The 262,166-nt window shown below is 41.6% G+C and overlaps 9 protein-coding genes across 11 annotated transcripts; 2 read left to right on the forward strand and 7 right to left on the reverse strand.

The window, feature by feature from the left end:
• Window positions 1–1,163: 1,163 nt before the first annotated feature.
• gad2 (glutamate decarboxylase 2) lies at window positions 1,164–21,753 on the reverse strand. Its single transcript, XM_069667009.1, has 16 exons — window positions 21,051–21,753; window positions 20,786–20,848; window positions 20,500–20,646; window positions 19,584–19,817; window positions 18,101–18,191; window positions 17,169–17,281; window positions 16,562–16,677; window positions 16,018–16,097; window positions 14,870–14,924; window positions 14,590–14,706; window positions 12,657–12,721; window positions 12,482–12,560; window positions 12,241–12,390; window positions 10,775–10,882; window positions 8,199–8,288; window positions 1,164–5,504 (listed from the first exon to the last, which is right to left on the reverse strand). The coding sequence occupies exons 1-16, from the start codon at window positions 21,124–21,126 to the stop codon at window positions 5,331–5,333; spliced, it is 1,758 nt and encodes a 585-aa protein (XP_069523110.1). The 5' UTR covers window positions 21,127–21,753; the 3' UTR covers window positions 1,164–5,330.
• Window positions 21,754–23,048: 1,295 nt separating this feature from the next.
• Window positions 23,049–90,595, reverse strand: myo3a (myosin IIIA). Of its 3 annotated transcripts, XM_069667251.1 has the most exons (37): window positions 90,419–90,595; window positions 85,787–85,921; window positions 74,342–74,446; window positions 74,087–74,186; window positions 67,268–67,344; window positions 64,049–64,194; window positions 59,227–59,292; window positions 58,936–59,091; window positions 56,760–56,856; window positions 55,266–55,382; window positions 54,806–54,910; window positions 54,629–54,712; window positions 53,137–53,339; window positions 52,339–52,437; window positions 52,107–52,221; window positions 50,171–50,297; window positions 49,662–49,872; window positions 48,356–48,503; window positions 45,779–45,932; window positions 44,397–44,485; window positions 44,161–44,290; window positions 43,517–43,590; window positions 43,233–43,274; window positions 40,935–41,015; window positions 40,614–40,819; window positions 40,403–40,514; window positions 39,429–39,591; window positions 39,263–39,349; window positions 39,046–39,169; window positions 38,925–38,955; window positions 37,800–38,834; window positions 37,568–37,712; window positions 32,602–32,693; window positions 31,029–31,069; window positions 25,900–25,986; window positions 25,732–25,815; window positions 23,049–23,420 (listed from the first exon to the last, which is right to left on the reverse strand). In XM_069667251.1, the coding sequence occupies exons 1-37, from the start codon at window positions 90,584–90,586 to the stop codon at window positions 23,306–23,308; spliced, it is 5,151 nt and encodes a 1,716-aa protein (XP_069523352.1). In that variant the 5' UTR covers window positions 90,587–90,595; the 3' UTR covers window positions 23,049–23,305. The 3 variants fall into 3 exon arrangements, with proteins under 3 accessions (XP_069523352.1, XP_069523351.1, XP_069523350.1); XM_069667250.1 differs by adding an exon at window positions 58,544–58,585 and having other exon boundaries at window positions 25,732–25,986; window positions 37,800–38,955; XM_069667249.1 differs by adding an exon at window positions 58,544–58,585 and having other exon boundaries at window positions 25,732–25,986; window positions 37,800–38,955; window positions 56,760–56,862.
• A 17,373-nt stretch (window positions 90,596–107,968) lies between these two features.
• On the reverse strand, window positions 107,969–113,265 carry LOC138596109 (coiled-coil domain-containing protein 106-like). The gene is made up of 5 exons (XM_069667711.1): window positions 113,179–113,265; window positions 110,395–110,609; window positions 109,776–109,988; window positions 109,474–109,680; window positions 107,969–109,322 (listed from the first exon to the last, which is right to left on the reverse strand). The coding sequence occupies exons 2-5, from the start codon at window positions 110,597–110,599 to the stop codon at window positions 108,943–108,945; spliced, it is 1,005 nt and encodes a 334-aa protein (XP_069523812.1). The 5' UTR covers window positions 110,600–110,609; window positions 113,179–113,265; the 3' UTR covers window positions 107,969–108,942.
• A 1,668-nt stretch (window positions 113,266–114,933) lies between these two features.
• On the reverse strand, window positions 114,934–122,874 carry anxa13 (annexin A13). The gene is made up of 11 exons (XM_069667205.1): window positions 122,759–122,874; window positions 121,553–121,628; window positions 121,339–121,433; window positions 121,049–121,219; window positions 120,874–120,907; window positions 118,862–118,941; window positions 118,596–118,664; window positions 118,408–118,509; window positions 118,059–118,134; window positions 117,667–117,779; window positions 114,934–116,204 (listed from the first exon to the last, which is right to left on the reverse strand). Exons 1-11 carry the CDS (start codon window positions 122,771–122,773, stop codon window positions 116,085–116,087), a joined length of 951 nt encoding a protein of 316 aa, XP_069523306.1. The 5' UTR covers window positions 122,774–122,874; the 3' UTR covers window positions 114,934–116,084.
• A 19,549-nt stretch (window positions 122,875–142,423) lies between these two features.
• On the reverse strand, window positions 142,424–224,420 carry gpr158a (G protein-coupled receptor 158a). The gene is made up of 12 exons (XM_069667625.1): window positions 223,173–224,420; window positions 210,723–210,828; window positions 184,152–184,254; window positions 176,988–177,214; window positions 173,063–173,131; window positions 153,970–154,079; window positions 151,236–151,474; window positions 148,816–148,954; window positions 145,566–145,671; window positions 144,954–145,100; window positions 144,765–144,848; window positions 142,424–144,307 (listed from the first exon to the last, which is right to left on the reverse strand). Exons 1-12 carry the CDS (start codon window positions 224,048–224,050, stop codon window positions 142,424–142,426), a joined length of 4,092 nt encoding a protein of 1,363 aa, XP_069523726.1. The 5' UTR covers window positions 224,051–224,420.
• A 3,725-nt stretch (window positions 224,421–228,145) lies between these two features.
• On the reverse strand, window positions 228,146–235,374 carry LOC138596180 (patched domain-containing protein 3-like). Its single transcript, XM_069667797.1, has 4 exons — window positions 234,661–235,374; window positions 232,210–232,331; window positions 229,917–230,062; window positions 228,146–229,716 (listed from the first exon to the last, which is right to left on the reverse strand). The coding sequence occupies exons 1-4, from the start codon at window positions 235,372–235,374 to the stop codon at window positions 228,146–228,148; spliced, it is 2,553 nt and encodes an 850-aa protein (XP_069523898.1).
• A 9,800-nt stretch (window positions 235,375–245,174) lies between these two features.
• Window positions 245,175–247,620, reverse strand: LOC138595562 (threonine synthase-like 1). Its single transcript, XM_069666854.1, has 2 exons — window positions 246,247–247,620; window positions 245,175–245,978 (listed from the first exon to the last, which is right to left on the reverse strand). Exons 1-2 carry the CDS (start codon window positions 247,618–247,620, stop codon window positions 245,175–245,177), a joined length of 2,178 nt encoding a protein of 725 aa, XP_069522955.1.
• A 1,109-nt stretch (window positions 247,621–248,729) lies between these two features.
• Window positions 248,730–250,381, forward strand: enkur (enkurin, TRPC channel interacting protein). The gene is made up of 5 exons (XM_069667760.1): window positions 248,730–248,809; window positions 249,165–249,338; window positions 249,444–249,624; window positions 249,775–249,921; window positions 250,208–250,381. Exons 1-5 carry the CDS (start codon window positions 248,730–248,732, stop codon window positions 250,379–250,381), a joined length of 756 nt encoding a protein of 251 aa, XP_069523861.1.
• A 692-nt stretch (window positions 250,382–251,073) lies between these two features.
• Window positions 251,074–261,914, forward strand: prtfdc1a (phosphoribosyl transferase domain containing 1a). Its single transcript, XM_069667421.1, has 9 exons — window positions 251,074–251,106; window positions 251,721–251,827; window positions 251,894–252,077; window positions 254,639–254,704; window positions 257,546–257,563; window positions 257,894–257,976; window positions 258,323–258,369; window positions 259,806–259,882; window positions 261,867–261,914. Exons 1-9 carry the CDS (start codon window positions 251,074–251,076, stop codon window positions 261,912–261,914), a joined length of 663 nt encoding a protein of 220 aa, XP_069523522.1.
• The last annotated feature ends 252 nt before the right edge of the window (window positions 261,915–262,166 follow it).

A 262,166-nucleotide genomic window follows, 5' to 3' on the forward strand; every position in this document is an offset into this window, starting at 1 on the left:
CTGGGAACTCCCTGCGCTTTTTGTTTGTTTGTGTAATAAACATATGCTTAAAGGCATTTAAACAAAGTTAAGTGTTGGAGTTTGTATTATTCAAAATTACTACAAATGAATATCGGCTCCACATATCGGTTATCGGCCTCCTTGACTACTAATAATCGGTATCAGCCCTAAAAAACCCATATCGGTCTATCTCTAATACATATGTAATTATTTTTATCATTATTATTTGATTATTTCAGAGTCTTACTTGTTTTATGTTGTTGTATTGGCATGTTTAAGATCTCCCTTTTGTCACATCTTTGATAAATATTGTTTACTTTAGTTTTTATGTAAGTTCTCATGCGTGTGTTTTACTGAATATCTGATGCTGTTTACTCTCTGCAGTGCTCATTATATCCTTTAAAATTAAATGTGCAATATAAATCAAATATAGCTTAATAAGATATGTTTAATATTTTTCATAATTAGTCTTTTTGTTTGTTTTATTTTCATAGTTTAATACTTTAAACTTCCTATTCAAACCTCGGTTTGGACAAAGTGTTCCTTTCTGTGTCCCGGTACTCCAGCTTCCACAGTCCAAAGACATGCTCGCTAATTGGTGACTCTAAATTGCCTGTAGGTGTATGAGTGGCCATCACAGGTTGTCTGTCTATGTGTGTCAGCCCTGTGATTGACTGGCGATCAGTCCAGGCTGTACCCCGCCTCTCGTCCAATGACAGCTGCCATAGGCTCCAGCCTCCCCGCCACCCTGAACAGGATAAGCGGTATAGATATGCATGGATGGAAGATTTTAATCTTCATAAATATACCATTTAAGTACCACTTTTTACAGCTTAATGTGCTGCAGTTGCATACAATTAAACATGACCTTGCTGACGGCTGTGATTATAATCCCTCTCTCGCTCTCTGTGCTGCTTTGTCACATCAGTTTATAATGTGAGCGGTGCCGGAACAGAAGATTGCATAAACAAGAGCAACACTGTACTGACGCTGCTGATGCATCCTCACCTTGTAGTGCCACTTTTCATGTCCCACTTTGCTGTTGGAGGATGTTCTCACCTGTTTATGTAACTGTTAAAACTCCTGTTCATGTAACACTGTGATTGTTGGCCTGGAAAACAAGACAAAGAAGCAGCGAAAGAAGGAAGAGGAAGAGGATAATGTTTGTTTTGACAATATTTATTTCTATTTCCCAACAGTAACAGATAGTTCAGGACAAATGAATGTTTGAGAGAAGCTAGCACAGCAGTTTGCAGAATATATGATTCAGAATCGCACCATATTCAGTGAAAATAACTGCACTCGGAGTACAATGGGGTTTATTCTTCTCATAAACAATATTTCCTGTAAGCTAGAAACCAGGGCATATATATTTCATCTATATATTTCATCGTGTTAAAGGCTAACAACACTTGCATTGAACAAGTTTTTGGACAATCAAATCTAAGTCCTGGTCGTTCTGTTCCTCCCATAAAGTCAAGGGCCTTCAGACAAAAAACAAGCGACGCTATCGCAACCGTGACACGACAACACGCCGTCTCAGACACGCAAAACGGAACGACAGCGGGGTAAGCCCAGGAAGAGGAAAGCGCTGCAAGGATGCGTCGTCGCTGCTACCAGAGGGCGAGAAGCGGAAGAGAAAGAGAGAAGAAGGTCGTACAGGTGCAGAGCAGAGAAAAGCTTTCATAGAGACATGCTGAGGGACTACACATAGATAGAGATAATATACGCTACGTTCGGAGCTGCGACAGTCTTCAAGCAGAAGAGAAAGACGGAGGATAGAGATAGTCAGATCAAGCGCGGTAGAGGATTACAATGCTAGGCGAGGTTAGCATGCTGGCGGCACGGAGAAACTTTACAGGAAGCCCAAGACACAGAGATCACATGTAAAGGCTAGAGCGACAGTGCACTAATCTACAGGCTATAAGCTATACATCGGACAAGCTAATTACAGAGCTACACGTACTGTATATATGTATATATATATTTATAGATAGATAGAAATAGGTATATAGGAGACAGTATATCACACAAGCTGGATAGGCAAGGCATCGCATGCACGTGCAAAGGAAGCAAGTCTAGCAGCAGCAGCAGCAGCAAGAGGAACAAAGTGTCGGCTCTCCGAGAGTACCGCAGTGAGATTCGTTTGTCGCCGTTATAAACGGGATGTTGTCTGTGTCACAGTGCGTACGCCATATTTAAATCTATAAGTGGTTTTAAATCTAGGGTATTTACTCTCTGTTGGGATGCTAAATAAGAAGTTAAATAAAATGCTTTCATTTCAAACCGACCCTTGATTCATGACACATTCAGACCAACGAGCTTAAGTTACATTTTGAGTATTTTTTCTTAACATCAACTTATGAACAACCATTGGACATTGCACGTTATTAGGTCAACTCTAAAGTGCACGACCTCCCCTTTTTTTTGGAGGAAAACTAGACAATACTGGCAAATGTATACTAAGGCAACACAGTTACAAACACACTAAGGTACACGTTGGCACATACCGTCAAGTATCACTTGTGCACGAAAAACACAGTGCTTCAGAGTCGAAGGTGGCTTTGCATATTATGTTTTTAAAACCCGCGAGAGCTCGCACGCGCTTCAAGGTGAAATCAGTCCGTTTCTTTAAAGCCGCTCCCTGAAACACGTTTTCTTTGAAATAGCTAGAAGAGTCACAAACCAGGTCAAGTGTCTGACACACGTACGCACACACAGGAGAAAAAGCCTTCTGGACAAACAGGATGAAAATACAGGTCATCTATATCAGAGATAGAGAAAATATGAATACCTTTACCTCACAAATAGTCTCTGGTTATACGTCTTATATACACTTATGTATACACAAAGATATGTACTTAGGACATCTTGAAATACTATTTACAGTCTATGATCAAAAGTGATTGTACACTGAGCGACCATGTTGGAGCAAGTTGTGCTTTTCTAACGTGTTCTAATGAAAATGCTACAGAACCGCTGCGTGTTGCGTCAGGGTTCACATCCCGACGACTAACCGGCCTACAGGAGCATCTTTTTAGGTATTCGCTAACTACCGTGCGCAGTAGGAAACGTGATTATCGTTTAACTATTGTACACTTGAATTCATTGTTCTTTTGATGTTTTGCAGGGTTAAGAGGTTGGACCCATTCCGGAGTATTGCTTGTGAATGAATAAAGACGAAATCTCAGTCGCAATGCTAAAGGGGGCGCTCTTCCTGCTCCCCCCTGATGATTTAGTGCAAGTGATGTCAGGTTTACATTAGCTGCAAATATGCTCCATAGTCAGACAGAACAGTTTTGCCACAGACTGTATAAAAGAAGTGGATGTCGCCTCAGGCCAGCAGGGGGCGACACCACTGGTCTATGAGAAAATGAGCCGACGTCTCACTTGGTTTATGACCTCTGTTAACATTTTCCAAACAACTTTATGGCCTCAACTGATCAATTAAAGTCTTCTTCAGTGCAACATGGTGTTCATTTTGGAAGTTATTATCCAATTAAGAGTAAAATACACGATAAAGAAGGGTCATTTGAGCTCGAAAAAACCAAGATGGCGACGCCTACAGAGGCTTCAAAACGGTAAGCCACAAACCAGTGGGTGACATCATGTTGAAAAAGTCCACTTCTTTTATACAGCCTATGATTATTGCCCCTCCCCTTTTTTCTTTAGATTCTCAATCTGTTTAATAAGCGCTCAAGCAATAACACCGCTGACACACAGCCTCGTTGTGGTTCTGTAGGCGGGAGGTCTTACATCTTTAAAGTTAGAATCCTTAAGATTTTGGTTCTGGTTGATTTGGAGACTAGTGCATTTACTGGTGAGCGTAATATTTCAACAATGCTAGGCTGTGAGCAGCTTTTGGAGAACATCTTTCCATCAGTCCTACTTTACCCCAAACCAGGCGCCTCTGGGATGACGACTTCTTCTGTCCGATAGAAATGTACCCTGTCGCCTACAAGTTTGTATTTAGTCCAATGCAACTAGAGCGATGCTGGAATTTTGTAGCACTCTCATAAAACAGAGCTAATATTACTAACACTTTTCATAATGGATTTAGGCTCCCGTAAGAATACATGATCTCAACATTAGCTAACAAACGTGAGCTTTGGATTCGTTGTTTGGATTCATCAAATGACCAAAAGCTGTTTTACATGCGGTGAACTTTGGTGACCCCTCAAGGCCAGTCGGCAGTGGCAGTTGCCCACTTTGCCCAGTCGGTAACTAAGCTTGGCTTCAATATACAATCATTACCAAACAAAACAGACCCAAAACAAGACATTTTTTGAGTGCCATAAACAACCCAAGCTGATACTTTGTGTTATGTTTAAAACACTTGTATGCACTGTTTTTCCTCGTGGCGTTTGAAGCTAACACAAGAAGACGAAACTCCAAATACTAAAGCGTGATTCTAAAGAATATAGCAAAAACAATAAAGCAAATCGTAAGGATTTTAACTTTACTCTGAATGTGTTCATATACTCATGTTATATCTTTATCAATGCACGCAGAGCTAAATATACAGCCTGGTTGGACACAGTGTGCATGTAGCTGGCGACATCAAACAAAATGGGTTCGACGAGCTTTAACCACTTTAAATACACCATAAAGAAGTGCGTGTAAAAAGAGTAGAAAGTGTTCATAAGCAACATGTTAAATAAGCATCGTAAGCTGCAGAACAAACCGCCAAAGGCCGAAGTGATGCGTGATTCATGCGTTCATAAATGCTTTGAATTGACTTATCTGTTGTTACGAGTTTTCTTGCTGTTTTTTTTGTACATTTTACGACCTCTTCTTGGAAACGGGATCGTTATTATCCAGGGAGTAATGTCTGAAATCACTGCTCGGAGGACTGTGTGCAGATGTAAAGGCAGTTGATTAAGCTGAGGTAAGGTGAAGTGCTTTTTTCTCTGTTTTAAACCAGAAGTTTCAAATGTAAAGTCACAATAGAACACAACCACGTTTGGCACTTAACAACAAACTCGGCAAATGAGAAATGATTGGAAAATAAACTCCTCCTCATCGACCTATTGCACAAGCGTTTCATATCACAAAAAGTACATATATAAAGTTACAGCACTTACACTACTCTCGGATATACTACACTATAGGAAAGGCAGACAGAAGCACTTTTACATAGCTTTGGACCGAGTCAGCCCACAGCAAAGCTACAATACAGAATATATGGATATATCTTTTTTTCTCAAATATACTCTTAAATATGAGACTTTGGAGGAAAGAGAGAGAAAAGAAAAAGTTTACCAGTACATTCACGACAAACAATTCATCCGTCAAGGGGAAAAGTACGGGAGGATTTGGCGAGATGAGTCTTATAGATCCTGGCCGAGCCGTTCAATCTCCTCAATAAGAAAATCGATGTCCTCGAAGGTAGCGGCCGGGTTTGAGATCACCATGCGGAAAAAGTTGACCTTGTCCCCTTGTGGCTGGTAGCCGACCATGGTCGTCCCGTACTCCATCATCCTGGCCTTTATCACTGGAGCCACCTGAAAGAGCCGGTCAATACAGCTGGAGTTAATTCTGCCTCGCAGGAATCCAAAGGAGGATAAATCATGACAATTTCTATCGTAGCCATTCAGGCGATTACTAACTTCTTTGTAAGCACAAAACAAGTTAGTTATTTATTAAAAGAGGCAAGTTTTAGTAAGAATTGTGAGTATAATACACCAGCTAATAGCTGCTGTCTCCTGATTGATTGCTATAGTCTGATGACGCCTCTGGGAGCAACGGTGAACATGTCGGGCATTCCAGTAGCAAGGTGTTAGCGATAAGGACTTCCAGCCAAGACTTGCTTTTCCGTGCGCTGCATTGTTTACAGTCCAGTTAGCGACTTGCGAAGCGACCGTGTGTTCAGATCAACAGTGAAGCAAATTTCGCCCCTCTAGATACCGTATGTCTGCACAATATACAGAGTCATTTCATGGTTCATGGATCATTAAATCCCCCGGAGGAGCGCCCGTCCATCTGTTTCTGGTAGGTCTCAGTTTCACTGTAAATAGTAAGTTACACAGAGGCCGCACTCTGGCTTACTTCAGCCGTATGAACCCGAAAAAGCAACAGATTTTCTTGTGATTTTCTGTAAAGGCTTAATATGCGACCTTTATCTCCAGAAGATGTCACACTTGAGCACCAGCCACTGTTTTGCCACACCTCCGCCCTACAGCAGCCACCTCCACCAACCTACAACCTGCTACTTTCTCCACCCGGCCTATTCTGCTGTACCGTTTGGGAGACTTAAGTGTTAAGTTCCACTATGTAGCAGCAATTGAATGTAATTATAACAGAGCAGGTTGGTAGGCCTGTACAGACTCATCTAGGCAGAATGCATGTTATAGCTCGAGCTGCAGTAGACCCCAGCCAGCATTGTACTGCTGCGGGCTAACGTTAGCACTCTTTAGTTTGCTATGCATGTTGCTACAGCCCCCCGTTAGCATGGTTAATTACACAGAATGACCGTGATATGATAACGCTACAGAACACTAAACAAGCACAACATGTATAACAGTGCGGTTAGCTATCGTCCCTCATGTTACTCTAGTACGCGTACATGAACTCGCATGAGGGAGTTTGATTTCTCTTTCGGAGGATACATTTACATAGGACATACTTGATTTTGGATATATTAATGTGTAAAATGTCACAAATTAAGCCTCTAATTATCGGGTCTTAAGTTTGCAGAACTTTCAACACTATGATGCAGCTAAGTAAAAAGCAAAATTGAAGCTTTGTCAGGTCCGTCCTCAACAGGAAAACTACTTTTAAAATGCTCGTTTGTTGAACGGAGGTCGGAGCATTCATTTCTGATGCATTCGTGGCAGTCGGGAAATATAAACGCTGAGCGGCTTTCTTTGAATTTTTGATGACCAGAACACTTCCTGTACTAAAATCCGGTAGCGTGCCTACTGCTACTACTACTTCTACATTTTTATGTAGAATCTGTAGATTAGAGCTGTATCAACTCTCAGACGAACACGACAATGAACACCCCTCTTACAAGGGTACATCTTGAATAGACAACCCTTATTTTAACGGACTATTCAAATATTTTGGTATTGTTAGTCGGGTACAACATCTAAGTACTTCTTCCACCACAGCTGACATTTGTTCATTCAGACAGAGCCTGTTAGCCTTTTCCCCCTTTCAACATGCATGCTAAACTAAGCTAACCAGCTGTTGACCCTAGCTTAATATTTCACTGACAGATATGAGAGTGGGTTGATCTTCTTCTTTATACTGTACTAGTACCAGCATTTATCTTTCCAGGGCAGCAGTGAGGATGTGCACACGAGATTCATAACTTGAGGCGACAGTTTGTCGCAGCTTAAGGGCTTAAATTATCAGTGACTCATATATAGCACCCTCCAGTTCCAGCATAATCCAGCATGAATTTTAATAAATCTTGGGGGTATTAGAATGAAAAATTAAGATGGACTGTTAAAACTCCTCAAGTAGCAGCGGTTGGTTTCAATGTAAGCTGTATTATTTCAGTCTGCTTGAGTTGGTAGTTGCAGTTTAGTGGCGCGTACTGCTCTCATTCCTGCTAAATCTCTTGCAGGTGTCCTGTTGTAGTTGGCAGTGAAATAATCAACTTCAAATCAGTTCTATTTTCCAGCTATCCTCGTCCTTAAGAAGCAATTACTGAGGAAATTAGACGTTAAGGAGGAGGACGTTTTTCTCTACATTACGACATTACATCACCCCTCGATCTTAGTGTTACTGTGTGCGGAGAGAGCGATCAGTTTAAATGAGGCGTAACCTCCGTGCTTTTCAATCAAACGTACAAAAACAAAGGGAAACCGCTCCGTTTGATTTGCAAACATGGCAGCGATATATGCTGCACGGTTTTCCAGGGAACGAGAGAGGAGAGAGGTCTCTGTATGGCCGGCACGTTCACCATCTGTTTGTCCTAATTGTCAATTATTAGGCCCCTGCTGCTGTGGGAGCCTCTGAATGGCGGCCACTTTAGCCTTACACATTTGTGACAGGGTCTCCTTTTTTAGGAGTCACAGTTTACAGAGTATTTCTCGTACATTACGTTTAACTCTGAGTTGTCCCTAATGAGGAGGATGTGTGATGGTCAGGCTGGATAGGACTGGCAGGCTTGCAGGGCGAATGAAAGGTGCATTATAAGCTGTTTTTAGTAGATACAACAGTCAGGCCTCTTATCTCGGCTCACCCACCTTGTGCAAGTGTTTCTTCCTCTCCTCTTTGTCCTCCATGTAGCGGATCCCAGGAGGGAGGTACCAGAAGCAGACGTTGGTGTGCTGAGGCTGCGGGAGCAAAAAGAGTTGACGGGATGTGAGAGGAACAAACTGCCACAGCCGTCAGAGAGCAAAACATACACACATACTGCAGGTCCCGGAAATTATCAGATATTTTTAACTATTAAAGGACAAGTTTTGTGTGGAAATGATTGTGTAATTGTTTTTAAAGTCGAGCTGGAAAGAAAAATGCCCTTTGCACCCTTTTAGATCACACCCCCATCAGACTGTGCCCCTGCGTAAACTAATGCCAAAGAAAATTACAAAAAAAAACAATTTATTTTTATTCTTATATCAATTCAAACCATGACTTCAACCCTTTATTCAGTCTCTAACTTAAAGCGACACAGGGGTGAGATTTATTTGTTTGCTAGCCAGCAACAGCATGGTTTTGTAGTTGTCTCTTCTGGTGTTTAGCCCGTGTTTTAAGTTCAAATCAAATTCCTTCCAACAGTTTATCCTGTTAGCTTGGAAATTCTTCACAATATTAAAGCTAAATCCTCTCAAAATGCTGTTTCAGGTCGACTTTAAAACCTCTGGTGATAAAAATTAAAGCCACAAAGAGTAGAAGTTGAACATTTTGGGTGCCGGTTTAGCTCAGCAGTTAAATCAGTGACCCGTGTACAGAGGCCACAACCCCCGATGCGGCGGCCCAGGGTTCGACTCCCACCCTCGGCCCTTTGCAGCATGTCATCACTCATTCTCTCTTCCCGTTTCCAACACTATCCACGGTCTTCTCTATCAATACATTTCTTGTCATTGGCGCCACCCAGTGGTAACATTTTTATTCAATGTCCTATAAATTAGAACTTGAGCTATTAGAATAATTTGAGAGCTGCTATAAACACTTAAAAAGGTTTTATTAACAATGAATCAGATGACTTTGCATAATATGAAAGGAGTGCTCATCGTATTGAGCCCACAGAGAACGTTTACCCAACTCTGCAGCTCAGATTTAGGAGCGTTTTAGCATCTTTCAGCTCATTGTTTCGGTCCTAACATCCACAACTTTACTGCTCTGATTCAGTCTCACATCTCTTATTGTGATCCGTTTTGCACGGAGCTGCCTTCTGCAAAAAAAGCTTTGATGAACACACCTGCCTTGTAGGTAGCATACAGCTGCTGGAGACGGACAGGCAGACAAGGTAAGCAACTAGCGGCTAACCCCGTGGGAGCTTTTAGCAGCTTAGGGGCCGGAGGGCGAGTTAGTAAACACCAAAACAGAGCTAAAGAGAGCGGTTACTGAGCTGATGTTTGTCAGGTAGATAGAAACATTAATGTTACTCCATGTCATCTGGATTAGCCACATTACCCTTAAAAGGTGGTAATGTTACCTATTAATGTTGTGTCAGCCTGTGCAGCACTGCCTGTTTTACCACTGTCAGGAGTTGCTACAATCGCAGGAAGTTTCCACACATCACACAGTGGCTTTCACATTGTAATTAGTATACTAACAGTGCTAGTGCTATAAGCTGTAAATTAGTGTTATTATTTTATTTGATATAATTAGCGTACCTTTGATAAATTGTAATCTAGAGCAATGGTTGAAAAACATCATTATAAGTATGATATTCATGCCACCAAGTCCTATGCACAAGTAGACATCACATACACCGATACACACTGCAGCAGGACACATATTTACCATCCATCGTGGCCTGAAATCTTACACATACGTCAAAATACAAAGTGCTGAAAGTAACCGTAGTCCATCTAGTTCATGAAGCCAGAGCAGATCCTTTGAGCCCGAACAGTAAATCCATTAGTTGTTCCCAACACCCGACAGGTATCCTGCCTCCTCCTCAGACACACTAACCGTCTAAAAGCCCCTCACTGCTCTGTTTTTTGGCATGTGAAGCCCCGCCGGAGCCGCATGACCGCCTGCGAGTGGAAACGCATTCATTACCGACAGCTGACTGGCCATGCACACCAGCCTCATTTATACAGCCGGGCTGGTCCGCCGCTCGTGTATTCAGCATCAGATTGATGTAATGGCTCAATGGGAGGCACAGACAAGTGAACACCTGGGCCATCACCCTCTGGGTTATGATGCTCTTAGCCTCAGCGGGGAAACAATAAGTGTTGAAACATTAAAGAGCTTTCACTATAAATGACTCTGGGTGTCCAAGCACTCCTTTCAGAGGAGACTTTTTAGCTTAATAACCCCGTCGCACGCCAATATGTTTGTGTTGCTGTAGCTTTGCCTGGTCGAGGATATTTCAGACACCAGGCTATTCATATGCATATGAGCAATTACAGGCCGTTATGCTATTCATTAAACATAATAGCAGCACATTACACTGGCAGCAAGAGGTAAAAATGGCATTCATGCAACACAAAGCAAGAGCACACTGCGTGCCAATCAAGTCACCCATAATGACCCTGAACACACCGAGGTAAAAGAAGCAACGCTGGCTAATGTGGCTACTTTTCTCTGATTATGTGGCTGCAGATGAATTATCTTTCTGTAGAGCAAAAGATAAAGGTGGACGTACCTTTCCATCGAAGACCATCTCGTATCCTTCTCTGTCTTTGATCTTGTTGTAGAGGTACTCTGACAGCTCCAAGCACTTGTCAATCTGAGCCTCAAAGCCAATAGTGCCCTGTGAAAGACGAAGATTTAAATCTGTTTAGCCTGTTAGATTTGAAAGATCCATTCAGAGGAATTAATATCATGTGATTGTTGTGAAATAGGAGGTATGACGGACATCTTTTTTATCAGAAAAATGAGATAAAAGTAACAAGAAAGGACACAAAAGTGCCAAAACCAAATCAAAGGATGTATAAGAACATTGATTTTAATATCCAACACATGAGCAGAGGACTAAATACAGATTTTGGGTGCCGTATCAGCTCAGCGGTTAAATCAGCGGCCCACAGAGGCTGTAGTAATCAATATGGCGGCCCAGGGCTCAACTCCCATCCTCAGCCCTTTGCAGAGTGTCTTCCCCACTCTCTCTTCACCTGTGTCAGACACTGTCCACCGTCCTCTCCCTCAACAAAGGCATAAAAGGCCCCAAAATACAGGTTTTGTTAAGGGGAGTTTGAATGCAATAGATTTAGGTAAATCCTGTTTGTAACATTATCTGTTAAAATCAACAAAATATTGTTTCTGTCACTTTAAAGAGGCGGTATTATGCTGTTTCACATTTTAAGACATATATATATTGTTACAATGTTGGATGTTCAGATTAAACGTGGGTGAAGTTTCACATCTGTAGGTAAAAGTATGTCGGAGTAATCCCCTGTTAAAAAAGTCTCAGTCTGCAGGCTGCTGTGAACGCTTGCTTTCAGACGCTTCACTTTGTGATGTAACAAAGTGGAGGAACTCTATATTTGGGCATCTGCCTGAGACACAGCAGAACTTCCTGCCCCTAGTTCAAGGACACGCTCAACCAACAGGTCAGTCTGCCTTGGAAATATTTTTTCACTCCATCACTCTGCTCGACCGCTCGGCTCGTCAAGCTGGCCAATCAGAAGAAAGTGGGCTTGTAGGGGCGGGGTTTCTTAAAGAGACAGAGCTGACTGAGTCGTTTCAGGCTGTATGAGGGCCTGCACCGAGCACCAGTGTGACAAAAATTATGAGTTTTTTTAACTGTAAACTATGCTAAGCTACTCCACAGGTATCACAGAGTGAAATATGAAGCTAAAAATTACCATAAACCCCCCCCCACCCTTTAAGTTTTCCATGTGCTCTTGTTTCCTGAACACATCCCTCTCCTAACTCTTAAAACACAGCAGCTTGATCTGTGGCCCAACGCTTAAACATTGAGATGTTGTTAACCTAACCCACACGCGCAACAAAACCAGAATTTCCTGTATTAGAATCTAAAGGTGGACATCACACACCGACTGAGGCCTAAGTTCACCTGTCCAGGATATTAAGCACTTCAATATCAGTCCATATTTTTTAAAAATGCCTGAAAATTTTGATCAAAATATAAAATATCTCTCTCGTTACCTTTGCTCTCCACATGAGCCACAGCTTGAAGATGTCCACGTGGCGACCACACTGCAGCGCCTTGTCTCCGGTGTCGTAGGACAGGTCGTAGTGTTTGTCCTGCTGGAACAGGTAGCAGGCGTGCATCTGGTTGCAGTTCTGCATCAGACCCTGAGAAACCACATCCACAATGTTAATAATCACCAGAAAACACAAAAATACACATTCACACTGAGATCAAGTTTAAAGGGAAGATGCGTACCTCCTCTCTGACCAGCAGGGCTGAACACTGCAGAGGGACGGACATCATCTTGTGTGGGTTCCATGTAACCGAGTTGGCCCTGCAGTGCACAAAAATAACCACAATGCAACATTATTCAAGCGCTCTTTAGGTTCTTAAGCTGTGCAGTCTGTGCTTACAGTCCTCCTTCACTTGCCTCTCAACTCCGTCCAGCTTCCACCTGTGTCTCCTGGACATGAGCAGACTTCCTCCCCACGCACCCTGACAGGACACACAGACGACACACACACATGTGACACTTGGTTTTGGGTCATTTATCGCAGTCAGCAAAGGATGAACCGATGAGCTGTCCTTTATGTTATTTCAAGCTTTTATCGAAGTCTTTAAGGGACAAAGCAATGGTGAACTTGTTTCAAAACAACCTTAAAAACTGAGCTAGCTGTCGTGTTGGTCTGACTGGTAGCTAAACGGACGGAGGAAGAACAAGGTGATGTGCGTTGCTAGCTCAACAGAGCCTGAGGTTGAGGTGTCCCAGGAAAACAACAAACAGGTGGCTAGCTGCTTTTCTTGCTTTGCTCTCGCTCGCTCAACATGCGTCTTCTTCTTCCCAGAACACCAAACTCCCGCTTAAAAGTAGCTTTAGAACAATAACTCCCTCTTCCCTCCCCTGGCACTACTTCTCAGCCAGTTACGCACTACTGTGGACACCTCCCTCGATAAACAACTGCAAAACAACAGTAAACATGAATAGGAACTTAAAGCCAGCGTTACACTATCTTAGTATCTAATGTTATTAGTCAGGCAGTGTCGTCCAACTTAAATTGGATAAAAATTTTCTCCCTTGCAGACTTCATTTTTATTAATTTGAATATTTCAGAGGTTCCTCCATTAAGCTTATAGTACGTCACCTTTCTAACAGAGTCGGAAATTCATATTTTTCTTGTTTTTTTGAAGACTAAAGCTGAAAAAAGGTAAAAAAGCAATTGAAGAACTGGATACTAATTTGATAATTAAGTAATTCAAAGTTAAATTTAAAGCAAACATACGAAAAAGAGAGTTTTAGCTTCTAAATTGTGCAGATTTGAATCTTCTTTTTCAGAGGAAAGTAGAGGTGTTTAGGTTTTTGCAGGAAAATTTGAAAAGACTTTTCAAGAGAGAGAAAAAGAGAGAAACTTTGCACATCCCTTTCGTAGGACAGGTGTGTAAGAACTGCGAGCAAACTCCTGCACATTTTTGCCTGATGAAGGTCGAGCACTGAAACGTTGCAAGCAAATATATGTACAAGTTGGACAGTGTGTGGGAGGTTACGTGCAAGAGTGAACCAATAATCAAATAATAAAAGATAGATAAAGCAGATAAATCAATAAATGAAATGTATTGTTGGTTGCTGCACTAAAGTTTTAGTTGATGGTCTTTTGCCTTCATTTAGCAGAACCTTTTCACTGCTGGAGGAATACACTGTGAGGAGAAATGCTTCATCCTTTCTCATACAGATTTAAATATTGATGATTGAGTATCAGCATCATCACTCCAAAAATCAGCCCCACTGTCAGCTGTTAAAAAAGGTCATGTATAATGTCTCAAATGTTTCCTATAGCGAGTTAAGCAGGTCGACGTCCAGTCTTGGAGCCGAGTCCACAAAAGCACGCCTTCCGACAAAAACACCAACAAAGCCGGATGTTTTTCCTCCAATCTCCGCCAGTTGAGGGATGATAGATAAGGCCATTTATGTCTCTTAATAGAGGTGTCCCCCTGTCAGGACTAAATCACCTTCATTAATAGATAGAGTTCCTTCAGTGAGCGGGCCCGTGATGGCAAAGTCAGGGACAGAGATGATTTACGGCCTCTGTTCCACTTTTTCTAATCCCCAGTGTTAGATAGGAAATGGCTTGGCTCCTATCTGGGTCAACCGCAAGCAGTTAGAGGCGAGACAGACATAATAGATTTGTCAAACTCACCGGTGAGTTCTGTATTTCTATGCATTCCCGCACTAAAGTCCCTGCTGTGGATGGATATCTTGCACCGCAGACGTTTTAGATCATAAAAGCGGTTTAAATGAGGCAACAGGAGGCGCTGATGCAGATTTGTGTCCCTCACATTCCTACAAAAGGTCACTTTGTTTCACTCACATCCACGTGCATCCAGATGTTGTACTTTTTGCAGATGTCAGAGATGGCGATGAGAGGGTCAAAGGCTCCGTACACGGTTGTTCCAGCGGTGGCACTCACAAAGAAAGGGACAAAACCCTGCAAAGCCACAAACACGTAATAATTACACATAAAGCAGCTTCAACAAAGCCATTTTATTGAAGATTCCCTCCATCATCTACGCAGTTCAAGTCGACCCGATGCCATAAAATCAATCAATCTTCAGTTTTTATAGCGGTGTTATAAACGTGCGACATGTTACCTTCTGTTTGGCCTCCAGTATTCTCCTCTCAAGGTCAGCGGGGATCATTTTACCGCTGCAGAGGAGAAAAGCTTCAGTTTATTTCAGGGTCGTTATAGCGTATTTAAAAGTACCAATATAACAATGTAAAAAATCTCTAGAATAAGTAAAAGTCCTGCTTTTGAAATAAATTAAAAGTACAGAAGTGTTTTCATTAAAGGATCAGTCAAAGCTGGTGTTCTCTGTAATCGATAGAAGCAATAATATTTGAAATTGGTGCCATAGCTGTGGAGAAAGTTGCCCATTCTATATTCCTACAACACCCAGCGTGCATTGCGCCCCTCCCTCTGAAAGGAACGGCCGCGTGAGAGACGCTGGAGTGAAATACTACCATTTTCGCTGCAGGTAACGAGTCAGAGCGGTACAGACTCTGAAATCGGCGAGAATATACCGGAGGATCGTCTAAAACATCTTCAGTCTGCAGTCTGGATTTCAAACCTGACGATTTTGAACGAGACATGACATCGGAGGCGGGCGTCCAAGATTGAGGAAGAGTAGTTTAGCAAGCTCCCTGGCCTCCGCCAGATGACGCGTTTTACGTAGGCGGAAGTCCTCAGGGGCCCATTGGAGAAGCAGATAGCGTCCTCCAAAGGCACAGACTGAAATCGCTTCTTTTTTTACGACCAAAATGGCATTAGCTCCTCATAACAGCATGATAGGACTGAGGATTCTGTACCGCTCTGAGCCATTGACTGTAGCGAAAACAGTAGCATTTCACTCCAGCGTCTCTCGCTGGGCCGTTCCTTTCAGAGGGAGGGGCGCAATGCACGCTGGGTGTTGTATGAATGTAGAATGGGCGAAATCATGAGCTGTTTGTACGTCTTTCTCCACAGCTCCATCGATTACAGAGAACACCATCTTTGACTGTCAGTGGCTTTTTCCAGGGACGAATTGCTTCTTAAAAAGTAAGTTACATGAGACCATCTGTGAAGTACAGTGGGGAAGTCAACTAAGGGCCCCAATTAGCCAAAAAGGTTGGAAATAACAGGGTTGATGCTAAGTAACCAGTAGCTTTCATATAAATGAAGGGGAGGGAAACGTTCAGTATCTCCCTCTGAACTTCTCTTTCACATTTCAGTTGTGCTGCTGAATTAAAAGTCTGACTTTACCTTTCATCTGCTTTGATGCAGATCACGCTCTCCGTCCCGATGCCGAGAGCTGCTGCTCCCTTCTTGATTGAAAAATGGCTCTGAAAGATCACAGAGACAGATTTTGTGTTTAACTATCTGCAGACAAGTTTACAGAAGACATCTGAAAATATATATATATTTATATCAGAAGATTTGTACAACAGCTACAGAGCTTAAAGGTTTGTGTGTTGTTTATGGTGTTATTCTCGCAGCTTCCTTCACATCCTTTAAAGATGAAGGAGGTGACATATAATGTGGCAGACACAGCCGTCACATCGTGTCCTTCTGCGCCTGACACACATAAAGTCAGCTTTATCTCAGCGCTGGTGGCGTGAAAGTGACACAGAGTCGCTGTGAAAACACACATCAAACACAGCTGCAGCTAATGTGCAAAGATATCTGGAGCTTCTCCTGCGTTGGAGGGGAGGCTCTTTGACATTTGAGTCATGAAAACTGTGATAAATTCACATTATTTGATCCATTAAAAAACATATTGTGGAACAAGTGTAATAAAGATGCGTACATGTTCGGATGTGAAGGCCACCAGTCTGGGAACAGATGACATTCCTTTCTCCTTCACTTCAGGGAACATCTTGAAGCGAGCCAGCAGCATGGCGTACATGTTGGAAATAGCACCACCTAGAGGACGGACAGGGCTCAATGATTTACAGTGTCCGTCCACACATCACGGCCTCGACCAGCGAGTCTCATGGGAACCAGGCAGAGGCACAAACAGCTTAAAGATGTCCGTCCATGTTTGAAATAATCAAACAAACAACAACAACAAAGATCTTTCTGTTTACAGCGTTTTGAGAGATGACACAGCAGCAGGAATGCAGAGCTCGCCGTCCACAGTGTCACAGCCAATCACAGTCTTTGTCACTAAATTCTCCAGTGATTGCTCCTCGTCATGTGTCAAACAGAAGTGCATGGGAAAAATTAAAGAGCGAGGGGAGGCGGGGTGGGGGATTTAGCCGGAAAAAAAGAAAATGATTTTATGCTAATTGGCTTTGAGTTCCATTTATATCATCAAAATGCAAATTGACACATTACAAAACACACAGGCAGTTCCATTCGCACAGAAACAGAGGGGTGCTGGGGTCGGCGTCGCCCTCACATAATGTACATACCAGGAGAGAAAATGCCGTCTCCTCGCCCGTCTGACCAGCCAATGATCTCCCTCATCTTCTTCAGAGTGACGTATTCCAGCAGCACAAAGACGGGAGCCACCTCATAGGTGAACCTGCGTTACACAAGGGGGCCGGTTACACAAAATGTGCCGTGACTCATCAACGGAAAACAGACTGAACATTTGTGGCTGTTTTAAGATGTAAGTTGGAATTGACAGCTCTTGGAAAGGTGGATAAAACAGAATTAATTTCTAATTATATGTGTATTAAGATGTGGAAATATTGTTGATTTACAGGCTGCACAAGTGAGTTGATGCTTTGGAACATCATGTTCCAGCCTCCATTTAAAAATTAACCAATTTATGAAGATTTCAAATTATTTCTCCTCATCGTTTGCCTCATTTTGTCGTTCTAAATGTGCATGAAGAAGACGTATTTTCATACATTTCTGCTGCATTAAAAAGTAAATGTCCAGCCCGTGCATCTTTTTATATGTATTTATAAAAACCTGGTTTATTAGCTGCAGCCATTTTTAAAAACCCACTGAACAGTAGGTGTACTTTGCAGCGTCTCACACTTGCCAGAGCAGACTGACGCAGTGTTTATCACCCCAAACACACACACACCAAAAATTAGCTTGAGATTAGTCTGAATTTAATTTCAGAGCTAATTTTCTCCCCTTGAAGCCCCGTGGGGATGGGAGGTGAGGGGGGAGGGATAAAAGGCAGAGAGGTGGGAGGGGTGCAGAGAGGCAGGGGGGGCTGCCTTTCATTTCACCCTTTTCATTTGGCGTGATTGAATGAAAAAAAAAGCCGCTATCAGCCGGTGCAGACGCCGAGCAGAGAGCACGCGGAAGGCCCGGAAATGGAATTCATTGTTATATTCATTATCACCATTTAACATCATGATGAAGCACCGGGCCACATACTTACATGTTGGTGTTGGCGGTGGATGTTAGCCAATCGGCGGCCAGTCCGACCATGTCTAATCCTGTGGAGAGCTGATTGAAGTACCTGGGGTGGGCTGATGAAAAGGAGCAGAGGGAAGCGGTGTGAGATGGATGCAGTTTGAACATTTTTTATCTGCTGGCGTCAGGCAGGAAAATTGAAATAGGCTTCTTTTTTTCCCCCAAAGTGTTTATGCTGAGTTTGTGCAAAAGGCTCAGAAGCTGTCATCTGCTAAACGCGTTAATTGCAGGTTTGAAAAGAAGACGCAGTGACGTTTTAAATCATCTTGAGGAATATTGAAAGCATTTGGTGCTGCTGGGGTAAAACAGGAGTAAAGTGGAGGGTATAAACACACTGAATTATGTTTGTTTTAAAAATACTGACAACATGAGAGAAAGAGGAGCTTTAAAAACAGGTAAAACAAACAAAAAAAAGGTGTTTCAATTTCAATTTTCTTTATGTTATATTATTAGAATGTATGTATTACTGTAATTTAACCACCCAATTTTGCTTACATAAGCTTGATATTAACATATACAGTAACAAATGGCTTATAACACACTATCATGTTAGGAAATTAATGCATAATAACTCCTCCTCCTGTGGACCGACACCAATAAGTAGACGGTGTATCATGACTAATAATACAGTTAAATTATATTAAATATAAATGCGGCCAAACCTTTTATAAACACTTTAAACATCCTCACATTTGCTTACAGCTTATATACATTTATTACATGTTTATTAACTGTTTATAAACGTTAATTAAGGTTAAAGTAGATTGTTACTAACAGATCTGTAAATACATACGTGTTTTCAGAGGGGGGTAGTGATATCTGTCCTGTGCTGTGCTGTGAGTCAGTTGAGAATAATGGACTTGGCCTATGAAGCCTTCTGGTTATTAGCCTATTATCTGCTACTTGGTGAAGCAGATTTACTGCGTCACTGCGTTTATCGGTCTGCTGGCCACGAGGAGGGAAAGGAGGACAACCTACAGCATGATTCTTATTATAGACATCGTCTATTTACTCATTTATTTTAAACAAATATTGTTTTCTGTTTATCCCATTTGTATTTTCCTCACTATGCATATTTTTGGGAGAGTCTCTTAACGAAAATATGACGATATTCACCAGGAATTCTGTTGTAGCTGCCAAGTTTTTAGAGATTTGTTAAGTGTTTTAGTTTTTCGGCGTCAAAATGTATTAGAATTGCTGTGTGCTTTTTATAGTTTTTTCTTTTTCTAATATTTCTGTTCATTTCAACAAGATAATAAACATATATTGTGATTTTCTCGTATTAAAGGCGAAGAAAAGCGGCAGGCCATAATTAAGGCCTCACACGTGCATCTAGCTAGTAACATCTACTTACGTGCTGAAGCAAAAATTTTAATCCTACTACACAAAATAAAAATAAACAGGCTGTTTATCAGTTATTATCGTCCAACATATAAACTCAGGCCGACCTGTTTTGATGGCGTACTTCAGCGTCGCGCGACAGCTGATCAAGATATCATCCAGGGTGGCGGGCTCGTGCTGCAGCTCCCAGTTGTTCTTCTGGAGCAGCTCGTTCGGATAATGAAAATCAATAACTTTCGTTTCCCGGTCGAAAGACTCCACGATGTACGCGAGTAAAATATCCACAACTTCCTGCAGGAAGGTCATTGTCTTCGTGTCGCCGTCCATGGCGGGTAACAGGTCTGAAACAATAATAATAAAACAAAGGTGAAGAAGGCGTTTGGTGATTTATATTTATGGCTGTTTAAAGGGGAACCTGTGGAGGGGAAAAAGCTGTTTCATGCAACATTAAGATGCAAATGTGTATCCCTTTAAAATTAAAGGAGGTGAAATTTCAGGCCTAAAAACGTTCAAAAAACACATTTAGTTTTATTTTTAGAGGTCGAGAAACTAAAGGATGTATTTTTTAATTCTGCGTCGTTCAACACCTCAACACGTGAGATTGTTCTGAAGGTGACCTCTCCAGAAATAGTCCTCCACTGCAGAAAATAGTCACCATAACTCACTAAATATTCTGAATAATAATAAAGATGGAGGTTGATTTATTTAGTCCCAAAAAGAACACATGTTCTGTCGTTGGTTTCCATTTTATTTTCATGTGTGCTGCGTAATTTTTAAAGGTGAGAACAAAGAAAAAAGGGAGCCACGTTTTAAGATCAGTAAAAAATACATTTAAAAAGTCGATTTTCAAAACGCCAGATGTAATTGATTTATATATTAGAAGTTTTCTTATTTGTTTAAAAAGATTAAAGGGATACAAAAATGCTCGTTGTGGCATTTGTACGATGATTAAACCGATAAAATCAAAGACAAGGCCAGCATCTTAGTGTTAAAAGAGCCATGTTTTTCATCGTGCGTTTGTACCTGTTGAATAGAGGTCGGAGAAGACCACAGCAGCTTTGGTGCAGTTGCAGGATTTGTTGCAGCCGCAGGTTCCTCCTGCTTCTGTCTGAGGCGGCTGCTTGACGGTCGGCTCGGCGGGTTTCTCCCCCTCGCCGACATTTAACAGCGCTTTGGACACCACAAAACATCAATGACACATTTGTATTACTCTGTCGACAAGGCCGTGGATATTATATTGTAAATAACGATGGCAAATAGCGTCCCCACCTCCCCACATCCTCCCACTTTCTCCCTGAACCAAACATACCACATAATTTCGATCCAAGTCCTCCGGGAAATTTCTGGGCCGCCGCCTGGCACCAAGCCCTGGCTGCAAGAGAGAGAGAGGAGATAAATCAAGGTTCAAGGTTCAGGTGTCCAACTTCAAGATAGCAGCCATGCAAGTTGAAGCAAAACAACCGATTCTTGCATCCAAAAGCAGATGTGTCGAGGCCTGTTCGCAGCGCACTGGTTGGAGACAATGCACTGGGATTAATGGTGTCCATCATTGGAACAGGGAAAAAGCCACTCACGCGTACTGGGGCTCTGATTGCCGGTGTTGGCCCCCGCATTATCTCCGCCAAGAGACCAGAAACCTTGAGATGCCATCGTTGCCGGTAGTTAGGAGCTGCACGAGACGACAGAGCCCATCCAGCGCACGCGACGACCCGGAGCTGTTCAAAGCTGATGTGGTGCTGAAGCTGAGCAGACCTCTGCGACTGCTGGGAACGCAGCCGCGCATCCGACACACGCTTTATGCAGCAGCGAAGCCTCAAAAAATTAAATGCATGTGTGGGGGAAAAAGCAGAAAATGTGTCCAAGGTGCTCTGTCTGCAGACGTCCACAGGTGCACGAGGCGTCTTCCAAGAAAAAATCCGCAAATACTTGACTTCACAAGCGCACTCACGCACACGCAAAGCCACTCACTCCATAGGGAAATATAGCGCAAGTTCAAGCGCAAAAATAGCGAAATTTCCAAATAATACTTTAAGGAAAAGCAAAAATAAGAAGCAGCTTAAAGAAAAAGTGCTTTCAGAGAGCAGCTTTATGCTGCAGCATGCGGGTAAATATGCAGCACGCGAGCCATGCCTAATTGCATCTAACCTAAATTTCACGTCACCACAGAAATCCCATCGTGATTCACTTCAAGTCATGACGAACAGCGCTGCGTCGTACGTCGTGACTCCGCCATACATCTCCAACATTTCTGTGCCCCCCGCGTGCTCGACTTGCCCTCCATGCAGACACTGAATGCCAACTAATTCGTCTGCCCGGCGATCGCAGATCTATTTCTTGGGAGACCGGAGGCGGCGGAGGCTCTAATTGCGCGCCTCCGGTGGAGGAGAGCAGCGGGGCGGCGAGGAGGCAGAGTGCGCATGGGTCCCTCCTCTCTGTACTCCTAAAGTATCCATTACTCGTTACTTGTTTTCCTACTGGAGAATTACTCACATACATCTTTATTTATATTTAATATTTGGTTATGTTATAGTATGTTATTATTTGGGTATTTTTTGAACATAAATATAGATATGCAGGATCCTTTCAGCATCCCAATATATCCAAAGATAAGTCCCCTAAATAAAACAAAGTACTAGATAAAATTAATGATATTTTATAGACTAGCAATGAAAATATTACTGAAATAACAATAAAAAAATCCATGTTTTCTTATCGTTTATCAGTGAATGAGAGCAAAAGGACCCTGAAGGCATCAGCTTGAGCTACATCTGTTATGATTGATGAAAGCAATCACCAGCAACCGTTAAATGCCAAAAAACAGACTGATTGAAATAAACTGAAGCCTTTGGCTAAAACACAATAGTACTGTAATATTTGTGTGTGGAGTTACAGAAAATCTGTGGCTCTGCTTGGTGAGTTTTTTGGATTAAGATTGTGTCTATATTCATTTTTTTTAAAAGGCTTTAAACATCATTTTACTAATATTCCTTACAGTAGAAAGAAGCAATAAAACACTACCTGCTCATCCTGCGCAGGGATGTTGGGAGCTGGAGTTTTTCTCCCAGTAGCCCCTTCCTTTTTGTCTGTGCGTAGTTTTCAGTGCCAGTGTGTGCAGTCAGCATGCCACTGGGGATTCACTAACACTCCCCGTGGGGCTTTTCTCCTTCAAAATGTCACATAAAGGTCGAGAGGTTGAATCTCAAAGAAGCCACTGAGGAAAAGACACGAAGGGGAATTTAAACCGGCTGGTTTGATATCAACATCACACAGCTGCTGCTGATAACCTACAGACCCACAGGAGTTACATGTTCATGCTTAGAAAGGAGTTAAATTCAGCATATTATCTCTTCTTAAATAACTCATGTTGCCCGGGGGCAGCTGTCTAAGACAAATTTAACATCATATTTGGTGTTAGAATGAACAAAACGGAGATCAGAGCAGAGAGAAAAAGAACAGACGTGCAAAGTAATGACGTGTAAGAGTATGGCATTTTATTTACATGATCTATAGATATTTTATACAATTCTATTAGATGTTTAAATGCATATGAACAACCTCAAACGTAACCCGGATATGACGCATCAAAACGAGCAACGTCTACTTTACAACTAATATAACAAAACCTTTCATATTTCATATTTACATTTACCTTCATCCTTTTTACGCTGCATGTACATTCATCAGACTGGTGGTGACTTACAATCAATGCCGTGTGCACTTTAATTCATTAGCTAAACAGTTCCAAAGGTTTTGAGAAAGCCGGGATGAAACAAAGAGTCATAAATATACAGGTTGCGTGCCACAAGGCTGGAAAAGTTCAGTCGTGTGTTCAGAAGTGTTTGATGAGCCTCCGTCTCTGGGAGGTCTTCCTCAGTAGGTGTCTGAAGTCGTACGGATTCTCCTCCGCCTGACTCTCGGTGGAGGGCATTCTGGGAACAGAGCGCCTGTCAACACATCAGAGAACAAGAACGAGTTTAACACAAAGAAGAAAAACGGAGCGAGAGAAAGAAGATGAATAGATTTCATATTGTTTATCTTCTTCAGAAATCATTTTTCATGTGCGAGGGCTGTCGGAGGCAGCGGCCTGGCAGGACTGTAAAACAGATGAGAGCTGTGGGTGGATTCGTCACCATCTGTCCTTTGACCAACCTGAAGTAGCTGGAGCCGAGTGCACCAGCTGGGCGTACGCCTGGGTGTAAGGTTACTTCCGACTTTAAATTACGCTCTGTACACCAGTTAGACTTGAGCCCTGTTTGTGTTGCACCTGGGTATATCTTTTACGCCTAAGGATGGAGCTGGCGAAGGTTAGAAATTAAATCCTTGGTAAAAGTAACAGTCATAAAACTTCAAAGAAAAACACAGTGGCAGCGCGTCTTGTTTACAGGGCGATTAATGACGGCAATAAAACGAGAGAGGCATCTGTGATCGACAGTGAGCTGATCGAAAGGTTTCGTTTTGACAGACAAGTCCCGTTTGAATTATCTAAAGAGCTCGCCACTCAGCTACGCCATGTGGCGGACAGAAACACGGCGCTGTCCGCGCCCTTTAGGTGCTGATCGCGCTCCGATTTTATGCCAGTAGGGCCTTTCAAAACACAGAGGGAGACATGATGAATGTTCATCGGACAATGGCATGCTTGATTATTTATTTATTGCAGCGGTGATCAATTTTCTTGTTGATATCTTTAGTTTTGTGTGTGTGTGTTCAGTTTTGCTGTGAAAACATGTTTATGTTCTTCATACAACTCCGAGTTTCCTTACTTCACTATCCGTAAAATGTATTTTTCTTTTCTTTAGTTTTGTTATTCATATCTTTTGTCGATAATTTGATGGGAGACATTAGAGAGTGGAGACGTGTGTTGCTTGGCAACATTCACTGGTTTTCGAGTGTTTACGTGGATGCGTATCATAAGACCGGGCGCAGCGACGACCGGTGTCACTTAGGCTTGGTGCACTTGGTGTCGATTTGAACCAAGCAGTCGGCCGTAAGTCAGATGTAGGAGAAGATCTGAGATCACCTTTCTCTTCTTAACTTTTAGAGGAAAATTCAAGCACTTTCAAGGTACAAAAAATCTAAATATAACTATTAATGCAAGAGCAAAAATAAAAGATTACAGAATTCATACAAACCAATCAATATATATCATCGCTTTCTTTATTTGACAAGCTGTACACCTCCCTTTCTTCTGCTCCTCTCAGAAGCCATTCCTAATATTTTTCATTATCCGCCAGCGGTTATTAAAACGACAGCCTGGCATGTTGCTGAAACGCTAAAACCCACCTGTTCTTTAGGAGCAGATTAGCAGCACAGCGGTTTGCCAGCTACTTTCACGCCCTCATGAAACTGTGAAGCAGAGCCGAGCTTTGTTCGAGACTCCAGGAGACAAACAAATATGATGATTGTAAAGATGATTAGCTCGTGCTTAAAATGAAGCTTATTACAACCTTTGAAAACATAATGGTCGCATTTTCCAACTTTTCAATCCTTTGCTAACCAGCTGAAGTTCTTAACTTCACCCACAGCGGTTTGCAGGATGTACGAGGTCCTTCCCTCTCAGTCGAAGCAGCAGGGGTGTTTAATCCATCTGCTGTCTTTTATTTACAGCATCCTTTAAAATGTTATATTAATATTCTAAAATTAAAACACATTTTTCTCTTGAAGGGCAAACGTTTCCCTGTAATCTTCTGTAATGTTAACTGGATTATTATGGGGATTAATCCCAGTTTATGCTGTCATCTAAACACATTCAATACTTGTTTTTAACACAGTGTTTGCATCAGTGGCATTACTGTGTGTGCACGTGTGACTGGATCTAAACTACAGCTGTGTATTCCCGTCTTTCTGAATGAGCCGGGCTATGTCCTGACAGATAAACTAAAGTATCAGATAATTAGTGCACGCAGACATTAAAAGGACAGCTGGAGAAAAAGAAGGCCATTATTAAGCATTGATATGATTCCTGTGGTCACACCTGAGCAGTCGCTGATTAAATTCATGAGGTGTGGGTCGAAAAGAACGTCTCAAAGAGCAAGTAAGAGGAGCTTTGAGTCGAGATTATTTAGTGTTTTTGCAGAAAAAGCAAAATTAAACACTGAAACTGTGATCGTGGGAATTTCAGTGTCCTGTCCTTCTACTTTATGAGGAAGCCATTACAGATTATACTTTGTATTCTGGACATTCTGTAAGTGTTCTCTGTATCTTTAACAGAAATCAGTACTTTTAATATAATAGGGACACACAGGAAGGGGGACACACCTGTTGTCACTGGCAGGTTTGGGAGGCCCTGGTTCAGTGACGGCCCTCTCTCTGGTCTGTCTGCTGTTCGCAGCCGAAGACGTCCTCCTCTCCGTAGACCTCCTCCGGGCCATGGACCTCCTCCTCTCTCCGGCCGTCCTCGTGGCCTCGGGCGTGCTGCTGGGTGACGCGTCCTCTGTGGAGAGCGAGGGTTCGGACCTGCTGGTGGACAGTTCTTGGTAGTACTGGTCGTCTACATCCAGCAGCTTTCCTGGACTGGAGCACAGACAGAAGAGATGGATGGATGTTAGGAGGATAGAGTCTGAACTGACAGTGCTCATAATATAAAATAATACATGTGCTCCCATGTTCCCTTTAAGATGTTGAACAAGTGAGGTATCCCCTTTGTTTGTGTTGTTGTTCATTACATTTGGTTCAACACTAAGATTCCAGATAAGCAATTAAACACAAGCTGCATAACAAAGGAAGCGTAACGACTGGGTTCAATATTTACAACTCTGGTTCACAACACTCCCACAGAAAAGACTTCATTAAAAAAGATGCCCTGACCAGCACAACAGAAGAATATAATTGGACTTTTGCAGATAAAGGAGAACATACACTGATGCATTCAGCCTTTGTTTACAGAGCAGGAAACAAAGGGGCTTTATATAGACTCCTCCTACAGACGTGTACAGGCACATGAATGCGGCGAGTGCTTGATAGATCACAGGGGTGTCCTCTTGCTGATAATTAAACTGGACATAAAATATGGCAATATATCTATAGAAAAAATGATGAATGAAAATTATGACGATAAATGTTCGTCAATGACCTTCTTTCCATGATGAAGGTGAGAAACCGGACTAACTAATGTTAAAATCCATGATATTTCCCCCCTGAGCGTCTAATCTGTCAAAACACAGGCAATGCATTCCTGAAACTGGTGTGTGCAGATCCCCCTGAATCCGACCCAGCCGTACAGGTGATGATGTCCCACAGCCGCAGCTTGACCACAACATTACGGCATCCGTGAAAAACAGATGGAAAAACTTTAACGCAATGCACTGTAGTAACAGGAGACGGAGAGATGCCCTGTGGCTACAAATTAGGTGGGAAGAATCAGTGGGACAGTTCAGGCTAGATTATCCAAGGTGAGGAATCCAGATATCACACGAGTAAAAGTGTAAAGAGAGAGAAATGGTGCTTTACAGATTCAAACACCAATTTAATGATACCTATATTAGGCTAATTGAATTAGTTTAGAAATAAAAACATATTGACTAAAAGTAATGACTAAAATGTTATGACTTTTTATTGACTAAAACTAAAATGTTTTGAGTTGTCCTGGATTAAAAATATTCAGGGTAAAAATGATTCAATGTGACTAAAACTAATATGCGCATACGTCTGAAGACCAAGACTAAATCTCAAATAGCAGCCAAAATCTATACTGATGCAAAGCTCTTGTATTAAAAGTAACATTGGTTATTGATAAAACATCTGAACTGTGATACCTAAATATAGATGAACTGGATCAATACTCTCAGAACCTCAAAGTGACATTTATAAAATGCTCATGTATTTTGTAATATTTCCTGTAGGAGCCGTTTTAGATCCCGATGCTGTCTTTCTCTTTCTGCTGATCGATCCCTGCAGATTGATGTCAAGGTGAGATTTTTTACACAGATGCTGCTATATGTATACTATGGAAACAGATGTATACAGCTAAATATACATATACAACAAATAGAGCTGTTTTCGTGCCACCATAATACACGTATAACCAAAAAGGGAATTTTCAAACAAAACAATTAACTAAACCTAAACTAAACTAAACAAGTTATGTCGACATAAAAGAAACAAAACATAACGTGCACACACTTATGCCACGCACGGCTCAACAGCACTGCTTATACTGACCCTCTAATCAGCCCAAAATAGCTGCAGATGGTATGGTCGGGGAAAGTAACTCCTCTCCTAATGACAGGTAAATTATACAGTTACCCATTTTTAAACCTCTATCTTGGACACACATTTATCTATGCCCCTGAACCACACTGACCCTGAACAAAACCTACCAAAACAGATAACAACACATAAACAATTTAAGATACATATATAGAACACCCTGTTTGCAGCTCTGTGACGATGAGTTATCCAGCAGATACAAGTTGGATATAAAAAGTCTACCAAGTCTGATCAGTACGAGAGTTATCGCAACCCATAATGCAATATCTATTCCTTCAGATTATCAGTTTTTGCAGATGCATGGTTTTCACTTGAGAGGAGGGTTTGAAAATTGTAGTTGGGGAAGTAACTTAAGTGGAAGGTACAAGTATCTCCAATCTGCACTTGAATACTTAGAGCCATTCAACCTCTGTATAGAGGAATGGTGCAAAAAACAGGATCATTATTCAGCCGACATTCTGCAACCATCTGCCCGCCAGACTGAGCAAACTGAACCCTCTCTGACCTCCATGAAAACAGAAGAGAGACAAACAGAATTTCCACATGTAGATCAATAAGTTTCACACATTATTAACATACAGTGCAGACCACTATTGGAAATCAGTGTCTTCATGTCTACGGTGCTGCAACACCAGGAGAGTCAGCACCGTCCTGTGAACTGTGACGATCTAACACGGTGATGGAGTTTGAGGCCTGACCCGACCTCATAACCGCAGACACACAATCATCCAGCTGATGAGTCCTGATGAATGTGTTGTTCTCAGGCTGAAGTGAGGATTTACCCTTGATTGTAATTATCTCGCTGTTCTCTGGGACACCGGCTGAATTATGTGATACACAGCAGTGAGGGAGGAAGGCCTCGGTGACATTGAGCTTTTTACACACAGATCTGGATCAATACTGAAAACAAGTAAAATAGGAGTTAGATAAAACGTGAAGGATAAAATTGGTTGTTATTAAAGAGGAGGTGTTATGCTGTGTCACATTTTAAGACATATATGTTACAATGTTGGATGTGCAGAGGAAATGTGGGTGAAGTTTCAAATATGTAGGTAAAAGTATGTTGGAGTAATCCCCAGGCTTCTCAGCTCAGTCTGCAGGCTGCTGTGAACGCCAGGTTTCACACAGTTCTTTCTACACGCTGCACTTTGTGACGTCACAAAGTGCAACCTCAGCAGGCTTCAGAGAGCTGGCCAATCAGAAGAAAGCTGGCTTGTAGGGGCGGGGTTTCTTAAAGGGACAGGGAGTCGTTTTCAGGCAGAGGCTGTATGAGGGCCTGCACAGAGCAGAGTTTTTTTTACCTGTAAATTATGCTAAGCTACTCCACAGGTATCACAGAGTGAAATATGAAGCTTGAAATGAGCAGAATAAGTTACATTAAAAGGTTCTGACAATAACAAGCTATTTTAATTATATCATTTATACAGAGAAATATCTTAAGTGGCTCTTAGATAAATCATCCTTATGACTTCAGTGCCCCCCTGCCTTTTCCTCCAGTGCCCAATTTGAACTTTTGTCGTTTTGAGTGAAATGTCTCAACAACTAGAGGGTGGATTGCCATGCAATATGGTTTTTGCACTCTCTAGTTACAGAGTGCTTCAGGTTTAAGGATTTTTTTCTAGGCCAAACTAGATGTTAGCATGATTTAACCACTGGATTACTGCAAAAAATATCCTCTGTGCCAAACAAACCCTGTCATACTTGCACATAACAGTGGGCACATTTTATTCAGCAAGAAAATCTTTACAAATGAACAACAGAAGTAAATAGCTTACATGAGGCTATAAGGGAACTGTGCTATATTTAGATTTAATGCCACCACCTTTAAGCCTTGTACGTATTCAGCATGATGACAGGAAATGACCCAGGCAACCTCTGTTGTCCCATTTAGCCACTTAGCAACCACCCTTTAAAAGAAACTTAAAAGCATCTTAAGTAAATAGTGGTGTATTCTATGTCCTAGAAATTAACATGAAAATCACCTAAGCTTGTGGTAACTACAGATCTTATATCTGGCTTAGCTGAAAACACATTCTGACCTGATCTGTACTTGTGCTTTAAAGCTAATGATAGCATGCGAACTCCAAACGTATATCTAAACCTACCTGCTAAATACCGACTGAATATCTGAATGTTAGCACTGCCATTGTGAGCCTGTTAGCATACTGCCCTTAGCATTAGCTCAAAGCACAGCTGTGCGTGACGAGCCGCTGTATGGCTGAAAGAATATGAGCTTTCATAGTTTTGTAATCTTCAGTTGCTCTTTAGTTTCCTCTCAGGCTTTTGTTTGGCCCCTGATTGCTGAACCAGGTTCAGTTTGGGGCTGGCTCATGTCTGGTTCACTGCTCATCTGAACTGGCTTGTTTCTCCCTCTGTGTTTATTTTCAGCAAACTGCTGTTGCTGCTACTGAAAAGATAAGACATCACTCTCCCTGGTAGAGAGGAAAGAAATGTCCACACAAATTCAATCAAGGGTTGGAGATGGCGACATGAAGGATCTTATGAGAGTTTTAATCACCGTTACGTCTCATAGGTCATTGCATTAATTACATCAATAAAATAAAGATATTTGTGGTTCTCTGTCACTGTTTCTGTTTGATTCTTCCTCCCAATTCTTACCTTTTATGTTTTTTTTCTCCCATTTCCTGACATCACCTTTGTCTCCTCTTCAGTTTTACCACCCACACGCTCTCATCTCCCATCCTCCTCGGCTGTCAGCTTCAGCCAGAGATGCCATCTCTCCCGCTGACCTTCTCATCCTTAATGATGCATGTAAACTGCTCCTGTCCATCGCTGGCTTTATTTATCTGCTAACAAATTATTACCCTTGATGTTTAGCGCTGTGTTGCACAGTGCGAGTGTGTGTGTGTCATCAGACTGCTGTGATAAAGTACCATGGCCCCTTCTTGTTCAGCCAGGGCCTATCAGACGATCTTCACCCCCTCACTCTGGGCGGTACGCTCACCTTGTGACCTGCACTATACATACATATGCATGACTGTACACATCCGCACACACTTTTCTAGTAGCTTATTTTAGAAAGATCTAACCTGCAGGTAGATTCAGATTTGTACCTTACTTAAACCAAACATTTCTGATGCCGAACATTAAACTTCACTGAGTGCATTTAGCGAACATAACCACTGTGAAAGATGAGGCTAATTAATTTCACTGAGGATGTGTGTAATCCTGCAGATCATTAAGTTTGCACCCAGACACTGTCCTTATGTCGGCGCTGGGCTACAGTCATTGCTCCGGAGCACCAAGCCAGCAGGCAGCAGGCCAACCTCTTAAAACAGCAGTGATAGGTTGTTAAAGTTAGCTTGAAATAAGAAACGGCCACTTACTCCTCTTTCCTGGGCTTTCGTTTATCGTCCTGGACAGACCTCTGCGTGGAGAGAGACAGAGAACAGATTATTACATGTCAATCAAACTCTCCTAATCTCTGTGTTCAGGTGAAGTAAAAGAAAGTGGTTTTAAAGCAGTGGTTCCCAACTCTGTAGTTGGCTGTAACCTTTGACCCCTTAACAATCAGATACATCAGTACTTCGGTTTATGACCAAATACCTGCACATCATTTGATCACAGCTGTACTTTTTTAATCATGCTAACATGAGAAAGTACAGTGGTAAACTTGTTCCACCAGCATATTAATATCATCACTGTGAGCATGTTAGCATGCTAGTTAGACTAGCGCAAAGCACTGCTGTGCAGAAGTAAAGCTGAAGATGTTGCTGTAGGGACTTGGCTTGGGAACCGGAGGGTGGCCGGTTCAAGTCCCAGCACAGACCAAGCGTGGAATTGGGGCTGGTCACTGGAGGCTCCTTTCTTGGGCACCGTCGAGGTGTCACTGAATCCCCCAACTGCTCAGGGCGCTTGTTCATGTGCAGCCACTCACTCTGACATCTCCTCATTAATGCATGTCCATAGGGTCCTGTTTATTTCAGGCCTTTGTGTGTGCGTGCCGCATGTTTGTAAACACAGAGTGAAAAAAAATTAATTTCCCATCAGGGATTAATAAAGTATGTCTTGCAACTTCTTGTTGCTGAAATTCAATTCATGAAATAAGAGCTTTTGGAAAACAGACAAAGGAAGTTAAATTAATATAATAGTGTAGAAAAAGACACGATTTTGATTTTGTGTTGCAGTTAAAGCTCCTGTGAGGAACTTTCAGTTTGTGTCGATTGTGGCGCCCCCTGTGGACAAAGCCGTACCTCTTATCTCTTTGGTGGTTTTCCCCTGTGCGTGTCTAAGTGGTGGTTTTTAACAAAAGATCTCACCCTGCTTTCTTTAACAGTCACATGTATCACTCACTCTAAATTTTTGCTCTGGAAAATGTAAACAAAGGCAGCGTGCAGTTAATCGCTTCGTCTGACACCTACCCCCCACCAGCAGTTTCAGGAATTATAAATAACTATAGAGACTGAACATAACTATATTCTGCTGTTGCATGTCTGGCCTTATTTATTGGTTTATTTATCATTGGTTTGATACATTACACTGCATCGACAGCTGACAGGATTGAAAACAAAGCCTGTGTCAAAAAGAGTTACTTTGTGCTGAGCTGTTGTGTGATTAAATTACCAAACATAACAAATAATTACTTTGGAGAAAAACACATTATAAAGAAGAGGCCTGCCTTTAGTACAAAAACCAAACTGCTGAAGAAAATTGTTATTTATCAAATGTACCAAAGAAACTCTGGAACAGGCTTTTCTAGAGAACTTTGTAATGGGTTTATATTTCTTGCCTTTGAAACATTTGTCGTTAAGAGCACAACAGAATGGAAAAATTGCCAATCAATAGTACACAGTGAAAGTCAATATCTGGGGAAGTAGTTACAGCGTCCCGTGGCAGCTGACAGAAAGGCTTTGTTGTAGTAAGTGTCTGAAATCGTTCTCCATCTTTTTCATGACTCACATGGATTAAGTTGTAGTAGGTGGAGTCCTCTGGTGTGTTGAGGGTCTTTGGCTGCTGGGTCCTGCGGGGGGTCCGCGACAGCCGCTTGTCAGCTGAAAAGAAACAAAAACTGTTAAAGCTAGTGTATTTGTTGCACTGAAAGGAAAGTGTAGCGCTAAGTTAGACTTATTTCCATTTTAAGAAAATAGAACAACAAAAGGTGCATATATACCCCTTTCCCCACTTAGTTTTAGCGTGTTGACGCAGGTTTTTTAGACCCTGGAAGACCCACTTATAAATGCCGATTGTCCCTTTTCCCATTGCCAGTGAAGTATACTCCTTTCGGTCTCTTTTCTGCTGCGTCACCGTCTGACGTCACACAAAAGTGGTTAGGTCTTTATTGTATCTATGACTCAGTCTGTTTATCAAACTCGGCAGTGACTAATTTGGAACAATGTTCGTGTGCTGCTTGGACGGAGACGGGCAGAATTTGTAGCTGAGATGAAAGGAGTCGCAGAAGTAACAGATGGAGCATAGCATCGCGCCGGAAAGGGGGCGGAGATTAGCGTGTTGACACGGGTTTTGGGTTCCCATCACAGCCGATCGGAGCAGAGGCGATAATTACCCGGGTCTATTGCCGATTGTAACCGATGGGGGGGTGCTTAACTCAGTGGGTAGAGCAGGCGCCCCATGAACAGAGGCTACCGATGGCAGGCTTGACTCCTGGTCTGTGACCACTTGCTGCATCATCCCCCACTCTCTACTCCTCACATTTCCTGTCTATCTTCAGCTGCCCTGTCTTATAAAGGCCAAAGTCATAACATAATCTTAAAAACAGAAAAGAGGCTTATTTGAGGTTATGTATTAATTTCAATATATTAGTTTTTGGGGTTGTTGTGTGTCTTTTGTTAGACTGAAAACATTGAAAGGAGAGAGATAGGGATTAGCATGCAACAAATGTCCCAGGCTAAACTCCAACTGGGGATGCTGGGATAAATGGAAGTACTTTAAACTCCACCAGTGGACCCCAAGGGCTCTCTCTTCCTCTTAAAGTGGTCTCTCACAGAAAAGCAGCACAGCATCTTTTTGCCTTTCAAGCTTTTAGACAAAAACAGAATCTCTTTCTTGGTTTTCTTGAACTACTCTAAGATAAATTATTCTTAGTGCTTTGTTCTGTCTGTCCTGCTTTACGTTTAAGTGAAACCTTTGACTTAAAAACACGATGAGAGGTTTCTTACTGTTATAGGATTTAGATAGGGCTACGATCTGGTGCAATTAATCCATATGGTTGGTTTGATCACTGGAGAGACTGTCAGTGCGATATGACTCCATGCTGACCTTTGCCTCTGTGTGCTCATTGAACTGCTCTCCATACATGCTGCAGTTTAACCCTAAGGCCTTTAGCCAGTGAGAATTTTCCAGCAGGGATTATGTGAAACAACCTCTGACACACACAAAGTGACCTATAACTTTGTAATGACACATGTTCGATTCCCTGCACTGTATCGAACACAAAGACATCTGTGTGTTTGTGTCCAGCTGGGCCTTCATGCAGAACTTCTTTCATACTGTAGTGCATGTGTTGCAATCTATCATATCTGTCATGCCTGATATCCTGCTACAATGTTCCTCCTTGGCCACATGATATGGCAATTATGAACACATTACAATGACCTTTGCTTGTTGCTCATTATTAATCACTGTTCATGCAAGGGGAAAACACGCAGGAAAAAAAACAATCCATCATATGCAGAAGCTCGCAGGTACAGGAGGTGAAAAGTTTGTAATATTATTGAACAACTTCATCTAAAGGTCATTCTGTATCGCTCAAACAAGTAAAGCCAATTTCACGCAGCCTCTGATTAATTCCTGCCATAATTGTTGGAAACGCTCGCTCACAAAACCAGATTAACATTTGATGACCTTTCCCATGAAGAGCAATGTGACCGGCGTTGCACTGCTTTCATTGTGTGTCACAAACGATTCTGATTATGTCACTGAAATTTACGAGGACAGCTTAGTTCTGTCAGTGGAGAAATGAGCTAGTGGAGCTGAAAAGCAGAGTTTTGCAGGGAGTTGTAGTAGCCGTTGGAAATAACACAGATAATTCATTCTGCTTCACCTCAGGCGACGGGCTGTGCTAAAGAAAAGCTAGTAAAGGTCAAACATGCCACATTAAAGGATCACTGTACTATCTGAAAGCTAAACTCGTGGAGTAATGTGAGTACAAGTTTGGTTAAAATGTCACTTTTAGGTGTCGAGTTGACGTCAAAACTAAATCTGATAGAAGTACACCCAAAGACCGCCATGTAAGACCATTTTACTTAAAGAAACAGTTCCCCTTAAAAAAACTTACTCCAAAATCAAAACCACTCTCATGTTTGTGCAGTAAATATAAAGCTAGAGCCAGCAGCCAGTTAGCTTAGCTTTAAGACTAGAAGAAGTAGAAGTAGAAGAAGTGGAAGTCAAAGAAGAAGTCGAAGTAGTAGAACAAATAGTAGAAGAAGAAGAAGAAGAAGAAGCAGGAGTAGAAGAAGTGGAAGTTGAAGAAGAAGAAGTAGAAGTAGTTATAAAAGTAGAAGATGTAGTAGAAGTAGAAGAAGTTGTAGAACAATTAGAAGAAGAAGTAGAAGTATAAGAAATAGTAATACAAGTAGAAGAAGAAGAAGGAGAACAAGTAATAAAAGTATAAGAAGTAGTAATAAAGAGGAAAATAAGTAGTGATAATAGTAGAAGAAGAAGAAGTAGTAAAATAAGTAGAAGAAGTAGTAATAAAAGTAGAAGAAGAAGAGAAAGAAGAAGAAGAAGTAGTAATAAAAGTAGAAGAAGAAGAAGAAGTAGTAATAAAAGTAGATGAAGAAGAAGAAGAAGTCATAACAAAAGTAGTAGTAATGGAAGGAGAAGAAGAAAAAGAAGTAGTAAAAGAAGTAGAAGAAGAAGTAGTAATAAAAGTAGAAGAAGAAGAGAAAGAAGAAGAACAAGAAGAAGGAGGAGGAGGAGGAGAACACAAACAGGACCCTATGGACATGCATTAATGGAGAGATGTCAGAGTGAGGGGGACATGCACCCCGAGCAGTTGGGGGATTTGGTGCCTGTACTCAAGGACACCTCGACAGCGCCCAGGAGAGGAACTGACCAACCCCATTGAACATTGTATTTTACCCATTATATATATAAGCTGTGGAAAGGTCCAATATAAATGTCGGGGTTAAAGACACTGTTCTTCCAATGTTGAATCCAATGACTAGCAGAATAATCATGACGCCAGCAGAGGAAAGGTAATCATTCTTATTATTACATATTTATTACATTATTTCTGCCCATGACAACTGTGACATTTTAGCTGCCTGCTCGTTTTTCGCAGAGCAGTGAACTTTCAATTTGCTGCCCCCCTCCCCTTTCGCTCCCAACCCTGAAAGCAATTACACCTATCACACGTGGAAATCAAATTTTATTTCTGATGACACATTGGGAAGAGAAGCGCTTCCTGTTTTGGCACTTGACTTTCGCAGGTTTCCTGATCTAATCACGCCCCACGAGAGAGAAAAGAGAGCTGTGTGCGTCGATAACATCGCTGTCTTCTGTGAGACGACGGTAATAAAACCTTTTTTTATATACAGAAAAAAGAACAGCATGGAAATAGCTGACACAAGCCCACACACCTTCATAAAACTGATCAAGAAGTAAATCCTGCACAAAATCCTGGATATTTATAGTTACGGTGTGACTAAATCTTTTTTTAGTGTTGACAGTAGCAGACCTGCCAACCCTAAAACAAAAATGAGTAGTAACCTGTGTGCAGGCTGACATTTTTTAGTTTCTGTTGCAGTAGGGGTGCACGATATTGGAAAAAACATACATTGCGATGTCTTTGTGTTAAAAATACAGGATATTACACCAGATAAATGCAGCGTGTTTTTATGTCCATAAAAACCACACGCCGTGTGTGCTGCAAGCGTAGCCGCTAATAGTAAACACTCCCCGTCACCTCCGCTCTGTGAGCTGTCTGTTTATGTTGCTACAGAGTTAACCAGCACCGGGGACGAGATGCCGCTGTTAACAGTTAACTCTCCCATATAAGCAGTGGTGGACACATTTTCATGACTTGAGTCAAAGTATAGATACTCAAATAATACTCCAATACAAGTGAAAGTTGCTCAGTCAAATTATTACTTGAGTTAAAGTACTGGAGTACTTGCTTTTAAAAATACTAAAGTATTCAAACTACTTTCTCAAAACGTGATCTGAGTGACGTTTTCTGCGTTTGCTCTACGTTCAACCATGGAGACGCGCGAGGTACAGGTACGGCAACACCACTCAGACAAACCACACGCAGAACTACACAAACACAGTTTTCTGGATTTTAGAAAAGAAAAGGAAATTCATCCGCTGACTTCGGAGCAAAAGTAACGACAACATTGATAGACATGTAGTGGAGTCAAATGCTATATTTGTCTTTCAAATGCAGTGGAGTAAAAGTCATAAGTTTCCCCCAAAAATAATACTCGTACATACTAGTACAGAACCTCAAAAAAGGTACTTAAGTACGGTACTCGAGTAGTTTGTATAAGCCTCGGAGCCTCAATCATCCCCTCGACGTTATCTGTGACGGCAGCACCTCCGTTAAGTGAGGTGGCTCGCCATCTGTCGAATGTGACAATCTTTTATATTATTCCACATCAATACATCATAATGTCAGAATGCGTGGTGACTACGCAAAATACATAAAAGGTTGGCAGTAGCACTCAGATATATTTGGCTAAATTTGCCTGAACTTAAATGCAGTGATGGATGGATAGACTTAAAGAAAAGATACATTTTCTCATAAGACAATCAGCCTTTTTTAAAACTATCTGATGGTTCAGAGCTTCAGAAACAGAAGACAAAATGCACAATAACCTCGGGTCAATCCGGGCCAACGTTGTACTTTATATTTACTGCTTTATAATCTGTTTTTCCACAGAGCAAATCTTGATTATTATCTTACTTGATTGGTGATTCTGGGGAGCAAAGCCATTGACTGCTTGTCCTCTCACAAACATGCCGTTGTTGTCTGGGTTTGATTGATGTGCCTCGATGATCTCATTCAACTTCTGCTGCAGGGCTGCAAAGTCCTGAGACGCCTTTGTGATCTGTTGAAGAGATTAGACAAACAGATATATATGAGTGGGGAGAAAGGATGAGTTGTGGATGTGACTGGGTAGAAAATAAAATATTACTTCTTTGGAGAAGCTCTCGAGTTGAGCAGCTTCTTTCTTTGCAGATTGCTGGTTGGCCTTCAGGTTCTTCCTGTCCTTGTACCCTCTGAAGTTACTCTGGATCTTCACCGCGGCCTGCTCTTCCTCTACTCTTTCTCTCTCAGCATCCGTCTCGTCTTTCCGCTCTATCACCACGTCAGAAACATCCAGGACGTCCTCCGTTGCCTCCTCTGCTATGTCATAATCAGCTTCTTCCGTTGCTTTCTTTCTAGCTTCTCGCTCTGCTTTCATCTTTTTCCGCTGTCGGTGGCCTCTGAAGTTACTCTGGAGGACGGTCGCAGCTTTTTCCTCCTCCAGTCCGGATTCTGGCACTGGTTTTTCTGGCTCCTTCTTCCTCTTCTTTGGGATCTTTCCTTCTTCCTCAAGTCGTTTGCGCTCCTTGTGGCCTCTGAAGTTGCTCTGAAGCACCACGGCCGCTTTGGTTTCGTCTTGGTCGTCCGACTTGACATCACTTGGAGGAACAGCTGCTCTTTCAGGACTTTTTGCTTTCTGATTCTTAGCCGGGATCTTGCCCTCTTCCTGCAGCCTCTTCCTCTCTTTGTGCCCTCTGAAGTTACTCTGCAGAACAGTGGCAGCCTTTGTTTCTTCTTCTACGTTGGTCGCCTCTTCTTTCCCGTTCTCCAACCTCTTGTTCTCCTCCTGCTCCTCTTGCCAAACATCTGCTGCCACTGCGTCTTCAATCACTGCATCATCCTCTACTTCAGTGTGTTCATCATCTTCTGGCACTTGTGTGTGATCGCTGTCGAAATCCTCCTCTGCTTCATACGTACTTTCTTCATCCTCGTCGTTCTCCTCTGGTTTATCGGCAGTCTTTTCCTCTTCTTGTTCTTTGCTGGTAGCCTCTTTTGCTTCTTCTTCCTGTTGTTCCACTACTGCACTCTGTTCTAACTCTAACTCAGCCCCAGCTCTTGTCTTATTCCTCTCCTTAAACTTTTTTCTCTCTTTGTAGCCCCTGAAGTTGCTCTGCAGAACCACGGCAGCCTTAGTTTCCTCTTCCTCGTTGTTTACTTCACTGATGGAAGCGGGGGGATTTTCTTGCTCGGGGTTCTCTGGTGCAGAGGTCGCTTCCTCTTTTTCTTTAAGGGCCTTCTCTGCTTGCTCTTTCTCTTTGGCTTCCCTGCAGACAAAATGTGTTCATCTATGTTAGAAAACAACAAACTGTCTTTTTCTTCAGTGTCACATTGCTTAAATTTCCTCTCTTACAAACCGTTTTCCTTTGAAGTTTTTCCGTTCCTTGTGTCCTCTGTAGCGGGCCTGAATCTTGGTTGCAGCTTTGTTCTTCTCATCCACCAACTCCTTGTATTTCTTTTTTGCAAGATAACTCCGGCAAACTGAAGAAGACAACAAGGGAAACATTAATTAATTAAATAAAAACCAAGCTTAGAATATGTTGTATAACTGTAAGCATCTCAGATTGTCTTTACCAGCCTGAAACTGGATGATGAAGGCCTCAAACTTCACTTTGCTTTTGTCGTCAGCCACCCTCTTCCGAGCTTTATGGCCTCTGTAAGCTGCAGGGTGTGAATCAAAAATCAGAAACATTGCTTGATAACTTTTTCTAGCACATAACAGAGCGTGCACTTTACTAACCTGACTGCAGCACCAGAGCACTCTGCTCTCGCTCTTTTAATATCCGCCGGTATCGCTTTGCTCCCAGCCAGCCTCTCACGTACGCCTGCAGCAGGACGATGCGCTGTGTGGCCTGCTGCACCATCAGATTCAGGTGTTCAACGTGGTAGTATTTAAGGAACACCTGAGAGTGGGGACACATGAAACACTTAATTATTACCATGTAAAATTCATATTTTTAATCCCCTCTACAGGATTAACTACAGAGTTAGTGAATTGCTTGCTTCAAGACAGCACTAGAAAAGAGCACAAGCAAGTACTGCAGCCTCCCCTCAGTAAAGGTACACAATCCAGTGTCTCACAGTAATGTCACTACTTCTATCTACTTCATGTTTGCAGATTTGTGGAATCTTAATATGCAAGGCTCATGGCTTTAATGTGGGTAAAATAATCAGACTGTGTAATCAAAACAAAATCATATAGGCTTTATTTTTTGTTTGTGCTATTGGGAGGCTGTTGGTGTAAACGGCAGCTCAGTCTGTGGGGACTTGGCTTGGGAAGTTGTGGCTGGTTCAAGTCCTAGTACAGAGTTAGCATGGAAATAGGGGCTGGTGGCTGGAGAGGTGCCGTGTCATTTCCTGGGCACTGTCGAGGTGCACTTGAGCAAGGCACCAAATCCCTCACTGCTTGGGGCGCATGTCCATGTGCAGCCCCCTCGTGCTGACATCTCTCCATTAATGCATGTCCACAGGGTCCTGTTTGTGCATGTGTGTGTAGCATGTTTCTAATAACAGAGTGAAAACATTGAATTTTTCATTAGGGATTCATAAGGTACGTCTAAGGTACAACCAGAGCCAACCGTGGACGTCACAGATGCAGCACTGTCTGGATATCTGGGAAGTGTGCTCCCGCAATGACTGTTTATCGCCACAGGTGCCGCCAAAGAGAACGAAACTGAGATCTTCGAGATTACCACAAAAGATATCTCTACTAACCTTAGTCTTCCCCATCGCCCAGTTCTCCAGCTTGGCCTTCTCCAGTATTGCAGCACATGTTTCTGGAGTCACAGCCGGCTCCTCGTCAGCGTGGAAAGCCAGGATGTAGTACCTGCAATGGGCAGTTTAGTCAGCCGGACACTAGTTAAAATAAATAGTAAACATTAAGAAGGATCTATATTTCCTGATTCTTTTCTGGTGTAAAGCTGACCTCTTTATGAAGTTAGCAAACAGGATGCGGTGAGAGTAGCCCTGCCGTCTGATCTTGGCCGTCTCCAGGACTCCAGTGAATCGCAGCTGAACCAGGACCTTCTCCCGGTCAAACTTGTTGGCATGGCGGTCGTTGTTTGGTTTGATACAGCGCACGAAGTGAGGCTGCCCGGCCACCATCTTGGACAGCAGGTCCATCAGAGAGTACTAGAAACCCATCAGGCAGGTGATTAATAAAGTTGCTTATGTAACTATACTTTTAATGACTTTTGATGTCAATGTGAGTTAAAAGATCAACAACTAGAAGAGAAAACGATCTTACTCTGAAGTAGGAGGCTACAGTCTGCGTTCTCATGTTGGTGGTTTCTCTGGGGTGGTAGGGCGTGTCTGCAGGATCGCCCGGCTGAACAATGAAACATAAAACGGGTCATAATCACAATAATTCATGGAGTCCTGTATGTATCTTTCACATTTTAGTATAATGCATGTTAGGCAAACTGGTTAGTGAAGCACAGCAGGAAGGACAAATGAAGACACGGACTCAAAGGCGGACTCAGTATGACTGTTTGCATTTGTTCTTTGTCACCAAGAGGCACATGAAGCAAGCAATTTCTCTCAAGAGAGAATTTTAATTCTTAAGAAGGCTGCAAAATATCAAATAAAACTGGATAGTCAAAAATCACAAAGGGCCAAATCAAGAGTGCGGAGTGTACAAATCCAACTTTTCTGAAACTATTACTTTAAGAAAAGTAATACACAATTAAATATCATATAATTAAAATGAAATATATACACTTTATTCTTAAAAAGGGCTGCATCCCGCACATATTTCCCACCATTTAAAGAAGCTCTACATCTCATTCTCAGCACTATTACACCAGGGGGAACCAGATTTTAGTAAACCATCAGCCTATTACTGCTTACAGCATTCTGAAGGCTCATTGTGGCCCTTAAGAGCGGAGCCTTTGATGAGCTTTTTGTCTAACATATGCAGATGAATGGAAATAGATTCAGGAACTCATCAAACAGGCTGCATTTAAATGTTGCTACTGTCAATTGCTTTTAGGGGAGCAAACTGCCTGGAGCTTTCCTTCAGCGGGCACTGCAGTCGTTTACCGACACAATTTAAACAACTTCACTGAAGGAAGTCACGTCGTTTTTTTAAATTAAGTTTTATTTGGCCACTGGCAACTGACTGAGCTGATTATTGGATGCTTTGCATGCAAAATTTAAAGATTTAAATAACTTTTATTTAAGTATGAATCATAGAGCTTTAGACCCAACAGGGTTTTTAAACTGTGTATACAGCTCTGGAAAAAATAAGGGGAGACCACTTCAAATGTTCCTTAAATCAGCTTCTCTCTCTGCACGTCATGGCCGACCCAATCCAGATCTGAACCCCTTTGAAAACCTCCTGAATGTGATCAAGAGGAAGATGGACGGTCACAAGCCATCGGACAAAGACGAGCTGCTCCAAGAGCGGCCTAACGTCACCCAACAGCACTGTGACAGACTGCATGAGAGCATGCCAAGATGCATGAAAGCTGTAATCAAAAACCAGGTAATATAGATGTCTGAACTCTTCCTGAGTTTAACCATTAGTATTCTTTGTTTAAACATGAACACAAACTTGTTTCCTTTGCATTATTCCAAGTCTGAAAAATATATTTTTTGCATCTTGTGGTTATTTAAACCAGTCGTCATTTTCTGCAAATAAAAGATCTAAATTAGAATATTTTGTTTGTAAGTAGTGAGAAGTTCATTTTACTCAAACACAAACCTATAAATAGAAGAACCAGAGAAGAACATATTTTTGCAGTGATCTATTTTTCCGGAGCTGTACAATCAGAGGATTAATGAAGATGGAGGAGTTCCTGCAATTTTTCTATTTAAACATTATTAACATTTGCAGACTTTAAGGTAGATTTTAGAGCATACTTGACTAAATGTGCAAATAGCTAGATGTTGATCATGTAATCAAACTGTTGACATGTGTGGCCTTTTATTTGGTTTTCAAGTCTGCAGAAAACTTGCATTTACCCTTTATGGCCATTCAGTCTCACTTCAAAGAAAGAAAGCTGGATGACGTTCCCCTCTGGTTGTGGTGTGAGCATGTTTACTTTTTGGTTCTAAATGTCATGTTTTCTTCTGGTTATGTTGTACCTCTTTTAGTAAGTAGCCTTTTTTGGGGGTTGTGACACCTGCTCTCTCGAACACAGTGTTGACATTTCGGCTGGGGGAAGCTGCCTGCTGCAAATCCATGAATATCAAGCTGCTGTTATGATCAATTTACTTCAAGAAATTCTGATTTTAATCATTTACAAAACAGAATACTACTCTGGAAAGAAAAATGCAAATTCCTTAAATACAATTGCATACTTTTTACGGCAGCTGAGGTGCTAATTAGCATTCTACAAAGCAAGACCAACGTAAATAGTGATCAAATCCAGCTCTGCAAGATGAGTAGAGAATTATGTTACATCTACTGAGGCTCTAGCTTTTACTCACACTAATAAAAAATGTTGACGTACTTTTTAGGACATCTAGATTGATTAAGGGAGTTTACATAGGTTAAAACAACATCCATTCTAACACTAACTATATGGATTCTGTGTATTACCTCACTGAAAGAAAAAGAACTGTACAAGGTCAGCACTCCCATCTTTCCCGAAAGAAATGCAGAAACAGAGAGAGACAGAGCGTAGAGGGGAAAAGAAGACACAACATTTAACACATACAAAGTTTTAATTGCAGTACAAAAGGATTAGAAATGAAAACACTGAGACACGAGAGGATGAACTGTGACTGGAAAGCAGTTCCTGGCACTGGTAGAGAGAATAACACAGGGGGAAGTTCATGATGTCGGAGATAATACAGTGATAATGCAGACAGCGCTGTAAGTACCTTGGCAAAGTTGATGGTGCGTGACGGGGTCCGCATTGTGTTTACGCCTTTGCCCTTGGTGTGGGCAAGGTTGCCTGTGGAATAAATAAAGGGAGGATGAGAGTCAGTGAGCACCGATTTTCCTTACTGATCAGGGGAGAGTTAGCTTAGCCACACATGGAGGAATCATGCAGAAACAGGGCTGTATGTAACTAATAAAGTAACCCAACTGTCCTGGCTGACCCAGGTATAAACTTCAACAGTTGTAAAAAACGGACTCAGTGGAGCAGGTACCACAGGCGGACAGAGCTGTTCCTTTCCTGTGAGCTACTGTTGATTAAGAATGAAACAGTGACCCTCGATACGGCAGCTTTAAGAGTACTTTGAGAGAGTGATTATGCAATTATTGGATTTGTAATTCGATTTTGACAGAGCTGGCAGCCTGCTCCGCCAACAGAGGATTCTCTCGCTGCCAAGGCAAACCTATTACATCAAAAATCTGGCAAACAACAGAGGAAAGCCTCGCTCAAAAAGGTAACAATGGCCTGTTGTGACTCAAAGTACGTGTTGTGTAATTTGTTAAGAGCAGCGTGTAAATGCTTTTAAATGTTGTAGCAGAAACTTCTTTTTAATTCCTTTATGCATAAAATGGCTTTACAGTGTACCTGTTTTGGTGAGGGGATGGGTGACAAGCTTGCGAGTGAGCTCGTTCTCTGATGACCTCAGCAGCAGGATGATGTCGGCCGGTAGCATGTCCCTGTTCTTGGCCAAGAAGCCTGCAGCGTTGTAGATCACCTTAGAGTCCGACAGAGAGGGACAATACATATGTGAAGGCCAACATGGTTTCAAATAAAACGTTTTTTACGAATTTAAAACATTACTACAATCAAATATAAGTTACCTTTCCTGCGTAGTGGTGGATACCAAAGCCAAGGTCCACCCTCTTTGGTCTCCAGAAGCTTTTGGTCTTGAGGTTATCATCAAATTTATCTAAAATATCAAATAATACATTTGTTAAAGACCCCCCTCCAGTGAAGATCAAGTGTTTAACCTTGTAAACATCTCCATGTGGTGTTCTTCATGTGCTACAAGACATATCAGGGACAACATCAGCAGTCATCTCCATGGCTGGGCCTGTCTGCTTTTGAACTGCAGTGTACCAAGGACAGGCTGAACAACACGTTTTCAGATTGGCAGGTTTGAGACGTCACAAACCTAAGGAGCCAATCCCGTTAACGGACGGGGTGACGCTACGCATATCATTATGTGCAACCAATGGCAACCACTTCAGCGATGCGTGAGCCAGCTGTAACCGTCATCATCATTTTTTTCAAACTCACTACTGACTACTAACGTTAATGTTACTACTACTAATTACTACATTTCAAGCTAGCTAAGTTTCAACAAGTTGCCCTTAAACGATGGCAGAGACGTGTTTTGTTCTCGCAACGGAGGGGGCTGTTGGAAATGTGCATAGTGGGCGGGGCCTATGCAGATTTTATTTTGCAGAAAAAACACATCAGACATAATTTATTATTTCAAGCAGAGCGTTTTAAGTCTTAAAACATGAGTGGAGCTGGTCTTTAACTCGGCCTAACCACACTCAGACGTGTAAGTCCAACTAGATTTGGCAACTCAATACATTGCTTTGACTTTTCATTCCTTTGTTTCAGTTCAGGCCCACACAAACTCGCACATCACCCTACATGAGCCATGTTGTACCTGTAAGATGCATGGTCATCAGAGATTTCCAGAAGAGCCTGCTCTCTGCTAGACATCAAAACATTTCCAGCGGGCTACTTATGAAGTGTTTTAAGTAATGTCACCATCATTTCTGAAGATCATTTAACTGGATTAAGGATCTTAGTCAGCGAGCTAGTGAGCTTAGGTTAGCTCCCTAAGCCGTACAAGCACATGGGACAGGATTTACTCAGTGTTTTACCGCTTTTAATGGCCAGGTTTCGGAGGAAGAGACCTGACACAGCTCAAAAATAGAAGTGTAGATATCAGACTGACTAAAATGCCAGTTGACTCTGGGTCTTCTTGACTGATGATTTAAATGGTTGACTTTTTTTTGCAGCAATACCTGCAGCCACTACTGACATGTTCTGTAGGCTAAATCAACAACTCCTAACTCTGAAGCTCCTAATTATATTACACCTCTCAACTCATCTTAAAGCGATTGTATTTCTCTGAATACTCCGAAAAGAGCATGAATCTGTGTATAGATTTAGTAGCAATCCACCAACAGCTGTCAGGACATGTCATTGAGGAGGGACTGACCTACGAGGGTCTGGTCAGTGGCCTGTGGGAAGCGACTCTCCTCGTCCAGAAGTGAGAGCATCCCCATGGGCTTCTGTAAGAACAGGTCCAGGAGGGGCCGGTTGTCCTCATACTCGATCATCCGAGCCTCCACCTCCTCATTCAGGTACTCATCCTGGACACAAAAGGCAGAGACTGTGAATAGAATCATGGCTTTAGAACATTATTTAATTCCTCGATATAGGTCCAAATTTTCTTTTTTGTTCAGGCATGGTCAGCCCTGTGATTGACTGGCAATCAGTCCAGGCTGTACCCCGCCTCTCACCCAATGGCAGCTGCCTCCAGCCCCACCTCAGCCGTGAACAGGATAGTGGTAGTAATCACTATTAACATTACAGCAGGGGCGTGGATTTTTAGTACAGAAAGAGTCAGTAAGCTGTGGTGTGTTACGGCTGTATGTGCTTCCTCTTCTGTTTGTCCCTTCTCCCCTTCTGTTCTCAACTCTGCAGGTGAACCTTATTGCAAATGAAGTGCACCTGGCCTTGGGTCAGTACCCTATTTAAGACACCAGCACTAACATCAAGAGAGGCTTCTGGAGTGGGGACTGCTGGGGTTCTGCCTCTCAGACTGGGATTTTGTGTTGTTGTGTCCTAGTGGCTTTTGTTAGCCTTCAGTTAATTTGGTTGTTAGTATTGTCTATAATAAATCCCTTGGTTTTGGCATTTTTAAGGTGTTTCCTGTGAGTTTGTTGGGTCAAATGTGGATAGTTGTTAGCCCCATAGGGCCACCTTAGGGTGGGGCATAACAAATGGGGGCTCGTCCGGGATGCAGAAAAAACAGTCTGTGTGAAGAGCAAAAGCAAACGAAACGTAATGCACCTTGATTACATCACTACTCCCATCAGCGGCTATCTGATGATCATTTACCTTCTTATTAATCTCTGTAAACAGACATCTGCATGCTATTAGTTAACAATCCGCTCTAGATCTAAAATTCAACTGGAGTTAAATTATCTTGACACTGTGCCACGAAAGCCGTTCAGCATTCAGATTTCCCGACTTCCTCGAATGCATCAGAAATGATCGATCCGACCTCCGTTCAACAATCGAGCATTTTAAAAGTAGTTTTCTTCTCCTCTTGAGGACAGACCTGACAAAGCCTCATTTTTACTTTTAACTGATCTGCATCATGATGTTGAAATTTCAGCAAAGGTAAGACCCGTTAATTTAAGTAAATCACAAGAAAAACTTTGACTGTAAACAAGCACAGAGAAAAGGAAGTTGTTTATCACTAACCGCCGGCTACATGCCCCGGCATGTTCACAGGTGTCCCCAGAGGTTATATCGTTGTCAGACTATAGCCAGTGGGATCCAAGATTGGTGGTTCCACAAATGCAAGGGTCTTTCTTCTTGAGAAATCGGCTCAGTCAGTATTGTGTTGACTTACTTGAGGTATTTGATGACTTAACACTATTTTAATTCAAATCTGATGTAATATTATAAATGTAATACATTTTTTCTTGCCATTTACTGTTGTCATGGCTTTATGTTTTAATGCCATGCTTTGAATATTCACAGAGGCTAAACTTTACATTTAGAGTAATAAACTTAAAGCATCTGACATCATAATCAGCCAACCAATAACAGGCTGAAATGAATACCAGGATTTGTTTCCCCATGTTATATAACACTTGTTCACACACTGCCCTTTCCCCCTTTGGATTAAAACGGCCCACAGGGCGAAGTGAGCTCCCTCCTCGACTTTGTTCTCTGCTAACCTGATCACATCAGGTTGACTGACTCTCTGAGCTGCAAGTATGACTCAGCAACATTACTGGAGACTTCCATTGTAGGAAGAAAAGAACAAAATGGGAACAAACAACATCAAATCAACGTGCTTATTCTAGCATGAAGTGCACGCTGTGAAGGAAACAAGGCGCATTAAGAAATCTGCAGGGATGCTGACGGATTGGTACAATATGTAACAACATTTGTAAATCCATATGGAAACATGAGCGTGAAGGAGGGATGAATATGAGTCAGTGATACAACTTTTGCACACGTTTATGTTTCTTTAAATCTGCTTTATTTCACTGTAGATGTGACGTTTATAAACCTCAGAGCTCACCACAATTCCCTCATGCTGAGTATATACGGAGGCAGTATAGGACAAATGTATGTCTGGGCCTGGAGCCAACAATACCCAAGAGTGAGATTAAGTCAAACGCAAACTGTCTCCAACTCCTAATTGACCCTCGTTTAGGATGATTTATCGCTCCTCTCCATGGGTGAGACCAAATCATTTAACATTAGCAAACCATTCTCTGCCCCCTCAAGGCGAAACACACCCACGACAGTGCATAAAGGGAGAATCACGGACCTCATTCTCTCGTAAATAAAGACGGCAGCATATTTTACCCTTGCCGTCTCTCTTAAAGCTCGCAGTGACAAATGATGACATGGTATCACCATTTAGATGGAAATGAGGCAGTACCAAGGTGAAGAATGCATATAGACTGCTTTCCAGGAAGCGTTTAAGCACAATTGGAAGTGTTCTTTGATATAAGTCATAGTTTAGGGTGGATGATGAAGACTCTACCTGTTCCCAAGCAAAGATGTGCTGGTTGAAGTAGAACTGGATCTGCTCATTGGCGATGTTGATGCAGAGCTGCTCAAAAGAGTTCTTCTTGAAGTTCTCGAAGCCGAAGATGTCCAGGATGCCGATGTTCAAGCCCTTGTCCTCCTCTCTGAAGAAGAAGAAAAATGCAAATGTCGGTTCACTGAAATACGTTTATGTTTACTTTATTTGTGTCAAATGTCCCCTGTAGTTGAGCCTCTCCAAAGAACACATAAGCAAATATTATCAGTGAAAAAAAGGGCGACGCGGGGCGCTGTTTAGCTCAGTCGGTAGAGCAGGCGCCCCATGTACAGAGGCTACAGTCCTCGTCGCACTGATCGCAGGTTCGACTCCCGGTCTGCCGATCATTTGTGCATGTCATCCCCCACTCTCTACTCCCAACATTTCCTGTCTATCTTCAGCTGTCCTATAAAAAAATAAAGCCAAAAAAGGCCAAAAAAATAATCTTAAAAACAAACAAAAAAAAAAAGGGCGACGCTTGTCAAACCTCTACCTATAAAATCGTGGTTATAAAAATAGTGGTTTCTGCCTTTTCGCCATTCGACCTCTGAAAGTGAAGCATTCTCTGGTTATAGACTCTAGTTACAAGTTGCATATCTGTACGACCAATAAGTCAGCAGGTATTTTTTTCCTTCTAATTTTTTAATTTTTTAATCAAAGTCTAAATAAACATAATTTCCCCTTTTGCTTCCAGGTAAGTAGTTTATCTTGCTTATTGTGCTAAACTAAACTAGCTGGCTGCTGGTGAAAGCTTTAACATAAAAGGTGCAATAGAAGGGCGAGACACCTGTGTGTTAAGATTCTGGAAGCAAATATCGTCCAGTCTAAGTGACCTGCTTGACTCGCCATCTTTACTCCTACCTAATGACTCTTCTTTAGATTTCTATGTGCAGCAGAGGCGCACACTATGGGCTGGTCTCACTGCAGACAAGAAAATGTTGGCCTTGAGATGGCAACCGCCACATGCTGAAATACTTAAGTATAACTTAATGAAGTTAGTTTAATGTTTAATGTACAACATTTCATGCCCACCTAATTGCTGTTCAAATATTTCAGTCTAGAAAAAAGCAGTGGACCGACTGACACTGCCATCCGAAGAGCTGCTAGCAAGAAAAATTTGTTTTCTACACTTTTCTGGATATTTTAGAAAATTCTTCAGCAGAGTTGGCAGCGATCAAACTGTACTGTCATCCATGCACACTTTCTAAGACGACCTCATTCTGCATTCAGGAACACACCACATCCCATTTCCTGCTCCTGCTCTCACCCCAGGTTGCTGTCGGGTCGCAGCAGCGCGTTGATGCGGTTGACGATCCAGCTGAAGAGGCGGCCGTAGAGCGCCTTGGCCATGGCGTCCCTCACCTCCGCCGCCTTCTCCACCGTGTTAGGCCTGACGATCGTCTCTCCCCGGGCGACGACACAGTGGGAAGTCAGGGCTTCCTGGAGCTCGTCTGATCGGATGCACAGCAGTGAAGCCACTGAGGGGACATTAGATAAGGAATGGGATGGTAGAATGAGTGCAAGCAGTGCATGCAGGGAGTGCAAATGTGCAACCTTAACAACACTGTAACTTAAATTTGGAGATTGTAATAGCAGAGGTAAACAATGACTACTGCAGATATATGTTTAATCATCATGTTTCAGTAGAACTGCACTAGTCTTTATTTAATGGAGGGGAGTCTAAGAGGGAGAGTAAGGAATGGGGGTGTTGCACAGGAAATTCAGAGCTGATTTCATATCCTCATACACCACTCCTCTCTCACTCTCTCCTCTCACCGTTCTCCAGGACAGAAATGTTGGAGATGTTGCTCTTGTCTGTTTGATGCTCTGAGGCAACCGGAGAAAACTCGATATCACCAGAGTTGAGGATGGCAGCCAGAGTGCTGTAAACACTGCCCAGCTCCTGCAGAAAAGACAGACAGGTATTTCATTTAGAAAACTCTAGAGGCTGGGACACAGTTTGATATTACATTGATATCAAATACCTTCAGGTACATGTTACAACCTTCTGTACCTAGATGGAAATTTTGAAAAGTTCTGTATTGCTCTTTTTTCTTCTTCACACAATTTTCGAATACCAGAGCAAACAATGAATTCTCAGTTCCACAACTTTAAAATGAACTTAAGCAGTCATTGGGAAATAGGGCTGTCACTTCTCCCCAAAACCAAGTTTGAACAAATTCACTGTGATGGGTACGTAGTGGTACATGCAGCGCTTCTGAGGTGCGTTGGTGTTGAGATAATCGGTTCTGCAGCATGGTCTTATACTAGAAGGGTAGCTCTGTTTTGGGAAGAGCAAAGTGCATGAGAGTGAGAGAGAACGGAAGCGTGTGTGCACGAGTTATGTGAAGCCTACGACTCCTAAAGACTTGCGCTCTCGTGTCTTGCTTGCTGCATGCTGCTTGCGTATTAAAGTGACGGGAGTTAACCCCGAAGCTAGCTACAGCTTCGGCCCTGGAGCAGAACACCAATAAGTCTCCCCTGTGCTTTCTGACTACGGTCGGGACGCTGAAGCAGTAAAGGTTAACAACGACTTGGCTCGTTTGTTTCCTCCATTAGTTTGTAGCAGGCAGAGTATTATCACCATCTGTTGGAACACAAGGCACACTACTTTACAGCGAGAGACGCTGGAGTGAAATACTACCGTTTTCCAGTCAAGGACATTGATCGCTACAGGCAACGGCTCAGAGCGGTATAGAAGCCGAAATACGACGAGAATATACCGGTGGATCGTCTAGTGAGCTCCCTGGCCTCCACCAGATGACGTGTTTTACGTAGTCTGGCAGAGGTTTTCCAGGGCCTCCAATAGCGTCCTCCAAAGGCACAGAGCAAAAATGCATTTTCTTTCCTACCATAATGGCATTAGCTCCCCATAATAGCATGATAGGACTGAGGTTGAAAATTGGCGAACTGGCCCTTTAGGAGCAATTTGGTCCCCCAGTTGTTGCATGTGAGAACTATGAAGGCTAAAGTTTTAGAGGACTTTATGTTTTATTTCCGGTCCTGATGACAATGGTTTGTTTTGAATAAATATACAAGCTTGTTAGCTAGCATGAGCTTAGTTAGAGAACAATTTCATTCAAATCTTATATCTAAATGAGAAACAAATAGGTTTGACATATCATAATGTGATGAGCTGAGCACCAGAAATGTCAACACATGTATGATTTGAAAGTTTACATTAAATTAAAGCCTTTATTCACATTTGGAGGACATTTATATATCTGTCAACTCATGCAAGAATAAGCAGTATCTGTCTGAAAACCACGTTTCAAAAACAGATAAACGTGCCTCAAAGATCCTCTTCATACAACCTTTGATTTCATGCAAGACAAGAAGTAGGTTGTTTCTGCAGCACTGCCAAGTGATTACAGGATAAGTACTATTGACGTGCGGATCCCAGAGGCAATCAGTTCTCTGGGCCTCATTAGCCTTCACAATGCCGACAGCTGACTGTCTACATGTGCCTGCAGCTTCATGCTCATGTGAGCCATGATGAACAACATGTACTAAAGCTTTTCTCGTGTTTTTTGAAAGCCCACTTATAAACATAATTGTTTACATGTTGTCTACACTGATTTTCTTCCTTTCTTGTATAAAAAGGATTGTAAGACAATGTCTGTGTGAATGTTAGGATGAAGGTTATTCTGGTAAACCTTGAGGGAAGGCCGCTTTCAGCTTGGTGCCCAGTAATTAATGCAGCAGTTTGTACCTCCAGGGTGAATCCAATGACTTTGAAACACTGCTCCACTGCATCAAACTGCTCCTTGTAGAAGCTGTTGCTCACGATGTCAGGCCCCAGTTTAATCTGCTCGTTACACAGATACCTGCAGATCACAGAGGAAACAAAAAGATCAGGGCTGCGCTCGCGGAAAGTAGGAGGTCAGCTGTGTGAGGAGACAATAACAATGTACAAGAGTAGGGCTAAGGAACATCAAACCTACTTAGGTGCTTTGCTGTCGGAGAGCTTGTAGTGGGCTAGTTTCTTCCTGTCAGCCAGGCCTGCATAAATGTAATAGAAGATGTGGAAGTTCCTCTCCCCTCTGCGGAAACACACAGATGTAGCTTGGAAAATTCAGGTCTTTAGAGCGTAAGACATGCAAGGATTTCATATAAATCATCTTTTATCATATGAAAGACAATAAAGAAGCAGGAAACGACAGAGGCTAAAAGCTTAATAGGACAACGGCAGGACATAGCTCTCAATAAATCTCAAAAACACAAGTGTACCACAGAGGAAATTAAGTATGATTTTCTCTTTGAAGCATAAAAAAAGTCCCTGTTATTAATCATGTTTGTAATCCCTCCAGAATTAGTATCTTAAAACAGGCTTAAGATGTTTGTAGCTACACACAATGCCTGCAGCCAAATCAAAACCTTCGACCTGTGTGTCTGTTTCTAACACAGTAATTGAGTCTGCCTTTGAAGTTCCACTAAGGATACCTGCAACAGCACAATCTCTGATCAAACAGGAAATAAGCTAGCCCCTCCACTTGACCCCCTCCGTTCCCCAGACACACGATAAGAAGTAAAGATGGATTGACTGGAGTGCAGGTTGGAGGCGAATGCCACCAGTTTCAGATGCAGAAGTGAACGTCAAAGACAGAGTCCATTACACACACTGATCCCTGACCAGCAGGCTGAATAAATAACCTGATGTAATTTAAATATATATGGATGTTTTTGTCAAATGAAGGTCACAACAGTGCCAAGTGTCCTGATGGAACAAGGATGATACGTACACGGCCTGGTGGATGACTCTGGATTTCTCCAGCAGGTACTCGGATATTTGCGCTCCGACCACAGTTCCTCCGCAGGTGAACTTCATCTCCAGGTACTTGCCAAAGCGGCTGGAGTTGTCATTGATGACGGTGCAGGCATTCCCGAAAGCCTCCACCAGGCTGTTGACGAGCAGGATCTTCTCCTGGAGCGTCCGATTATTGGCCTGAATAAAACATTATTCCTGCTTAGTAACTGAGATATCGATATAGTGGAAGCAATCTTTTTTTCAAGAAACTATGCATGCGTTCCCAACATGTGCCTTTTAATTACACCTGTCACATGTGATACTGACATTTCTTATTTCATTCCTGTATTGCTAAAAGTGAATTATAATGGAGCTGTCTTTTCAATCACTTGGCAGATCCAGTCTGGCATCAGCTGGAGCGGCAAACACACTAGTTATCGGACGCTGAAATTGCCTTGACAGAGCATTTTATACAGTATATTGATTTTCTAAATACCCACAGTTGGCTGTAGGTGCACAGGTGGCAAGAGAGGACACACACATAAAACCGGAACACTGTAGTTCTGTCCTGTTATATTTTCTATGCAGACTATATTATTTTCTGATATCCTGTCAGTCTGAGAAATATTCTTGACCTCTTACAGCTGACTGTTAAGTAAGGGATAAAACCCAACCAGGGTCCACTATCAGGAGTTAATGGAAGATGTTGATGCCATTAATTCCCCATAATGGACACCTCATGGGGTATTATCCTGCTTATACCTTGGTCACTCACCTAGGAAAAAACATAAGTTAATGGTCTTAAGGACCGGCTCCAGTCATGTTTTAAATCATATAAAATGCTCTACTTGAAAAAATAAATTGTGTCTGATATGTTTTTTCTGCAAAATACGTTTAATGACCTTAAAAATCCTCCCAAGGCATCTTCTCCATCATCAAAAATTCCCCAATCTGCATAGTCCCCGCCCACTAAGCACATTTCCAACCGCCCCCTCCGTCGTGAAAACAAAACACGTTTCTGCCATCGTTTAGTGGCAACTTGTTGAAACTTAGCGAGCTTTAAATGTAGTAATTAGTAGTAGTAGTTAGTAGTTGAGTGTTACAGCTGGCTTGCGCATCGGCAAAGTGGTTGCCATAGGTTACACATAATGATATGCATAGCGTCACCCCGTCCATTAACAGCTCCTTAGGTTTGTGACGTCTCAAACCTGCCAACGTGTTGGTCACGTGATGTCTTGTAGCACATGAAGAACACCACATGGAGATGTTTACAAGGTTAAACACTTGATCTTCACTGGAGGGGGGCTTTAACTTTTCAACCACCATAACGCCTGTTCACCTGAAGGTTGAACAATGTCATTATTGTTTACCTTTTTGCTTGCAGCATCAGTATACTTACTTCCTCATGTTTATATTTGTTTGATTCTGTGTGGTTTTAAATTGCTTTTTTAATAATATACCTCTGCCACAGACAATTTATGACTCACCTTCCCAAGAACTGTCAGCTGCTGCACTAACAGATGAGCGCTCTCTGTTTTGCCAGCTCCACTTTCCCCACTGATCACAACACACTGCTCACAGAGAGGCACAAAGACGATTGTGAAGCTTATAATAAAAACAAAACACAGTGTAAAGGTCATTTCAGTCCATTAGTTAAGACGGACCTGATCTGCGTTGTATGACACCATGGACTGGTAGGCAACATCTGCCACAGCGAAGATGTGTGGCGGGTTAGCTGTGCGCTTTGCTCCGATGTATATCTTAGTATACTATGAAGAGAAGAATGAGAGGACTTTAAACATGTAAACCATTTCATGAATACAAATGTTTGACAGTATGACCTTACAATACATTATCTTTCTGTTCTGGGAGGAGAGGGAAAACGGCTGCTAACTTGAGGCAAAGAAAACATAATGATTGATTGAAAACAAAGTCAGTGAGGTATGGCAGAGGAAGGGAAACAGGTGCAGTGTTGTGTGTGGAGGTGAGGCTAAATGGGATGCAGCCGAGTGAAGAACTGCAGAGGCACTAATGAGATACGCCGGGCTACATTCAGTGCATTATTGACCACATGTACAAGCACAGGTGCAGAAAAGAAACACAGAAATCTATATGAGCACAGACCTGAGGAGTGTATATCTCCATCTTATGGAAAGGGTTGACTGCGATGAGGATGTCTCCCACATACGTGTAAATCTGATCTCTTCCATAGCGGCCCTGAAGCTGCTCTGTGACTGTGTTCTGAAAAAAGCAACGAGCATGATTCACACAACAGGTACAACAAATTAATACCTAGATCATTGTCAGAAGCGTTTCATGAGAGACAACAAGCGGTACTTTAGCTCGCGTCCTGCCTCAAGTCAAGGCCTGTGACGCCTGTTACGTCAATGTATTATCTTCATGTCATATGGTGATTAATCTGCTGTCTTCTCGCTGCCTGGACAGGTACATCAACAACAGCAGGGGCGGCGCCGCCTCCCTCATACCAACAGAGCTCCTCATCTTGAAAGATGTTGAAAATATCCGCTGGCAACTGAGACTGATTGTATCATTCAATACGTCAATGCAGCGCTCAGATTTGATGAATTGCTCTAAATGTTATTTGTGCAACAGATGCTGCTGTGCATTTCTCACTGTAGTTGTTCTATGGACCAACCTGAGTAATCCAGGAAAATGATGCTGAATGTTCTTGTTTGTATATTTAGCATACCCTGAATGCAACTGACCCTTCGCTAAGCCCCTCCCTTGAACGGCCTCTGTCCAATCCTATGTTAGCAACTGTAACTAGGTGCAGGAGGCCTGTCAAGCTTTCAGAGCAGGGAGAAATTTCGCTTTTCCGAAGCCAAACACTCGAGAGGAGAGATTAAAGAGATTAAAAATTGTGGAAGACAATCAACTGGTCTCTGCTTGCGACCCTGTCTGGTCTTTGCTACCACCACTGATGATATCGTAACAGCCATTACTTTACCACGCCATTGTTGTGGCAAACTTCTGCAGGATTTTGTCGGGCTTTCCCGTTGTGCCTTTAGGAGATCCAGTCTACGGATCAAGCCCACGATATGCGAGCAGTATCCTGACGCGCTTTAAACAAAATGTGGGATAGTTTAGTTTTGCTAGCAACGGGCTAAAACATATTAGATAATGGAAGTTATAGGGGGTCATAACTAAACATTAGCTTAAAATAAAACAATATATTGACTTACCCTGCTGTGCAAGAACATTGCTGTTCCTGTATATGATTGTCCTTAACATGAATTGTCGTGGTCTGTCGACTTCTCTCTGATATTTGGGAACTAAATTTGCTATTATTTCCCTTGGAACATCTCTCACTGTTGTAGCTGAAAATGCCATAATATTTACATGCCGATGCAAAAGCTTGACAGGTGTAGCAACAGTAACTAAGGGGGCGGGACTTAGTGAAGGGTCATTTGATAAGCAAGCAAATTTCCACAACTTCATAACACAAAACATCTTCACGGGGTGTACAAAAAAAGGAAATCCAAAAACTAGTTTTACAGAATACAGAGGATCTTCTGTCGACTGTGAGAGCAGCTCTGCCCTCATGAATAAAAAGAATGGTTTGTTATTGAGACATAAACAGTGCTTTGTTGTTTTTACCTCATCTAGAACTTCTAGAGTGGCGAGGTCCTCCACCTCATCTGGGTCACTCGGCGCCTTCATGTGGCTTCCTCTTTTAGTGTGAATGCGTTCATGCCTACAACTCACAAGAGTCTCAATCAGGTCTCTTGCTGAGCAAAGCAAGCAATGTATATGCTCTACATGACAACGTTGGTAATCTAAATTCAATTCAATATGTGCACATACTGTAGCAGTGCATGGTATTTGCTGAGGCAAAACGGAACATCCCGTCTCTTAATACAAACCCTGACACAATGTAAATTCAATCAGCACTTCAACTAGATAAAGATCTAAATGTAAATATAATGCTGTTATAGCCCTGCTCATTAAATATAGGGTCCACCAATATGCAGTTCCCGTTCTCCTGCAAGACTCCTATGAATAAGCAAACTTAAACCAAGTGCAGAAACCTGACTGAAATACATCACATCTTAATCCATGTTAAATCTGCTTCACTAGCAGATCAGATCATTCAGTACACCAACCGTGTGATGTCTGCTTACTTGTAAAGTGTATCTACTGTGGAAACTGTACACAGAGGCGTCCATGGATGATTACATCTGATTTCCAGCCACATCAGAGAGATGTATTATGATTAGGGATGGGTATCGAGAACCATCATTTTTTGATACCGGTACGTGACTGGTCAGTACTGAAAGTACCGATAAGCTCATGTACAAACGGTGCTCCTAATGGTATTTAAAGTTAACATTCTGTCTTTTCATTCTAACGTAGCTGGCATCCATCACCCCTAGTGATGACGAGTCCAGGTGGGTCCGATGGCAATGCTTCAGATGGGATTATCCAAACTAAAAACGCAGTTAAAACCCAGATTTTTTATAAATAAGCCAGAAGTTATTCTGTCACTGTTGTTAGCTTGCTGCCTCTGCCTCTCCTGTCGCGAGCAGCTTCTCTACACATGCTCGTAAGAGAAACACAGACACAGACGTCTGCGGGTACATCCCTCCTGTAAAAGCATTGATTAAGAAGCGACCTCTCTTGTTAAATATGGACCTTGTTCTGGCGCTGTTTAAGAAGATTCTAAGTGCAAAAATATAGTAAAAGATTTACTTCACTGCGGTGGAGTCCAGTTGGTTTAGGTTCGCTAGTATCTGACAGCTCGTCTAAGTGTGAATTTTGAGTTGCAATGACAGCCAGAAAACTATTTTTGTATCGCTAATGATTGCTACTGTTACTACATTTACTGTTAATGTTAAGTGTTGTTACTGTAGGAAGATGACCACAGCCCTTAACCCCAGTTACAACTCCCCTTCCAGAGGCACATTATCAGACACCCTAATAAAGACTTAATGGAGAGTTGTATCGATAAGCAGTATCGGTATTGATACCGGTATCTATAAAATCCTAACGATACCCATCCCTAAAAATTATGAATTATCAATTAATCTGAAACTCTTTGATGATTTCTGGTCATGTTTCAGCTCATTAACTACTTAAGATAGTCAGCAGCGAAGGTCATAATCCCGGGTACTCTACAGCATCAAATGGTTAATGGACTGCTTTCATATAGTCGAGAGAAAAGGTTAGAAGAACACAAAGGTAAAAGTTACAACAACGTGTTACAAGACAGACAACTATGTTAATGATGGGTGGCAGCATGTTTACAACCTAAAATCAGCCCATGTAGTTGATTCCAAATACATGTTCGATCACAACTACAGCAAGAGCTCTGCGGGCACTAAGAAGAAGCCAATAATCATCTACTCCTACTGTTGCATAAAGGTCACATAGGCATGTTTTACCTGTCATTACTGTCTTTGCGTCTGTCTGTCTTTCCATGATGGCTTAAACGACAGAAATAGGATTAACATTTCATGACCGTTCGGGCAATACACACTTCCTGGGCCAACATTTTGACTCATACTGTGCAGCCGGCGCCCTGAGTGGAGCTGGAGCAGGATTGAGCTGCTGTTTATGTGAGGGGGTGACAGGGCTTGTAAAACATCCAGCAAGGAGGGTAATTTGGATTATACTGACTGCAAAAGTTAAGCTGCAGCCTAGCATATGAAACCCACTGACAGGGAGGAAGTTTTATAACAAAATCTATCACTTTATGGTGTGTGAGTATTCTGCAAGACCAATAGGAGAAGCACGACTTCTTATATGTCAGAAATACATATAGAAAGGACAGTACCTTGTTTTCTCAATGACTCCTATTTGTTGGTTGAGGTCTATGAGTTCAATCAATTGTTTCGCCAGGATTTTCTCTCTGCCAACAATCTGTTTAATGAACACATGCTGGAGGAGGTCTAGCACATTTGGTCTCAGCTCAAAGTCCTTAATCAGACATCTGTAGGGGAGGAAGAAGAAAAGACAGCGGAGGCGGAGTGCAATGAATTTCTTGGATTGATATTCAAAGGGGGCTGGTTGTGTACCATCCTTGTAAATATCTATTATTCACAGAGGCACTAGAAGCCACACTCACTTGCAGATGAAGTCATTAAAGTCGTCTGACCAGAGCTCGGGCTGGTGGAGGGTAGGCGCGGGATTCCTGTTAAAGAAAGGAATGGAAAAAGATAAATGGAAAGATAAGATGAGATGGGATTTACGCAGGCGGGGGCGGAGAACAAAAGGCCGAGGCACGGAGTGGAACGATGGAGTGAAATCTTAACTATTCATCATCGAAGACATCCAGAGGTGTTTCTGCGCTGGCATAAGGCAGTAACAAATGACCCTCCACCTGTGCAGCAGGGTGGTAATGATACAGCGGATTTTACGGCAGAAACGCAACAGTCAGTTATGTTGGATATCAGAAATTAAACTACATCTTAAAGCTTGGTGTGTATCCTGTAAAAAGGCTCAATTAAACAGACAAACTCTGTTAAAGGGTCAAGCAAAACAAGGCCCAACAGACCTCGAACAAATGAGCCAATTTGCTTTAATTCCTTTTGCTTTCATTTAAGACGGTTCCTGGCGAGCGGTGGGAAGTCAATGCTGCCTGCTAATGCACCGGTGCCTTTTTCACTTCGGCTCTGGCAGCAATAAATTGGTCTAATGAGAGGGCATACATCTCCTGTTTATCACGCCACACACCCAATAAAGACAGCAAAGGCATTTATTTGAAGTCTGTTCTGCTAATGATGTGGTTATTAAAGTGTTTTTCTTATCTGGAAGACAAACAGGGTCACATTAGACATTATAAACATAACTAATACAAGTCTTAATTCCCTGAATAGATATGAAAGAATGCATTCTATTTCTATCCTGTTTGAACCCCTCTTATCCAAGTAAACTTTGTTTTTCTATCCACTGTGTTCTGTGGTAATTTGCCTTTGTATAATATGCAGGCTAATCATATCTTCTCTTCAGCACATAATGAAGGATAAAAGCTTAAATCTTAACACTTGGGCATAATTAGGAGAGAACTTTTAATCTTTTACCTGCTTCAGAGCGTGACACTTTGAGCAGGGATTTGACTTATGTGAGTTCACTGTCATCCCAATCCCTCAATGCGTGTCTCCGTTTCTGTCTTAATTTTAATGTGATAATCTCGAAGATCTGTTTTGTTCTCTTTGGCAGCACCTATGGCAATAAACGGTAATCGCAAGAGCACACTTCCCAGATATCCAGACAGTGCTGCATGTGTGACGTCCAAGGTTGGCTCCGGTTGTAACCCTTGATTTTTCCTCGCTTTCCTTTTCAGACTGTTTGCTTCATCTGAGCGTCAAATTTGTTTCTTTTTCTTTTCACTTATTTTTGAAGTTGTATCTGTAGTCATCCATCTTTTCTTTGTTCAGCCATAGTAGATTACTGTTTACTTGCAACACTTGCAGAGAGCGGAAATGCAGCCGCTTAGCTCCGCCTACCCTCTCTGGCAGACCAACCACTGCTGGCTGATGGAAAACGCGTCACTAACTGGGCACCACTTGCGATTTTTTTACGTGAAAGTCGCCACAGACAACCAGTCTGTAATACTGCAAATGCAAAGGCTTTCATCAGCGGGCCATAGGCTCAATCACCATTGTGTTGCCTCATTCTGCGATAGATAGCGACTTAACAGACATTTATTTTAAATGAAAATCTTTACGATTATCACTTTATTACAGAGTTAAAGAGAAAGCCAGACAAAGACAGAGAATTAACTTTCTAACCTCGATTTCCTTCAGACTAAATTCCAAGCAGTAGCTAGCAGGAATTCCCTGTGTGATCTAACCCCAGCCAACTAGTCATATTACTAGTTAACTTACTTGTTAATAACAGCTAGCTTCCAAGCTAGCTTATATTTTATTTAGACTAAATCCAAAGTGCAGCTAGCATCACAGCCATGACTTGACTTTGTGAAAAAATCCAAGCTAACGAGCTAGCAGCAAGCTACTTAACATGGAGCATGAGAAGCCAAACCTGAACATTAAAAAGGTAGTATGTGCTGCAGGAACACTGTAAGGGGTTATATTTGACTGTACTGGTGTATATAATGTGTTGTCTTGTGCAGGGTCTACGTAGTAAATCCTGTAAATAACAGCATTAAGGGACGACAAATGTATTCAGGCATTGTGGGAAACACGTCAAAATAAGTCTTTTTCTTTTTGGTACCATTTAAGCATAATCTAATTAAATAAGACATGATGCCTGTCGGATAAATGCCCTCAGCGTGGCTTTTTCAGAGACAGTGCTTGACGAATGAACCCGGAGCAGAGAGAGGAGGGGAGTAAGGAGTGTGAACAGACAGCCTGAAGCTCTGGCTGCAGCAGTCACATAGATTGTGAGAAAGCTGTGTGACGGCTCCTGGGGAGCGTGACCCCCAGAGCAAACACGCAGGACAGCGGTGACACAGGAGCGGACAGTGTGTGTGTGTGTGTGTGTGTGTGTGTGTGTGTGTGTGTTTGTGTATGTGTGTGTCTTCAGGAGCACACCGTTTCAGAGCAGTGATGGACAAAGTGCTGTGCTGTGGAGCTGACAGTGACAGTAAGTGCTTATGCAGCTCTCGCACTCGAATCAGGAGACGATAAACAATTATTTTCCACCTTCAGCCAACAATACATACAGATGAAAAAAGGCCGGCTGTGCTCTTAGCCCCACACAGCAGGACGAAAGGGATCAGTGCCATGAGAGGAGGGGTTTATGGATAAACCCCTGCGAGCAGGAAAAAGCCATTTGAAATGAAAAGGCTGTACTTTGTCTGCTGACAGCGTGTGTGTGTGTGTATACAGAGAAGAAAATCACTGCGTTGGGATGCAGGAGATGGACGTTCTGGACTGCAGTACAACTACTGTGTATTACTCCTGTCTTTACATCCTGCAAGACCGTGTCGCAGTGAATGGAAAATTGCCTTGTTTTACCTCTACTGTTATATTAAGGTTGTGTAGGTTGCAGTGTAAAATTTTTGCTGCTATTTTAGATTTAGATATTTAGATATAGATATTTTAGCTTATTAGTTTTGGCACATTTTAGTAATTTTTACGCTTTATAGTTTTAGTCTAGTTTTAGTCAATGAAAACTCAGAATATTTAAGTCCAGTTTTAGGCAATAAAAAGTCACATTTTCGCCATTACTTTTAGTCAAAACACTCCTCTTTTTAAACTAATTCAATCAGCGTGATACAGGTTCAATCTGCCGTCCTTACATCAATTGTTTTCTTAAGATGTTCTGCACGGGTAATATAGATCCTCAGCTGAGATTATATGTACATGGAAACTTCTGGAAAGTAACGTTACGCATGTAAAGCCACAGAATCAAGCCGTGCAGTTACAGTAGCTGTGGCTCAGTGGTAGAGTCGGAGGTTCGATCCCCAGCTCCCTCAGGCTACATGTCAAAGTGTCCTCGGGCAAGACACTGAACCCCAAACTGCTCCCGGTGGCACAGTCAACGGGTATGAATGTGATATCTGATTGACAGTTACGTAGCAGCCTCTTCCATCAGTGTGTGAATGGGTGAAGATGATATGTAGTGTAAAAGCAGCTTTGATTGGTCGCAAAGACTAGAAAAGCGCTATGTAAGTACAGTCCATTTACCATTTACCACATACTGCACATTCCTCTCTTGCCTTATTTACAGCAGCAGTGTTGGTATTTACTGTTAAAACTTTTTATATATTCATCATCCCTGCTCATTTAAACAGTCTGACTGAAGCAGACAGCCGGTCATCGCTCCTTTTTGTGCGGAAGAGGCGTCAAATGATGCGCAACACGCTCTTTTTTCTGTGAGCACATTTTAGTCCTGTCTCGTCAGCGAAAACAAAACATACGTGTCATCAGAGTTTTATTATCAACTATCTATTTGTAGCTCGTCAACGTCTCGTCTTCGTCATGGAAAAAAGGTTGTTGACGAACATTTTTCATCCTAATTTTCGTTAATGAAATGAACACTGGTAGGTTGCATCTTTAAAGTGTTGTAGTAACAAAACATTACAAAATTATCAATCAATGAATAAAATTAATCCAACGACAGAAAATGCATAAAAACAATAATAATGTGTTTATATTTTAAGCAAATATCACACTAGTTTCAGCTTTCTAGATGTGAAGAGTATGAAAGCTAAAGAAAGTTCAAATGACCAAAAGTTGTGTGGAAGGTAAAGAAAAATGTTTGAACTTGAAAGTATGTGAAAATTGTGGGTTTAGTAAATAATAACCTGATGCAGTTACAACTTGTCACAAAGCTACAAAATTATCTTCCTAAATGCTGCTCCCTCAACTTTGGAGATGCAGACGAGAAGTGCTCATGCTTGTTGTTCTACTTTGGTAAGTTGTTGCCAGTTTACTACGATACAAAACATGCTTGCTTTCAATTTCTCAGTGGGTGCTGTGATTTTTCAGCCGATAGGTTGTAATTATGAAGTCACCATCTTTAAGTGAAGAGAGAGGAAGAAGTCGAGACGATAAAAACAGCTTTGTTTCTGTATTTTGACATTGGCATTAATCATTTATATCAAATTAAAGGCTACAGAAAAATAATAAGAGAGATGAATATAAAGAGGGCGGTTAATGTATCCAAACATTAAATTATGTGGAGACAAATACATCTTGTTGTGAAAACGTGACCTACAAATAGTAAAACAAGTCCCAACTTATTTCTAAAGTATTCATAATTACAACTTTTAGTTTTAGTTCCTAAGTTTTATGAAAGCAGGACATGAGCATCTAAAGGTTTACAATTTATTAAATGAAACTAGGGCAGGAAAATGGCTAACTTGTTCGCACAAGAGAAAACCTGATGAACACCAGGGTTTAGGGCATCAACCTAAAACATAAGCCTAAACCAAAGCGATAAAGAGGATAGATGGTTGTGTAGGTGCAATGGAGGCTCACCTGGGTATTTTGAAAAGGGCTCTCATAGGGTGGAGGTCAGACAGGGGCGGGTCTCCATCTCCCAGCTCTATGGCGGTGATGCCGAGTGACCAGACATCACATCGAGCATCGTAGGTGGAGTCGAGCTGTTGCTCACAGGCGATTACCTACAGCAGACAGAGGTTGACAAAACTAAATTCAAAGAAGACACCGGAAAGGAATTAAAACAGAGAGAGAATTACAAAATCAGGAACATATAGTAGTCATGTTAAGTAGGTCAATATGTACTGATGCTTGTTTGAGCCGAATCCCTTAATAGGGAGACAATACTCAGGTATTGTGAGTGGATTTGTTTTCTGTCAGTACTTGAAGAAGGGTTGTTATGCACACATCACGTAGGTGCAGGACAATCAAAAAACAGCAGCAGAAAAAAGAAGAGCCCACTTGCTCAACGCCACAAAAAGTTTAATAGGCTTATCAAAACGTTTCGACGCAATTGTCTTCTTCAGGTGATAGTTCTTTAAAAACTGGGAGCCACACCCATAGACTTGCACACATATAGGCTAGGTCAATAGGAAGACTACAGCGTCGAAATGTTGTGATTAGCCTCTTAAACTTTTTGTGGCATTGAGAAAGTGTGCAGGCTATATTTCCTCTTTTCTCACACCACACACAAACATGTAGCAGAGCAAAATGTACATCAAAATATAAAATGATACAACAAAAATTTTTTGAAGCCAAAGCACAGTGTCATCAGCATCTGCTTTGAGTGATATAGTACGCACACACACGCTCGCAAAACACACAACATCATATACGTCCTTAGGGCAACATGGTACCCAATCAACAGAATGAATCATCTCTAAGTGGGCGGCATGTGCACACATAACCTCACAAACATGAACACAAATGTCCATCATTATTGTCAAATGTCCAAAATCAACACAATTTGAATTCCCAACCCTCAATAGGTATGAACTTGTGTACACAGACAAAATCATTACAAGATCGCCAATAAGACATCCTGAAATACAAGTGTAAACACACACACACTCCTCTGTGGATAATAAAGCCCCTCATCATTCTAGCAGACCTCTATATGACAGACATATGCAGCACAACATCAAGTATGTTGAAATCATCAATATGTTTCCCCAAAAAGAGACAACTTTGTAGTCCTAACAGCCAAAATTAAAGATAACTAATCAATAAAAATAACTCGAATGAGAAAGTATAATATCAAAGTAACATTACCGGATGATTACCTGTCTTTAGAAAGTAGGTCGATCTGTGTCAGTATGAATCACTGTATCCAAAATGTCGCCGTTTATGAGCAAACTTCTCTTTTTTTCCTCTAATAATATAAAAATAATACTGTAGATCCTGGTTAACTCACTCCTGGCATCAATATGACTTTCTACTTTCTGCTCCTCAGTCTGAATCGAAGCTGTGCTCTTCCTCAGAACTTTAATTAACATCTTAAACAAATAACATTAAAATCCTTGAGTCCCGGCAGTGCAGGTCACGCAGGTTGTGTGCACTATGTTTACTGCATGCAAACCTCATGTAAAAATGTCCACCTTGATCTGACCTGCAAGGCTCCTTCCCGTGTCAAGGGTAAATCAGGGCACAGCATCCACGCTGGGAGGAAAACCATTTAATCGGTAACGTAGCTTCAGTGGCTACAATGTGCAACTTAATCTAATCTGGATCCGTGTCGAGGTGAAGTGTGGAGAGGGGTGGTTATTATGGGATGCCTCTTTGTGTTTGAGAGTAGTACGTTTAGTTCAATGTAGTTTTAATGAAATGTGGCTCTTTGGTGACCTCAAACATGCTTCTGCTCTCTGACTAACATAGCTCATCTTAGCTCTCAAAATGCCGTTAAGGCTTTAACCAAAGGAGCTGCTGAACCTTCCTCACATTTAACTTAAGTTAAATGTCTTGATGTTGATTTCACTTAACTAATCCTGCAGCATGCGCTGATGCTGCTCCAGTGGTGCAGCGTCACCGCTCTGTGACCCGCAGTGATCACAGACACTGACGCGCTCCAACACAATTAAAAAAAAGAAATGCCAGTGGCGTGGGTGGGTTTGGCTAAGCTCTGCTAGCAGTAACCTTCCTGTTCTCTGTGAGACGTAAAAACTCACAGTGTTCTCCAGGATGCCTTAATTTCAGGTGCCGTATAGCATTTGTTGTATTAAAGCCCTTAGCTTGACTACCTCCGTGTGAGACATCGGCTTCTGAGTCAGATATTTGATAAAAGTGCCAGATAGACAACGTTTAAGAAAAATGTTTACTGGGCGAAAGTGGCTCATAATTGTTACATCAGGGAATCGGCTGGAGTGATCAGCACTTTGAAAGATGATCGGCCGATCACTGAACCCCTAACTAGAGCCTTTATCGGCAGATTTGGATTGGTGTCCGATCGATCGGTGCATCCCTATTTTAAATCCATGACTTTTTAAACATTATTTTACCAACTCTATGGTCAGACAAAATATTTGTTCCAACCTGCATTACGTCCAATTACAATTTTATTTCTTCTTTCTGTTTAACAATGTTTTGCATTGCAACTAAAATACAGCTAAGGTAAGGCAATTGAAACACAGATGAGGTCTGTGTTTAATCCATGTATTCCTCTTTGTTGTCAAACATATGGTGTGTATATTACCCACAATGGTTCAGTTAGTGACTCAGGCGTGGTATGCTAGTAGCAGCTAATGTAGCATAAAATAGCTTTAAAGTCAGTTGATCTCTAAACACTTACTTTCAAAGCTGCTACATAAAGGGCAAACAACTTCCAGCACTCTCTGTGGAACCAAATGTTCTGGTTTGGGATTTCTAGGGACACTAAGCTAATCTAAAGAACATGTTTCTACTTCCCAATGTATGACTGAAGGAGAGAACCAGAAACCATCTTTGAAGAGAAATGCATCCCAAAATAAACTCCAAAGAAAGGTAAGAAAGCAGCTCGCTTTAGATTAGCCCTACTGCACCACAGGGGAAAGTTACTTTAACCATTGAAAGTAAGGATGTGTCTATGTGGTATAATCAGTTTTTTTTTTATGACATTATTGGAACTGCAGCGATGATATGACAGGGAAAATGATGTCCCATGCACATTGTATTTGACAGCGTTATCTCTATGATGATTACTAACTGTGGCCCATTGGGATCTGCTCCAGGCTAATGTAGTGGAAAGAGACGAGGCTGCGGGGGCGTTTATAGGCCGCTTTTTACCTCGGGAGCCATCCAGAAGGGAGTTCCCACAGAGGTGTTCCTCCTCAGGCGGGTATTTGTCAGCTGGGCGGAAACACCTGCAGGGAAGAGAATACACATTTTAGCTTCACATTCAGGACTCAGTGGAGACAACAGACACTCTCTGTAACTTCTTTGACATGTTTTCTTTCTTCTTAAGATCAGACTGGCTGGTAAAAGTGATGATGTGTGAAAAGAAACAGTGAACAACAGGGTGCTGCTCAACTGATATTAGGCTGAATGAATCTCAGAGCTTCCTTGTATCCCACTGATAAAGCTGTGGCTATGGTGACAAGGGGAAAAACAAAAAACATGCACACTGAGCCATCAGGCCGTTTCCTTCAGATGATCGATGGCTTCGAATTACAAATTTGAATGAGACTGCATGCGACTTTGTCGGACATTTCAAGAACAACATTTGAATACAATTCATCTGCAAACTGGCAATGGCAGCTTGAGACATTTTACTGCCTCTCAGAGCAAGATGGTACGCATATTAGCTTCCTGTGTAAAAAAGAGAGGACGTCCTGTTGCAACAATGAAGTCAGAGAGGGTAAATTCAACAAAGGCAGGGCTAAGGGAATGAAAATTAACCATTGATTCTCCTCGCTGACGGTCGCTTTCCTTTTTAGATTGTTTGCCTTCATCTGAGCGTCCAATTTGTTTCTTTTTCTTTGGATTATTTTTGAAGTTATATCTGTAGTCATCGATCTTTTCTTTGTTTGTTCAGCCAAACTAACTTGCAGAGACCGCAAAAGCAGCTGCATAGCTCCGCCTACCCTCTCTGGCAGACCAACCACTGTTGGGTGATGGAAAACGTGTCACTATCTGGGCTTGCAAAAGCTGTCATCAGTGGGCCATAGGCTCAATCACCATTGTGTTACCTCATTCGGCGATAGATAGTTACTTAACAGACAGACAGAAATCTTTATTACTTTTGTTTTTTTGCTGCTTCATTACTGTCGTATCTGAATTTTCACCTCTGCTCTCAAATTGCCGATTCATTCCGCACTTGCTGCCGGATCAATCATTTTAGTAACTTATCATGTCTGTAATAATTGAAAAACCACAACAATTATATTGTACACTATAAAGAGAAGATGTGTGTGTATTTATGTGGGGTAAAAAAGCCCAACGAGGAACATGCTGACCCACAATCGTGCCTTCAGTCCAGTCTAGACAAATCAGTGTTACGCCACATGGTGATGTCTCAGGGCTGGCTCAGCTGAAGCAGCAACCAGGGCGAAAGCAAAGCCTTGAGGCAAACGCAGCTATAAACAAACAAAGGTGATCTGCTGATGCACGACATGCGCTCGCACACCATTGTCTTTGTTTTGCACGACATGTCCTGCATTATTTTATGAGAATCTGAATCACAAAGTCAAATATATATTCGCTGTTTTCTTGCAGAATGTATTGAAGCAGTCAGCGTCAAAGCTTTTTTTGGAACTACATGAAAAAATATCCAGATTTCTGTATGTGTAAAAATCTGCTTTAAAAGCTGACATTGTGCACACAGATTATACAACACAAATGCATCAGCAAGTGTAAAAGCCAATTCTCCGTACAGTACAGTAACAGTACAGATGCTTTGATGGTGCTGGTGGGTTAGAGCCAGGGGTGGAGATGAGCAATGCGGAGGAAAACGGTTCTGTGTCAAACATCAAAAGGGATTAAAATCATGTGCAAGCGGGGAGATATGTGCAAGGCTGACACTCCCATACACACAAACAGGGACAGGCTGTCTCCAAACCACTACGCAGCAACACATCAGACCACATTACTGAGAGCGAACCCACAGTTTTACATAGAAGCAGCAGGCGCACACATAAAGATACATGTAACAGCAAGCCGATGATTAGCTAGACAAACTTATGCTTACACACGTGTGCCCCTCTATACATAACGTGTATCAATGTGTGTGAATACAGAAACATAAAGAGCGTCCTATTAAAGCTCTCACTGCCCGTCTCTTTCCACTACATTAGCCCAGAGTGGAGCCTGGTGGTCCACACTTAATAATCATCACAGAGATAACACTGTCAATTAGAATATTCATGAGAGGCCCATAAACGAACAGCTCCTCTCATTCTTCCCCCTCGCTCTTTTTTGGGTCCATCTCTTTGCTATTTTGTTTCTCTGCTGGTGATGAGTCACTGCGGGGGCTTTATCTCTTCAGCTGCTTAGTGTAGCGTGCACCCCTCCACATGAAAAACCATTAATCCCAGCGTGACGCAGAGCCTGCGTGTACGATCGGCCCCCACGTTTTTTGGTCGTTTTCGTCACTCGGCACGTTTTTATCCACAGCAGGCTTTTTTCTAAACTGCTGCTCCCGTTTTTTTTTTCTCCCCTTCTCTGATGACGCCATAACCGATACCTGATAGAAATTTTAACTGTCAGCACTGTAACAGAAGAAGTCATTTTGTGCCTCCTGTTCTCCTGCTCTGGGCAGGGGCTGGGAGAGATTCCACTGCACACTATAATTTGCTCTTTGAGTACTGCCAAATTCGAAAGTCAGCAAAGACTCAATCGGCAGCTGATAACACAGGGTTCCACATCATATCTGCTCAGTTCACTGCCACCTTTAACTCAGGTGGTTGACACAACAATAACTTTGAGTCATTGAAAGCTGGAAAGCCGAGAAATTCAGATTTTGCTTTTATATGCACATATGTGTTCCTGAAGTCCTGGGGCTGCAGATAAGCTTTGAAGTCAGCATGCTAATATTTGTACATTAAAGAGGGGGTATTATGCTGTTTACATGTTAAGACATATATATAATTTTACAATGTTGGATGTCCAGACTAAATGTGGGTCAAGTTTCAAATCTGTAGGTAAAAATATGTTGGAGTAATCCCCAGGTTTCTCAGCTCAGTCTGCTGGCTGCTGTAAACGCCAGGTTTCACACAGGTTTTTTCTACACACTGCACTTTGTGACATCACAAAGTGCAGCCTCAGCAGGCTTCAGGGAGCTGGCCAATCAAAAGAAAGTGGGCTTGCAGGGGTGGGGTTTCTTAAAGGGACAGAGCTGACCGAGTTGTGTCAGGCAGAGGCTGTATGAGGGCCTGCACAGAGCAGCAGCGTGAGAAAAATTTTTTACTTGTAAATTATGCTAAGCTACTCCACAGGTATCACAGAGGGAAATATGAAGCTTGAAATTAGTATAACCTATCATTTTAAAGATAATTTGTTTCAAGGCCCCTTTCGTTTATATCGCTAGCTATTTGACTGAGTTGAAAGGAAAAACTTTTACATTAATAAGTTAATTCTTCAGCTGCATAAGAGTCCGCCATCTCATTTGAATTAGCGTGCAATGAAATACGTTGGGCTGCAAAGAATGCACCCAATGGATCCTTTGCGGCCGGGGAAAAAGAGGACGCTTTGTCTGCCACATCCGAAGGAGCCTTCAAAATGGGACAGTCTTCGACGGACAGCTGTGACGCAATCAGCCTTCAGTTACGCCCTTTAAAGGATGCAGCCCCTGGTTCGGTACACAGCTATTATGACTCATCCTCTGGGGATCATGAATACACATTTTATCGCAATTGCTCAAATTGTGAAGATATTTTAGTCTGGACCAAAGTGTTTAGGCAAATATATATTTTCAATGTTCTTTTGAATGTGACTTCAGTTCTATGTTTAAGCTGCAGTTTCACAGTGACACAAGGTTCAAACAGTTTCTACTTTTTCTCATCATATTAAAGTCATGATGATGCTAATGCTGCTTTTGGCATCATTTTCTCACCTCCAATTTGTACATCTATTCTTACCTCCCCCTTATCTTAAATGGTGCCGTGTGCACAGTTTGCACTCCTCCTGTCACAACAAGAATGCTTTGTATTTTAGCCCTTATCGCTAAATGCATTAGTTTTGAATATCAAGCTGAAATATGAGAACAGATAGCAGTGACTGTGAATTCTGAAAAGATAACTTGGAGCTTAGTCGTGGTGGATGGTCCAATTACTTTATACCTATTACTCTTAGGTCTCAAAATTAATGCTGTAATGTTTATGAGTTATAAAGCTACGTCTTAAAAACATAATTACTTCCTATCTGGTTTTCAGGAGCCTCTAGCCAAACAACATAGTTAACTTTATGAAAGTTGAAACTGTTTTTATGCAATATATTTGATATCAGGCACAATTCCATAAATAATGTACTCTTCCTATCTCAGAGATTCATTACAAGTTTAAGCACAGGAACACTTGATAAGATGTTCTGTAGTAAATAAAATCTCTACATCTAAATAAAAGTCTGGATGTTGTTTGTGATGCTTCGGTTGTAATCATCCAAATAAAGTCTCATATGTGTAATATCTTCTAGGAGAACTAGCAGCCTTTTATGGTGCACTTGAGACCGAAAAGGTTTATATGAATTCTGCAAAACTACTGATCCCTAACAGGTTTAAGTAACAAAAGTAAGTGCTAGGTAGGTCATAAAGATGTGTAGGTACACACATACATACTCATTAATCTTTGCTGTATACAGTTTAAAGCTCCTGTGAGGAGTTTTTCACTGGTTTCGAAATAGACTGGAATAATTTCTGATCTCTATATAACCAACAAAAGCAAACCAGACTATCAGTGCAACATTGATTATTGCTATATGGTTATTTATAATGCCTAAACTGCTGGCGGGGGGTAGGTGTCGGATGAAGCAATTTACTGCGCACTGCCTTTGTTTACATTTTCCTGGGCAAAAATGTAAAGTGAGTGATACATATGACTGTTAAAGAAAGCACGATGAGATTTTTGGTTAAAAACAACCACATAAGCATGTACAGGACAAAATCAACAAAGAGATAAGAGGTACGGCTTTGTCCACAGGGGGCGCCAAAAGTTCCTCACAGGAGCTTTAAAATGGGAATAAAATAGCAAGCTAACATTTAAGCCCTTTCTCTCTAAATCACCAGCCTGTAAGCTTTCCAGTGGTTCAGTGACCATTAGTTATTTGTATGATGCACATTTATGCTACATGCTATACTATAGTTCAGAATGTTATTATCTAGAGTCTGATTTAACCATATTTCTGTGTACTCTGTGTACTATAAATATAAGAGGTGGATGATGTGAATGCCTTAAACCTGCATTTCTTTGGCCATTAGGAGGCAACTTAAAAAGTTGCAAAAAGAAGTCTGACCCTACTTCTCAATCGTGTTATCATCTAAGTAAACATTTCCTCATACGTTTTAAGTTTAATTCACTAGGTTTTACTCTCTCAATAAAGCATTATGTTCTTTTTGTAAATGATGGTCCCGTTAAAGTTAAAAAAAAAGACGATTAAGCAGGATATGCTTCAGGGTGCGGCTACCCTCTGACAGTCAGGTAGCTACCAAAGCAACCTGACAAATATCTTGTTCAGCATTCGGTTGTACTTAAAGACACTCTGCTCCTTTACAGCTCAAAACCTATGGTCACTTCTGGTTCCAAATAAACAGGATGGCTAAAAGGCCAAACTTGTGGCTTCACAGGCAATGAGTGCGCCATGGTAGCTTATACCGTCTTTGGTCTTGACCTCAGAAAGTTTGACTTGGGAATGTAAGATACCTGAAACTTCAGAGCTAAGTCTCTGAAATTCTTACATTGTCGATGTATGAATACAAACATCCTGATTTTCTGCATTATTTAACCCTCATAAAGACTTTGAATAGACCTGGCTGTTCTGACATTTACCAGCAGAGATATGAGACTGCCACTCACATCAAGAGGGGACTCATAATGCATTACCAGTGAAGTGTCTTTGTCAAGGACACTTCTGACAGCTCAAGTGGCAGGAGATGGACACACTGGGCTGTTGTGCAGATCAATTCTGTGATGTGGCAGATCTCCACAACCAGTAATGCTTCATTAGCAACAACACATGATGCATTCACGTCAGTAAGTCTCCGCTGATGTTGATGGAGCTGCTGTCTCTCGTTCATTTATCTGTGGCATCTTGTAGTTCTCATACAGAAGATTACAAAATGCTGTATGCATCCAATTTAAAATATTTGTATCTTGAAGCCCATACCAACAGATGTAAACATTTCCAATGTCTACATCACAAAAGACCTCCAGGCTTTTTCTTCTTTAAAACTGTGGCAATAAACAGGTGCACAGAATCCCTGACAGGCTTGTGAGGAAGAAGAAGCTGCTCTGAAGACAGCGGATGGCCACGCTCCATATTAGCTACTTCACATTCACATAACAAGTGAATCCATTAATACCCTCCCTTCCTCCTCCTCCTCATGTAAGAGCTGCGCACTTTGTGCTTCATGGTTAGAAAGGGGCTTTTAAGAGAAGCCCACAATTAGCCGACTAAATGCAAACCTACACACACGACGAGTGGGGATTTTATTTGTAATGAAAACAGGCAGCTGGTTTTTCAGGCCCCGAAGAAAAGGGGTGAGTCATCCCCTGGAAATAGTCAGAATCACTTTGCCATTATGAGCCTTCAATCCAAGAACTATGCTTGTGCTGCTCTGGGCGCCTCATTTGGTTAAGAAAACCCGAAAGCAAATCAGTGCAAACACCGGGTGCATAGCAACAATGTCCCCTGCTGTCTGCTGGAGAATGTAAAAGATAGGGTGTAATGGAAAAGTATAATGGTCTGCCACCTTGTCGGGTTGTGTAAACGTCTTCCAACCTCTCAAGGAAACTAATTAGTGTTACAATTTATTTGGCGAGCGGCTGAAGGTAATGGATTTGACCCTCTTCTGTTGAATAGAGGCATAACATGATTTCCGTTGATTACAGGAGGATAGAGCAGAAAAGACACGGTGTTGAAGCTTGTTTTTTGTAAGAAAAGAGACACATTGCGTACCAAAATCCACGAGTTTGACGCCTCCATGCGTCGTCAACAGGATGTTATTGCCTTTGACGTCACGGTGGATGGTCTTGTTGATGTGCAGGTGCTGGAGGCCCTGTGAAAAAAAGAGGTTAAATGCTTTTTCTGACATGCACCTGCCGACAGAATTATCCCATTTTAACTCGTCTCATTCAAGCGATGCATTCAGTGGGAGGTTTTCTATTGAACTCTTCAGCTCAGCATTGTCTCCATTCAAAAGCTTAGACTTACCATGAGGGCCTCATGCAAGATGTAGGCAATAATGGCTTCATCCATCCTGTCTCCTCTCTTCAGCATGCCTTTAGCCAGGTCTGTCACAGAGCCACCGTTGCAGAGCTGCAACAGAAAAGACCCACAAAGAAAACATGAGTCAGCACTTATATCTGAACTTATATGCTGAAATCTCCTGCATCTGAGATATGCTGAATTTCACGCAGAGAAACATCGGAGGATGAAAAGCGTTTTGATCAGAAGATTTCACAGTGAGAACAGAGATGCTGAACGTAATTGTGTCAATCTTCAGCGGCTTATCTCTCTGAGGCAGCTTAGCGAGAGGTGGAAATCGTGCCTGTGGGGAGAATGTACATTTTTGCATGCAGGGTTTAGTCTGTGCTTTGATGACTAAGCAGGGTAAACATTAAACATGCGCAAATCATCTTAACATGAAGTACATCCTCTTATGTTTTTAAACAATGGCAGGGTTTATATGAGGAATAACATGCCGTTTATAGAACCACATTTTATACTGGAAACAGAATGTACCCTCTTTGTTCTCCTCGTCGCAAAAAATGTTTGATTCTCTGTAAATATAAGTGTTTTCTTTTGGTGTACTGCGCATAGATGGACTCCACCGTCAATAGCAATCCCACTTGGAAAATTGCAGAAAATTGCCTGGTAGGTTTCCTTGGCAACAATAATAACCCTTAATTTGGGCCTTTCTTTGGGAGATGCCAGTGGTATATGAAAAATAAAAAGCTTTGAGACGTCGGGCACAGTGCCGGGGACAGAAATTGTAGATCCTGCATATGAACGCTGTTTGTAAACACAGACCTCGTAGCTCAACATGCATTACACACAGAAACGCATTCCCACTTTTTCTATTGTGATCCAATTATTTTGTATTTCAACTCACATCTGTACTCATACAACTATTACCATCATATCTTTTCTGTATTAAACACTTGTTCTTGCATAATTACCCTAATTTCCCGCACTTGTACACTGAAAGATTAATTAGGCAGGAGGCGTGCATTTGCGTGTGGTTATTTAGGATAAGAATCAGTCCCCTGGGGTGATAGCACTAGAGAGACTGTGCAGTACATACCAAAATGAAAGAATACTAATAAATAACTTATAGAAAACAACATTAATAATATGATATTTATTCATTCACATTCGAAATGAGAGGCTAGTGTACACAACACAGCTAGGTGTAGCTGTTTAGGGAGCTGCAGTACAAGTTAGATTCTTAAAAAGCTCCTTATTGGCACTAGAAAATTAATGGTCCCATTTTGTATGAAAGAAAGTGCTGACTGCTACAATAGTAGCATCATTACACATGTATAATATTTGCAGCTTTGTACCCAAGTCTCCAAATAGGAACCCACTTTGTAATCTCATTATAATTCCACCCACAGGGCGTGATTGCCTTTGTACATATTTTGTGTTTCTAATGCTACTTACAGCAGCTAATAGAGCTAACCACAGGAAGCTATAAATTGCTTCAAACACTCACAGCTGCACAATGCTTTAAAAAAAGAATCAAACTTTACATTTATTGTATGTTATAGTTGGGAATATGCAGATTATGATCAGGATAGTGTACAAATTCTTTATCAATTAGGTGATTAAAAGTGAAATCTGATCACAGATTCTCAGAGCCTGAGCAACAGAGGTGAGGACGGCAGGGTAACTCACAATACGATACGATAACATCACGATACAGCTATTCTGTTATAATTGATATGTCGCAAGACAATCATATGATATATCACAGAATCTGATTCACTTCTTCTTCGGCCAATTCATCTCTGTTCACGTTAGCTGCATTCATGTCATACGCACCACCACGAGGAGTCATAAAGTAGTGACGCGGTGAGTCAAAATTGCAGGGAAAACTGTTTAGAGCACCATATATTTGTAAATTAAAATATTGATATTTGGCACCAGCCATGGATAATTGAATTGCATTAGTCATGACGATGATATTTTGCTGTATGGATATTTTTTGTCCCACCCCTACTAAGGAAGTAGTCCAAGACCTCCAAACTTTTAAACCTTATTTGTAGTGATATTTATAGTGATACAAAACTGATACATGCGGAAAATAGTCGCATTTAAGAAGCTGGAATTAGCAAATGTTTCACACTGCTGCTTAAAAAATGAATCAAAAATAAAGGCTCCAAACTGCTTCCTGACTTTGTTGATTGTGTTTGGATGGAATTGTAAAATTCAATGTAAAGAACACTGGATAATACTAAGATAAATGGCACTACATCTTACACAGATTTTGAGATGATACGCACAGGGTACAATATTTTAAAGCAGTGGTTCCCGACCTGCGCTCTGGGCCCACCTTAGGCGAGCGCCAAAGATCACCAGGGGTGCGCGAGGCTTTGTCTGCACTGAGATTGTCAAGATTAGATTTGCACATGTCAAATAAAATCAGTAGCTATATAATATAGTAGCTACTTTGTCGGCCACACCTCTGTGAACTATAAGCTGATTGGTGTTTATTTTTGCCAATAAAGATTTGGAATGAATCACTTTACTGTTTTGGTGTACATGTGCACAGGCTAGGTGGGCTCAGCCTTTCTTAGATACAAGCGGTGGGGCTCCAAGGACAAAAGGTTGGAAACCACTGTGATAAAGGGCCCTCACCACTCGTACCAACACTCTTTTCCTTCCATACAATAGATGCTGAGAGTGAAGCAAGTCTTTGACCTTGACTATACAATGGCAGAAGTTTTCAACGCCTTGTCTCTGTTTTCTATCTGCCTATCCATCTACCTATCTATCAGGAGCCCAGGACGCTATTGCAGGATGGATGGCATGCATCTCAGCTGCCACACGGGGAGCTTAATCACTCCGTCTCTGCGCTCTCAGACGTGCTGACAAACTGCAGTTAAGCAGAGAATACCACCGAGGCTTTCAAAGACGGCACATCGCTCTGACAGAGAGCCGCGCCTGACGTCAGCCCACATCAGTGCTGCCATATCACCTGTCATCATTAAATTACACAGGGCAGACAGAGAAATCCATATTAATGAGAGGTCCTGCGCCCCAGATTTAGTAGAGCTAAATGTTAGCGCTCTCACCTCGGCCACAGCGCCCACTTCCTGAAAGTGATGCTGGACATGAACACCAATTATTTGAGACGTGGTGAAGGCTCAAACCTCTGCAGAGTGGAAACAATATGACACTTCACACCTGGTTTGTTTTAAATCTTGTACACATTAAATCAGACTTTGAAACCAAATTTTTTAACTTTTCTATGAAGATAAAGCTTAGGTAAAGATATTTAAATTACTATAATAAGTAGGGCTGCTTGATTATGGCCAAAATTATCATCACGACTATTTTGACCAATATTGAAATCACGATTAGCCAATTTCTTAATTTTAGATTTACATTTTTTATTGTACTTTCACTTTACGCTTTCAGTTCCATTTTGTGCTACATTCCAGCTTATGTTAAAATGTTGCATCAAACTAAGACATCAAATTTGCACTGGTCATTTCTGTGCGTCTTTGGGAGTTGGGCGGATAGGGTGTTGCACTGTACATTGTCGCTGTTATGGATGTCTTACTTATTTTTCATGTTTAACATCATTTGGCCTAAACCCGAAATACCTCCAAACAACCAATGACGAGCCGTTTCAGGAGACCAGCTCTTCATCTTCTGTCCCAGACATTTGACTTTTGTCTCTATGAGTAACTCTTCCACTCTAATTTGCCGCTGCAAGGTAGTTGCTCTTGACATGACATGCCAGCTCCCCCAAATGGGAAGCAAAAACCCCTGATCACCTCCTGAGGGAATGGCTGTTACTTTAGGGAGCCCTTGATTTGAGTTTTCTTTGGGTGGAGCACGTATTTTAAACTTCAAAATCGCTGTCAATTATGTTTGTTGAATTGTTGGAAGCCAAAATCTTGATCGAGATTAAGATTTGATTAATTGTGCAGCCCTAATAATGAGAGTTTGTTGTCGTTAGACAAAACAATAGACTAATTCCCATTAAACTGCTTCACAATGATAGTGATTGTAAAAGCCAATGGGATATACAAAAGACTGAAGAGATAGTAGTTAAACAAAATATGCCTGGTGAAAATGGTTATGTTTAAAAATATGAAAAAACTATGAATAAAATAATTAATTTAATGTCAGATATGGACCTCACCTCAGTTAGTTAAGATCTATATCTTACATCTTTATCATGAATGTCACGTGAGTGAAACCGGACAATCAATTTTCAAAGAAACATCAGGATACACTGCAAATGAAGCTGGATATTCTCCATTACAAATGAGGTCAGGTGCTTGTTTAGTCATGTAAATCCAAGTATTCGATCAAAGACGTGGAAAAGAAGCGGATGAAACAAATGTAAAGATGAAACAGACCGGGCCGCACGGTGACTCAGTGAGGAGAACCCACAGCGGCCGTTAAAACACACAGGTGCTGACTTTTAAGTCAACTATCTTTGATGTACACTTCCCTGCAAGAACACATACATATTGTGTTTTTTATTTATAGTCAGATAATTGGTCATTTGCCATTGCTTCATGTCGGCAACACTAAACAAGCGCGTGTGTTCCTTTGTGTGCGTGTCTCGCTGGATGGTCTCCAGAGAAAAACACTCCTATTGTTACTGCGGCCTTATCGTTTACACGAGCATAATAGCCGAGGTGTCTCATTTCTGGCACCACTTATTGGAAAGCCCGAACAAGGAATACTATTTTAACCTCATTGTCCACGAGCGACTGTGCAGTTGAGGTTGGGAGACGAGGGCAGAACAACTCAGGACAAAGACTAATGAGAGTGAATGAGGGCTGAGCTGTTTATTTTTTGACTTTCAGATGGTGTCCAATGAAAACGCAGTGAGACAATGAGACGGAGCAAACAAAAGGCTCAGAAACCAGCTGACAGTACCTGCTTTAGATGGGAGCTCTTGCAATATAATAACGCTCCAAAACCATCAAGTATTAAACTAATTTAACTGATTAAATTATTACATGTCCTTGTAAAACTTTGATGACTAACTAACTGGGTTTCTTCCATTACAAGCTCTGTCCGACAGGGAGATCCGGTGGATTCAAGTCCTGGGCCATCGAGGACATTCAGGTCCCTGTCCGGTGTCATCTGAGCTTTGTGCTTTGCTCATTGTCACGCTGAGAGGTAAATCTGTATACAAGCTTACATGTGGCTTGTCCTTTCTTAAGCCGTTTTTATATATGAACTCTTGATGATCCTCGGAAACTCGGGGCCGGTTTACTGTCCGGACGTGCCTTTACACACGTGACACACTGCGGGAGATGCTGGAAATACTTTCTTTGGCTTCAGTACGGGGTGGCGTCTGGGCAGAGTGTGCAAGAGGACTCTTCCGTTATCTTGTTTCGGGCCTTATCTTGTTTCTGGATGTTTTCAGGAGTACATTGCAGTGTGCATGTACATTAACTCAACATCTGTTACTTAATACTTAATCCACTACATTTTAAAGGGACATTTTGTACTTTTTACTTCACCCTAGTTTGGATGCCAGTGGACTAAATTAACATCAGTACCTGTTTATAAAGTACAAATAGCTCCAGTTTTGCCTTATTATTCATTATTATATTATTGTACTTGTTATGTAGTATTTTTGGATAGATTTATAGCTTCTTCCTCTTCCACCACTGCCTTGAAGTTCTTCTTCTTTATATGTCATATGCCTTGTTATTCAGGAGCCTCTGCAGCCTCTCGTCCATAAAGAAATGTTTAATGTAGTGCTACAAAGACAGTTTGACAAGTTCTCTATCTCTGCAGAGAAACTAAAACTCTTCAAAATGCACGTGCACTTTTTGTCCTGGCAAGAGGCCCTTCATGCCCAGTTACTTCTTCCATTTCCTAATGACTGAGCGCATTTATTATTAAATACTTGCTCCATGTTGTCACTATCAAATCTCCACTGCCATTAGAAACACTTTGCAGAAAACACAAAGCGTCTGATGAATCACAGTGCACATTTAGTCTGTGGCTGCACATATAATTGTGCGCTCAGCTCAAAACCCCTTCACACATAAAGACAGTGATTATATCTTTTAAGTGATATTTTCATATATTGGTCAAATGGTGATAATGTATGGTGTAGGGCTGTGCCATATCATATCGTTCAGATTATTCCGGTATCATTTTCTTACGTGATAAGAAAGTGTCACATCACAATATCAAAGATGTGGCGGCGCAATGACGTGTTGGTGTATTTGCATACCCGAGCGCACAGCCTACGGCGTTCGCGAGGATTAAGTACCCAGGAAGGGCAGGAAGGTGGTTTGGCTACAAGCGGTCGGACCTCCAACAAAGCAACATCATTTGCAAAATTTGCAGGAAAATTGTTACGGCTAACAAGTTGCATATTGCTTTTCCTGCACTCGCCTCCACTTCAAACCAATACGAGCATGAGAGATGCCTGTCTGACCGTGTAAACCCCGCCCCTGCGTGCGAAGAGTGTGTGAGCGTGTTGAGGCGGGGATGCTCAGCTGAGAGCAGAGAGCGCATTTGACAGAGAGCAGACTTCAGTGTCTGATAGATATTATCAAAAGAATTGAACACAAGCAGAACAATTGCATTTTACTGCACAGAGAGCGGTCATCGTCATTATGTGCTGCTTCAGAAAACACCGGAGAACACCGGTGGCAGCGACGTGACGCCTGCACAGTAAGCATTAAAAAGTTTACCCAATACGCCACGCCAACATTTATGGTCTTAATGAATTAACAAATCAATGAATTACTTTTAATAAAGCCAACATGTCGCTTTTCCTTCTTTATTTCTCTTGCAGATTGCCATCTCATTGATATTTTTTCAGCCATATCACCAGCCCTAGTAGTTAATATGATAGTTAATATGAAGTTCATTGGAAAAGAAGGGAAATTGTCAAAGCACTTTATTTTGTTTGCGTGAATGAATGCTGCTGCCTGAAATCACATATAAAACATTATTCAGTTTTCTTTTTTCATGCCGTCATGAATATTGTTATTGCAAAATTTTGTGGAATATCATGATATGATTTTATGCCATATCGCTCACCCCTAGTATGGTGTTCTGCAAAGTCGTTAAACTCCTCACAGAAAACATGTTTTACAGCAAGAATTAGGGATAGACCGATTATCGGCCCGATATTCGGCATTTTGACGCATATCGGCATCGGCCTTTTTTCGTTTATTTATATATATTTATTTATTTATTTATTTTATTTTTTTAAAACTGGGTTATTTTGGCTCTGATGCATATGCTTAAATTTGAACAAAGTTAAGTGTTGGAGTTTGTATTATTCAAAATTTTGACACCAATATTTTCACTTTTACTGCAAATGAATATCGGCTTCAAATATCGGCTATCGGCCTCCTTGACTACTAATAATCAGTATCGGTATCGGCCCTGAAAAAACCATATCGGTCTATCTCTAGCAAGAATCACCCTTTTTTCCATCTAATATTTACTGTCTTGTAAGTGCTATGTCTTGCATTATTAGGCCTGTGTATGGCAAGAATCTGGCAATACAATGCATATCACAAAGGGACTGCTTTTGTGTTTGTCAAAGTCCCTTACGTTCCTACATGATAGCATATATGTTAAACAATAATATTCTTTTAATCTTTGCATTTAACTATAAAAAACGACAGTTTTCTTGAGGGTCGATACAGTGTCACAAATCATAATAAATAGATGCTCACGTGTATCGATATTTCTTACACCGCTAATCAATGGTAGTAAAAAAGCAGCAGCGATAGAACCAGAGATTCAATACTGCAACAACTAAAAATGTTTTACAGTCACAAAGAAGAGCCATTTTAATTTAGCACAACACAGTGGCCTTTTATTTTTCCATAATGGAAGATGAGCTCCATCTTTAAGATGTGCTGTTAAAAGGATGGCCTATGATTGGCCTACATTTAACAGGGTCTTTGGATGAAACATGCGGGCTCACAAATGAAATGCACATCCAAATCAAGTTTGTATTTCCAATTAGAGAAAGAAAGTCGCTCCATCATCGCTATCTTTGAAGTATTTTTAAACTCTATGGTAGCCGAAATTAGGCCCGTCGTACATGAAAGCTTGCTCTTCTCTGCCCACATCCGCTATCATAAAGGAGCGCACTACAGAGGCAAAGCCAAACGCAGGCAGACCCCAATGAGGAGCTAACAAAGAAGAGGATGCAATTTGTATGAACTGGGTTCATAATGAGCGGCCCGCTGTCAGCGCGGGGCAGAGAAAGGCTCCTCTCAGCAGAGCTAAAGGATGGAAAATTACAGTTTGGAAAGGAGGGACAGTAACCATGGTGAATGACCACCTCACTGCCTGCTTTCCTGTCTCTTCACTGCCAAAGCCCCTTCAGAGCACACACACAAATGCACACAGCCCCATACAGACACTTGCTAAACTGTCAGGCTGTGATTTCAGCCTCAGGATTAGCCACCACATTTGGACTGCTGGCAGCAGATTTTTGCAAGGGAAATTTTGAAAATGGTGACGCAAACCACAGAGGGAACGTGGAGTAAACAAAGTAGCAAAGCTGAGTGAAGTCTGACTAACAGCAGATTATATTATTACTCAAAAGAGTCCAGATGAATAAAAACTACTACCATTAGAAAAACTAAGAATCAGTACAATACAAAAAAAGAACAATCCTATCAGATAAAGGGTTTATTTGATGCAGTGTGTGGTCTGCTGCTGAGCGTCTTAGATTGTACTTGATATCCGGGAAAAGTAATTGCAGGGTCTTCTTGAAAGGTCAGGAGGAAGCACGTTGATGAAAAGGGAAAGAAACACAAGCTGGAGAGGTGAAAACTATCTACCGGGTTAGCATAACACTGCTGCTGTTGATGCAAAACCCACTGAGCTTGGATTACAGAAATATGGACACTCTGTTCTAGCACTGATAATGGAAAAACAGAAGAGCACAGTGTGGAGCACAAACGAGGATGTGTTTTTCTCATCAAGGTGCAGACAGGGAAATTGTCTTTGTAGAGACCGGAGCAAAGCATGCATGCACAGTCCACCGAAGATCAAAACTGACATCAATTTGAATATCATCTGGAATTGCAATATGCACACAAATTAATCTTTATACTTTTTTAATCATTAATTTCCTTTTTAATTCTCTCCTCCATGTTTGACGTGTATATTTCATGCTTTTGTATTCTGCTTAATTAGTTTTTTACTTTAGGCAAGGGATGGAGTTGTGAAAGGGTTGGGACGTGTATTGTCTGGGGCGTTGGATGTTATTTCTTTTTTGTCTATTATTTGACTTACTTAATAAAATATTAAATGTTTGCAATATCAAGAGAGAAAGTCAAATTTAATACTTAGGCAAAGCAGTTCTTAAAAAGTTGTAATCTCGAAGATCTCAGTTTTGTTCTCTTTGGCGGCACCTATGGTGATAAACGGTAATTGCGGGAGCACACTTCCCAGATATCCAGACAGTGTTGCATGTGTGACGTCGACGGTTGGCTCCGGTTGTAACTCTTGATTCTCCACGCTGACGGTCGCTTTCCTTTTTAGACTGTTTGCTACATCTGAGCGTCAAATTTGTTTCTTTTTCTTTGGATTTCACTCATTTTTGAAGTTGTATCTTTTCTTTGTTTGTTCAGCCATAGTAGATTAGTGTTTACTCGCAACACTTGCAGAGACCGGAAACACAGCCGCTTTACGTTGCGTTAGCTCCGCCTACCCTCTCTGGCAGACCAACCACTGCTTGGTGATGTAAAACACGTCACTAACTGAGCGCCGCTTGTGATTTTTTCCGCAGAAGTCGCCACCCAGTCTGTAATACTGCAAATGCAAAGGCTTTCATCAATGGGCCATAGGCTCAATCAACATCAGCAGTATTACCTCCTTCAGCGATAGATAGTGACTTAACAGACATGTATTTATATGAAAATCACTTTTATCACTTTAATAAAATATTAAATGTTTGCAATACCAAGAGTGAAAATCAAATCTATTAGGCACAGCAGTTCAAGTATGCTCAAAAGCTAACTGGCTAATGTTTAGCAGCTAATGTAACAATGGTTGTTATCTGAGTTACTGTGTTAGCATGCTAGCATTTGGTGAGTAGCACTAAACACTAAGAACAGCTGAGTTTGAATGTATTTTCATTCAATTTATGAGACTATATGGTGATGTATTAAAAACAATTGGACAGGAATTTCTGTAATAGTCAAGACATTTTTCTTTGAGCAAAAAATAACTGGTAGTTATCGAGGAAAAGTTGGGGGATAACCAAAGTTATTAAGATCCATCTGCTAAGGACCACATTTATCTGTAAAAACGTCTAAAGGCAGTCGCAGTTGCACAGTTGGATACCGAGATATTTCAGTCCCATATGATCACAGTAACATCCCTAAGGCGATGACAATAGCGTGACTAAAAATACGATGTTATATTCATGAAAAAAATCTACTTCAGATATTTTTATGATCATAGCTCTAATTCTTTACCAGCATTCCTTCTTATCAACCCTCCTCCAGTCCACTGACACTGTTTACCAGACGTTTTCAAGTTCGTTCTGCTCTGTATCAAAGCAGGAGCACAAATGACATGATCAGAAAGTCAAGAGGCAAAGAAAAGCGACATCCGCCACCGTGTTGGACTCCATAAACACTTTCCCTCTGCTGAGGTTGACCTCCATTACATGTTTGTGTAGAGCTTGACATTTGGAAAAGGCTACAGCAGGCAATGAAATATGAAAGACGCAGAAGTAGTGAACCAGGGAGCTGCAGGCAAGGATTTTCTAGATGCACAGAGAGCAGCTGCAGAGGCAAGGTCCCCTTGAGTGTTAGCATAAAATATCACAAATTCATACCTGCATCTAACATTTCCTGTGTGTCAGCAGGTGCACAGAAGCAGCCTCAAAGTCAAATGCAGACATGTTTTGGTCATAAATTTAGTCAGTAGCTAATTCAGCATCACATACATCTTAAAATCAAAGTGTACCAACAATCTCAAACAGAGGTAAAATATTCAACCTGAAATCCAAACAACAGAAATCAGCTTCAGGACAGATTTAGGCCTGTGTTGCAACCTGCTAGGTCAATGAACTAATACACTGAGACAACCTCTGTAAACAGAAATCCCTGCTCTGCTGCTCTCAGCAGGGCACCCATGACACGCGAGCTAACCGCAGCCCCAACACATCAGTGTTGTTGGCTTTGACCACATCCACCCAGGTGGCCTTTTAGTTAACTCCAAGAAGGCCCGTGGTGGCTTAAAACGTTACATAATCCCATTGCCGGATTTGGTCACCACTTCATATACCTGGCGAGACGTGCTGTGAGAATTGCGATCTGACCTGTAATCTGATCCTCTTTGTCTGCATGGTATAGCCACAGTATACACACGAATGCCACTTAAGGTCTCAGTGAAATATATTTGTGGTTAGTGGCTTTTCCATTCAAATTTAATAATAAATGTTATTCCTACCTCCAGTACGAGCCACAGCTGATCTCCACATTTTATATCCTTCTTGTAGTACATCCCGTAGAATTTGACAACATTGGCGTGGTCAGAGAGTGCCTTGAGGATGTTGTACTCTGCTTCGATCTCCTCGTCGATATCCTGAAAGACAAGGACAGAGTTAAAATGACAAGAAAGACACATTTTATCTCCTACAAAGGTCATCTTTTCCACATATTTATCATCAACTTTAATTCTACGATGCTTTATGTCAGAAGAAAGTTAAAAAACAGACTTGGCCAAAGCAAGACGAGAAAATGGATACTAAACTCATGCCTACTGATATAAAAAACAAAAAGACATGGCATGTTAGCTTAGCATAGCATTAAGAGTGGGTACAGGGGGAGAACTGCTTGTAAGCTAACATGCCATGTCTTTTTGTTTTTTATATCAGTACAAAGATGTTAAAATAGACAAGATATTTCTGTCGTTTGAAGGAGCAAGGTCAGCTGTTTTGCATTAGTCACAGTCTTTATGCTACGCTAAGCTAGCTCCTGGATCCAGCTTCATATTTAACAGTTATAACAGAGATATCGATCTTGTGGGCTAACTTGATTCTGCTCTTCAGGACAGTTTATAAAGTCTTAATTGCCAGGCCTGGAATCCGCTGTGGGTGAAAGGTTCAGCTCGAGGATTACAGCAATTCTTGGATACTCTCTACCGTGTGTTGCAACCCTGCTGTGTGATTCAGGCTAACAAGCGAGGGGTATTTGACATAGCAATCTTGCTGGTATACATATTTAATCCTATATACAAGCCTATGTTCACCACCTCCACTATTGTCTTGTCAGTCAGCGGCCTCTTTACATGGCTCTGGGTCAACTCTCCTTACTGTTGTCACGCAATAAGTGAAATCTGATCCCTGCTAATCTGTGCTGCTGCTGCACAGAGCAGACACTTTCAGTTTATGTCTGTTGTCTGGCAACGTATTGATAACACGATTAAAAAAAAAAGAATAAACGACAGTGGGGGCGGTGGGTAAGTAACATAATCCATGTGTAAGAGGTGTGTGGACATATACTGGGTAACACTGAATACCATGCAATGAACCATTGCAAACATTACAAGATGTACAAGTAACATGATAAACTGCTTCTTGTGGAGTTTATTTGTCAGCTCAAATAAATATAATGTTACACATTATACTTCTACAGCAGCAGCATGTGTATGCTATACCGCAAAACTAAGCAACGACTCCACACGTCTTAAGCAGTTCAACCAATGTGATTTTCTCTTCTGCAATTGTTTTATTGGAGTAATTTTTTAGACAAAAGAAAGGTTTAAATCTCTAGAGAAATCGTGTGAAACATGTCTAAAATCTAAAGGTCATGTCTTTCATGACCTTTAGATTTATCTTCATTTAAGGTATCTTCATACTATACTATACGTCAAAAATAGCAGTGTCAAAAGAAAACAATCACAGGTATTCTCCTAGAATCCCTCACAAGATCCAACCAGACACCTAGCCTGTTGTAGCATTTGAGAGGACTAGGGATGTGCATTTAGAATTGTTTTTTTTTTTTGCCGGTTAACAGACACTCTTAGCCGTTAATAACTGGTTAACAGAGAAGATTGAAATGAGAACAAAAACAGGAAACATGTTGAATCCTCCACAGCAGCAGAGGGTTTACTCAAGTTTGGCGGCTTGTCTCTCCCACGGTGAAAAAAAAACTACTTGAGAAAGTTGCGCTGGACCCGCGAGACAGGATACTGCACTGCACAATTTACAAGTAACATTGTCGTCGCTGTCTTGAGTGAAATAGTCCCACAAGCTGCCTTTTTTTTTTGCTCGTTTCATTTTGCTCGCCTTTCAGACTTAGCTCAGCTAACCACAACAAAACCTGAGTTTCCCAAACCTATTCATTAAAACAATGTATTTAACAATTTAACTGTAATATTAACCAGTTAAAATTCTCAGTCGTTAACGGTCACCCGTTTAAAAGCACATCCCTAGAGAGGACGTTACAAATGACTGTACTGTATCTTTCTGTAATAGGTCTATGGATGTAAAAAATCTAACTAGTGATTAAAGTGATGTTAATGATGGCCCTCACAGACCAGTGGTTTGCAGATAATCATTTCTCAATAATGAGAAAAAGTATCAAATTCACCTAATGAGACTTACATTTGCATGAAGTCTTGTTTTAATGGATGAAAATTGCTGCTCATTAGAGCTGCTAAATAAGCCATACAGCTCACTATACCTTCAAAAGAGACAACAGTATATAAGTGTTAGCAGGCAACCATCCAACCTAACATGAGATCAATGATAGGTCTTCTTCTACGACAGCCTCCAGTATTGTTTTATCTAAAAATATGGATTTTTGCTCGTGTCATATAAAATTGAAGTTTACGATGGCAACAGTAAATCTGTAACTGCTCATAAATGTTGCACCTCCCACCAAGCAGTGTTCTGTAATTGGTAAATCTTGTCACAGTAGAAAAAAAATCTCCGCTTTATAGGATGGATCAGCCCCTCGCTGCCAGAAGTAACATCGTGCATCTCTGCTCTGTGTCAAAATGTTTTTGCTTCGGGCCAAATTTCCTTCACACACTTCTGCATGGGTGCCAAATGTGTTTTGGCTGAATGCTGAAGCACTGCACAAGCAAAGCAGCAACATTATCAGAGTGCTGCCATGATACTTCCCACTGATGGGGCATCAGTAGCAGTTTGCTGAGGGTTGCAGATGGTGGAAAACTCCTTTTCTGTGTTGATAATAAAGTGGCGCAGCATGGTGTTCATCTTGCCAGCGGCTAAGCTAATCTCTACCAGAGATCTGTTAACATACTTCACTGAACTTTTTAAACCGTTTCCACATATTTAATACCTCAGTGTAAAAGGATAATATCTTTCTGGAGGTTCTTTCTTATGGATGGTCGCAGGAATGTTGGTTGGTGTGAGTGTTTTCAGTGGGCTAAAAGGACTAACAGCATTACAATTCACAATATTTTTACAGTTAACATCAGTTTTGATTAAAAATGACGCATCTTAGAAATTTTACATTATCGGTCAAATTTTACAATAATACAAGTGAGGAAGTTTTTCTACATTATTAAGTTTTAATGAATTCTTCTCAGGTTTTGTGCACATAATTCTGGCATCATTTCATTTTCAATTACCACACGTAGGGCTTTTCTCAAACCGGACCCTCCCCACTCTCACTCTGTCACAGAGTGAACTCCATTTGACGTCACACTCACAGCTGAACGGATCACCCTTCGTTAAGGTCAAGGGATTAAATCCAGAACTCCCCTCACTCCGGCGGAGTCAGGAAATGTGTGTAACCATGGTTTCATGTCACACAAATAACAAAAGCTACGTAAATACCAGTGAGGCAGAGTCATTAAAATCACTCCACATCATGAGGAAAATAAATTTCATCCCGAGCTTCCTTGGTGGCTTTTTTTTATCTGTAAATATAATTTTCAAACTCATGTTAATAACCTGCTGAGTTTTTACAGCCGTCTCTGTTAATAAAAAACACTTTAAACTTTTCACTTGTTTCGTTCTTAGATAAGAAATTTGTCAAGAAAACAAGAAAGACAAGAAAAATATTAGATCCTGAATATAACGTTAATTTTAAGACGCTGACGTCAGTATATTATTTCATGTTTATCTTAATTAAAGCAGTCGTTTTTACGGGTAATAACACTCAATTTTAATTTCCGTCTCTCATCTCATGAACAACATAATACAGTGTTGCACCTGGTCAGAAAGTCAGCATCGGCGCAGACTTGCTGGTGGAGGGTTTTACAACCCACTCCCACTCCACACTCAGAGGTTTTGGACAGCACTCAATGTGGCGGAGTTTCCACGGGAGCGTGCAAATGGAGTGGAAGTGCGTAGGAAGTGGTTTGAGAAAGGCCCATAGAGTGCTATAGGCCTTATAGTTGTAGCTTTTTTATTTTTGTTCATTGTATACTGGGTATGTTTCCCGGGTACATTTTGATTTGAAACAAACAGGAGTAAACAGTGGTGAAGGGCATGCTATAAAAGCCTAAACTGAAATGTAACACTCTCTTGTGATGGGAAAAGACAGTCGGCACATATTATCATCATGTGTTGTTGGGGGGGTTGTTGACTGTAACTGTGACTTGCCAAAGTAATGAAAAATGTACCACTCAAACACACTTCCAGGGGGTGCTGGTTTAGCGCACACGTACAGAGGCTATAGTCCATATATAGGCTATAGGACCATCATTAACATGTTCGACTTCTGGTCTGCTGATCATTTGGTGGATGTCATCCCCCACTCTCTACTCCGCACCTTTCCTGTCACTCTTAAAATAATCTTAAAAAAACAAAAACAACCCTTCCAGATCCACATCATTAAATAAGAGTTTTGTATCACTAATTATTACTGAAGCCTCACTTGGTCGAGATGTAACTTAAAAGACAACTAGAAGCCAGAACGATAAAGCAGCTGCTTAGTACATAGTGATAACTAAGAGCAAGGTGCAAAGAGAAATAACGGTGGCCCGATAAAATCTCGTTGGTAATTGGAAAATCTGGTTAATAATATGACCAGTACGACACCTCCTGCCTCTGTTTCAAGTCTTTTGAATTGAAATAACTTCCAGATAACAAAGTTAACTTACATGAATAGGATCCAGTATCTTTACAGCCGCTTTGCTTCCATCAATTTTGTTGAGCACTTTGTAGACTTTTCCGTAGGTCCCTTTCCCAATGGTCTCGATAATTTCCCAAGTGTCCGTCGGATCCGGAAAGTTGTCAAAGACAATTGATTTCCCTGATTGTGGAAACATGTTTAGGAGAGATCTCCTGTGAAAGAAAAACACATGGGGCACTGTTTGAAATGAAGGCGGTAGCAGCAGTATGGACAGGCTGATGTTCTCACAGATATCCATGTGAGAGCTGAGGAAACATATAGAGCTTAGCATAAGAAGACACAGAAAATGATATTAATGCAGACAAAAATACTGTAACCTATTTTCAAAAGCAATAAAATTACCTTTCTTTTGTTTGTAGATGAAATAATGAATGCATGTCTTGTTAAACTAAGCTAGTGACAGAAGAATAACGTGATCAGTGTCTTGTCTCGTGTTCAAAGCCCTGTCATGGTGGTTTGTTGAGGAATTAAACTGGAAGCACATCAAGTGTTTAACAAGAGGATAATCCATTGAACAGTTAGTGGGTTAACTTTGGTTGTTCGGGGGTTTAACACTGTAGTAACGCTCTTCCATAGTGCTTGATGTTGCTATAGAGATATAAAAATAAACAATAGTTAATAAGTTTGATTCTCAGGCGGCATAAACTCTTACCTCATCCAACATATAAATACAGGCATTTACCATGCATTCACCTCCCCGCTTTATTTCCAGCCTACTAGCTGTTGGATTTACGTTAGTGGAAACATTTTGAAGTAAATTTCTAAGGCTGGTTTAAGCTCACAGTGTGATAAGATCCTGACAGAGAGTGTTATGTTGCACTATATTCCTGCGCAACAAAAAAAATACAACCAACTCTCAGCACTGTCTTTATCTGGAAGCACTCATCCTCAAAAAGACTGGATACGCAGTTATTTCTGGAACTGATGTTACTCCCAGTCATATTGAATTTTACACGCGGGAGCTGGATGCAGATATGATACTGTAGGATTACACTGTTTACACTTACTATTTTTTTGCAGCAAGGCTGACTCATGCTGAAATCATGGAGTTTTATTATTTGGGGATTTACAAGCATAATAACCCTGATGCATATGTATGATGATATTTGTAGTACATTTAGAACCTGTTATAAATAGTCTTAATGATTATAGCAATTCAATAAATTAGCACCTAACTCTATTTCCACAGTAAACAATTTGTCAATTAAACCATTAGAAGTTGTCGTTGCTGCCAACTTTCAGAACTGTGTTGTGAAGACCTCCCATGTTGTTTTTATGTGCATTTGTACAATTGTTCTAACATTTATTACTATGTAAAAAAATCACAAAATGATAAACCCAAGGTTAATACATACAATAAAAGAAGAAAGAGGATCTTGTCTCTGCATGTAATCTACATGCAATGCAATCTAAGTGTCAAATCCTGCACAAACACCTCTTACACATTTCACAACACTTCCTTCGCAGTCACAGTCTTGCATTCAAAACACAATCCACACACACAACTAAAAGCAGAATAAAAGTAAAGAACAAGTTGTAACAAACTTACATTTTCTCTTTATGACACTTGGAACATCTTTGAAAAACAAATTAATCCATTTATGTGCAAAAGGTTAGCTTGGTCGAGGTGGTAGGCCAGCCTGGCCCTGGCTGTAAACCACAGAGGAGGAGCCAGCGTTAGCTAATCTCACCAGCAATTCCTCTGCGCCGGGGCTGCCATTTGAAACCATCGCTAAGTGGTAGGCAAAACGTTGGGATTAGCAGGAATTAGCTGCTGCAGCATGAGCCTTTCCCCTTATAGACGCCCATTCATACACAAAGGAAAGCTGGTTAGCTGCCCTAAGCGCACAGAGCTGCAGAGGGCAGCTCCACTCTTTTTAACCAGTGGTCACTTTTTTGTACTTTTACTCTATATTTATTTAGTATTTGTGGTTGGTTTGAAGGTAGATGGCTTTCAAGGGTGCTATCTACAACTTTTTGTTTTTATCTTAATTTTAATCTAATGATGTCTAATGTGTTTGATTTAGCTGCACATAAATGAATCCAGAGCAAGATAAAATTGGCACACTGGCCTTGTTATGCAGAGACGTTATCAGTCATTGCTTATGCAGAGCAATTAGACTCCCATACATGCATCCACGCGCAGGTAATTGCACTCATGTCAGCCAAATGTACAGTGCACAAGTAACCGACGGGCATCTTCAATAATACATCAGTGCCTCTATATGTGACAACATGCTGTGACACATGAGACAGGAGAGCGAAACCAAAGGACTCACACTGGACACCTCCAACAGGAGCACTGAGTGCAAGGAAGCAACCCCTCAGAGGAGACTGTGTGTGTGTATGTGTCTGTTTGCATGGGGTAATCTAACCTTGTCCACCCTGAAGCACTGGCTAGCTGTCACTTGTCGTTAGATGTTTAGGGACGTGGCATTAACAACAGTCTGTGTACAAGTGCATAACATAATGAAGTGCACATGTGCACCAAAGCATGTATACACTTTATGTAGTTCTCTGATTGAGAATAAAAGGAATGGATTTCTAAATGTAAGCATGTCAAAATCAGACATTTTTAGACATTGTTTACACTGGAAACCAAATATTAAAAGAGTCCTGAAGGTAAATGTACTTTCTAATGTCTCAGAAGAGGTTCAGCTTCTTGGAGCTCTTAGAGGAAACACAAGATCCTTTTGGTAAAAGGCGACACCAACATGGACTAATCTGTGACGCTGATGAGTGGGTTAAAGTTTCAGCTTAACCTTTGCGCAAGACGACTGCTGGTCAACAAGCCACAATAATCAGCCTCGCCGGACACTACAAAGTATAAACAATTCTGCAAATGCACATTAAGGGATGGGTACAGATAAAGATAGTCAAGCTGAAAAATCCCATTTTAAGTGTTCTTGCTATTACCAACATATTAATGCAGCATTTTTGGCTAATATAATAAGAGACAATTTCTTCAGTATGCAGGTCCATGAATGTAGAACTCTGAAATGTTTCTTATAAAATTTTAAGGACTAATTCTGCTCATAAAATTACATAACAATGTCGCACAATGAACATACGCCTTGCCTCATTATAGATTAACACTGTAGTAAAATTAGAGCAACTATTCATAACTATTTCATTATTCATATTTACCGACCTCTGATGGCTGGTGTTGAGCGGAAGAAAGTGAACGTAGACAGTTAAAAGCTAAAGCAAAGATTTGGACACATACACTCATCCATACTCTATGCACAGGTAAACACACAGCCCGAGTGTGCTGAGCCACTCCCAAAGCTTGCAAATAAGAAATCCAAATGAAGCAGCCATGCTAACAATCTCTTTCACTAAATAAGCAAGCTAAAGATGCAAAGCACTTTTTAGCATTAGCAGCATATGTAATGACAAAACAAGCCAAAAGTAATCCATCATACTTACGCTATTTAAAGTGCTTTTACATGCTTGAGTATGCAGTTGTGGTTGATAGCATTAGCAAGCAAGGGAAGGGTGAAGTTCCAGTGTGCCCCAACATCCTCTGCTATACTTTATACATCAAGAATAAGGAACACAATATTGCAGAGCATACCAAAGTTATTAGGCTCAAGTAATTAGTTTAAGTAATTAGTTTTAGCATGAGGGCCTCCAGTAGCCAGCAGCCGATGAGTCTGATAGTGTCATAAATTAGCCTGGAGAAGACAAGCTAACAACAAGCCAGCGCATGGACGGCAGCGAGGAGCGAGTCAGGTGTAACAGGCCGTGACAGCACTGGAGTGCTCTCAGCATCGTTTAGCAGTGTCCCATTACACAGGCTCGGCTGGGGAAAGAGCTGCTGTGGGGCTGAGCCAGAGCTGGGCCGAGAGTTCAGTTCAAAGACGGATGATATTTAATGCTTGGTGAACATACATTCAGGTTGATAGATATAGCATTTTTACTACAATAAATAATATAACATTCTTCTCATTTTTAAGGCAATTGCACAATAACAGCTAACAACCAACTGCCATAAAGTTCAAATTAAAGTTCTTCTCTTGCAAGACCCTTGCTAGCAATTCATGTTTCCCAAAAGATAAAGTTAACAAAAGTGTCACTGGTTTGCCAACTTTCCGCATTTCAGTTAGCTGCAAGCTAACAAATAGCTAGTTATTTACAATCCTGAACAAAAACACAATTTCTGCTCCTGTTTAGCTGCACATACGGTGTTGGCAAGCCAAACACAGACTAAACTAGAGCATTATTTTCACATCTGTTCAGCCTGCTAACACTTGAGCTGTTGGCTTGCTAAACCACTATTTCCACACCACATTAGTTTGCTAACAAATAAGCTGTTAGCACATCTGTTTATCTAAATACTAGGTGAACGCTAGCTAAAACAGCTACACTACCAGTATAATTTCATATCTATTAAGATTGCTAACACATGCGCGGTTAGCATGCTAAAGAACAATTTCCCCATCCATGTAGCCTGCTACCACACTAACTGTTTTAACAAGCTAAACCACCATTTCCACATCTGTTTAGCTACATGTGAGCTGTTAGCTAGGTACCATTTATGTTATTTCCAAACCTCTTAAGCTTGCTGTATGCAAATGTAATTGTAAAGCAGACTTGATGGCTTATAAAAGTAAACTCATAACCAATGAACAAGGTCAACAAAAACAGACATATTTGTCCTCTTAATTGTGGAGTTATGTGTATAAGTATTCATCCTGCAATCATGTTCTTTGTTTACATTAATAGTACCTTAAATTTGACACTAAAACTTTTCCAAATTACCTCCTTTAAAAGTCTGTTCATGTAGTGGAAAAGTGAGATTTCATGCAGCCATGACTTGGCCTACCGTCTGCAAATTATTGATTCTGCTCAAACTGTCAAACTAATTGCACAAGCAGTGAAGCTGTTAATTTATCATACAGACTAACAGATGGCACCGTGATTATTTTCCCCTAAACAGTCAGAGGCGTGTATCCATCACAGAGAGAAGAACAACGCTCTGAACAATCGCTTGTTATTTAACAAAGCGGTAAAGATGCTATTCACCTAATTGTTGTTGCCTCAACTCAATCAACATTTTTCAATTAAACATCGATAGCTTTATAATAAAAACAAAGCTAAACGTACTAGCCGAACTGTCATCCTGTCAGAATAGTGAATTCATTTGGCTGTAATTGACAACAATTCCTTGGGTTTAACATCATGAATTTTAGTAGTAATAGTCAGATATGCTTTGAGTCTCCCATGTTTTTACCTGAATAAGATTTATGCCTCGCTCAAGAAAACAAGATAAAACAGTCCTTTCTGCTGAAAACCAATCCCACAATACAAAGTGAATTAAAGTCCTGTTGTTCAGTCTGCAGAAGTCACTTTCAGGTCCTGTAAAGGTAAAGGCTGGTTCTGTAAAGTGTAGTGGAACAATACTCCAATTTGCGAGAAAGGATGTAATAGTAGTCTGACTGACTGACTTCACAGTTTATTTAGTTTTTACTGCGAAAAAAGAGGAAATAGAGAAGAAAACGACCTCACAAACCCTCTCCAGAAATGGCTGAGGAGAACATGTAATTTTTCATTTTTAAAAGAGGAACTACAAAAGGTCCAGTGCTTTGACCGTGCAATAAAACATCATCAATCAGTTGGCTCTTGGGCCCATTCTTTTTGGCAATAATAAATCTGGGGACCAGTGATGTCTCTGTCCATTACAAACACACTGTAAACCCTAGCCCCGTCTTCACCTCCACCTCCACCTCCAACTGATGACCCCCCGCAGCCCCCGCCCCTCACTCTCCGTCTGGGAGGGACCCTGAATGATCAACGCGCGGACTTAAGTGTGCCTCCCCCAAGCACATCCTCCAGGCGTGGGCAAACCAACCTCATTTCCTGCTCCGCTGCTTTACAAATGGCTCCTGGAAGCTGAACCAAGACTAAGGATGGTGATGCACTGATGGCCGTAATAGCCGTATGATTAGAGTGGGCAAAGGTCCAGCTCAGTGTGCAGGCTAGACGCACTCTCCCTGCCCCCTGCCTCGCTACTAGACCACTCTGAGAACAGAATGGTACAAATGATGGAGTCATAACTTTCCTAAAAATGTCTTTAACCTTTTTTGAAATCTGATTTTGTTTTGCCCATTTCTTCTGTTATTAGTGGCTTTATGGGCAGCAAATTCAGTCTGTTGGATGGTTGGTTGGTCTACCAGTTTATAAAGACTGGATTGTATTGATATTTTATACACACATTCTTGGTTCAGATAGGATTTCAAAACCTTTGGTGATCTCCTGACCTTTCCTCTGGCACCACCATGAGTTATTCTTTAGTTAAATATCTCTACTACAACCATTGAATTTCCATAAAATTAGATGGTGCCTAGAGGAAAAAACCCTACTAACTACGGTGATCCTCTGACATTACATCTAACGCCACCAGCTGGTCCAAATTTGACCTTATCCACTCAAATTGTCATCATCTATATGACGGATTGGCACAAAATTGTATACAGACATTCAGTGTTTCCAAAGATCCATTCTTATGAAAATGGTGATCCACCGATTTAGTGTGCAGAAAGGTGAGTAGTTTTGAGTAATATGCCTCCACAACAATTGGACCAATTATCTCAAAGTTTGGTTCTAAAATCTGTGCCGAATGCTTAGATTTTTAAGCCCCACAAACTCAAAATTCACAGCTCTACATCTGAATGTTTTTGACATTGTAATTAGAGTCGCCAAGTATCAATATTTTAATGTAGAAATATACGATGGTCTAAACAGATTTCCCTGCGATTTTTGACTCACTGCGTCACTACTTCATGAGTCCTCGCGAGGGTGCTTGACATGACATAAATGAGGGTAACATGAACAGTAATGTATTGGCCAAAAAAAAAAAAATGTTTGTTCTTACACCCACTTTGCTTTAAATGTTCTATAGTTCTGTAAATTTAGTTTACAGACTGAATACACGTACATCGTTTCATCTCAGTTTGTGTCAAATTCTGTGAAGCTGACACCAAATTGCAGCAAATAAATACATTAATTTAGGGGCATTTTGTATTCTTCAGTTAATCAGGTATCGTGATGCATCATTATATGATTGTCTTGCAATATGTCAATTATCGCAGAATCGCTGTATCGTGATGTTATCGTAATCATAGGCCGCGTACTGTATCGGGAGCTACTCTGATTCCCGCCCCTATTATGAACATTTCTTGGATAATCATTATACCAAAATGATTAATTTAAACATGAAACAGAACCACTGCTGCAAAACTATGGGTTTAATATAAAGAGGTTTAATATGAAGGTTATGACAGAACTTCCTAATGAGCTCATCATCTTAAAAGAACTCTTCCTCTCTGTGCCTAATGCCAAATACTGTACGAATTATTGGATGAGAAACCATGTGTGACATACAGGCAAATGTGTGACGTGTTGCAGAAGCAGTTAATCAGCTTAATTTTCTGACAGGTAACCTACATGCTGCTCTTCTTCTCCTCACCACCTGATCAGCCGCTAGTCTCAACAGCGTGAAAAATCATCCTCTCTGACAGATGTTGTACCCCTGACATAGCTCATCTTATGAAACACATGACTGCATGATCAAATAATCCCTGTCACATACTGTGCAGAACAGTAAAATGTTATCTTTTAGCATGAATAAAGAAGGGAAAATGATGCACCTAATTTGCAAAAATCTAAAACTAGCAAAACAAAAACACTGTGGTCCCTCAGACACACACTTATGCAATCTGACTAGGAGCACAAAAGTTAATTTCCATTGCTACTGCTCTATTCGAGCTGCTTGCTTTTGTATTCCTTTATGCATTAGCGATTCACAAAAACCCAGTCCATAATTGCTCAGACGCACATCCAAAGCCACGTAAAGACATACAACACAAAACTAAGCCCAATACTTGAATCTAAAATAAGTATTTGAAAGGTTTATCGGAGAAAAAAAGCATCTTACCTGAAATTAAAGAAGCTGTTTTCAGACATGTTTTCAGACCTACACTGCCGACAGATAATTTATGAAATGTGTTAGGACTCAGAACAATGTTAAGGGTTGAGAACAATTATGTTGTTGAAAACTAAGTGGCACTGGAATGACAAGCAAGTCACTCAGCTTCCTAGCCCACTCGTTGAACTATGACTGTACTGCCATTATGACTGTCTCTGCATTGTGTCATAAACTAAGTGCATTTTCTTGGCTTTAGCCTGAAATTATCAGCACTTTGTTGCGGTGTGATGATGTTGTGCTACTTCTGAACAGAGCATTGTACATTTTAACGAGTTATATTTTGAATGTGGGAGGTGAGCATTTCACGTAGACAGCTACTTTTTTTGAATAATTTCTTTGTGCAAAATTTAGGCTACAAACTTTCCGTTGGGGCTTTCTGCGGGATGTTTGGTAAAATGTTATTTTAAGCACTCCAACTGCTGCATTTCTATTAACTTTACTTCCTGTTTGTTGATTTTTCAGATTTCTCGTGATCGGAGAATAAATGGTCTGTATCTTTTACAAAACACAACGCAGAGTCAGACACACTACAAAATCATAGCTAAACCTGCGTTATATAATTCGTGAAATAAAAGTTCATCCTGATTGGATTAACAGGGCAGCACCTCAGGCCAAAACAAATTGCTTCAAAAGGGGGATAAATGTTCGCCCAGCCTCAAAAAGCAGTTTTGCTGCAGTGGTGACACGCTGGTTTGAAGGACAAGCGGCAGTTCATGAAGGTTGATTGATTGATTGATTAACACATTCTCTCCCTCTTTGTGTGTGCACACATGTGGGAATCGATATCAACCTCGTACCGCTTCCTACATCATCAACGCCCCACCGACTGGTCCCTGCTCTGTCCTGCAACGCCATTACAAGGTTAATTCAAGTCTAAAATACTTTACTGCGGTTACACATGAGCTGTGTTTTCCTTGTCACATGCTGGAGTCTTCAATTTCGAGGTCAAAAGGGGAAAACTTACTCGTAAATATTCATGAATTTCTCATGAATTCAGACCACTTTACATGGGCTGAATGTTGTAACTCAAATCTCTTGACTCAAATGTCTTTCCTTGTCCGCCTATTTTGTACACTCCTGCTTAGACGAATTATACAAACAGTTTAACAGTATATCATTGTCCCTTTCTCCCCTGCACTAATCACACGTCACACTTGTAAAAGGGCTGAGTGGAATAATGGCACAGTGTCGGACACAATCAAGAGAAATCAGAGATCACTTCAAGGAGATTTAAGGAGGGACGCTCTGATTGTTGATTCCTCTGTGATGCAGATCAGTGGACGGCTGGCTTGGTCTGCGGCACCCGAGTCGGCTCTGTCTGTGAAGGCTGATTGAATAAGGCTACTGATGAGGCTATTGTGGCCGTAGGTACGTGGTGTGAATGCATGACAGGCCAGCGGCTGCTGACAATGACTGGCTGCCATTGTGGCAAACCAGTAGGCCGTGACTTCCCCAGCTGTGGTATAGAGCATATCATGAGCCACTTAAATGGCTATCGGGATTGTGCAGTTGATAGAAAGATCATTAGGATATCATACACATGCATGTCACTGCATTTTCAACCTCGGCAGCCTTTTTTTTTCAGTTGACCGGGCCAATTTGTGCATTTCAATGTTTATATGAGCAGTTTAGGACACTTTACATTAGGGACTCTTTATCTTTGTTTTGGTGGAAGAGTAAATGAAAGTCTGTCATTTGTATTCTCATACATTTTCCTTTCTCTGTCATTATGCAGAGGATAATGCAGTCCAAAGCATTTCACGTTATATACTGATTATTTAAACTGTGTAAAGGCAGAATTGCCTTGAGGTAAAAAAAAAAATGTTTGCTTTACTAAACACAAGCTTAAAACTGGAGTAAATCTAACTGTATAAAAACAGGCTTGCAAGTGATGTTAATTAATTTGCTGCAGGTTGGGAGATGTAAAGCAGGTGCATGGCAGTATATTTATAGCAGCCTTTGATGTACAAATATTGAATTTTCATTCAGATGTAAATAATTGCAGATCTTAACACAGGGCTTCTTTGAGATGTTTGTTCACAGCCCCCTCTGCAGTGCTGCATATGATAATTTGATCTGTTCTAAGGAAGAGACATTTAAATTATGGTAAACTATTTGCGTTCTGAAAACACAAAATATCATGGAAATCCATTGAATACTTGTTTAGATATTTAAGTCAGGAACAAAATGCTGGAACAACTGACAAACCAACACTGCCATTCATTAACCCATTGCACTATCCTCCTGCACAGATAATTCATTAAGAAACTAAGAAAGTCCATCTAACAAATCGTGAACAAACTGCTTTCTCCCACTCCTTTGCCATCCCACATAAGTACAATCAGAAGAGTTCATGACCTGATGCTGAGTAGTTCCAACAGTGACTCATCACCAAAACAGAGTTTGTCCTCTTCCCCAGTGGAGATGAGTTGTATAACTTGCTGATGCAAATCCCCTCTGCTCCTCATCAGTATTCATTTCATTCCATCAGATTTACAAAGAGTACATATGTCTGTGTGTTTTCATCTTTTCATCCCTGGAAGTCCTAGTAAAAGTTTGCTTGACTTATCAAGGGTGACAGCATCCAAACAAAAGAGAACTTTGTGTTTTCAGTGGTATAAAGAAGGTGGGTTTGCATGACATTAGCTTGAGCAGCTGGATCAACAACACTTTTCAAAAACGTGTAAAGACACAACCACTACAGCTGAAAACAATGCTATTTTTCACCATACATACTGCTTGCACTAGAGCCTGCACAGACATCACTGTCTCACAACACTGTAGCTTCCTGGCTACAGATAAACTTAAAGGGCTAATTAAATAATATGCAACATACCATGTTATGTACTATGTTATGCACATGAATGCAGCCAAGTGATCCTAAATTAAACTTACTAAAGAATCCGATTTTATAACTCACCTTCACTCCTAGGTGTCTGTTTCATCCAGGATGATACATGTCACGGGTCTGAGGAGGGTCTGTGTGGCACCCCATCTCTCCGGTGCTAGCAAGACAATAACAGTAGGCACAATTAGCACCTGACACTTGTAACCTAGCTTTGGTACTTTTTAACAAAAAGGGCATATGCTTTCTGAGGGCTTTAAAAAAGACATTTCTTTTAACAGCATGGACATTTTTAAAGTTGAATATAGCGTCGTATGTTTTGGCTAAGCTTTGCCAGGTAACCATAAAAAGGTAACCAGTAAGATTGTAAAAAAAAATGTAAACACAAGCACTGCCTGCGTTAACCTTAGCTGTGTTACGTTCAGAAATAACTAAAAGAAAGGATAATCTAACAGAAAATCAGCACCACCGGGCTTTTCCGCAATTTGTTGCAAGTGATATTAAATATGGCGTGTAATATGTCAGCTGATCTCGCTAGCTAGCTAAACAGCTAAGCTAGCGAGTCAGCCGTTAATGACGTCAGCTGAGTTTACGTTAGCTGTCTACTCCAGACAGACTAATTTGACCGCAAAAATGTCTTATTTCATTTTTTTTTTACTCGTGAGAGAGTTAGGTCAGGTACCCGGTTGTTACCTGTGTCCGAGTAGTCTACAGCCGTTTGGAAACCCATCTTCACAGGTCTGTTTGGGGATGGCGTTATGCAGACAGTCTCGAGCATTGCATCCAAATACTGAACAGAGCAGTTCCGTGAGCGAGCTAAGCTAATTAACTTGGCCATGGTTAACAAATGCAAGGGCTGCATGAAGAACAATGAGTAACTGACATGGAGACAGCAATTCTGGCACTTTACGCGGGCTCGAGGGTCACCGTTTTTTGCGTAGTGACGTCAGCATCTACAAACGTACTTCATGTGAAAATAAAACATTTTTGAAAGGCTTTTTATTATTATTATTTTTAAGGTTTGGGGGAATGTAATTTGAAGTCTACAAAGTCTATCATCTGAAAAAAAAGATAAAGTTAGCATTTGAATACATTTTAATACACTGAAATTAATTGAACAAACTGACTGAACTGATTTAGCTTCATATGGCTTCATTCATGGTTTTCAATGTTTTGTAGTGTTGCCAATGCAGGCTGAGATTCACAACCACACAAAAACAAATACATCCATCTCATGCTGTCATTTCACATGTGGTCACACCACAAGAGAATCAGCCCAAGTATATTCACATTTATTTTGCTATTAAAAAAAAATCCAGCAGATCGTGAATGCATGTTCTGTGAGACTTTAAAAGGGAAGGGGTGTGCAGGAGGGACCTGCAATGTGTGTAAACAACAGACAGATTCACTGGTAAATCCAGCATTGTGTAATTAACATCTGTTATCATAATAGAGGTCAAAGAGGAGAGAATACATAGAAAAGCCCAGCTTTCCCTAATCTGTCAGAATCCCTCTTTCCCAAAATGGAAAAAAATACAACCAGACGAGACCTGGGCTTTCAGATCATTGTGCCGAGACAGCGTGTGACATGAAATCACCATCATATTCAGAAGCATATATTTTTCGCGGAGCTCTGACTTATCATGGCATGACAGTCAAACATTTCCCCTATAGCCAAACCTCCCATCTATCTGTGTTTCCAGATAATATGACAGCTCTGATTGGCGGTTAATGGCCGGTGTCTTTTTAGTCATTTCACCCACCAATTTATCTTTTTTCTTTACTTTCACATTTTCCTGTCATTAACCCTGCGAGAAAGGACCCACGGAGCTGTGACCGAATCATAGGAGTCTCACAACCCTCTCATGCCGAGACACATCAGGAAATAGACACAACCGCAAAACTGACACGTATACTCATAAGTACTTGGGGGTTTGGCCCAGTTTGAAACATGTCACATCATCCCTGGTTATCTTCCCAGCAAATGTTCTCAAACACATTGTGAGGCTTTTACATCCTGAGTTGTGTGTCTGCCTCCATCCAGTCCCCTTCAAATGTTTTTTTTCCTTTTTTTTGCCAACGATGTCTGGTTCGTCCTGCGTCACTGAACGATAAACCAACAGGATTTGAAGGTGGGGTTGGGGTTCCTTCAAGCTGTCATCTTGCGTATTCTTCTACGTCACATCTCCTCTGTGTCCAAATGATGCATTCGTTGACGTAGCTGTCACATGAGTACCCAGATTGCTGGCTTCAGGGGAGAAAAAAGCCTTATTCACAAATGCAGTATTATGGTTTTTTATATTTAATATATTTGTTTACCTGTTACCGTCTGTTTTGGTAGCTTGTGTCAGGAAATTAATTCATGAAATGACCATGCAGACAATGTACAGTTGGTCAGACATTATAAACAACCTTTTTGAGCCTGCAGCATAAAACCATTTATCACTTTCTGCTCTCTCATCTCCCATGAGGCACTCCTGTCAGTCTGAGGGCACCTGGGGGGTATCAAACTCCCCAAAAAACAGTGTCTCTGACCCTGAAAATAGAGGTCATACCATCTTTACATATTTCCCTCAGCGCAAAGAGACAAAGCAGGTGCAATGCAGAGAAATGGACCAACTTATAGCGTGATTTTTGTACTTTACATGTGCTAATGCTAGCTCCAGGGTGTGCCACATGTGTTGTGCGGCCATCTTGTCTCTCCAGGAATGAAATCACGCTGGAGGCAATCATGACTGTACCAGCATGATGTCCCAACCCACCTCCCACCCCCACGTCTACATCGAAGGGGCTGTCTTCTGCCCAAATGTGCTCAGAGGGGGGAGATGATGGTTTGGTTTATAGGGTCCTGTTTGCAGGAATACATTATGCCCTCCCCCCCCCTCCTCCTCCTCCCCCTCCTCCCTCCCGGCCTCCTGCTTTTAAGCTTGCAAGACTATTATCCTGCAGCCCCCAGTAAGTTCTTATCAGCAGCAGCCAGATGGAGAGCGCGCCAGCAATACCTCAAGACTTGTTGATCGAGCCGCGCTGGCAGAAAGGCTGTCATTGTGGAGAGGATCTGTGGTTTCAGATTAGCATCTTTACTCGTTTTCTCTATGTTATAATTGCCAAAAGAAGTCTCATTAATGACTATTATAGCATTTGTTTTTCAGTGTGGACAGCTTGAAGGGTTTAGAGAAACAGGAGGGGAGAAAAACTCACATGGCAAACGAGGCTTTTTGTCTGGGAAGGTTTGTTTGAGCATGTGTCTTTAGCATTATGTCATGAGCATATACGCTGTGATAAGACTCAACCTACACTGTAGTCAAAGCTTGTTGAATTTAACCCATTAGACTGAATCTTACCAGCTGCAGAAGGGCAAACTGTGCCAGGGGTTTCTGCATGTTGTATTTGGCTACAACACTGTCCTCTAGTGCTTCTCGCAGCTAGCAGCTAGCAGCTAACAGCTAACAGCAGTACATTAGCAATAGGATTAGACACTAGCTTGGAGAACAAAATACATGTCCATCAGCCATCTGCAGGAAAAGTACAAGAATAAGCATCCACCGGCATGCAGACTCCGGCCCCCACCTTTATTCTACCACAGGGGGAAATACCCATAATGCACTACTTGATGCTTTTGTATTGAATTGGCTTCGCATTGGCGCTCTGACCCACTTTCCCAGCAGCGAGCAGGTTATTTTAAGATTTCATTAGTGAGAAGACCAAGGGCAAAGGAAAGGTGAAGAGGCTCAGACACACTATCATCGAAGCGTCCGTTCATTTTTAGAAATTCAAATCTACACAAGCCTGCGTGCCACAAGCATGTTAAAGTGCGTGCTTGCAAATGCAGGGAAAATATGAGTAATCCTGCTGACTACTGGTACATTGCAGAGTCCTTTAGTAATGAAGTCATTTTTGCTAAAGGGAAATGTATCATGGAGTTTAAAGGTTGATACTGCCATCACTGATGTTCAAAAACACCAGATTCACCCTGCAGATATAAAAGGCAGGAGTCACATTCAAGCCAGTGTATTAATTTAGTTCTCAAAACAGGAAAGGTCTATATATGACTACATCAAAAATGGAAGATAAGGCTTTGTCCTAAAAAGACAACTGTTTAAATATGCTGTCTAACAATGTGGGTAATACGCTTATGAACTATTTTGCTAGATGAGTAGAGCGATACCAGTCCCATGTGCGTATAAATATGAGGTGATTTTAACACACACTTTAACACAACGTCCTACATGCAATCACGTAAAATGCACATCCAGGCTAGTGTTTTCCTATAAACAGTCATTATGTTAAGCTAACAGTCCTCTGGCTCCTGCTAGCTTGACACAAAGGCTGTATAACAGGGGGAAACAGCTATCCTTGCTTTGTCTAAATGTAAAAATATATATATATTATGCTCACTGAAACACATCCTATCTTATTTTTTTAAACCCACAAACAAAAGTAAAATTATTGTGTTAGTTTTAGACTGAGAAACTGTTGTTTTTTAACCTAATTCAGTCTTATGCTAAGCCAAGCTAACTGTTTGCTAGCTAAGCTTGACACTCAGGCTGGAAACTGGGGTGAAACAGCTAGCCTAGCTCTCTACCAGTTAGAAAACATACGACTACCAGGCTAATAAGTTAAAACCAAATAGTAAAAAGAGCACATTGTGATTTGATGGAGGGTTGTGTGCAGGACTATTACTTCAATTCTTCTCATAAACTCAACTCTAGGAAGTAACTGCAACCTTTTCTGTTTTCCTTTGTTGCAGTGTTTGTGCTAGCCAAAACTAATCGCAGCTAAGCTAGCTAACGAAGCTATTGTACAAATGTGAAGGTGTTATCAAACTTCTAATTTTTCTGTCAGTGGGACAGCGAATAAACTTTTTTCTTAAACTTTTTCATTAAAACAAGATTGTTCTTCATTTGAAAACAGCAGCAGTTATAAATGGAAAATAGATGCATATTTAATGTGACAGCAGTTTAGCAAGACGGGGGAACAATGCAGGAAACTGCTATTTAAGACTAATAAACATTCTGCCAGTTACAAACAGAACAAGCCCTTTTTTTCATCACTTGTCACTTTGACTAGAAAGTGTAAGAGAGCACAATCAAAAATCTGCTGGAAAAACAAAAGGCCAAACACCGCAGGTTACTCAATATCTTGCAATAATCTCAGGTATTCTGAGAAAGTGAAATATTCACTGGGTGTTTTAGGCAGAGAACTATTTTCTCCAGAGAGTATAAAATCAATTGTTCTAGCGTAAGCTCTTTTGCTCTATTACAAGCCTTGTAATCCTTTATATAATGTGTCTGAGGTACTCATTACGCAGCAGGTCTTGCACACTATGCCAGAGTAACAGCAAAACATAACCCCAGCCCATTCGAGCTCTCCAGTTCAAACACATTTTACTTGCGCCATTAAGAGGGTGATTGGTGGTTATTACATGCTACTCTCGGTGAGAACATCCAGATGCTCTTTCTGTCAAGTTCAGGATCAAAGATGGACAGGGTGGAGGAGAAGGAGAAGGAGGGGGTGATTTCGTAGCCATCAGGCACTTGGAGCCTCCGCAATGACGCGGCACCTGCAACCAGGAAAGACACAAAATGGAGTCCCAGCTGGCCTCACATCAGTGTGAGTCAAAAGGCCGGGGGAGGAGGAGGAGAGCATGCTTCAGGCTCGATTAGGCCTACGTCCTATCTCCATCTCCAGCTCTGAGCACCATCAGCATGAGTCATTAACAGCAAATTCACAGCTGTCACTCTGGAGTATTTGCAGGTGGAGGCTGCATTCTGTTGGCTTTTTAAGAGGCCGACATGTCAGGGTGGTGTGCAAAAAATGAAATCGTAAACAAACCTCGAGAACATCCCGTGCTTTACTCTGTCCTTTCTCATTTTAGGATAAGCAGAAAAAACTGCCTTCACGTCGCGTGCTGGTGACAAGGAGAGCAGAAGTGACATGTGCATGCCTTGGGAGGTGGGAAAAGATGAGAGCTGGCAGAGAGAGACACCCACCCTTTCCCACCTCATGCTGCTGAGCAGACCAGCATGCACCTGTCCCCTCAGGCTGAGAGGAACTGTAGGTCACTCGCTATCGCCTCTTCCGGCCATTAAATGCTCCTACACTATCCAAAACTCCACCAGCTTTTTATTTGTGGTGAAAAGATGCGTCAGAAAGAAACGAAAGGGAGGAGAGGAGATAATGAAAAATGACTGAATGAGTTCATAATAGAAGATGGCGGGGGTTTAGGGGGAGGGGACGGACGGATTGGGACGAGAGAGTGAGAGATAAGCAGATAGTCCGGGTGTGAAAATGGGAGTGACAGTGACGGAGTCCCATGCAAAGATAAACAGCCTGGGTGCAGCCCTTGTAATGGCTTTGAACGAGTCATTTGTCACTCCATGTGAAAAGCAAAAAGCAGGGTGACACTTACCATCGCCCGAGGGTGTCTTACCGAGCTTTTCCTTCTGTTTATACAACTGGTGATGCCCATTCTTCTGGTCAGGAAACAATGTAAATATATACCTGAAAGCAGGACCACATTGAAAACCATGTACAGTTGAGCAGCATTGCATCAAAGGTTATAAAACCTGGGGCTGATGGGATGCTGATTTTCACTTATTTTGAAAACTCATTTACATGTTTTTAAACCTTTCACCTAAAAACATCCCAGCATAAAAAACAAAGGCGACTTACTCGTCATATTTCTGTATGAACAAACTGTGTTTTCATTTTTTGGCAGTTTCAGAAACATGAACACACTTTGCAACAAATGCAATTGTTTGGAATCGCTCAGTTCAATGACAGAAAACCAACAACAGGATGAAGTCAACAAAAATATTTTCACATATTCAATGAACACAAAAGTTCCAGCAGAAACTGTAAGTGGAAATTTACTATCCACCATTTTGGATGAATGACAAGGAATGATTTGTAAAATCCTTCTAATATGTGAGCACTGCCATCTTGTGGTTGGTTCTTAGAACTGCACACATTTAGGTCACAAAGAAAGTGAATCATTTTTATGGTCATCAAGTACAAAATGCACATCCTAAATGTGAACATGTGGATACAGAAAAGCATGAATTGAAAGGCATTAATGTTGATTCCGCTTGTACGGAAGCCCTAAGTGGACATTCAAACATACACTTTAATTTACTCTTTTGTTCCCTGTGATAACGAGTCATTTCTGTTTGTTTTCTCAAGATCTCAACTTTTTTATCTCATTATATCGAGACAACAAAGCTGCATCACTGTACCGTCAGATGATCAAAACTCTCCAGAGTTGCAAAAGCACAAAACAAACCTCATTAGTGTGGGCAATGGCAGCACGGCATGTCCTGGTCTGTAATATCACAGTGACCAGCCTGTTCTTTGTTTTCTAGATCTCTAGATTGTCCCGTTATCACAAGAAAACCAGCTTTGTTATCTTGAAATAACGAAAAAAATAAGTCCAGATCTCGAGAAAACAATCACATTACACGAACAAGCTGAGTAAATAAAATGTATGGATGCATGTCCGCTAAGGGCTTCCGTACCCTTGAGACATAAATCAACTTTAAAAATGCTACATTAAATATTCGAGTCCAGCTGTTCTGATTGGGTTGTAAAAGGAACAAAAGAACACAAGTTTGTGAGTCATTATGTTTCACTCCTTCTCCATGCAGTGAAATAGTCATCAACCTATTAAAATGCTCTCTGCGGCGCCCCCAAGTGGCGCCAGGTGAGAATGCAACACCCTCGGCCTCTTCCCTGAGATTGGCAGGAGTTCTCCGTTCGCTTTCATCTGATCTATTCTCCTCGACAGATCTGCGTCGCTGTCGATGACCAAGGTGCACCTTTGGGCGTAGCTGACCAGAGTCTCTTCTCCTTGGCGAAACATGCCCACCAAAGGGACCATGTCTTTGCCGGCCATGTGGAGCTCGGCGATCGACGCCGTGTTGGCGATGGTGTTCCTGTCGATTCCAAGGTGGCGGAAGGCTTCGCTCATGCTTTTCTTTTTGATGAAGGCTGACAGGACCTGTTTGTAGCGGTGGATGACGTACTGGACTCCTGTGGCTGGTGGAAGCAAGGAGAAGACAGGTGCAATTAAGAAAGTGTTCCGTCTTACCTCAAGACTTCTGTTATAACAAGAATTATACATTTTTACTTCTAATAAAACCGACCAACAAACATGTACTACCTTTATAATACTTAGACATATAATCACCTCTCTTCCGGCTGTAGTCCTTCCCTTTCTTTGACCTCTTCTTGTCTTTGTGGTGTTTCTTCCTCCTGTGTTCACTCGAGGCCGCAGAAACTTCGGACGAGTCTGACGCTTCAGAGCCGCTGTGGCTGCTGCCAGAAGAACTACAGGACACTCGTTCTCTCTTCCGAGATTTGTTTTCCGAGTGCTGCATTTTGCTGTGTTTAGGAGCTGTGTGAAAATGACAAACGACATGAAGTACAGCATCAAATTAGTGTGGAAAAAAATAAGTCAAACGTGGTTTACTGCGTCACGCTGACACCGACCTTCAGTCACTGGACTGGGTGATGCAAACGTTGGCATGGAGCGGTTACTGGTGAGGTTTTCTATCTGGCTCCTCAGGAACTTGCGGTCCTGCATCAGGTCCTCCACCTGCCTCTCCAGGGCAGCGATGCGCTCCTGTTTGCTCTCCAGCATGCACTGCAGCTTGGTGATGGTCAGCAGCACCCTCGGGGGCAGGCTCTCGATATGTGAGCCGGCTAGAAGAGGGCAAGAAAGCCAAGAACAGAGCTTTTAAACACACCATAAAGTTTCATTAGATCAAATCATTTAATGGCATCATTTTTGTCTGTAGAAAAGTAATGATATAGCTTTATGATGTAAACATTTGGACACTTTTCTAACCTTTAAAATAAAGCTGTTTTTTGACGAGTGTTGCGTCAAATGAGAGATCAATAAACAAGAAGAGGCAAGAGGGATTGATCATGATCCAAGCTGCTCGCAAAGTAGCAAAAGTCTTGATTTTACAGAGACCAAATTATCTTTAACAGGGGCTTTAATACTCACCACCCGGCACACTGCCTCTTTTGTTTCACAGCACCAACTAATAAAAATACAGGTAACAACAGCAACAAAGCAGCAGACAGTGTATTAAAGTGCTTGTACCCGACATGGCGCTGCTGGGTGTGTTGTCCTGAACAGCGTCGGTCGACGCTCCTGTTTGGAAATTCTCCCACTTGATGATGCGGAGTTCATCCTGTTCCTGCTTCAGCCAGGCCGGAGAGGTGAGCCGGTCTTTGCACCTCACTGAGCTGGAGTCGATCTCCACGCAGGGGGAATAACCCGACGTCTCCTGCTGCCACACGGACATCTCTGCAAACCTGAGAGAGGAGCAGAGGAGGGTTACAGGGGTCATGAAACATTGTTTACCAGATCTAATGACACAAACAACTTGTTTGTTTTTAAAAGGTAACACAAAGCCAATGTTCTTTTCTTTATCAGCAGCAACGTGGGAGCTGCTAATATCTATTAAAAGACTTATAAGCAGCATGAGTCCATCAGAATTTACAGGAAACATATTATCTGTATAATTATTGCTCATAAAAATAAAAAGCAGCAATGCATTAGATGTTTCGTAGATCAATAAAGGCCCTAATGAAAGCTTTGGTTAGGCTACATTAATTGGCATTTTTCATGCATAAAAAAAGGCATCAATTCATGCATGTGAAGCTTCATGACTTATGACTAATGCTTATGAATTGACAGCAACTAATAAATGCATATTTAGTTCTCACAATACACTAATAAATGCAAGGACGTTAGAATCTCTACTTAGCATTTATGTCCTTCTGCAGTTAAATGAACCAAGTGAATATTTTCATCTAATCATTAACTTTCCATGACATCATCAGCTCTGTGGTCCTTCAGTTATCCTGTAAAACATTTTTATTAATGATTTATATCTGTGTTTTATTGTTACTGCAATGTACCCGCTTACTTTGTACTGAAGGACCTCATAACAGGAAACAACACTAAAAGATACCGGCCTAATCATTAATTGATCTACATGAGTTTATGATACATGAAGCATTAATGCATTCATTAGAACACGATGAATCATGTATAAGTTAAGCATTAATTAACCATGTGCAGGGAAACATGGTCTTTGTTCTTAAGGATGAGGCCTCTGAATGTAATGTTGCTTTATAAATAAAGAAATAGGGATGCGCAATATTGGATTTTTTTGCCGATATCCAATATGCTGATATTTTCCAACCCTTTTTGCCGATACCGATATATCAGGCACATGTTTTTTTCCACCTAATTGCAGAGAACATCAAGTGTCCCCTGTAGTGGAATTGATATCATGCCTACTCTTATTGTGGTGGCCCACTGGCAGATGCAGAAATAACACAATACAGTGCTTTTTAAAATGTGCACAGTCACTGGGCAACACAAGAAAACTACTTCAGTGTACAAAATGCCATATTAATTTGTTTGTAACATTTTCTTTTCTTTTTTTAGAGAATCGTCGTGCATTTAGGCATAATAAAAGCGTTGTTTTATCGGCAGAAAATAACATATCTGACAATGCCGATATGTCATTTTCATGCCATGATCTGCAGATACCGAAAACTTGCCGATAACATCCTGCATCCCTATAAAAAAAGTTTTTTCCTGTGGATTTATATTTCTCAATTTCTTATACATACCTATACACTCTTGTTCTGTGCATGTGAGTCAGATTATGATATTTATGTTGAAGAGAAAGCGTAACTCTCTTTCTAGTATTGTAAGTCAAAATTTAAATCTCTAAATCACTTTAAGGAGGGAAAATGGCAGATGTACTCACCTCCTCTGTGACTACCAAGGGTCTAGACTAGTAGTTGATTTAAGGAAAATTACAAATAAAATGTAATAACAAAGATGCTTTATATTGTTGTTTAAGCCTATTGTCACAGGATGATTGTACTCTACCTTTGGATCTTCAAGCTCAAAGTCATTGGATCCTACATTTCCCATAATGCATCTCAATAGCGCCTCTCACTAACCTTCAGTCTTGCTTACTCCTTTCAAAACTTCGATTAAAAATGTTCAGTCGCAATCCAAAAACAACTGCTGTGACTTCATCAACGTTTCTTTCCTTTAGTGACAGACATACATTTGAAAAATAGGTGGACTGTGCCTTTAATTAATCACATTCTGGCTTCACACTTCCTAATGGTGAGCAACAGGAATTTATGATACATTAATGATGCATTAACGCGTGCATTAAATCATTATGAGACATGCATTAGTAATGAATGACCTCATGTGTTTTGTAGCACAATTATAAAGGTGTTGCCCTTATATGGTTATTGTCTGCAGAGTATATAGGTGGTGCATTCAGGTGCATGAACCCTGAGTGGAATATTTAAATTGGCAAAAAAGATTAAATACAGTAGTTTAGCTCCTTGTTTTGTGGCGGGAAGTGGACTTTATTGTGTGATGATGGACTCTTTCAACATCTGCAAGCTGGAGAAGTAAGAGGTGAGTGCTGCAGTGATTAATCTGAATCCACCACCTGACACAACGTGTTAACATGCGAATTACTCAAACTAATGCAGCATGTGAAGATATCTTACATTTTCAGTGTTAGCACATGGGGAAAAATACTAAAAAAGTGCCATAATGCAACGACAGAGTCGGCAGGCCTATTATCTCTTGTGATTTAATACAAAATTAAAGCATTAAACAGTGTTTCCAAGGAAAGAGGCATATTCAGAATGACAGTCGTTGTAAACCTTACTACACACAAAGACATGGTGTTCAGTTAGCTTAAGGGCCAACCATTTCTCCTTGCAGTGGTTTTAATTAGCTCCTACCAAGATGGATGCTAATGACTGTAATTATCAGCTAAAACAGAAAAAAAGGACCAACAAAAGCAGAGAAACACTCAGGAAAACGTACCGTCAAGAGAGTCCAGTAGATAAAACCGGTGTCAGAGATGTTCCTGTGTTTGTGTTGCTGTACGCCGACACCTCACGTCGTGTAAAGAGCCCCGTTTTTAAAAATATAAACACAGACGAGTGACAAAATGCGAGACTACAACATGCATGTCAGAGAGAGGGGCGGGGCCAGAGGGGACTGACGCTACTCAGACTGCATGCTGCCTTCAGGGGCTCGACGCAAAGTCGTACATCTCATGTCTATATAAATTCTGTTTTACGCTGTACACTGATATCACTATTATTGTTTCTAAAAGGGAAACATTTTCAGAAGATGAGCAGCTTATTATCCCTCAAAAATTTGCCTCAAACCACATAAAGATGCACTAAGTGCAACTGGGATTTATATTTATTTATTATTCGAATTATTAAGTTTTGATTTATTTCTATAAAAATCTATGTGTTTTTATTAAATAAACTCAGATAATTCCCAGCCTTTGTGGGAAAAAAAATAAAACACAACCTTTTGACAAACATGCAGTCATTAAAATCTCATGCCGAGCAGTCAAACGTTGTTAAAACGCACAGTACAGTAGCCTTAACTCTACTGGAGACCAGAGTTTTCAAAGGTACCAAGTGATTCAGGCTGGTTTTAAGGGAAATGTGTAAAAATGACATCTTCCCCAAATAAATATTGCCCTCCTACTTTTTATCAGAACCTGTCGGCTGATATTGTATAATTTCGCCCATTGTTCTCTACGTATTTGCAATTATTTGTGGATTTGCATTAAACTTTAATTAGGATTTTTCATATTTCTGACAGTACTTAAACGCAACAAAGCAGCAATGACAGGTCTAAGGGGGCGTTTTCCTTTCATCGACTGACGAGTTCGAAAGATAACTCCCATTCTCATCCAGTCTTCTGTAATTGTTTGTAAGCGTTGGAATACGCTATACAGCTATTTTAAACATTATAACTGTGCACTTTATGTCCACACTTTAATGTAGGTTAACTGACTACACTCGGTAGTTTTTATTAAGTTTATTAAGTTTTAAGTTTAAATCCACGGCAACAAACAAACGGCAATATCAGCAAAGAACAACGACTGGCATCAACTTAAAGTATGTAAAATTACACATGGCCCATTTTTAAATCATGTATTTTATATTTTTGAGTTTTAATAGTAACATGTTGGTGCTTATCATTAATGTTGCAGCTAGTAAATACAACTGGGAAGCTTAATCTTTAATATTCATATTTTATTTGTTGAAAATATTTCTAAATAATAATAATTTGAATCTCTTAGGAATCTAGAATCTCATTGATCTCTAGTTAAGTATCAGTAGAAAGCAACATAAAATAGAATAACACAAGTAAAAGTAATTCAGAATTGTACCTAACTACACTACAGTACAGAATATGTAATTAGTTGCTTTTCACAACAAATCAAATAGTCATATTTCACGTTGCATATATTATGCAGTTTTGGTATTTTCATGGAGTTCTTCCTGGTGATAAAACACAAAGGAAGCATATAGAAGGTAAATAGAAGTGGTCAAAGTACTGAACCTTGTGGAACTCAGTGACTAACTTTGGAATTCATGACTTACTGTTAACGTGTATAAACTGAAATCGATCTGATTAATAGGATTTAAACCAACTTACTATTTTTCTTTTTTCGTTAATGGCAACTACGTTTTATTGTCTGTAACAGGATGTGACAGCAAATTTTCACCATAGTATCAAAGACGGTCAAAGGTCAAACGAAACCAGACGTGATGATGTTATAGGGAACTTTATTTGCAGGTAAACTACAATTCTTTGGCTATGGAGAGGCAAACACTAATTCACGACCCATCTGATGTCCTGATTTATGTTGTAACTATCACCTGTACTTCAATTCACTATGAGTATCTACTCAGCTTGTCGCAATATGATTACAATAGTGGTAATTTGAACAAATCTCAGCTGCCTTATAGGGACACACATATAGAGACATCAGACTGTCTAGATGTTACATGTTTCCAACAGGTGTCTACACATTTATACTCTCTGGCCTACCTAAAACAGTAAACTAAATAATGTTATATATTAAACTCTCTACTGTGTTAGTAGTAAAAAACAAAAGTATAACAAGGTGAGGTGCATTTGGATTTGTCAAGTTTTTCTAGACGTATTAAATGATAAAAATGCAACATATTGTAAATCAATACATAGTTTCTTTCAATAAGCAACGGATAAAATATATATTCTCTTCTACGTATCCAATCCATTCACATAACATCGCGTATCCTTCATGTTACAAACGTATATTCCTTCATTGCAAACGTTCACATTTGTTCACACTTCAAGCTTCATATGGTGTGATTGCATTAGTAGTAACAGCAGTGAAACAGTCACTGATTTTGGGGCATGGAGGGTGAAAGATAACGGCCCTGGACAAAGAAATCAAACATTAATAGAGAATTATTCAATCTAAAACAGTGTAATACTTCTACATTGGTAATAATGTAACACTTGTAATATTAAGTAAATATTGTTGCTTGTTTACCTTGCCAAAAACTGACTCCACATTGTGCAAATGCTGGTAAGGGTGTTAACAAAAGGAGTTAAAATCTGACTAGCAAATGGGCAGTGTTTATTAGAAATTGTACGTTCAAAGACGGTTTAGTAAATCCAGTTTAATGCCAATTTTGTAATTAATGCCTGTTGGAAAAAGTTTAAAAAGAGAGCCACCTAGATTCACATAACTCAAGAGTTTGGACAAGACACGAGCCACTTCCACCCTCCTGCTCCATGCATAATGTCACATGGAGAGACTGAGTAGTATTAGTTTGTTAGACAGACAACAGCAGCGCCCTCAGAATGAACATACTCTGCCATCTCTGCCTGTCGTCCACGTCCGCCCGGGTCTACTTCTCCGACTCTCAGTGGCAGATGGCCAGGAGGAGACGTTTGTAGTCGCCGCTGCACTCGTCCTTTATGGCGTCCTTCAGAGACACATCGTACTTCTCCAGGTAAAAGTCTTTGATGGTCTCCAGATCAAACTGACAAAAGAAAATGAAAAGAGTTTGATGTAAACACTACAGACCTAATGTGGTACTCAGTGACATGGGGATGACTAGCTGGAAAACCAAACATGGAGAAAAATGCGCGCCAATTCAAACAGGATGATGGACTCTTAAGCAGCCAAGGAATACTCTTTTAAATGTTAAAGTTTCTGGTTTCAACTTAATGTTTCAATGCTAGCAACCTGTTGCTAGGCGACATGAGTGGCGTTTGGTGATTCAGGGGAAAAGGGCGTGCCCAGCTGGTGAGGCACACAGGAAATCCTTCGTAAAGCCAGACCGTCTCATTTCTGTTTGGCTGTAGCGATCTACGCAGGCTATGAATGACTCATCCTTCGCAGACCGCGTCCTTTCAAGGCTGCAGCCCCTGAACTGAGACACAGCTAGTGTGTTTTCATGCACTGACATTACTTAAGTTACAGTCTACATTTGGCAGTAATCAGATTTTTTTTAAAGTAACGAGTCTATGATCCAATCTTTCATATTTCTGTTGTTTATAATTCCATATATTATGATTTAATTTGACTTTTTTGTTTTAATCTCCTCTATCCCCTTTTCACACTAAGTACTAAAACGCTGAAACTTTACATTTTGGTGTTAATTTGTTCCGGAATGGAATAAATAAACATCTTTGTCTGCACAAAAATACCCATGGATTTTGTCATCAAAGAAGGGGGCTTGTTCAACCAAAGATTTCCACTGGAATAAAACAATTTAACTCTGTGAATGTGCAACAAAACCTTCAGACTAAACAGATGCTACTGCGACAATAGTGCATCAGGTTTAAAAGAAAAATTACTACACTATTACATACAGTTATGTATTCTTGTACCCAATAAAATCAATTTTGGCGCCCCCTGTGGACAAAGCTGTACCTCTTATCTCTTTTGCTGATTTTGTCCTGTACATGTTTAAGTGGTGGTCTTTAACAGTCATATCTATCACTATATAAAAACAATCAATCTTGTCGCTGATGGTCTGGTTTGCTTTGTAGGTCATATAGAGTCATCAGAATTAATTCCAGTCTGTTTCACAACCAGCGAAAAACTCCTCACAGGAGCTTTAAAATAGCTTTTACAGGTCTTAATAAGTTTGTTTCCACAGATAAATATTTGACGATACAGGACAATTCTGACACATTAATGCTGTAAAAAACACATTCAGAAAACAAAAACAAAAACCATGAAGCACCAACCTGCTTCAAAGTAAGCATAAAACAGATGTGCTACTTTTTCTCATACAGAGCAGATTTAACAGTAGCCATGTTATAATGGAAGAAAACTATCAATGGATTTCTATAGTCAAGAAATTAAATATTAATAAAATAACTTATGTCTGTAGCATGAAAACAGCCACCTAGGCTAAAATGTGTTGCAGAAATGAAGGGATTCAGGATGCAGATAGTCTTTGGCTCCACCTACTGGTCTTTTAGTGCACTTACCTCAGAGCGAACCACAATGATGCGGATGAGGGTGTCATCGTCAGTGCCCGCTCCTTTCATCGCTTTGTTCAGACGTCTGGCAAAGTAGAGCTGAGGGTTCTTAGCGACTCTCACTGAGGAGGAGAAAAACGGACATTTCATTTAATTCCACTGCAGTTTATCGAACCTTAAATTCAACATAATCGACTCCTCTTCCTCCAAATAAAACTAAAACGCTCTGATAAAAAGTTTTGTGCTATTACTACACATAAACTACATTTTAAATTATGTCTGCTGTTGCCTGTGTGTTTTAAAAGATGTAACCTCAAAGGACGTCCCGGTTAAATAAAGGCTGAAGAAATATAAACAGTGAATCATTTCTACAGAGAAAAGACTTTGTGTTTCATTCTTACCAAGAGCGATGTAGCATTTTTTCAGTGTCCCAGACGTCTCATTCTCTATGGCATCCAGGATTTCAGTTCCAGAGAGCTATGGAGAGAAAATGACCGGTTTAATCAAAGTAAAGCTGCATTTTCAAGGTCTATTTTTTCCTCCGAAGAATTGGATGCTGAGTCTTGTAATTTATGTCTGAAGGAAGTATAATTTTAAACTCCCAGGAAACTGCAATTCTTCTTCTTCTAAAGGGTTATGTAAGATACCAGCCCTGACTAATTCACATGCTAGCTGAAGATGCAATGTCAGATCACATTAACTGATATGCAATATCACTGCAGCTGTGCACAGTGTGACACCAGAACCCACCTGCTCATATATCTTGAATGTGGCCTGGAGCTGCAGGTAGTTTCTGGAGGCCAGGATGAAGCTGAACGTGGACTCATCTGTCCCAAAACAACCCTCACCAGCCTGCAACACATTTTAATGTTGTTCAGGATTAATGAAAGAAGTTTATATAACATTATTGTGAATATGTATTAGCTTTGAAGCAGTACCTCAAACAGGGAGGTAGCATCTTGTTCAGCCAGATCTTCATCCACCTCGTAACTCTCGTCTCTGTTGCCCTGGAAGAAGAAGAAGATTATTCCTACTGTATGTGACTGAAGCAACTGTATCTGGGCTAATGAGAGGCTGTCTGGATTTTGGCCAGTGTGTGTATGTGTGTGTGAGTTATAGTGCATGAGTGGGCACAGGGAGAGTGAGCTCGATTTCAGTGCAGAATTTCGTTACGCGAGAGGAGTAGAAACTCAAGAGCACTAACCTCCATGAGAGCCATGAGCAGGTTTCTAACGTCCCCGCTTGTGTCTCCTTCGATGTCTGCTTCAAGATCACGTTCATGCACTGAAAGAGAGACACAAAAAAGGGTCAAATAATATGTCATACTGCTTTTTTCATGTTTCAGCAGGGGGAGTCCACTCAAAGATACTCTTGAACCAGTAAGTTTGTCGTGTTCAGTGCAGTCTGCTTTTAGTTTAGCACCCACTTTCGCTGAACCAGCGTTTCCATTCCAGTTAATAATTACCCTCAATTTCCTAACTTACACCAAAGTCTGACCTGGTTTTTCAAAAGTAACTTGACTGCAGAGATTTTTAGTTTAATAAGACTATGAGTTGGTATCTAAGCCTCCACCTGCCTGTATGACAAGGATTTGAGTTAAGACAGGATCCTTCACTCTGAAACTAAAACTTAATACTTTCAGATAAATTACAATATTCTGCGAGCTACATCAACTGTTTTTCTGTCCACCTATGCAGGCAGCTAAACACACTTCTAATGAAGCCAAATGCCTGCTAGGTTTTTACAGGCAGTAATAATGAGACTATGATAACAGCTTAGATAGCTATTATCGACAAGAGCTAGCTAAAACAAATGTAGCCTACTGCTAATAAAACATTAAGTGCTCATATGAAGTAGTTTTATGTTTTATTCTAGTAAACATGCACAAGACAAAAATACAAAGTGTAAAATGCTGTACATAGCTGACTGAATGTAGCATTAGCAACACATTAGCTCCAGACAGCTAGCTGCCAGTACAGTGGCTAGCTTGGTTGTCAGTAAGGATTTGGCCTATATCTATGTTCCCTGCCTCAAAATACAATCAATATGATATTAAGAAAAAGGGTTTTAAGGTCCATCCATATATTATCTTTACAGCTTATCCTGTTCAGGGTTGCAGGAGGGCTGGAGCCTATCCCAGCTGTCTTTGGGCGAGAGGCGGGGTTACACCTGGACTGACCAATCAATCACAGGGCTGGCACATAGAGACAGACAACCCTTCACGCTCACATGCACACATAAGGGCAATTTAGAGTCACCAATGAAGCTAACGAGCATGTCTTTGGACTGTGGGACGAAGCCGGAGTACCCGGAGGGAACATGCAAACTCCACACAGAAAGGCCCCCTACGTCTGAACCAGTAACCTTCTAGCTGTGAGGCGACAGCGCTAACCACTGCACCACCGTGCAGCCCAGGTTTTAAGCTATTAACAATAATGTTTCTGTGGGTAATTTGTTGAAATAACACCATATAGCATCATATAGCCTACTGGTGTTATACTCATTTAAACCTCCACCCTCCAATTTGCGATTCAGACAGTTTTATTGACTTTAAACAATTATATTTACACAGTGTCTGAACTTATTTGAACTTTATTTGAACGTCCATCTCCCTTCGTTATTTTGATATTCAAACTGCCAAGATAGCCACTACCAAAGTTTTACACTGTTAATGAACATAACACACTCCTAATCTTTGTACACAGTACCTCATAAGAAAGTTTATAAAGAAGGAGGATGGAAAATAACGTTAAGTGAGACAAAAATTGATAGTAGCTGAGAAATCTTCGAGGAAAGAAATTATGTTAATAACTATGATCCGCTATCAGCACTGGTGTCACAGTGAACAGGAAGTTGCAACAGGATGGGCCTTGACTAAACACAGTGTGACTGTGAATGACTTGGCTAAAGGGACAAGAATAGTACTGTATGTGGTGAACTGCAGGTCAAAATAAGTGACGCTTAGTAATTTCCTCCTGAGTTCAATTCAAGGAAGGGAATTGTGACATTAATGATTAGTGGGTGCAAAGGTTAACAGTCGGATTTTTATGCAGCATAAGATGTCTACAAACTGATAACAGCAATATGAATGTGGTGGAGGGTTAAGCCAAGCACTTATTTGTTACTGAAACTATAAAATGTCCTGTATAAATAAAGTTTTTGAACTATTTTTTAAAAAGTCTGCAGTAAAAAAGGTAATTTTGTTTATTAGCTTACCTTGAAAGTAGCACTCCTTGAACATGGCGATGTCCTGTGGGGAAACATTGAAGTACAATTGATAAAAAGTCAAGTTAATCCTATTATTTTTATGCCTAAAATGAAAGCATTTAACCATAATATTACACAGATATTATCATTCATTTCAATTACAAGCTTTTAATTTGTGACTGACGGCGTTGGTGGCGGTGCAGAGTATCTCCACCAGCACGTCCTCATCGGTTCCCGCTCCCTTCATGGCCTTCCTCAGCTCCTTCACGGCGTAGATGACGGGCAGGTCCAGCATGGCGAGGATGGCGTTCTCAAAGTTCCCTGACAACTCCCTCTTCAACACATCCACCAGCTCCTGTCACAGGAACACAGCAGGAGAGCAAATTTTGTCACATATTTCAAAATGTTTCTTATAGTAAAAACTGTGCAGTAAAGAATGTGCAGATATTATTGTGTGTATTACTTTACACTCACATCATCATACTTGTCAAAATAGGCCTGTTTGATTTCCTGTCGCTGAAATGCACAGCGATTAGCCAGGATGTCGATGATGGCCTGCTCATCCGTTCCTAAAGAGAAGACAACACAATAAAACATATGCTTAAATCTTAAAAAAAACAGTAATCATTTCAAACTTATTTTACTGGACTATAAATACAAACACATTCATTCATTATATCCATCTTACCGAACCCTTTGCAGGCTTTGCGGATGGCCTTGATGTCAGCCATGACATCAAAGTCCTCATAGGGCACGATTGTAGGCTAAGGGAATAAAAGAAGATTGTTATGTCGATGACTTGCAGGCTCAAAACAGCTTCTCATAACACTCTGCCTTAATCAAACTGATCATTGTTTCAGTAAATGAAGTCATGATAGCGATGCAGGAGCAGCTGGCAGATGGGGGAGGGGAGGAATGAGGAATTCAGGGCCAGAAGTCTTTAAACAAACTTGGTGGGGGTTGCATGAATTACTGGCAGCAACCAAATGGCTGTCTGGGGGCCAAAAGGGGTCTCGGGAAGCTCCAGAGGCACTACAATAAACGATCCTATATCGAACCTATATCATACCCAGAAAGAATGAATTAAATGGCACTTTTCTGCCCCATAATAAGAGTAATAATAAGAAGTGTATGCTGTATGTTTGACTTTTATTGTGAAGGTGTAGTTATTTTATTTTATTCATTTATGATACCAGACTTTTACTCTACGTTTCAAATAAAAAAAACAATAAAATCATAGTTGTTGAAAGCCTTTTTTGCCACTTTCAATGTGTTATTTATGTTGACAATAATGGAAAACCAAAAAAATGAACACAAAGGCCCCAAAAAAGACAGAAATCTGACTGAAATGGACACCCTGCCCCCTCTTTGCACCCACTGACTCTTGCCTAACGCACATGCTCACATACAGAGCCTCACTCATTCATCTGTCCACATCTAACGGAGCTGTGATGAATTCCGCAGGGGAGTGGCTCTTTCCTCTGCGTACACCCAGACACGGTTGTCTGTCACACGGTGTCATTTACGACGTTACATCGGCTCCATTTAAAGAAACACCAAACAATATAAATCTTATGCAACAACTCTTAATTTCACGAAAGAGAATTGAGATTTGCCTCGATTTCATGTTGTGCGCAACTCTGACTGCGAATAGTGGCGTAGCAGGGTCGGATCCATCATGCAGAATAAGCAATAATCACAAAAACTGATTCGGAACCAGCCACGGAATCTATCTATAACACGTGATTGACTGGAACAAAATCGTGTTCCCATTAATTAACCCGAAACTCTTTCGCTCTCACTCCGAGCCAAACCCAATCTGCTGATTGTAAGATTTTCTTTTTCCACAGGCAGCGCGTTTTAAACACAGTCTATTTAACACAAAGGTACCTACTTGACAGTTGCCCATTTTTAAGGGTTTTATCCGGCTGTAGTCGGTGGTCTGTTGGGAGAAGTCGTACAGTAGTTTGGGATCTCGAGTCCTCCTGAACAAACTGCGGCCCACAGCAGCAATACGAAGGCAGCGTGTGACGTCACCACGGACCGCTACACCACCGGGTTAACCGTTTACATCCACGATCACTGTGGGACTCCATGGTGCTCCTGTTCACATGGACAAAATCTGTGTACGTAATGTTAACGTTAGCATTAAGTTTACACTTTTTTATCCTGTTTTATGTTATTATATTGTTACTATAATTATCTTGATATATAGGCCACGGTATTGGTTTCATTAGCTGTAGTGGAATTTAAGTAATTTTGATGCGGCCCTAGGACAAAAATATAGATTAAAGGGAGGAGAAAAAAATTTTTTAGAATTTAAAAAAAAAAAAAAAAGCTTAGAAATATTTATAAAAACTGTACAAAAGTGATTTAACTTACAATAACAGGACAAGCACTGGTACAAATAGTACCTATGTTTATTTTCTGACTTTTCCATTGATGTATAATTATTTATACTTCAGTTAAGGGTGTCTACTTATGCCACCAATGTCAATAAGAGTTGACATAGTTTCAAATAATCTTAATGTGACCATTGGGTCTTTGGTTAGGAATACAATAATTCAGTATTCAGCTTTAGGGAGGCTAATATGGAGTATAACAGCCTTGTAACCATGTAAGTGTGAAGACAGCATGGTAACAATAAAGATATAAACTCTAGGCATTCTTTAACCCTACTTTACCTTTTTTGTGTCCTGGAGCAAAACGCTGAATCATATCTTGCAGCAGGGGTGATGTATTACTGCAGGCCATGACCTTTGACCTTCCTGGATGTGGGTTAAATGGTGCTGCTCGATATATTTGTAATTCATTGTGTGTTTATGGCATGCTTCTCTGCCAATGGTTAATTATTAGTCTCCTCTTTAACCACAGATTGGTAAAAGCAGAACCAAAAAATAGGTTTAAGTTCTGACAAAAGTTCTCCTGGTCTTATTTTACAACATTTCCATGAAACAACAACAAACATAAAGGTACATCCTCTGTAGAATTTAATGTTGCGCAGTATAACTATCAAGCTTAGCAGCCTACACTCTAACCATTGCTTTTTCATTGTCCCTTATAATTACTCCCCCACTGTAGAGGAAGGCTGCCGCTGCCCTCCACAAAAAGGCCCTTAGCCTATGAAAACTGAATACATGCACACACAGCGTCGGCATAAACTGTTCCAATTAAGAACTCGCCAGCGTCACGCTAACAAAGCCCTGTAATTAGAGGGGGATGAGTCATCTCCTCTCACTGTATAATTATACTGAAATTACCTGGAAGATCAATCAGGGAGACTTTTTAAGACAAATAAAGCAAAGTATCTCAGTTAATTATTCCAACAATGTAGCTCTTTCTTACGTCCAGCAGCAGGTTAGCTTAGCTTTGGTGGATTCTGTTTATGGACAGAGCCAAGCTAGCTGTTTCAACTTCAAGTCTTTATGCTAAGCTAACTGGCTGCTGCATCGAGTTATATGTTTACTTTACAAACTAATTATTTAAAGCTGAGGCAGGCAACTTACTACCCCTTGATGACTAGTCCACATAGGGAAGAGAAGCTTACTGTATTCAACTCAATTTTGTCCGCCATAGTTATGCGACTAGCTTGCTAGGCTTAGCTATCTCTGCCTAGCCTTGACAGCAGTGTGCTCCAAGGTACACAGGCGGGCAGGTGGGTCATGAAATCATTTAATGCAGGCTGAATTAATTTTTTGAGTGGCTAATAAGAGGAGTGAAAAAAGCCACAAATATAATTATTTTTTCCTCTGAGAATTTGTTGATTTCTGTCATGATTAAGACTTGACTCAAACTTGACTGCAGCACAACTTAACTTTGTAGCAAATATTCTTGCACTTGTAGGCGTTGCATAATCCCACAGCTTGAATCGTGATTAATTAGGCCTCTACACTTCGGAAGTTTCCTATATTCTTCCTATATCCAAAATGTGGAGTTCTCTTCAAAATAATCAGTCATTGGTGACTCATGATGTCATCTTAGTTATCTTGGCTTTGACTTAAAGCTTGAGTGTGTGACTTTTACAAAAAATGAGCCTGTTACAAAAAAAGGTTCACACATTTCCAATTAAGCCATCATCAGGTAAATCCCACTGTACTTGAAGAAAGAGATTGACAATGTGGACAAACACTAATAACCATTGGAGCAGCTTTTCCTTGTTGGAGAGCGATGAAAGGTCAAGCAAAGGACGTCATAAGCACACGTTGATGTTGAGTGTTATTACTCTCGCTGCCAGAAGGGGGAGACAAAAGTTTTTTTAAGGTTAAAGCTTAATCTTCCAGGTTTATGATGTTCACTACTGTATATAATGCGGCCTATTTAGCCCCTCTTGAAGTTCTTAGATGCCTTTTCTAGTATGGGAAAAATCAATGAAGGCTACATGTGTTTTGGTTTGTTAAGTGGAAAATGTTGCAGATACAGGCACCTGTTCATGTAGCAACATCCTCACTTGTTTAGTCCTTTTTTGTTTATTTCCATTCAGTTTTTCTTTGCCACCATCAGAATCTGCTGCTGAGAAGTCAGAATATCTTGATGGCTACAAAAAAAAACCTTACATGACAAAAAGTCAGAGGGTACTGTAAGCCCGTCTGCTCCATAGCTCTCTGTCGTCTCCTTTCAGGGATGTTTTGGTCTTCATTTCACATGCGGTGGAAGGGGGTCCAAATGAAGCCTTTATCACGAATCTGGGAACAAAGACAGCATTCAGGAGCGCCGGCCAAAGAAACAGCCTGTAATGTCATGCTGGCCCAGAACCCAGACTTGTGTTATGACCTCAAACACAACTCGTTTAGAGTCAGACCGGCTCCAACTGTTAATAACCAGACTGACGCTTGAGTTTCAGCTGCTGCAAGAAGAATGCAATGTGTGCAAAGGAGGTCAGAATGGAGTTGTACTTAGAAAAACATGTTGGAAGCAGCAAAGCTCTGCAGGAGGCTCAGTGGGAGGGAAAAGGAAAGAAAGGAGTCTCCTCAAGAGGTTATCTCAAACTTTTACCTCCATTTTTTTGGGGGGGGGGGATTTTGATATACTTACTTTTATCTATCAAACTTTTGTTGCAATACGGTGCTGGGATTTTAAAAGCATGCCAATCTCTTTCCAGTAAAAGCCAGCGTGATCAGAAGACCTCTTGAGTACACTAGGCTTTTGTTGCACTGAACAATGCTAGGCAAATAAACGGTGCATTGTGTACCTGCTCTTGGGGTAAAATCCTGGCGTTGAAAAGCCTCTCGGCCCTTTTCGCTGTGCTCAGGTGGAAGTTTCCAGGCATCCCCCAGATGGTGTGCTGCATGGTCTCATTGTGCGGGAGAATAGTGACGTCATTACTGTATATATTTAAGTAATTACAATAATCGTTCCATGAAAAAACAGAAGCCTAAGTTACACTTTAATTTACATTTGAGTTTTGAAGTCACTGATCTTTTGTTCGGCTGCAGCGTTTCTTCTTCTCTCCTTTTCAATCTGTTGCTTCCTCTCCTCCACCTGCAGGCAAAGCTCTTTGTCATACTGACTTTTTCCCCCCTAAAGAAAACAAACTAAAAAAAAAAAAACTCAGGATCATTGTGACAAAGAATCGAGCAATGTCTGGTCATTTTGTGCAGAGGAGACAGAAGATACTGTATGACCTCTGAGGACTTCCTGTTTCATGGGGCTTCATCCTGTTCAGTCGACACTGAAGCTTTGGCCTAAAAAAAAAAGGATCCTCAACACGACCTGTTTGCTCTGTCTAAGTTACAGTTATAGTGTGTTTTGAACAAGTTTGAAATCTGATAAACATGGAGCAACATCGCCATCTAGTGGAAAGATCGACCAACTTCAAACCCTATGAAAAAGACCAAAAAAACACAGTCCATGTATTCTACTTAGTATTGCCTGTTAATCCAAAGAACAGGAAACAGTTCAATTCAGGAAAAAAAGTTTTGTAATATTAGGGGGGTTATTTAACATTCGGTAGAAGGAATGTTAAAGCCCCCCTCAGTGAAAATCAAGTGTTTAACCTTGTAAACATCTCCATGTGGTGTTCTTCATGTGCTACAAGACATATCAGGGACAACATCAGCAGTCATCTCCATGGCTGGGCCTGTCTGCTTTTAAACTGCAGTGTACCAAGGACAGGCTGAACAACACGTTTTCAGAGAGCAGGGTTTGTGATGTCACAAACCTAAAGAGCCAATCTCGTTAATGGACGGGGCGACGCTATGCATATTTTTATGTGTAACCTATGGCAACCATTTTTGCAAACTCACTACTGACTACTAACGTTAACGTTACTACCACTGATTACTACATTTCAAGCTAGCTAAGTTTCAACAAGTTGCCACTAAACGACGGCAGAGAGAGGGGGCGAATGGAAATTTGTTTAGTGGGCGGGGCCTTGGGAGTATTTTTACAAGGTAATTAAACATATTTTGCAGAAAAAACATATCAGACACAATTTATTATTTCAAGCAGAGCATTTTATATGTTTTAAAACATGACTGGAGCTCGTCTTTAAGTAAAAAGAAAAACTAGTTGCATTGAATTATAATAGTTAGCCAGAGCTAACTGTTGAGCCTCCCCGAGGTGTCGTGGGCCCAACTTGACGACCCTGTTGATGTGCTGCCTCTCGCTGCCCATCTAACTACAAGTTTGAGCTGTGGTGGTCATTAGGAGCAATGTGATGGTGTAGGCCGTATCATCATGGTAAATACCTGGAGCTCGCATGAACTGGGTCAGTTGAAGGTGGCAATGCTGCTCGGTGACCACTAAGGGTCATGTGGTAGGTTCATTATAAGTATTGGGATGAGGGCACAAGTATGTTTAATTCAATATATGAATAAAACTATACATTATATTTACTATAAACTTATATACAGACATATCCAGCATAAATCACAGCATCACATTTGATCCAGGCTTTGCCAATACTACATTTTATGAACATTACATTTTTTTTACATTACATTCTACATTTTTTTTTTATTTTATGATTCTTTCTGGTATAATTTCATGTTGCTAAATTTGAGCCCTTTCTGAACACATAACAGTCTAAAGACATGAATTGAATCTCAGTGTATCTCTAAATTCAAATATAAATTCAAATTCCACACTTTAATAGGGACTAAAGCAGGAACTGAACTAAATCAATAAATGTATTTTTCCGCCCAGACGGTCTCCTCCACTGAGAGAAAAAAAGCTTTTCTATGAGAGGCAGATTCATCCATTTAGCTCCCACTGTAGTGAAGCTCACTCATCATAAGTTGTACTATCAGGCTGACTCACACTCAGGCTTCACATGAGTGGAGGTGTGTGTGTGTGTGGGGTTGTATTGTCATAAAGGTCGTCATTACATCATGAAGGAGTCTCAGGCTGATGATATAACTATTCAATGCTGCTGTAGTGTGGATTTAATTCTCTCTGTGCTGCTCTTCTGCTTTCAGGCTTATTGGTAGAATAAAGTCAATATATCTCTGATTCTACTGCACTGAATTTACAATATTTTTTAAACATTGTTCACTGTGTGTCTCACAGTGTTACAGGAGTGCACAGCTGAATGGGTTTGTAATCTTTTAATGCTGTAAACCAAAAACAAATAGAGACTAAAATGATGGAGTTAAAGATGGAACTCAATATCAGTACAGTACAACATTTCCTGCTTCTATCTCTTGCTGATGGTGACTTCAATTCGGGCACTAAATTATCCCAAACCACCCCTGGTTGAGGGTCAGGGGTCTTATGTCATGTTTAAACAGGATATCACTTTCACTAAACTCTAGGCCTCTTACTTGCAGGAAGTTTCACTCATCTTGTTTGTCTTTATGTTATCTTACCGTGTGATTATTGCACAACATCATGAATACATGATCACAGTATGATTCAGACATTTTCAGCATAAATGCTTGAATGACTAACAGAGTGTGAATGATCTCACATTGGTCCCTCTCCATCAATCAGCTGCCTGCATGCTACCTGGAGGCAGAAGCACAGTTACCTTCTGGAAATTGCTATAATTGAGTGATTAAGACCGATGACGTCAACTGAGAGCCCGTTTTCGACTGAATGAACGTTCACTTAGCCTTCATTCACACATGTCGGTATGACTGTGACTCACCAGCGTCCTGGCCTTGGGCTTTGTGCTCGGCATCTGTGTTTGTGCTGCAGCAGTCCCTGGTGAAAGACAGAGCGAGGATGGTGAGTCAAAAAAAAAGGCTGTTTCTGCAGCAAGTATGAAATCAACACAAATTGGATTATTAGATGAGTGGACCTGCCTTTGTCCTCTCCACGCCGGATGTCCTTTTGTGAGGCCTCCACTTTTGCGTAAACAGTGCCTGGGCTGTAATTATCGTGAGAATCATCATCGCTGTGATAAAGGGGCCTAAAATGATCCGATTCATTTACAGCTGAATTTTAAGAAGATCTACAGCTTTCATTACAGTATTTCACTCACTCGCACAGGTCGGTGGGTCGGTCATTTTCCTTATTAATCTTACATACTTTTAATTTTGATTAAGTTATATTTTCAATTCAAGATTTAGACTTGTAAGTGTGGTTTTACGGCAGAATATTCCGAAAATAAATATTAGCCTGCATTTCAATACAGATGTGTCCAATTAGCTTACAGATTTTGGCGTAATAATCCCAAAAATGCACAACAAACACAGTGAAATGTTGTGTTTAACAGGTGTAACATGTTTACCTGGATGTAAAGGCTCGAGTTGGGGGTAAAAATGCCTCAGGAAGTAAAACGAGGCAGCGAGGGGCAGACGGTGAGCGGTAAGTTTAGTTGGTAAACATTTGAAATTAGCAGAATGGAGCTAATGATGAAATAAACGTCATCATTACCAAACGTCATCACGTAACGTTCTCCTGTCACTAGGGGGCGGTACGCAGCTAACGGTCGCCTCTCCAGTCAGGTAAGTGCTGCCGTTCGTGTAGTATTCTGATCCTGTATTTAACGTACGAACACTGTAGTGGAGAATGGAGTAAAAGTACTCCATTAAAAGAAAGATTTAAGAATTATAGATTGCACTCTAGTAAAAGTATTTAAGTATCTGGAAAATGTAGCAATTAAAACAGTACTGGATGCACCAAAAATACTCCCTGTGACTGTTAAATGTATATACATATATTAATATTGCTTATAAATAATTAAAAAATAATAATTAATCAAAACAATAATAATACAGTAATAAAAAATAGTACATATAAAGATGAAAAATAACAGGCTTATTATATATATGATACACTACTTTAGTGCTGCCACTTGATGAACATTGTATTTAAGTCAGATCTTGAGGTAGGTTAAGTGTTTTTTTAATAATACTTATACCACATATTTTGCAGTATACAGTATATTTTATTTAATGATGCCCCTGTCGGTGATCAGTTTCACTTGGTTCTTTTTCCTCTTTATTTGCAAATTCACCGCTAGAGAGTGTCCACATGTGTGTGGATCATTGGAGGTGTCTTTTTCTTCCAAATAGCAGCGTATTTGTCTGACAGGAGCAAGAACAGGGCTTCCCTAATTGGACAAAGTGTCACCAGACTCGAGCAGTTAATCACAACAATGCGAGGAGAGAATCACCACCAGGGAAGACTCATCATTTGGGGAGTTTGAGCAGGAAATTCACAACCTCCTATAAAAATGCATCGTACAGGCCTGTGCGTCTCTGTTATACTGATATCATTTGATTCAGATAAGCAGGTAAGTTATAATTTGGCTCATAAATATCTAACACAGGCCGGTTGTGGAGGAGGACCTCAGAGATTAATGGCAGCTCAGGTTTCAGTAACGCTAATAGCAACATTGATTGCCAATATTTGTAGAGTTCATCTCCGAAAATGCGGCATATATCAGTCTGGGCCAAAGCTATTACCTAAAGTTAGTCATTCAAAAACACAGAGGAGCCAAAACCGGCCTCCTGCTGTCAGCCAGGGAGATAAATTGCCTATTAGCCCTTTGAGGTTATGATAATTTGGTGCAATCAATCATGTTGTGAGAATAGGTGTCAAATGAGGCTCAGCGTCTTTTAGAATGATAATAAAAGGTTGTTTTCATCAGGGTTTCTTTGTTTGAAATGTTATGAGTTATTATTGTACTATTTTTATTCAGGCTGCATTTGTTTTTGTGCTTTCTCAATACTGTGTCTTTGAGATAAGTCCATTAATCAGTCGTTCGACCGTTAGATATACTCATAATTGATTTGCCAGAATAACCAGGACAGAAAAAATGTTATAAAATACAGTTTATAAGAATTCTAAAGGTCTAAAATATGAGAGCTCATTACAAAATAGTAATGACCATCAAGCGGTGGAGAAATGCACAGACTGCCTCGTAACCAGAACATTAAACATGGGAGAAATAAAACTTTACTCTTTACTTAAAGAAACTTTTACTCTTTTTTTTTTTTCCAATTAAACCACATCTCTGATTTCATAGGGGTCAAAGGTCAACTCCTATTTAATAAGGGAAGTCTTTACAGCCTTCTGAAAAAGTTACTCAATTTGAACAAGCAGGTAAAGTGTTTATACAGACATATATATAAATTATGTGTGTGTGTGTGTGTTTTTATTAGTTTAATTTATTTAGCACCAAAAGCAGACACACTCATTATTGTGCCCCTTTCTTATTGTGTTTGCCGTGCAAGAACTCGGAACGCCTTTCGAGGGACTTTTTAAGCGACTACATCGGAGTGTGTACTCTCCCATTACAAGAGGAACATGAATGACGTTTATTTACCTTAACTGGTCACAGCACCTGCAAACTCCATCTTTAACAACATGTTAGAAAGCCGGTAATGTTAGCCTTAAAACACCGACTAAAACACGGACATATTCACGGAGCAGCTGTAACAATATAATACGTTAGGAAGCTTTTGAATGCTAATGTTAGCTAGCACCTCCGCTAATCCTCAGAGTGTTTTCTCCTCTGACATATTGAGATCCTCCAGCGGTCTGTCACTAATTTCCCCTCGACCAAATTCACATGTTTTAGTAACTTCCTGTTTTTGAGACTTTTTGCCCTAATGGTTTTTAGACTTTTGCTGCCTGCGCGATCCTTTTCCTGTTTCCTGTGTTCGCCTCCTCTGACTGCCTACTTGTTCCCAATTCTGTCCATTGACTAATAAAATCCAGCTTTCCTCCTACTTCTTATCTCTACAGAGTCTACTATTTTTATCAATCCAGAGATGATACACAAGACATCTTCAGATTGCTTTTTTTATTGTATCAGTAACAATCCACAACTAAAAGATATTACATTGAAAAAGGAAAAAGCAGCAAAGCATCACATTTGAGACACTGCGAAAGTACTTTTCAACATACGGATTCATTTATCTCATTATCTCAAGAATCAAGATAACAAAGCTGGTTTTCTCGTGATAACGGGATAATTTTCTGGCGATAGAAAACAAAACAACAGGTTGGTCACCGATATTACAGACCAGGACATGCCATGCTGACATTAGCGACACTAATGAGGTCAGTTACGTTTGTTTCTTTGTTTGTTCTGTGCTTTTGCAGCTCTGGGGATACGAGTCATGATCACCTGGTGGAGCGTTGTTATCTCGACATTACAAGATAAATTGCTTGAGAGCTCAAGAAAACAATTACTCGTTATCACGGGGAAAAAAGTAAATAAAATGTATGGATGCATGTCCGCTTAAGGCTTCCGACCCTATACCTATTTTTAAAGGTGACATATTTTAGCTATACAATCACGTTGGTTAAGTTTGTTTCGTTTTAAAAATTGTGTACATGTTTTAATGTAATTATTTCTCGGAGCCTCTCCTTCCTCCTGAAACAAACAAGCCGTTTTGCTATTCAAAGGTTAGACCTTATCCACGATTGGCTGACAGTATTTGGAGTGACTGAGTAGCCCCTCCCCCATGTGGGATCGCACTGCACAGTCACTCCAAAGTTGTAGAAAACATGGCCGCTCTGGGATCGGTTATTCGGCCTTATATGTACGAGCCAGAATCTCCAGGAGGTATCAGAATGGTAAGTAACGACTTGACTACAAGCTAGTGTGAGAAGGCAGCCTGAGGTGAATGACGGTGAATGATGATTGGTCGATTTCAGCGAAAGCAAGGTTCTACGTAGAAACCTGCATCTCTCCTGAACGGCCCATTTCAGTGGCGACCTTTTTAAAGATGGAATTATGTGTGTTATTGATTTTTCAGTATTAATTAAAAAGTTTAGAAGGTGCGGTCGGTTCAGTTCTGTACTCGTGGATGAGGTCAGTTACACAGGAAGGATTATGAATGTTTCCCTTCAGAAATGCGTCAGCCAGTGATCAAATCTGACCTACCTACATCAAACAGCAGCAGTGACGTGAGTTTAATGAGCCGTGTTCCAGTTGCTCATCTGGATATTTTGACGGCGACAACAAATTACTCACTGTGTGACCTGTTCTTTATACGCACTCATGCCTGCGTAAGTGATTGAGCTGTGAGTGTGAAGCTGCGTGCTGCATTACAGGTATATAAATGTGTTAATGTGTGCGCTGTGAGTTTTCCACCAGCCCCTCCAGTTGTGGAGGTGGTGGCGGAGGAGGAGCGTAACAGGGGCTCTCTCTGAGTCATGGGTGCTCGCATCACCAGGGGGGCTCCTCTAATGATGGAGGGAGGCTGCGTGGGAGTCCAGACCGGAGCGTGGCCTCAGAGGGGGGAGGAACACGACCTGGTGGGCAGCAATCGGCCTTACACCGAGCTCTCCAGCATGTCACACATAGCTAGATGCTGGAATACAACAAGCATGGCAGGAGGGCATGCCTTTTTAACATCTGGAGACAATTTAAAACAGTTCTGTTTGTGCAGAAGGGATTATTTAAAGGGCCAGTCCACCCAGAGTAAAAGAAACAAGCATGTGCAACACAGTCTGTTTGTAAAGCTTTTACAGTCGTTCTCAGCAGATGGTTCAAGTTTTTATCTCATGAAACGGTTCAGTTGTCGACACATGACCACATTAGAACAGGAAAGATGGGCCGAGGTGTCAGATGTATTGTCTGTAAAACTTCAGACCTTCATATGAATGACCTTCCTCTTTATAGTCAATGCTGTCTTAAAAAAAAACCTCAACCTCAAAAATCAACCTGCTCAGGTGTCATCACATGACGACATTATAACAGAAAAGATGCTCCTGCCTTTTAACTCTTTACACAACCATTTGCGTCATTTATTTTTGACACGACCTCTTCCAAGTCAATGCTGTGTAAGGACAAAAAACTAAACTCAAACTAAACATGTAAAACACGGTCGGATTCCAAGCTTTTCAGGTCCTTTACAGTCTTCCTTAGCAACAAGCCACCATCTCCTCCTACATTAAACAAGCGCTGGTGGCTAAACTGTGTATTTACACTAGTACTTAGGTTAAAGCACCAACACTTTCATGGCTTGTGTAAAAAAGTTCAACGTTGGGCCTCTCTTTAAATAACATAACAAAGAGTCGGTCTAGACCTGCTCTTTTGTAAAGTGTCTCGAGATAACTCTGGTTATGATTTGGCGCTATACAAATAAAATTTGATTGATTGATTGATTGAAGTTCCAAAAAACTGTGGCCACAATTTGGCCGCTTATTAAAATGCTTAATAATGATGTTTACAGCCTCACTCCCATGCTAACAAACTAGCCCCCACCGTAGACTCTTTAACTTTGATAACCTGGCGATACCCTCTCGTTCAAATATGTTAACTCGCCGCTATCCAAGATTGTTTTGCGTCTGCGTCCTCGGCTCTTCCCCGGGGTTTTTTGGCTTTTCCCAGCGCCAGCTCTACAGTGCGAGCTTACCTGTTCACTTACCCGTGGGTCCCTGTGGTTCTGAGTCTACTCCGGTGTCGCCACATTTGCTACGAAGTGTATATCCCTTTGTGAATACTTACCTGTGTGTTTCTAAACCTGCCGAATCTCTGAGTAAAAGACATCACAAACAATTCCTGAGTTTACGTGTGCTGCATTACAGCTTCATATAGTCAACAAACCAGTGGGTGTCATCCCGGTGGCTACGTCCATTATTTCTTGGTACTGAACTTCTTGGGACTGTCAGGTGCAACCTAAGTTTTGTAATTATGCTGTACAGCTTGTGTACATCTCTGACTAGGTGCACCCCACACACAAAACCCTCTTTGTGAGTCATGAGTCCACCATGACACACACAATATCCAAACATCCCTCCCCTCCCCCTTCACCACCCCCACTCCCTCCTGATCATCCTGTATGTGAAAGACAGATGAGTCAGCGACAGAGCATGCAGGCTTGTGCCAAGTGATCAGCTTCCTCTCATCTCCTGTCCCTCCTCCCCCTCCTCCTCCTCCTCACCACCGCCGTCCATCTCTACCCACATGGCTCTTCCTTTAAAAGGCCGTGATTCATGCACCCATCGCCGTCTGAAGTTTAAAAATACGTGCCTCCATGCTGCAGGATGGGTCCTGTTGTCCCGCGCGGACAACAGAGAGGCTCACACACGTCCGACAGAGCCTCTCTGTTGCACCGCGGGAGATCCAGACGACTCGGTTTGCAGCAGGTGTTGCGTGTGTCTCCTGCAGCCTCCTCGAGGTTTTAACTGGAACACAGGGATTATTTCTGTCTTTAAAAATGTTCTGTTATTAAATGAAACCTGGTCAGATTTATTTTAGTCACATGCTTTAAATTTTACATACCTACAGTCCATCTGGACGTTGTATTGAAGCAGTAGCAGGAGAAGAGTTGACGGATACGATGACTTGAGTGGTTTGAGTGGAAAAGAAATGATGGGAGTTGAGTTTCCCCAAAGCTAAAGGCTATTTTATTGGTATTGAAGACCTGAATACAAAATAAAAGCTGTTGAAATCAAGAGAAATTTCACAATAAAGGACACAGTTGGCTCAGTGGGCTATATATATCAGCTTTCAGCCAGGCAGCTGTGCGGTTAAAAACCCTGTTAAGAAACAAAAGATGTTACATTTAATAATGTTTCTGTTGCATAAGCTGAAGCTTTTTCTTTTGTTGTTGCAGAAAACGCCTGCTGCTGCCAAAGCGGTACTGTAGCTTTAAGAACAATGAGAGTCACAAGTAGTTGAAACTTGCTCTAAAGGTCTGTAAAGTCGAGGAAAGATTCAGGTGATTATTCTCTGTAGTTTCATACTTTAAGTTACGTCTTTCACATCGTGACGTTGTTGTTAAATACACAGTTTGTCTGGTTGACGCATCTACGTGAGTGTTTTTGTTTATTTTCAGACTTTTAAGTATGAGTGACGAGTCCTTGGTGTGTTTTAAGCCCAGCTCAGATCAATGATTCGCAACGCAACAAAACGTGTTTAGAATGTTGCAGAGAAAGTTGCAGTGGTGTGAACTTGTCCGTTGCGTGGAGTTGCAGAAGATTTGACTTGTCAAATCTCCAAATGCAGTTTTAGAGCTGAATGATGTCGCTCTTTCACTTCAGCCAATCAGGAAACAGCATAAGTTGGTGTAGACACCCTGCCTCTGGCGCTGCACGAGCCAAAGACGGCTCCAGATCCTCTCTTTCCAAACTCTCCATCTTCACCGTTTATTAATCATGTTGCAGCTAACATTGCGAGCATGTCACTGTCACTGTCATCCATTTCTTTTTATAACGATAACCTAGGCCTAGTTATAACGTTATATAGTATTAACTAACCTTATGGTATTATCGCAGAAGTAGTGGGTTATGTCAGTGCGTCGTTGCTATGGAGACGGTCAGCTGCATCTGCGCGCGTTGCTTTGATGTGAACGGCCCAGTTTTAGAATGTTTACGATCAGATGACAGGGGATTCTTTTGGCCGTTGCGTCCAGTCTTGTTGCGAATCATTGCTCTGAACTGGCCATGCACGGTTGTGCCGCAAGTCCAGCTCTACTTTTTTTTATTTTTTTTTTTAAAGATAATAGCTTTTAGATAGGACAACTGAAGATAGACAGGAAATATGGGGAGGAGAGCGACAAGGACTCCTCTGTACGTGGGGCACCTGCTCTACCAGCTGAGTAAAACCAGCGCCCCAGTGAAGCTTTCTCACCTGCCTGTGTAACTGACCTGTTTGTTTGTTTGCCTGCCACCCTGACTTACACCTGTTCTACTAAGCCTGCCTGCCAGCCAACTTCCTCCAGGCTCACTCTCCAACCTGCAGGACCCCCCACCTGCTACCCCTTCCCCATCTCCCTACAGCCTTTCTAACTAAAGCACGTTATTTGATGTATAACCAGTTGTGGTCCGCAGTTAGCTTCAGCCGTCACTCGTTACATTGTTATAATTGAAAAAAACTCCTTACAGCAGCTTTAAATGTTCTCCACACTCTTTCAATTGTACACAAACTGCCATCTCACTGTAGCAAGTGCAGCATCAGTTACTGTATCTCCTGGTCACAGGTTATTTCTCATAGTTAACTGCTTTCTCCTCTGACGTCTCTCTATCGTCGCTCCCTGCAGCAGCCTGTATTGATCTTTTATTTATTAGAAAGGCTCCTAAAGTGCTCCTCTATTCAGGAATCAATGCTAACGTGTTTGCTTTAAACAATGCCCTTTTGCAACGTTATCTTGCTGCATCACTGCCATATTCATACAGACATAAATACTTAATTAGAGCAGATTTATAGGGGTTGAAAAAGTAGTAAAAGGACAAGAACTTCCCCTTTGGCTCAGGGTATAAATAATTTCACCACGGCCAACAATTATTTTGGGATTGGAAAATAACAGCACTCAGTTTTTCTGCAGGGGGTCGGAGTCGGCATTTGATACCATCTCGTATTTCTCGCTTCCGGCGCAGCCTCCATTGATCTCTGTCCTAAAAAAACCCCCCGCACAACAAGCCGTAAAAGCATTTCAGGACAGTCGCCAAGACACGCATATCCTGAAGTGGTTATGATGCACGAAGCTTTTAAAGGCCAGGGTTTCTCCAGCTGCGAGTCTGCACGAGGAAATAACCCCGAACAAACCTGAGACAAGGATGATTACTAAGCACAAATGCATCATGGGAGTGTCTTGTATCAAACTCTCGCAGGGGTATAAACGTAGCACGAACAGGAAAAAGTGATTGATCTTTACTTCAAGGTTCTCAGCAGGACGTTCTGTGTGTGAAGTGCAAATCATCTTTAACTGCAGTGAAACAGAAACACACCGAGCACGCACTTAACTTTCATATAAATATTTATTGCAGAGGAGGTATCTTTTATGTACATGCTATCACAATATAACACAATATAAATCTACCAAATATTCCCATATATTGATGCTATAAGCTTGTCATAGAGCAATAGTTATAACAAGCACATAATACAGTGGGTTAGGGACAGTATCACTCACTATACAACTCGTAACAGTCCATAAAAGATCAACTTTTTTGTCTTTTTTGTTCTATCAAGGGCAGTGAAACATCGGTCCTAGTATTTTTTTTTTTCTTGAATTCATGCAGAAGCCACAAGATTTACAACGTTACAGCATTGAATAGTAGTAGTAGCGATAGTAGTAGTCGTATTTGCCGTTTGGTGACTTGGTTTGGTCACAATATGAGAAGAGGAGTGAGGTTGAATGAAAGCAGCTAGCCGACAGACGGTCTGATTGTTCGACGGGGAGCTACGGGACAGTTTCGTCTACGTCAAGATGGTACAAGGACGATAGTGTCCAACACGAGCTTTCGCTGATTCATCGATGATGCGGCTTAAATACAGTGAGACTCCCCAGAGAAACAGACAGTTAGACACTGCTTATGTTTACACTATTTCATACACAGACCGCTATGGACCGACTGAACTGAGGGATGCTACAGCAAGCGTACGACCTGAACGTGTGCAAATTAAAACAACTGTGCAAATTGACCGAAACTATTATGTGAATTGGCGGGATTTTATTTTTCTCTGCTCTAATATAATATGACCGTAATCGTGTTTTCTTTGTGCTCAGACTGTCTCCGATCTGTAAATCTCTTCGGCGAGGTGAGTAAACGTTTAAAATCAACATAAAAAAATACCCTCCTTGCTTGAGCATGTCATTATATATTGCTTGTTTGGATCTTTTCAAAGGAAATGGATTACATTTTGTCAAAGTAAAAGCTGTTTCAGAGCCTGTAACATAAAGATTTTCAAAATAAAACTCAGGAAACAAGAGCATCTGCTCTTTTAAAATTAAAAAAAGCTTGTTTTATAAATATACAGCTTCTTATTTATCTCCCAGGGCAGTAAAATCCAGGGTGGCAGTGATTCTGAAGACCCAAGTCACTTTAAAATATGAGGGGCTTTTGAAATGTTGTCATACAAGGGGTCCCCTGATATGATCCCGCATGCGCTTCCACAATGCAGATGATGGATGACGCGTAACATCTGGCTCATAAATATCACACAGATCCATCAAAGCATTACGATCAATCCACGCACGCTGACAGTTTCTTCTCACACACCGTTCCTAAAGGAGCTCATAAAGCAGCTCATAAAGCAGAGGTGGTGACAAATCTCACGCTCGGAAGGAAACACGCTCTTATTTTGAAATATTTCAGGGGAGGCGCCCACAGGTCAGCGGCTGGGGGGAGAGAGAGATATAAGGCGGAGCATCTGAATCATGTTTATGGAGCTTAGCTGTAGAGTCGTGTTGGTGCGTTAAACAAAACTATATTTTTATCGCTGGATTATTTAAAATTTAGCTGAAATTTAGTGACTGATTTTCTTTATAAACAGGACTCCAACAGAGCTCGGATATTCAGGAATTTGACAGCAATTATAGATCATTACAATCAGTGACAACATTCAGTGATACCATGTAAATCCCACAAGATACTGTAAGTGACTGTAGATGCTATATTGACACAGAGTTTCCTCACGACTGCGGTTATGTCAGGCGTTCAACAGTTAAATATAAGTTGGATATTTCTTGTAGCTGTAGCTGTAATCCCAGGACGGATAGTGCGTGATGAATGTTTAGACATTTTGATACAAAACACTGAACAAATCAAAAACCTCACAAGGTTTAGTCGGATTATGAATTGACAAACACTTCGCAGAGCCTGATTCTAAAATGAGCTGGGCTTTAGCTTGGAACAACATGCAGTACTAAACTTGTGTACGTCCTTTAAAGACAAAAAAAAAGGCATTAAACCAATTATCCTTCAGTTTATTTTGAAAATATTACTTAATAAAAACTTTATTTTTGCATTTATGACCATTGTTTTCGCTAAGATCTGTAAACAAGGCAACATCATTACAACAACGAAGTGGACGTGGCCTCTTGGTTTTCAAAGTGGTTGGTTTTGGAAGTGCCTCAAAACTGCATTCTTTCCAATGGCCAGCAGGGGCGACTCCACTGGTTGCTAAATATAATGGAATTGTATGAAACCAGGTGAAAAAATGGGGTGACCTCTCTGTTGATTTGTGACCTAAGTAAACATGTTCCTGAAGAGTTGCTAGTTTCAAGTCTTTTTCATTACAGCATGATGGTTATTTTTTAAATTATGTTCCCATTTAAAGTCCCTACCAGAGTAATCTGTCGACCAGTATAGAGGCATATCGATACGTATCGTCCAAATATGGTCACGTCCGGCTCCAAAATACCAAGAAGGCAACGGCCAAGATGCTAAACATTTGGTTTGAAATGGTAGTCCACAAACCTGGAGGTGTAAGTCCTATATACAGTCTATGTATCAGACCAGCTAAAGGTTAGCTAACAGATTAGCCTTTAATAAATTACAGCTAAAGAGAGACAGGAAATATGGGGAGGAGAGAGTGGGGAATGCACCAAGCGATCGGCTGACCGGGAGTCAAACCTTTGATCAGTGCGTCGAGGACCGTAGCCTCTGTACATGGGGCGCCTGCTCTACCGACTTAGCTACACCTGCACCCCAGATTAGCCAAATCTTCTAAATCCATAAAGGAATGTTGACAGAATATGGACCAAACTGTGGGTGAGATCAAGATGGCTGTACAACTATTTTAGTGTATCACCATATTTCTTTGATCATTGCGAAAAGCGTTCGCCCAGCTGTTCCCAACAACAGCTACCACAGGTACATCCCTCACTTCTAAGTAGTCAAGGTAAAACAAAATTGTACTATTTGCCTTCATTTGTAAGAAAGCCCATTTGACTGCTCTTGTTTCTCACCCCATTGGTCTTTGATGTAGTGATGTTGTCTCATTTCTCGGTCTAGGCAAGTACAATGTTGTTGTTGCCAATTGGAACGATGGCCAAAACCAAGAAAATTAATCCAAAGTTGAATGAATATTATCCTTTAAGTAGCAAGTTCTATAAGCTGTTTGGAAATTAAATCGGAATTGTAAGTTTTGGTGTTTAAGACAGAATGCGCTTCCGGGACTTGAGCACGTACGAGACTCCAGAGGACTCTTCAGGTACTGCATTACATTTATACTTAAAATCATCATATCGTGTCCAAAGAACACACGTACACACACATTTGGGTGCAAGTCAACACAAAGACCCATGCTGGATTCATAAAGAAAGCTGGTGCAAATTACTTCCTTACTATCCCTCAATATATTTCAATCCCTACTTTTTTTACAGTGTACATATGAGAAGTTTTGACACACATTCATGTTCACCACCCTGAATGAGCTCGTGGAATTATGAAAGCGGAGGAAAAGGAGTGCCTCTGGTATTAAAAAGGAACTTGAAACAACATATATTATATATTTGTCAACATATTAGCTGCTTTAGTTGACAAACCGGTAGGGTCCAACTACTCTCAATACCTGGCTGTGCATGCTGTTTATATAATTCACCGTCACAAAGTGCTGAAGAGGGAAAGCACTTGCTTCACTTCAGACTGATACAAGACAATGCTAGTAAGTTAGGCACATACAGTACATCTCTGCAGACTTGGAAGCATTTTAATCTGCCGAGAACTACAATTAAATAGATCTAACCAAAACGAAGAACAAATAAAAACATGTCTGAGTTTGGTCGGCGTGTGATATCCGGTGTGATATCATGCTGTGATGTTAAAATTAAGAAGACAAAATGTACAAGAAGAACAGAGTCTGTCCTCTTAATTTATGCAGTTGGTTAAAGTGCAATACACTGATTTCCTCACTGAGTCCTTCCCTCTTTGCCAAGTGTTGGATACAAACCAATAAATGACTGATGCCGCCTTAAAACCAACAAGCGTCTTTGCAATTATTCACTTATTCTTTGGCTTTCACTTTTGCTGTTTTTTGTTTTTTTTACATCAACCTTAATTTCATACTTCTTTTTCTCTATACCTTCTATCGTCATGTCATATACTAATAAGTGATGATAATGCACAAAAAGAACAATGTAGGAATGGAGTACAGAACAAGTTAAATGCAGATTTTCAACATTGCTCATGAAGTGAAAAGGCTGAATCAAAAGTTGCATAATTAGTCTAAGATTTATCTTCAGGATTCTCCTGCAATAATCTGGAATGCTCATCATGACTTTGTTTTGTTTTTTGTACATTTTACTTATTTTCAAAATAGGTAAAACAGGAACAAAATCTCGGAAAGGAAGGCAACTTGTGGAACTTGATCAACTTTTTCTTCCAAGTCACCGCACTAATAGTAAAAGGTAATATTTCACGATTTCAAAGTGAAAAAAATTATACATCAATTACTATATTTTCAGTGGTCCATTAAGGTTGAGTGTCATGCCTTTTTGCTTGATGTGCTTTCCTCAAAGTCCCAGGGACAAACATCTGCCTTTTTAGCAGCACTTACAACCCCACCTTGAGGATTAGGATTGCTCTGTTTCACTACAGAAGCACTTTTGTCTGTACCTTTTTTATCTGAGGTATCCTCAAAATCCCACGGACAGACTTCCGCCGGCTTTGCTTTGGCTGCCCCAACATTAGCGCTTCTCCTTTTTTCTACCACCTGCACCTCCTGTTGACTCTCTACATCCCATGGGCATACCTCCGCCATTTTTTGTTGACTCGCCGGTTTCTCTGAAGATTTACTCTTGTCCTTTGCTTTTGTTCTACTTTTCTCATCATCAGTGTCTTTCGTTTTCTCTGTCTCAACTGTTCTTGTTGGAGTGGTACCCTTCTTTTTCGAAGGGGATTCCTTGGTTTTTGATGCTCGAGAGGGACTAGGTGTCCTCTGTCCCGAATTTGGAGTTTCGGTAGTGCTTTCGTAGTCCCATGGACAAACATCAGCTTTAAAAGTTGGTAGCTGGAGTGAGCCTCCTGTTTTAGATGGATCTGAAAGGGAGCTTTTCCCTTTCCCATCCACAGGAGATGTGCCTTTTCTTTGTTTTGTCAGATCTGGTGAACGAGCTAACTCGGTTGTCTTTTGGGCCTCATCGAAGTCCCACGGACAAACATCTGCCTTGTGTGTTTTGGAGCTCTCTGTAGAAGTATGAGGTGGCTGGGTCTTAGCAAGTTTGCTAGCTTGACTTGTTGCTTGTTGCTTTGAGCCTGCCTCTTGACTGCTTTGACTTTCATTCCCATCTTCCCACGGACATACATCTGCTCGTACTGCTGTTGTCTTCTGACTTTCCTTTGAAGGTCTTCCACTCGTTGGAGACTGATCAGAGGCTTTCTGTTTCTGCTGCTGTGATTTGCCTCCCTTGGTGCTACCTCCGTGAACCGTTGTGGTTTCCTTTGGTGCTATAGAAACATGCTTTTGGACCTTGTTTTCAGACGGAGTCGGGAGATCCTCAACTTCCCAAGGACACACCTCCGAGAGATCATAGAGGTCCTTTCCCTTGTTCGGATCAGAAAAGATTGTAGGCTGGCTTCCACTCACTGGCTGTTTCATTATCCTGCCTTTTGTCGCAGTCTGTTTGTACTCGACAGACTGGCTGATGATCATCTTGGGTTGGCATTCATTCTCTGGCTCGGTATTGACCTTTGTGTCTATGATCTTTGGCTGACTCTTCTTATTGCTGTCCTCCGGGCTCTGGGTCTTTCCTGTCAAGCCCAAAGTCTTCTCTTTGGCGCTGGCAATGACACTGAGAGACTTCTGCAGCATGGAGGCTCTGGAAGGAATTGGTTTCTTGTCTGCAGTGAGGTTATGGGCACTTGCCGACTTGCAGACCAAAGGAACTGATTCCGTAGATTCACTGGGGGCGTTTAGATTCTCACTGGACTTCTTCTTCACCAACTTCTTGCCCATAAGTGTATCCAGGAGGGAGCCTTCAGCTGGGGTCACCTCCATCTTGTCGGTCGCTGAACTGTTGGAGTCTTCACTCTGGTCACGGACGTGGTCGTAGCTGCTATGGGACTTCTTGAGGGAGAACACCTTGTTCTTTAGCGTCTCCTCTTTTGGTGGCTTTCCTGGGTGAGTCGGATCAAAGGGGTTCTTCTTCAACATGCAGATGCTGTTACGGTTACTCCCATGTTCTCCAACCTCCTTGTCTTCCCTGCTGCACTGCCGATGCACTGATTCTGGTATCTCAGTGATGCGCCTCATCAGCGAGCGACCCAACCCTTTCTTGGAGCTCCGCTTCTTCTGCAGATGAGGGTTGTTTGCCAGCATCTTCTTCCTCTTGTAAATCTCCAACTGGGAGTAGAGTTTCTTCAGCTCCTCCTTTACATTCATGAGAGTATCAAGAATAGGAAGGAAGCAAAGTGATCAATTGCATGTTAAGAATAAATTACTGCAGTTTCACAGCTAAAAAAAAGGTAATTCTAATCAAAACACAGTTACAAAAAGCATACATTCTACTGCACAGAGAACATGCAGTACGGTTCATGACACGTGACTACAAACGGTAGTTAAATGATGCACTACGGAGTATCACATGCTTGCCGAAAGAAAGCAAAGACAGGACAGTCTTGGACAGCATCAAATAAGGAAACGGAGTGTGTTTTGATGTTAGGTCTGAAACAGCCTCAAAGCTCAGGTCTTGAATCTATTATATTTCTGTCACTATGCCCAACCGACACAATAAATACGGTGAAGTTGTGGAGTGTACAGGCTTAATCAAATCGTTTGGTAGAGAGACTTCTTCAGCTCTAACAGACAAACAGAAATCTCTGCTCACGTTGGTACGTTTTTCCCAAAGACTGTCGCAAGACCTTACGCCACAGCCATTAATTGAACTGAGATGGCCCATTTCCTCTGGTGTCTGCAATAAAAAACTGCCATGGCTCAGTATTTTTCGAGGAATTCAATTAATTTAACCAGGTTATATACAATGGTAAATAAAGAGGTTAAAGGAGACGCCGCTTACCCGAATGTCCTCTGGATCAAGACTGTGTTCGCTCCACGCCGACGTGATGCTGCTATTGAGATACGACCCGGAGCGACCCATATCCAGCTCGTCCTCATAGGCCTCAGAGGCTATATCATCTCTCATGTGGGTGCCAGCAAACAGGAACTGTGGGAGTGGAAGAGGAAAGAACAAATATTGGTTGTGTCAAATCAAATTTCTGGGTGGTTAAGCCATTGAAATCAAACTGTAAAGAATAGTAGTGCTTTCTACTTCTGTATCTAATGTTGCAAATTAAACATGTTTTTTTTTGTTATTGTCAACAAATGTCTGTGCTCATACCTGAACCCATTGGTCCCTACTGAAGGTGTAAATCTCTTGTAAATCATGTCACAAATGTACATCAAGTTTTTAAGAAATGTACCTAACAAAGTAAATAGTGCATTCTTTTTTCAGCTGCATTTGGTACTGGAACACATGAGTTGTTGATTTTGGTCCAAAATATTACAAAATATAACATTTTTGAAATTGTAGGACTGTACAAAATTTTTGTCCCCTCAAAAAGCAACTTTTTTTTTTCCTTTTCATTAACTTAAAGTAGAACAACAAGCGCAACATGACTCAGATGTTTACCTTTGGGATGAGTAGTAGACCCAATGTTACTGTAACTGTTAAGTGGGTGTGGGTGAAGAACAGAAGTAGCATCCAGTCAGGATGAAGCTCCGGAGCGAGAGTGAACCTATCAGGATGAAAGAGGAAAGACATGAAGTCTGAAACAAGAGCAGGGTTTTAAGATGTTTAGCTTCAAATATTTTACTGACTGTAGATAGCATTAGTATTGGTTTACAAACAGCAACAATTCAGTCATTAATTAGGCTGTTAATCTCACCATGTTCATGATTGTATTTTATAATCTGTGCTCACTTGTTTGCAGTACAAAGTATTTCTTAATAAACGTCCTTTGAATTCCAAATGTACAGTAAATGCAGTGGACCGTGATTAAATTATGCTGCGACACATCCACATCGCTCTGTCTGCAGCGAACCTCTTAGCTGCAGATGGAGCCCGAGAGAGACACAGACCGGCAGACTTAATGTGTTTTCAGCCAAAGTAGATTTATACACTGTCTGTCCAGGCGTCAATTCCACTGCCTCACATTCTGTTCCACTTGGGTGATCCTTTTGCCAGCAGGGACGCAATACTTCCCTCATTCTTTCCATTGGATTCACAATGAAGGGGGAGTGACCTTGATCTCGTCACAATATTCGGCCTATTTATACATCAGACGGTAATAGAGGCGGCTGACTGTGGCGCAGCAGTTGGTGGAAAACGGATAATTACTGGCAGAAACAATAGTAGTGAGGAAGCAGCCTCAGGCTTTTATTCATAAAGAACTAACAGGCTTTGAGTGCAGCGAGACCTCATGCGCACTTAGGATGTGAAGGTATGTCCTGTCAGATGCTAATTCAACCACCAGAGAGCCTCAATCCAAGCAAATGTCATCTAGCGGGCTCATTATGTTGCTGAAGCCGGCAAATGGCTAATTAAACAGTTACTGCGGTAATAGCTTTGAGGCATGAATGAAGGCGGCGGTCCAGCGTATGAAATGTTCCAAAGCTTCCTTCATTCACGTCGTTTTGTGCGCAGATGAGGATTTAATAACCTCGGCATGCTGTCTCCTCTCACTGAAGCGCCCATGCTGTGACCTCCTGCTATTACACTTTTCTCTCAGCTTCCCGTTCACACCTGGACCCGGGCTAAAGCCTGATGACAATCACAGACAAGCCCGAGCTTTAACTGGTCACTGTGGGATCAAACAGAAACTTCCCAGAGTAGCACAAATGGACGCCGGATGCCTCTAACAAGCACCAGTGTACAGTGTTGTCTCTGGTGGCAGCCAGTCAGAATAACTAGCCACAGAAGGCAACTTTCCAATTTATTAGGAGTCTTGTGTTGCTGTTTTCAGCAGAGAAAGGAGAGGCTGGAGAGGCAGATTGAAGGCGAAAGAGCCAGATATTCACTTACAATCAAAACTATTAAACCACTGATTCATTCTCCAAGAAACTATCAGGTTATACGCAGATGATACACAACTATTTGGTAACAGATGCTAATTTATAACTCAGCTATTTATGCTGTCCTGAAAAAAACATAAATCATTTTGACATCCTTCATTATTAAATGATGTGATGGAGCTGAGCTCTCAATTAGGGGGACTCCTGCTAGGACTGGCTGTGGCGGTGTTAGCTGAAAGGTCTCATTTATAAACTGCATGGTGCAGCTATTTGACATGTACACTGGAGGGAGAGGGACGATCTCACTACAATAAAAACAACTCCCAGATGAACGGAGCCTCACTCGTTCGCCTGTATCTGATGGAAATGAGACACTCTACCGGAGGAGTGAGCGTCAGGATGACAGCAGAGATCGAATCAAAGACGTTGATATTAAAGATGGAGTTAGTAAACGTGGAAGACGTTGGGAATGTAAGTGACAGCGTCTGTAATATGAGGATGTAGTATTTATGTTTGTTTTATTCTCATTGGATCCTCACATTAAAAGCACTAGATGGAGGGATGTAGCTGCAGCAGGACTATTAAAATAAGTCAGGAATTTATCACAGATTTTCCTGCGAGTGTCTATGTGTAAAGGGCCAGTTCACCCAAAATACAAAACATCTGTCCATACAACTTTATTTATATACCTTTAAAAACAAGAGTTTACAAAGTACTCAACGAGTAGTCAACGAAGCAAAGCAAAACAGGAAAACAAGGAAATCATAAAACCAGCAGATCACAGAAACAGGGAAAGCACAGAAACCAATGACAGGAGAACCCACACAACATGGCCAGGCACGAGACCGAGGGGACAGAGCAAGAAGAAGTAGAAACAATAAATAGAAATAAAATAGCTAGTCAAGATAAAAGAGAGGAAATTAAGCAAAAAGAGAACTAAAAGCTGTAAAAGCAACACAATAAATAAATACATAGATAAATAAATAAAACCAACAAGGGCTATAAAACAATAAAAGATTTAAAAGCAATAGAAGCAATAAAAAGAAATAAAAGCAATACAAGCAATGTAAGAGAAAGTACTAGTATGGATGACTGTTTTTTGATTTAAAGTGAGGATAACTTATTTCAAAAATAACAAGTCTGCATTCTTCCTCTTCTAAATTAAATGTTTAATTAATAAGCAATAAAACAAAAATCTCTGCAGTCTGATAATTTGCAGCTTGGTCTGGTAGGACCAGTAGCTTCTGATTAGCTAATGTTAGCTAACTCTTTTGTTCTTGTGCTTCAGTTACTCTGCATAAGAATTGATTTAAGAATATGAAGCTCTGGTGTAATGGCTGTCTAATCAGCCGGTCTCATCTATCCGATATCACTGCGTCTCGCCCTCATTGTTGGCCTATCATCTTTCTGTTCTCTTTTTAAATATGATTCTTCTCCCTTTAGGTCCTTCACGCTGACAATACGTGCACCCCTCCACCTCCCCATCGCCGCCCTGTCTCCGCAGAATCATCAGCCATTAATTCATCATCCATCCGGTCTTAACAAAGACATCAGCCACCACCACCGGTGTCTGGACTCCATGGGGAATTCATCCTGCTGCAGGTTAGATCCCTCGATCACAAAGTCTCCTCATAGAGTCAAAGCGGCAAAGACCTTCTGTCAAGTCACAAAACCTTATCTGTAGTAACTTGCATAGCATCTAACACTATCTATCTATCTGTCTATCTATCCATCTATCTATGGATGCTACCAGAAATCTTGGAGACGATATCTCAAAAAGGAAGCACCAAAAAAACTAAAAATATCTGCAGAGTGCTCCACTAAATGTAAAAGAGGACCAAAAGATGACTTAGAGAAGGTGTTGTTACCTGATGACGTAGAATATCGCTGACAGGACTAGCTCGTTGTGAACAGCGATGGCCATGTAGCGCGGCTCGTGGAACGCCGACGGCACCGTCCTCACAGCGTAACACAGGTACACCGCCCACAGCAGGAACAGGAACTCGGCTGTGAAGCAAAAAACGAGACAGAAGTGTTGGGCACAAAGAGGGCAAAGGATAAGAAATCATTTGTATGACTGCGGAGGCCAAAAAAGGGGACGTGCACCCACCGACCAACCGCTTCACAGTTCACTGCTCTCATGCATCAAACTGCTGTGCGATGCAGGTATACAGGAAAATGCCTTGTACAACAGAGGCTATCAGACCCAATTGTAACAGCTGTGGTTGTATTCTCTGGACAATAAATGAATCCCTGTGCACCTCCAATGACAACCCAGTGTAATGTCTCCTAGGTAGCCGACTGCACAGCAATAAACAGGCTGCTTTTTCCAAGAAAACCGCCGTCATTTTTAGACTGTGTTGTCTGCTTCAACGGCTGGTCTGTCTGATTGACCGTGTAATTCTCAGGAAGCACCGTTAGCATTAGGTGCAATTGGACCCTTATAGAAGTGTTATTGTTATGGTTGTATGAGGTCATGTAAAGGTCAGAATATCTAAAATGAATGACAGGAAGTGTTTCCGAAATCAATCAATAATCCAATTTAAATCATCTTGTTGGAAGTATTTTGTTCCCTGCTATCATTACCTGAACCATCAGCTGTCCAGTAAAGGCGTAATCCATATTTAGAAACAAAAAAGGCTCTCATAAATCATTTACTTGAGCCTGATTGATCTGTTTAAAGATATTTATAAGAACAACTTGTGGTTTGCAGGTTTTAAAAAATGTGTTTATTGTATTTATTAGAATGTAAGCTTAAATTTCCAGCCAAAATACCCAAAGCCTTTAATCTCAGCAACTAAAACAAATATTAAAAGGTTCCGTCAGCCCATTTTTATCTGTGTTTCTTCTGCCTTTTTGACTTCCCATCCAAGCAGAAACCTCCTGAGGGATAAAATCATATCCTGAATTTAATGTAGACGCGTTTCCCCGCTGTGGAAACACAAAGGTTCCTCCAAATGTGTCATGAGTCATTCTAGTTTAGTTATGTTTTTGTCTTGTATTTCAGTGTTCAGTTATTATTTCTTGTTTACCTTGTCACTTTGTCTATTGTCATGAGTTCTCATTGTTTAGTTTTGTATTTAGTTTATTCGGTGTTGTCAGTATTTAGTTTTGTTTAGTTAAGTATTTCACTTGTGTCTTTTTGATTAGATCATTTCCTGTCACCGTCTCTCGTGTTGGTCCACTTCCTGCCTTCGTGTTTGCCGCTTGTTTGATTATGTGCCTTGCCCTGATTGTTTTCACCTGCCCCTTGATTGTTTTCACCTGTGTCTGATTAGCCTCACCTCCTAAGTTTATTTAGTCTTCGTGCTCTCCTGTCTCGTTGCCTGTTCATTGTCGTCCAGCGTGTGTGAATCTATGTCCCTGACCTTTTTCTGGATTATCTTCGTGCCTCCCCTGATCCCTCCTCATGTTCCCTTGGATTACCTTTTTCCAGGTTTTGTTTGTAAGTTTTTTGCTCTGTTTTGTCTGCTTCTGGGTCCTCACCTTTTTGTTTAAACCAAAACCCTGGCAAAATGTTCCTCTGGAAAGTTCTTGGAGTGGCTGAAGACACTCGAGGAGGATGACCAGCAGGTAAAGACATTTTTAACAACATGGCAACAAACAAACACTTGTGACTGTGAGCGTGGCAGGTGCAGATTTCTAAATCAGAAAGATTTATTGTCTCTGTGTGTGTGTGTGTGTGTGTGTGTGTGTGTAAACTCTGACCTGTATGTGTGTGCCATCAGGGCTGACTCGCATCCCCTATTACCAGCCTATTTTTACCTCCTAATGAACAGAATGAGAGTGTGCCTTCAGTATACAGTAGCACAGCATGGCGGCTCTGCTGGGGGTCCATCTGTTTTCCCAGAAGTCAAAAAGGACCTCGGTTTCTCTCGCGGAGCCTGAGTCAGCAGACGATAAAAACAGCATGCAGATTTCCTCAACGCGAGATGCTGCTCCCCTTTGAGCGGCTTTGATTCCTCATCTGTTTATATCTGCTGCTGGTTGCCCCCCTCCTCCGTACAAAACGCGGGCAAACATCCAAAAGTGTAGCACCAGAGGAGAGGATTAATGTCTACTTTTGCCAAACGTAGATGGAGGCAAACTGTCGAACTCCTCCTTCACCTCTCCCCCTACCCTCGCTCTCTTTGAGCTCCAACTGCGCCTAACAAATTAGGTCTTGATATAATGCCTTGGAACCTAGAATAACTCTTGTTTCTCACTGTTGTACTCACACACAGAGTTCAGTGTGTATAAATCTATTCACAACACCCTATGGGAGGCACAGGGAAGTAGCAGAGCTTACCGACAGCCATCATGTAGTCCCAGCGATCCAGCAGGCACATGCTGAACTGCAGCCCGTCGGGCGTGTAGCCCACGTCGATGAGAGCCAACTTCCTGTCCGGGTTCTGACAGACGGCAGATGTCCACGCCACCAGGAACCAGCAGACAATGAGCAGGATGATGCCCAGCAGACGCAGCACTCTCCAGCTGGTCATGTAAGGGATCCTCTGGGCCGTACGGGACAGGAACACCTTCAGCACCCTGTAGGGGGAGAGGAGAGCAGCAATTTCACTCTTTCTTCCTCACTACACCTCTTTCCCCAAACCTGCCTGAGGCCTGCTTGTCCTTTTGACACACTACATTTCCCACAATTCACTTCAGCATGTACCTGAACCTACTACTCAATTATATGTCTTCCAGTTCTGATTACAGGACGTTTGGATACATACATTTATTAGGTCGTCTTTGTATTAGAAGTTATTGTTTAAATTGTTTTAAAACTGTGTGGTCTCCCTCTTCATCCAGCTCACTGAGCCCGGGCTGTGAGGTTTACGTAAATACAAACCTGGTTGTATTGTTGTAGTGTTGAGGGTAACATGTTACAAAGAAATCTGTTAGAGTACTTGAATTACGTTTTTGTTGTAACGAGTTTTGTAACGGTTACTTCTGCAATTCAAGTAATCTATTAATTTCCCTTTTCCTTTTGTTGCCACACAAACAGAAAATCCCAAAGCATCTTCACTGTTTCTGTTTCTCTCCTACGTCTTGGCAGGTAGCTGCGCACCAGCGGAAGATAAGTGCGCATGCTTAGCTAGCTAACACAACTAGCGAGATGGCAGAGAGGACAGCATTTACTTTGTGTGAATATTCACATTATTTAGAATGTTTGGGTGAAAGGGACGAGAACAACATGACGGTGAAATGTAAGTCGTGTCTGGAGGATAAGTGCTTGTCGGCTGTGAAGAGCTCCACTTCTGAAGGAGCATCTGCAGCTCCACAACACTGGTGGGACTAAGAGCCTGTGTTGTATTGTTGTCATGGAAGCAGCTGTGCCTAATATGGAATGCCTCTGCCCAGTTCACTGTCAGATTGTTAGCATAATAAAGAACTGTAAAGGTCATACTGCGTCTGTCATTCCTGTTATGAGGCTGCAGAGTTACAGATTATGGACCGTAATTGAGGCTGTGCAACGACGGCAGAGTCAAAACATTCAAAGGTAGATGTACAGTAGGCTACACGCCATCCTGACAATATAACCCACATGTTTAACAAGTTGGAAGGGGAATTTTAATTTTTTGGGAATGCATAAGTAATCTAACATTTTACTTTTCTCAGGAGGTAACGTAACAAGTTACCAAACACTGGCAATGAGTAACTTTGAGTTATTCTGCCTGTTTCAACAAAGCTTAAAGAGGGGGTACTATGCTGTTTCACATTTTAAGACATATATATAATGTTACAATGTTGGATGTCCATACGAAACATGGGTGAAGTTTAAAATTTGTAGGTAAAAGTATGTTGTAATCCCCAGGCTTCTCAGCTCAGTCTGCAGGCTGCTGTGAACGCCAGGTTTCACAGTATTTTTTTTGCACGCTCTGACGTCACAAAGTGCAGCCTCAGCAGGCTTCAGAGAGCTGGCCAATCAGACGAAAGTGGGCTTTTAGGGGTGGGGTTTCTTAAAGCGACAGAGCTGGCCCAGTCAATTAGGCAGAGGCTGTATGAGGGCCTATACAGAGCACCAGTGTGTTCAACTGTATTTTTAATTAAGCTACTCCACAGGTGAAACATGAAGCTTGAAATTAGCATAATACTCTCCCTTTAATGTTGAAATGTCTGAATGGGAAAAGTAAGCCCAGAAGTTCACGATACATGTCATACAGCTGTTTAAGTTGATCTCCTTTCCCCCTCAGGTTTTGTATCATGCAGCGAAGCACAAACGTTTTAAACTCCATCATTACTCAGAGCCGTTATTGTGTCTGTTTCTACGTTTAAAAGCTTTAAATTCAAAATCACAAAGACTGTGAAACACACATTAAACTGTGCTCAAACACATGACCAGCCATCGCTATTCTTAGGCTCTGCCCGTCACACACATTGATGAAGTGTCCACTGTGCTCGCCACTAATGAGCCCCCCATCAAAAATTGATCGGTGCAATATGTTAACGTGCACCTCTAAGGGTTTAACCGGCTCCGGCTCGCATTATCCACATCCTCTTAATCAGCATCTTCATTAGGCCTTTTTGACACATTCACCTGACAAAAAGCCCCACAGATGAACAATTTTAAACTTGTGTCTTTAAATACAGCAAACCCCCCCGTCTCATTACGGGCCTCTCAGAGCTGGATGACCCCCCGTCTGGTGTCTCTCCCTCTGTATCCTCCGGCAGTTCATCCCCTTCCTCTGATCTCACACACATTTGTCTCTCACCAAGCATCATTCAGTCTAGGTTATATACGGAGATCATTTGGGGCCGTGTTTTCTTAATTACTTTTACTATCCATTTCCCTCTTCCACTTAATGAGGCAGTGAATCCACCCTGAAACATGTAGACCAGCGTAGAGTGGTGATGAATTATCCAAGAAACACGCTGCCTCAACACTTCATAAGACTCTTACTCTTACCAGGAATTAAGATGTAAGACACAGTGTAATTGGACTTAAAGAGGTCAGTGTAATCCAATAGGCGTTTACTGGGATGGATAATGATGTCGGGCAAATGGTTTTTGTGTAGATGTGTGTTGCGTTTGTGTGTTACCTGTACAACTTAAGAGTCAGCGTCCCGTAGACGGTGGCGAAACCAAGGAGTCGAACCCATCGCAGCAGGATGCAGCGGAAAACACTCGGCTGGAAATAGAGAATCCCGACCTGCAAGAGGACAGAAGAAGCCTTAAAGAGGAGGTATCATGCTGTTTCACATCTGAAGACATATCATTTTACAATGTTGATGTTCAGACTAAACGTGGGTGAAGTTTAAAATCTGTAGGTAAAAGTATGTTGGAGTAATCCCCAGGCTTCTCAGCTCAGTCTGCAGGCTGCTGTGAACGGCAGGTTTCACACAGTTTTTTCTACACGCTGCACTTTGTGACATCATCAGGCTTCGGAGAGCTGGCCAATCACAAGAAAGTGCGATTGTAGGGGCGGGGTTTCTTAACGGGACAGAGCTGATTGAGTCGTTTCAGGCAGAGAGCACCAGTGTGAGAAAATTGAGCATTTTTTTTTTAACTGTAAATTATGCTAAGCTACTCCACAGGTATCACAGAGTGAAATATGAAGCTTGAAATTAGCATAATACCCCCCCTTTAAAAGCATTATCTGGGTAAAGAAACAAGCAAGTAAGAAATAAGTAAAAAACTGAATGACTAAGAAGAGAAAATATAAAGTCTTGGAAGCTTGTAGTCTGATTGCACTCTCATAAAACGTCTCTCCGAACAGTGGAGTAATCTTATTTTGATGTTAATTTGTTCCAGTTGTCCTCTTTTAGCGACAAGCAGGTCAGGCTTTCTGCAAGTATAATGAAAGCCCGCCAGGTCCTTGTTCCCGTCCTGCTAGGCGGAAGCTCTGGTAGATGTTTTGCAGCGGGCCTGCTCAGTTGTAAACACAGATATGGTGAATGGTTAAACAGGAAAACAGCAAACCTGAAATAAGTGTTCTTTACCTTCCTGGAGAAAAGTGACGATCAACACTTTCATACTTTCTCAAGCTAATGCTAGCAACCTTAGCTAGCAAGTGAGTCACACAGATGAGGTAAAAGCCAACGACACCGAGGGCTGTCACTTAAAGTCAAGTCAAAATCAAGTTCCAACGAATTCAACTTAGTATGGAATTAGAATTAGTGTGTGTGCACGAGTTACGTGAAGTGTGAGTGGAAGAGCAGAGAAAGGAGTGATCGGTAGCTGTGTAAACAACAGAACTAATGTACAGTTCAGGCTGTTTGTGTGGATGATAAAGCCTAAGACTCCTCAAGACTCAAGCCGCGCTCCCGTATATAGCTTGCTGCTTGCGTATTAAAGTGACGGGAGTTATCTCCAAAGCTAGCCACAGCTTCGGCCCTGGAGCAGAACAACAATAAGTCTCGCCTGTGCTTTCTGACTACGGTCGGGACGCTGAAGCAGGAAAGGTTAACAACGGCTTGGCTCGTTAGTATCATGTGGTTTGTAGCAGGCAGCAAGTTATCGCCATCTGTTGGAACACAAGGCACACTACTTTAAACATAAAGCATTCTGGGACTTATTACATCACATCATTACAGTTCGAACTGTTGATATTTCACCAGGTTCTAATGACATATTAAATTTTGTCTGAAAAGCGACAGCCCTAACGACCCCTAGGGAGTTGTTCAGACAGCCTAATACAAGGAATAAAACCGCTAACATTAGTGGCTCCACTGAATTAGCATCTTAAGCCCAAGCTGGAACTGACAAACCGTTGGACATGAAGCGGAGCAACCTGTCTGGATACTTCTGTGAAAACAACAACAGCTAAGTATAGATCATGTAAATGTTACAAATAGTAAGTGAACAATTTCATTGATGTTACAGTAACTTATTTTTATTGCAGAGTAGAGTAGCTCCTATCCGCCCTAAAAAGAAACTTGCAAACGGGCGTAGCAACTTTTCTAGGGGAAACCCTGATAATCTAAAATGTCACGGCGTGTATTTCTTTTTAATACGTCAGTCGTTCCTGCTTTTACTTTTTATGTTCCTCTGGAATAATTCCGCTTTGGCCATAAATGTTTAAAAAGATGGAACAGTGTCATTTTATAACCATCCTTGGCTTTGCTCACAGAACTAATCCAGCCGAGTCTGCTAACATCATGCAAAGCCTGCCCTTGAGACAAGGAGCAGGGCATCCACCCATGTTTGCTACAAAGACCTACAAACACACTGAAACGGTGCCCAAGCAAGCAGCAAAAAAAAAAAAAATGCTGATTGTCTTCCAAAGACAGAAAAAGCGCCAAAACAAACCCACACACAAAAAAGAAGAAACATCTGAGGAAACGTAATTATCTGTCCGCTGCAGATGTGCTGCGATTTCCCCTGTGGGATTGTTAATGTTAATCGGATTAGCCGAGGCATTATTACGTTCCCTCCGGCTGCGGAGAAGACGCAGGCATGTGGATATTTTTGCTCGCTAGGTTTGAGTCAGTCAGGGGACACGGAGGACCCCACGGGAGAGAGGGTGGCCCACATCCTCTGCTCACACAGACGCCGGCTGCAAACACACGGAAACTTCTGACTCGAACAAAAGCTCGCTCCAGTTGACTCAGCTTTGCAAAGAGAATGCGGCACAGAGCAAATAATGAAAACATGAGTTGTTAATCTGAAATGCATACATGGTGATTCATGCTGATTCTACTCCAGGGGGATAAAACAGCTTTGAAACTATATTTCACCGACGCTAATACTGAAAATGAGCGAGGTTAAAGATAATATCTTAATAAGAATGTGTGACTGCTACTTAGTGCATTCTTCTGTTTGTTAAATAGGGAGCAGAGCAGCCGATAAAGAGATATGAGGCCGGCCAGGCGCAGAGCAACTTGCTGACGCACATTTCGGCCCACAGGGAGAGAAGAGGGCGCAGGAAGATGAGTAAAAACACACCAGGGGGACCAACACGGCTCACGACTCCTTTTTGAGATAAACTACAGAAGAGCAGCTGGATCTCCATCACGTGCAGGTTTCAGCAGCGCTGCTCCCTCGAGGGGCCCGACTCCGACTGCTCTGAATGAGTCGTCATAAAAAAGTTTTTAACACGTTTAGCTGTTTGAGCTGCTGTTTTAATGGTGCGATCTCACACGCTGTTCGTTTTCACTGGTCAAAGTCACAATGGGGAAGTTTTAAACAGTATTTCAACAGTTCTTATATCCCGACAATGAACCAGAGAAGTTGGTTATTACACAAAGGCCTGAATACCTCGACTTCAGGCAGCATTGTTTCTTCTTTCTTTCTTCTTTGGAACATTTTCCTGATTCTTGAGCAGGCATTCGATCTCACTTTTATCAACTGTGTCATGCTATTTCAGCAATGACATATGTGTGTTAATACCACAGAAGGTATTCAACACGGGGTCAGCAGAAAAACCGATCTGTTCGGGGCAGATTTCCAAATATACTGAGTAACTGATAGACAGTTGTTTGGTCGCTCAACGAAGTTACACTGAAGATAAATCCATCCATCCATCCATTTTATCCAAAGTCGAATCGCAGTGGCAGCAGGCTAAGCAAGTTAGTCCATATGTCCTTCTCCGTAGCAACATCTTTCAGCTCCTCCTGGGGGATCCCGAGGCGTTCCCAGGCCAGGTGGGATATATAATCCCTCCAGCAAGCTCTGGGTCTGCCCCGGGGTCCCCAGTTGCATGTGCCCTGAAAACCTCCACAGGCAGGCGCCCAGGAGGCATCCTAATCAGATGCCCGGTCTACCTCAACTGGCTCCTTTCAATGCGACGGAGTAGCAGCTCTACTTCGAGCTCCATCGGATATCTGAGCTCCTTAAACTATCTCTACGGCTGAGCCCAGACACCCTGCGGAGGAAACACCTGCATGTTAGCTGTGTCTTTGTGAGCATGCTGACTGAACTGAAATCCAACCTGTAGTTAGAAACAGCCTCACGTAGCTGTAGACTGTTAACCTTGTTCATACTAAGCGTATTGTCTAACTACGAGCTCCCAAAGCACAAGCAATCGGACGTCAATATCTTCCTCTTTTATTTCAAAGAAAATTACATTTCAACCTCAGAATGGGAGCCTACATGGTGAATTTCAAACCTCATTGGAATTCCCATGAATCAGTTTGAGGCATGAAAGAACAATAACATCCAGATTTACAAGACAACCTAACACTTAAGAACTTAGTGAGAGCTTAACATGAGAGCAGAAACACATGCGCACCTATAACAGTGTCACTTTTACTCAACCTTAAAGCAGCTCACTCAGAGAGGAACCTTCTCATGCAGCCTCTATGCTGACATTTGATTGTATCTAGGTTTGGCCTAATTCAAACTCCGGAGTCTTTTTCATTATGGGAAAGGTGACAAAAAAAATGCTTGGTTTCCTGGCAGCTTAAAACGCCCACTTGAGTTTCTGATGAGCTCAGATTTTTGTGCATGAAGATGAAAATATTTCAGAATTTGATGCGGCTCAAAATCTCGTTCCAGTACTCACTGCAACACAAAACCAGCCGTCCGTTCCCCCTGGACTCTCAGCTGTCCTCGGTTCATCTGATACAATAAGGTAAATCCCCATCCTCCACTCTCCAATCAATCAATACTCATATTTTAGGCCAAAACAAGCTCGGTCATTGTCCTCAAGCACTGCCGTGACCCTCTGACCATGCAGTGCGGAGCAGGAATTAATTACGCAAGCATGCGTTTTCCATCGGCGGGGTTTCTGGGAAGTGACCGGCCCTCAACCTCCGACAAGTTTCTCTTAACGCCAGCGTGCATGAAGATCGGATTCTGCATCCCCCACTTTTATTTTGAAACCTTCCATTAATAATCAATGCTAAGTGCTGGGAATCTTAGATTCAGCGCTGTGGGAAAGGAGAGGGATCGGGTGTTGAAGGGATTGAGAGGATCAGGGTGCTGTATACCTATCTAATGGACATCAATATCCAGGAGACGATTATAAACACACTTACTACTCGTCGGCCTGCCTGCTGTCTCAGTTACAGCACGAGTATTGGCTTCTGGAAATGCTGAGTCCCGTTTAAAATTCGAGTTTTTGTAAAGTAGGCAAAGTGTTCGTCTGCACGGCACAGATTTTGTATCTTCAGGTTTTTAGGAAACCGTATCCAGACTTTAACGCTGGTTTCAGGCAGGCAGGTGAAAACGCCCGAGCTGGATGTCTGCCCCGATCATTATGTTCATCTGCTGACCTGGTCTCCAGCCTCCCCAGGCACCTGACTTAACACAACCTGGCTCTGCATCTGCCCTCCAGAACAAAGGCCTATCATGGAAACTAGCAAACAGAACAGAGTGTTCTACAGACGAAGCCCTTAGAGGTCTAACATTTAGCTTCATAGGCAGATAATAGTTTTTTTAAGTTGAGGAAGTGCACAATGGCACATTTTTAGGAGTGCTAACCAGCTGACCGAAGCATTATACTGTGTCTTCAGGTGTTTAATGCAATGAAATTATTAATAACCAACCTTTTCCCCACCAATTCTCCCCCTTACTGTTCATTAAGGAGAGAAAACTTACCTCCCCGAGTGCTAAGCAAGAGTACCAGATTTTTGGAAATAAGGTAGCTTAGCTTAGCATAAAAACACTGGAAAAGGGGGAAAGTAGTTAGCTTGGGTGTGGCTAAGTGTAAGACTTCTAGCAACTCTGAAGCTCACTGATTAACAGTTTATAACTTTGTGTAATCGGTACAAAAACTGCGGTAAAAAAAAGCAACAATTTGACGTTTAATTTGGGTCTATTTCATGACCCACCTCAGTCGCAAGGAAGTAACAAGTCCAGGCCAAAGATAAAAGTTTCAACAAATGAGATATATTATGTAAATCAGTGAGCTTTTGAGGCTCTGCTGGGCAGATTGAGTTACCTTTGGATAGTCTTAATGCTAAGCTAGGCTAATAGACTGCTAGATGTTGCTTATTTGTACCGTCTGCAGCGTAAAAGTTCTGTGTTTAACGCATCCAAGCATCAGAAAACATGATAGAAGAGAGTCCTGAGATGACCGTTAGTGTCATTGTTAGCATTGGGCTACTAACCTAGAGGCTGTATTTGAGGAGTTGGGTGATGTTGTTTCTTAGCTCAAACATCTAAGGGAGCTTTAACAAGCACAGCATTTAGCCCATTTTAATCAAACTCTGGTGCGGTTTGGTCGGGCAGTTGTGAAAGTAACAATCATATTCTGGTGCGGACCAAAACAACCGCACCGTTTCCAAGCAAAACCCTAGTGCGGTTCGATTGCAGTGAGAGCATAAACAGAGTTAAAGTAGGACCTAATATAGGAAGCAAACCAAAACACTGTGCACTGTGGGTTGTAAATGGGTGCTTACAGTGGCAGAGACAGGCAGCAAGATGAGAGGAGACGTGGGGGGAGCGAGGAGGAAATAGAAACACGGGCTGACCAAACAATTTCACAAATGCTGTCGAAACGCACAAGAACACAGAGGCATTCAAAGTGTTCAGGGAGAAGTGGGATTGATCGAGCTGTGGAGCGATGTTGGTTAAAGCAAAATAAAAACTGCTCTCCCTCTTTGTTTACGTGGAAATTCCGACCAACCAGAGAACAGTTTCCCCGCACATCAAAACTTTTGGTCCGCTGGTAAAAGCTGCCGCGTGAGCACAAACCAAACTCGAGGCAAAAGGCAACATTGTAACAATTTGGTCTTTGATGCAGATCAAACTTTTCAGGTGTGAATGCGCCCTAAGACAAATCAAGGCTGTCAGACTGAAACAAATCTTATATAGAGCAGAGACACGTCGTTAATTTCCCTATTTTTACATTGTTATAACACTTGATCTGTCACTGGCTGTGTAAAAGAACAGACAACCATAACAAGAGCAAGATTCACACGCTCACCCACTTACTCATTCAATCAACACTCAGTCATTTAATTTGCAGTTATCTTTCATTCCTAATCATCTCTCATTTCTGCACCCACCAGCTGGCTCCACACACAGAACGAGTGGGCCGGTTACCCGTTAGAGACTGTCCCTGTCGATGCGACGGTGACGCAGGCCGGCCAGCTGTGGTGTGAGCAACGGCCTCACAGGGAGCTGTTGTGATGCGGGCTACCTCTGTGTTCGACTGAGGCTGATTTTAGACTTTTGTTTGGAGTTCATCCGGCCCATTATGAGACGAGTGTCGTTATGTTTTCTCTAGAAATGCTAAGTAGGACGAAGGAGGGCAGCAGGCTGTTGCACCAGCTGAGTTGAAGATTGAGTATCAGCTCTGTTGTTACTACTTCGTTTTAAACGTAACACTTTGTTCTTTTTTACCGATTCTTTTCATCAAGTAACATCTCACAGGGACTAAACAAAAATGAACTCCTATTTGCCTGGGAGTGTATTACCTACGGACCCCATGTGATTTGGAAATTAACCCCCAAACATATGGAGCATGCTTTTTCTCAAATTATCCCCCAGATATGATGTCAAGGCTCGGCATAACATTCACTTTTTAAAGAGGTGGTATAATGCTGTCTCAAATTTTAAGACATATATATCATTTTACAATGTTGGATGTCCAGACTAAACGTCAGTGAAGTTTCAAATCTGTATGTAGAAGTATGTTGGAGTAATCCCCAGGCTTCTCGGCTCAGTCTGCAGGCTGCTGTGAACGGCAGGTTTCACACAGTTTTTTCTACACGCTGCATTTCGTGACGTCATCAGGCTTTGGAGAGCTGGCCAATCAGAAGAAAGTGGGCTTGTAGGGGTGGGGTTTCTTAAAGGGACGGAGCTGATTGGGTTGTTTTTGAGGCAGAGGGTGTATAAGGGCCTGCACAGAGCACCAGTGTGAGGAAAATTAGCAGTTTTTTTAACTGTAAATTATGCTAAGCTACTCCACAGGTATCACAGAGTGAAATATGAAGCTTGAAATTGGCTGGCAGGCTGCTGTGAACGCCAGGTTTCACACAGTTTTTGCGACATGCATCGATCCCACATGATCCGTGTCCGGTCGCGTTTCGCCACAAGATTGCGCGAGAATTGCGAAATCACGCGATAACATCAATGGTAAACAGAGCAACACAAACAACAGTTCAGTTTGCACCTCCGAGGTTGATTATTTGGATATCATTCCATGATTTTTGTGCTTCTACCATGGGTGCATACACGACTTTATTAAAAGGGTTCTTTTTTTTCAAGATTTCAGTGTGTTAATGTTGTGTGTTCAGTTATGAAAATGGAATAAACGTGAGTCTGTACATGGTGTTTCATTTTGAAATGACCGGATGCTGAATGCTGTTTGCGTGTGTGATTTCCTGTTTGGAACGATCTGCTCTGTTCAGCCTGGCCTCCGTCAAAAATAGATCCGGCACATATCTTTAGCGGAGCAGAATGAAGAGATGCTTCTGTGACGCGCCAGAGACGGACGAATGTCGAATTTGAGGGTCATAGAGCTGGCCAATCAAAAGAAAGAGGGCTTGTAGGGTCGGGGTTTCTTAAAGGGACAGAGCTGACTGAGTCGTTTCAGGCAGAGGCTGTATGAGGTTCCACACAGAGCACCAGTGTGAGAAAACTGATGAGTTTTTTTAACTGCAAATTATGCTAAGCTACTCCACAGGTATCACAGAGTGAAATATAAAGCTTGAAATTAGCACAATACCCCCTTTAATGTTATTATCAGTAGACTGCTACAACAAAAAACATCCTTTACTGCTTGAGATTTCAACAGTTTTGCTTTTACACCTGAGTGGACAAGGCGTACAACCTAATTTGTTTGAAGCAAACTGTGACCTTAAATATGACCTTTACTGAAGTACGAATAACAGCAAGGTTTATCTCATTAATATAAAAACAAACACAGCTGGTGTTAGTGCCTAACTTTAAAGTCATTAAAACAAACCCCGGCACTCTGCAGTCCCAAAAGGCTTCATGTGAAAACGGTAACACACCCACAACCAAAATATGACGCTGAACTCGATGCACCGCAGAGCGTACACAAATAATTTTGTGCTAGACCGCTTTGGATAATTAGCTCTCGCTGTAGGGCAAACAGGAGATATTCAACAAATAACACTTTAAAAAAGAAAGTGGGTGTCTTGTTTTTCTGGACTAATGCAGTTGGCAGAAGAGCACCAAAAAGCAGCCGTGTGTTATTAACTTGTAATGTGTAGACAATAAAAATGCAAATGTGTGTGTGCACAGGGGGTCGATGCAGAGGGTGAAAGCTTCAGGGATTGATCCCCTTCCCCGTGAAGGTCAGGGTCCCACAGGGTATCGATCACATAGGGTGTCAGACCTCTCCCTTAGTAGTGTGAAATTAGTTTACAGCTCTCAGCAGAGAGTAAAAATACCAAACCGTGGTCTGTTTCCTGTATACTCAAACTCTCATTGTCTTACTTCACAAACTTATCTGCCCATGGTTTAAAGATTTATTTAAAAATCAGTTTATTAGTCTTTTTTTTTTTTACACAAAAAGAGTTATTTTCTACTCTGTAGACTGGCAGCAATCCAGAAACATCTACAGTCGCTTGTGGAACGTTTCTTAATTCGTAAGGATTTGTAGTGAAGCCAAAAAATTGGTACTTAAGTTGCTTTGTTGGTGTTTACGTGAACCTGCATTCATTGATATTTTTGGCCACTTGGGGGCAGCAAAACCAGCTGATAACATACATGAACATACAACTTACTTATCAAGTAAATCATCCATCCATTACCTATACTGCTTATCCTGTTCAGGGTCACAGGGGGCCTGGAGCCAATCTGTCGTTGGGGCGAGAGGCGGGGTACACCCTGGACTGATCGCCAGTCAATCACAGGGCTGACAGACAACCTTTCATGCGAACACTCACACCAATTTTAGAGTCAGCAATTAAGCTAACGAGCATGTTTTTGGACTGTGGGAGGAAGCCGGAGTACCCAGAGGGAACCAACGCATGCACGGGGAGAACTTGAAAACTCCACACAGAAAGGCCCACTTTGTCTGATTCAACCTAGGAACCTTCTAGGGGGCGGCTGTGGCTCAGTGGTTGAGTCGGTCGTCTTTCAATCGGAAGGTCAGAGGTTCGTTCCCCAGCTCCCTCAGGCTACATGTCGAAGTGTCCTTGGGCAAGACACTGAACCCCAAAATGAATGTGATATCTGATTGACAGTTGGGCACTTTACGTAGCAGCCTCTGCCATCAATGTGTGAATGGGTGAATGTGATATGTAGTGAAAAAGCAGCTTTGAGTGGTTGCAAGGACTAGAAAAGCGCTATATAAGTACAGTCCATTCTAACGGTGAGGCGACAGTAAACCGCTGCACCAACGTGCAGCCCACAAGTAAATCAGACAAAGAGAAACATTCATTTGGAGTTGTGTTTTTGGCTTCTAGTGAGTCTAATATTCCTTCTCCTTTAGGCTCTGTTTTTGGTCTCCACCAACATAAAATGCTCCCATTTGGTCACTTTGTTATGGAGCATTCAGTGGATTTATCATCACCTCTTTTTCTCTCTACCAAAACCACTGACTGTCGGAAATGACGTAAAGACTGAACTAAAAGACTGAAGTTGTTGGCCATCAAACCAAGACAATCTACAGTTCTACAGACCTCAGAGTAACAGTGGAGGTGATTGATAACTCTCTCTATAAGCAACACCTTTCACCACTCATTTACCACTAACAAAAATAAAGTATCAAATTGTACCTGTTGAATTAAGCATGCATTCATCTTGACGATCTTGACTAACACTCTGGTGATTTGCAGCTGCCAGAAACCCAACTTGTTTATATTATTAGTGCAATATCTCAAGATGCATGTGGTCAGAACCTTCTCAAAGTTCAGACGCTGACAGTGTGACCCAAATGGATTTAAAGCCCCCGTACCGTGCTGCTGTTAGACTTACCAGAGGTTTAAAATTATAGCTTGAATGCTGAATTATTATTAGGGTTGGCAGCTATGACGGGGTAGAGGAGCAACCTCGTACTAATGGAGCACTTACTGAAATGAAAATGCCAAAGTTGAATATCATAAATTCATCATCTGTCAATGAAGCGGTATAAACACATCAGATTTTTAGATTCAGAAATGACTGGAGCTAAAAACGTTAGCCGGTTCCAGTCAAGCAGACGGACGGTGCTGAATTTCAGGCTTTTGTTATCACAGTTTCTTTGGAAAGTGCTGCCAGCTAAAAGGGAGAAAAATGACTTTCAGCCATTTAGTGTGTCTGTCTCCATCTGAGTGGAGAATGGGACGGTGCAGCCTCGGGAATCATTCTGTCACAACAAAAGATCTCGCGCTACTTTTAATGTTTTGACATGACAAAGTGAAAGCCATTCGGTCGGCCCGTGCCCGGCTTTTTCAGGTCATCATCTCCGGCTCATTCCCCGTCTCTTGTTCTTCTTTTTCTGTAATCGACAAAACACCTTCAGAATGAGAGAGTGGGAGGATGCACCGGTGGGAGGCTGGAGCAGAGGAGAGGTGCGGTGTTGTAATAGCAATGGATCCATTTTTATATGAAAGCCGACACTCGGTGCCACATGGGATGGGCAGCTTTCTGGAGGGAGGTAATGGTTTCTTCTCCTCCTGCTGCTCCCTGAGGTGGGCCGAGTGTAAATTACATCTAGTTCAGCCTCTGCAAAGCCAAGACTAGAGCTGGCTGGCGCTCGCCTCCCACAATTCCCTACCTTCCTCATCACCAGTGAGATCCTGCGAGATATTCCTGTCTTCTTTGGCACAAAGGGACGTATCAGTGAGGGAATAGCCTGCCTACATGTTGTGATGCTATCTTTCTTTTTGCAATATCTCTGCTTATGTAGACAGAAGGGACACTCCAGCTGCAGCAGAGCATCCTCTTCTTCGACTAAGCGAGCGTATGTTTTAGGGGACTCCGCAGCACTGAAGGGAAGCAGGGTAAGAAGTGAGGGCTGGAAGTACAAACAGCAACCCTCCTGATTCACTTAAGTCAGATTGAAAGTGTCAGAACAGCTTGGGTGGCAGGCAGAGCAGCGCACAGGAGAGGAGTAGCTGGCAGACTGAGTTTCATGGCCTGTCAGGTCAGGATGCATTATCCCCTGGCCATACTGTTTCTCATTAGCCCCCTGATGTGCTGAGAAGCCCTTCCTGCCTGCCATGCACGCAAAAGCCCTGCGTTGGGCTGAGGTGGCACCCCGGCCCAGCTTGGCACCGTGACGATGCTGAAATTGGACAGGTGGAAAGACAAGGAACGAGGGACGGGGGAATTGTACCCAGAGGCCAATGGTTTGAAAGTTTTTCTTGAGTAGGAGATGGAGGACACTCTCTACTCCGTGTCTGATAGAACAGTTAACATTAACTTCGAAAAGTGGAGTAATTCTTGGGCATTTTCATGATTTTTTGGCAGGTCAGTACCATTACTTCAGGACTGTCCTCACGAGAAACATCACAATTGTTGGTCATATATTGAAGGCTTAAAACAGCCTTAGGTCAAAGTTTTGAAGTCCTGCAAAGGATGGTATAGAACCACAAACATAGTGGAAGTCTGGGTGGCTGAATGGACAGTTTGACACTGCGGTTTATACCCTCCTCTTCTATCCTCTGGGCAAATGCTATGTCATGCTCAATAGCCCAAGATGGCATCTGGTAAAACTAGTAACAAGCACTAAATTCCACTAAACAAAGGATTCATTTACATCTTCACGGTGGTGCAGTGGTTAGCGCTGTCGCCTCACAGCTAGAAGGTTCTTGGTTCGAATCGTGGTTGGGACGTAGGGGGCCTTTCTGTCTGGAGTTTGCCCCGTGCATGCGTGGGTTCTCTCTGGTTTCCTCCGACAGTCCAAAGACATGCTCGTTAGGTTCATTGGTGACTCTAAATCGCCCGTAGGTGTAACAGTTCAATGTCTCTGTGTGTCAGCCCTGTGACTGACTGGCGATCTCTCTAGGGTGTAACCCCGCTTGTGGCCCAATGACAGCTCGGATCGGCTCCAAACCCCCACGACCCTGACCTCGATAAGTAACAAGAAGTGTGTGTAATAAGAAGAGCTGTGTAGAGCAGCTGTACAGGCATAAATACAACAACCACAGAAACTCATCAGCTATTCATTTTTATCAAGGTAAATCAAAGTCTAATTAGCATGTAATCTGCGATGCAAGAACACCACAGCAATGAATGTTTAGCACAAAAAGGTGTCAACAATAGTATAAATAGCAACCTGCAGATTATCACTTTTAAATATGAATTTACATATATGAATGCATAAGCAGCAGAGCAGGAGGCGTGACGTGTCTCACAGCGGGGGGAACATGCAGGGCGAGAACTCGAGCCGTCTCTGGGGCAGCCTGCACTGCTGCACACTCAGATGGGGAGGAAGTACAAAGGGAAAGTAAGTCTTATATGTTCTGTTTACATAGTGCTATTGTCAGATTTCTGCAGTAGAAGTAGAGGAACTTTAATCAGGACGAGGAATTGACAGAAACATGCTTTATATAGATTTCTTCTTGAGGAACTTGAGTTCTTGGCGATGTTTGCTCTTTAACAGGTGTTTAAAAGGGTTTTTACATTTTGTTTGGGCATGACAGACTTCCGGCAGATTGTGACAGCAGTACAGGGAGGAAAGGAAGTCTACTAAAGCTGGTAACTCCACAACTGAACAGAAGGCAAATTCCAAACTCCTGTGCACACACAGGAAGAACTGTGCTCTCTCCCACTTCCGAGATCAGCCTCCAAGCTTCAGAGTTTTACAAATTGGCAACAAATTAAAGGAAAAAACAATGTAAGATGTCCTACTAGCCTCCAGAATAGCAACAGCGCATCTTTGCATTGATTCTCCGAGTCTACACTTATTTACACGAGGGATTGACGCCATTTCCGGCGAGCTCTGGGGCTGCAAAATCTCTCAAAGTTGCAGAAGCTTGCAAAAGCCCCTTGTACCCTGAGTGGAATTATTTGCACCCATTTATTTGGGTTCTTTCCTTCAGGTAGCCATCCACCTAGAACGCCTTATAAACACGTAAACCACTCTTCTCGAAACACCACATAATTTGACGATGCCTTGATTGTCAGTCGGATATAAACAGCCTGATGTTTCGCTGACCAATCCTACCATGCTGGCACCCTACATCTCTTGTCTTGATTGTGTTGTAATTACATTGCCTTAATTCCTCCTTTGCTCCCATCATAAGTACCACAGGCGTAAGAGCCACTTGAACTGGGACATCTGCGCAAATGTTCTTCTGTATTTGGAGGACAGTCTTTACAGTAGGTAGAGTTCAAGGTGGGGTAACTGGAGATCGACAGAAGGGTTGGTGCAGCGTCAGCAGTAATGCAGGCATTTTACCAAACGGTTGAATGTGAAGAGGGAGCTGAGCCAAACGGCAAAGCTTTGGATTCACCACTCGATCTGTTCCAACCCTTCATCCATGGTCATGAGCTTTGGGTAGCAGTCGAAAGAATAAGATCCCAGATACAAGTGAGAAAAATACGTTTCCTCAGCCTTAAAGATAGACAAAGGAACTCCGGAGGGAGCTGGAAGTAGAGCCGCTGTCCTCTGCATGGAAAGGATGCAGATGAGTTGGTTTGGGCATATGATCAAGATGCCTCCAGGGCACCTTCCAACTGGTAGGAGGCCCAGTATAGGCCGGGAACACACTGGAGGGATTGCATATCCTGCCTGGGAACGCCTCGGGTTCCCCCCCCAGGAGAAGCTGGAAAAAGATGCTGGAAAGAGGAACATCTGGACGAACCAGCTTAGCTTTTGCCACCGAAACCCGACCCGGGATAAGCAGAAGAAAACGGACGGATGGATGGACGTAGGGATGGATACGCAAACATAAATGAAACCGTTAAAGAAGTTGGGAGAAGCAAGACATCAGGAAATCAAGTGGACTAACTGTAAGGTAAGGCAAATGTGGGAAGGACCATAAACCATAAATTCCATTGTTTCCCAAGAGGTCGTATCCTTTCTGTGAGCTGCTGTGTATCACACAAGCTTCAGTCAGGACAATAAGACTCTAAATATAGAGTAATGTATTGTCTTTTTGCATTTCCCCACTCCTGTAAAGCACCTATCACAGCGTCTGTTGATAAGTTGAGACCAGGTGGCACTACAATGCAACATCTTTGATTCATTCCTCTTGTCTGAATGTATTTCTGGCTCGAATGTTCGAGACGGCGGCATCAAACAAAGTAGCAATTGCAATCCAAACTCGGCTACTTTCCTCCAGTCTAAGCCTCCCCAGCAGCGTCAATAAGAAGCTGCAAAGAGACAAACGCAGGTCTGGAAAGCTAATCCAGGGATCACATTGTGAATCACAAATGCGTGTCCGATCTCCCCCCTCCTCTCATCCCCACAGCCAGACGGAAATAACCGGCTTTGGCGCTGCCATAATTTAGCTTTTCTCGTACAGCGTTCCTCCCCTTTCATTTGAAAGCAGGGGGGCCGAAGTTATTGCAAGTGACACACTCGGGAGAGAAAAGAGGGGGATAAATTGCATCGCTGTACACATCTGAATGCCATGGGAGCAGGACGAGATGTATCTCCTGCTGCTTAATAACAGAGGAATTATTTAAAATAGGAGCAGCAGCGGCGGTGGAATATTTCTGAATCTATATTTAGATTGGGAGCGATGCGTCTCAGCCTCGCAGCCGCGGCTCATGTGGGATTCGCAGGGGGAGACATGGAGATGCATCAGGGTGGAGATCAATCTGGCGTGCTGCACAGAGAGAAGCTGTTTTCACATGATCGGGCTGAGATATTCTATCAAAGTTGTGTTCACAGTGGCCATTACGGCAGAACAGAAACCCGTCTACGTTTAAGCACTGAAACAAGTCAGGTTCCTTTTGTCGAACCTTTTTTACAAGCAATCTATTTTTAGCACTCGAGCCATCAGCACACCATCTGAACACAGGATTATCATCTACATTCATTCACTAACCAATAACCTGACTCCCAGCTCGCTTTCACTCTGCAGGATTCAACCGTTATTACTTTCCAGAACCTTGTCGCAGCAAATTGCATTGATTAGCCAACTCTAAATCAGCTGGCTTTAATTACATTTACCCTGCATTGCTTCGCTAAGCATATAGCTGCACATGATTGCAACTAAATTGCAATTAGCCAATGCCCCGAGCATCCGAGAGGAAGACGTAATGGCGGATTCATGTAAATCGATGGTATATGGGTGTTGGACAGTCTGGTCATTTGCACGAATAATGAGGTGCTGGAGAAGTTGGCAAACACTGTCACTGTTTTTTAATTGATTGAAACTAACATGCATTGATTTTCCCTGATGCAGATTGTACTAATAATGCTTACATATTGTCTCCACATGTTTACGTTTCATAGCTCTGTGTATATATATATATATACAGTGAACAGTGGACATTTTCTAGCAGCACCAAGAGGTCATTCAGGGCCAAAGAAAACGATCAAAAACCAATAATGAAGGTGGAAATCGAAGACTGCAGCTTTCATTGATTGTTTGCACCATGATATCACATGCGCTATAGCTTTGGCCAATACTCGGATGCATCCTTTGCTGACCTTTTGCTGCTTACTGTTCAGCCTGCAGGACACTTGCACTGTGTAAAAAAATTAAAGCCAGTACTTTTTAAGATAATTTTGCCTTTATTGAAAGGACAGCTGAAGAGAGAGAGGAAATATTGGGAGAAGAGAGTGGGGGGATGATGTGCAGCAAAGGGCCGAGGGCGGGAGTCGAGCCTGCAATCGTTGTGTCGAGGACTGTAGCTCAGTGGGTAGAGCAGGTGCTCCTATACACAGAGGCTAAACCACGGCCCACATACACATGTAATATTTGTATTGTGAAATTTGGGTCTTGTCTTTTTTGCTGTCTTTTTTTCTGCCAGCAAGATGGATGGAGGGCGAGATGTTTCCCAGTGGAGGTTGGATGCCGGGGTTTTGCATCCCATTCCCCAGCTTGGGCATCGAGGGAGGAGTACGACCGATGCGGTGGAGAAGGCCTCAAGATGGCTGTGGCTCAGAAGAGGAGAGCCATGGAGTCATTGAAGCAAGCCACCCGGACTAGGGATGGGCGTGTTAAGAAATTCTCTAACTCCACCATCGTTAACGATCAGTTAATTGATTCATTGTTATCTTTTTATATACTTCTATGTGTGCCTGCGTGCATGTGTGTTCTGATCAGGTGTGCGGAGTCGCTGCTCCAGGCATGGGAGAGACAGAACACGAGGGCCGAGTGTCCAGTAAGTAAATCTACTGAGCATGACGATCTGTTTGACAGATCAAAAAAGAAACATGACAGGAAAAGTCGCCAAATAGACTTGCTTGCCCGCCCTCGTCTGACAGTGGGCTGTGAGGGACATGTAAAAGAGAGCAACACTTGAGCTTTTGATCCAAGGTCAAATCGAGTAAACTCTACGTGATCGTGTAAATTATTAATGACCAATAATTGATCATCTATTAACCATTACCCATAATCGGGTCCCAAACTGGGGTCTGATCAGCTCCGGCTGGGTCGCCTGGAGGAGGGTGTGTGATGTAGAAAGACCCCAAACACGCGATGATTCCAGGAGCATCATTGAAGATGTGTCCAGAAGCATCTGGAGATGTGCATGTTTGCACCTTGTGCTCATATAAAACAGCTCCAGTAAAGTATATAACTTAAAGCTTAAAATATGATATTACTCTCTACCTTTGAAGCAGTCTGGAAGTCCAACAGTATAACAACTCCTTTAAAACTTATGTCCTTATTTTTACAAGGGCCGTATGCTGAAAGATAGCAGCCAATTCTAATCTCCATTTGTGGTTTATTGACCAGACTTTCCTCTGGAAAATTTCAGAAAACAGTACAAAACATCCTGCTTTATCTGACCAACAGTCCTAAACATAAAGATTATTATTCTGATCTTATATTATAAATTTATTAGGGGGAGGGATTATCGGCGCCGATATTCGGCATTTTGACGCATATCGGCATCAGCCTTTTTTTTATTCTGACAGCCGATAGGAGAGGTCACTACTCTACTACTCTGTCTCCAGCATTGTCCCACCCACAGCACTGATTGGTTACACGCAGAGTCTTGGCACAGGTAACAGCCAATCAGCAGTGAAAGCTGTGCATGCAGAGTGCTCACACACACGGCGGAGAGGAGAAAAAGTTAATTTCTTTGCAAATTTTATTTAACTTTGTTTTATTTACTTTATAAAACAGGAAGTTTATTATTTATTTATTTAAATTTTCAGTGAACTTTATAAGAGATGCTGCTGACCCTGGGAACTTAATAAACATATGCTTAAAGGCATTTAAACAAAGTGAAGTGTTGGAGTTTGTATTATTCAAAATTTTGACGCCAATATTTTCACTTTTACTGCAAATGAATATCGGCTCCAAATATCGGTTATCGGCCTCCTTCACTACTAATAATCGGTATTGGTATCAGCCCTGAAAAAAACATATCGGTCTATCTCTAAAACGTATCCAATCATTTGTTTACTGGCATCAAACAATGAGTTTGTCAGCCTTAAACCAGCAGATGTTTGGCATTTAGCCCTTAAGATAGTTTAGTTTAGTTTATCCTTATCAGGAAAAAAACCTTAAAGGGTTTATTGACGCCAAAAGTTTCATCATAAGTATATAAATATGTCTTTTAAGCTTCCAGTTTGGTGTAAAAACTGGGATAAATAAGTCCCACGTCAAACATTTTAAAGATCTGAATTAAGAAGGTTGAGGTCAAGTAAAACTTCATGGAGTTTCTTCTGTGTGATCGTCTGAGTGAGCTCAGTCTGTACGGAGCAGCGTGAGTGTCTGGTCCACAGATGGTGGTGTTGACAGGCTGCTGGGTTCATTGGCCAGCTCTGTGTACAGTTTGCAGGGGGTCACCAACAAGCCCCGGGATGTTTGTCACTGCCGCTCCCGTTTTATCACAAGCACACCTTGGCTGCGAAAAAACCTGCTTATCACAGCTCCATGCAGCGGTCAGAAAAACAAACAACAGAACGGTTTGATTTATGGACTCAGGTTTGTACCATCTGACAAGACAAACAAACCTGCTCGGCGCCGCTGCTGCTGCAGATACCAAACTTTGTTCTGGGCTCTGATTCTGCGTTTGATGAACGAGCGACTCTGTGAACTGAAGGTCAAACTGAATACAAACCTTCAGTCAAGAGGAACATTTTTGTTTCAGCTCAAAGGAGCATGGCATGAGGATTATCAACAGATACATCAAGAAATGATCACAGGAAATGATGCCAGAGAAACACACACACACACACACACACACACAAAGCAGCAGGAGCCTCAGGCTTACCGGGAAGTAGAGAAGGAGAGCTCCACACAGGATGGCCTCCAGTAGGACTAGACCTGACGCTCTGATACTCTGCCAAAAAAGAAATATACACCATTAATTTAGGTTCTCATCCATGCATCGTATACTTAAACCTGCATATTTCTAACCACTTGGGGCCAGCACAACAAGCTGACACAGCTAACATGTTAGCTTATTTGCACATCCAGTTTTTGGCCGCCTTACAAGCATAAGTCCGACATTCTCTCTTCTTTTAGCTCCGATTTGGTCTCCACCAACACAACCTGCTAAATGCTAAAGTACTGTACATTCGCAAGCTAGTTGCTAACTTTACATTCTGCTGTTTGGTGCTGGGAAGGTTGCACACAGTGCATTCATCACGGCCTTTTCACTGCCAGCAGCTGGAAATATATGGAGTCACATAAAGGTCAAAGATTTTGAGCTCGCAAAATTATGTTCACGAATAATTTCACAGCCTGCTGTTGCGTTTTGTGTGCATGCAAAAACATTTTGCATTCAAGAATCTGAATTTGTATATTTGTTTTACAGGTGTAAACATATTTTGTGCACACATAAGATTTGCAAATGTGTAAAATGTTTTTGTAGCTGCAGAAACTATTTGTGTGTGTGCTTAACAATCGTGCCACAACATTTTCTAACTTTGAGATTTGAGAAGTCTGAGTTACAGACACCATTTTTCTGCAGTACATGCATGAGTGAACCTGAAGTTACAAGTTACAAGCATGGATTCTGACCGTGTCTTTACTCCTCAGCTAACCAGCCAATCAGCTCGCCTCCACGTTGTACACTGACCATCCAATCAGGAAGCTAAACTGTCTAATGAATCTGGTGTTAATTTAGATACTTGCATCTAAATTTTTTCCACGTGCACACAAAACGTGAACATTTGTGAACATTATTTTGTGAGCTCAAAACCTTTTTGACCTTCATCTGACTCCATAGAAACAATGCTAACGAGAGCTGAGAGAGTAGATAAAACCTTTCCTTCCTTTTTTCTCATTGTATATATTCTTAATGTGTTTGCTGTTCTTTCTTTCATGTAAAGTACCTTTGAGTACATTTAAAAGCGCTATATAGATAAAATGTAAATTATTTATTATTATCAAAAACAACGAGCTGAAAGAAGTAAAATAATTGAAGGAAGCTTTTGGGGAAGTTTCTCTGTAGGTTATCGCTCTGAGGATCTCTTTATACATCATTTGATTCATTATTTATATAAAACCATTGATCTAACCACAGGATTGAAAGTAATATGATCTGTGTTTACAGATATATAAAGCCTGCTAATGTCAAAGAGTGTTTTTCCTTCTTACAAATTGGATACGGGGCAGTCTGAAGTATAACTTCCCCCTCGCATTGCAGGAGTCTAAACACGTCGAAAGCAGCAGGATATCATATTATTCCAGGAGGATTTAAAAGGGGAGAGAAGCTTTCTTCTTTGTTGGTTCAAAGAAAACAAAGTACAAAGAAAGCTCCCGCCTCAAGGACTTTTTACAGACGGGTTCACCATCTGAAGCACTTTGTGCGCCCCTCTTATGTAACATCTTAAACAACATATCTTTCTTTAATTGAAAAGATGCTTGAGGGGGCTTTTAAGGAGCAGAAGACAACTGTGCCCCCCATTCAAAGCACAAACAACACAAAACACATCCAACATCTACAGAATCCGGATGTTTATTTTACTTTAAAAAACTAATTTGTATGAGAAAATAAATGTAGAAACTAAGCTCTTAAACTTATTTAGATAAGATTAACGGGGATCACATAAAAGTGGATTACATAACAACAACAAAGCCTCGGCGTATCTCAAAGTTTTATCTGCTTTATTAATGGGAGCGATCCTTTTGTTCACCTCTGGTTGATGCAGAGTCTTCAGGTGTGTGGGAGAGACAGCAGTGAGACGTTCCCCTGTCAGGAATGTGCTGAATCTTCGGGCTAATCCTCGCAAGCTCAAGACAAAGCTTTTAATTAAGCCAATTAATTGACAGGAGCAACGAGAGGCTCAGGGGAGTTTGGAAGTTTGGAAAAGTTTAAATGATAGAAAGTGAACTCAGTAAATACACAGACTTTTACCAGTTTTCATTTACATGTTGCTCAGCTGAGGCTTTTGTACTTTTTTACTGCTGCATATTTGTAAATGATTTAATAATGATTTAAGTAAAAGTCTATTCTTGAAACTTCAGGGAAGGAGCGCTTCCTGGACTCAAGTAAGCTGGAGGGGCACTTTGGATAGGAACACATTAAGCCAACGGACACAAGAAAACTCCAAGGCATTCTCTTTAAACAATTAAAATGCTTTAATTGTGTAATTGTATTAAAAACAAACTCCGACTCGTTTTGGCAACATGCCGCCGTCACTGGGGAAAGTGACTCCCTGACGACAGCATGTTGCCGAAACGTGTCAGAGTTTGTTTTTAGGTTCAACACGACCATGCCAATACAGTGAAGGCATTTTAATTGTTTAAAGTCGAGGTGAAATGAAAAATGTCATTTTAATCCTTTTAGATCACATCCCCGGTAATATTGTGCATCTATTTGACAATATAGGCCAAAAAAAATACAGAAAATCCATTTCTTTGTATTCTTATATCAAAATCCGATCATTTTTTCTTCCTGTAAAACTAAATTTCACGCGTGCTTACGTAAGTTAGCACCAAAAAATTTCAACCAATCAATCTGCAACATTTAGCCGCAGAGCACCAAGAACGCTCGGTCAGTTAGCTAGCTCCTGCGCTGTGGAGAACGTCTGTCTACGCCCACTTCTCAACGATCAATTCAAATCCCTCTAATGATACGTCCCGCCTGCACGTCCTGTTTCACTCGGAAATACATCACGATACGGAAGCTAGATACTCTCGAAATGCCGTTTCAGCTCGACTTTAAAGAGACTGCCTTGGAGTTGTATTCTGTTTATTCTTGAAACGCTTTATTTTTGCAGAATAAAATCTTGCATTATCAATAAAAATTGTTGCAATTAGTTGGAAATCTGGCTTGATAGAAGCAAAAACAGATGCCATGGCTGAGTAAACAAATAACAAAATGCACTATCAAAAGTTCATCCCCTGGACATTGAACTCCACAATCTCTTTGAAGGATTTCTGGGATATGCATGTGCACAAAAATTAGCTTTGGCCAAATTAAAAAGCAAGACTCAATCAGTTTTCTCAATAATGTTGCAACAGTTTTCTGGCGATCTGGACAGAATAAAACCTTTATTTCAGCAGCGTACCTCTCCTTTAAATCCACAGAGATTACAAGCGCTGTGAAAATCTACTGCATCAGCTGAATCTAAATCTTCGCTCACCATATTGAGCGTCGAGTTTTCTTTTTGTGAAGTAGTTTTTTAGCCTTTGATGATGCAGTTAAAATATTATTAACTTTCAGGGTTTAAGTACAAAATATATATCATACTAAAGGGATTAAAAGAGGTAAGCCACGTGCTCATCAACAAACTGGATCAAACTTTCTTGCCGCCACATTTCACAACAGATAGATTTGATACAAATATACAATATGCTTAAATACAACTTAGTAAAAGTTCAATGCCTGCATGTAATCACTAAAACTGTTGCCTGATGTAAATTTGCTTCGGTGCTCTCGGTTGCTCACGCTGGTCGCAGTCCAAGTTTCTGACGTGGAGTTGATCTGCAGTGGCTGAGCTGTTTGAAACCATTTCAAAGGTTTTATTGTGACCACCCACATACGGATTCACAGGTTTATTGATCCAAGCGGCTTTGATGACCATACGGCAGAGGAAACATCAAACACCTAGCTGATGTGATGTTGTAATTGTGAATTGAATCTGTGTACTTCTCCTCTATGTGCTTAGTTTTCCCACTTTGATTTCTAAAGGTAACAGAACAATATCCTTTGGTTAACTCTAAAAACGTCATGTTATAACACATACCTTGTTCCGGCGAAAGTGGTAGATGACGACCATGCTGACAAAGACAATCAGCAGGCAGAGGCACTGGAAGGAGAGCACGGCCAGCCGAAGAGCGCCGTCCTCTCGTGCCACACAGGGGGTGTCGTCCTTGCAGAAGGCGCAGCCCTGCTGGCAGGGCAGGCAGTCGCTGGAGGAGCCCTCATCTGCATTGGGACCGCTGTCTGCAGCTTTTCCCGTTCTCCCCATCCCTGTCAGACACAAAATAGAAAAATATGTAACATTAATACCAAAAACTTTGGGCAGGAAACATCAACAGTAATCCCTCTGTCATTGGTATTGATCGGTGAGCTTATCAAGCTCCACAGATGTCATTACTTTTGTGCTCTAGGACAGTGACTCCATAGATGGATACTTATATCTCCTGAGTGAGGAGAGATTTTAGAGGAGCTCAGCTAAAGTTAAAAAAACAGCCACTGTGGTGTGATCTAAAAAAATATTCACATACTGATAAACATATTTGGTGCAATTAAAGCAGGTGAAATTTTGGTAAGAATGTGAGAGTTAGCTGAAAGAAATGGTTGAAATAGTTGAACAGCTACAAGTAGCAGATAAAAACACTAGCTAGTAGCTAAAACTAACAGAAAAAAGCAGTTAACTAAAACCAATGGTTGAAAGTTAAAGTTGATAACATTTGAAATTGGTCGCAAGAAAGTATGGACTTTTGAAATATCAATATCCAAGTAATGGACAAGCAGTTATGTTACCTATAATTAATGTTTAGCTAAAAGTAACTGATAAGAAGTTGAAATTGTTAGCTTAAAGTAAGAAATAACTGATTGAATTTGCCAAAAATAATACAAACAATCAGTGAAATCGTTAGCTAAAATTGTTAGCTGAACACAATGGATGAACGGTGGAAATGCTTAGCTCAAATTGTTATCTAAGCGTGATGGAGAAGTAGCTCAAATGGTTAGCTTGTAGGAATAAATTAATGGTTGGAATTGTTAGCTAAAATCATTAACTAAAAGTAAATGTAACTGTTTGTTATCATTTGAAATTTTATAGCGGAGATGTAGTGATAACTGGCAAAAATTGTTAGCTTAAACCAGGGGTGGCCAACCCTGCTCCTGGAGGGCCACCTTCCTGCATGTTTTAGGTTTCTCCGCACTCTAACACACCTGATTTAAATGATCTGGTCATTATCAACCAACTAAAGAGTCTCAGGGGATTGGTAACGAGCGAAACATTCGAATCAGGTGTGTTAAGAGTGCGGAGAAACCTAAAACATGCAGGAAGGTAGCTCTCCAGGAGCAGGGTTGGCCACCCCTGGCTTAAACCGTTACGCTACAAGTAATTAATAAACTGTTGAAACGTTTGCCAAACCAACTTCGAATTTGCAATCGTACGAACAGAACGACTAAGCCAGTTAAATTACTGTAACTATATCCACTATTTGTCATTAGTAGTGTTCTAACTAATGTCATAACTACTTGTTTAAACTTAATTAACACAAGTATATCTGTAAGATGACGGTGGGTCAGTGAGGGGGTTTAGATGATAGATATGACTCAACGGGGTCAATGTAAACCCTACCTATTGTCACCTTTAAGCTGAGTCCTGTTGACAGTTTCCTAATAGAGAACCTTTTTCAGCATTTGCCTCCCTGACCTCTACGAGTGCAGTTCAAGAAGCATCCCATTTTGTCATGTAGTTCAGAGTTAGCTCATAATGTTTGCATGACTTTTACAGAGAAGAGGAGCAGGCCGTGCAGCTTGTCATTTTCATTCTCAGGTTCGGGTGTTATTGGATTTTCCTCTGGATCAGCTCAGACCAGTATTAAAAGATAAAGGAGATGAGGTGCCTCTATGACAAACTGAACCGTCCTGAGTGTATATTCGCTTATCCCTCTCTGACCTTACAAGGATCCATCGACATTGTGTCAACACGAGGGAGATGGATCTTTATGTGTGAACATGAAAAGTCAACACTGCCGCACCTCGTTCAGTCGCCGGCATATCATGCAAGGCTGATAGCTGTGGAAAAAGCACACACAGAGACATGCCTGAACGCAGTGATTTTATCCTGACAAGGACGGAGACGACGGGGGGTTTGAAGAAAGAGCAGGTTGGTTGAAATTATATAAATCTATCAGCTTTCTGAAGCTGGGAGTAAGATCTGGAAGGGGGAAGTAAATGTATTTAAGAAGTACCAATGTAGCTGAGGTAAAAACCAGCAACTAAATCACTAACGGATTCTAAAAGGAGCTGCCCTGCTGCCAACAGTGGAGGAGTTTGGCCACAATGGACTAAATGCTAGAAAAACATTAGAGATCATTTTTTAACTTCCTGATACCAATTATGATATTTCCTCTTCCTCTCTTACTAAGGATACTTGCACAAGAGAAAATATACATAATATTGTACATAAGTCTTCCAGCACAAACCTTTTTTTTTTTGACATTTTCACACAATAATTAACCCAAAACCAGCTGATTTTTTGGGAGCTACTTGGTTGTGGTATTGGATCGGTGCATTGACAAGCATTCACGCCAACACCTCATACTCTCATACCTCTAGGGCTGCCCCGAAAAGTCGAAGATTCAAATGATCAGTCAAGAAGACCCTCACAAAGAACTTTACAAACTGAGGGGTTCACCTTTGTCAAGGTTTTTACCCGAAGCTGAGTTATCCGCGGACACTCCTGGGCTGGGCTGGAGCCAATCCCAGCTGTCATTGGGCGAGAGGCGAGGTGCACCCTGGGCTGATCGCCAGCCAATCACAGGGCTGACACATACACACAGACGACCATTCACGCTCACATTCACACCTAGGGGCGATTTTAGAGCCGCCAATGTCTTTGGACTGTGGGAGGAAGCCAGGGAAACCAAGAGAACCCACGGAGATAATGCAAACTCCACACGGAAAGACCTACATCCAAAGCGGGATTCGAACTAGGAACCATCTAGCTGTGAGGGGACAGCGCTAACCACTGTTCAAGTCAGACAATGAGCTATCACTAGCTTGTTGCTTAGCGCTTAGCTACAAACGGCATCTGGCCGGGATGCCACAAACTCCACCTCACTAGCTTACTACAATTCTAACTGAAAATGTCTTGAAACAGCAACAAAGTAGTCCGCAGGAAGTTATTTAATGTCAAGTTGAGAGCGGCGGGTTTTGAAAACTCTGATAAAGGTGCATTTTACAGGTGAACCATGAGACTCGTATTCAGGCTGATATAAGAGTTAAAAATATGCAGATATTCAAAGCTTTATATTAAACAGGACAGTTTCAGGTACAGCTCCAAATCCCTCCCGGGGTAAACTAAGGTAAAACCCAAACAAACCCAGGGGACTGCAGGAAGCTAGCAGCCCATTGGTTTGTATAGAAATCGCCTTGGGGACGCCCATATGGCTGCACAGATAACGGATGGTGGCCCTATATGGAGCTTTTATTGGAAGCAGCCATTGTCTCAGAGATTTGCAGGGATTTTTGCCTTTAAGAAGAAACTGGCCTATTTTTCGGAAGCTATGACTCTGCACATCATTGATCCCTTCAAAAGGACGACTTATCTCCGTGGCGATGACTCACATCCTTTAGCTTATTTTCGTTGGTTTGTTGCTCCTACAGTTGAATGACAGTAGCAGAAATCTCAGCCGCAGTAACTTCTCCCACATATTTGTGAGGCAGATCACTGGGAGACAAAGGAAAGTGAGTTGCATTTGCTTCCTCTGCAAAGGAGTGTCAAGGATGTCCCCATGTGGATTAACAGGCTTGTTATTGGCCCCATGGTGGGCCAGACTGCAGCACTACGCCTCGCTAACAGGCTTGCCTCTCCTCTCTATTATTGTATCCTCAAAGACACACACGCACACACACTCTCACGCACACTGGGCTTTCATGCAAACAGCACAAACAGGCAGACAGCATATATCCAGCTCTCTGAGAAAAGAAATCGTGGAGCGTTTTCTGTCCATGACGGGGAGTGTTTGAGGGCTAAAAATAAGACGGTGGCAATAAGATGGTGCAGAAAATTGAGAGGAGGAGGGAGGTATGAGAGTGAGAAAGGAGGTAAAATTGAGATAGACACAGAGGAGCACGCTGTATGAGGTTTGAGTGGGACGAGGTAGGAGGGAAAGTGGATCGAAATGAAAGTAAGGCAGGGAGAGCGAAGGAGGTCAGGTGCAAACCACCGGGGCTCTGCGTCTGCAAAAGCCTTTTTTAATTAACTCACCGCAGACAGAATAAACTGAGAAAAGTAACTCCTATTAGAAAGATATTTCCCTTCTTGAACCTGATTAGCCTCCCCAGATACCGGGGCTACTTCAATTTTCAGACCTGTCTCTTCAATTTACCACACTGGAAAGAAAAGCTGTTATATAATGTAACATATAGGAGAAACGTGTAGTTCTTTCTTGAAACTTTAACGCAGAGCCAGAAACTAATAATATGAGTTTGTCTGCTACATTGGTACCAATGACTGTATATATAGATGGACAACGCGTCTCCATCTGCTCCCACTGTACGAAATTGATGCCAAAATAGCCCCTGTGATAGGCGCTGCCATCTTGCGATGGTGACGTCATACGGAGCCAGAGACTGCGCAGTAGAGATCGGCGAGTGAAGCGGCCGTAGCCACTTCCGCTAAGCCAAACACACACTTAACTTACCGAAAAAACAGCAAGGATCTCTCAAGGTCTGAGGTTAACGTTCACAGGTATGGAAACTTCAATGACTGTAGTGATTGTTTTAGTTACGTTTCCACTCGCGGATCGTCCCCCGCTCTGCTCACCCAGAACTGATTGGCTGCAAGAGCCTAATTTGTCAACAGAGCTGTCAATCATCCTTTTGACAGCATTAAATAACTAATTAAAAGTAAACTTGTCAGAAAAATGAACACTTGGACATAAATCAGCATGATAAGAACTAACTATAATGACAGAAACCATGTTTGAGAAAAATGTATCAGACATGTATTTTGATTTTATAGTTTGACTCATGTCCCATCTGTTAACATGGAGGAGGCGGGCTTTATGAGCTATTCTGCAGCCAGTCAGCAGGGGGCGATAGAGATGTTTTGGCTTCACTTTAAGGGAGCTGTCATGTCGTCCATGTTTTTATACAGTCTATGAATGGTACGAACTTAAAAGAAAAGAGATTACAGGAAAAGATGTTTCTGGTCCTTGTAGCTTTTACATGCTTTTATATCATCACGCCTCGATTACTGCAACAGCCTTTTTACCTGCCTGAGTCAAAGATCCATTGATCGACTTTAAACTGTACATAACTCAGCTGCCAGACTTTTAACCAGAACAAAAAAATACGACCACATCACTCCTGTTTAAGCGTCTTTACACTGGCTCCCAGTATGTCCCACGGCCTTTCTCCCAGCTATATCTCAGACCTTTAAGTACTGTACGAGCCGACACGTATGCTGAGATCCTCGGGCAGAGGTCGTCTGTGTGCGCCAAATGCCAAACTGAAGACTAAGGGGGACAGAGCTTTTGCTGTGAGGGCTCTGAAGCTCTGGAACGACCTTCACGAGGAGGTCGGCTGAATCAGTGATCTCTTATAAGTCCCTTCTTAAGACATATTTTTATCGGCGAGCCTTTCGGGATTTTACTTGAATTTTAATTTAATTTTAAAGGAATTTTATTGTTATTTTAATATCTGCCTTTGATTTTATGACCTGCCTCCGTAAAGCACTTTGTAACTTCGATTTAGAAAAGTGCTCTATAAATAAAGGTTATTATTATTATTCACCCTTTGCTGAAACTGAAATGTGATCTCACAGCATTTTGTGACGAGCCTAAAATGCATCTGAAGTTTTGGACACAGAACAGAGTATCCAGCACTGCTAAGTAGCTGATAATTCATCCGCTCTCACCAAATGGCGAATGATTAACACGACTTTTACACTTGTAAATCGCCCGGAGTGCAAACGCCAAACGTCTAATTTTGCATGTGTTAAAGAGTTGTTGTTGTGCTTGATTAAAAACAGGGCATTGTGCATTTAGGAGGAATTTGATATGAAACTGAAGCGGACTTAAAGTGGCAGGTTATAGACTGCTAGTGTATATACTTAATTGTTGTTGTGTGGACTCCTCAGGCGTGTTCATTGTGTTTAAAGTTAGAATGTGCAAAGCAAGCACTTTTAACCACATGTTATGGCCGTATCCAGGTCAGTTTACTCAGTGAGAACAGCTCCAGACAAAGCTGTACTTTGGCCAAGCTTCTTTTTCCAACATGAAGAATATTTAATGCTCACATAAAATAAGAAGCCAGTTAAACTTTAAAGATGTCATGCGATTTTGTAGGAAACTAAATGTCTTAAGTTAAAAAATAAGACTGCATGTATTCAATTGTTATAACATGAGTCAAAAATCATAAATGTATCTTCAACTAGAAGTACTTAGATACAGTTACTTCAAGGTTGTAATTTTCTAACACTAAACACTGTCTCCTGCCGGGTTTTACCGTATTGATCCGAATATAAGACGACCCTAAATATAAGACGACCCCCTTTTCAAGACTCTTTGAAGACCAAATATTGTTTTTATAAAGAAAACAATTTTATGTTACCTTTGAAATAAAATAATGTTTTCAATATCTTTTAGATTCAATTATCACGCTTAACTTAAATAAACTGCCTTTCAAAATGTGAATAAATCTTTAACCGTCAAAGTGAGGTTTATTGGTAGATTTGGATGACAGCTCTGGTAACGGGCTCACCTTCGCTCCGTTCTCAGTAACACACTCACACACTCTCCTGTCAGTCTCTTTGAAGCGGTCACTTTGAGGACCGCGGTACGATTTTCTCTGTTAGCATCTGTTAGCTAAGACTGTTAGCATTTTTATGACCTTCTTTTTGGGCTCGCCGTCTTCGGACATCACACTCTGTGTGGCTGGTTGTTTAATAACTCTGCTGCAGTGATAGCAGTTATTTTAAATTTGGCTTCTTAACTCCGTCTCAGTTGTTTGTTTACTTTTGAGCCACTTTGTTCCGGACGATCACCGTGTCTCTCCATCTTTCATCCCCCTGGTACTGTAGTTGTGAGTGACGGCTGGCATCTGTCATGAGGAGTACACTCGCTTTACAGATAAATGTATTTTCTTTCTCATATTGGGACCGATGTGGTATTTAAAAGTAACCAATGAAGATTTAAATAAAGAATATACTTTGACTTACGTGTGAAGCCGCTGACAGCCACTCTGTTGGGGTGGTAGAATCCTTTCTTGCAGTGGCACTTGTACTTGTCCAGGACGAATCCGTGACCGTGGATGGGCAAGCACTGCGAAAAGAAAAATACATACATCACCCACACAGAGAAGACAGAGGACGCAGTCTGAACTTGAATTTAATTGCTGAAAGAATTCAACACTATATCTTGTAATACAGGCCGATAACACACCAGTATAAAAGCAATTAAAATGAGTCAATACTCAACCAAAAGCAGAGCCTGAGGCAGAACACCAGTGAGCAGAATGAGGGATCAAATGTCTTGTGGGAAGGACAAGGGTCTAATTATTTAAGCTTCATTTCTCACACTGCTTTTCTCGCCATTCATTATTAAATGAACAAATCCTCTAACGTTTGATTAAAAGTCTGATTGGAAGGAGAACGGGGGCTGCTGAGAAAAGCATGAGGGGCATCAGGGGCATCGTTGGCAGACTTTGTGTGCCGTTTGCCAAATTACAAGATATAATTAATATCTAAATTAAGAACAGATTAAAGGACAGCCATTAAATTGTGTGAATAAGACTTCTTCTCTTCTGTACGAACACGTAATATTCTTCTTTTCACACAACATGTTTTATCAAGCAGAGATGATAACGACGTACGAGTCCCAAGAAGCGACGAGGGGTCCAAGAATAGCTCCGGCACTCCCCCCTCGACACTCGACATGCTCTGAAGTGTTTGTGACCTGACCGCCAGATCTAAAGGCGAGGCCATCGGCATCACCTAATTGAAGAATCAGTCAATGTGATGCTCTTCACGGCAAACTGGACGTCTTAAGAGGCAGCTATTTTTGACTGTCTCTCAAGGTCCTTGATGAGGTCTGACTGCTCGAGCGCCGACCCTCAGTCAAAGCCTTGGAGAGGCCGGAGCGGGCCCCCGAAGCACAAGGTAATTACCAGGTTACCATTCAGCGGACGAGTTCCTCAAACAAATTCCACTGAAGAGACCAAAGCGTTTAAAGTGGCACTACACTAATCTGCTGAAGACGTCCTCGTGTCAGAGGTGAACGCCATGAAAGGGTCCTTCTGATCTTTGACTTGTGAATCTGTGCAGACAGGAACAGTTCATTCTACCCACAAGAGTTACACTTAAATGTTTGCTTATTTCAGACAGGCATATTTAAATTGATAATCTTTGTCTTGTCTTGTCTGTTAAGCCTGTTGCATTTGCAGTGTTACAGACTGGCTGTCTGTGGCAACTTTTGCAGAAAAAATCACAAGCGGCGCCCAGTAAGTGACGCGTTTTCCATCACCCAGCAGTGGTCAGTCTGCCAGAGAGGGTAGGCGGAGCTAAGCGGCTGCTCTTCCGCTCTCTGTGAGCGTTGCGAGTAAACAGTAATCTACTATGGCTGAACAAACACAGAAAAGATGGATGACTACAGATACAACTTCAACAAGAAGTGAAAATCCAAAGAAAAAGAAACAAACTCGACGCTCAGATGAAGCAAACAGTCTGAAAAGGAAAGCGACCGTCAGCGAGGAAAATCAAGAGTTACAACCGGAGCCAACCGTGGACGTCACACATGCGACACTGTCTGGATATCTGGGAAGTGTGCTCCCGCAATTACCGTTTATCGCCACAGGTGGCGCCAAAGACAACAAAACTGAGATCTTCAAGATCACAACTTTAAGTCACTATTTACTGCCAAATGAGGAAACACAATGGTGTGTAGATAAAAGCCATATATCTGCTGAAAATAAATAAGCATCATGTAACCGTACAAGTACACGCAACAACAAAAAAGAGCGACAAGAAAGTCTATATATTGTTATAAAAGGCTTATAAGAACCGTTTTAGACGTGTAACTTATTAAATATTGTGTTTTTTATGCACAAACATGCGTTTGGGGTTTTAAAGAACTTCAACACATTTGTGTCTTTGAATAAAAGAAAGCAAAAATATCAGTCTGAGAGATTTAAAAGAAAACCAAACAGTTTACAGAGGCCTGATTTTCCAATATCAGCGTTGCCTGCTGAGATAGATTCAACTAACTACATCTTTACTACTCTGTAATTGTGCATTTTATTTGCTCACATAGGCTTTGAAAATTGGAAAGAATTGGTCGGAAGATGTTCAACCACATTGGTACCTATTGGATTTTTATCCGAGTTGTGTATCCCTTTATAAAAATCGGCCTGGTGCTGCTTTAAATGAGCTCTGCGCTGCAACGTGACTCAGGTCTCTGTTTTCATCTGTGATTCCACAGCAGTTGTCTCCTCAGGACAGGTGGAGCGTGCTGCAGCTACTGCCTGCCACTGTTAATATGCCCACCTCACAGAGACAGTGGCAGAAACAGCCAGAGACAGGTGTGTGTGTGTGTGTGTGTGTGTGAGTGTGCATATTTTTACTGTGTGTGACAGGGAGGGCCAGAAATAGCCCTGGCAGTGCATCCCGCTCCTGCCTGCTGTGGTGATTGATGCGGGGGTTCGGGTGTGGAGTGTGTTTAACGGGGGGGAAAGCAGCTCAGACGGCCCAGCTACCTGCTCGCAGTCACATGTGATGTTAGAGGCAGCGGTTCGGCCAGTAACAGTAAAGGTACCCGAGTGTATTTTTTCAATGTTTTGATGAGTGGGCCCATGTTTTGTTTATATAAATGTTCCAGTGAAGCGATACACATTCCTGCCAAACTGTGTCACATCGTCAGGGGGTGGCAACGCAGCAAAAGCGGCAATGTACAAGTGATGTACATGTAAGAAAGAGACGGCCAGGCCAAACAAATGTTTTATGTGTAGAGAAATTCTTTTTTTTTTTTGGCTTTATAATATACTGGTGTTTTGCTGAGAAACACTAAATGTAAACAGAACTTTGTTGCACTCTACATCCATCCATCCATCGATTTTCTTCTGCTTATCCGGGGTCTGGTCGCAGAGGCAGTAGACACAGACGTCCCTCTCCTCAGCCGCGTTTTCCAGTTCCTCCTGTGGAATTCCAAGGCGTTCCCAGGCCAGATGGGATATATAATCCCTCCAGCGAGCTCTGGGTCTGCCCCGGGGTCTCCTTCCAGTTGGACGTGCCATGAAGATCTCTAAAGGGAGGCGCCCAGGAGGCATCCTAATCAGATGCCTGAACCACCTCAACTGGCTCTAGGAGAAGCGGCTCTACTCCGAGCCCCCTCCGGATGTCCAGCGCTCCTTACCCTATCTCTAAGGCTGAGCCCAGATACCCCACAGAGGAAACTATTTCAGCTGCTTGTATCCGTGACATCATTCTTTCGGTCGCCACCCAAAGCTCATGAGCACAGGTGAGGGTTGGAACGCGGTAAATCGAAAGCTTTGCCTCCAGGCTCAGCTGTCTCTTCACCACGTCGGTCTGGTACGCACTCAACAGGGCACCTTTAATATTTTCTAAGATTGCTAAACTTACGTTGAATAGTGGAGCTAAATAAATGTAACTTAAAAGCTGCAAAAAAAGGTTAGTTTAATGTAAATTCTTGAGCTTAATGTATTGCTTTTCTCTGTTAGAAGTGTGGCAATACTTCTGGTCAGTAGAAGACGTCACATATGGCTCTGGGAATTTTTCCACCGTTAGCATGTCGCATGTTTCGACATTTTCAAATAGACTTAAGAAATATTGAGTTAGCTGAGATAAATAAACAATAAAAGGTAAATGTAGACTTGCAGTAGTCCAAAACTTATTTTTACAAATTGATATAATTGTGTGGCAGTCACCCATTTTCTGGTGCTTGCCATTGTTCCCATTTTCCCACTTAATTTTGGCTGAGTTACTTAGTTGATTAGAGGGTTATTCAGTTCACCTGTTGCACAGGGTGTGGGGGGCTGGCTCCTAATGATTAACTGAGAGCAGCTTGGTGCATTCTCCTCACGGCCAATCAGGGTGTGACGACGCCTTTCTTTAGGTTTTAAAGAGGTGGAATTGCACTCCCCGGTGTCATTCTGATCCTTCCTTGACTTTCTCAAACAGCTTAAGTATCAGCGAAGAATGAAACTCTGCTCCGTCAGGCCCTTATGAGATTATTTTGCTCCTTTGTCTGTTTTGATTGTTGCGATGTTCCTGAGTCCTAATTTGGGGAAAAAATCTAAACAATAGGCTACTCTTTCAACTAGGTTACCTGCATCAGGGCTAATAAGAGTCATTCGTGCAAGAATCTTGCTTGCCAAACGGTAGCCTAGCGCCTGCAGGCTTTATTTATTCTGTCCATTTGCTATCTTCTTTAAAAAAAACCTTTTTACACGTTTCCTTTTATTTGTTTGATTTGGTGAAAACTTTAAGAGGCCAAAGAAACATTAAAAAAAAAAGGCCAAAGAAATAATATTTCAGTTCTCTTTATTATTGAAGAGGCATTTGTTCATTACTGTTATAGAAGAAGCATTTGTTTTTCATAAAAAAGGCATTCTTTGTTTGTATTTTTATGTGGTTGGGAACCTGTCCTCAGGCTTTGTCCTAATGAGCCGAGATCCGGGGATCAGTATCGCCACAACTGTGTAAATTACTTAATTTGGTAAAAAGAGAAAGACGCACTTTTTTTTTCATCTAAAAAGTCGGCTGCGTCGTGTATAGCGGTGTGAGCAATATACCAGTATAAAATACACAGAGAGGTATGTTTTTATGTTACAGGATTTTACGCAGACGATGATGCTATAATCTAGCTAAAACACACTCCAAAGTAAACCTCAGTAACAAGGTACTGCGGATGAAAATTAGCTTTAAGCTAACTCTGCTACAATGCAACGAATGAAACTGTTCATGTTTAATATTGTACATGGTCCCTTTAAAAAAAACAAAACAAACAAAAGAGTGCCAGTGCAGCCGCCATCCTCACAACAATCAACGTTACCGTAGGCTGAGCTCAGCTATCACACCAGTAGCTAGCAGGACTGCAAACTCAACACGGTGAAAAAAACAGGTGGTAGGCTATAATTTGTGTGTGTTTTGAATCCATGTGTTTCAAATGAAAATAAATTAAAATAGTAATAACAACTTGTAGACATGATTTTATTAATTAAATGCTATAGAAAACCTTTTTTCCCCCCAAAACAGACTGCGTCTAATATTCCGGATTTAACGGTACATGAAATACGTCATGGTCTATATAGGATAACAGTTCTGTCAAATATACAGACAGTATATATTGTATATACGTACAACTAAATCTTTTCTATTTATAGGATAACACCGCTGTAGTAGTTTAAACAGTGCACACATAGACAGTGACCTAATTCTAATGCAAGACATCTGCTATTAATTATGTGCGATGATGTTCTGTTGATAGCGAGCAACTCAGGCGGCCATATTGTTTTTGTCCCTGATGAGCTGGAGGCATCAACTGTGCTCCCAGAGAGCACAAATCACATCACATTAACTGATCATTAATTAAGTCAGTATGATTGAGAATAATGTGTTTGTCTGTGCAGAATCTCAACTGTGTTTCTGATCCAATCTGACATGAGTTAGATTTATTTACCCTGAGCGTAAAACGAGCGAATAATGGAGAATAAAACATCCGCTCTGGTGCCTCTCTTCCTGTCTCCTGCCCGTGGATGCAGAGATGAGTCAATAAGATTTACCTCATTTATTTTTTATGACACTCACATGTAGCGCTTGTACTGTGTGTCTCCATCGCCGTAGGTTACCCCCGCCAGAACTCACTCGTCGTTGTTTACATCCCAGCTGTGGCAGCTGTCAATCGCACATACACTCCGACATGCTAATTGCCATGACGACATGTGTGTGACCGTGAGCCAGAGCCTTTTTTATGGGAGTGCGTCACGCTGTCAGACCAGCGCGGTTTGCCAGGCTGCGACAGAGTACTTTAAAAAGGACTGCAGGAAACAAAAATAGACAACACACACAAACACAATCTCTCTCACTTTGTCTATCCGAGCTGTAAATTCTTACATCAGAGCTGATTGTAACATTGCGATTGATTTATCAAATATTTGTGATCTCAAATTTAAAATATGAATTAAACATATTTTAAATTGTGTCTGTCTGTTCCTGTCTGTGTTTGTCTGTGTGGCAGGCGTGGTTCATCACTCTCCAGCCCTGCCTCCTCGTTACCTGGTCAAGCCTCTCCACCTCCTCCTCCTTGCCGCACACCTGCTTCCCATCTACAATCAAGCCTGCAGCTTTAAAAGCCTTTCTTCCACTCCTCACCAGATTGTCTACTCACTTACAGCGGCGGTTAGAGTCGGCCACCTGGATAGTGAATTCAAGTTTTGCTTATTTTGTGAAAAGTCTATTTTGAAAGTCAAACACTTTTGTCTCTTTTTTGCTCTAGTGTTTCTTTTCCTGCCACCACCTCTTCAACTGGACTATCCACCTCTTTTTCCTGCTTAGTTTGTGGACGATAAAACCCCTTTAAACCTGCTCCTGTGTTTGGTGTGTTGCACTTGGGTCCAGCCTTCAGTTAATTGTAGCACAAAGTCTACATGCATCCGCCACTGTCACAGATGGTGTGTTTATGGTCTCTGAGAAGCTTAACTAAAGACTGACTTATCTCACTATCTATCTAATTGTAGCCATATGACAGTTGTAGAAAGTAATAATTCAACATCAAATCAGCCCACTTTATTACAACACTTTGGAAAATAATTAAATGGTTTTCAAAGTTGTGTGTGTGTGTGTGTGTGTGTGTAAGAAGTTGCTTTGCCTGCAATAACCCCTGAACTCATCCAACACCTCTGGGACAAAGTGGCTCTAATAAATCAACATTACAGACACACACGTCTCAAAAAGTGCCATCAACCATTTCACAAATGGCCGCCACTTGCAAATTGAAGATAAATGAACGAGTCATGCAGCCTTCCCACGTGTCCATGCATAGATCACAAGTGTTGTGTTTCTTTAGATTTGCTAAATGTGTGGAAATTGGTGCGAGATTAAATTATCACATGCTGCGAGTCGCAGCCTGCATGTTGCAGGGTTGATGAGACGGCCCCCAGGCGGACACATCATCGGGACCTCTCTACGGCTGTTTTGGGGGCTAATTTTTAAATATTTTTGTGCTGTTTGAAAAGTGGCAGTAGAGTTAATCAGGAAACTTCATTGCCCAGAATGCATTACTTAGTAGACCCTAACTGGCACTAAATATAACAGCAGACATGTTGAGTGTCGGTGCTAGAGATTTATGACTCTGTGCCGGATCCCAGTTATTGGTTTTCTTCTTGTTTATGTTTTAAGAGCCGCACTGTTGACCCTGACCCTGCTTTTGAACACTACCAGATATCGCACAGTGCATGACCTCTGAACTCCACACTGACAGGGAGTGCGGCCTCTTCCAGCCACCGTAGTGCTGCTGTGATTTGGTTGGGCAGGTTTTACAGCATATGAGGACAATAACTTTTACTACCTCTGGGTGTAAATATCATGGTGACAGTTCTCTTTTGTTTACTGTGTTATAAAATAAAACGGCACTCGTGTGTGAGGGATGTCAAAATGGTCTAACGGAACAGTTTGGGAGAGAATATTTTGAGTTATCGTCCCCTGTTGAAAATGCACTTTTACTCACTTACTTACATTTTTGGACATTTCTTAGATGTTCTTCATGGAGATACGGTGACTGAGGAGGCAAATTCACGGTTTTACACTTTGTTATTCTTCAGTAAAATTAGGGCTGCACCATTTTAGAAAAAACTAACATTGCAATAACTTTTTGTTCTGTATTTTTTGTGATATATAAAAAGAAATAAATGCACTGTGCCTTCATGCACATACAGTATATACAACTACATGAAAAAATATGTTTATTTACGCTGTAAAACCTGTTAAACAGTCTATCTTAATAAAAGAAGTTAACTCAGTCTTCAAAGAAATTTGACGTAACTCATCCCAATGAATTAGCAGTAACTCAAATTATTATTGTGATACTTATTCATTTTGAGTGATAGTTTTTTTTAACGCTATTGAAGATAAAACATACATTTTTAAAGCAATATAACCAAATGTAATGAGGTGTGTCTTATTTGTCCAAGTGAGTGTTAACATCTGACACTGATTTGAGGACACTGGGTCACATGAGATGGAAGCTATTTAAAACTTTAAATGTTTCTATAAATAGATGAAAAAAATGTATTTAAAAGTGCATCTTATCACAGAATTTGTTTTGTGTTACAGCAACTTAAACTGTTTAAGGTAATCGGCTTCCTCAATTGAAATGAGTCGACAAACTAGTAAACCACTAACTAAGTCCATCTTACTCAAATAATAAGTCCAAAATACTAATTTTAAGTTCAAAGCACTGAATGGAAAAAGCTGTTTACTTAATTTAAGTTACTTAACAATAAATAACTGAGTTAGTTTCCTCAAATGGTTTGAGTTGAACTAACTCATCAGGTTTTACAGTGTACTTGGACACATTAAGAGCTCACATCTTTAAAAAAGCACAACTTACTCAATTAACACGTGTTCATTCAAAACACATCATTTCACATGACTCGACACAGTTCAGTTCTTTTACTTACTGTTCCCAAAGTTAATCGGTATCCTATTTTTTTTATGTAAACTTAACTTGTTAGAATTTACAGTGTAGGACTTTCACGTCTATTTTCTAAAAACCAAACCCTACTGTGTCCACACCTGGTTCTGAGACTCTGACACCTTCATGGAAAAGTAGAGAGGCTTCAGGTGGAGCGACACGTGTCTTTATAAAATAAATAGACTTGTGTGCTGCAGTTACGTTACTTGGTATGTCGCCATCACTGCATCTGCACATTAACAACCTATACACTGTAACTGCACATTTACAACTGTGAAGACGGTACATTAACACCTCTACCTCCCTGCAATGTTTGTTTACATTTAGTTATATGTTAGTTTTATACTTTAGATTTACTTGAGTAGTTTACTTTTCAGATATGTTATATTTAGTTATATGTTAGTTTATATTTTAGATTAATATAGTTGAGGTTATTATTTATTATTGTTGTAAGAATATATATTCCTTCGTCTAGTGTTAGGGTTATTTTTACCTTATCTATCGATCTATCGATCTATTGATCGTTGTATCATTAAGAACGGTGCACAAATTCATGTTTAATTAGCGTGACTAGCGCTGTAACAATAATTTTTTTGAATGAATGCTCACCGTCTCCTACTTCCTGTTTTTGTTGTTGCAAGAAATGCAAATAAAAACGTAGGGATGCAATGCAAATCATTTTCTATGTCTGAGTATGTTCTGAATACATAATGCATACATGTTTCCATATTAAGACGAGGAAGCACAACTTGTCTTGTTTAAGATTAATACTCGTGCAAACAAGACAGTGGGGACCATAACTTTAAAACTATAAATTCACTACAACTGCATATTTACTGTACATTACTGCATTAATCTACATTACCGCGGCACTCCCTGCATATAAATGAGCACACACTCATGTATCTCCTTATACTAAACACAACAGTTCTCCTCCATCACCTTTCTGTGACACGAAGCGGGGGAATAAAAAACAACTCCAACACTAGCGCTAATTGATGCGGAGGCCGGGGCGTCTTCCACCTGACCAGGAAACCAGGAACTAGCTGGATTCTGCTGGCTAATTAGGGCCTGCCGAGGACTCTCCATCGCTTTGAAATAAGCCCACGCTCTTCCGGTCCAGCACCGAGCCTAATCAAGCTCTAATAGGCCTCTGTAGATATTTGTAATGATCCTGCAGAGTGAAACACAAACCCTGAGGAAAGCTCAACGTCCAATAATTACAGATTGAGCTATACAATGCACAGGAAGGAGGTTAGAAGGAGAGGACTTCGCTGGAGGGCAGTTTACTCACTGCGGATACAGCGCGGTTGTGTATGTGTAAACTGACAGCTCAGGATGTGTATGAAGGCAGCGGGGAAAGATGGCGTTTATGTTAAAGGTTTTACATGCTCTCTTACACACAGTTATCCTGCCTTAAGAGCTTCATTAAAAAGAAATGCATACATGTAAACCTGCATACGTTTTCATCGATTATGCACATTTAAATGACAGTTCTCCTCACAGGGAGTACCATTCAGCAAGTGAGAATAGTTGTATAATGTTGTGTGTGTTTCTGGAGGACTTTTCTCCAAGTCGAACAAAATAACTTGATGTCACCAGGGTTATCTTGCCTCAGGCGTTGAGAGATATTGCTATTTACCAGGCATGGCGGGTCAAGCAAAGAAGCACCATAAAGTTGCATTTATCGAAATGCAGGCCGAGGGGCTGGTGGAGTTTCAGCCGCTGTGGCACTGAAAGTCCGGATATCTCAGCTTGTTGAATCGTCTCTTGGAAGTATCCAGTATTAACGGGGGATAAAAAGGTGGATTAAGTTGCACTAAAAATTAGAGCATTCAGTCCCAAGCATGATGGCCTGTTTAACCAACCTTTAGCTTCAAATTTTAATGTAATCTTCTGATGAATGTATCACAAAAACATCTGCCAAATAAATGTTATGTAATGCAGTAAAATGGAAACCCACAGGCTTGATTCAGGCAAAGTTTGCGGTGTTACAATCCAACTTAATTGTTGCTTTAATATTAACTTTAATGTTGAGTATGCATTTAATCACCCCCTTTATGTTTAATGGCCTATCATCAGTGTTCGTCATTGCCATTAGAATGATTTAGATTGGACAATCTGCACCTTTAAGTAGCCCAGAAGATGCATCATCTTATTGTCATAACGTCCGCAACAACAGACCAAACATTACCACCTTCATTGTCTTAGTAAAAGTAACAAACACAGGATTAACACTGTGAAATGGTTGCACTTTGCTTTTGTTTAAACACCAACTTACTTCATTAGGTGTTGAAAGTTTGTGACGTCACTGTGACCATTAGCTTTGTAATCTAACCAGTTTGAAACCAAGTGGTACAAATTCGAAGATATTCCCTCCATGTGTGTCTGAGACATCGCTTTCACAGAAATAGGACGGGAATAATGGCCACATTTTTTTTTTTCCTCCAGGATATTATGACATCTTATTACACAGCTGTGTTAATGCTTGATTCTAATTACAGCATGCTGCTACAGTTATTTCTTGATAACAGACCGTTGTAATAAAGAACAGACCTGTTGCTAGGGATCGCACAATCCGGAGGCCCAGCTGTAATCATATGACATCGGTTTGTTTACATTGGGAAAAAAAGAAAAGACACCTTTTGGGTTACGCCCAAAGACACTTTTTAAGATATCACTGTGACCTTTGACCCTGAAATTCCTCTTAGTTTATCCTTGAGTCCAAAGAGACGTCTGTGCCTAATTAAAACATATATATACAACATATATACTGTATATCCAGGTATTTCTGTTATATTATGTTAAGAACGGGATTGACAGACATATTTATGTATAAACTTTTGGACGGAGAGACGGGCCGACGTAGACCAAATGTGTGAGGCCATCGCTGTAGACGACACGGAGGCTTAAAAAAGCGAGACACAGGCTAAGATTGGAATGCAAAAGGTGCTGAACATGGAGAGTTAGATGTGATGGCATTAGTAGAATTACAATATGGAGAAAAATTATAATATTAAGACAATAAGAGGTAAATTAAAGTAGATTTAGTGCAATAAAACAGCCTCTGACAACTCTGGCTAATTGGCTGTCACTGAGAACAAAAAGGATACAAGATATATTTGGCTCAATATTCACTTAATGCTTTATGATGAATAGGCAGAGAAATAAGTTAGAGCAAGACTAAGAAGTGAACTGTTGTCTTTTTGTGTGTCATTGTGTAAGAGAGGGAGAGAGGAGAGACTTTTTTTGACATCAATATATTTGCTTCAGGCGGGTACATGCTCTTTTAGCTGTCGGGCAGAGACGGGGCTAAACAAATTGGTGCTGGATGCAGCTCAGACCACAATTTCAGGCGTGTGCATTACTCTAACTCACACACACACACACACTCATGCACACACACAAAGCATCTATGGTCAGAGAGAGACGCTGCAGAGAGCTGGCTGTGACTCTGCGCTCAGAGGGACAGCTTCACAGCCAGCCAGGCCTTTAAACGAGGTCAACTAGCTGGAGTTAGCCGGAGCGGAGCTGGCTGGACAGCGGGGCCTCGCTTTGGGTGCCGTCCAAAGACCAAAGCCTAAACACCAGTGAGATAAACACCCGGGCCTAGAGGGAGCTTAACACTGCCATCAGGCTGGGACTAGTAAACACACGACACAAACTACTGGGATATTGCTTTCATAATGACATTCACAGCTTGTGTAAGTGTCAAAGTGAAGCAGCCGGGCACATATTTATTCCATGTTCGCGCCGTGAAAAGAACAGTTCTGTTGACTCTTGCATCCGGCAGCGAGGAGTCCTGCAAAAAGGCAAGTTTCACATGCACCCACAGTCAGCAGAATCGTGCCAAAACGAGGACAATGAGCAGCGGAAAAAAAGAGGGATCAGGCGCGCACAAAGTTTTCTGACATCCTCAAATAAGCCTCCAGCAACAACAGGCACAAAGAGAGTCACGGGTGATGAAGAAGAGGGAAGTTTGCCTCTGTTGTCCACTCACCCTGCACGACTCTCCTCATATACTGGAATCAGTGAAACCCCGTCACCCTGGTTTAAAAGTGAGTCAAGTAAGCCGAGCGTTTTTGGGCGTTTAAGGTCCCAAAGCTCCAAAATCCTACTGAAGAGCAGAAGGAAATGATTTAAATAAAAAAAGTCAGTGTTTGTCAGAACCTTTGCATGTCATTGATTTTATCCTGGTTGATGGAAAACGGACAAAATTAGCAGGTTGTCCTTAACGGCCAATCATGACACCAATGCATCTGTTAGAAGAAATAGGGGTAACATTTTGGATTCAACCCTATCGTGAAAGAAAAGTCGTTTCGTACACATGAACTGCATTTGTCTATATTTTTAAGTCTATTGTGGCAGGTAAATATTTGGTCAGGGGCTCATGGTCATGAGACCTGGGCAGCTATTGAAAGGATTTTATTGTGAACACAAGCAGCCAATAAGAGTTAATCTGCAACGGCCCTGAAGTTTCAGACTTGAGGAGTTTTCCAACATGATTCATAATAAATCTGGTTGCGTTTCGCACATATGGAGAATCTTCTAATCTCCAACATGATCATGCTGCAGCAAACAATTGTGCCATTGGGTCCAATGAAGCATCTCACAAGGTCTGATCTTGATGAGATCTTTTGGGGAAAGAGGTGTAAACAAAATGCCACCTGACGTGGTGCAACAACTTGATTTAGTAATTCTTTGCAGTGATAACAAATAAAAAGCAGAATGCTTAAAGTCTGGATGAGATGATGGTCAAGGGACATGGTCAGCATGGTATACTTTTTATGCCTCTCATCAGCAGTATGCTAGTTGAAGTTAGCCTCAGGAGCTAGTTTAGCTTTGCTTCAAAACACCGTCAGATACTTCGTCTCTTTCAGACTTTCACCTCACTGTTTATTGTTCTCCCACTCGGACAGTGCTGACATAATCACCCTGATTTTAAATCCCAAACACCAAACATGTTTGATAAGATCAGGGTAGCCCTGGTGAGTCTGCAAGCAGCAGGAGGATTAAGAGTAGATCTGCAAACACCTCATATTACCAGATAATCTGGGATAAATATTGGTGAAAACTAAGGTCCCACTAAGGGAGGGCTGAATCGAGGAAAACTAGTCCCACAACATTCGTAGTCTGAGCCTGGCTAAAGGGGCAGAGGGAGTCGCTTTAAGTGGTGGTCTGCAACTCTTTTATTTTGAAAGGACCCAGTTGAGACGGCTTCAGCCTTTCGTATTTCTCCCTGTGGAGGGCTTCCGAGGAAAGTCCAACAGGAAGGAGACTCCGTGTCAGACCCAGAACACACAGGAGGGATTATTATATCCCTACTGGTGTTGGCAGGGCCTCAGTATCTCCCAGGAGGAGCAGAGGATGAGGCTCAGGAGAAAGAAAGCTGGAGTTTCCCACTTAGCCTGCTATCATCATGATACGGACTCTGATAAGTGATGGAAAATGGAGACGTTTTTCAAAGCTTTGTGCAGATAAATGTCTGAGTTGTTGGATTCTTCCGTCACATATCTTTATATCTGCGTTGCTCACCATTTCCCTGTCTTTTTCTATCCATGGCAAACATTCGGCTGCACTCATTTCTCATCCAATCTCACAGGTCCCTAGACAAATGTTACCTCTACATTCTCTATTTCTCCCATCCTCCCCGGACTCAGTGTTTGCTTTCTGCCTCGGTTTACGGTGTGCATCGAACGCTGGGCAGAGCGGAGCCAATGTAAGACTGCGCCCGGGGGTGAGTGTGCCCAAGTCTTCAAAGTGTTTCCATGTAAATTCAGAGTTCCAGCATTTTCCACAGAGCCAATTAGTGCGGCAGTGGTTAAGGACGGGCGGCGCTGCCAAGGGCCGGGGGTTAGAGTTAAAACCAGTCGTGTCCTGTGATCGCTCGTCCCACTGTGATGCAGCCAACAGGACTGAACCTTGATGTTTTCCATTATCCCAAAGGAGGCAGGACGATGGGACACAGATCATCCGAGCACGGTCCAAAGTTTTCTTTTTAATATCAGATGTTTTATTCCTTTCGTTTGAGAAACATCGCAAAGGTTTGGTCGTTCCCATCCCAAGAGTATGCCGAAAAACTCGACTACTGTAATGTTCTTTTCACCGGTCTTCCAACAAAATCCACTGACACGATTAATTCAGAACTCTACTGCCAGGCTTTTAACAAGGACGAGAAAGAGGGAAGATATCCACCCAGTTTTAGCTAACCTGCACCGGCTGCCAGCATCTTTTAGGATTGATTTTCAGGTTCTTTGGCTTGTTTATAAAGCTGTTAATGGTTTGGGACCCGACTATACAACTAATTCTTTGTCATTTTATAATCCTTCCAACTTCTTAGATCCATGATCTGAGATCTGTGACCATTTTCAAACTACTGAAAGCGTATTTATTCTATATTTCTTTTAACTAGTCCCTTTTGTTTTCATTCATATCTTGACATATCTTATTGTTCTTCTACCTGTCTTTGTTCTCAAGTGTTACTTGCATACTCCTGGTCTTGTTTACATGCTGGGTGTCATCGCACAGTGTTTGCACTTCAGTCAGACAACATTTATTGCAGCACCAGTGTTTGGCGTCTGGGCTCCGACGTCATCGCCCCTCGCAAATTTATTTTATGTGCAGAAATTTGAGGAGTGATGAGGTAATATCTTAACCCCCCCGCCTTAGCCGGAGCCTGCAGGTGGATGCTGGGGTGGTGGTGGTGGAGGTGTATGAGCGCAGTACGGGTGCGGGGCAGCGGTGGCGGTGACAGAGCAGAGGGAGAGGCCGGGCTGTATGTCGTGTGATTGGAGAATGACGCGTGTGCGGCTCCAGCTGCCTGCCTGAACTAGCTCGCAGGTGTCGCTCCATTTGCTCAAATTTGCCAGTTTAGTTTTATTCTCCTGAGTTGTTCATTATTACTCCATGATTTATTGGCAACACCAAAAAGCCTGTATAATGAATCACATTTATCCTTCGATGACTTAAAAGCTGACTCAGAACTGAATATTTCTTTGGATTTATTGAAAATATTCAAACTTCTCTGACCCAGACTTTTTTGGCACGGCATGCTTTTGGATGTTTCATTTCTCGTCCGCTAAAAGAACATCAGAAAAGGTTTGTTTTTCTTCCTGTAGCACTGAAAACTTTACAAAACTGTTTCCAAGATTTAACACTCCATCCATCTGCCGAGCTGGAAACAGATCCGTGTTCACCCTTAAACTCCTTAATCTGTCTTTCTAGAGCGGAAAGAAACCCACATTTATTGACTCTTTTTCCTTCTAGGTCTTGAGTACTTCTCGCTTACTTTACTACAATGCTGCGTAATTCACACAGCACAAAAGGATTTGCTCAAATTAAAGGGTGAATTTAAATCTGCGGGTGCACAGCGGTATTCTATTTCCTTCCTATCAGGCACCCTTATCAACTCACGAAGCATAATCACAGCTTTGGTGAGATCACTGTAGATAATTAGCAATTACCCTATTTATAGGCTCCTGAACATGCTCCTAATAGGCAACATAGCTGGGAATGTGCTTAATTAGGACGCTTTAAGGCTTCTCTCTGCTACCAGATCGCTGAGACAGGATCAGCAGGTTGAAAGGGGCCGTGGCCTGGTGTGAAACTACTCTCGACGTGGGTCCCTTGAGGGATTCCCGGCCCCACTGCTACGATGCCATGCTTGTAGCAGAGAGGGGAATACCCAAGATACTAGAAAGAGTGCTATTTTTATCTTTGGATACGCGGCTGGGCCTGCAGATGACGGGTAAGCATTTTCTGTTGAATGAGGGAAAGCTCGGAGGGGGAGCTGTCAGTGTAAGCAGATAAACGTTACTCGAGTTATGTGTATCATGGAGAGGCTTTGGGAGTTTACAGAGCATGAAGGATGTCGAATGAGTAATCAAGTCTCTCTGGAGAATGAGGTCTTTAAATATGACTTTAAACATGCACAATCTTGGGACAAAAACATGAACAAATGAGGATGCGTTTAACAAACAAACTCCTTTATTTCATTCGAGTCTATTAGGATTAAAAATTACCATGGCAACGGTATAATTTCGGGGATATCTTGACAATTAAAGGAGCAGTTCACCCCTGGAAAAAGCTGCTGTCAGTCAAAGCTGGTGTTCTCTGTAATCGATAGAAGCAATAATATTTGAAATTGGCGCCACAGCTGTGGAGAAAGTTGTACAAACAGCTCGTGGTTTCGCCCATTGTTCATTCCTACAACACCCAGCATGCATTGCGCCCCTCCCTCTGAAAGGAACGGCCCAGCGAGAGACACTGGAGTGAAATACGACGAGAATATACCGGTGGATCGTCTAAAAAATCTTCAGGTCTGCAGTCTAAATTTCAAACCTGGCGATTTTGAACGAGACATGACATCAGAGGCGGGCGTCCTAGATTGAGGAAGTGTAGTTTACCAGCTTTTTTTTCCTACCATAATGGCGTTAGCTCCCCATCATAGCATGAGAGGACTGGGGTTGAAAATCAGTGTACTGGCCCTTTAATTACTTTAGCTTTCAAGCCAGAAGTCAGTGCATCATTGGCTGTTTCTTATTTGATCAGTTGAAGCAGAAGCATTAAAGACCTTTTAAAAGCTCTTATAAAACAGATTTTATTGCTGTGTTCTTGAAAGCATCACCAGACTTAAACGAGTTTCTGGTAAACAAACAAATGTTTCTTTATTTTGATTTCAGGAGGTGTAATTGTGACTATTTTGTTAATACTATGGACGCCATTTATGGGGGGAGGAAATTGGACAGTGCTAGTAGAAAATAGTTCTTAACACAAAAAAGACAACTAATTATGGGACAAAATGAGGTCTTAAATGAAGCAACAAATCAATCTTTTTTCTGACACACTAATTAATACATTTCAGTCGGCAATCAGTTTCCAAAACAACGGTTGACTTTTGAGCACCGAAATAATTCCGCGTTCGAGGTTAAGCAAAAGTGTACGTTACACTCGAGTGCCTTGAAGCTGCAGCTCGCGTGCTTTGCAGATAAAAGATTGATCATCATAGCTGCCTGTACGAGACACGGCCTTTGTCTAACCTTTGTGAGTTATAGGCAGCTGTGAGTAAAGATTGCGGGACGAGAGACAATGAGATGTAAATCACAGGGACAATGCATGACATCGACGGCTTAGGCTGGAGGTCACCACTGAGGTTAATGCCAATCAGCTGTTTTTACTTGCTTGTTTATTTTTAATCCAACTACAGTACCGGCTCAATCAATGTCAACCCAATGGATGGTGGACTTATGATTTATCCATCTCATTATTTATGTGTACTCTAATCATAGACCGCTCACTTATATTGTGGGAGCAAGAATTTGATTGCATAGAAGTTTTCAACCAAATTAAGTGCAACTAAATTTCTCATGAACAAGCAAGTAGAACAAGTGTGTGCTGTGCGGAGTGGGAGCGAGCGAGCGAGCGCGAGACACACCAGAGAGAGACAGAAGGTGCGAGCAGGAGGGTAGCAGCAGTTGTTGAACACTGATGGCGTTATTAATTCAGCAGCACACGGTACACGGCGGAGAAATCAGCGTGTGATTGAGATGATAGCCGGCTGGGCCGGGACGACCTTGTGAGCCAAGGTCAAGATGTAACACTGATTCAACCCACAGAGCAGAAATATCCACTTCAGCTTCTCAACAGCACGGAGAGCTCCACAGCCGGGCAGGAATAAACCACACATGCTGTTCAGTGTACAAAACACCCAGAGCTGGCTACACAGCGGTTTGAGTATTTTGGTGTGTTAGCACTTTGTAGCCATTTTAGCTTTACAGCTAGAATGACTGAAATGAACATATATGTATATGCTGTATATATTAGTTAATCGTACTCAATGTCATGGCCAAAAAGTGTGAATATGTTCACTTCCTTTCAAAAAAGAAAAGGCAGAAAACAAAGATGAGTACATCAAGTTACTGTCAAGTTCTTGAGAGTATATTTTAGACATCCACTGCATTAACTGAGTTACAGCTCATATTAAATGGCTGGCGAAGGGGGCACTGGTTTAGTTGGTAGAGCAGGCGCCCCGTATACAGAGGCTACAGTCCTCGATGCACTGATCACAGCACTGATCACTTGCCGCATGTCATTGCCCACTCTCTGTCACTATACCACTCAGCTGTCCTATAATAAAGTCAAAAAAGCCCCAAAAAATATCTTTCAAAAAAACAATAAAGAGAAACTACCTAACTACACGAAGAGTCTACAAACATGCTAACAGCTCTGTCTGGCTTAAATAGTTTAATGTCAACATGCTTACTCACTCAAAAACATGCTGATACTGATGTTAGCATGCTAACTAATGCTGATTAGCACAACCTAAAAGTACATCTGAGGCTGATGCTAAAGTTAGTACTGGACGAACTAAAATGTTGACGTGATTAGGTCAGGTTATCACCAAAGTTATGATCATTGTTATTATAAAGTCATAATTTATCATGAATGAGAAATGGCTGTCAAAGACAAACGCATTATCTTTTTAAATAGCAATGAAATCTCTCTTCTTTCTGTAAAGAGTTATAATGTGTTCCTGAACTGAAGTGAAATATTTTATTTCTTTAGTTTATCCATCAAATCTGCCTTCTGGCAAAGAACTAAGTAGCCAAATCTACCGTATATATAAGTTCATTTCAATGTCACATCTGTATTGCAATAAATTGAGACTCAATAAATCAGTTTAATCTTTCAAAACAACACCTTGAACAAATAAATAATTGCAGTTAGGCGTCTCTCAACAATTTAACAATTTTAAATGAACTAACTAACATTTTTCAGCTGTTGGAATAAGAGAGGAAACACTGAATGAAAGAATTTGCCCGTACCGGAATTGATAGCATCCATCCAAGCCAGATTTCCCACTTAAAACCACACATGTAAGCCCCATTATAGACACCAGAGGGAATGTCAGGTGATCACCAAAATTGGTGGGATTCAACCTATTGGGGAAATGAATGTCTGCACCAAATGTTACAGCAATCCATGCTAAAGTTTTGGAGATATCCATGTGTGGAGTTAAGTGGTGTACTGATATATTGCTATATAACCTCACCTCTAGCCTCCCAACCAGCTCTAGAAACCCTGGTTACTGTCCCCTGATACTACTTCAAAACTGATTTAAAGCTCACCATCTGTGTAATGAATCTTTGTATGGTCAAAGTCTGCTGTTTTAAGATCCCTCTCAACTCATAAATACTCATTTCTAACAGTGACCCTCACTCTTCTCGCTCAGCAGCTCTCCACATGAAACAGCGCAGACTCAGGAGTCCTTGTCATTTCCTGCCGGAGTAATCATTCAGGTTATGTGTCACTGCCTTTCACGGGCTGCAGTCCCCCGGGGCTCCACCACTTGTTCTGAGCAATAAGCTAATTGATTGAAACATTCATCATCATCCACGGCCGCGTGCTCGTATGAAAAGGTGCCCCAAAGGCGGAAAAGTCCCAGACTTTTTGAAGAGCGGTGAAACACACTAATGGAAGTGCCATAAGTGGTGCGACAGAAAGGAAACGTCAGACTTTAAACAGCATGCGTACACATTTCAGACTGGAAATTAAGTCAAGACTGTAGGTGATGAACTTCAGGCTCCACGCTTCGCTATGTAATGACTCATCCTGCTTCACCAAGTCGGAGCTGCAACCTTATACTTAATCAAAGGAAATACACAGTTTGCTCTTAGCTTAATAAATGCAGTGACTGGTCTGCAGCCGGAGTTTGTAATGAAATTGATTGCTATATTTTGTCTTTGACAGCAGCGTTGACGTACTTTGGTTCCTTTCATGCAAGTTCCTGTAAATTGATGGTGAAATATGCTGTGCCAGTTTGCAAAAACAACTGATCTACAACCACAGGAAATAGTTTATTTGATTTGTTACTAGAACGGTTTATTTGTGGCTTTGATTGGGCCCTTATACCTTTTTATTTTCCTAAGAACAGATAGGCTGTATAAAAAGATGGACGACATGACAGCTCCCTTAAAGTGAAGCCAAACCCTCTCTATCGCCCCCTGCTGACTGGCTGCAGTATAGCCCATAAAGCCCGCCTCCTCCATGTTAACAGATGGGACATGAGTCAAACTATTACATCAAAAATACATGCCAAATAAATGTTTCTCAAACATGGTTTCTGTCATTATAGTTAGTTCTTATCATGCTGATTTATGTCCAACTGTTCAAGTTTATTTTTCATTAGTTATTTGAGGCTGTAAAAATGATGATTGACAGCTCTGTTGACCAATACGGCTCCTGCAGCCGATCAGTTCAGGATTAGCAGGGCAATCGGCAAGAGGAAACGTAACTAAAACAATCACTACAGTCATGCTTCAGACCAACACATAGAAGTTATTCTGCTGTTATACACGGCGTGCAGGATCTTTGCTGTTTTATCGGTAAGTTAAGTGTCCGATTTGGTTAGCGGAAGTGGCTACGGCAGCTCCACCCATCGATCTCTACTGCACAGTCTCTGGCTCCAAATGACATCACCATCGCAAGATGGCAGCGCCGATCACGGGGGTTATTTTGGGATCACTTTAGTACAATGGGAGCAGATGGAGACGTGTATATACAGTCATTGGATAAAATCTGCATCTAAGGTAACATTTTACAGGAATGTGTAGTTTTACCTTGCACATTCCTGTACCATATATCTCCTACTTCATTATTTCTAAGGACATTGTGTTACAACACTGACATCAATTTAGCCTGGGTGACATTTACCTGTAGCTAAGGTCAACTGTGGCACAACTGGAAAAAATAATAGGTTTGGGTTTTGCAGGAATCATCATTGAAGAAAGAATCTTTGAAAACTTGTTACAATTTTAAAATAGCACTGCCTTCAAATAACTACAGGTTTTCTGACGGCGTTGTGTTATTGCATTTTCCTTGTCAACAGTCAGAGCCTCATTTTGTTTTGCCTTCCTCTGCTTGCCTGCTGAATCAGTCATCCATAGCATCTGCCTCCATCTGAGTTTGGGCTGGCTGCATGCTTGGCTGGGCAAACAGCAGCTTGAGAGGCAGGATGCGAGGGGAGGCCGGGGAGACGGCTGGCTGGCTGGCTGGCTGCTGGAGCGACAGCATTTTGTCAAATTCAATTGCTGGAATGGAGGCACTTAAAACGCTGCTAAGGAGCAGAAGAACAAGGGTGTGTGGGAGTGTGAAAAAGGGATGTCGCATGAATCTAGACGAAGTTGTGCGTGCAACAGAAAGTGGATACACCCAACATTAAAAGTGTAGTAGTGCAAGTAAGTGGACGCCATCCATCCATCCATTATCTATATATTATCGTATCCTGTTCAGGGTCGCGGGCGGCCTGGAGCCTATCCCAGCTGACATTGGGCGAGAGGCGGGGTTACACCCTGGACTGGTCACCAGTCAATCACAGGGCTGACACACGGAGACAGACAACCTTTCATGCTCACATTCACACCAAGGGCAATTAAGATTCCCCAGTGAACCTAACGAGCATGTCTTTGGACTGTGGGAGGAATCCAAACACGCATGAGGAGAACATACAAACTCCACACAGAAAGGCCCCCTGTGTCCAAACCGGGATTCAAACCAGGGACCTTCAAGCTGTGAGGCTCCAGCGCTAACCTCCGTGCGGCCAAGTGGATGCCAACCACTCCCATATTTTGTGGACATAGATTCTGGGGGAATATGTGTTTATTTCTGAGAAAGAATTTGTGAAAGGTTATCCCTAATGATGTTAAGGTCCTGTATCTTTGCAGAATTTGAAAGGATGTAAAGCAGATTGGTACCTATAAACCAGACTAATGGAAAGAACGTCTTTCTCTTTTAGGCCATGTCTACACGTACGCAGGTATTTTTCACTAAGGAGTTCTTCCCTCCACAATCCCGTCCACACAAGCACAGTTATAAAAAAATCCCTGTCCAAACGAAAACGCAAAATCACAACCGAAACACTATCATGAGAACGCCACACCACCAGGCGGCGATATAATTCAGTCATGCAAAAAAGAAGAAAATCGCAGCCAATCAAAGTCTGAAAAAATCTGTTGCCGGAAGACTACTTGCTACTGGCTGCAATGGCGAGTCAAGGAAGGGGGAAGATATATCAATTAAGTGGACCGTTAAGTCACCGTACATATATATGTAAACGTGTAAAAAGCACGGTTAGAAGCATCCCTGTTTTTGTCACGTCCGTCAATCTGCAAGGAATGTCGCCTCATTTGCGACGTCTCACAAAGGAGATAACGGCGCACAGCCTGGCGGCGTGAGTCGCCGCCATTTACCCCGTCTACACGTCTCCGTGGAAATGGAGTTTCTGAGAGTCTTCGCACTGGCCAGAGCTTTAAAAAAAATCCGTTTTCAGTAGGGATAGACCGATTATCGTCCGGGCCGATTATCGGCATTTTGACGCATATCGGCATCGGCCTTTTTTTTTTTTTTTTATCCGACGGTCGATAAGAGATCAATTTAAAACTGGGTTATTTAACACAAAGTTAAGTGTTGGAGTTTGTATTATTCAAGATTTTGACGCCAATATTTTCACTTTTACTGCAAATGAATATCGGCTTCGAATATCGGTTATCAGCCTCCTTGACTACTAATAATCGGTATCGGTATCGGCCCTGAAAAAACCATATCGGTCTATCTCTAGTTTTCAGTGACCTAAAACGGCGTGTGTGTGGACGAAAGGCCAAAACACAGAAAAAAAGCTACGTTAATGAAATAAAAACACCCATGCATGTGTAGACATGTCATAGATAAAGTTGCTCCTAAAGTCTAAGGCCATTTTTGTTGCAGAGGAGGACGACACCACTTTCTGAAGACTTTCTTTGGAGAATAGCGGACTTTTTACACTACATGGGTGGACTTTTCTTAAGCTAAAATGCCCCTACACTTCACATTGTGTCCTTTTTATTTTCTTTATTCGTCTGTTTTTGTTCCTTTTGTCTTCATATATAAATGTGAAAATTAACCAAATTAAAAATATGTGAATAAAACAAAAAAACAGAATGAGTCGTCGACATGTAAGTGAGAGTGCTGGATCCAACAACTGGTAATGTGACCACCATAATGAAACACTTAACGAAATAAATCTACTCCAACACCAACTAAACCGTCTTTGCCTCCAATAAAACAAACACTCCTCACATGGATGTATCGCATCCTGAAATGATGTCTCTCTCATTTAAATGGACCAAAGAACCCCATTAAACGACAATTTGCTGCGTGTGCAGAGGGAACACCTGCACAGGAGAAGTAAAAAAAACAGCAATAACACTAAATGAATCCCTGTTTGCAAAGTCGGGGCATCCCTCCAAATGCAGTTATAATCACATTACCACACACACACAGCTCTACAAGACATTATTGCACTGCAGCCGAGCTTTCTATTGATAGCTGGAGAGACATCAGCCTCCCACGTCACCTCTGATTTACCTGCTGGTGCACTTTAAGACCGGGATAGTAGGTTGTTAACTGTAAGAGATACTAGAATGGCTTGCTGTAATTTCTATCGGCACAAGACTGCTATTATACGAGGGGATGTTATGAATTACGAGACGAACTCTGGGATACGCGTTCCCCAGAGATAACAAGGTGGTTAAAATCATTGCTGCCCCCGGTATTTATGTTCCTGCCTCGATTCCTCTTCCTATCTGTGTTGTTTATCTACGAGATATGACGGTAATGAGACACTTCTGTATGATAAAGCTGCCATGCAAGACAGGACGCATCCTGCAACACGCCGGGACCTCAGCAGCTTTCATCATTCAGCTGTAAGCAAGCGCACCGCTAACACAAACCCTGCACTGTAAGCACACAGAGATCATTATTCTGCAAGCAGCTAAAATCCATAACAGTAACAATGTATTTCTCCCCTTGTAGCCCGCATACACACACGCACACACACGCATGCACACACACGCTATGTCAAATGTCTCTGGCATTGACTGTCCACGCAGAGGTGGAAGTACTCAGACAAAGAGAGTGATTAATTATTCAAAGAGGCTCACTGCAATCCATTACATCACATGCATTATGAAGCAGTCTGATCTACAGCACCTCTTCAAAATCTATCGCTCCTAACAATGAGACTGAAGCGGCAGCTAAGAGGCATCGACCAGAAGGCTAGCTGCTGGGTGATGAAGTGAAAGGTTACTGTGAAAGCAGGCAGAAAGTATTAATAACTTGGGGTTAAAGGAAAAGTTTTCGCCATGCATGCTGTCAATTTGCACAGAACATGGCTAATTTGATGCTAAGCTAACTGTTGGGGTGAGTTTTTTTCGCTCCTGTTTATTCTGATTATATTTTTGAGGAAGCAGATCAATATTTTTATATTACCAAGTTTAGCTCATGACAGATGTGACATTCTTAAAGGAGCAGTTTGCCCCTGGAAAAAGCCGTTGTCAGACAAAGCTGGTGTCCTCTGCAATCGATAGAAGCAATAATATTTGAAATTGGCGCCATAGCTGTGGAGAAAGTTGTACAAACAGCTTGTGGTTTCGCCCATTCTATATTCCTACAACACCCAGCGTGCATTGCGCCCCTCCCTCTGAAAGGAACGGCCAAGCGAGAGACGCTCTAGTGACATACGATGAGAATATACCGGTGGATCGTCTAAATCATCTTCAGGTCTGCAGTCTTCATTTCTAACCTGACGATTTTGAACGAGACGTGACATCGGAGGCGGGCGTCCTAGATTGAGGAAGTGTAGTTTAGCAAGCTCCCTGGCCTCCACCAGATGACGTGTTTTACGCAGTAGGTAGGTTTTCCAGGGCCCATTGGAGAAGCGGATAGCTTCCTCCAAAGGCACAGAGCAAAATTGAATTTTTTTCCTACCATAATGGCATTAGCTCCTCGTGATAGCATGATAGGACTGTGGTTGAAAATCAGCGAACTGGCCCTTTAAAGCAGCAGCAGCTAACTTTACGTGTTTATACGCTTTTACAGCTCTCATAGAATTATTTCCAGCAGCTTTTTTTTCTTTTACTAAAAAGCCCTGATAGACCTATTTAAGCTGTCCCAACCCAGCACCAGACCAGCAAATAGAAAGATTAATCAACCTACTGGTGAACGAAGCGAAACGTTTAGCAGCTATAGCATCAGATATTTCCCTTAGGAGTTGGTTGAGACCAAAACAGAGCTAAAAGAGAGCGTATATTGGCCTTTTATGGTCCAGGTGACCACAAACACAACTCTAAATCAGTGATAATGTTGCTCTCTAACTGCTGGCTGCTGAATACACAACTGATGCAAACATTTTTGACATATCCACATGGAATTTAGTATCTCCCAAATGGCCCAAAAAGTAGTAGTGGGTTTAAGCAGCCATATATTTATTGTTGCAAGTAATCTGAGTTGCTAGCTAGACTCTTCTTCTTCTCCAATTCAGATTCAGGAGGAGGTTAATATTTGACATCCCTTTTAAATATAGCAGAGCACTGAGAGTTTCATCATCTTGTCCAAGAACTCAGCCCACATGTTCCAAGGCCTTCAGACGGGCTATTTCTCAACAGTATGAATATAGCCAGGGCTATTCTCTCCTCTGCCAATGCTGCACCCACTTCCAACTCCCTAGCTCCATTCCTATCACTTAAAATGTAGGTGAAATACATGACCTGACCTTGTGGAAAGATTCTTTACATTTACACTCTATCTTCATTGGAAGACTAACAGATGACAGTCTTCTAGATGACTGATACAACTACAAATTAAGTGAACCTTGGTCCAGTTGGTCCCATCTGTCCACCTTGTTTCACGCAAAGCTGAACACATCATATTTCAGAACAACATAACCTTGATAGAGGTAATAAGGTGGGGAGAGAAGGAGCAGGTACTTTTACCTTCAGGTGTGACCAAAACATATATTTTCACTGCAACGTTGACACACTGAAGAATGACTTTAGGAGGAGACATTAAAAGACTGCGTTTAGTGTTTATATTAGATGGTATTAGGTTGTAAAAATATCATTAAAGAAGAATCACATGCTTTCATCATGACATGTCCAGATTTAGAGCTTTTCCATCTGTGCCTCCTGAAGATGTGGCTGCGAGCGTGTACGTTACAGATCAGTTTTCCGGAGCGAATCAATCCTCTGTCTAATCCACATGTTCTGCACACTCACCTCCATAGTGGTCAGGTTGCATCGATGGGTTCCAGCAAACCAGCCGTCAGCGGAGCACTGGTCGATATCAACATCCTGTAGATTAATGTCAACGCGCACCACGCCCCTGCAAGACAGGAGGACACCATTAACCCGGCTGTTGGGGGATTAAAAATGTCAGAGCAACGTGAGGGATGCCTTCATCCCTCAAGTTGTGTAAAGTTTAGAAAAATGTATTTTCTCAAAGATAGAACTTTTTGAAGTAACTGATGGGATGGAATATCAAGTCTTTAGTACAGATAATCCACATAATGAACATTTGTTGTGTCTAAACATGCATGTAATAAAGCAATTAACAGAGAAATGTCAATAGAAATGCCTCAAACTGAAAGGTGATAATTAAAATATATTTAGACGCAAGCTGTTAACAATGCATTCACCTCCTGAATCATTGCAATCTCCTCTTCCTCACGTGATAGTGAACTAGCTGCTTCTTTCAGTGTTGATATCTGTGATAATGCTCCTGCGATTACTTGGTATGGTATTGAAACCAAATTTTGTGGTTGAAAAAAAATCTCCAAAACAAGTGATACATTCTGAGAAAACAACATAAGTCTGAGCATCTTTAAAAATTAAAATAAATAAAAATTAAAATGATTAAAGCTCCTGTGAGAAACTTTTGATTTGTGTTGATTTTGGCGCCCCTTGTGGACAAAACCGTACCTCTTATCTCTTTGCTGATTTTTCCTGTACATGCAAGAGTGGTGGTTTTTAGCAAAAAATCTCATCCTGCTTTCTTTAACAGTCATATGTATCACTCACTTTAAATTTGTGCCCTGAAAAATGTAAACAAAGGCAGCGTGCCGGAAATCGCTTCGTCTGACACCTACCCCCCGCCAGCAGTTTCAGGCATTAAAAATAACTATATAGAAATAATCAATATTGTCACTGATCGTCTGGTTTGCTTTTAGAGGTCATATAGAGTAATCAGAATTAATTTATGTCTGTTTCATAACCAGCAAAAAACTCCTCACAGGAGCTTTAAAATCATCAAATCAACCAGAATATCCACCTGATTATTTGTGCCAATATATAACAATAACCTGGGGGTCCTCAAAACACAGAACAGGTTCAGAGAAGATCCATCAGTATGCAGTATAGTATCAAGGCTCAGTAAACCACATAAACCAAAATTACAAAATTAGCAAAAAGTATTTACTCTTTTCATAACGGTTGGAATAATCATGGTTTAGTCACTTTTATCCCACAATGTATGGATTATTTTCCAAACTAACAGAGATGATAGGCAACGATACTGTTGAGTTGTAAGAGACAAGTGCATGTCGTGGTTCTTAAAACAATGTCAGGTATATTTTGTTGTTCATCATGGGTACTCATCAACACCTGCTGCAGCGGTGGCTGCTACACTCAGCTAGCTTAAGCACCCAATCAAGGTACGTTAAAACCTACTCGCCTCCTTCACGGAGTGATTACTCAGTTAAATCTCAACACACAGACATGATACTGATATTCATGGATTCAGTTTGACTTACACTTTCCGTGGACATCAATATATCGAATATCCATTGCAAAAAGAAGTCCATAAATCCGAATAGAAATCACAGAAAAAGACGCTCATTATTATACCACCAGAACTCGACTGAAAATTATCGCGTTTAAAGTTTGCTTTGGTATTTAGGTAATCCAGTGATAGTTGTGTGGAAATTGACGGATAAAGTGGGAACAGGAGCTGCTAATGGCCAATTCGGCTTGCTTAAAATGGCAAAAATTTTTGAAAATGTATACAAATATAGAATAAAGGGGAAAGGAGCTAGTTGTAGCCATAGGATAAGTTGCTGACTCAGTGGCAAATTACGCTTCCTGTTTACAACCGCCAACTTCACAAAGATGATGATGATGATGATGATGATGATGATGATGATGACATTGAAATCCCATAAACGCAGAGTTTATTTAATTATTTACATTTTTCCGTAGCCTTCATTGATAATATTCCAAGCTAGAATGCAATTAAAAACAAACAAACAAAATACGGAGTCATTAAGAAACTATAAAAGGGATGTGCTTTTTTGGAAACAGGAAGAAGTTTGCTCTCATCTTAATCACCGCTCTCCCTGCTCAGCTGAAACTTGGCTTGACAGAGTGCCAATGGATCACTTAACACAACGAGACACTCAGCTATGGTGGCTTGGAAAGGCTGGAGCAAGGCAGACTTCTTGCTTCTGAAACGGCCATGGAGGATTTACAGTTACTTAGCTGCCCAAGCCTCTATGAAGAGAAGGTCAGCGTCTCTGATTCTGAAGGTTAGTCTCTGATTTTGTCATACAGATGTGTCATATGTCTTTTCCACCTGACAGCTACAGCAGGCAGGAAAAACCAATAGCTGGATACAGTATGTACTGTATATGCAAGAAAAACAAGCATGTATATATCCCTGTTTTTTTCTTTTTGTGTAATACAAGTCAGTACATTTCAGACACGTGCAGATAGACTGGAACCCCTGAACTGTCTCTTTGCGACCTCAGCCCACGTACAAGCTTTTCCTTCTGGCAGACTTAAAAATGTAGCGCATGCCTGAGGCCAAGTATTGTAAGATAATCTATACTGATTTTAAACTTGGTGAAAACATGCTTGAAAGTCTTAGCTAAGCAGTATAAGTGTCATGACACCACCACCACCACCACCACTTCTGTTTCAGTGCTGATTTCCTCTTCAGAGTATGTTAGTTAACAGTGGATAAAAAGGCTTTAGTTACAATGTGAAATGATTTGTATTAATAACATATTTTGCCCTTGATGCCACTTTGTTAAAAAGCACTTAACAAGTTATTAATGGAGCACCTGAGATAAGGTCTTAATTGTGCAGCCTTTTCACACATCATGCTGCTGTTCTTGCCGATTTGCATAATTGACCTATAAACATAATCTAAAATTGTTCCTACTATGAGCTGGCAAATGTGAAATCCAGCATAATATCCCAGGTACGAGAAAAGAAAAGTCGTATGCTGATATTAGCCGGGACTCTGAGGCGTGTAAACATCCCCTCCCATCCACTGCTCAGTTTGCAGAGGATGCTGTCAGTGTTTCTTTATCACTTCAGGGAAGAGAGAGTTCAAGTTTCCTGTGATTAAAGAAGAGATGGTGGAGATGACAGAAAACTGTGAAATTGTGAGCGCAGCTGGAACCAAAGAACAGTTAAAACTCTCCACTGATCTATATTGGGCCTTTTTTTAAAAGCAGACATTTTGACACGTCGTAGCAGAAAAGCACAGGTGTAATTGGTAACATTAATCACAAAGCCCTCAGCAAGCTGCTTTAATATATACTGGAGCTATTTTTAGTGTTCCTTGTTACACCTGTTTCTGACAGGACAATTCAAAATGTCTGCTGACAAGAAGGAAAAAACAAACACATCTTTTACAGTCATATCGAGGGAATACGTTCATTTATATTTGTCACTTCACAACACAGAGTTGCATAATTAAATAGAAGTTTTAGCACCTTCATGATGCACGCACACATATATCTCCAACTTTTCCTCTCTTTCTGTATCATGTGGTGTTTCCTGTTTTCCTGGAAGACATGCCACCAAATGAAAAGCACCGACACCTTGAATATATTTCTTTTCCAATATATAAGAAAATTATATTTTTCTCATACATCAGACAGTGTAATTGTGCATTATTATTTACAAAATAAGCCCCTTGCATTAAATTACATAAACACAACATTACCCAGCACAATGCACCATGCACATTTTCACACAGGTAGGAAAGACAGGTGAATAATGCAGGACTAAGTTAAAGGCCCTGTAAGTTTGATATGATATTATAGTGATGCATATTACCTAAACTTCACTGGTCATTGACTGTTTTTTTAGAGAGGGTGGAGCCGTGGGAAGGAGGAGAGGAAGAAAGAAAAAAGGTAACGAGGACAGTACAAGAAAACAACAAAGGAGAGGAGGAGAGGACACAAAGAGAGGAGAGGATACTAGGAGAGGAGAGGAGAGGAGGAAACAAGCAAGGAAAGGAGAGGAAAGGATAGGAAGAAACTAAGACAAGATGATTTATAAGAGAGGAGAGGAAACAAGGAGATATACATGTAGACCGGGATAAAGAGAGAAAAGAAAGCAAAGAGATGAAAAGGGAAGAAAGAAGTGGAGAGGACATGGTTGCCTGTTTTTCCAACTTTGTCTCATCCCTTTTGATGGCTTGAGTATTATCGGTTTCTTATCACGATAACCTAAAGCTTCATGGTAAAAGAAACAGGCAGATAAAGTTAAGAAAGTTTATGTTTAATAACGTGGATCAGAAATGTAAACCATGTATATGTATTTGGGTTATTTATTTTTATTTCTATGGCGTAACGGATAAATTATGTATCGCACAAAATGCACCCTTTACTTTTTTTTACCTCCATAAAATGTAGTATGTTACAGAAAGTACAATCATTGACATCCCCGAGAGGCTGTTATTTTCTCTGGCTTTCACTTTCTCTCACAAACACACACAAATACTGCTGGTGTGGCATGTTCTCCAGGTGTATAGGAGCTGGTTTACTATATCCGCGTCCCTGTGGACACGGGGCGAGTGCAGCGCTCTCTTTGCCTCTACTTCTGTTATTAATAACTGCTGCTCCGGTCCTGCCTCGGGGCAAACTGACCTCGCTGTTTTCTACTGCACTGCTGCTTGTTTTGCAGAGAAATTACCTCCGTTTCATTTCTCCGTTATGTAATAACGGCGGGACAAAAGTACAGGACCGTTTCTTTAGGATGCAAGATACATCAAAACGTCTTTTTCTGTGGCAGCTCAAGTATTCACATTTGCTCGGGTTTTCCTTGTGAAATTGAAAGAAAAAGCCCTTTTTTTCACCTTGTTTTTTGTTCTGCTTCCAACTCTCCGGGCAATCTTTAGCATCCAAGCCAAAGTGGACATATGGTGTTTAAAATAGCACATGAAAAAAAGGAAAAGACAGAGACGGGAACTGGAAATGCGTGCGGCACAAAGACTGGGTCGTAATTTGACGAGGAACACGGGCAGACGCATCATGGTGGCCATCAAGGCCCGCGGGCATAAAGACAGGATTATCACAGAGAGCAGGAGATGGTGGTGCCCCAGGAAACCGAGTGCTCTCTCCTTTCATCCTCCATTCTTTGTGGGTCTAAAGGCCAGGCCAGCAAAGAGAGGAGCACCCCACCAGCAGGGGCTCTGTTCTTTATGACAGAACAGTCAGACTGCGCTAATGTTAGCCCCAGCATTATGAAGATTAAGATATACCTGGGTAATTGCCGATAGGCTTCAAAAGGATATTCACTTAAAAACATCCTCCTATAGAAGGCCTCCATTTGCCCTTTTTGTTGCAAGTCTTTCTTTGATGTATTAATGAGTGAATGCTGAATGTCAGGACTATACGCTTTGAGCTATAGTATGTCTCTATTCAGGGCCAGAAAATGGTCTCACAGATTGATTTGCTCATTTAGCCGCTCTGTACAGAACCGGAGGCTACGTTTCAAGTCATCCTAGCACGGAGAAGACTCTCAGAATAACGTAAGAAGAGATGAATAACATTTTAGTCATAGCTAATTTCATAGTAAATCTATTACTATTTGTTTTTAAAGAAAAATTAAAGCTAATGTCAGGTCAAGCACTGTGAACTACTTCTAACTAGCTGTTTTAAGCTAACTCTAATACGCTAGCTCACAGCTAAGTGGACACTGCAGTGAGACAACATGATATGAGCATTGTAGCTAATCATTTGTGCTTTCCATATGCAATATCACTAACATTACCATTTTAATACATACATTAGCATGGTTAACTGCTGTAACTCACTAGCTAACAATAGCTATGCGTTAATAGTAGGCTACAAAGTACGTACCTATCTACTGTTTATGCTGTTAGTAAGACTTACTTACATAGCCGTATTTCGAATAACAGAGTGCTGGAAGTATTAAAATATAAGTGCAAGGAGTATTAGCTTAGCATCTGGGCTAGAGGAGAGCTAGTAGCAAAAGAGGAATAATACATGTTCAATAATCTGCACAGTTGTCTAGTTCAGGGGTTCCCAAACTTTTCCATGCCAAGGCCCCCCAAACAGCATTAGCTTCTGGCCAGGGACCCCCAAACCCACAGACAATGCTACAAAATTTGCTCCTTCGGTCTATTTGTTGTCAAAAACCTGTCCATTTTGCGCTAGCTAGCTACACGCAAGCTTGAGGAGCAGAGCAGCTTGATAACAACCGCCAGGTCTACACAGATTATGACGTCGTTATGACGTCGTCATGCTGAATTTGCAGCTGAATTTGAGAATCCGAGATTACAGCAGTTTACGTGTTGTATGGTTCAGGACAAATGGTTATTAAAAAAATAAAATTTAAATTTTTTTTGCATTTTTTTTGCATTTTCCCTCCAATTTTCTGAGGCCCCCCTTGCGCCCCCTGGCGGCCCCCACTTTGAAAACCACTGGTCTAGTTTACAACTAGTTAGCTTACGTCTTAAGATTCACTTAGGTACAGGTGTGTGAACATGGAAACAGGACAGGATTCAGTCAGTGGGGCTAAGCTAAGCTAGCTGGTGATGTCTGGTAGACATCTGTTGCCAAATTGAACTCGCTGAAAGAAGTCAGACCAGAAGCTAGTACCCACCTACGTATATACGAATATGTAACAAGTGAGTGTTTGTTTACGAGGAAAAATGTCAAGTTCAGTCTGTGGGTGTGACAATAATGACTGTGACTAAAGCAGAATATACGTCTGCAAAGCTATAAGACCTAACCAATTCTTCATGTGCAAACCGTAGCATTGTTTTTTCACACACTCTATATTTGTACAAGAATGAACCCATTGTTTCTTCTGAAGCGAGAGGACGAATCCCCACCGTCTCCAGTTACCCTGACTGTGTGCAGATAAAGCGAGGATAATATAGAGAAGAGGTGAATATGGAAGACTTTCAGGAGCTTAAACATGATCCCTAAGCTCATCCATGTAGCCAGAAGATTTGCACGCCCAGATGAACTTGCATGCATATTCCTCTTGCCCCATTGTCTTCACAAGAACATGCTGCTGCTGTCCTTTTAGAAGGGCACAGTTCATGCATTATGGGCAGGAACAGTCACAATGCAAGAGCCCTCCCCAAGAAAACGTGTCTTATGTGATGGAAATGCATTAACCTGACAGGACATGCAGAAGCTAATGCGAGTATAGCCGCTGGGCGAGATGCTGCTTGTCTGCCAGCGTCTCAGTGCGAGCTGGGTCATTTTATTGAGCTCTGTCGCTGGTCGTCAAAGTAAGACAAAGCACCCAAGGCTAGGCAGCTGTCAGAGAAAGCGAAAAAATACTTCTTTTTTTTTTTTTAACAGAGCTGACACTTTTGTCATTAAAGGCATTTCTTTGAAGACCAAACAAATAGTCGGGAAAACGTTCAATAATTTGAGCTGGTGCCAAAAGAAAACATGACAGTTGTGAGGATAACATCAGCTGATTGATTTTTGGTGACAAGCTACATCAGAATTTTCATCGTTATCATCCCATAATGTGCCTAAAGCTGCTTTGGAAATTCCTGCAACAACTATCCAACATTGTTCTGAAACAGCGTTCGTATCCTCTTTGCATACAAAACAGCGTTCAAACTTCTTATGATCTATATTTAGCAGACAACTCAAACAATATTGCTGACAGCTGCAGGATAAGATTAAACAGCTGCGATTCCTTTGTGGAAATATTTCAGGAAATCTGAATATAATCCTGTATATTCACCTGATATTCACTTCACGGAAAATCATGTTTAACTTGCCTACTCTCCTTATGTGTCTGTTTCACAACCTCAAAGTAGTTATAATCCTCTTCCCAATCCCAACAAAGCACTTTTTCTCCAATGTGAGGCCTTCACTATAATACCAAAGCCCTATTTCTGTCACACCAGATTACTAAAGGATAAACCTACAGTAACCACATTACAGATTCATAATCCTTCGAGAGGCAGCCGAATTACATCACTGTAATAGTATCAGAATCATTGAGATTACGCCCATCATTAGCAGTATTACTTGGAGAATAATATCTCTTAACAGCGAGCCGGAAAGACTGCTTGTTGGATTTTCTGTATCGTTGACATTTACTGGCTGAGGGCATCGTATTGACAGGCCGCCTTACTGAGCAGAGGTGTCCCAGTGACGTCAGCCGTGAGAGAAGGAGCACCTTGGGGATCTTTAACCCCTGCTTGCTCTGGGTTTGTCAGTGAAAAATCCACAAGGTAAGACTTGCTTCAAGTGCATTTAGAATTCAAAATGTTCTTACATCTCAATTTGGAATGAAAGCTTGTTGCTCTCAAGTAAGACGCTCCAAGGCTGCACTTATTTTGCCCTTGAATGCATTTGTTTTTCCTCTGCTCTCTTTCATCTCAGTTTGCCATCATATATTATCATGCCTAGCCCCAGGAATTGTGGGGATTCCATCCTATTAGTTACTGGATGTTGTCCATCCAAGCAGATGCTTTTGGCTCCTCCCGGAATTTGAGGCCTCCCACTCTGTTAGACGGCTGGGCGTCCCACAGCAGCCAGCCTGTCCAGACTTTAGCTGACTGTACAGCAAAATGGGGCGCCTAGCCAAGCATAAATGAAGATGATTCTGCCATCTAATTAGAACCTATTTGGCCTTTGGAGAAATATGCTGCACAACTATAGATTTCTTTGCCCTTCTGTTTTACTTTTGTAGAAAGTTTCAATTAGGTCGCCTTATCATAAACCTCTGCTGCCTGAGTTTCAGCCCAAAAGCAATTACAGTTTGAGTAGAGTGGGTGTTCACCTTACACAGAAACCAACTCCTGCCTTCCTTTCTGTTCTACTATATTCACTTGGCGGCCATTTTACTCTGATGTCACACTCAGGTTGGGAAGGTAAAACAACATATTAGATACGTTATTAGCTTCTGTCAGACAACTGTTAATTTTAGCATTCAACGACTTAGCTAACATGAACTAGCTACTCGCTGAATTAGCTACAAATGAATGCCTTTTTTATTGTATTGTAGACCACTTTAAAACAGCAATGTTAGCTTTAGACCACTTCCTAGCTAACATGAACATTAGCTACAAATGTACGTGTGCCTTTTATTGTATCGTACAACACCATCAAACAGTAGTGTTAGCTGACATCCACTTCCTAGCTAACATTAACAATAGCTACAAATGTACCATATGCCTTTTATTGTATCGTACAACACTATCAAACAGTAATCTTAGCATTCAACCACTTCCTAGCTAACATGAACATTAGCTACAAATGTACTGTATGCCTTTTTTATTGTATCGTACAACACCATCAAACAGTAGTGTTAGCTGACATCCACTTCCTAGCTAACATTAACAATAACTACAAACTTGTGCTCTTTCCATCGTATTGTAAAACATTATTAAACAGCAATGTTAGCAGTCAACCACTAAAGGCAATAATATCTAGTAAGTGATTGAATGCAAATGTTTGCTGTTGACTGGCGTTAGCTAATGGGTGATGAGATATGTTTCACCTGGAAATATGGCTCGACATCCGTCCCAATTTTCCCTGTCCATTGTCCTTTTAATTGCTGATAATCTGGAAGCATTGAAATAATACGCTTTTTTTTCCTGATTTACGTTTAGTACACTTCCAACCTGGAAGACAGCAGCAGGACATTATAACAGCATTTGAGCTTCCAACCCTGGGCATGACATCAAAGGAAAATGGCCGCCTTGTGAATATGGTCAATTCCCATTTTGTGTATTTGTTCAAATCTGACTGATCTGCCAAATCGGACAATACTTCATCCTCAAGAATGTTTCAGCTTCCAAACACACACACAGATACACACTAAGCTTGAAAACAGCCAGTCCTCTCTGTGTGGTCTAAGCGGCCTCCCCTGTGACTCGAGTGCAACTGAAGAGACAGACGGCAAGAGAAGAGATGAAGTCTGAGAGGTGCGATTTCTTACACCTTCACAGAAACAACAGGTCGATGTATCTCAAACACATGTCCATACACCCCGGCTCTAACAAGTCACATTAGTTTTTTAGCACCTGCGCGTTCAGCAAACAAACAGCAGTAAAAAAATGCTTCAAAATTTGTGTTCTAAATTCAGGGTGCGTAAAGACTCAAAACAAGTCACCTTGCTTCCCCTGACTTCATCACCCCAAACAGGAAGTGACTGAAGCATTAAAAGCCCGGAATCAAGATGGCCCATGCAGGGTTGTTGTTCTACATCTTTCATTATTAATTCATTGTTGTATTGATTATGTATTCAACTGGAGGGGAAACGGAGGAGAGCTGCTGTCTGAGGCAGTTATATTATCCCCTCCTCTCCAGTTTCTTATCTGCTGAGGCAGAGTGAGGATGCAGGATGAGACGCCCGCTACTTTGATATTAGCGTCTGAGAAAAACAAACTGGAGAGAGATGAGAAATGACAAAAAGGACGCGAAGGAGCGGCAAATGGTGTCAATGTCCTGCCGAGAGATAGCTTAGATTTCAATACCCCTCTGATGCTATGTGACGCCCAGTTAGCTTAGCTCGACATAAAGACTCGTAACAACTAGCTTGGCTCCATTTTATTCTGTTCAAAAACAAATGTATAAAAAAAATACGTTGTGGTTTTATGGGAGATTTTTTCTTGGCTTGGCTTTCTAGAGTCCGGCGCCAACCTAAAGTCAAGCTAGCTTTTAACCCCTGCTATCAGTCTGTTTACTTAGCAATGCTTACTAGCTTGCGAGTGGTAGCTTCCTTTTTACACACACATGAGAGAAGTAACAATATCTAACTTTTCAGTCGGCCAAAAAGTTAGAGGTCAAAAGGTGATAAAATCAACATATCAAGCGGACAAATCCATGCTAACTGTTTACCCATGCTTGTGGTCTTTATGCTAACCTAAGCTAACTTGCTGCTGGTGGTAGCTTCATATTTACCGCACCGACATGATAAGTTACAATCATCAAATTCTCCAGCTACCCTGGAGAGATGAAAGACGCCTACCAACCCCTTCAAATCAAAGGATGTATTCAGGCTAGCTGTTTCCCCTTGCTAGCAGTCTAAGCAAACTTAGCTTATACGTTTGAGAATGGCGTTGAGTCTCATTTTATTCTTCACAAGAAAGTGAATAAGCATATTTCCCAACTTATCGATATATTCAGTTAGATCAAATCATTAGCTCCACAAGCAATCCATAAGATACCAATTCATGAATAGATATTGCTGTTCTGCTCTTGGAAGCACAGCGGGATGTGTCTTTTAGTGCGGCTGAACAGGACACTCTCCAGGGACATTAAATAAAACCAAACGCCCACACATGTCGCACCTTCGATCTTACGGAGGAGGCCGCAGAAGGGGAAATAATGGACAACAGAACGGCTCCTTTGGCTACGGACGGAAAGTCGATCATAAATGTTGCTTTATAAATACACTGTAAACTGTGGTTCTGGTCTGGAGTAAGTGTAAGTCTGGAGTGTGCAGGCTAATTTCCTGTCAGATTGCTTTAGTGGGAAACTGAGACTAAGTGAGTGGAGCTGCTCTGGGATAACACCAGGTAGCTGATAGCACATTACAGTATAATCACTGCAGGTTTTGACTCATTTGCAATCTGTGCCTGCCTGTGAGCGACTCCAGTGTATCAATTAAAGATTCATCCCAGGCAGTACACACACATGTAGTGATCTGGATTAAATATTCATTGAGAAGATGTCGGTCAGGATCATATGGACTTTTTACTCTTGACTATTCCAGTGCATATCAGGACCAGTGGCACATTACACAAGAGGGCTGCAGCAGGGACGGCTTTAGGACATGGATTGTGAAAAACACCCAAACATGAGGCACATTTCATCATTTCTTCCTCTGCTGATGCTGGCTGCTGTGCTTTCCTTATAAAAAAAAAATTGGCCGTCTCTCATCAGGAGGATTCTGACTCATCGCAGATTTAGTAGCCGCCCCCACTTCAAGAAGGGAAAGTAAAGGGCACACGACATTTCCTGAGTAGTAAAGCACGCAGGAGAGTGAGTTTGAAAAATGAATTAGGGCCTGTAGCCAGAGGTTTCCACCACCGCTACATCCAGTAACATCCAGGGTTATTTTTAGCATCCCGCCGCCTTGTCAGACAGAAAGAGAGAAGAAACCCCCCCTTGTATAACAGGAGGGGAAGCTGCGGTATGTTTGGGGAGGAAAGAGAGGCATGTATGATCAATTAAGGCCCTAAATGCCCTTATTTAAAGGCCCTTCATGTATCAGGATTGGAGATTTATTGGTGTTTAAATGTACCTGAACTCACCTTTCTGCTGACATAAATCTTTCCGAAATGTGTAGCTTTATAACACAAGTAAAGGTGTGTGAGAACAGCGTCTGAACGGGGTCTTTCAGTGGTGTTTGCTGAGCTTGTTGTTTACCAGCTTTTTCTATTTATAACACCACAGCTCGGTGTGCAACCATCTGTGTGCCTACCTGAATTCAGGAGCCAGGTTGGGCTTCAGGCCATAGAAAGCAGCGGATAAGGTCAAAAGCCATCGTGGAACAAAATTCCCATTTTCACACTCCAGGTAGGGCGCAGACCATTTCACATGCGTCTTGTCCGGGATAAAACTCTCTCCTCTATTTAAAGAATTGTCAACTGATTTCAGATCTTGGCTCAGCGCCTTCTTGTGGAAACTGGGCTTCTTCCTGTCTTTGACATCGTGGTACCACTCTGTGTCTGCTGTGCGGTTGTGCAGATGGTGATGGGCCACGCTGGAGAGGTCTTGGAGGACTATTTCTCCTTCTGCCCTGGTGGCTTGGAGGAGCACCATTGGCCCTGCCATGGCTGAATCCGAGTTGAAAGTGACAACAGCCCGGTGAATCTTGGAGTCTCCCTCCAGTATACTCCTCACTAAGGCGTGATACCACTCAATGTCTCGCCGGAGACTGTGCTCCCTGGACCTGTTGGCTTGCAGGATCATGCTGAGGAAGTTTGTGGCGTGCAGCACCGTATCCAGCACGCTGTTCATGGAGTAATGCGGGGTGGCTTGTGACCTTCCCCGCAGAGAGGTGAGCTCGTATTTCCGCGAGCAGTTGGCGTGCTTTAAGGTGGTCGAGTCCCCCGTGTGAAGAAAAGCCGTGACCACCCTGGGGAGATGTTCCTCTATTTTCTGCGGCAGCTCCCCCGTCTCCCCGGGTGGATGATAAGGCGCACGGAGGTGCGCCAGCTGCCGACGGTGCGTCTGAGCGCCGTGAATTTCCTCCCGTGCTCTGATATCTTTCCCATGCGCCGACCATTCCGCGTATTTATGGTTTGATCCGATCACAAATCCCACTTGCAGCAGCAACGACAGCCGGAAAACAGCCATCTCCCTGCAGAAAGCGTCCACAGATGTTTGGGGGATTGCTGCTCGGAATTACAGTGTCGTTGGGCGGGCGTGTTGTGGAAAAAAATCTGCTCCGCTAAAGCATCGCTTCACCACTTGTAGGATATTCTTGCAAGCTCCACGCCTCTGTTATTTGAATCAAAAAGCGGAGGAGGGGGAAACGTAAGGAGCCCCCTCGCTGTCCTCTTCAAATCTTCTCTTCTTCTTCTTCTTCTTCTTCTTTACTGATGCCTCATACAGCTTGTTGATGCTGAGGATTTGCTTGCAGCTGTTTCCCCCACCTCTCTCTCTGTAGACAAGACTGTCTTGGCTCTGCTGTGCGGAGGACGCTCTCCTCCTGCGTGTAGGCTACATAGACTGAATCAAAACGAGGAGGAAGGGAGGGGTAAGGGGGCTGGTTGTTATTATATTTATATATTTTTGAGGAGGCACCAGTCAGGGAGCCTCTCACTTGGATGACAAACGCACTCCGCCCTCTTCCGACCACAACAAGCATTAAGTAGGCCTACAGAAGCCACGAAGAGATACATCAGGAGCTGCTCGCGCTTAAAGCCCGTCTCCTTCATCATCTCATAGGGCTCCAGAGGCGCCATTGATCCGCGTATGGCTGTGCACTCTGTCAATCACGGCGCAGTGTTTGGTGGCGCGGCGAGGGAGCTGTCCGGTGCTGAAACTGATGAAGCAGTAAATGAGCTGTCCATGACTGAAACTGATGTGAATTATCGGCTGATTTATCAAAATTAACGTCTAATTAGGATCAATTGATAGAGATTTTTTTTTCTCACTTTGGCTTCCAAGAGTCGTCAAATGAGGCTAATTACATCCATTTCATTGGTGTAAAAATATACAGCTGGAAAAAACTGAATTGATGCTATAAAGCGAGAGGGAGAAATGAGTTGTCTAAGTTTGCACACAAACATACACTGAGATATTATCTAGGCCTATATGTTTATTTCATTTGTTATTTGCTTACTGTCCTTAGGGAGGCAATACCAGTGGGGTTCAGTATGATTGTTTTATTTCACCTCCAAAATTAATTGTTGAATTCCATTTCTAAACTTATTATCATGTACAATTTTCACATTAATACTCCACGGCTTGGCCAATAAGAGAAAAATGTAAAACTGAATGTAATCGTAGGGCGAAAATGTGAAAATGTTGCTGTTTGTAACATCTCTTGTATCATGTGCCATCTTTCACATACTGACATACAAAGTCTCCAAGCACAAACTCAAAGTTATACACTTAGAAAAAGGAGAGAAATAGAATTCATGTGATGCTTTCAAGGCACAACAACTGAATTGTTAACGAATATTAGCTTAGAAAATTTGACGTGTCCACTTTAATTTGACTTTCTTCACAAGGGGCGGCTGTGGCTCAGTGGTAAAGTCGATCGTCTTTCAATCGAAAGGTCGGAGGTTTGATCCCCAGCTCCCTCAGGCTACATGTCGAAGTGTCCTTGGGCAAGACACTGAACCCCAAATTCCTGGTGGCATAGCAAATGGGTAAAGTTATGAATGTGATAACTGATTACGTAGAAGCCTCTGCCATCAGTGTATGAATGTGTGTGTGAATAGGTGAATGTGATATGTAGTGTAAAAGCAGCTTTGAGTGGTCGTAAAGACTAGAAAAGTGCTTTTAGTACAGTCCATTTACCATTTACCATAAACCACACACACGTCCAGTCTTTTATCAGAATAGAGTCAGTTTTGGCCTTTGCTGTAAGGGTTTGTTTGGGAGTTTTTATTATTTTGCTGTACGTAAGATCAACTCCAAAACTTTTATCCACAGAAACAGTAGTTGCAAACTTCATAGGTGTATTTATGTTCTCACCTCCACCTTCAATGCACCAAGCAAACTATAACATGCCAAAAAAGAAGCCTCTTTGTTATTCCAAAATGTTCTGTGTATTTAGTCTCATACAAAACATTGCAAAGCATTCATGATGGTGTCTTCTCTTCAAACTAGACATGTCTCTAATCAATAAACTAATTTATAGTTGAAGCAAGCCATGTGTTTGCCAAGCAACTACACCGCATCAGCAATCTATGAGTCTTTCTGGTTCTGGGGTCGCTCTCTCCCTGTGCTCGGGCGCAGGGGCATGTCACGTCACGCCGTGTTGGGCCAGAGGCATCTCGTCCTGGAAGGAGGCAGAGGAAGACAGGCGTGACGGAGTGTGGCAGAGCTGAGAGCCGACCCGCGTGCTGAATGGTCCACTGGGGACGATGGGAGTTGTAACCTGAAGACCTCCTGGAGCTCTTGACCAGCCTATTCTACATAAAGCTGCATCCGAGGCTGCTTGCTTGTCCGTTCTTCAAATCCTCACATCTGCAAGCAAACAGATATAGAGAGGAAATCCAACAGCTGCCATCACAGTAAGAACTGTGTCCCGGTATATCAGGAGAAAGTGAATCGTTTTAATTGAGCCGCTTTGCCTTTAAATCCAGAGCTTTACAGGAGCGGAGCTGTGCATCACAAAACAACAGAAATTACAGTCACAAAGAGGACAGCAGGACTTCCAACTCTCCTAACTCGCTGTTTGAATCAAAGCTTGTTTGCTTGATAGATCTTTTTACTCTATCAACATGTGATGGTTTTTGATTTCCTTTCGGTGTTGGTGTTACAAAAATGGATGGAAAGAAAAAGAAGAAGAAAAATAAAATGGGCAATTTATTGGAATCCTGAAACATCAGTCATGGCGACGATGACTGTGGTGAAGGTGGACATAGCGCTTTCTTTGGAAGTGTGAACCATCTGCAAGGACAATGGCTTCTTTATGTTAATACGCTGCCAGCTGGGAGGAGGATATGTCATCAACACCACTTCCTGGATTGGAGAAATTGTAGTGCTGCTCGATTATTACACTTTAGAATTATGTGGCATTTTAAATAGTGTGTGAGCCTTACAGAAGATAGGAAGGATGTGATTTCTTTCTGCCTGATATGGCGGATTTGTTAGTGTTACTGTGAAAGTTCTGAGCTGCTTCTGAACCCTGTTCACAGGGATTTCAGGGCTCAAATGCAGCTATATCACAAACATCACTGTCACGTGTTGAAGCGACTAATTCAGACTACTGTTTGGTATATGTCAAAATGATTCTTGTATAATTAGCTTTACAGAAAACCCCAAACCAACACAATGCTCGGAGATTTTACCAGTGATTTACCATTGAGCTGTAACCTAGCCAGCCATCATTGTATCATCAAATGATTTAGTTAAAACATTATGCAATAAGAGTGCAATATAAAAATGCTTGGCAATACATTTGTTAAATAATAGAACAGCAAGTCATCTGCAAATTGATTGATAATCTAACCTACCTTTATATTATACAGTCTTTAGGGGCGCTGGTTCGATGCACTGATGGCAGGTACGACTCCCGCTCTGCTGATCATTTGGTGCTTGTCATCTTTAAATCTTTATTATATAGTCTTTATAGATGGTGATTTCTGCCGTTATCGACAAGTGAGAGTCGACTAATTCTACATTTTTGTTGCCAAATAAGAGGCATTGGACTTTAAGTAATATGGCAAATAATAATAAGCTCTTAGTGGCCTTGCATCATGATATTTAAATGCACAACAGCTGATTTATGGTCACTTTCTAAGTCAGTAGCTCTAGCTCTAACAACTAAGTCAGTTTCTACACAAAAAAAGGACACAATACGTGCAAACATATATATATATAAATACGTTTAATATGAAACAACTTTATTGTCATTTGTTAAAATTATAAAGTAGTGAGCACCTCCAGTGGAATGTGGAGGCATCATTATTGCACATTATTGAAGCAAAAGTTTGATCATTCAGTTGTATTAAAAAAATAGGTATTCAAATTTTAAAATCACAAAAAAAATCTTAAAATGATTAAATTAAGATAATATATATATATATATATATGTATATACAGGATATATTAAAAATAATAACTTACAGTGCACCATAACTTAAACATGTTCTCGCATAAATATCCTAGCAAAAACCTGATTGGCTTACAGAGATCGTTGCTCTTGGATCGTGTTTCGATTATGGGATCTGTGAGTGAATTTACCTTCCGAACATGATCTTGTAACAGTGTTCAGAATTTGCTGATTTTTAAACACTTCTCTTTACTTTCCTCTTTCTTTGATCGACCTGTCAGTAACGTCAGAATAACTGGGATGAAAATGAGGCCGTGCAGCATCCCGATAAACATGACCAGAAAGAAGATCTTAAAAAAAGTCCTGAATGTGTTAAATTCGGACGTAGACAACACGGACACCCCCAGTATTGTAGAGAAAGCCCCTTGAAGTATGGGATAGCCTAGATTAGTGAGAGCGTCCACGGCCTTGTCGTTGGGACTAGTTTTCTTGCTGGAGACGAAGGCATAAGAAATGTGAGCAGTGAAATCGACGGTGAAGCCGATGCACACAGTGAAAACAATCATGGATATGGAATCGAGGCTGACGTCCCAGAGCCACATGAAACCAGTCACCCCCGCCGTCACCGAGCCGATGGAGAAAGTCACCCACAGCGAGCAGAGGGGGTCTGGGATCAGGAGGAGGGAGACGACCAGCATCACAGCTGTGATCACGCCCACATTCTTAATCGTGCTCTTCACTACCACATCATACTGGTCGTAGAAGATGAACTTCTGGTTGTAGACTGATAAAGATGCGGCGCCGCATTTTTCTGCAGTGGCTGTAAGACCTTTGAGCATCTTCATTTCCATGCTGCCGTCAGTTATATTAACGGTCTGAATGAAGAAGCGGGATGCATGGATGGCATCTCTGGCGAGGTTTACGTCTTGCTTGAAAAACGGATATAAGTCAAAAAAATTTGATACATTCTTGAGAAAAACATCTTTATCGTCTAGATTTAAACGTGACTCTTCTCCATATGAGGAATAAGAGTCAAGCCACGATGTGTAGATATCTTTAGCTACAAACTGAAGCCCTTTAAAGTCCTCTATGCATCCCTGAAGCCGTACCCTACTCGTCTGATTCCAATATGGGAATTCCTCACTAACAATAACCATCACAGTTGGACCGTAAGCAGAAAAATACTGCCTGTCCTTCCTGTTGAAGGTTGTAACGTGGGAGTTATCAGCAGCCAGATCATAGAGCTCAATCCCCTGTTGTACATGGAAACATCCATAAATACTAGCAGATAAATAAACCCCAAAGAGGCAGATTACAGCCGCCTTGACCCAGGGTTTGATCAAAAACGGGCCGTAGTAATCCTTAAAGAAATTACTGGCTGGCTGTTTTTTCTCTGCTCCCGTGTTGGGATCATAGCCGCCTCCCACACAGCAGATGTTATATACATCAGAGTGATCATCGAGTTTGTCTGAGGGTATTTTCACGCAGGTCAGCCAGTGCCTGTTGTCGGCTTCTCGCCTCCCGTTCAGAGCCAGGAAGGCTCCGAAGAAGGTGATGGTGTACAAGTAGCAGAATATGATGGAGACGCTGGTGTAGAAGCAGAACGACTGCACTGCCGGGAAGTCGGACGTGACGCCGATGGAGAACTTGAGGAGGTCGGTCAGGAAGGTGATGGTGATGGACATGATGGCTTCTTTGTAGGAGTGAGCCATCCTCTCCGGGACTGAGTCTTTCACTTTGGTGTGCTGCCAGTCGGAGATCATAACGAACATGTTGTTGAGACCAATACCTGGAAAAACAAATATATTCATGATGCAAAAGTTTGAAATATTTTCATTTGTGAGAAACATTTTAAAGGAATTAATGCAGCATAAAAAACAAGCCCCTAGTAGTCTAATATATGCAGCTGTTTTAATGTCAATGCAGTATATCACTTCATGGATGTTGGACTTAAAACTGCAGCGAGGAAACAAAAGATGCTTTTCTCACCGAGTATCAGGAAAGGAGAGTTTGCAACCGTTATAACAAACGGCACTCCGATATAAAGCAGCAAGCCAAACGAGGAGATAATAGCCAGGCCAGAAGAGAAGACGCCAAAGACGGCCACCCACACCTTGTTCCTCACATTGTCCAATCTGTTAAGGAGGTAAAAACAGGGAAGTTGTTGAAAATCATGCAACAAAAAAGGCAACACTTTTGAGTTGAATTTCACACGCTTGACCGAGAAGCCAGAGAATAATCTTTTGAAACACAGCTTAGCACCAGGGTGGAGAGCTACAATGCTTTGCAGCTATGCCCTCTAGTTGAACCTTATTAGAATGTTGTACCTTTAACCACACCCAACAGTGAAGTCATTATACTGTCTGACCCTGGAGTACACATTCATATCACTAAGAGCAATGAACCTTGGGACATTGTTGCCGTGGATATGGGGAGAGTGGGCAGTGCTTCATGTGGCCTGGGACACGTGCCTACACACTGCCAGACATATGTGGATAAATGCGTCACAGACCAGATCTGTGTGTGGCCTGAGTGATAGGATCTTGGGTGTGTTCACACCTGTACTTAAAGGGGGGGTATTATGCTAATTTTAAGCTTCATAATTCACTCCGTGATACCTGTGGAGTAGCTTAGCATAGTTTACAGTTAAAAGAACTCCTCATTTTTCTCACACTGGTGCTCTGTGCAGGCCCTCATACAACCTGAAACGACTCAGTCAGCTCTGTCCCTTTAATAAACCCCGTCCCTACAAGCCCGCTTTCTTCTGATTGGCCAGCTCTCTGAAGCCTGCCGAGGGGCAGAGCTCAGTGTTTGAGGCACGTCTACTACCTTGTAGCCGTGTTACAGAGGTGTCGGCAAAGAGCAAACTTCACTTGTCCGATTTAAAATAAATGTCTGCTTGAAAAGCAAACGCTGATGTCTTTCCTTCACAGCCAAAGAAAAACTTTCTCCAACATTCTTAACCAACTTGACGATCAGAGCCGTTAAGCAGAGTGGTGGAGTGAAAAAAATGAGTGAGACAGACTGAGCTGCTGGGTGGGCGGGTCCTTGAACTGTACCAGGGGCAGGAAGTTCTGCTTTGTCTTGGGCAGATGCCCAAATATAGAGTTCCTCAACTTTGTGACATCACAAAGTGAAGTGTCTGGAGAAGGAAAGCGTTCACAGCAGCCTGCAGACTGAGACTTTTTTAGCAGGAGATTACTCCAACATACTTTTACCTACAGATTTGAAACTTCACCCAAGTTTAGTCTGGACATCCAACATTGTAACATTATATCTATAATAAATATATGTCTTTAAATGATAAAAGAAACCCTGCTGAGTTTCTGACCACTATAAGTGATATGAAGCAACGTTACATGTGTTGGTCCTCGTTTAATCTGTTTTAATGCATTCACATTCCGGCTACAAGTTTCACACTGCTCTACTGATCTATAGGTTGCAGTAACACAAATAAAGTTAGCAATGTATCAGAAAGGGCAGGGAAGAAAGAGACTGCTCGCGACTAAACATGGAAGAAAAACACCTTTAAATGTCTAATCTAAAGTAATACATGTAAAGAAGAGTCCTAAAGCCAAGTGACTGAATGAGCAATCAGTCAGTAACACAGCACTGTCAATCTTATCTGTAAAAGTGAGCTAACATGACCCACCACGTAGGTGTGTTGAACCAAGGAAGGGTTAATTTGTTTTCCTTTGAGTTTAACCTTTGACCTACAAGTAGATGTTTGTGCTACTTCTTCTTTTAAAGGTAGCACGTTCACACTTTAAAACCTGCAATTAAATTCTGAATTTCCACCTATAAAATGAGACTTCTTTAAAGTTTTACACAACTAAATCAAAGAGGTTCCTGCGATCAAGTTTAACAGTGTGATAAAAGCTCGCGTCCTGTTCACTTACTGTTCTACTTTATATTTTGATCCTGCACTTTATTATGTTTTTTATGGATTTTCTTGAACTCATCAGGTGTTTTTTCCATTTGTCCCACTCTCTGCATGTCCCAAAAACAGACACATAAAAATACCTGCTATGAATAACACCTAAACCAAATGAACTTTAAACTGTGGACCTTCTTTGATAATCAAAAAACGACTGAATTTTTAGTACAATTTAAATTGTAGTAATGCTGCTTTAGATGAAGAAAGCTGTTATGATGAGAACATGTAAGCTGCCAATGTCTTCCCTTCATCCGTCACTTTGATAAACAACAGCTCTGTGCGTGCCGTACTTGGCTTGCACTCAGGAAACCGCTCGCCGTGTGACAGTCACTGATCACTGCTTACCTCAGGCAGGATATCACGGAGAAGGTGATCGCACAGGCATAAGTGATGAGGAATAAAGGGACGCCATCTGTGGTGTGACTGTCAATCTCCTCCTGCTTGGATTTGGAGGTGTAGTAAGACACCTGAGACGGAGAGAGCACAGCAGAACGAAGCCAACGTGAGCGCTTCAGTCAGACAGACAGCAGTGTTTACACATGGATGTCACGACAGCAATAAAAGCAGTGTGACTGCACAGCCTGGATTTCAGGACAAAGCAGCGAGTCTGCAGCCTTGCCAAGCACGTTATCTCAGAGGGAAGTGTAGAGATAGAGTGGGAGCAGACACGCTGAGTATGTAAAGAAAATGCATCTATAAGCCGCATAAACAGGGCTTACTTTTGAAACTGAGCTAATGCTTCTGTTAGCATCTCAGGTCAACAGAGACTAAATACGCTCAGTTATGAGACAGAATATGCGTAAGTGTTTTATGGTGTTAAATGTATTAAAGGAGTTATTTTGTAGTGATGTGTTCGAATGAATGCCTTGTTTTTCTCTCTTAGTTATACTACAATTCCCAGAATTACATTCTAACATTCTTGTTCTTGGCTGCAAAGACACAAAGGTCGTGCCCTCTGCATTGTTTATGCTAATGTTTGGTTTTAAGGACCCGAGTATTCGACAAATGCATGCAAATCACCCCTATTTTTTTTTCCGGGCTATTTTTAGACTTCATATTAATTAGTATGACTAATTTGCATTTCTCCACCAGAATTATTTTAATGACAGTGCATGAAGGCCTTTAAACAGCTTTTTGAAAATCCCCTAGTGAGATTAAAAAAAGGCTTAAAATACAGCTCTGGAAAAATGAAGAGCCCACTGCGAAAATGTGTTTTTCTCTGGTTCTTCTATTTATAGGTTTGTGTTTGAGTTAATTTAACTTTATTGTATACAACATTTTTTCTTCCTTCCAAATCAATTTAGGTCTTTATTTGCAGAAAATGACAAGAAAACCAAAAGATGCAAAAAAAGATGTTTTTCAGACCTGGAATAATGCAAAGAAAACAACTTCACGTTCATGTTTAAACAACAGAATGCTGATGTTTTAACTCAGGGAAGAGTTCAGACATCAATATTTGATGGAATAACCTGGTTTTTAATCACAGCTTTCATGCATCTTGGAAGACTGTCACATTGCTGTTGGGTGACATTATGCCACTCATTGATCACACTCAGGAGGTTTGGAGGCTGGACGTGACATGAAGAGAGAGATGCTGATATAAGGAACATTTGGAGTGGTCTCTCTGTATATTTGGACAGTTAGATGAAGCCATAATGTGAAAAATATATAATAATCAGAAATTGTATGCAAACTTTGGTGGGGAATTTTGGACTCATGACAGTCCATGTCACAAATGCCATAAAAAGAAGGTGTGTTTTTCCAGTCATGGCAGGTTCGTGCCTGCATTCTATTAAGGTCAAATGAGGCTAACGTAGGCGGAGAAACTGGTATCTTTATGATATAACATGAAGCTCTTACTTGCGCATCCCTGTCTTGAAAGAAGCTCTTGTTGCTGACCTCATATAACTTTTTAAAATATTTGAATCTTCGCATAATACTCTGATTTTAAGAGATTACCTTAAAGCTCCTTTAAGGAACTTTCAGCCAAAGCCGTACCTCTTTTCTGTTTGCTGATTTTGCCCTGTCGATGCTTAAGTGGTGGTTTTTTAAAAGAAATTCATCCTGCCTTCTTTCAACAATCATATGTATCACTCACTTTAAGTTTTTGCCCTGGAAAATGTAAACAAAGGCAGTGTACAGTTAACCGTTGGGTTTGACACCTCGCCCTCGCCAGCAGTTTCAGGCATTAAAAGAATAAATCTTGTCGCTGATGGTCTGGTTTGCTTTTGTAGGTCATATAAGCAGAGTTAATTTCATAACCAACAAAAACTCCTCACAGAAGCTTTAACAACAAAACTGTTCTAAAATAATTGAATGCCCTTTGCAAATTATGCAATCACGGTATTTACTTTGTCCACAAAATGCCACCAGATCCCACTCCTTGTCCTCGTTTGCCCCTTATCCAGTTGCTTCTGTTCCCATAAGACCACACATTTGAATTACGAAGTTCATTACAAGCAACATTAAAGCTTTGGATTCGTACCGAGGTATATTTTCCCCTTAAAGGCCAACAACATTAGTTAAGAAAGGTCAAGTAGGGGTCAATTCTACTGTGTGTTGATGTCTTTCTCACACAGTAGATGAAGCCTCATGGGAGGTGTGGAGTTCAGCACTTACTCAATAATATTCCTTGTTATGTCTGAGGTAGAACAAAGATTGTAATATTACCTCATAACACGGCAATAAACACGTAAGAACATGGACATTACGTTCTTGGAAAACGTTCAGCTTTTCTTGAAAACCAGTGTCAATAAATGAGTGAATAAAATATTTTAGTAGCAGTTTGATACGTACCGTAATGTGTTTACAGTCCTTCCAAGCTGATAAGAGGTTTTTAAATTCTCTCAGCCATAATTTTGAGGCATCAGCTGTGCTTTCCTTATCTTCTAAGTAGTACAGGAGCTTTATAGCCTGAGCGCTTACGACTGATCCGTTGGCAGTCGTCACGACCCCGCCGAGCGCAGAGCCCAGAAACACCGGACCGGATGTGGATGTATGAAATGGATGGGTGAGCCTGGTTTGATGTTCAGAGCGAAGAATTTCCAGGATAGTGTTTGAGACACATTGTCCATTGGCTTTGGCACACAACTCGCTGAATCCCAGCGTCCCGTTGTACACGGTGATATTAAGGATCTTATTGTCTAGTCTGATGACGTCCTGAAAAGCCCGGTTTGCTAGGATATTTGAGTTGTTTGTCGCTACAGCAATGACGGATGCAAAGTCGCCCTGGTCGTACAACCTCTCTTCTGAAAACATTGTATCGTGGTAGGGGAAGTTCTCCATGACGAAGGCTCTTGTTGCCTTCGAGGGTCCTTTCCTTGGCGTATATTGCCGTTCGAGGTCATTGTCCTGCCTGTCATTGAGAAAAGTGAAGCCTCCGCCGAGTGCCGCTGTGAGTACGAGAGGAATTACAAAGAAATAAAGAGGATATGAGCCTACAAGTGATCCCAGGTTTTCAAAAAAGCCTGACAGTGGCCTTGACAGGCAGTCTGTGCGTCTGCAGCCCATCTTACTAGACAGTCAGGAAAGATTGCGCAGATGTGGAGGAAGTTTGTCCTTTTAAAGGCTTGGGAGATTGAATCACTCCTTACACACCTTTTTTGGTGTGTATAAGTGTCTTAGATAATAAAGCCTTGATAGTAACCTTTATACCAGTAAAAGCAAAGATTACGGGGAAAGTTTTTGGTGTTCCTGGCAGTCACGTGATTCTCAGAGGCTGTAAAATGATAAAAGGCGTATGGGTTAAGGAAACAGTTGAATAAGAGAAATGGTAGCAGTTCACCTGGGGATAAAATGACTTTGATACAACTCACAGTTAATGAATGGCAATGTTGACCAAGTGACCTACATCACAATGCAAGTATTCACAGGTGCGTACCTAAGTTACTAAATAACTTTATCAGAGTGAATTTTGATTTGTGACATAAAACTACGTGGCATGAAAACAAGGTAATAAAATATTGCAGTGCTCATTGCAAAGATGTTTGTTTCCTTAAGTTGAGGGTTAAAGTTTAACTATACTATCGCAAATGTCAGTGACTGTTAAGCCAGAGTACATAAAATTTCCGCTCAAGGCCTTTCTCAGTGAGCACTTGTGTTTCCTGGAGTTAAAAACTATTGAAATGTCTTAAAAAACACATTTCCTCGCCTAAACCAGGCATGACAGATCAGTTAAGTTTGGATAAAGGTTGTGGGGCGCATGTTATTTTTTTCTGGCCTCCTAAAATCCCAAAACATAAGGGCAAAAGCAAAACGTAAACTGTCATTGCTAACACACGGCTAACTAGCTTACTGCCTACAGTAGTTGGCTAACTGAGTACAACTTCCAAGCCTAAGAGAACATCATTGGTTTGTGCTGATACAGATAACAGTGTGTTAAAAGAAAAGAGGCTAATCACACACCAGCTCATCCAGGGTGTAAGATTGCACCCCTTTGTGAGACCCCTGGAGGGTGAGTTCAGCAGTTTAGAGTTTTCGCTAATGTTAGCACCTCTGTCCGGCTTTTGATTAGATTCAGGGAGGTGTTTTCTCCAGCAACCCAGTGTAACCCGGGATATGTTTTCCACTCAACACATCATTTAATCCTCATCCTAAAAGTCTGTTGTGTAACCTAGCATTCAAGTATATCACTAGCCTGTCAATTCAGATAAGCTGATGAAAACGTTTCAGTGAGCTAAAATGACGTTAACCTGTGTTAGCAGTAGCTTAGTAGTAACTTATTAATGGAAAGTTAATAAATAGCAAAAGGGTAAGATTTATGATTTTAACCTCAGCCTTCAGTGCCACCATACTACCTCCACTTTATGCCAGTGTTACGTAATCATTTTTTGCTGACTCATGGAGCTAATGTTGCCTGTAGCTAGCTAGCTAAAGTTGATCAAATCCAATAGTTGAAATATGCCGTATTTGCCAGGTATAATGACTAGCTGCTTTGACCTTTTCTATGTGTAAATCAAATACTGTAAATTTTTTGTGGTAAATCTGCCATTGTTAACTACATATGTGACATATAAGAATAGATAGCTTGACAGGCAGCAGTGAGAAAGAGGCCTGGGCTTTAGCCAGCGGTCAATTACAGCAATATCTTGGGAATCCAGTGACAGCCGGCCTACATGTATCAACCCTGTCGTCACCATGTAGCATTTTAACCTTTAGTTCCACGCTATATTTGAAGTGAGAGTCTGAGAGGGTCAGTTTTACACCTCCAAGCCAGCCGGCCTTTCCCTTGCAGTTAACCCCTGTCAGTCACCTGTCAATCTGAGACCCCGAGTCCTCAGAGACGATGCTCATATCTCATTTCACACAGATCCATCTCAGGGTCATTGATTTCTCATCCTCCGAGTGAGAAATGGATTCTCTTTCCTTCATCACAGACAGGAGAAGATGGTGGCAGACGGTCGCCAGAAGCCTGATGGAGGCATCAGTTAATCTGTTTCAGGACCCTTCAGTTGTTTTGTTCGCCTTGAATTGAATCACTGCTTTTTTTTTCTCAGTGCGCGTATCAAAGAGTTAACAGCAGAAAGGTATAGATGAGTATTGTTCTGCCTTGAGCTTGTATCAATATGCAAATTAGTTCAATCATCTCCTGGTAGCATGCTCCTGTTGACACCTTCGTTGGCTCTTTTTCTTTCCTCCTCTTCCTCACACTTTGCAGAGGGATGCTGGGGTGCGAATCGATGTCTTAGGTAATTAGCAGGGAGGCCTCGGGTGAACACGATGTTAAAACGCGTTGGCTGATTGTTTTGCTCTTCCTTCCAGAAAGAATCCATTGATCACGGAGAAAAAAACACTTCTCTATGCAATAATACTCCTGATAAGACAACGGTCTAAAAAAAGACTTTTTTTTTTTTTACAGTGTTTGCAATCTGATGACTTTCAAAATAAAAGGTCATGTGTAGGATCCACTGTACATGATGTCATATGTACTTGAATTAACTGCAGATTTTAAAGTTAAAAGAGACAGAGAATCATGATTATTTTCCTTTTTTTACAGAGTTTAATGTCCTTTAAATTCTCTGCCGTTATCGGTAGCTGTGATGACGATGGTCCGATGACTGAAACTTAATGAATCCCCTTTTGCATCGTGAGACGTGACGTTTGCATCTTAAAATTGCTGGTAGAAAACATGTAAATCCAAATACCGAACATTACAAAGTACTTCAATTAAGTTGGCGCAAATTCCCAATGCACTGGACCGCCTATCATGACGGTCCATTTTACGTCCCTTTTCAGGATGTAGACCAACATGTGAGCTGGATCAGGACATGATCCCTCGCTGGCTTCCCACCTGAACACTCAAAAATGGTGCATCGACCAAAGCAGAGACGCTGCTGCCAAGAACTTATCCCAGGTCTTAGCAGTGGTGGGCGAGAGTTTTACCTTCACTTCAGAACGGATGTTTAGCGCCAGTATTTCATGCCAACATTTTTTTAACGTTCGACTATTTTTTGAGCCAACACCGACCAGGATTCTGTTCCCCCCTGTGGGTTTTATTCTTGGCAGGTGGAAAAGCCTCTTTTATCACATTTGTCGAAACCATCAGGAAGAGTACATTTACACTGAAAGCAATGATAATGACTTGTCTTACAGGATGATCCAAGTCTTTGTCTAAGTTTTAAATTCAATTTAAAAACAGGTTGTTGTGCTATAAAGAAGAATACACAATGCATACACATGAAGATCCCGATGCAAGTCTGCACAGAATGTAACTAATCTATAAAAGAATAAGGGAAGAAGTACTGTCAGAGGAAATCATGCCTAATATCTAATATTAGTACCAGTTCATAAGTAAACAGTTTCGGTAAAGATAAAAGGGACGGCTATAGCGCCTTTGAAACATTCCAACGGGTTGCCGTAGTGGTAGAAATCTAATGTTGCTAAGCAACGGTTTGTAACAACTTCTGCTTCTTGCAGAACCACAACAATGTCTCTTAAAATCGCCGCATATACTATTCCACATATTGATCCCCTGAACAGTAAGGGCGCTTCTTCTAAGTAATAACTTATGAACCACGTCACATGGAGTTGTGGTAATTTTACATATTTCTATGTGACCAGGTTCAACCGTAGTAGAGACACGCGCAGGGCCAAAGCTGATGTTAAAGTCGAAATTTCGAGAGTATCTAGCTTCTGTATCGTGACATATTTCTGAGTGAAACAGGACGTGCAGGCGGGACATATCATTAGAGGGATTTGATTTGATCGTTGAGAAGTGGGCGTAGACAGACGTTCTCCACAGCGCGGTAGCTAGCTAACTGACCGAGCGTTCTTGGTGCTCTGCGGCTAAATGTTGCAGATTGATTGGTTAAAATTGTTTGGTGCTAACTTACGTAAGCGCGAGTGAAATTTAGTTTTACCAGAAGAAAAAATGATCGGATTTTGAAATAAGAATATGAAGAAATAGATTTTCTGTATTTTTTTTGGCCTATATTGTCAAATAGATGCACAATATTATTATTATTATGTGATCTAAAAGGATTAAAATGACATTTTTCATTTCACCTCGACTTTAAGTTCAGAGAATTTAAACATTTGATCAATCATATCTCAGCAGGATTTATTCCTGGCAGCGTAGAAAAGGGTCAGTATAAACCTAAAAAAAACATACGATGAAATACAATGCAAATGTTTCGACGTGCAATTGTCGAAATGAGTTGTTTAATTGTGATGCTGTCATGAATTCCATCAAACTTGAACGCATCTCCACCTGTTTCTCTTCAACCAACCAAGGGAGAAGAAAACATGGTGAACCAAAACCCTTTCAAAGTGGGGAAGAAGAAGAACAAGGACCCTGTTATTTCTGGAAAAAAGGTGATTTTGTTAAGGTATATCAAACTTGAAAATTGGAATATTTGGAGTAATGATATAAAGGCTAATAATTTTAATGTAACCCTGAAAAGACCACACATGTAGCCCAAAGTGATGCCTGTACCAAATACAGTTACTGACAGAAGGAATAGAGACTATAGAGTGGAGGATCTTGGGAGCATCAAATCAACCCCGGTTCAGCAGATCTTCTCTCCAAACTCCTTCGGATGCGTTAATTTCCTCCTCTCTCCTCTCTATTTCCCTCCGCAGCGAGAGAGCTGTTTCCATTATACCACAGGTTCACATTAAGGAGATGGGAACAGGCTGGTACCTGCAATTATCCCTGCTCACCCAGCCGTGGGCCACTTGGAGCTGAGCAACAGCTGGCTCTCTCCTTCCCCTCGCCGCTCACACACACATACACACACACACACACGTGTGCACCTGCACACTTCCTCTCCTCCCCCTTCAGACACTTGCCCGCCCATTCCTCACATTCACCTGCCAAGGAGCGTGATTAATAAGGCCAATGCAACCACAGACTCAGAGGGGAGGAAGGGAGAGAAAACAGCACAGAGTCGGTACAAAGACGAGTACAGTGTGTGACCACGTGTTGGGTAATATGTTCGCGCAATGCAAGACAGTGATCCGTCATCCTGTAAGCATGGAAACACACTAAAGTATAGTCAGAGGGGTGATCGTAAAATATTGCACTGATTCAAAGAAACAGCCCGGGTCGTAATTTATCTTCATGTCCCTCACGGCGCTTCCTCTCTCTCTCTCTCTCTCTCTCTCTCTCGCTCTCTCGCTCTCTCGCTCTCTCTCTCTCTCTCTCGCTCTCTCTCTCTCTCTCTCGCTCTCTCTCTCCCTCCCAATAAAACCAGTGCACTCGAGAGCAATGCATCACCTCACACCATAGAGACTGCATTCTCCCTGTTGCTCTCTCGTTTTCACACAAACACCGACAAGTGAAGCGATGGACTTCTGTATATCGTGCTCTCCTCTCACACACTTCTTCTTTCGGTGCTTTGACTGTCTGGTATGAGGCCTCAGAGAGAGAAAATGATGCAAGTTAGTGCGGAAACATTTGACTTTCTTTCTGTTCCTTTTGAATTTCTTATCTGAATCTAAAAATATGGATGGATGTTGTGTTCACGATGTAACCCAGAGTTTGAGGATACCCCTTTTCACATGCTTGTGTGCGCTTTAGGTTTGGTACTTTTTTCCGGTTTGACTTCGCCCTCTAAGCTACAATGCAAAAAATCTTGATGGCACAGCATTCAATCAAAATTTGAGTGTTTCTTATCCTTTTAAAGTGATAATCTCAAAGATTTTAATTTAAATAAATGTCTGTAAAGTCACTATCGCTGAATGAGGTAACATACTGGTGATTGAGCCTATGGCCCACTGATGAAAGCCTTTGCATTTGCAGTATTACAGACTGGTGCTGTGTCCGAAACCGCTTCCTAACGTACTGCCTACTACATACTCAAACAGTATGTACTGCATACTGCCTACTAACCTGACTATTAGGATGCCGTTCGCATCACACTCAGAGCCGTCTTCTCCGTATCACGTGACTTAATCGTTTATGTATGTCCGGTCTGATCTCCGGTCCATCTCCGCCATAGTGGAAGCTGAATAGCTGCAATGCATTTTGGGGCGGTTGAGTACAACCAGTGAGCTCCCTTCTCATACTCAAATATCCGGTCCGATCTAGTATACATCCGGGCATTTCTCGCATACACAAAATTGCATACTATGAGATGGGAACGCATGACATACTCAATTTTACGTCACGGTTAGTATGATTAGTATGATGCGGTTTCGGACACACCGTGAGTGTCTGTGGCGACTTTTGTGGATCAAATCACAAGCGGTGCCCGGTTAGTGGCGCGTTTTCCATCAGCCAGCAGTGATTGGTCTGCCAGAGAGGGTAGGCGGAGCTAAGCAAAAGTGAGATCTTCGAGGTTACAACTTTATGATTCTGACCTTCTGACGGCAGGATGAGTTTAGAGTCCAATCAGAAGTTGACACTTAGAGCACAGGAGGGCTTTGTGTTTTCACTCCAGATCCTTTTACAGCCTGTTAAAATCACATTTTATAAGGGCGAACTCAAAAGGCTGAAGTCATGTGCACTTTATTAGGGTTGTATTTTTTAGGTAATTTAGGGCAGTGGGTCATTTCTTTTAGAACAAGACTTTGACTCGTGATCATTTTACATGAATAAAAAGTACATAAAGACAATTTAAAGGCTTGAGCAGAGAAATGTAACCGCTTCCTAATCATAGGGCGGCTGTGGCTCAGTGGTAGAGTCGGTCGTCTCTCAATCGGAAGGTTGGGGGTGGGTTTCACCCTGACTGCTACGGTCGCATGTCGAAGTGTCCTTGGGCAAGACACTGAACCCCAAATTGCTCCTCAAGGCATAGCCAGCGGTTATGAATGTGCATATTTACTGAAAGGCTCCTCAGGTATCAGGTAAAATAAAAAGATCTTTAACCTGCTTATGGAACTGGGTTCTCAAGTTTGGGTAACGTACTCTCTTTCTATTGGCTAGCACAACTGGAGACCTCCAGTTGGATCCGTCTTCAACAGTTAGGGGACGGGCAAAAAGACGACTTTCTTGAGGAAGAACTTGACCAAACAGGTTTTTCAAAATAAAACCACAAGATACATTGTTTTAAAGTCGAGCTGAAACGGCATTTCGAGAGTATCTAGCTTCCGTATCGTGACGTATCTCCGAGTGAAACAGGACGTGCAGGCGGGACATATCATTAGAGGGATTTGATTTGATCGTTGAGAAGTGGGCGTAGACAGACGCTCTCCACAGCGCAGTAGCTAGCTAACTGACCGAGCGTTCTTGGTGCTCTGCGGCTAAATGTTGCAGATTGATTGGTTGAAATTGTTTGGTGCTAACTTACGTAAGCACGCGTGAAATTTTTGCCTATATTGTCAAATAGATGCACAATATTACCGGGGATGTGATCTAAAAGGATTAAAATGACATTTTTCATTTCACCTCGACTTTAACTGCCCTCTAAACACAACACACAGTCTGAAAACACTACTTTGTAAAGATATGGAAACTGCATTGGGACAAACTTCACTGTCAACCTTCTCACTCTGATGCTCTTGCAAACCTTTGACATCTTGTGAAAACACTTCTTAGAAGAGTGGAGGCTTTTGTTGCAGCAGATTTAAGCAACAGTTATATAAAGATCTAATGTTTACATGTACGAATTCTTTGCTTCAATTTGTTAGAAAAGTTCATCTAAAAAGTGTAGAAAGTCTCTTTCCTGTCCAGCCTGGAAACGATACAGCCGACAGTGATGTAGATCAGGGGTGATGCTCTAAAAGTGCTTCGTCAAATCTGGCCTGAGTTTCCATCTATTTTAACAACTGCAGTCCTAAGCAGTCCTGGACGTCTATGAAACTTATCTTCCTCCCTCGGCTCCCTGCGGCTGCTGAGGCAGCACCTGGATTTAAATGACTCGACTGACGGCCGCGGAGACAGGACTGATGTCTGGACTCTGCTGTAGTGAACGGTGTGACGACACAGGGGGGGAAATTACACTGTTACATGATGTTTCTTCTGTTCTGACACGTGTAAAGGGGCAATGTGGGTTTCTTTTGGGTGTGCTGAAGTCTTATTTATAGTTTTCATACCCTCACTCCATCATGATAAACATTCTTTATTGAAGAATAGACAGTGAAAAAGATGACAATCATGGTGCCATCTTTTCAGGTTCAGGAAATAAGAGTGAAATAAATCTGCACAACAAATTGAAAAATAACACTTCACAAAGGAAATCTTTTAATCCATTTCTTACAAATATAACATCTGTAGTAATATAAAGGTCATTTCCTTGATTCATAACAGAAGCACAGATCACTGTGTTAGACAAATAAGATCTGAAAGTTGAAGGTGCTTCTGGAGAAATCAGAAAAATAAGAACTTCCTTATTCATAAAGCAAGGAGGAAACACAAGCTGAAATATGAGAATAAAGCCACTTCATTCACAAGAACTTGTCAGTAAGTATAATGTCACTAAAAGCCACACTCCCTTTAATACAATCAATATGGTCCTGCAGGTAGAAAGCACCTGAAACAGACATGGACAGGTGTGGAGAGGCTCAAAAGGTTCTTTTTAAAGGGAAAAAAAACCTCTTACTTTAAGTGAGGTAGTTTATGAGACAGTGGACACTTTTAGGAGAAGCTGCCTGAGCTGCACAGGACATACAGCTCTGGAAATAATTAACAGACCACTGTAAAACGTTTTTCTCTGGTTGTAAATATATTTATAGGTTCATGTTTACGTTACATTAACTTTTGTTTCATTGTTTACAACATTTCTCTCTACTTCTTTTATTCGCAGAAAATGACGACAGGTTACGTTTACCATGAGATGCAAAGAAAATGTTTTTCAGAGCTCGAATAATGCAAAGAAAACAAGTTCATGTTCATGTTTAAACAAAGAATACTCATGTTTTAACTGAGAGAGTTCACAGATCAATATTTGGTGGAATAACCTGGATTTTAATCACAGCTTTCATGCATCTCTGCATGCTCTCCTCCAGTCTGTCACAGTGCTGTCGGGTCACACTCTGGCTTGTGACCGTCCAGCTTCCTCTTGATCACGTTCAGGAGGTTTTCAGTGGGTCTCAAATCTGAATTGGGTCGGCCATGACATGTAGAGAGAGATGCTGTTTTGAGGAACATTTGAAGTGGTCTTTTAACTTTTTCCAAAGCTGTATAGTGCACTGTGAAACTCACAGAGATCAATTAATTAGCTGTACTTTAAATGCTCTGGCATTTAGCTGTTATAGCCCTACAGCTGCTGGAGGATGAGGTAAAACACATTGTTCCATTATGTAAAAGTCTTTCTGCATACAGTCACGTTATAATCAGACAAATAAAAATTACTTTAAAGGGATGATTATCTTCCTGGCTGCTGATATTAATTTTTGATCACACTAGTTCATTTGACTTTCCTACTTAGCCAGTTTTTAATTAAAGCGCTATTTAAAGCGATGCCCTGTTATGTTGGTACAGCAGCAGCCAAGAGGCAGACACCCCCATCTAGTGGGTCGGGGGTCTGGATAGCGATGTAAAGAACAACTGCTGCATTATCAATAATCTTTAAATCCCATTATAAAACCATTTTAAGTTCTATTACAGGGTAATCACAGTGAATCTGATGCTCGATCCTTCTCATTCCTGCAGCCTCAGGCAGATTAGACCTTTGAAATTATGTCTGAAAAATCCATTTTTACTCATTCATTATTTTTTCTTTTAGAAGTTTTGCACATTTCTTGTTAGATTTTCTAAAATTTGACTTTTTTTTTCTTGTTTTGTTCTTTAAAATTTTAAGGAACAAATTTTTGGCAAAATAACAAGAGCATGATACAAACACGGCACATGAAATATACTTTTCCAAATGATTAATTGTAATTTAAATTAACATTAATTAAGAGGATAATAAAGAAAACCTTAAGTAATCCTACATCACTTTCAGGAATGAGTCCTGTATCATGCTCTCCACCTCGTCTACCAGCACACCGTACTCTGCCTGACACACGGTGTGCCTCCTCCTGCCGCTCTCCTGCACACATGTCATCATGTCTCTGTGTATTTCAGGTCCGGTCGCAGTCGACCCGAGCGTCCTCAGCTGCTCAGCGGGATCCTCTGGAATATTCTGGATCTGCAAGGCTTTGAACACAGCGGGAGCAAACTTCCCGTAGTGAGCCGTGGAGCAGAGCACCACGGGGCACGAGCCGTCCTGCAGCCTGTCAGCCACCACTTTAGCCACGGCGGTGTGTGTGTCCATGACGTAGCCCGTCTGTGTGTGAAGGCTCCGGATGGCGGCCAAGCAGTCGTCTTCGGAGCACCAGCCGGCCTGCACTTCCTGTTTAATCCCACTAAGAAGAGGCTCCGGAACCTGGAACTGCTGCTGTCTGTCTAAACGAGTGAACAGCTCCTTGACAAGATGGCCGTCTCCCTGTGAGACGTGGTAGATAAACCTCTCCAGGTTGGAGGATTTCAGGATATCTATCGCCGGGGACTGGGAGGGAATGAGAGGCCGTCCCCGCAGGTCGTACTCTCCTGTGGTGATGAAGTCTGTGATGATGCGGTTGTGGTTGGACGCACAGATGACTTTTCTTATCGGGATGCCCATTTGCTTGGCGTACACAGCTGACATGGCGTTACCAAAGTTTCCAGAAGGGATGCAAACATCAATGGGCTCCCCGAACTTGATAACACCGTCTCTGCACAGATCCAGATAGGCCGAGGAATGATAAACAACCTGAAAGACGAGGAGAATTAGTGTTTCAAAATAAGAGATAAAAAACAAAGTTTAATAGTTCAAACTGTTTTTCAAGAAGCAAGAAAGAATACATCTAGAAAAAGCTTCTATATATCACATAAAACATGGGCTGAATTCCATTTAGCTGCTCCTGTTCAGGGGTCCTGGCTTACTGGGAAACTTAAATAGAATGCAGCCATCTTTTACGTCCAGTAACACCTGAACTTTCCCTGCTATAAGTCAAAATGTTCATCAATTATCATCCCACCTGTGGCAGCAGTCTTGACCAGTTGATGGAGTTAGCGGTGCTGAGGACCGTGCCGTACTCCACAGCGAGGTGCCCGGTCAGCCCGGACTCTCCAAACATCCTCTTTATGCTCCTCTGGCAGAAGTCAAAGTCTGAGCGGACGCTGACGGCCCTGACGTTCCCCTCCCCGCAGCTCGTCATCTGCAGCTTCTGGATCTCGCTCACGCCGTCCTCTGGGAAAAACACCAGCACCCCGGTCCTGTGCCTGTCTGTGCCGCGGAGTCCATTAAAACCACTGAGGACTGCACTTCCTGTGTCTCCGGACGTGGCGACCAGGATGAGATAGTTACACATCTGCGGGAGGCAGTAGGCGAAGAGTTGGGGCATGAGCTGCAACGCGAGGTCTTTGAATGAGGCGGTGGGGCCGTGAAAAAGCTCCTGAATGTACTGATTGTGCACGAGGTGTTTTACAGGTGCTACTGCCTCACTGGAAAAGTTAGACCCATATGCTTTGAAGATCATCGCTCTGAGATCTAAAGCAGACACTTCCGAGGGGTGTATGAGCTTCTCGAGTAAAACTAATGCTCGCTCTGGGTAAGACATGTCAAGTAGTCTCAACCATTCACGAGCATCTATGTTAGGGAAGCCATTTTTAGGAACGTAGAGGCCTCCATCTGCGGCCAAACCCTCGATTACTACATCACTAAAGTGTGTTTTCTGATTGGATGATTCCACGCCATCACTCCTGGTTGACACATAGCTTTCTGCTGCGTGGTTCTGATATCTCTCCACAGCTTTCAAGACCTTCTCCACCACTTCCTCCACCGTGTCCCCCGTCCCACACAGCACCCGCACGTCCAGCCACTTCTCATAAAACTGCTTCCTGTAATGCAGAATGTCCCTCATGGACACCCCCGCCTCCTGGCCGACTATCCTGTTCACCTTCATCCTTGCGAGTCTCTGTATGATGTCTTCACTGTCCACGTCCAGGTAGACAACTACTCCGGTATCTTTGACAAGCTGCATCGCTGCTGCGTTGAGAGGGTTGGAGCCTGTCAGGGAAACAACACACCCAGAGGCGGAGAAGTTACACAAAGCCATGCCTTCTTCCTCCAGGAAACGCTCCCCGCCGACCAATGCAAGCTTGGCAGAAACGGGCATCTTCCATGTCTTCTCTAAGACATCATCGTCCACATCAATGGCAGGAAGCCCCAGTCTGTGGGCCACTATCCTCCCCACTGTGGTCTTCCCTGCTCCAGGAGGGCCCATGAGGAGGATGTTCTTCTCCCCCAGCTGGAAGGCTTTGGTGGTCAGCCATGATTTTGGTGTTAAAAAGGGGCTCAAGTAGCATTTGACAGCTCTGACTGCAAGCTGACCAGCATTCAGTAAACCCATAGAGGAGTGTCAAGTGACAGCAGCCAGTTGTCCTGTGAAGTGAAAATAATGTTAAAGAGGACATTTCAACTGCAGGGACACTTTAAAAATGCAATAATTATTTTGACAACATCCAGCTTTAGATGTGATATAATACTGAGAGTGGCTGCAATTACGTTACACGTGCTTTCCAGCCAGGCCAGTAGCCGAGATAAAAATGACCCTTCATCACAACGTGTTATCAGTAATAGTTGAATGATAGAGACACTCACGTGAAATGCTTTATTCCCGTAATTCACACCCTACAATATTGTTTTAGTAGAGTCTGTACTATCTATATGGTTTGATTTATCGGGCAAAGTACAATTCTATACACCACGTTTAACGGAAAGAGTCAAACCAAAACAAGTACGGTCAGCCTGGAGGGACAAACTTTATGAATCCTCAATGAGAAGTCACAGGCTCGCACAATATAAACGTTTTCTGATTTCAATATATATTTATATTTCAATGCATTCTAACCTTTGGCTTATAAATTTAACCATTTAAGAACGAATATCATCCAGTTTTTACAACAAGCAATCTGCTGGTACGGGTGCCCTGTGTGCTGCATTCAAATGCTCATCGGAACCTTGCACTTCAGCGTTCTGAATTCTTAAATTCGAATTAAATCAATATTTATAAATAAATGAATTGCAAAAATATGTTATTCAGTTAAAAATTTTAACATTCATAAATTGGAAAGGTCATGCTAGATGATAAAATTCATCCGTGTCACGTCTTTATTTGAGGTGACAGTCGGTAAATTGACGAAATCAAACCGTATAGGGATGGCGCGTGCCGTAGCAGTATAAATGAAAGGTAAATGTATTTTTAATTCATAACTTTAAGGAATATAATATGGAGACTGGTTGCTCTAAACAAATAGAAAGTCCGTTAACTTTACATGAAGACGGCTCAGTTAAATTAAATTTAAGATTTCCAACTGTAGAAAATGCAACATTCGCTCCTGATGTTACCTAGCAACTACTTAGAAGCGTGTTGTCAAACAAATGTACCAGTTTCTAGCTAATGTTAGCTCGGTTAGCTCGGTCTCTTTTTAGTCCTTCGGCAGTCTGAAGTCCTTCAAAATGTCTGGATTTGTGTATCCACCAGAAAGCGTCTACAACCTTTTGCCAAGGGAAGAGGTTCATACTGAAAAACCACCTAGGTATTTTTAAGCAATTTAATCTAAAACATTTACTAAACATAACTCTTTTTGGTCAAATTAACCTAGCGTTATCTAGCTAAGTTAAGCAAAAACTAGTTAGCTTCACTAAAGCGTTAAACAAACCATATTAAAATTAAGTGAAGAAGTTAGCTAGTGTTACATGGCTTGTAGTATAACATTTGATGCTATTTCAGAAAAAGTTGAAATTAATATGTAATAGTAAGTATTTTTGGGGGGTTTCCAGCTTAAAACTTTCTCTAAATTGCAAATAAGTGTTTATTGTATTTTTGCATGTAAATAAGTCTGTTTTATTTGTTTGTTAATAACCTTTTTCTTTGATGCCTTGTTTTTAAAGGTACAGGTCAAAGTTCAGACCAACAGTTGTTCTTGAGGGAAAGTCAACCAAGGATGCCATGAGAACTATGGGACCAGCAAATGTAGAGGTGCCTTCACCAGACAAATACCTTAAGAAGCATTCAAAAGAGACTAAATTACCTGAAAGTGAGTCCCCCAATCAACTGTTTGACCAGTGTGTTGGCACATCTTTGAGCACTGAGTGTGTAATTAACCTTGATATTTATGTTCTTTTAGAGACACACTGTTCCAAAGAGGTGCGTAACACCTGCACTGTGAGGAAACCACCTGTCCCTCCTAGGACAGACCAACCACTTATGGGCATTCATACCAAGAGAGACTTTATAAAGACAGCTACATCTGTGCCAATGAAGCCCCAACCTACCAGTGTGGACACCAGCAAGGGACACAAGCAGCCCCTTGAGAATTCAGGACTCCTCCCAAAGTACATTAACAAAAAGGTATTTACCTACAATACACAGGAAATAAAAAGACATTGTATTCCTAAGTCATTTACAACAATATCACCATAACAGCTGCAGCCTGATTTAATATTTTGTAAATATCCACTATGAACATAATGTCTAAAGATTCTTTTACATTTTTTTCAGCATTACGGAGATGTACCTAAATACCTGCAGCAGCGAATTGAGGAAGAGCAGACAGCTAAGAAGGAGTATGACAACTTTGTGAAGGAGCAGAGGGAGCGGGGAGCCTTGAAACACCTGCCTGACGAGGAGCGACAGGCTATCCTCCAGGTAGGCAAACACATGGCTGCAGGATGCCATTTCTTTCTCTCAATCAGCAGGGAGTCACACAGACATCTGGAACCACTGGAGGAGCACAGGAAGTGAATTTGATGATTTCATGTCTTTGAAGTACTTTTATACAGTCCTAAAAAGTCTGCATAAAATCGCTTGAGTATGTCCGTGCACAGATTAGCCCTGTAACACCACCTCTTCTGATTATTGTAGGCTTCATATAAGACTTGAAATGACTTTATTGTGACATTGATGGGTTTCCTTGTGTGTGTTCACTATCCAGGGCCTGAAGGCGAATTGGGATCAGCTGCACCATGAGTACCAGGGCCTCTCGCTTGTCACTGACACCATGACGAAGAAGGCCCACAAGGAGAGCCTAGAAGGGGCGATGAAGCAGCTGGAGAGCAGCATTAGCCTCATTGAGAGGTTTAAGACCATCTACATACAGAAAAATTAAGACATAAAATATATTCCTTTATTTTACAGATATTAGAATTTGAGCTGTTACTTCTTTTTTCCCCCTTACGGACTTAAAAATGGAGAATTAATTTGCAAACAGTTTGCTGTTTATGCTTTAACTGTGTCCCATAAAATCTGTTTCATTCTGACTAAATAAAATTTACTGCATAGAAACAGAAAGTATTTCATTCAGTGTATTTCATTTCGTTCCATTCTCTCTCAGTGGCTTGTGATTGCGCCACAAGCCTACATAACATCACATGCGTCTGATTATCCCAATAATTCTCCACCACGACTCAGAAACAACGCTGTCCTGTTTCACGCAAATGACTCTAACGTGATTCCACAGCCCATGTGGCGGGCAGGGACGGGACTTCTCTGGATGTCTTTTGACCTTCTTTTGTTGCTCTTTGTTTGTGAACTGAACGAAGCGGTAAGTAATGCTTTCGAATAACTGGATTAGAAATGTTGCTGTAACGTTAAGGCTACAGGAGGTTTTAATCTTAATATGATGTAGTTTCTCTTCTTCTTGTCCTCCCTTTTTCCACGACTAACTCTTCAGAAAAAGATGGAAAGACTTTCATTACTTGGTCCCGTAGCTGTACAGTAAACTATGTCTGTGTATTTGGACTGCAGGTCCCTGCTGCCTGTATCCCATCCTGAATCTTTACAGCCGTTAGGACACTACAAATGGAAAACACAGGGATGAAAAGAGGAATTGTGGTACGTTCAACACAAACATCATTACAGCTGAATTCAGGAATTTACCCTCTCATTTTTATGTGTTTAAAGGATTATTTTGTCTGTAATTATTTGCTCAGCTACAGAATTAGAGCTGCTGTAAGGCGATAACATGTTTGTTGTTCTCTGAAAGAATTCCTTGAAGTCATTATTTGATTAGTTTAACTCTAAGCGGCTTTTTAAAAACCTTTTAGGTTTTATTCACTTTAAACCCAGAAGAATATCATTAATACTGGAAGTAGAAATAGTTCTCCGGCAGAGCCTTCAGATTACAGATGCTGAAGGCTACAAATCAACCTGTGTTTTTTCCATATACTTCTTTATTTCCTTGAAAATTTAACAACAAACAAATCCTTATTTGTAGCATTTTGGTGGGGCTAATTGGTTCATTAGCTTCTGCTGTGGATACTTCTAAAATTAATTTAAAATACCCTCAAACTTTCAAATTATAAGAATAAATACCTGTGGCAGTTGGGATTATAATTCTCTTAAAATAACTCTCTTAAACTTCCTTCCAACTTGTTTTAATTTAGCTCTAAAATATAACACTTTGAACACTCCCACCTCCGTCCCTAACAGTAAGCTGTCTGTCCTAGATCAAAGATGACTGGCCTGGATACAGTCTGGACCTGTTCACGTACCCCGAACACTACCATGAAGACATAGACAGTGTTTACATTCCACACGGGGTGATCATGAACAGGTAAAAATAAAACAAACACCTGTTCAGTCATTTTGAGTATTTGTGTTGATGGTATTTCTCCTGCAGGATCGAGCGCCTGGCCAACTACATCATGGACGACTTCGGGGACAGCAACATCATGGTGCTGTGCGTCCTGAAGGGAGGCTACAAGTTCTGTTCAGACCTGGTGGAGTTCATCAAGGTCCTCGGTCGCAACTCCGACAAGTACCTGGAGACGCGGGTGGAGTTCATCCGTCTGAAGAGCTACCTGGTAAGTTAACTTATGTACCAAAACACTGACGACATATTGTTTCTTATTTGTATTTCTTTTTTATTTTCTAGTTTTGTCTGAGAGGTTATTTCTTGTGTGATATGAAGCACCTGACGTGACGCATTGACCCTGTTGTCCCACCTTTATGATGACCTGCACAATCCCCTGTTCGATTCTAGCAACACACCTTAATGCAAGTCATTCTTTAATGTTTTCTCGCCTCATTACCTTTTGATATTTCAAAAAGGTTCAAAAATGACCACTTAAAGATTTTATTTGGCTTAATTTAACTGTTTAACACTTAATTAGAGCTGAAATGAAGAGTTTATTAATTAGATTGGAGAGAGAGGATAAATAGTATTGAGAATTAATTCATTGTTTGAGCCAAATATTTACTCGTTCTAGCTTTTCAGGTGTGAGGATTACCTGTTTTCTCAGTATCAATCACTGTGGATTGAATTTATTTGAGTTAGGGTCTGTTAAATGGACGAAACAAACAATTTAAGGAGTCGAGAACAAGGAATATGAGGTCAAATTGTGCTCTGGGAGTTTGTGATGAGCATTGAAAGGCTCCAGCCTCCCCATGACCCAGAACAGGATAAGCGGTATAGATAACTGATGGAAATTAGCTCTTAAATACATCCTTTCATTCATGCACTAAAGACGTGTGCTCATTTTATGTCACTCTAGTTTTCCCTTATCCACCAGATGTCACTGTTGTTCCTGTTTAGCAATAAAAAGCATGCTCAGGCAGGACACCTCAAGGACGATTGATCATGAAGCCACTGCAGAGCTCAGATAGCTGCTGCTTGTAGCTTCAGCTAATGACACCGTCTAACACCTGGAATGTATACATTGAGTTATTAAGTTAGTGAATCATATAGTCATGGATTCAATCACTTTGTCATTTATAATTCTTTATTGTTCTTTGGCACGCACACACCTGTGATGATGTGTTTCTCTGCATGTGGTCACATTCCTCCTCTCCCTTTGCAGCACAGGGGAGGATTCACTGTAATTCATTTTCATATGTTAAGAATCGGCTTTCACAGAGGATTAAAGCTCCTGTGAGGAGTTTTTCACTGGTTATGAAACAGACTGAAATTAATGCTGATTACTCTATATGGCCTACAAAAGCAAACCAGACTATCAGCGACAAGATTGATTGTTTCTATATAGTTATTTTTAATGCCTGAGACTGCTGGTGGGGGGGTAGGTGTCAGACGAAGCAATTAACTGCACGCTGCCTTTGTTTCCAGGGCTAAAATTTAAAGTGAGTCCTACATATGACTGTTAAAGAAAGCAGGATTTTTAGTTAAAAAAACACCACTTAAGCATGTGCAGGACAAGATCAGCAAAGAGGTAAGAGGCACAGCTTTGTCCACAGGGGGCGCCAGAATCAACACAAACCGAAAGTTCCTCCCAGGAGCTTTAAGTAGCTACGAGGCAAGCCCAAATTGAAATATAGATAGTTTCTTGCTTTGCTGGATCAGTTAAATCACACTGAAGCCATATTGTAACATCAGAAGTTCTCTAAAAGAATAAAAAAATACTTACAATTCAATGGGACAAAATTTACCAAAATATACCTGCAGGAATTTTACACGGCCACATGAGAATTATTCAAGTTTTTTAATTCCCTGTTGGGGCAACTGTGTACAGCAGCTTCCTAACAGAGATCAGTTGATAGATAAAGAATATACTAATAGAAAAAACTATATAACAAACTACAGTATATGTGGAATTTAAATACATATATCAATAATAATGTTAAGACGACACTTTATAGAAAGATCTAAAAAGTAATGAGGCTGAAAAATATAAAAACCAAACAATCGTACATTGTGATGTCAACAAACAACATGGCTGTAAGCAGCGGTTGCTGTTATTACACCAGAGGGCAGCGTGCGAGTGATGACGAGTTAGTCAATCTCACAGGTCATGATGGAGTCATGTGACCTGCCCTCAGGGGCGAAACTTTGTCCCATGTCACTGCTCCTCTTTCCCCAGTGATGCAGCTGTGGCCGACCCAATCTCACTTCAAAGCTGTTCATTCTTCAGCGATTGCTTCTGCTCTTCCTTTGCTGAGAGAGCCTGGCTTTGTTAATGTTGCCTCAGAGGCAGATTGTTAAGTAACAGAATGAAAAAATGTCTTTTTCATAATCTGACAGAACATATAATATAATTTCTCCTGTTGGGAAAAGAGCAAAAGTGCAAGAATAAAGTAGTTATGCAATAGAAAATTACGAAACTTACAACAGCTACATACTTATAAGTAGGCCTCGACTGGTGTGAGCCTAAATACCGATACAGAGGGAAATATATTTCCGCTCACTGTGTGACAAACAATTTATAAATCGCACCGAGCGCTGTTTTCTGCACTCTGTGTTCTGTAAAAATGTTTTCGTATCGCTGCATATCGTAAAACATTTACATCCACACAGATATATCTGTGATAGGCCACTATCGGTCCAATGATATCGGCCAACTGATATCTGTCATGCTCACTCTATCATTGCATAATATGACTTATCTTTTCATTTTGGTCCTCTCCTTTGCAGAATGACCAATCAACAGAGGAGCTGCACATCATAGGGAGCCGAGATCTGTCTTTCCTGCGCGGAAAGGTGTGTGTAAAGATGTTTACTTATTATGTGGACAATGGGTCTTTAATTTTGTTAAAGAGAAACTACCTCTGACTCAAGAGGGAGCTGTCAGGTGAACACTAAGTTTTCTTCTAAAAACAATGTTAATTTTTGCTAACAGAATCAAAACTCGATTTTGCTCCTAAGTTAAGATGTGAAACTATTTTTATTGCCCCAAACTTGCCCTTGGACAACTAAACACCCCTGTACTTCAACTTTTGAAGCCTTCTCCTCACAACCCTCCTGTTTGTGCACGCTTTCCTTTAAGTGCACAAGCCTGACTATGAAACAGAAACAAGGAGGTTCACACAAGGCAGATTTACTGACAAGCCATCCCTTTTTGGCTCAGCTCGGAGGACTCTGGGGAGCACGCAGGAGCATAAGGAATGATCCCTCTTCACTACATTATTCTCTGAGATCCTCATAAGTCAGACAACTCCACTTACTCAGCTGACTTGGTTTGCAAACACAGATTTCATGTGAAAAGACTGATGTTGAATCCCTGAAAACTGTTGAAGATGCATTTCTGCAGGTGAAAAGGTCAATGGGAGTAAAACCCAGAGAGGCTGACCACCACCTCGCACAGAAAACATGAATCACTCCACTTTGTCTGTGTTACGTAAGTCATCGCGCTTATAACGATCCCTCACCTGTTGGAGGAATTAAACCTCCCACAAGGTCTCGTATATTTTCAGAAATATGAGTCATCAGTCATTGAACGTGTTATGCAGTCACAGCTGCAGGTAGATCAGCGTATGAGTGAGACCAGCGCTGCTCCTTTATAACGTTTATGATGTCGATCTGCGTCGTGATCACGGCATTTCAAATGATTTTAAAGTGTTTTGAGTCGTGTTGTGTCTGTTCAGCGTCACTAACCTGCACTGTTCAGAGTTCATCATTATATTCTCACTCAGGATGATTTCGAAGTCCTCAGCGTTAATCCTAAATGTTAATTATGCTAATCTGAGTGGTTGAATTTAAATTTAGCGCAGCTTTAAATGTGAAATAGAGTCTGAAGAAGGAGTTATTGGAGCATGGATGAAATACCTCTTTATATACCTGTATATTGCTGCTTCAGGCTGATAAAACTCTGCTGAACTTTTCATCTAATTTGCCCTGAGATGTCTTTACTTCATTATAAACATTTTAAAGCCATGCTAGTAGCTTAGCTTAAGGGATAGCGATGTCAGTAAGTTGATTTACACTGAAATATCTCAGCAAATATTTCGTACAGACATTCATGGTCCCCAGAGGAGGAATCATTTGGACCTTGGTGATCCTCTGACTTTTCATCTAGCGCCACCATGAGGCAAACATTTTGGGTTTAAAGTGAAATGTCACAGCAACAAACGAATGGATTGCCATTAAATTTTGTAGAGACCTTCATGTTCCCCTAGGGATGCATTTAAATGACTTTGGTGATTTTCCATCTTTAGCTGTGTCCCAAACCAATGGCTGCAGCCTTCGAAGGCTGTATTTGAAAGCCGATTGCGTCACAGCGGTGCATCGAAGGCAGTCCCATTTCAAAGGCTCCTTCAGATGTGCCCGACTAATGTGTCCTCCGTTTCCCGGGCCATTAAGGATCCATCGGGTGCATCCTTCGTGGCCCAACGTATCCCACGATTAATTGCCCACCAATACAAACGAGATTGTGGACTCTTACAGAGAGGGCCCTTAAAACAAATGATCTTTAAAATGATAGGTTAAGTTACGTGACGTTAGTTATGCTAGCTAGTTAGCCCGCTAGCTACCTGTAACTAGGCGACAGGAGCGGTCTGTAGACCAGACCGGCTCATTTCAGTTCAGCCTTAGTGGTCTACACGGGCTACGAATGACTCATCCTCCCGTAGACCGCCTCCTTCGAAGGCTGCAGCCCCTCGATTGGAACACAGTCTTTATGTCTAGCGCCATCATCAGGTCAATATGTGCTACACATCTACATTCTAGCATTGTCATTTTGAGCCTGTCAGCATTCTGACATTAGCATTTAGCTCAAAGCTAACCAAGCCGCTAGCATGGATGCACTGTCTGACTTGTTCATTTACAAACTATTCAGTAAATACTACCTCAGATTGTTACCTGATTAAGAGACAAGGCATGAAAATTAAGACCAGTACTAATTTCTGAATGATCTATAGTTTGAGAGCATTTAAGTCTGTGCCTGTGTTTATAAGCGATGATTCATTATCACCAAAGCTTTTGAAGGATTGATGGACTGATCTTGTGACCCAGAGATCCTGGACGAACTACAAATACCCGAGCATTGATGCTGTACACAGTCAGATGATTGCCAATGCACCCTCCTTGTTTTCTAACTGACTGTATCATATGTTTATAGTGACAGCATGAAGCAGGAGAGGTTTAAGTAGAGATATTCCTGTTCTCTGCGTGTCCCAGTCCACTCTCTCTCAGTGTTGTGTAACAGACTTCAGGTGTAGACTGAGAGAACATTGGCCGGCTGCCTGCATTCTCTGCGATCACTCTCCCTAAACCATAGATACTCTCCACTGCTCACAAAGAGCCCCACACACCCGGCCCAGGGAACAAGGAGTCATTTGAAACCCTGCAGCAGGGAAAGTGTGCGACACATCGGACACTTAGAAGTGACTTCTGCTCACTGTAGACACAGATGTTCACTACTGTGTGGAAGAGAATGAGTCATCTGTGTGTTAAAGATACTGCCAACGCTGCTGCCATAGACTCTGTGAGGAATGTACACGTCACAGAAACAGTCGAGTCTTTATTATCACTGTGCTCGAACAGTGTAAAACTCAAAGGTGATGTTTTACTCATGTTTTTCTTCTTTCTTTGCATGATACAAAGAGTGTGCTCATTGTTGAGGTAAGTTACTTTCCACCTTTTTTGATGCCTTTGACATGTTTTGTTTGCACTCTTTTGGGAGTACAGTTGTAGAAGCTTGTAAAGGCTGCTTCTCTTTTGTTTCTGCTCTACCAAAGGATCAAATCGTCTCTCTTTAGGATCATGTTTCAGTTAAAACAAAAGTAAAAAACACAATGGTTGTTAAATCCAAGTCATTGGAAATTTCCACTTTGCTCTCGGGTAAAGTTCGAAAATGTTTCCACCCTCCGATCTGCATATTCCAAAGCATCCTGCTCTCAAATGTCCCTCTTCATCTCTCTTCCCTCTTCCTCTGCTCTTCCCTTCCCTCAGGCCATAGTTGACACAGGAAAGACCATGAAGGCCCTTCTGAAGCATGTGGAGACCTTTGAACCCAAGATGGTCAAGGTCGCAGGGTGAGCCAGCCTCTCGGTCGTCTGTGATTTCCCTATCAGGGGAAATGCCGAGCGTGTGACGAGCGCGAGAGGAAGATGTCACTCGTCCGCAGTCGCTATCTGGTGTCCGTGGGCTGTTCCTATTCAGCCCCGAGATCACAGAAACTAGATAAACATCTTTCCTCTGACATGTTTCGTGTTGAATGTTTATCTTCTCAGTTTCTGCGGGTGTAAGCATGTTGCAAAATGTCAGCTCTAACTTTTATTTAGACAGCTGTTTGTTACATTTAGAAAACCTTTAATATACTAGAGGTAAGTCCAAGATTATGCTCTGTTGCGTGTTGAAAATTATGTTGATGTGTTTCAGTCTGTTGGTGAAGAGGGTCCCTAACGTGGCAGAAAGTCTGACAGACTGTGAGTACCATGTGTTTTATCACACCCACTCCTCTCACATTATTATAGCGTAATGAGCTTTTATCATGCCTCATCTGTAATATGAGTTTCAGTGAATCAGACGCAGGTTTCTCCGGTGTTTCTCAAAGCTATAGAGGTTGCTTAGCTGCGTTTCATAATGTTTTCATACATCAAGAATGCGTTCTGGCACGATAAGCCTGCTCCAATCAATCCTGAAGTACATGACTGGAGCAGAGAAGGTTGATATCAACAGCAGGATTAGGTTCACTTACAGGGCGTCTAGCCTTGTGCGTCGTGTTAAGGAGGGTCAAGAAGAAGCCAATTGGTGATGTGGACATCTAGTAAGGAGGCAACTTCTCTCTGAAGAGATGTAGCCAACAGAATCAACAAAAAAGACACATCAGGGTTAAGAAACAACAAACTTTTTTAACTCTATGGACCTGCATTCAGAATTTCTGGGGTGTCCTGTTGGCCTGTACAACTTTCTCTTACTCCGAAGTTTCCCTCCCAAAATGCCAAACTAACAGTCTCAACTTTTCTGTTGAGTCCATAATGTCCTCTTCGAATGTGGATTTCACCTCTAACATGGGTCTTCTTGGTGGCTTTATGAAGAATAAGAGGAGAGTTTTCTTTGAATAAAAGTCAGTTAGTTATTCATGATTATGCATGCCTCAGCTTTTTGAACAAATCAAGATTATCTGGCACCAGTAAATGATAAGAAAAATCAAATCCAACCCTCAGAAGGCCCATTTTGACACGTAGGGTGACACGATAGTCATCCATAGACTGTGAAAGAGAAGTAGACGTATCCACTGTGATATCGCCTCGAAAATCTGAGTTTCGTTCTCTTTGGCGGCATCTATGGCGATGAACAGTAATTGCGGGAGCACACTTCCCAGATGTCCAAACAGTGTTGACGTCCACTGTTAGCTCCGGTTGTAACTCTTGCTTTCCTTTTCAGACTGTTTGCTTCATCTGAGCGTCGAGTTTGTTTCTTTTTCTTTGGATTTTCACTTATTTTTGAAGTTGTATCTGTAGTCATCCATCTTTTCTTTGTTTGTTCAGCCATAGTAGATTACTGTTTACTCGAAACACTTGCAGAGACCTGAAAAGCAGCCGGCTTATCTCCGCCTACTCTCTCTGGCAGACCAACCACTTTATTATTACTTTAAAGTTGATCTCACGGTCGGTCGCCGTGTTGTTTTTTTGGAGCTGGTAGTGACCATATTTGGACAAAAGATTGGATACACATTGCTACACCTTTATCTTGATTGAGAGGTAGCGTGTTAGCGTCTTGTCAATCATAAGGTGGCGGCACCTTAAAGTAAACCCTCTGACAAGTAGAAAGAAATCCTGAGTCATTCTTCCACACATGAACTTCAGCCTTTTACCATCACATTACTCTCTAACATTCATGTCTGTGTTTTCCCTGACAGATGTTGGATTTGAAATCCCAAACTGCTTCGTGGTCGGTTATGCCCTGGACTACAATGAATACTTCCGTGACCTGAATGTGAGTCCTCTGCTGCCGTACAGAGCACATGACCTTTCAAAGAGTTAAGAGAAAGAGATGAAAGGGACCGGGGGCGGGGAGGTAAACACAGTAAATCAAAGAGATCACTCCTCCTTTTGAAACCTAAACTCAGCACACAGGTATCATCCCTGCCTGAGGAGACTTTATGTGTAGAAAAAGCAGCTCGGATCACAAAATCTGCATCCAGGATTTGGAGTAATGCCCCGTGCATGCCTCGACTGAAACATGGAGTCACACCAGGAAGGTATTTCTCCACAGGCAGGGTGGAAAAAGAGGAACAATTAACACAAGGAATAGTATTTTATATGTACAAATGGGCACATGAATATTGTTTAAGACAAGCAGCCTTTCTCTTTTACATCTCTCTTTCTAAATTGAATACAAAATTACACAAAATTTAAGAGGTGCACCAAGTAAAGAAGCCTAAAGCACTTGTATGTAATTATCTACTGATAATTGGTTAGGATCAAGGTTTTAGATTTCGAAGAAAGTCACCTGCAAAACTACAATATTTAATGACTGGCTACTTGTTTGCGTTACTTGTATAGTATTTACCATAGACTGTATAAAAAGATCGACGACATGACAGCTCCCTATAAGTGAAGCCAACCCCTCACTATCGCCCCCTGCTGACTGGTTGCAGTATAGCTCATAAAGCCCGCCTCCTCCATGTTAACAGATGGGACATGAGTCAAACTATAAAATCAAAATACACGTCAAATACATTTTTTTCTCAAACATGGTTTCTGTCATTATAGTTAGTTCTTATCATGCTGATTTATGTCCAAGTGTTCATTTATCTGACAGGTTTAGTTTAAATTAGTTATTTGATGCTGTAAAAAGGATGATTGACGGCTCCTGCAGCCAAACTGTTTCAGATTAGCAGAGTAGAGGACGATCAGCGAGAAGAGACGTAACTAAAACAATCACTACACTCATTTAAGTTTCTGTGAACGTTAACCTCAGACCAACACAAGGAGCTGTTCAACCGTTAAACACGCCGACCTGCAGGATCCTTGACATTTTTTCCCCGGTATGTTAAGTGTGTGTTTTGATTAGCAGAAGTGGCTACGGTGGCTCCACGCGCCGATCTCTACTGCTAAGCTCTGGCTCTACATGACGTCACCATCGCAAGATGGCAGCGCCTATCCTGGAGGCTATTTTGGCTTTAATTTTGTACAATGAGAGCAGATGGAGACACGTGGTCCATCTGTATATACAGTCATTGGTATTAATACTAATTCTAAAACAGTTTGATGCTAAACCACTTTAATCTAATGGACATTTTTTACATCTTAAGTCTAACAGCAACACACTGCTAAATCACAGTAATCCAATGGTAATGGCAGTGTTTCCATCTGACTACTTCCCTGATGCTTTAAGCCCAGCTCCCTCCTCTACAAGCTCTGAGTCAGGAGTGCAACCTACACTCTGTTTTCTCTGACATCTTATTTCTCACTCCGAAATTAGTAAGTGCAAACTTATGTGACCTTTTGTCGTTTTTATATCTGTAAAGACGTGGCCTCAGATTTACCTCTGACTCATGTGAAACACTGAGCCTACACCGACTCCCATCGTTGCGTTTGTCTGAGTGTGTGCGCAGCTTAACCGTACGTGCTGTATGATTGTGCGTGCTTGAGGGGGGTGGTGTTCATTTCGAAAGCCTGAAAGAGGGCGACCTGTGGAATGTTGGAGGTTAGGATCTCATTATCAGGCAGAGTTAAAGCTTCCCCTCTTATCTGTCCGCATCCTACAGAAGAAATACGAGTTGAACCCACGGGACGCCCAAAGTTAGATTAATGAATGTGTCAAATCTTTGTCGAAAAACTTTGAAATGAAACTTTTCAGGGCAGGGAGATCTTAAGCAAATATTCTGCTGTCATCAGATGTGGACAAGATTGAAGCATGCATTGAATCTGACATTGAAGCTCATTTCTCTTTCTCCCACGTCTTCCTGCTTTAGCATATCTGTGTCATCAGCAAGACTGGGAAGATGAAGTACAAGGTTTGAGAAGAATTAGAACCAGAAGTCCTGCAAATCTTTCCTGAGCAGCACAAAACTGTCTCTACGATTCAGTGTTCTTTGTTTAGATGTGCCATGTTTTAAAGACAAAAAACACATTTGTATTTATATTTGTACGTGACTTTAAATTTGTTTGTGCTCTAAATAAAAATAACAGACAGTTTTCGAGCATAAAATGTCCTTAAAGTAAAAAATAATAATACTTTTGTGTAATTGTTGCCTCACTCTCGCTGTTTGTGC

The sequence above is a fragment of the Semicossyphus pulcher genome, unplaced genomic scaffold, assembly GCF_022749685.1.
Source record: "Semicossyphus pulcher isolate SPU_LCO1_2020_fin unplaced genomic scaffold, fSemPul1.0.p SCAF_18, whole genome shotgun sequence".
Lineage (NCBI taxonomy): Eukaryota > Metazoa > Chordata > Actinopteri > Labriformes > Labridae > Semicossyphus > Semicossyphus pulcher.

Coding starts and splice junctions, on each gene's coding strand:
- enkur (XM_069667760.1), top strand. CDS start 248,730: ATGTCTGGATTTGTGTATCCACCAGAAAGCGTCTACAACCTTTTGCCA. Junction 248,810..249,164: donor CATACTGAAAAACCACCTAG/GTATTTTTAAGC, acceptor TTGTTTTTAAAG/GTACAGGTCAAAGTTCAGAC. Junction 249,922..250,207: donor AGCGACAGGCTATCCTCCAG/GTAGGCAAACAC, acceptor TTCACTATCCAG/GGCCTGAAGGCGAATTGGGA.
- LOC138596180 (XM_069667797.1), bottom strand. CDS start 235,374: ATGGGCTGCAGACGCACAGACTGCCTGTCAAGGCCACTGTCAGGCTTT. Junction 232,332..234,660: donor AGGACTGTAAACACATTACG/GTACGTATCAAA, acceptor TCTCCGTCTCAG/GTGTCTTACTACACCTCCAA. Junction 229,717..229,916: donor CTCTCCTTTCCTGATACTCG/GTGAGAAAAGCA, acceptor TTGTTTTTCCAG/GTATTGGTCTCAACAACATG.
- prtfdc1a (XM_069667421.1), top strand. CDS start 251,074: ATGGAAAACACAGGGATGAAAAGAGGAATTGTG. Junction 251,107..251,720: donor GGATGAAAAGAGGAATTGTG/GTACGTTCAACA, acceptor TGTCTGTCCTAG/ATCAAAGATGACTGGCCTGG. Junction 257,977..258,322: donor AAGATGGTCAAGGTCGCAGG/GTGAGCCAGCCT, acceptor GATGTGTTTCAG/TCTGTTGGTGAAGAGGGTCC.
- LOC138596109 (XM_069667711.1), bottom strand. CDS start 110,599: ATGTCCGTGTGGCAGCAGGAGACGTCGGGTTATTCCCCCTGCGTGGAG. Junction 109,989..110,394: donor ACCCAGCAGCGCCATGTCGG/GTACAAGCACTT, acceptor GCCCTCTTCTAG/CCGGCTCACATATCGAGAGC. Junction 109,681..109,775: donor ACCCAGTCCAGTGACTGAAG/GTCGGTGTCAGC, acceptor ATTTTCACACAG/CTCCTAAACACAGCAAAATG.
- gpr158a (XM_069667625.1), bottom strand. CDS start 224,050: ATGGCTGTTTTCCGGCTGTCGTTGCTGCTGCAAGTGGGATTTGTGATC. Junction 177,215..184,151: donor GGCTGTCAGCGGCTTCACAC/GTAAGTCAAAGT, acceptor TGTGTCTGACAG/GGATGGGGAGAACGGGAAAA. Junction 144,308..144,764: donor TTTGGGAAAAACGTACCAAC/GTGAGCAGAGAT, acceptor ATGAATGTAAAG/GAGGAGCTGAAGAAACTCTA.
- myo3a (XM_069667249.1), bottom strand. CDS start 90,586: ATGTTTCCACAATCAGGGAAATCAATTGTCTTTGACAACTTTCCGGAT. Junction 64,195..67,267: donor CCTTCTGGATGGCTCCCGAG/GTAAAAAGCGGC, acceptor TGTCTGCTGTAG/GTAATCGCCTGTGAGCAACA. Junction 59,293..64,048: donor GCCCTTTTCAAAATACCCAG/GTGAGCCTCCAT, acceptor TTTCTTTAACAG/GAATCCCGCGCCTACCCTCC.
- gad2 (XM_069667009.1), bottom strand. CDS start 21,126: ATGGCATCTCAAGGTTTCTGGTCTCTTGGCGGAGATAATGCGGGGGCC. Junction 16,098..16,561: donor TGGCCTTCACATCCGAACAT/GTACGCATCTTT, acceptor GTGATCTTTCAG/AGCCATTTTTCAATCAAGAA. Junction 10,883..12,240: donor GGCTCATGTGGAGAGCAAAG/GTAACGAGAGAG, acceptor CGTCTTTCACAG/GGCACTATTGGCTTTGAGGC.
- LOC138595562 (XM_069666854.1), bottom strand. CDS start 247,620: ATGGGTTTACTGAATGCTGGTCAGCTTGCAGTCAGAGCTGTCAAATGC. Junction 245,979..246,246: donor GGTCAAGACTGCTGCCACAG/GTGGGATGATAA, acceptor CTCGTCTTTCAG/GTTGTTTATCATTCCTCGGC.
- anxa13 (XM_069667205.1), bottom strand. Junction 118,942..120,873: donor CAAGGAGTGCTACTTTCAAG/GTAAGCTAATAA, acceptor TCTCTCTTTCAG/TGCATGAACGTGATCTTGAA. Junction 118,510..118,595: donor ATGCTACCTCCCTGTTTGAG/GTACTGCTTCAA, acceptor AATGTGTTGCAG/GCTGGTGAGGGTTGTTTTGG.